We start from the raw sequence: 288,358 nt of genomic DNA, 5'->3' as shown, positions 1-288,358 counted from the left end.
AAAGTCATGCATTTTTTTCAAAAACGAAGAGAATGTATAATGTCTGGAAATCTTTGTTAAACATCATTCATTGTTCCACAATTATGCTTGCCTGTTTGATTTTCTGTTTCTGTTAAAAGTAGAAACATGGTCCTCTATGCCTCAAATGCGCTATAATAATAGTGATAGGAAGCCATTCTTAAACCTGTCTCAGGGAGGAAAGGAGTTATGATGAGGTGTTCTACCAACCCTCAGCCTTTGCTCTGAGGAAACAATCAGAAGCGGGAATATATGCCTTCCTCTGCAGTGCTGATGGAGGCTTAGCTGTAGGTATTGGGTACCCCCCTCTTTTAGCTGTCCCCAAAGGTCAAATGAACTCTCACAGTCTGGGGTCCAGGCCCATCTGGATAAATGAAGAGCGAAAACTTCAGGTGGAGGACAGAAGCAGAGCTGGGATGGTCCTGTGGCGTGGCCCTGCATTCTCTAGGGAATAAAAGAACAGTAAATCCCCGGGGTCAGTCTTTGTCATAACAACCACCTCAGTAAAATAAATAAATCTGAATGAGTGTTGGCACAGACTGGGATAGTCTCCCTGATTTAGCAGATTTTAAAACTGGCCACCGTCACATTCTGTAAAATGTTTATCCAGTATTGTGGGTACCAGAGAACTACCCTCTGCCATTTTACCTAGATGTGACTTTCACGTCTGTCACATGAGTGGGGTATTTGGTAGAGTGTGAGGATGATCCCAGCCCCAACTCAGAAAACCTCACTGGAAGGCATATTCAGAAAGAAATGGATAGATAAAACCCAAGTATTAATGACGAGATTTCATTTATTCGTGGTATCTGTATTATAGGAATTCTGCTTGCTGACTTAAGGGGCTAATACTTCATTCCTCTCGGCAAAATGCAGAGAACAAATAATTTTACATAAACCTCAGAAAGCCACACTGCACAAAGGAACAGGTGACCAGAAGGCCACTTGCTTCTGGCTATTTCCTCAGACAAATGTATAGAACAAGTAACAGTCCACTCAACAACCACAGACTGGTTCGTTCTAGTTTTCTGGATCTGGTCTCTGTCTGAAGTCTTCTTTGGACCTATGCTGTTCTGTGTCTCTGCCTCTTCTGGGTAAAAAACAGCCATTTGCTGTTCAGATAAAAAGTGCTCTGTGAGAATGAAAGTAATAACGCTTCAGTGACCTTCAGAGGTGTCCTGGTTCCCATCATATCAATTTCAAACTCCTTTGTCAAGCTTTCAGGACCACCCCCTACCACCACCACTATTGTCAAACACACATTCTTTTCCCCATGAATGCATTCCATGCTTTTATTCCTTTTGTCTGTTGCATCTAAAGTAGACTTCTCCTCCTCATGTTCTGACTGACATTTTAGGCTTCATTTAAGTTCTACCTCTTCTGTGAAGACTTCATTGTTTCAGCTTTTCTGAGTACATTTAATCAGTACCCACACCATGAACACACTACCCTGCATTGTTCACTAGTGCTTCAGGTGTGTAAATTAAATCTTCCAGCTAGTAGCGGCCAACCACCACTTGACACTTTATTTTTCACCTCCAAAACCTAGCTACTGATAAGGACACTTGGCTCTTACCACGAGGCCATTTCTGACAATTAGAGCTGCACCACATAGAATGAGGTCCCTCAGCACATAGTGAATTCCTTGTCACTGGAGGATATTAGCTAGAGACCACTTGAAAGGGCCTTCCTAGAGTATAGGTCTTAGTCTTTGTTTTATACATATTTCATGAATGAATGAATGTGGGGTGTTGGAAAGGAGATTCAAACAGTTGGGAAGGCCTGATAAAGTTCTTTAACTCCGAGCTCCCATTATTCTATAAAATGGTTGTTCACTAAAAATTAAGCATTAGCTGAATTCATGGAACTCTTTTCTCATTTGAAAACAGTTTCACGTATATTACCTCATTTGATTTTAGCAAACTTGTGACAGGTGTGAACCTTCCCCATTATCTAAGTGTTACACATGAGGAAAATGATGGAAATATAACAAGTAGTACATGAGAGGAGAGGGACACAAAAATATTCAGAATACATTGGTCCTCACGTTCTGGTCTCAGGCCAATTGGTGGTAGAGATCTTGGGAGAGACGTCAGGGGTAACAAGGGCAAACTAATCCATTGTTGACTTAACTTCTCTGGTATGGGTCTAACATCTTCATTTTTACTTGGGTCTCCTGTACTACCTATTAAATCAGCACTCTGTGCAAAAGCTGCTGATTTCACTCTTGAACGGAGAAGTTAGAATTACAATTTGGGTGAACATTTTTAGTTGAGTCATAGTTACTATTTGTTACGCAGTGATAGAGTCCAAAAATCACTCAGAAAATTTGAAAATTCCAAATCATTATCCTTGAGAGGATATATGTGGATTTTTTTCTGTTTTGAGAATGATATTTTGATGGTATGGTATATAGTTACCCTATAACAAGGAATTCTTATTTTAAGAGTAGAATGTATTAAAGAGCTGAAGTAAACCATAACAGTTTTTGCTCGTACTGTCTTGTAAACCATGACAGTGTAATATCAGTTCAGTAACAAAGTTATCAATCATATATTACGTGCAAATCATTTTTCTGAGCACCTGTTAAAGTTTTGGTTATGCTTCCCCTTGACGAGGACACCATGAAAACACATGGGCAGTATTATAAGCACAAAGTAGGAGAATGACAAATTGATCAGTGTGTATCATATATGGTTATATTTGTTTTCTATTGATAAATAACAAATTATCACACACTTAGGAAGTTGAAAGAATATATATTTATTATCTCACAGTTACCCTGGGTCAAGAATCTGAGCACATTTTAGCTGGGTCCTCTATTTAGGATCTGGCAAGGCTGAAATTAGAATATTGGCTGGGTGGCACTGCTTTCTAGAGCTCAGAGCCCTCTTTCAAGCTTTCTCAGGTTGCTGACAGAATTCAGCTCCTTGTGGTTGTGGGACTGAAGTCCCCGTTCTGTAGCTGACTTTCATTGGGAGTCTGCTTCCAGGGGCCACTCAGTTCCTTGCCACATGGTCCTCTCATAAGTCCTCTCACATTGGCAGCTTATGTCTTCAAGGCCAGCAAGAGAATCGCTGATTTCCTCTGTTTCTGGTTTATAGTCCCTCTTTTAAAGGGTTTTCCTTATTAGGTCACACCTACCCAGGATAATCTCCCTTTTGATGAACTCAAAGTCAACTGATCAAGGATCTTAATTACATTTACAAAAATGCCTTCACTGTTGCCATGAATGCAACTTAATTATAAAAACAGCATCCTATCATATTTACAGGTCCTGCCCACACTCGGGAGGGGATTATATAGAACATGCACACCAAATGTGGGAATGTTGGCACCATCTTAGAATTTTTTCTCTTAACACTGGGCAATCCAAAGGCAAAAACATCATTCTGTTTGTTAGGGATTAGAATGGGGTCAGGGGAAGGTATGTTTCCAACACCAATTCTCCCTGGGTGTCCTACAATTTACATTAGTTCTGCAGTTAGCATCAAATCTCACAAGTTAAGGGTGGAGTCTCACCAGGCCACCCTCACTTTTTTTTCACTTGAAGTACAATTGCCATAATATTAGTTTCAGGTGTATAACATAATGATTCAATATTTGCAAATATTGTAAAATGATCACCATAATAAATCCAATTACTTTCCATCACCATATATAGTTACAATTCTTTTTCTTGTGATGAGAACGTTCAAGATCCACTCTCCTAGCGACTTTCAAATATGCAATACAGTGTTATTGATTATAACCACCATGCTGTACATTACATTTTTATGACATTCATTTCTACCTGGAAATATGTACCTTTTGACCCCCTTCACCCATTAGCCCACTCCCCACCTCCTGCCTCATACAACCACCAATCTGTTCTCTATATCCATTAGCTTGTTCTTTTTTTTTTAAATTTTGTTTTTCTTAAATTTCATATATGTCAGATCACATGGTATTTGTCTTTTTCTGTCTGACTTAATTCACTTAGCATAACACCCTTACGTTCTATCCATGTTGTTGCAAATCAGACTGTCCTCACTTTGGAGGCCAGCTGCATTTCTAGGGGGCCAGCTGAACTTCTACCTGTTGAACTACAAATTTGGGGGATTGTGTGACCACCTCTCAGGTTCAATAATTCACTAAAATCATTCACAGAACTCAGGAAAGCACTGTATATGTACAACTACTGATTTATTATAAAGTATAAATGAATAGCCACACGAAAAGATGTGGCAAGGTCTGAGGAGGTGGTGGGCACAGCCCACCATATCATTTCCAGGTGGACCATCCTCCCAGCACATTGTGTTCAGTAACCCAGCTTAGTAAATGAAGTCTTTATAACAAAGACTTCCTGAAACTTGTTGTTCCAGAGGTTTTATATGCAATGTCATTATATAGCTGTTCTGGACTGAATTTTTATTCCTTTCAAATTTATATGTGGAAGCCTAAACCCACTAACGTGATGGTATTTGGAGATGGGGCCTTTGGGAGATAATTAGTGTTATATTAGGTCATGAGGGCAGAGCCCTCATGATGGGATTAGTAACCTTATAAGAAGAAGAAGAGAGAAAAAAACGTTTCTCTCTTTCTCTGTGTGCGTGCACCAAGAAGAGGCCGTGTGAGGACACAGAGAGAAAGTGGTCATCTGCAAGCCAGGAAGACGTTCCTCAACAGGAACTGAATCAGCTGGCACCTTCATCTTGGGTTTCTAGCCTCCAGAACTGTGAGAAATAAATTTGGTTTTAAAGCCACCCAGTTCTAGATTTTCTTTCTCGGTGCATTCATGATTTTCCTGATCTCATACCAGTCTACCTCTGACTTGGATCCATGGTAGATGGGAAGTCTCAGTTGGGCACCAGGACTGACAAAGGACCTCGGGAGAATTGTCAGTCCTCCTGGATGCATTTGCATTATGTCTAAGCTTTGTAGGGGCATCTTCATAAGCTGGGTGTCTACAGGCATAGTTTGTCCTGTTTTTATTTATAATTGCATTTCTTTCCAGTGCTGAAACTCAAGCACATTGCCCTCAGCTGTTGTCCGATACTTAATAAGAGCTGCTTTTTCCTCACGGTTATTTTACTGGGGTTTTCAAATCTATTTTTGCTTTGAGGACAAGAAGAGTTATCTTCATGCAGAGAAATGCTTCCAAAAGTTTTCACAATTTTTCTTAAGCTATGTCCCATATTGCACTCTCAAATGTATCCCTTAGTTGCAGCTGTGTGTGTCACCATTTCATTTCATTTCCATCCATGCTTGTGCTATATATGTAAAGTGCTTTAAATTGTTTCTTAACTGTTCCTCAGTGATTTAACACAGCTCTGAACTGACATTGTGAACAGAATAATGAATGTCCTCTTTCTCCTTGAGGGTCACCAAGCAATAATGTACGCCTGTCAAAGGGTCTCAGAGACAGGTCAAAATAATTATCAGGAGTATGAAAAAAGAAGAAGAAGGAAGAGGAAAAGACAAGCGAAGGGAAAGATGGAAGAAGATATAAAATAGAGAGAAAGAAACTAGTCTACCTGGTAGCAGAGTACCAAAAAAAACCCAAAAAACAAAAAAAAACACAAACCAAAACCAAACGCCTGCCCCAAACCTAAATAATTCCAAAGGTACTTCAAGTGACAATTAACATAGTTGTAAAAATAATTTAGGAGTTTGAGGTGTTCTTTGTAGAAGTAGCCTATACCAGGCCCCAAATGGGCTAACAGAAGACCAAGAACCCAGATACGGGATCAAATGGGGCAGAGAAACTAGCAGGAGTAAGGAGAAGGGGTGTGGGTGAGCCTGAAATAAATTCCAAGGTGGAATGAGAAACAATCATGGTATTTTTTATGGGGCAACTTGTCTAAGGTCTCAGAGACTGGGGTGACAGGGCAGGACCTAGAAGAGGGTCTCCCGACCCTACTGTGAAGCACACTGATCTCTGAGGCCCAGTCCACGCAGGAGGGCAGCACATCTGATTATGTGACTCTGACAAAATGTCAGAGAAATGAAAACAAATGGCTGAGCAGTCCCCGGAGGGATAAAGACTTCAGTTATTAAGCTCCCCGACCAGAAACATTGCGATTTAGTCATTGAGGATGATTTTATTCCATCTTCTATTATGGGCCGCACCACATAAATCTGTGTTTTATTGCTGGAGTGAGATGCTGGAGAATTTTGAGATGACTCCTGGCACTGTCTGAGTCGGCTCACTGCTGTGCTGACAAGTGCTTGTGGAAAATCAGCAGCGCTGATATTACTCACCTTCTTTGGGGCTCTTTCCCCCCACCCTCCTAGAGCTTTGTTTTATCCTTCTTCTTTTGAAAACAGAAACCACCCTCCCCACTTCCCCACCCCCACCTCTTCTACAAGTGAAGTTAGAAAGTGAGGTGGTTGAGAGGGAGAAGTGGTAGTCATGTCCTGGGACTCTTGGGGGGAGGGGTGCGGGTATCAGTCGTGTGATGATGCTGTTATGTGACATATCTCATGCCTGGAATTCTCTGGGCTGTGGCTGCTGGGAAATGGAAGGAAAACAAGAAAAAGTGGGATTGAGGAACATGAAAGCATGGCCAATATTCTTGTTTGATCAGCACATTCAATTAGTGCAATATAAGAGTATAAAGGAAAGTGAGAAATTAGAAGTAGATGGGTGAGGGATTTGAACACACACAGATACACACACCTGTGAACACTCCACACACTCATGGGGCAATGAAAAAAGCAATTTATTTGGGGGTCAACTGCCTTGACAATTGATGCCCCCCTTCTCTGTCCCACTCTGTCAAATGCTCTCCTATCAAAAGCTGATTTCATTTCTCTCCTCTACTATCGTTGCTTCCCAATCGTCTTTATAGTTCCAATTTTACTCCTTTTTCCTAAAGTATCTCCCCAAGGTTTGTCCTTGCCCTGCCTGCTTCTGATTTTGGGCAACCACATCTATTCAGTGTCCTGTTGATGATTTCCAAAGTATATCTCAAGCTCTGCTCTTTCTCAAGGAATAGATATTGCAATTCAGCCCTGGGTGAAATAAAGGGAGCAAACATAAAGCATAGCTTGTCTTTCAATTGCATACCTGGGACTATAGGGGTCAGGATGCTGAGTAAGTAACAGGGTAGAGTTTTGTCTATGTTCTAATGTCCTCCATACACTGAATATGCTGGATTTGGTCTGACCCAATTAAATAAGGTAGGACCTCGTGAGAACTTGCAATGGAGGCTGTCTTGGAATTGTGTGCTTAGGAAACAATGAGTTTAGACTAGTGATTCCCACGAGTCTGGGAGTCAGAATGCTCAGAGTCACATCCTGACTCGTCCATGTCCTTGCTGTATGCTCCTGCACAAGCTTGGTGAGTAGCTCTCTACTTCCCTGGCTCCTTATATGCAAAATAGGATAACAATTGAATACCTACCCTAGGATCCCCATGAGGATGAAGTGAGATGATGCATGTAAAATGCTGAGCCCTGCACACAGCCAGGACTCACTAAATCTTAGCTATCTCAAGCCATTTGGCTTGTTTCTCTCCCAAAAGAGAGAAGAATGTCTTTTCCAAGAAGCCTATGACAGAAAACAAAAAGGCTTACTGTGGAAAGCCCTTTCTTTTGTGAAATAAAACGCTGCACCAAGGTCTGAGGCTTTGTGATGGATTCATTTATTGCTTATTATGAATAGGTTGATGAGAAGTAGGTGGGTTAAAGATGAGTGAAAAGCTTTATGATGGAGTTTATCCTGTTTTTCTGGGCCCAGCTTTCCGAAAGCTGATTAAATGAGACTGGGGTTGTGCAGGGCTGCCCTACTTAAGGCTTTGTCAGCACGTCCTTTGTAGATTCTAATTTCCAGCACATAGAAATGGCGATGTGGAAATATTCTGTGAGGCCTTGAGCTTTGTGTAGAAGATCTTTATCAAGCCCCAAATAATATTGTGAAGTTTTTAAAGGAGGAGGAGAGAAATAAAGGGAAAAAAATGTTGGAAAGGGGGAATAAGACAACAAAAGAGAGAAAAGAGTGGAGATGTGAAGAGGTGAGGGAGAAGAAAGGAGAAACAGAATTCTGTTTGGAGTTTTTTAGACATGCACTTTGAAATAGCACCTCTATGCCAGACATTTTCCCAACGTCCTTGTCTAGGCCCTGTGCTCTTATAATTCATTGGAAAGAGCTGCACCCAAGAGCTTTCTTCTGTCTGTTCCTAAGATGTGTCTCCTCTTCCCACAAGACGAACACACTATTGGTTGCCTGCCCTCCATTTCTGCCAATATGAAGTTGACCATGTTCCTTTTCCATCAAAGAACTACACCTACCTGATTTCTGGCATCTTTCAAATTTGACGCTATGTTTTCAATGCCCTAGACAGGTCATCTTCCTGGATGGTACCAAATGGGCTTAGAACCAAAGGCAAGGCATGGGCAACGATCTACCAAGGAAAATAAGGCACAATTAGGTCTAACGGCCTGCATACTCGCCACAGGAATTCTGCAGTGTTGGGTGCCCTTAGCATGAGGTCTCCCAGTCCCTGTGGCAGAGTCTATGTGGTGACTTGAGAAGGTCTAGCATTGGGTTTGCCATGTCGGGCCAGGCACGTACTGAAGAGGTCTGAGTGACAGTGCCTCCACCCCCATGGGAAAGAGAGGGGTTCTTACCACACACTAAGGAGAATCGTTAGGGATGCCCTATCCTGCTCTATGAACTCTGAGAATTAATCAGTAATGTTGAGAGAGGAGCCACATTCTGCAGCTCCCTGTCCCCTTTAATATTTGGTCTAGTCCTGTCAACACTGGACGTGGTAACAATAAAAGAGAAGACTGACTGACTGCATGTGACTAACTTGGCTTTTCCTTCTCAAGACCCACTAAAACAATTGGAAAGGAATAAGACAGATACAAACCCACAAGTACCAAGAGAACAGAGGAGATAACTGGAGAAGAAAGAAAACTCCATATATTTTAGGAAGCTGGACTATGGAGATGAGACTGGGAGCTGATTTAACCAAGTGGAAGCAGTAGCGACCCGATGTCCTCAAATTGTGGAGGGGACAATCAGTTGTGCAGAACTTCGGAAAGTCCTAGGACCTGAGGGAGTGGTGAGGTAAAAAGCTGAAACCAGGGGCATTAGCTAAAAGTGAGTACAGAGCAGTCTGATTCCAAGGTACCCTCTCCCCTCACACAGCCAGGCCATCAACTCGTTTGAGTACGATGTACAGAGATCCAGGTGGTAGTGATGAAAGTCGGAGCTGAAAACAGAAGGGATTTAATGAAAATACAAAAATTGAATTGTGGGACACCCTCATATCCACTGTTTCCCCAAGTTTCCAGAAATCCGATATGTAGGTAGAGTTATAGGCAGGGGATTGGATGAGCCTTTTCTGGAAGAATTTGGGGAGGCTCACAGGGATGTCCAAGAGAGGACTCAACCCGGACAAGCAGTGACCAGGTTCTTGTCTTCGCAAGAGAAAGAATTCTAGAGAGAGACAGATGCGGGAAAGCACAGGAAGTTTATCGAAACCAAAGTACACACTTGAGAGCAAAGTGCGGGCGAACTCACAGATTGAGTGGCACCAAGGAAGTCCTGACCATGGGTATTTATACCTCCCAGGGGCAGGTCTGTAACTGTCCCATTGTAATCACCAGAATGTAAATGAGATTATAATGACATTATAATTAGCTAAAGGTCAGGTACTGGTCCAGGGGGTTAGCCTTGCTGGATGAAACTGGTTCTTGTTCTTCTCCAGCTGCAGATACTGGATTCAGTCACTTGTTTCTTGTGTAACCAGTGAGGTGCCTCACCCTGTATCCTGGAGGGATCTGTTAATTTCCTAGGCTACCTATCTTGCCTCCGTGCGAGTCATAAGTTGACAAGTCTTTCTATTAGCTTTTAGTAATTCATTTTTAGGTCTGAATAGCAAAGCAAAGACCACAAGATATTTAAGGAACTCTTCCAATCCATAATAATATAGATGTCAAGTGTACATTTCTGTAATACTTCACCATATGATGTAGTATAGAAATGTACACTTGAAACCTAATAACTTTACTAACCAATACACCCCAATAAATTTAATGATAAAAAAAGAAATCAAAACAAAGAACGTAGAATACCCCTCCCCTCCAAGAAAAAGAGACAATGCAGGAAGAGAAAGAAAATCTAAAATATACATAATTATATTATATGACAGATGGGGTAAATATTATTGGTTGATACTTGCCTTTAAAGCTGATGTTAAAGCTTTAACATCGGCAATGCCAACTGACCAGAATCTTGAGGGAGGAAGAGTGATGAGTGCTTACATCTAATCTCTAATCTTTGGCACTTGGGTTTTATGTAGGTCCTAGACAACTGATACAGAAGCCAGATCAGAGTACTAGCTTTAGTAATGATGGTCCCTTGGTTGCCAAAGACCAGGGTATAGCCAAGCCAGAGAATGTAGAGGTGACCTATGGTCAAGGTGGAAGCTGCCTCTCCTGGAGCCTGGACAGTGTCTCCCACCGGTGGGTGAGCTGGCTCTGTTGAGCAGGCTCTGACAGCTCCAGACAATCGCTGCGGGAAGTACCACTGTCCCTCCCACAAAGCCTGGTGCTGGCACAGTGGAGAGCTGCAGGGAGGGCAGGAAGGCACTGGAGGTCTTTCTGGTACTTACCACTTCTGGAGAACCAGGAGGAGTGCTGGAAATTCACACTGTTGTATGCAGGAGACCACATAAGGGAGGTGGTAGAGATGGTTTTCTACTTTTGTTTCTTCTCCACACCAGTGCGTGATTTGATGGATTTTGCTCTGCAGTTGACCGAAAACCTATCCTATGGGGAGGTGTTGGCGAAGGGAAGATAGAGAACCATAAAAGTTGGGTCAAATATTACTGTCTGCCATGGTGTGGGCATATAAATTGGCTCCTGTGGAGACCAAGAGATGATGGAATGAAAGTCTCCCCAACAAGGACTGTGGGGGATTTTTCCTCTCCCATTGTCAGGTACATCTGAAGAGACCTATGATCAGCCTTTGATAGTTGAGAATTAGGAAGAAGAACCTCTGGGGATTTTGACCCAAACGATCTACGTGGGGAGGCCAACTCTTGGTCTCGTAATAGCAGATAACATCAACCAGAATTTAACAGGATAAACTATCAGAATCAGCAATTAGCATGGGTTCCTAAAGAGTCTTGGATTCTGAAGAGTCAGAAAAGCCTATTTCCATTTCAGCTCTTCCAATCTTAAATAGCTTCCAACCTTAAATGAGAGTCTATACCTGCTAGAGGCCTCAGTTTCCCCACGTGTAAATTGTTACTTGGAATTGTTGCAAGCATTAAATGAGAATTCAGTCACCCCATTCATTTAAGTCGCAAAAGCTTTGGAGTGTTTGGCATCTATCATGTGTCAGGTGCTGTGCTGTGGCTGTAATTAAAGAACTTGGCACTACGTGGAAGTTAAGAAACGTTAGTTTCTCCTCTCAGACTATTTCAGCTCTTTGGGTTCAATAGTCCCAGTCGGGGCCTCCTGAATTCAGAGCTTCAGTCTAAGGGGAGTAGGGTTGGCTGTTAGGAAAGCAGGAGAAAGTCAGTGTAGATTATCATTCATGCTCTGGCTGGGCTTGCGTTAAAATGTTCTGGCACTGTTTTCATCCATCAGAGTTGTCTGCATTGGTTTAACTGTTCTGAACTCTGAAGTCTCTGCCAAGCAACAGCCATTTCCTCCTGGCCCTCCCAGCCCTGGCACCTCTAAGCAGGGCTCCGCTCCATCATGGGGACACTTTCAGTGGCAAGAGGTCCTTTGGTGTCTGTGGTCTTTGCACTGTGGACAATTGTAAGTGAGGTCACCTCCTTTCCTCAGAGGAAGAAATGGTCTGATGGGGTGTTCTGGGTCATGGGGTGGGCTTCTGTCTGCTTAGACTTGACAGAGAGCAGCTGAGTAAGGAGGACTAGCCACTTAACGGACGTTAATTACTGCTTGCAGCATTCCTGTAGGTCAGAGGATAGGAAGATTCTGATGTCAGGGCTGACATGCTGTGGCTGGCGGCAGGCTGGCACTTACATCTGATTAGGGTTGTGGCTAGTTTAGCACAGCCAGAGGAACTCAGAGGGAAAGTCTGAGACTTATCTAACTTGCAGAGGGATAGTTCCCAGTTACGGTTTTCTTCAGTGAAATTCGTACAAGGAGCTTTGGCCTTTGTTTCCTCCATTTTATACTCGACTATCCCACATGGCTTTACACCAGGACCCCTGAGGTGTAGAGTCTGGTTTCTGAACTCTACCTTCCTTGATGGAATTTGAACTAATAATTCTAGAGAGTGTGGGTTTATCCTGAGTCCTCTTCTGCTGAATCCCTGCATTATCGCTTTGCAATTCTTGTTTAAGTATAGAGGCAGATTAAAAAACACAAGGGTAATTAATGGTATTACAAATTGGAGAAGCAAATGGCAGTCCTATTAATGCTATAACCTCTGGTTCCAGTAATAAAGCAGAGATTTGTATAGGCTCCTATGCAGTGCATCATTTTAAAACATAATTTTCTAAGCACTCGTTAGTTCTGTTTTAGCCAAGCTGGCATAAGGACGGTGTCAGTTGTGAATATTTATTGGGATTGAAATGGACTCTTAAGAGGTGAATGCTGAGGGGAAGCATCTTTTGATATTAATAGAGCCCATATATGCCACCCACAGGATAACTGATGGGCCGGCCCTTTCCCTTTCCAGGAACTGGGGAGTGGTTCCTTCTGGGGGTGGTGCAGACCATTGCAGCCTGCAAAGCTCTGTATCACCTCCAGCTGTTTGGGATTATAGGCATTTGAATTCAAGAACAGGTTGGGGAAAAGTTACCCAGCAGAGAAAATAAGAGGCAGGTTTTCCCTCTTATTTAACTGAGAAGTTTAACTTTGCGAAGAGAGCCTTCAGCGTTGGCAATGCCCACGGGACACGCTTGCCCTCTCTCTATTTCTGTGGTAAGTGCACTAAGACAAAAAGGGCTCTTGTCTCAGAAACACAGCTCTGGAGGTGAACACAGTTGACCCCCAGGAAGGAAGAGCTTTCACTTTTGATCTCAAATGCATGGAAGCAGCCAAATACACTGAAGGTATCTTGGACTTGTTATGAAGCTTAAAAATATTTGTCTATCACCATATAACTGATCCCTTTTACCCTCATCTACTACCCCTCTCCCCGCTTACCCTCAGGTAACCACTAAACTATTGTCTGTGCCTATGAGTTTTTGTTTCTTCATTTGCCTATCTTGTTCTTTTGTTATTTTCAATTTTATATATGACATATCAGTGAAATTATATGGTTCTTGATTTTTTCTGTCTGACTTATTTGGTGATAGAAAGAGAACTGACTCTGGGTGGTGAACACACAATGTGATATATAGATGAAGTATTACAGACTTGCACACCTGAAACCTATGTAACTTTACTAACAGTTGTTACCCCAATAAACTTTAATTAAAATATATATATATATATATTTACTGTTATCTCAACACCTTATAAAAAAAAAATATATATTTTTTTTTCAGTGAAAATTTCTAATGTGGATACCAGTGCAGTTAAATAGAGTTAACACGTAATACACAACAGCTGTTGATACATGAGTATTTTTTTTAAAAACTTTTTGTTAAGGTATAATTTCCATAAAGTAAAATGCACCCTTTTTAGTGCACAGTTCTGTGAGTTTTGACAAAAGCATCAAGTTATTTAATGAACACTCAACCCAGATATACAGTAAGTAGTCCCATCACCGCCCAAAATTTCTGTGTGTCCCTTCGTAGGCAAAACCTCAGGACCTGACAATCACTGATCTGTTTTCTGTCTATGATTTTGCATTTTCCAGAATGTCATATAAATGGAATTACATACTATATTGCCTTTTCAGTATGGCTTCTTTCACTTAATATTGAAACATTCTTTCATTAAATATTGCATTTCAGATTCATCCATGTTGTTTATGTATGAGTACTGTGGTCCTTTTTTAAGTGTTCCATTTTAAGCATTTTGTTGTAGGGATGTACCACAGTTTGTCTATCCATTTCTTAGAAGGGGGATGCTTGGATTGTTTCTAATTTTTTGGCCATTATGCATAAAGCCACTGTGTACAGATTTCCAAGTAAACATAAGTTAATATTTCACTTGGGTCAGTACTGAGCTCTGGGGTGGCTGGTTTGCATGTAAGCGCATGTTTCACTTTATAAGAAACTGCCAAACGGTTTTCCAAAGTCGGTGAACATTTTATGTTTCCACGAAAAAAGGATGAGATTTCCAGGGCCTCAGATCCTTGATAGCACTTAATATTATCGTTTTTTAACCTAACTATTATGATGCGTGTTTAGTGGCATTGCATTGCAGTTTTAATTTGCATTTCTCTAATGACTAATGATGTTGAGGATCTTTTCACATTTTTATTTGCCATCTGTAGATATTCTTTGATGGAATGTCTTTTCATCTTTTACCCATTTGAAAGCAAATTGTTGCTTTGAGGGAAAGCATGATATTATTATTATTATTATTTGGTTAGGCTGACATTTTCATTTTTCTGTTAGCCTGACGAGCTAAACTATTCCCCTCCCCATAGCCTTCGCTGCGGGAAACACACTGAGATCAACATTTAGTGTAGATAGTGTCACATTTTCTGTAAGTCAGACAGTAGAAAACTGTACTAAATGGAACATTTTTCCGGATGGCTTTGGAAGTAAAAAATAACTGCTTCCATTCTCTCTGGACCAGCCTACCCTATCCAGGGAAATGGTGTCATTAAGCCAAATTCCCCTTATAGGAGAAGAAACAACCATAGACGGTTCTTTGAAGAAGGTAACTTGTTTTTCCTAGAGCTATAAGGCACCAGAGGATTATAGGATTCTGGTTTTTAAAATAGCCCTAAGATTTCCTCAGGGCAAATATTGATTATTTGTGACTTGAAGTCTTAAATCAAGTAGGACAACATGCTTCAGATGTCACTTTAAAAAATAAGAAGTTGATGCATTTGTAAGACTGACATAGTTCTTTTAGATATAAGATACAAATAGAAGTAATAGCAACCTGTACTGCTTACCCGATTGAAGAAAAAAATAAACAAGACCTTGAAATATTTTCTTGTTTTGGTGGAATATACTTGTAGTGGAACTTCTTTTAGGATTTCTCCCAGTTCCCAGTGTTTTCTTCCTTGAGGACCACCTTCATTTTCATGCCATTTCTCATCTTCCACAGGCCTTGGACCTCAGCAGTCTTGTTTGCAGTACCTATCCCCACCCTCCTCCTTGGTCAGAATTGATGTGATCAGAGGTACTTTACCTGCCTCAGTCTGGGCTGACCAGATCTTCTCTACTGTTGCTGCATCTGAAATAATGTCAGTTTGGGAGGCATGACATTTCTTGTTACATGTATTTGAAGTTCGAGAAACCCATTCTGCAAATACCATTAAAATGAGGCTGATTCTTGGAGTGACCAAGATGAAAGACAGAAAAAGGGCACTGCCTAGATTCTTGATGGTCCAGCCCTTTTCCTAAGACGCTCTACACTTGAAAACCATGAGACACTTCAATATGCTTCCACTGAATTCCCTTTTAGATAAAAGGTAGCTTGAGTTGCCTTCTAATATTGCATTCACGAGAGTCTCAACGAAGGTAGCATTAGATTTTCTTAGCTAGGAAACCCTTTTATCTGAGCTGGCATCCTGCAAAAATTCTGAGTCACAATTGATACAAATGCTGGGCTCAGGAATGTCAGATGAGTAACTGGAATTGAGAGTAGACACAGTCAATTTGAAGGTAGGTCACTATGAAGAAATGGAATGATCTATTTCAAACTTTAGTAAGGCTCTTAGCTTTGGAATGGAACTTAGAAGTTATACAGTTCATTTTGTCTATCCTTTCACACAGAACAGAGTATCTCTTTCTTGAATTTGGCAGATGACTGTTGGACCTCTTATGGTATTAGTTGGTTCGATTCAGGATCGATACAGACCTAGAAAGATAAATGCTATTTTCTGATGTAAAATTCACATTTCTTCCTCCAGACCCTCTTTCAAATATTTTAAGACAGTTATTACTCTTAATATTCTCTTGGTATTCCTCTTCTCTTTCACTTCTAAGGCCATCAGTAGATAATGAAGAAATTTTTGCCAGCAGGTATTCCAATTTGGATTCAAAAAAACTGATCAAACTTACTTTTCACTTTCTGGTTGTGTCTTTATGACTCATGCCCCAGTACCTTAATTCATATTTTTTCCAATGCATTGTAGCCCACTCCTAGAAAACTTGAGACAAGGACATTTTTGATGATATTAAAAGGACTCACCTCACACAGACTTTGCTTATGTCACAAAAGTCAGCCCCACGATTGGGGGGCTTACACAGACCAATGATGGGAAGAGTAAAATGGAGGCATCTATGCTGGTACCTGTATATAGCAGATGATCAACCTATTTGGTGAGCCGAGTGAATGACTGGGGACCAAGTCAAAGCTGTTCCATGTGAGAGAATTTCTTTATATCCTTTGCCTCCAAACTGGAAAGAAAGTAGCTGTGAAGCTTGTGATTAGATTTCTCTCCCCTCACTTCAGAACAACAGCGAATGCAGGGTCTATAGGAATAGTCCCATTTTGTAGCTAGTTTTAAAGTGTCACAGACCAGCTGGGATTGGAAGTTCTCGGAACTTCAGAGTTGTGGGGCTGTGTCAGACTGATGAATTATGTAAAACCTGTTTTCCCTGAGTATTATTAATCATCCTCAAGCAAATGAAGACGTGCTAATTAATTTGTGGTGGTTTTTACCTGCAAATGCCAAAAGGAACTAAACCAAATTAAATCTTCTATTCTCTTTAAGACCAGCACCCTGTTAAATACCCTATGACTTACTCAATTCAATTTGAAAGATGTGTCTTTTTTGAAACTTAGTTTGCCTGTGGTTTCAGAATCCTAGTGTCTCTTTCTTGAAAGTGTAGCCCAAAGTTTTATGCATAATGACTTGGAAAATGAGTGGATGGAATTCATTGTTATGATTTACAAAGGACCAGCATACACCAGACTCTGCATTAGATAGTTCACTCATGTTATCTCATGGATAAGTATTACCAAGCCTACAGTTTGGTATTATCATCTCATTCTACAAATGAGGAAACAGACACAGAGACTTTATATAAATGTCGCACTAGACAACATCATGGTATAGAGCTAGAATGCAAACCCAGGTCTGTCTGACTCCATAGTCTATGCTTTCTCCATTGTACCATGCTTCTCCTGAGGAGACAATCTACTGCATGTGTGAACTTTTGCTAGCCAGACATTTATGCGCTGTGCGTTGTACACTTTGCACTGTATTTGAAGAATTCGGGTTTCCCATTTTATTTCCCCTATTGGAGAAAAGTGTTAGAGAAAACAGTTTTAGGGTTTTCTAATGATTTTCGTTAGAACAACATGGTAATACTACTCCCTTTTCACTCTCAACTGCACGTGTACTCTGTTTCTGAACCAGGACATTTCTTTTTGGTAACAACTAAAATATCGTTGCTCAGATAAGAGATGCTTTTCTATTCATTGCCATGAGTGTGCCATGTGAGCCGTGTTTAATGTGCCTCTGAAAGCAAGCGGTCTCGGCACATCCCAGCAGGACACTGGGAAGACTGAGAGAAAGTAGCAGACTCTAAGTGATGACAGATGGTTCGCCAGGGATAGTCCCGTGCACTTTATGTCCTTGCCCAGTGCAATGTTTCTGGTTTTCTTCCCTTACACTATCTAAGTGACTGGAAAAATGAAATTGAAGGCTGGTTTGGGGGATGTTGACTGCCATTGCTAGTGTTTCCCTTGGCAATTACCTGGCATGCCCACAGAGTAATGCCACAGAGGCTAATGCTTCATCGATTGTTTAGGTGTCAAAGTGAAGTCCTTCTAATGCACCTCCTGAGAACAAACCCGTCGAGGATGGACATGCTGCATCGGCATTGACTCCTGGGCTGCTCACGCTCCAGACAAGAACCCAGGAAGAATGGTGCTGGCTGAGGTGTCCTTTTGGGGACTTGGAGCTTCCTTGCCTTCATGCATCTTTGGGTGATTACAAGCCTTCTTTCAAGGACTCAAAGGCACTAGAACTGCTGTTAGAGGAGAGGCCTATGGAACACTTTACTGAAGACAAAGTAATTATGTAAACTGATGTGCACTCTGCTGCTTCTTTGGATGACACGTAAATTATCTTCACTGTTAGTTATTTTACTTATTTTTGTCCTCCCCCAATTATATAAATACTTGCGATATATAAAGATTTCAGACTTGAGCATCTCTGTTCTTCACTGTTTCAAGCAACAGATGTCCCTGTTTTGCCAATGAGTTAGTGAGACATACTCTCGAATTTTTGTCTGTCAACTAACTGTGTCACATAAGGCAAGTCACCTTCTCTCTGAGCCATGTGTTGTTTTTTTCCTCACCTGTGAAATGGGATGATTATGCCTGCCTTAGAGGGCTGTGCTGAATGAAGATTACATTTTGAATGAAATTAGCAGAGTGTGGCATATAGAGGATGCTCAAAATGCATGTTTTCTTTTGCTAAGATGAAGGCCAATACCTTTTATTTCTAGAAGTCCCTAGAGCTCTCCCTTATCATCTCAACACAACACACACACACACACACACACACACACACACACTTCTCTGTGTGTTTTCCAGGCAAACATTTCAGTATTATGTGGTAGTGCTTGCAAGTTGCAGTCATAATTAATAAGTTAAAAATTTCCTTAAACTTTTTCTCTTACCTTGTCCCCCTCTACAGTGTAGACCAAGAGAGATAGGAATTAGAATTGCATTGTAACGTGCTCAATTTTTTTCTGACTCCTAATTAGAGCCTTCTTCCATGTGCGCATACACACACACACTCTCCCTCTTTATATTTTATGTTCCTCCTTCTTTTTCAGATGCACACACTGCACTTTTTTTTTTTTATTGTTGGATGTGTTTCTGATGGAATCAGAAATAGTGGATGTGTCTACTCTAAAGTGGCACAGTAATGCATGTGTTAGGTGACATTGTCAAGCCCTCATGAAAAAATGGGGAAAATGCTCCCATTATCTCTTGGGTTAGTCAAAGGGGAAAGTGGCAGGAATTGGTGGGTGAGGAGTGACAAAGGAAAAAAATGTTGTTGCTTTCTCCAGGGAGAAAGGAAGGATATAGGGAACAATGGGTGAGTTGATGTTTTCCTAGAGACTGAACTGAGTGTATAACTATCTTAGAAAGAAAATCAAAATGACTCCCTCTGAATTCCACTGCACTTCATAATGAAGGAGCACTAAATTGTCTTTCTTTTTGCTAAGCCCTTTCTAGATGCTTATCTCCTTGCTGAAGAAATCTCTTCTGGAGCCAGCTCTAAAATTCAAGGCTTCTTCTGTCTTTTTTTCGCTAGTCATTCTTTCATCAGTTCCACCTTCCCTGGCTTGAAAGCACCTGGTAATGTCAGTGAGCTTCCCTGTGTGTGAGTGAGATGCTCCCCTGACAGCATGGATGTGCTAGACAGCCTCCAAGAGTGACCTAATGATCCCAGCCCCCTGATAGGTACACCCTTGTGTATTCTCTTCCATAATGTGCTGTGCTTAAGCTGCGTAGCCAACAGAATATACCACAAGTGATGGTATGTCACTTTTGAGATTTGATTATAAAAGATGCTGCAGCTTCCATTTTGGCCACATGGATTCTCTCTTGGATCACTTGCTCTGGGGGAAAGCAAGCTGCCATGTTTTGAGGACACTCAAGAAGCTCTGTCGGAGAAGGCAGTGTGGTGAGGAACTGATGCGTCCGGCCAACAGCCCTATGAGTAAGTGTTCTTGATGTTTTTTTCTTCCAGCCCCAGTCAAGCCTTCACATGACTGCAGCCCCAGCTGATAGCTTCACCGCAATCTCATGAGAGACCCTGAGCTAGAATCCCCCAGGTAAGCCAATTCCAGATTTCTGACTTTCAGAAACTGTCAGAGAAGTGTTTCTTGTTTAAAACCACTGTCAAAAACTGAGAAGGATCTGAGATCTACCCTACTTGTAAACTAGCAAATTAGCCACATAAAACCACATAAAACCACATAAAACCCCAGTTTTATGGACATATATTTGCGTTGGTTCCTATTGCCCCGTAACTCCTACAGGGGCGGTGCAGGGCTACACACAGGTGCATGCTGTTTATCTAGTGGGTTTGCCTCACAGCTGAGGAACCCTCAGCTTAGGAAACCCCAATTTTTTATCAGAGAGTTTCAAGAAAATCTGCTCAAACTTTACATTGAAGGAAGACATTATTTTTATTACATTGGATGGCAAGTAATTCTGGCCTCTGCCAAGAGGGATACACTGTTTCCATCTTCTAAGGTTGTTTGCTACACAAATATCCTAAAAGAGATAATCTGGACCAAGAGTCGTTAGTGCCTCTACTCACATGGGGCCCAGTGGAGACTTGCCCGCAGCTGCCACAGAGTTTTGGAATAATTTTTTTGTGCAGTAACAGGTAACTCATGCAATGGGGACACCTGTGTCTGTGCCTCACCTGTCAGAGAGACCATACTGATGGCACATGTGGTAGAGTTATGTCTATTGACAGAAAATGAATGCAGTGTCCTTGACTTGAGTAACAGGGGAAGGTGCAGGAAGTCCTGTGGTTTGGAAGTGGGATAAAAAGTGAGAAGAGGAAAAAGAGACGAAGGGAAGGGGCCAATGGGTAGATCTGACTGGATTTGACATGCTTAGCTTTCTCTAGAAACAAAGGTTTTACCTAGAGAATAGTTAGATTTGTGTGAGAGAGAGAGAGAGAACTCATTATTTAGCATTTTGCTCTGTTAAAAAATCTTTTTATTTTCACTAGGAAACTCATTTTGTTTTGGCAAACTGTGGGGATGTGGTTATTTTTCATACTTCCCCCCTCGTGAATGAACATAATGTGCATTTAATTTTGAATGAATCCATAGCGAACCACATTTAGAGAATTCTCTTTGAAAGGTACATGAGAGAAAATACTTAACAGATTGTTTTCGTATATTTGTTTCATTTTGTGAAAATAAGGAATCAATGAAAAGATATCTTGGGTTTTCTGCCATTAGGCAACAATATAGTCCATTCTCTTCATGAAATCAACTGAAGGGGCAAAGCTTTGAGAGTGATTTTCATTTGAAATGATATTTGGTTTTATGTTTTCATTCAGTTTTAGGAATACAAAGTTTTAGAACTATCAAATGGTGTTCTTCACAGAGTCATTTTTAGAAACACAGAATGGCATCCAAAAGTGTGAATGAGCCCATAAGAAAAAGACCTAAGATGCTCAATAGATGGCATTTCTCCAGATTTCCCCCAGCTGGGTCTCACTGATTGGACGGCGCTCATGCGTGCTTTATTAGTTCTCTAATATGTGATTCCATAGCTGGTGATCCAGATTTTCCACAGGATCTCTCTATAAAGGTACCCAGGACAAGTTGTAGTCTTGATTATAGCTTGAGGGATTTAAGAGCATAGGTTAAATACAAGCTCTTAATTTGTCTTATTTTCTTCACCTCTTAAAAGGGAACTGTAATACTAATCTCTCAACGCTGTTGTGAAGTTTAAATATGCTGAAGTAGATAAAGAGTTTAGCCTTATTCTTGGATTATAATAATACTCAATAAATTACGGCTAGTCTTATTAATCCTCAAAGATATTAGTAATGCTTCTCCACGGGTTATGTCTTTTCAAATTCAGTAGAGTCCTGTGAGAGGACATCTGGCTCTGTCGGGTCCTGCTTAATTATTACATTACAGATCAATTCATACTTCTCATTTGTACAGAGGTCTCATTTATACGGGGTTAGGTGTGGACCTCTCTTCCCTGACACAAGGTAAAGTCTCTCAATACATGTTTGCTCTTGATCTTGTCATTTCGATACTAGAAAGATAATAAATCCTACCTAATCACAAATTCTGCAAATCCTGGTGATTCTCAAAGCATACTGATTTTAACTTTTTCTTAACTGGGAAGGCTGTTTACGGAAAATTTCCCTAGAGTTTGGAATTCCTAACGGGTCCAACCTGTTTTGTGTCTAAAAACCACAAACGTGGTCCAAGTGGAGGCCCAGACTGTGTTACCCTGCAGGTGTGAGTAGGGATGTAGTGCTGAGCCTTTGCCCTTCGGGTAAGATCTTTTCAGAGGTGAAAAGCCCCTAATGGCGTAGGCAGTGGATCCTGACAGTATTCCCCAGGCTTGTCGCAGTCTGGAGAAAATCATCGTGCAGCTCTGGCAGTGAGAGCAGGCCTTTCATACCCCAGGGGGCTCCCAGGGTGTTGGAGAAGAGACTGAGGGTGCGGCAGAGACACTGTGCCTTCGCCATAGTCCCTTGGCACCCCGCCTTCCTGTGCATCCTGTACTGTGGCTTCTGCTGTGAACCTTTGCCTAGGGTTTTCTCCGGCCAAAGGAGTCCTCTAAGCCCAATGTGGCAGTAGGTTGGGAGTTAGCCCTCTGAACTGAAGGACTTGAAGACTAATGCCAAGCTCCTTTGCCTTTCATGTGGGGAAACTTGAAGGTGTCCTCGCCACTGTTTCCCAGAGTTCTCCAGGGTGACTGAGCTCCCCTGGCCCAGAGCGGTGCCATGCTTGCTAACATTCTCTTGATCTGCTTCCTTCTCTCTCCTGTCTCACTTCTCTGCTCCCTAAACAATGCTTCCTAGGGTCAGCTCTCAGACAAACTCATCTCCTTGTCTCAGAGCCTGCGTGGAGGAAGCCAACCTAAATCAAAGGATACTCTATCGTTGTTTCACTTCCTCTATCAGCAATTATAATGTGTCCTGTGGGGGCCCATGCCCCAGAACCGTCCTTCTCTGTATCTCACAGGAGGGAGGGAAAGAAAGAGAAGACTTGATGTCCTAACCATCCACGATATGAGTGATTTCAAATTCTTCAGCTCGCTTATACTTCATTTCAGTACTATGATGTAGTATTATCATTTTACAGATGAGAAAACTGAGGCCGGAGGATTAAGTATCTTGGTTGAGGTAAGACAGCTTCTCGAAGAGGGAGGACTGGATCCCAGACAATTTGCTCTAAAATGTTCTTGTTTCCAGTTTATGTCTGAAGGTATGAACAAATCAGGGAGGAATAACATATATTTCCACATTGTGCGTTAGACATTGTAAAAAGAAGAATAAGTCACATCATTTTACTCCAAAGTTTTCGTGTAGCAGGTACAATCAAATCCAACTCCATCTTAGAGCCTGCACGGTCCTACAGGATCTGGCTCCTACGTATTTCTCTGCTTTCATCTGGTTCCATTTCTCCCTCCCCTATGCTATTCTAGCCAAACTGACCTCCCTGCATCCCATGCACACACCAAGCTCAACCTGTTTTGTGGTCGGTGTCCTTGCTGTTTTCTCAGCCTGGAATGCTCTTCAGATCTTTGCAGAGCTACCGCCTCATAAACATTCTCATCTTTGTAGAAATAGGACTTCCTCAGAGGAGAAATCCTGCTTTCCTCTTAGCTAAAGCTAAGCGGAAGTACCTGCTCCCTGCTCTGTTTACCTGCCTTGCCCCAGTTTTTCTCTCTCCAGTTTTTCTTTCTTTCTTTTTTTATTATTATATTCGGTGCACTTACTTGCTTCTTGCTTATTTCCTAACCCTAGTAGCTGCGAGCTGATTGAGGACAGGGACCTCACTGTCTTCTTCATTATTGTTTTCCTAGGGCCTAGAACAGTGCTTGGCACACAATTGTCAAATGAATATATAAATAAATGGAGGTGAGGCAGTGGAGAAGGAAAATTCTAAGCATGTATATGAAGGGACCTTAAAACATATTTTGTGTATAACTAAGATTTATTTACCCAGATCTTTGTAATCAGCAGAATTAATATAACTTGAAAGCCAATGCATCTTGCTGACATTTTGGAACCTGCATGCATGCATTAATACCAATCAATTTAAGTGTGTGTTTCACAGCGTGCCATTCAAATGAGAAATGCTGGGAATGGAGAAGGGGGACAGCTACTTAGCTTCTTTTTTTCTGGCACATTTAACATCATTCCAGTAAACTGGGCTCTGGGTTTAATTAAAGATTGTTTAGGGTGTAGAGAAGGGGTATAGAGAAAGTCTTAACAATCTTTTACATCTTGGACTTTACTTGAAAAAAAAATGTTATGGTTAAAAGCCTATAGTTTAAGTCGTCTGAAATTCAGTTTTTTCCTTATCTTTTTTATTTTAATATTTGTATTTTTGAGCAATGATATTTTTTAGGAAAATAAGAGACAGAAAATGACACATATGCCTGTGCTCAAATACTTGTTTTGATAATATTCCTTGCTTCTCCTGATTATGAGATTAACTATATTCGTTTGAAAAATTGGAAAGTAAAGAAAACGTAAAGAAGAAAGTAAAAATTGTCCATAAGTCTTTCCTTTAACAATGACTGCTAACATTTTGATGTGTTTCATGAGAGTTGTTTTTCCAGGATTATGACTATCTGTTTGTACTATGGTTCTTCATTTCTAAGATACTCTGTTATAAAATGAAATATTGTTTTAGTGATTGTATTTCAAGAAACACAAAAAGTTAAAGATACATTTATTTTCCACTAAAAAATTGGCAATTACATACCATTTTCTTCTCTCAAAATTTGAGACTATGTTTCCCTCTCATTCCAAGTCTAAAGTTAATTCAAAATCACTTTTGGCCCAGCATAACTGTACAAATCATCCCTATTATGCGGTGCTTCCTATTATGTGTGCTCCAAATCTTGACCCCAGTGACATCTTTATCTATAGTCTAATGTCAAAATATATTAAAAAATGATGGGATTTTATCTGCATTTCCTGTTTGGTTAAACTCATAATTTTTTTCTGTATTGAATTGCACATCACAAGTTGCTCTTGAAATTCAGCCAGAAACTTTTACTCATGTATTTTCAGTGCCCAAATAATAGTCCTTCATAATGCATGAATCAGTCACACCAAACTATCCCAGCTTTAAAGACTACATGATATATTTGGAGACACCGGGCACCGTTCCCGTATGCATTACAAGAAACGACAACCATGTCACAACTTAATCTATTTGGCAGCTTGAAGTTCTTTTTGATATAAATTATTAAACGTATCCTAATTTAAAAAAATATTAAGGTGTGAAAAAACATGCACTATAGAATCCAAGATGTATGGTATATGCGTAACAACGTGAATGTCTTTATTTCAGCATGGTGGGTTTTCAACTCTGCAGCACATGAGAATCACATGAATATTAAAAATAAATCTATGCCATAATCATACCCTCAGACTCTCCAGAGAGGCCCATGGAGTAATATTTATGTAAGAAAACACACATACACACAAAACAGCACTTCTCAGAAATTCCAATGAGTAGCCAGGATTGAGAACGACCGTTTTCATAGCTGACATACCAGGATTACTCTTCGGGTAGAAACTGTCTTTATTTGGGAAAACACCTTGATAAGCAGCCTGAGATAGGAGGCAGGACCCAGAGAGGACTGTTGTCTAGGACCTCAGCTACAAAAGACAGAGTTAAGTGGCTTGCACTGGGAAAAGAGAATTTATGATATTGCTCTTAAAGGAAGAGAGGTAGAGAGAAAAGGGAGGGTGAGGAAAAACTGTGCTCATGAACGGTGAGGCTGGTGGATCTAACAGGCACATTCATGGCCAGTGGAAATTTTCCTGTGGTGGGGGGGCTAAAAATAATTTTTAAAAATGATAATAGTTAATGTTCAATTTGAAAACAGTTTGCATATTGTGAAATGAACTTTTCCTCCATCTTCTTTCCAAATTCTTGATTCCGTTATGCTCTTGAATGCTTTATTTTTTTTCTTGCTGGAAATTAAGGAAGGAGCTGAGCTAAAAACCTGAGCTCTGGGTTGATGCGGGAGAGAACAGAAAAGGATCCTGGAGCTGAGGTGACTGTGACGGTATCACCCTTCAGGAAACCTTAGAAATGGTTTTGTTTTTTTCATAAGGCAGGCAATTAGTGGCTTAAGCCAGCTTAGTTCAACATGTAAATCCAGGGCATCTTTACTTGGCATGCAATTCAACACATGCAAACATACACCTACATCTCTGTATTCATATTTTAAAATAAGTTGGTATCATACTGCATACCCAGTTTTGTATCCTGATTTCTTCACCTAATACAATGCCATAAACCTTTCCCCATGTCATTAATTATTCTGAGAGGGCTTGAATTTTAATTGAGTGTCTATCTTGTAATCATACTATGATTTATTTAAACGTTATCCGAAGGGACATAGTGGAGGATAATGTTAGTACCCAGACTCTGCAGCCAGTAGCTCTGCGTTCACTCGACCAGCTGTGTTGCTCGCGCAGGCATTCCTACACCACTGCCTCTGTCCTGACACAATATTGTCCTTTCCGAAAGGATTTGCACTTTCACTGGCTAAAAATTGTGTGTCATTGTTTTAAATGTATGTTGCCTTGATAACTAGTGACTTTGAACTCCACTTCACTCTCTCTTAGCGTTTTAACAATTTATTCTTCTCAGATCAAATTTTCAGGATTGAAAGGTTAATTTATTTGGATAACTATGTATCCATGTTGCTCTGTTGACAAAGAGAGGTTACGAATCATCGGAGAGAACGCGGATCTGCCTCAGAGAAGTGATGTTGGCTCATCTACCTGAAGAAATAAATCATACCCACTTCTCTGAGAGCAAACACTCCAAAGTTACCTACCAAGTGGGACCAAACCCTTCAGAAGAGATCCAGCTGAAAAATCTGACCAAGAATAAGGTAGAGAAAAGCAGAAAACCAATGAGCTGCCAACTGCCGGGAAGTTCATATTAGGATATTATTAGGGAATGATTTAGAATAACTAAGCATCATCAGCTATAACCTGAGGAGCATAGCACAGGGGGTGCTGGGTACCCAGCCTGCCAGACAATCTGGCTAAGTTTACTGGGCTGTGCATGGAAACCATGGAAAACAGTTTATATTCCATCTTAATGGCTACCTCTCAGCAGATCATTTCATTAACAAAATCGGCGTAACAGTTGTAATTGATGTATTTTTGAGCGGGAGAAACAGTTTATTGAACAAAGAAGATTATGCTCCTTGCTTTCACTGTTTAAAAGAAAAGCAAGATGATGTTTTCTGAGTGCTTTGAAAGGTCCTTTACAGAAAAGGTTTGCTGATCCCTGTATTAAGCCATCTCAAATATCCGTGCCTACATCAGGCTGCAGAATATGTCTGTGGCTGCTTTCGGTCCCCTCATCTAAGAGTCACCTGTTTACCTGCACTACATCTGCAGAGATGCCCTGATTCGAGAAAGGGTCACATTTGGTGCCTCTGTGAGCCTGAGAACAGGAGAAGGTGAGAGGAAGGGAGAGGAATTCACAGCTAAATCTTAGATGAGAGGGAGTAATGGAAAAGGGCAATTTAAAGATGGGAAATTTATGAGATGTTAGAAGCAAAATCCTCCCTGACTCAGTTGGCTTGGCAGCCAGGACTGTGAGCCAAAGGAGGAAAAGATGGTGAATGAACTTCCAATTCAAAAGGGAGGACTGAGGGCAGAGTGAGAAGCTTTTTAAAGAGGAGGCAATGGTCTCAGAGAGACCTAGATACCATTTTACTCTGTTAAAGATACTTGGAGAATATAGAATACATTTAAAAATAGCAAAGCTGTTCAGGCCAGGCTTTGGCTCAGGGGAAAGGAAAGAGAAGGGCAATGGCAGAGATCGACAGCCTTGGTAACAAATGCTTTCCAGGAGCCAAAGGCATGATCAGAGAATAAGAAATAAAGAGCTGCCAAGGGTAGAACTTCTGAAAGGGAAAAACTGGAGGAAACTGGGGATGGGTTAGCAAAGCCACAGCATCCAGAAAGAAGTCGAGATGGAGATTGCAGCTGTGCGCTACTGGGGTTTAACAAAACTACTTTATTTTTATTTTGAAATCTTTCAAACCCATAGCAAAGACCCCCAATTCCATCTTCCTTTTTGCATAGACACTCTCACTTCTCTTTTGACAAAGCATCCAAAGAAGGTGTGGTCATTACAGGTTACTCCTAAATATGTCAACATGTATCTCCTCAGAACAGGACCAGTTTCTGTGCAACCACAGCCCTACCACTGTACCTGAGAAAAAATGATTCATTCGGTAACATTAACAACAGAGGCCAAGCTCAAATTTCCCCAGGTGTCCCCAAAGTGTCCTTTGTAGATGTCTACCTCCCGCCCTCCAATCCAGGCTCCAGTCAAGGTTCATAAACAGCATTTGGCAGTTCTGTCTTTTTAGTCTACCCCAGTCTAGGAAAGCCCCACTACCTTCCTTTTCTTCCTTTTTTTCTTCCCTCCCTCCCTCCCACCTTCCTTCCCCTTTTCTCTTCCTTCCTTCCTTCCTTCCTTCCTTCCTTCCTTCCTTCCTTCCTTCCTTCCTTCCTTCCTCCTTCCTTCCTTCCATCTTTCCTTCTTTCCTTTCTTTCTTTCTTTCTTTTGGTTTGTTTTTTAAATTCAGGCTTATTGAGGTAAAATTTACATACTTATAAAATATTTTTAAAAGTTCACTCCTTTTAGTGTACAGTTCTATGAGTTTTGACAAACACATAAAATTGTGTTATTACCATCACAATCTACAAGTAGGTGTAGCATAGTTTTATCACTCTCCAAAATTCCTTCATGTCCCTTTGCTGTCAATCCTCCCCTGTCCCCAGTCCATGACAACCACTGATCTATTTTTTGTGTTCCTATAATTTTTCCTTTTCCAGAATATCATACAAATGGAATCATATAGAATGTAGTCTTTTGAGTCTGTCTTCTTAGCATAATTCATTTGAGATTCATCCACATTACTGCGTGTGTCAGTCACTTGTTCCCTTTTATTGCTGAGTGTTAGTCCACAGCATGGATATACTATAATTTGTTTATCCATTAACCAGTTGAAAGAGATTAGGATTGCTTTCACTGCTAGATAATGAAGAATAAAGCCACAGTAAACATCTAGGATAAGTTTCATGTGAACATATGCTTTCATTTGTCTTGGGTAAATATCTAGACATAAGAGTAAGTATAAACTTTATAAGAACCTGCCAAACTGTTGTCCAAAATAGTTGTACAACTTTGCATTTCTATGACCAATGTTTGAGTTGCAGTTTGCTCTACTCCCTTTGTTTTTAGTGACATTGATTCCTTCTGAAGAGTCATGGTGGTGGTCCTGCAGGGGATCCAACATTCTGGTTTCTTCGGGCTGGTTCCTCATAATTAGACTCAGGTCAGTGTTACTGGCCGCAGCACCACCTGGGTGATGACATGTCGCTCCCGCAGCATCACATCAGCAGGCCCCCAGTGCCAAGCTGTGTTCCACTTTTGGCGATGCCAAATTTGTTCTCTGAGTTAAGATTGTGACAATCATACCTCTCCGTTGTAAACATTCACTTTTTCCCTTTCTAACAAATTAAAAAATCTGTGGATAAGAGGTTACTTTGAGTCTACGTGAATATTTCCTTCTCCAGGAAATGTTGCCTTTCCTTTAGCATTTATTGGTGGTTTTGCCTGAATCCGCTCTCATATTGGGTTTCAGAATGGTGATTTTACCTTCTGTCATTCCTTCTACATTTTTTAGCTGGCATTCTTCTGTAGACGAGTTTTTCTCCCTTCCCTCTCTACTTCTCTACTTCGTTTTGAGTATTATGATGGACTCATATTTTTTTCCATTTGTTTTAATTCATTACCATCATTGTTCTTTTTAATGATCAAATTTGACCGGTGGCTATCCCCTTGGGCTAGCTTCTGAGTTCATTAATTTTTAAGTACTCTGTTGCTTTTTGGTACAAGATGTTCTATATTATCATTTTGTACTTTCCCTGTCTCTCACCTGGAATCAACCATTTCTCCTAGGAGCCCTAGTGACTTCTATTAGAGAATAGTACAAGAATTAAGCACTAATTGTGACTCACTGCTATGGAGATTAATTTCTTCTAGGGCCTTTTCAGCATACAGTTAGGAAATTGTTTTGTCGATACCTCAAATTGAAAGTCAAGTAGACATTTAACAGCTTTTTTTTTTTTCGTATTTATTTCCCTCTCCCCACCTTCACATAAACACCCTGGTTCTCTACAACATCAACATATTTTTTAAATTTTCTCTCTCCTGCAAAATACAAAATGGTTTCAGAATTATGACAGCATTCTACTACCGAGAACACTCCTACTCAGTCAAATTTCAGACTTCATTGCAGTTTCTTTGTCTTTAGGGAATATCCAGGATAATGGGCTCGTTTTCTAGCGGGCACAGGTGAACTTCAGGGAAGGCTCTAGATTGTACTGGGTTTATAAGCAAAATGGGACTTGGGAAGACATCAGCCTTTTCAGATACATAGAGGAGGATCTGTAATTAATTTTAGAAATTATCTGTAATCAATCCATTAAAATACATATTTTCAATATTTTGATCAAGTTTTACACCTCTATGGTAAAGTGGTACATATTATAATTTGAAATTCTATTTGTCTTCTAATGTTTCTTATCTTAAAGATTACTTTGGCTGATATTAGTATAGCAACTTCAGGTCTTATTTTGTATCCTTTACTTTCAACTTTTCTATATGCTTCTATTTAATGTGTATCCTGTAGATGATGGATATGTCTGTGCCTGGATGGTGATAGTTTCATGGGTGTATACTTATCCCCAAACACATCTAGCTGTATACATCAAATATGTACAGCTTTTTACATGTCAGTCATGCTTGAATAAAGTGGCTTAAAATATGTGTCCTATAAGTAGCATATAGTTGCTTTTAAAAAATCTAATTTCTTTAATCTTTAGCCTCTAATTTAAAGAATTTGTTCATTTCTGTTTAATGGTACTAATATATTTGAATTTAAAACTGTCATCTAACTTTGCTATTTGTCTCACTGGCTTTACTTTTTTGGGAGGCGGCGGGAGAGGGCTGTTTCTGTTTTCTCTCTTTTTTGTTACGGTGATGAAATGTTGTCTCCTGCTATGCCTAGTTATTTTTGATTGATGTCAGTTGTTATGAATACAAATTGTAAAGATAATTTGAGGCTCTGAATGATGTTACATTCCTCCAGAGAAGAATTATTTTTGTTTCTAGTAGCACTTAAAGTGGGGACAAATCACCTTAATGTAATAGGAGAATAAACTGATCCAAAGGGGGGCTTTGGTCTCATGAGTGCTGCTTTGTTTTGGGTTCACATTTACTTCAAGTGTACACACCTTGGGGACCCCTCCCTAACAGCCTAAGGTTTATAGCACCCCTCCCTTCTTAGTGGACCCTGAACTCCAATTTTTTTGCATCCTTAGCTCCACGAAATGGCAGGTGCTCTGATCAGCTTCTTAGCCCCTCAAATTCAGCTTTCAAATCAACAAATGCTTTAAGAGGAAACCTGGTGTCAAGTGTTGGCCTCCCACCCCAGCCCCTACCACCTCTGTCTCTGCAATTCCCTTTCTCTGAACTGATTCTGCATTTCTCTGATGACTTAAATTTAATTGTTAATTCCCCCACCGCCATATTTTCTGGTTGTTCACAGAGAGGCAGTTGATCTGTAACAAGCTACTTGTTCTATTATGACTAATTATCCAATTCCAGAAATGGAGTGAGAAGCAAGCTTTTTCTTCTCTGTAAGTAGTTTGTCATACCTTTGGATGTCTCGCATAAGAGTGCTTTCTTAGCTTTGAGCTCTCTCCATTTTATGTGACAGTGTTCACCTCTTTTGAAGTCAGAATTATGGCACATGAACTTCGAATCCATCAGTTAGAGTACCACAGACTTTGAAAAAGATGTTGGTGACACAAAGAGCAGAGGTGATGGAGGCAGAACTGGAGGTCACTGCATAAGTATCTAGAGGTGCCAATCAATGCTAACTATTCTAGCCACAAAGCCCAATGTCAAATCAGTGGCACGGTATCAGCAGCACGAGCTTGGCATGAACCTTGCAGTGTCTCCTGATGGTGTGATAGCTGGAGGATGTCAGCCCTCCTACTCTTCTAAGAGCAGGTTCTCTCTGGAAGGGAGATCTGATAGTGCACTCCCACGTGTGTGGCTGCCACACATTAGTCGTAAGTTTGGGGAGAGTGTCCAGTTGTTTTAGATGATACAGGGGATGAAGTGTTCAGACACACCTAATTCACCAATCCTTTGAAAATACATGCCAAAGACAATTACACTGTGACATTTCAAATGAATTTAAGTTCAGACAGCTATATTAAGTTTCTAACATTCAATTTAGGACATAAAGCTTCCATATTTCCCTGAAAATATGACCTAACTGGAAAATAAACCCTAGCATGATTTTTCAGGATGCTCGTAATATAAGTCCTACCCCAAAAATAAGCCTCAGTTAAGATCGTCAGCCAGACAGACATATTTAGTACGTCCATTGCAACACACAGCAGACATATTGAATTATACAATAATAATATTAATATATAATTCAATATAAATAAATATTATTGATGTTAATACTTAAAATAAATGATAATATAAATTATAATTAAGCATTTGTAAATACCCAAGCAGGCGCCTTTGGACGAGAGGTAAACGCCTATGTAAACAGATGAACTTGAGACTTATTGCCGAATGACCAATTGGAGTACAGACACAACGCATGAATAACGTGTGCACTTGATAACGAACAGATGTGGTTGTGTCTAATATGAATCTTCATAGTTCAATACGTCGTGTATTTTAACGGATGTACTTAATGCACTTGTATGAAATAAAGAAACGTTTTCTGAATTTTGGTGCCTGCAATTTTTTTGTCGCTTTTGTGTGGACCATCATTCTTAACTGTCATCATTTTTTGTTGCTGCTCCTGTCTCGTAAGTCTTCAATTAACACTTAATTTAATAGTAGATTTAAACGGAATAATATTGTGACCCCCAGACAAGATGAGTTCAACAAGAAAGAGCTATTCCATGGAGTACGAGAAAGGAATCGTGGAGGACTTCCGAGGCAAGAATCTTATGGCTTTCTGCAAAGAGAAGAAGTTGGATCTCCAAATGATCTGAAAATGGCCAGCAGAGTACGATAACCTCAGTCAACAGGTGGACGAGGGAAATGCTAAGAAGCGCAAGTGTGGATCAGGTCAGCAACCATTATTTCCTGAGCTGGAAAATAGCATCTGTGAATAGATTGTTGATAGGAGAGCAAAGGCTTTGGTTGTGTGCAGGGCTGATATTCAAACATTTGCCCTTGCAATGGCACCACAGTTAGAAATATCCCCAAAATAATTCAAAGCATCACAACACTGGCTGGATGGCTTCCTTCAGTGATATGAACTGTCTCTAAGAAGATCAACAACACTTTTCAAGCTGGAAGATACTGAAGTTATTAAATATGCACTTGCATTCAAGTCCTTTGTTGATGGCATCATCTTTTCTACTAAATACCAACTCTCCGACATGATTGCTATGGATAAAACTGCATTTTTTTGGGGGGGGCCAAGGATCTCAAATGACAGTTGATCAGAGGGGTGCCTCCTCAATCTGCATTCCCTCCCCTGATTATGAAAGTGCGTGTGTTACCTGTATTTTGTCAATTCGTCTGGATGGAAAGAAAGCCCCACCTCTAATCCTCACTAAGGGCAAGAAAGATAAGGTTGAAAGTGTTTCAAGGCATTTATGTTCTTGAAATTGAAAAAGCCTGGTGCACACAAACAGTTATAAGGAAGTGGGTTAATTTAATGCTGCCATTTGTTTTGCGAGGTGGCCAAAGAGGTCTGCTAGTCTGGGATTCAGCCAGTACTCACCATGCTAAAGACATGAAGAACTTCCTTGCAGAGAGAAGAATAGATCAAATAATGATTCCCGCAGGAATGACTGTCTATCTCCAGACTCTTGATATTGCAATAAACAAGCCATTCAAGGACCATTTGTGTGTGGAAATCAATGACTACATTGAAAATAGAATGGAGAGAAATCAGCGTGGAAACTTTGAGAAGCCTAGCCTGCAAGATGTCGTGACTTGGGTGAAGAATTCATGGGATAAAATCACTGACAGCTGTGTTGCCAATGCACTGCGAGCAGGCTCCATGGACAAGAAGTGCTCATTTAAGGAGAGCTCTATTGCTGGACATGAGAGATTGGGGCCAATGGTTCTACAGGAAATGGAGTCACAAGAAATTCAAGCCAGAATTTGGGGTTTGGAGAGTTATGACAATGTTCCAGAAGAAGATGACATGACTGTATTTGAATAAATGTAGATTTTTGTACGTGAATAAATGAATAAATGCAGATTGTTATACATGCATAAATGTAGATTGTTGTACATGAAAAAATAAGACATCCCCTGAAAATAAGCCCTAATGGATCTTTTGGCACAAAAATTAATATAAGACCTGGTCTTATTTTCTGGGAAATATGGTATATTAGAGGACTATTTAGTGATGGAAAAAAGGAAGGGCTATTACAAAATGGCTTTACCACGTGAAAAGGGTGGAAAAGGGAGAAGATGTTCTAAACTACAGGGAAATAGTCATCCAAGATTTTATCTTATGCATTTGATAAATTTTGACAAATGTACATACCAATGTTTATATTCTCTTCAACACTTGGAATTGTCATTGTTTTTAATTTTAGTCATTCAAATGATTATGCAGTGGTATTTTTTTTGTGTGTGTGTAGTTTTAATGTGCATTTCTCTGATAAATAATGATGAGCATCTTTTCATGGGTTTACTGTTCTTCATATATCTTCTGTGGTGATGTATATTTTCATATCTTTAGCTCATCTGTTATTGGGTTGTCTTCTTATTATTTAGTTGTAAGAATAATTTATATTCTAGATACAAATCTTTTGTCAGATTTATGTTTTGTGAATAACTTCTCCCATTGTGTGATTTGCTTTTTCATTTTTTTGACTGTGTTTGTCTCACAAGGAGCAAAGTTTTTAGTTATGACAAAGTCCAATTTATCAATATTTTATAGTTTATGTGTTTTACACCTTATCTAAGAATCTTTGTGCTCATCCCAAGGTCACGAAGATGATCTCCTATGGTTTTTTCTGAAAGTATTTTATTTTGGCTTTTACATTTAAGCCTAATAGTCATTTCAACTTGATGTACGCTGCATCTTGCCAACTTACTTATTCTAGTAGGTTTTGTGCAGATTCCTTAAGATTTTCTATATAACCAATTATATAATCTGTAGTTAGAGGCAGTTCTCCCTTTATAGTCTTTATTGCTCTTATTTCTTTTTCTTGTCTTCCTGCTGCTTAGGACCTTCGATTTTGAATGAAAGTGGTAAGAACAGGTATCTTTGCGTTTTTCCCATATGAAGGAAAAACTATTCAATATTTGTACAAAATGTACTGTTAGCTGTGTTGTTGTTTTTTTTTATAGTTAGCCTTTGTGTGATGTAGGAAATTCCCTTCTATTCCAAACTTGTGAGATATTTTTAAAAAGTCATTATTAAGATTTGCTCATTATACATTGTCTTGTAGACTTTTGGCAAAATCTTTTTTCTTGTGTCTTATTGCAGGCCTGTTTGAACACTCTGCTTTATGTTTTCCTGAGCTTGTCATCCCTTGCATGAGCAGTAGCCAAATACATGCGTCATTAATGGTGTGGATTCCATTCACTGAAATCCCACTGAGCTGAAGCCTAAAAAAAAAAAAATTTCATTATTGAATATTAAATATTGTTTATGCTTTTGCTGCATATTTTGAAGGGATCATATGATTTTTCACCTTTGTCCTGTTAACATGATAAATTAACTTGATTGTTTTTCAAATTTTTATCAACTTTGTATTCCTGGGGCAAATACTACTTTGAGATTTTATAGATGTAAATGCATATGTCGTCTGTTAATTGCTTAAAGAATTTTATATATAAGGGACAGTGCTCTGCAATTTTTTATGATATATTTTCAGATTTTGATATTAGGGTTGTGCTATGCGAAAAAAATTAGTTGGGAAGTGCTTCTTCCTCTTTTATGTTATGAAAGATTTTATGTAAGAATACTGGTATTTCTTCTTTGAATATTGCATAGAATTTGCCAGTGAAATCATCTGAATTTTCTTGCTTGAAAGATTTTTATAAAAATATTAATTTCTTCTTGAAGTTGAGATATAATTGACTAAATTTCTTTAGTAGGTATAATGCATAAGATGTTTTTGTCTCATCTTGTGTCATTTTGTTAAGCTGTATTTTTCAAGGATTTTGAAGTGGTTCAAATAAGTTATCAAGTTGATTGTCAAATAGTTGATCATAATACAGTTTACATCTTTTCACTCTCTGTAGGGTCTGAACTGATAACCCTTGTTACCTTCCTGATATTTATAACTTATGCTCCCTCTTGTTTACTTGATCAGTCTAGTGACAGCTTTATCAATTTTACTGATCTTTTCAAAAGGCAGATTTTGGGCTTTGTCAATTTTCTCTATTGTTTCCATGATTTTTATGTATTTCTGTAGTAATCTTTATTATATTAGGTTTATTTAGCTCTTCTTTTTCTAGTTTCTTGAGTTGGAGCCATAGGAAATTGATTTTAGGCCTTATTTATTTTCTAATGTAAGTGTTTAAATCTATAATTTTTTCTCTAACACCGCTTTAGCTCCTTTCCACCATCTGTATGTTATATTTTCATTATTATAGATTTTGAAGTAATTCTAATGATCTTTATGATTTTTTTCTTTGATCCATGGATTATTTAAAAGTATGTTACCTTCCAAATATTTAGTTTTTTCCTAGATATTTCATTGTTATTAATTTCTAATTCCATTATGTTCAGAGAATATACTCTACAAACTTTGAATCCTCTTAAATTTAATATGACTTGTTTTACAATCTACCATATGGTCTATCTTGGTGAATATACTATGTATACTTGGAAATTATATAAATTCTGAAGTTCTTGGGTGTATAGATATACAATGTCAATTAGGTCACAATGTTTGGTAATGTTTTTCAGATTTCTGATGTCTTGATAATTTTTGTGTATTCATTCTATTAATTACAGAGAGAGGGGTTTTGAAAGCTCCTATTATCAGCGTGGAATTGTCTATTTCTTTCTTTACTTCTATCAATTTTTGCTTCGTGTATTTTCAGGCTTTGTTATGAAGCATATGCATATTAATGATGATTATGTCTTTCATCATAAGTTTACTATTTTATTATTATGAAATGTTCCATTTTATTGCTGTAATACTCTATTGTGAAATTTATTTTATCCAGCCTTCTATTGCTTACTGTTTGTATAGGAAAATTATTTACATTCATTTACTTTTACCTATTTGTCTTTCTATTTATACTACTTATCTTATGTCAGCATATTGTTGTTTTATTTTTCTTTTTAAAATCCATTCTTATAATCTCTGCCTTTTAACTATAGTGTTCAGTCCATTCGCATTTGACGTAACGATTGATATTGTTGAATTAGTACTACCATTTTATCATTGATTTTATTTTGTCCTTTATATTTTTGGTCCTCTGTTTCCCTTTTTATGCCTTCTTTTGGATTATTTGAATATTTTTAGTATTATATTTTAATTTATTAATTGCGTTTTAAAATATAGCTCCTTGTATCATTTAGTGGTTGTTCTATAAATTACCATACACATTGTTACATTTTCATAGTGTATTTTGAATTAATATTACACCACTTTACATAAAATGCAGAAAACTTGAACCTGATAAGTCCATTTATCCACTTCCCACCATTTTTATGTTCCAGTTGCCATACATATTATATCTGAGCATATATTTTTAAGCCCCATAAGCCAATATTATATTTTTAATTCAATCATATATATTTTAAATAAATTAATGGGGAGAATTGTGTTATTTGCCCAGATATTCACCATATCTGATGATCTTTGTTCTCTCTTGAAGATCTGGTTTTCCTTTGGTACCATTTTCACTGGACATTAAGAACTGTTTTTTTTATTTCATTTCTTATAGTGTGGGTCTGTTGATGACTAATTCTCTTAGCTTTGTTTTTTCTAAGTATGTCATTATTTAACCTTAATTTAAGAGGGATAGTTTCACTGTGTACAGAATTCTGGGTTAATAGATTTTAGTCTTTTAATACTTTACAGGGTATTTTGTTTTCTGGCCTCCCTAGTTTCTGATGAGATGTCTGCAATCATTTGAATAATTGTTCCCCTGTAATGTGTCATTTTTCTCTGGCTCTTTTTAAGTGTTTATATTTAGCTTTGATTTACAGCAGCTTGATTATACATAGGCAAATTTTTCTTTGTATTTATCCAGTGTGGAATTTATTGATCTACTTCAATCTGTATATGTAAGTATTTACCAAATTTGGGAAGATTTTGACTATTTATTCAAATATATTTTCTGACTTACTTTTTCTCTCCCCTCAAATTGACTCTCCAATTATACATATGGTAGGCTTTTAAATATTATTCCACAGATCCTTAAGGCTCTGCTTAAATGTTTTTCAATCTTATTTCTTTCTCTTTTTTTCCATACTGGGTAATTTCTGTTTATCTGTCTTCAACTTCACTGATTCTATTGCCATTTCCATTATGCAATTATGTCCATCCATTGATTTTAAATTTCAGCTGTTGTGTATTTCAGTAATTTTCGTTTGGTTCTTTTGTATGCTTTATATTTCACTGTTCAGATTTCCTATCTTTTATTTATTATGGTTATATTTTTCTTTACTTCATTAAGAATAGTTATAGTAACTGTATTAAAGTCTTTCCCTCTTAATTTTAACATCTGTGTCATCTGAGTGCTGGTTTTTGTTAATTGTCTTTCTCGTAAACATGGATCACACTTTCTTGGTTCTTTCTTAGTTTCTGTTGAGTAGCTATGGCAATTTTTAAATATTATATGTAGCCATTCTAGATTCTGTTACCTTCCTCCAAAGACTATTGCTGTTTTTGTTTTAGCAGGCAATTAACTTTGCTAGACTCAAATTACAAACTCTTTCTCGCTTGTATTTGTGGCAGCTTAAATTTCAGTGCAGTTCTTTAAGCCTTACCCACAAGCTGCCCAAGTATGCATGATTGAAGTGTCCCTCAGAGAATAGAGCAGAGTTTATACTCACTATTTGGGGTTTCCTCATTTCCATTTTCTTTCTCTTGTTTTCCCCTGAGATTCCTCTTCATTTTCTGATGGCTGTGGTGCCCCAGGCTCTGTCTTTTGGTTTTTCAGTATGGAAAAATAGAAGGTTTCCTATTGGATTTGGTTCTTTATGTGCCATGCTGTGATCTGCCCTCAGTATAAAGCTAAAAAATGGAAAACTCACTCTGTCCTAATCTCTTCTTCTAAGTTTTGACTCATCTGTAAAAACCTCCCTGCTTTTGTTCATTCTACAAACCCTTCAAATAATAGTTATCTGTGTGAGGGTTGGTCTGTCAGTTTACTCCATCATGTCAGAAGGAGAACTCTGGCTTATCTTATTTAATATAATTATATTATCCTGAAAAGCTGGTCTCAAAATAACATTGCTACTTTAGAATCTCAGAGTTAGAGATTTTTGAAGGGACCCGGTGTAGCTTTCCTATTAACTAATGAGGAAATGGAGATTCCTGGAAATTAAATTCCTTTATTCCCTCACTCAACAAATACATTTTGAGCACTAACTATGCGTCATACACTGTGCTGAGTCAACAGAGACAAGTTTCCCAAGGGCATTCAGCCGTTGGCAGAACTGAGACTAGGACTTCATGTCTTCTGCTTTATAGTTCATTGCCTTTTCTGCAATTGCTGGGGAAAATGAGAGAGGGAGATGAGAAGAAGAAGAAGCCCCCAGGTCCCAGGCTTGGGTCACCAAAATGACCAAATTTTGGCAGTTTGAATCAGATACTGAGCTACAGCAGCCTTAAGTTCTTAACAATTTTTTTTTCTGTCAGACTCTTGGGGACTCAAGCCATTCATACTCATATAGAAAACTTTTCTATATATCCTATATATTCATTGTTGGTGGAGTGAACATATAAGATGTATCTCTAAACCACAATTGCATCCTTCACTTAACATACTCCAGGTTTACCCACGTTATTACATGTGGCAGGATTTCCTTTTTTTTTTTAAGGCTGGATAATATTGCTTTGAATGTATAGATCACATTTTCTTTTTCCATTCATCTATTGATGTGAAATAAATAAAAGTGAAATAAACTAGTCATAGAAGGACAGATGGTGCCAGATTCCACTTGTCTAAAACAGTTAAACTTACAGTAATGGGGAATTGAGTGTTGGTTGCCAGGGGCTGGAGTGGTGGGTGGGGAATTAAGGAGTTGCCTTTCAACAGGTGTAAAGCTTCAATTATGCAACATGGATGTATTCTAGAGAACTGTTGCCCAATATTGTGTCTGTAGTTAACAATACTGTATTGTGCACGTAACAATTTGTTAAGAGGGTAGATCCCATGTTAAGTGTTTTTACCACAATAATAAAAAAGTGTATGAAAAAATAGCAGCAACAACCAAAATGTGCCTTAAAGCTCACCTCAGAGAAAGCTGTCTGATGCCCCTTGAAGCACAGCAGGTTTGAGAATGATATAGTTATTGCAATTCTGAAAAAGAAAAAAAAAAGAAAAGTCTGACTTTTACATACTTATGTCTTCAGCCCTGAATCTTGGCTAAGGAGTAACTGACAATCTCCCATCCCTTTAGGCTTGTGGATTGCTTCTTCCTGAGCACTTACTGCCACAGGGCTGACTGTGGTTCCCCCTCTGCAGGCAGTAAACAAACCCTCCTGGCTGTGGGGGTGATTGACTTAAATGGGTTTGATTTCTTTCCAAGTGGAGACCCAGGTATCGGCTCTGTAAAAATACACAGAGAAAGAGAGGGGCAGAGGCAGGAGAGTTGAAACCTCTTTGTCAGACTTTTTCAATTATTCATGGAAAATCTATGTACTTTGTTATCAGCTTTAAGCAAAGCAACTTTGTTGTTTCTATTGATCATGCAATTTATTATCTTTATTTAAACTCTTTTGGCAATAATTAAATAAAAAGCAGTTGGAGGGAAGAAGTTTCTTAGAGATAGTAATTTCCCAGGCAAGTAGTTTAGTCTTCTTGAAATTAGGCTTATAAACTTAAAGGTAGTATCTGATTATAATATTTGATCTCCTTTTAAAAAGGTCGCTGGTCTTCGTTTCTCTGTTTTAGCTGAAATCTTTCAGTTTGCACTTCTCTCCTCACCAAACTCTCTTTTCTTTGCACCCATAAATTAATCTACAAAGAGAAAAGTAGCAAAACATACTACAACTAGAAATCAGAAAATTTCTGAGTAACAGTCTCATTTCTCTATCCCTTCCTAATAAGTATAGTTTATTTATTCTCCTTAAGCTTTATTTCTATCATTGGTAAAATTGGGACACTAACATTTGCCCTTTCTACTTCATGGTCAGATGACGATTACACAAGATAACAATGATGAGGAAATAAATTTTGTATAGTAATTCACGGTTCATTAAATTATTTAAGTTTTATTTCTCTAGGTCTTCTGCTGCTAAATCCAGTTTTATTTTTTCCCCCTGAAATACAGCATGTGTAAAATTATAAAATTAGAGGGTTGAATGAGATAATCTCTAAGTTTTTTTTCTGATTTAAAATGGTGTGATCTTATAGTTTTTCTTTCAAACCAGAATTCCTTTCAAACCAGAAACTTGTAATAATTTCTGTTGTGATTTCCCCCTGAATCCTAGGAAAATTGTCATGAGAAGAGTCTACTTCTTGGCAAGTGGATATTTTATCATCTTCACATATTTTCATCCTTCCCCCCTGCAGGTCTCCTCTCTCTACCTCTAGATCCCTGATTGACTGCGTTTATTGAAGAAGTGCTTTCTTTTTCTCTTCTGACTCAGTTCTGTCAGAATGAACAGCTTTTGCTGCGCTCTGTGTTGTATTGGTGTGTCTGGAGCCATGTTGATATTCTCTTTGTTCACTTCATTAGTGCCTCTTTGTCTTACTGTTTAAGGCTGTGCTATGGGGGAGTTTCTTAGATTTACTCCTTCCTTCACCTTTGTTGGATAAGTATCCCCAAGTTATCTTCATCAGTGACAAAAATCTCATTTTCTGAATTGACTCCTTTTTATTTAAAAACAAAGTAAAACAAAACATGTCCCTTTCTTAAGATAAACATTGCTTTACTCTCATGTATGAATTTACAGACCCTTGAATGGTCTCTGCATGGGCATGAAAAAATCAACAGGTGAAGATCTAGTTCTTTTCTCGAGTGTGTGTATAATTATAATTATGTTCCTTACCCTTAGGAATACAACAGAATATTCCCCAACATACATTTAGTATCCTTCAGAAAACTCTAGCTTATTATTCTGAGGCAACCCAGGTGCTTTTGACTTTAAATGCATCTTAAACCAAAACCCTCTGAAGAGTAGTTATAAGTGATGCTACTAAACCCCAAGAGGCAACGGCCCGGTTGTATGCAAAAGCGGCATGGTGCAGGCGAATGAGCATGGGCTTGCATCCTGGCTCTGCAATTTACTACTTTATGAGCTTGGAGAGGTTACTTAGCCTCTCTGTGCTTAATTTTCTTATCTCTAAAATTGTGCAATAATAATAATAACCTCATTGGTTTGTTGTGATGGCCAAGAGACTTTACTCATGAGTGAGTAATCCTTTCTAGACTGATTCATGGAGAAGGAGAATTAATTGCCATCATATCAGTTACAGCTGACTGAGTAGAGAGTGAGCAGGAGAAAAGAGAGGAAAGGGATGGAAAGATCAATGACAGAGAAAAACAGTGAAGAAATTACCAAACCTTACAGAACCTAGCACAGAAAGAAAAACATAGGAGGAGCTGAAGAAGAGTAGGTTATGGGAGCTTTATGCTCTGAACCTTGGGCCAGCTCATGGGAATGGGACTTTGAAGGAGAGGAAAAAGAGGGACAAGCTGAAAGATGGGGTCAAAATGGAGGTAAGGAAAGACAAAATGAGGAGAAAAAGGGAGAGAACAATGAAATCAGGTGAGCAGAGAGGCAAGAGCCGCTAAAAACTTTTTCTGTGCATTTTGGGTTCAAAAGAGGAAGCTGGAGGCAGAAAGTGAGATATTTATTGAAACAAAGTTGTTTTACAACTTTTCGGGAAGAGGCTGTGGTGAACCCAAGGAATATAAACACATGAATCAATATTGAAGAAATCAGGAGTATGGGACGAGCTTTAGGTTAGCAGAGAAACAGCTGATTTTCATAATATCTCATGAGAAAGAATGACCGTTGAGGGGCTGTTATGAAAATGCTGCTTGGGCTAATGACCTAAACAACCTATATCCTATTTTTAGGGAAGTCTGACCAACTGGTTGATCTCAGATTTTATGAGATTTCCTTTTTCTTTTCTAATTTATGTTCTTTCTTTGCTGGCACACATGCCTCAGTAGTATCTTGAAAAATGGTGCTTAGAAGGAAAAATTTTTGAGACCCTACATGATCAAAAATATTCTTCTCCTGCTAGCTTAACTGATAGTTTGGCTGAGTATAATGATCTGGTTTGGAAATAAATTTTCCTAAGATTTTTGAATGCGTTGTTCCACTGTTACTTGGCTGTCAGTGTTGCTGCTGAATAAACTAAAGTCAGCAAACTATATCCTTGTGGCCTGATTTTATATGACCTGTGAATTAAAAACAGGTTTAACATTTATAATGTGCTGTAAAGAATGACCAACCAACCAACCAACCATCCAACCAACCAACCAATCAACCAATCAACCAACTGACCAACCAACCATCTCTTGGGATAGTCAGATTCTCCAGAGAAAATTATTTCAATGTCTTGTCTAGAGAGTAATAGACTTATTATCATTGTTTTAGGAACCAAGTAAGGGAAGAGGATTGTGGGTTTCAGAATTTAACATATAACAATTCTCTTAGCCTTGTTTCCAATGATACTTCCTATGCTCCTAGGATGTCTCCTAGTTGAGGGACCCTCTGTTTCACCTTCTTCAGGGAATTAACTCACAGTCCTCAAGTGAAGTAAGAAGGGCAGTCACCAAACCGCTCAGAGAGGGACAGGATTCTGAGGATTCAATTGTCTTTAAAACAGACTTTCAACCCATCGTCCTCTTTTAGCTCCACATTCCCCTGTACTTCCAGTGCTTTGTATGGCCAGTCTCTGAACTTTTAGGTGAAAATTGAGTTGTTTTTCAGCTTCCCTACTGTCAGCAGGGGAGTCCCTCTTCTCAGTCCTTTGAAATGAGTAATTTCCATTTGCTTTCCAGCTTCCAAAATTTGTTTCTGTTGTCTTCTTTCCCATTCTCTTACTCCTTTTAGGTTTATGCCTTAAAAAATATATATATTTATTATTTTATTGGGGTTTGGGAGGGAACAAAAGTAAATATTTGTTCTCAATCTGCCATCGTCCAGTTTAAACAAACTTACCATTTTGCTGTATTTGCCTAAGATTTTTATTTTATTTTTTATTAGTTTCAGGTGTACAAAAACAACATAGTGATTAGACATTTATATACCTCACAAAGTGATAGCCCCAATAAGTCTATTGCCCATCTGACACTGTACATAGTTAGTACATTATTATTGACTGTATTCCCTATGCTGTACTTTATATCCCTGTGTCTATTTTTTTTTAATTATAGTTGACATTCAATATTATTTTATATTAGTTTCAGGTACAGAGCATATTGGTAAGACATTTATATAATTTATGAAGTCATTCCCCCAATAAGTCTGGTACCCATTTGACACTAGACATAGTTTTTACAATATTATTGGCTATATTCTCCATACTGTACTTTACATGCCTATGACTATTTTGTAACTGCCAGTTTGTACTTTTTAATCCCTTCACCTTTCTCACCCAGCCCCACAACCTGCCTCCCATCTAGTAACCATTAGTTTCTCTGTACCTATGAGTCTGTTTATATTTTATTTGGTCATTTATTTTGTTCTTTAGATTCCACATACACAAGTGAGATCATGTGGTATATGTCTTTCTCAGTCTGACTTATATCACTTAGCATAAGACCCTCTAGGCCCATTCATGTTGTTGCAAATGGTAAGATTCCATTCTTTTTTATGGCAGAGTAATATTCCGTAACATATATGTACCAACATTTATTTATCCAATCGTCTATTGATGGGCATTTTCATTGTTTCCTTGTCTTGGCTACTGCAAATATCACTGCAGTAAACATAGGGATGCATATATCTTTGAATTACTGTTTTGGATATCTTTGGATAAATACCCAGGGGTGGAACTGCTGGATCTAAGGTAATTCTATTTTTAATTTTTTGAAGAGCCTCCATACTGTTTTCCATAATGTCTGTACCAATTTGCAATCTTACTAACAGAGCACAAGGGTCCCCTTTTCTCCACATCCTCGCCAACAATTGTTGTCTGTTAATTTATTGATGATGGCCATTCTGACAGGTGTGATGTGCTATCTTACTGTGGTTTTTATTTGCATTTCTCTGATAATTAGTGATGTTAAGCATCTTTTCATATATCTGTTGGCCATCTGTATATCCTCTTCAGAGAAATGTCTATTCCTGTCCTTTGCCCTTTTGTTAATTGGATTGTTTTTTGGTGTTGAGTTGTATGAGGTTTTTCTTCTTTCTTTCTTTTTTTAAAAATAAATTTTAGATATTAACCCCTTATTTTGGATATTTGCCTTATCATTGGTAAATGTCTTCTGCCATTCAGTAAGATGTCTTTTCGTTTTGTGGATGGTTTCCTTTGCTATGCAAAAACTTTTTAGTTTGATGTAGTCCTGTTTGTTTATTTTTTCTTTTGTTTCCCTTGGCCTGAGGAGATATATTAGTAAAAATATCACTAAGGGTAATGTCTGAGAGTTTACTACCTATGTTTTCTCTAGGAGTTTTATGGTTTTGGGGATTACAATTAAGTCTTTAATCCATTTTGAATTTATTCTTGTATATAGAGTAAGAAGGTGATCCATTTTATTTTTTTGCCTGTATCTGTCCAGTTTTCTGAGCACAATTTATTGAACAGACTGCCTTTACCCCAGTGTATATTCTTGCTTCCTTTGTCATAGATTAAATGACCATATAAGTGTGGATTTATTTCTGGGCTCTGTGTTCTGTTCCATTGATTTATGTGTCTATGCCAATACCATACTGTTTTGATTACTATGGCCTTATAGTATAGTTTGATATCGTGGTAGCCTGATACCTCCCACTGTGCTCTTCTTTCTCAAGATGGCCTTGGCTGTTTGGGGTATTTTATGGTTCCATATAAATTTTAGGATTATTTGTTCTAGTTCTGTGAAAAATGTTATTGGTATTTTGATAGGGATTGCATGAATCTATAGATTGCTTTGGGTAGTACATTTTAGCTATATTAATTATTCCTATCCATGAGCATGAGATATGCTTCCATTTATTTGTATGTTCTTTAATTTCTCTCTTCAGTGTCATAATTTTCTGAGTACAGGTTTTTTACTTCCTCGGTTAAATTTATTCCTAGGTATTTGATATATTAATATACATATATTTTTGGTGAAATTGTAAATGGGATAGTTTTCTTAATTTCTCTTTCTGTTTGTTATTGGTGTATAAAAATGCAACTGATTTCTGAATATTAATTTTATATCATGCTACTTTACTAAATTCATTGATCAGTTCTAATAGTTTTCTGGTGGAATCTTTGAGATTCTATATAGTATCATGTCATCTGAAAATAATGACAGTTTTACTTTTTCCTTTACAATTTGGCTGCCTTTGATTTCTTTTCATTGTCTGGTTGCTGTGGCTAGAACTTCCGGTACTATGTTGAATAAAAGTGGTAAAAGTTGACATCCTTGTCTTGCTCCTGTTCTTAAGGAGAATGCTTTTAGTTTTTCTTCATTGACTATGATGTTAACTGTGGGTCTGTCATATATGACCTTTATTATATTGAGATATGTTCCCTCTATTCCCACTTTGCTGAGAGTTTTTACCATAAGTGGATGCTGGATTTTGTCAAGCATTTCTTCTGCATCTGTTGAGATCATCATATGATTTTTATTTGTGTGGTGTATCACGTTAATTGATTTTTAGGTATTGAACCAACTTAGCATACCAGAAATGAATCCCACTTGATCGTGGTATATGATCTTTTTAATGTATTGCTGAATTCAGTTTGTTAATATTTTGTTGAAAAGTTTTGCATTTATGTTCATCAAGGATATTGGCCTATAGTTTTCTTTTTTTGTTAATGTCTTTGGTTTTGGAATCAGGGTAATGGTAACTTTTTATAATCAGTTTGGGAGTCTTCCCTCCTCTTGAAGTTTTTTGAATAGTTTGAGAAGAATAGGTGTTAATTCTTTTTTGAATGTTTGATAAAATTCACCTGTGAAGCCATCTGGTCCAGGACTTCAGCTTGTTGTGAGCTTGCTGATTACTCATTCAATTCCATTAGTAGTAATTGGTCAGTTCAGATTTTCTGTTTTTTCTTGATTCGGCCTTGGAAGATTGCATGCTTCCAGTGATTTATCCATTTCTTCCAGATTTTTCAATTCAAAGTGTAGGCATATAATTGCTCATAGTATTTTCTTAAAATCTTTTTGGATTTCCGTGGTGTCTGTTATCAGTTTTCCTCTTTCATTTGTGATTTTACTTATTTGGGTCCTCTCTCTTTTTTTCTTGATGTGTCATCTGGTTAAAGGTTTATCAATATTGTTTATATTTTCAAAGAACCAGCTCTTGGTTTCATTCATAAATTTTGTTAGCCTCTATTTCATTTAATTCTGCTTTGATCTTTATTATTTCCATCTACTCACTTTGGGCTTTGTTTACTGTTCTTTTTCCAGTTCCCTGAGGTTTAAAGTTAGATTGTTTATTTGAAATTTTTCTTGTTTCTTGAGGTAGACTTGCATGCCATGAATTTCCCTCTTAGGACTGCTTTCTCTGTGTCCCATAGATTTTGAGTTGTTGTGCTTTCATTTTCATTTGTCTCAAAGTGTCTTTTGATTTTTAACTTGTCTCATTGTTGACCCATTCATTGTTTAGTAGCATGTTATTTAGCCTCTATGTGTTTGTGTGTTTCCCAGTGTTTTTTCCTAATTGATTTTCAGTTTCCTACCATTGTGGTCAAAGAAGACATTTGATATGACGTTAAACTTCTTACATTTTTAAAGACATATTTTGTGGCCTATCATGTAGTCTATCTTGGAAAATGTTCCATGTGCACCTGAAAAGAATGTACATTCTACTGCTTTCGGGTGAAATGCTCAAAATATCAACTAAATCCATCTAGTCTAGTGTGTCATTTAAGGCCACTATTTCCTTGTTGATTTTCTGTCTGGGAGATATGTCCATTGTTGTCAATGGGGTGTTAAAGTCCCTACTATGATTGTATTACTGTCGATCTCTCCCTTTATGTCAATCTGTATTTTTTTCGTATATTTAGGTATGCCTGTGTTGGGTGCATAGATGTTTACCAGGGATAGGTCCTCTTGTTGGATTGAGCACTGTATCATTATGTAATGTCCTTCTTTGTCTCTTATTATAGTCTTTGTTTTAAGGTCTATTTTATCTGACATAAATATTGCTACTCCAACTTTTTTTTTGTTTCCATTTGTGTGAAATATATTTTTTCCCATTCCTTTACTTTAAGTCTATGCGTGTCTTTCAATCTGAGGTGGGCCTCTTGTAGACAACATATGAATTGTTCTTGTTTTCTTATCCATTCAACTGCTCTATATCTTTTGATTGGAGCATTTAATACATTTATATTGAAAGTGATTGTTGATAGGTACGTAGTTATTGCCATTTTATTATTCATATTTTTAAATCTTCTTTTGTTTGTTTGTCCTCCCCATTTTTCTCTTAAAGAAGTCCTTTTAACATTTCTTGCAACACTGGCTTGGTGGTAATTAATTCCTTTAGCATTTTCTGCTTTTCATCACTTTAAATATTTTGTGCCACTCCCTTCTGGCCTGCAAAGCTTCTGTTGAGAAATTAGCTGATAATCTTATGGCAGCTCTTTTGTAAGTAACTAGTTGTCTTTCTCTTGTTGCTTTTAGCATTCTCTCTTTGTTTTTAACATTTAGCATTTTAATTACAATGTGTCTTGGTGTGGGCCTGTTTGAGTTTATCTTGAGACTCTGCACTTTCTGAGTTTGTATGTCTATTTCCTTTGCTAGGTTAAGGAAGTTTCAGTCATTTCTTCAAATAGGCTTTTGATCCCTTGCTCTCTCTTTTCTCCTTTTGATACTCGTATGGTGTGAATGTTGCAATGCAACATTCCAGAGGTCCCTTAAACTATCCTTTCCTTTTTTTTTTTTTTTTTTAATTCTTTTTTTCTTTTTGTTGTTCTGATTGGGTGTTTTTTGCTACTCTGTCTTCTAAATCCCTGATTCTATCCTTGGCTTCATCTAATCTGTTGTTGATTCCTTCTAGTATATTCTTCATTTCAGTTGTCATATTCTTTATTTGTGACTGGTTCTTTCCTATGGTTTCAATGTCCTTCTTTATGCTTACTATCTCTTTGTTGAAGTTCTCACTAAGTTCCTTAAGCATTCTTATAACTAGTGTTTTAAACTCTGTTTCTGGTAGGTTGGTTGATTCCACTTCATTCAGTTTATTTTTCTGGAGTTTTTTCCTGTTCTTTTATTTTGGACATTTTCTTTGTTTCCTCATTCTGGCTCCCTCTCTGTGTTTGCTTCTATGTATTAGGTAGATCTCCTATGTCTCTCAGTCTTTGCCAGGTGGACTCATATAGTAAGTGTTCTGAGTGGTCCAGTGGCACAGTCTCCCTGATCACCTGTGCATGTGGTCTACGAGTGTCCCTTGTGTGCGTTGTGTCTATTCTCTGGTTGTGGTTGAGCCTTAATTGCTTTTGGTGCATTAGTGAGTGGTTTCAGGTTGACTGGCTGTGAGGATTGGCTATGCCCACAGCATATGAGCTGCTGTGTGGGGGCTGACCCCTCAAAGGGTGATTCGCCCCAGTGGGCTCTTGAGACTGTTGAGATCACACTCTGGGTGTGCTGATTGTGGGGCTAATTGGGTAGTACTCTAGTGTGGTCTGAGACTGGCCTCCGGGTATGTTGTTTCTGGTGCCACTAGGGAGGGTCTCCAGTGTAGGGCAATTTCCGCCTTGCCTGTTACTGGCCTTGGCCTACCTGGAGGAGCTAAAAAGCTATATATGGATGGTTGCTACCTTCTTTGGACCTGGAGGTATGTAGGGGTGGCCACACTGTGAACCGAGGTTGACGCCACCAGTAGTAGGCCTGGGGCAGTGTAACAAAAGTGCCTGTTCCCCTCTAGGCCTGTTGCCCCTTGCCAGGTGCCTGTAAGGCTCAGCTGCTGAAAGATCCTCCTTAGGTGCACAGGCTGGGCTGGTTGACACGGTGTTGACAGTGCCCTAGGTGATGCTGTCCGAGTTGGGTGGGGTGTGGTCCCAGGGAGTCACAGGGTTTGGCTGGTGGTTTTCACAAAGTTAATGCAGATTTGGTTCTTCTGCCTATTTTGAACCCCACAAAACACCCACAGAATACCATGGCTGGCCACTACTTGCTTTGGAGCCTATAGATCCTCGAGAGAAAGTCTGCAGTACGAGCTGAGGCTGACCATCTGCCACTGAAAGTTCCCCAGGCTGCTGTGGGCCACCCACTGCTGTAAAAGGCTTCCACAGTTCGCGTGGCTGGGCTGGCCCCCCCAGGAGCTGAGTATGCCCCCGGTGATGCTCAACTAGTTGAGCAAGGTGGGGTCCCAGGGATTCACCAAAGTGGTGCATGTACAGATTTTACTAGACCAATGCAATTTCAGATTTGGCCCTTTGGAGAAGGGTTCAACACAGGAAAGATGACACCCTCCTGTAGACTATACATAATGTGGGCTCCACACAGGGATAATGGCAGTTGTTCCTTTAGCCCTAGCTCTGAAGCCACACAACTCAGTCTTTCCTTGTATGCCTCTGGTGTCTCTCGAGTTGCTGCCCCTCCTCCCATAAGTGCTTGCAAGTGAATGAATCTGTGTGTGGGCCCTTTAAGAGGATGTCTGAGTTTCCAGCTGCCTTCCATCTCACCAGGATGGTGGGATGGAATCCTCACTGATTTTCACTGCAAGATGTTTTGGGGACTCCTCTTCCCAACTCAGGACCCCTGGGCTGGGGAGCCCAGTCTGGGCCTGGGACTTCTTACTCTTCAGAGGGTGCCTCTGCCACTGAGGTGTCCCTCCTGGTGTTCAACCACTAACTATGGGTATGGGGTCAGTGTGTTTCACATCCTATCAGTCCCTCCTTTCAGTCTTGATGTTCCTCTTCTTTTTATCTCTAGTTATATGGGTTCTGTTCAGATAATCTTTAGATGATTCTCAAGGTTGATTGTTCTATAATTTAGTTATAATTTTAATGTATCTTGGGAGGTGCCAGGCATAGCATTTACCTTTTCCACCATCTTGGACCTTCTTCAAGTTTTTTATTTCTTAAGAAATAAAACATTACACAATCAGTTGAAACTCCTTTTGACCTTTCTCCAGTCTCATTTCTCTCCCTCCACCAAGGTAACCATCATTTTGAGGTCAGCTTATATCATTCTCTTCCACAGTTGTCTACCTTTATTACACATGGATGTGTCCATTAAAAAGTATACTGTTGTTCCATACGTCTTAAACTTTAGATAAGTTGTGTGATATTATATGTAGCTTTACACAACTTTCTCTTTTTACGCAACATTAAATAACTGAGGTATATGCATGGCGATAGATTTAGCTCTAGTTCACTCATTTTTACTGCTTAAAGATATTCCATTGGACATATATGTCAGACTGCTTCCTGTGTTTCTACTAATTTATATTCCCATTAGCTGTACAAAAGAGCTGTTTGTCCACATCTTCTCCAACACCTGATATTGTAACATGTTCTTCAAATGTTAGGTGGTGATAACATGAGTTGTGTTACCTGTGCACTAATTGACACTAAACATAACACAGATTAAAGCGGAAGTTAATATGTAGTCCTGAGACACTTAAATTCTTTTTGGCCTGATCACTCTGTATCTTAATTTCCTAGAATTCTCTTTGATCATGATAGCTGCTATTCATGATGCTATACTTTTGCTTAAATGAACAAAGTCTGAAATGTGAGAATTTTGGGATTTGGGTACATAATATAGGGAAAGTATAAAACTAGTCCTCAGAGAAATGGTGATGCTAGTTCTAGGAGTTCTACTCTCTCTCATTATCTTTCAACTTTCAGATTCTGATGCCAAGGTACTCATTAATCAGTGAGACATGTTTAGAAGTCTAGTTCTTAAGAAGAGGCTCACTGTTTGACTTGTGCTGCCTGGTGTGAGCACGTCTTTCGAGAGACAGTGCAATCTGGCTACTGTGATAGCAAAGTCTTTGTGTAACCTTTATTAACACAATCAGCTCACCTTTGCTAAGGGGGAAATATCATTCCTCACAGAGTTTTTCCTTCACTTTCCTCCTCTTAGGCAGGGCTCTGATAGCAGAATGTAACAGAAAGTTTTGACATGGCTCACTCATACTTCAGCCCTTTCCTTGCTAATAGAAATGTAGTCTCAAGGCCTCTGGGTATTTTGCTAATTTGTTTTTTTTTCCTTTTCCAGAGAACATTGAAAAATATCTTTCAGATATAATGTATAGCTGAAAATGTGAAATACATGAAATTAAAATGAATGAAAGTTGAACAACAGATACCTCATAAGAGAATATCAGTCATAAAGAACAAAACATATTTTAAACTTCCTAATTACATCTTTCCTTTTGTATATAATCTTCAGTATTACATCTCTCATATTATGTAGATGTTCTTTCTTTTTGTTATTTTCCTTTGCATATGAACACACAATCAGCTGGCTTATGTCCAGGAAGAATTCAATTTGGGTTAATGATTTTCTGCTATTGGTATGCCTGATCAGTTTCCTCTTTGTCTCAAATAAATTAAGTGTATGACACCTATGCATTTTATTGCTAGTGTCAGCTACTTAATATTCCTTGTTTACCCTTATTTATAAAATAGGGAAAGTAAAGAATAAATTAAATAATTGTACAAATAGTGCTGTGTACACAAATGCAGTAAGGCTGCTGAAATGTAACCATTGGCTGAGAAGTCATTTGTCAACTGAGATATGGATGTCCATGTTTAGCATTGAAATATATTAGGATTACAAATATCTGTGTCTATGTCTATGTCTATATCTACATCTATGTCATCTATCTATGTATCTATGTATGTATGTATGTATGTATGTATGTATGTATCTATCTAATCTATCTATCTATCTATCTATCTATCTATCTATCTATCTATCTATCTATCTATCTATCTATCTATCCACCTACCTACCTATCTATCTATATATCATCTACCTATCTATCCAAATGTGAGTTGTTTGAAAACTGAATGCCTGAATGTTGAGACTGTCTGGATTCCTGCTCTCTCATCATTTTATATCCTTTTAATTTTTTTAAGCCCTGGGTCTTTCCCTTTCTAAACATTGGTATATCACTCTCATCCATTACATTTCCATGACAGAATTTATTCAGGTCTCTACTATTGCAGATGCCTTTGACATAAAAGCTCATTTGATCATCCCTTGTTGGTCATCCCACCAACTCCTTGTGAATTTCAGGAAAAAAAATGAAGGATTCACAAATAAGCATGTGATCTCATCAGAGCATATTACATATCCATGGCTTGGGAAAGGGTGGTGATGTCAATTTTCTTTGACTCTTGCCTGCAGAGCATCAAGTATAGGAAGCCTGAAAGGTGAAACACCAAGGGTCTCAAATGCCCAATGTAGCACAAATGGATAGAATTTTAAGTTCCTGTAGCTATAATACTATATCCTCCAAGAATCTGGAAATAAAAGACATAAGATTGTTATCTGAGAGTTAAACATTTAAAGTAAAAATGTAATGCATTTTCTCTATAAGAAAGAGAATGTCTTGCTTGTCTATAAGACCAGAAAGAAAATTTACTGAAACTATCAATATTAGTAAAGAAAATCTATGTCGAAGTGTGAATTTGGCTAAAACTGTTTGGGAAGAGAGAGGGATGGAAGGAAGGAAGGAAGGAAAGAAGGAAGGAAGGAAGGATTTGATATATTTGGTTATATATCATATATTTTTATATATTTTTATATTTGATATATTTGGTTATATGGATGTTATATATCCCTATTGAAGATATTAATACATTGTGTAATTTCAGCCTTATGCCAACTCAAACTAACTCTCCTAGTTTTGATTCTGTGTTCATCAAGTTACTTTGTTATTATAACTTGATTTTCTGGGTTGTTAATGCACCTGTAAAAGAGAATGCCTGGACCAGGGTTGATTATATGGATCTCTTGGCATTTTATTTCACTGTAAATAAATAAATTGCTATTCTGGTTTCAGATATTAGACTAAAATTTCAGTCAATGTGAGCCCAGCTCTGAGCAATGGATTTTTAAAAAATTCAACAAGCTAATATTACTCTGTGAGGCTACTTTTGGATTAGTCAGCTGGTGACACATTTCCCTCAGATCATGGAGTTAACTGAGCAAGTATACATATTGACCATAAGACTTTCACTCCTAAAGAAGGAAAATCCAAGAAAGGAACAAAACTGTCTTTGAGGTATTATAAAAAATCTGGTTTAGCTCTTTTTATGCAGTACCAAGATGTGCTATATACATGTAGTGTCATGGTTAGACCTCCACTATTCATTTTTCTTCCATGTTTTCCCTGCTCCCATTTTGATTATTTCAGCCACAGATGGTTTCCATATTATAGGCTCTCTGAATCCTGTCTCGTGTTCCTTACCTGCAAGCCGTTGTTATTATAGCCACTAATTTTCATAGAATGACATCTATTCAAAGGGAAAATGTCAACATCAGGGCTTTTCACCTTCCCTGTCACAGGAATTAGGGTTACATATGATTCAAGGAAGTCCCTGATTACTTTCCTAAGGCAGGGTGCAAAGGTCCAAGTACAGGGCAAAGTCCTTCAACTGAGGGAATTCTCTAGAGCAAAGGGAATACAAAAGGCAGTGAGAACCCCTGGGCATCCTAAGGCAACAGCTGCTTCCTTTTAATCATTGCTTTCAAGGAAAACCATGCATGTGGGACCAGGTCAATGAGAAGAACTCTTTCAAGACAAATGAATATGTCCTGATTTCTTCCTAACCTGATTTCAACATCATTAGCATATATATATATATATATATATATATATATATATATATATATATGTAAAAATGTGTGATCAAAAATACAGTGAATGTTTAAATAAAAAGTTTATTAAAAAGACATATTGCCATTAATCCTTCTCAAAGTGGGAGTACCTCCCCACTTCGAACTCACTTATCCCAATGTTCTTGCCACTTTCTGAAGCAGTTCTGAAAGTCCTCTTTTTTAAATGTCTTTAGTTGTGCTGTCATGGCTGCCTTGATGTCCTAAATGGATTCAAAATGTTTACCTTTCAAGGTCATTTTGACTTTGAGGAAGAGCCAGAAGTCACACAGTGCCAGATCTGATGAATAAGGTGAAAGAGAACACATCATAATATTTTTATTTGACAGAAATTGCCATATACTAGAAGCGATGTGTGATATGGAGCTTTTCCCATTGTGGTCACAAAATACAATGAATGCAGCTGCTGAGTGCCATCCAACTGGAAAGGTAGGGATCTTCAATACTAGAAGTAATGCATAGAACTTTAGTAACAGTGTGTGGTAAGTTTCAACTTGTTCAGTGCAGTCAGTTGGATTTGAGCTGTGGTTGAGAGAAGGTGTGTTTTAAAGTGTGCCTTAAATCATTCTCCATCATGACAACGCTCCCTGTCACATATCGGTTCTGGTATGGCAATTCCTGTCAACTGAAAACATTACAGTGTGTCCTCATCCACCTATTCACTGGATATTGTACCATGAGACTTCTGGATTTTCTCCAAAGTCAAAATGATTCAGGACATTGAGGCAGCCATGACAGCATAACTAAAGACACTCATGAAAGAGGACATCCAGAACTGCTTCAGAAAGTGGCAAGAACAATGGGATAAGTGTGTTTGAAGTGAGGGGGAGTATTTTGAGGGGGATTAATGGCAATGTGTCTTTTACTGCAATAAATTTTTTAATTCAAACATTCATTGTCTTGTTTGATTACACCTCATAAAACTGCAAGCAACAAACAAACTAGACACACAAACAAAACTGTACAGATATTTTTTAAATCCTAAACAAAATAAACAAAGAAAGAAAAATTTTCCAGGATGATAAAAGTAATTAATAAAATATATCTGAAAATACAACCTTCCCCAAATAATAAGAAAGAAGCCTGTCTTCAAAGAAAGACAGGAATAAAGAAGCAATGCAGAAAGCAGTGGACACAAGAAATGCAGCAAAAGTACTTCTTAAGATTCTCCAATTTTCCAGTTGCTAGCTTCTGTCTCTTATTTCTGGCCTTTGGATTAAATGAGACACCTCTGTATATTCCTATCATAAAGTCCTCCTTAATGCTTGAATTAGCTACTTGTAACCCAAAGAGTCTTAATAGAAAAGAATAAACAGGATATGCCAGACTATCAGTGTTCCAGCCTTTCTCAGTAAGTATTGTTCAGCTTGAATCTAAGAGAGTTGGTTTTTTTGTTTAGTGTTTTATCTTCAGGAAATTGGTTGGGTCCCATCTTAGAAGAACATGTTCATTTGAAATATTGTATCTTTTTCTCTGAAAAGCTGCTAATAATCTATTGGAACATGTTATAATCAATGTTATTTCAGAATCAAGGAAATGCAGCACAGTAATGCAACACAACACACTTTATGTCCTTCTCTTTCATATGACTATGTTTGGATTTCCAGATACTTGGACTGTAAGAAATGGCTGACCTATTTTCAGGACTCCTGTCAAAATGATTGTACTTGTAGAATGGTTGATTTTATTTCCCTAAGACATTTTATTTGACCTGGGAAAAATTTTCTTGTATTATTTTCTTTTCACAAACTGAAGGCAATAAAAATGGAGGGATATACCTGGCTTGGAAATCTGAACCCCATCACTGGAATCATTGCCAGTAGGAGACAGCTGGTTGTCTCCTGGACCTCCTGTGGGGTCTCCCACTTAGTGACTTCCTTCTCACATAATAGACCTGCATTTTCATTTTTGCCGGATACTTAGGTGATAACAAAAGCATTGTGAGTTTTCCTCAAAATTAAATAAAAATAGGAAAACTTCAAACATGATGTTGTTGAACAATAATGACAATTCTTTGAAATATGAAAGCTTTGGTCCTTAAATAGATGCCATTTACTTTCATTATTTAGAACTGCCTCTTAGGGTAGTTTGCAATTTAAATACATAAAACCACTAGAATGAGTAATAGGAAAATCAATCTTTATTCTTTCAAATTAAATAAACCTCATGAAAAATATCTTACATGAATACCTAAATGTATCTAGAGCTGTTTTTTTAAGGGGGTCATTATATAACAGTGGGTAAATCTTTTAAAGTAGATGATTTCTTTCTCTTTGTGGGAAGGCTGATCCTCAGGAGCCTGGAAATTCTTGGATCCAAGTTCATACCAGAATGTTACAGTGGGGAAATGGTGGGTTTTGGAAACAGAGGAGCTTTTTCTAAAGACTGGCTTCTGTACTAACTGGTGGTATGTTATTACACAATTCACTTAACCTCTCTGAACTTCAGATTTCTCAGCTGTGGTATGGTTCAGGATGATCATAAAAATTAGAGAAGGTCTGTAAAATGACCAGCCCTGACCAGGACCACCACTGGTCCTGTCATATGTCTCTTCAGATCATTATCAATCACATGGGTGGGTCTGAGTGGTAAGACCCAAAGCACAAGTCTGTTCTCAAACCCAAAGTAAAGGAGATTAGGACATAATGTTTTGTTTTGTTTTTTTTTTTTGATTCTGTGTTGAGAAGGTGGGATCCACAATGTGGAGAATTATCAGAAGATTTTGGCAGCTACAAGTGACAGATGTTCAGCATCATGTGTTAGCTATTTAGAGGCATCTTATTCCTGTCTTACCAAGCTGTCAGGGCATGAAGGCAATCCTTGTAATCAATGGAATGGCCACTGTCATCAAGATCTCTAGGGTCTATTTTCATTATGTTGCTGCCCAGGTTACCAAGAGACAAATTGAAAATACAGCTCATGTTTCTCATGTTTTATGATTTACGAAGGTCTTTTCATATTATTACTTTTTTTCCTCACAAAACCTGGAAGATGGTCATTTTTAGTTCCATTTACATATAAGGAAATGGATGATCCATGAAAGTGTATTTTGCCAAAGGTCATTCAGCAAGGAATTGTTAAATATCAGGGTACAATGGAGGTTTTACCCAAATTGGTTGTTTCTAATTCAAAATTCACAAATGTTTGAGAAAACAGACTTTTGGGTCTGACAGATGTGTGATCAGATCTTAGTCCTGCCATTTATTAGTTTGCCACTTAACTTCCTTGAGCTCTAGCTTTCTCATCTGTAACGCAAGAATGATGGTAGTATCTACCTAGTAAGGTTACTGTGATGATTCAATAAGATACCATAAACAGAGCTCCAGTACAGTGTCACTGGAGGCAGTCAGTGAATCGTGTGTGATATCATTTCTGTCACAGGGATAATCATTTGTATTATACCACACCACCTAAAGAGAACTGTGCATGCATATCTCTCATATCCCCATGAATGTGTGCTCTCAACAACCCTAGACAGAGGTGAAAAGTTTATGTAGAGAGTGCTCAGGCAGACAGGATTTTAGCTCTATTTATTGACTTTTTAATAACTGTCATTTTTAGAGTTGAAAGCAGTTTTCTTTCTCTAGGAAAGAACATTTATTCACTCTTGGGCGAGCTCACGTGGTTCTGGGAAGGACCACCAAGTGACCCCTTTAAGGTATTTAGGTATCTGGCAAAACTCCACTCTACTCTTGTATCTTTCCACAAATTTACCTTGTGTCCAAGGAGCCTTTGAAGTTCTGATGGACTTCAAAGTAGGGGCAAAGCCTACCTAGGTCAGAGTTCAAGAAAGGTTGGCAGGAGCTCTAAGAGGAAATCACCCTACTGGAGGGAGGTGTGCGAACCAGTGACCCCAGATTGCTCTAGGCCCAAGACTGTTGGCAGGTGAACCCTTTCTGGGTACGGTCACTGGCTGATACTAGAAACTGCTCCAGGATGTGGTTCTTGTTGGAGGAAAAAAATGGGTGAGTTCAAAGAGTTACGAATGTAACAGTTGGAACTCCGGGGACATCCATGGTTGAACCTGACAGTTGGGTTCAAGAAACCACTGCAGGGGATGGCATTGAGGCCATCAGCTTTGGGAACCCCTTTGGTTTGGATAATGACACAGCGTCTCAGTAACCAGAGCAATAGTGGAAACAAATAGGCATTACTTCCAGTTGCCAGGTTTTTCGAGAGCCTCTTTTGATGAACAAAGCTTTGTTATCCAGGGGCACCTTCCTGATTTGGTAATAATGTCAATACTGGCAGTGAACAAGGCATTTCTTTGGCTTGCCTGGACCATCACCTTTACCCTTAATGCAAGAGAATCAAGACTGAATTTGAGGACTGATTAAACATACTTGGAGTTTCTGATCATAACAAGGAGGGAGCTTCTCCAGGAGAGGGTGGAAAGCTTAGACTTATGCTAATCTGAATATGTGGGGATTTAGTGGCATGGTAATTTGTATATGAAAGGAAAATGTAATGTTTTGTTGTGAGCGCACTCTGGTAAAGTCCAGGTTATGTATATAAATAACTATTGTGAATGTGCTTAGGAAACAAGTGCTATTGAAATTGAAGGTGGTAGTTTTTCAAAAACCAAGAAAAGGTTGAAGACTAACACAAAATAGTGAAAGTGGTGATTTAAAATACACACAGGCTAAGTGCCACTTGGCATTCAGGAAGTGGCTAAAATGTCTTTTTAAGGCCCAGCTGCTAAAAGGAAGGCTTATAAGAGGGAAAGCTTTCCATGGTCCCACCTCTTTGCATTCCTAGGGGAGCCCACAGGGATCTAGTAGAGAAAGCATGGACTCAGAGTCAATTAGAACGGGATTTCAGCTAACCTTTCTGAGCCCCACTGAACCTTTCTGAGTCTCATCTGCAAAATGGGAATGAATATACCTGCTTTACGGGGCCGTTATGACCCTCGCATGACGTAACATAGTAAGGGAGTTTAGCATGACATCTAGAGGGCATGTTGATTTCTCACATCCCTTTCTCCTTTTCGGTGTTCAGTAGGTGTGGGAGAAAAGAGTGGGACCAGAGGCCAATGAGTGCTTTCTTCATGCCACCAACAGGCCTCCAAAAGACTGTTCTGTTAATGATTTGGTAGTTTTCCCCAAGTCCTGAAATAACACTCCTTTGGGGGCTTTATGATTTGAAAATAGCTAGGAATTTTGGTGATTTGGACTAGTTTATTGGTGAGTTATAGGACTGGGCTGAGGAGGTCACAGGTGCCACTGCACTGGTGGTTTGCTTCTCATAAATAAACATCTGTTTCAGTCTGTTGTCTGCCTTCTTTATTCTTGGGGGCTGCGGGCCTAGATTCAGTTGGTGAGGAAACATGGTGAACCTGATGCAGGCCATGAAATTGTACTCACCTTGAAAGGGAGGGTTGGGAGGGATGAGGCTACCATAGAGAGGCCAGGGATGGAACAGCCTGCCATAACTGAAGGACAGCCTGAACGACGGCAGGCCCTCTAAACCTGTCATTAAATGCCCAGTCCAGGAGGAGGGTTGCTTTAGTACCATTTTATAGAAGAAAAAGCTGAACCTCCGGGTGGTTAAATGACTTGTTGAAGAAAGTCTGGAGTAGAAATAAATTCCATGGCTTCAGATTCAGAGAGCTTACCCACAAGGCAAGAGCCGAAGGCCGCACCTTCCTCTTTTCCATTAAGGCAGACTCTTTTGCTGCTAAATTTGTCTCGGTTCTTTAGACTTGCACTGAAATTAATAAAGGTCTCCTTTCCTAATTGCACAATCAAAATAAATTATGTCCACAAATTAGAAGGCAAGGAAATTGCATGCACATTTTGGGTGCCCTGATAATGTCCTGCAGTAAATTGTTTTCGTATAAATTGCATGCTTAATTAATCGTTTTCAAAAATGCCCATGTATTTCCCTGCAAATACATCTTTGCCTGCAATTCATAAAATACAAAGACCAATTAAATTGCTGAAACGCCATATAAGAATGTCGCCCTTGGTGTATCCTGGCAGCACTCAGTCATTCTGCCCTCTTTTCAGCAAGTGCAATAAACCCAGTGAGGCTCTTCCTTTCGGAGTTGCCCCTGGGTATCTGATTCAACAGATTTGAGGTCTCTCTTAAATTACCGTCAGACAAGGCAATAAAGTTAATGTGTGTGCATTGAAAATCTGGCTGGCTCAGGTGACTCCTGAGACTCTCAGACTGAAAGACAGCTTGAGGCAGTGAGCTTTGGGAAGGCTAACCACGCTGAAAATAAACATAAATAAGTAAAATATGCCCAAACATCCAAAAATTAAAAAAGAAAACAAACAAACAAACCACGCCCCACAAAAAAAAATGCATGCATTGTTTTGATGAAAATATAGAGAAGTGTAAAAAATTTGCCTCCACAAATCCTAGTACCCGGATATACTCACAGATAATCATGTGCTCTATGAACAGAAAATTAAATGTTAGAAAAATTAAAATGACCGTTGGATGAGGTAGATGATTTGTTTAGAAAATTATCTTTAGGGATGAGATTGAGTTTGCACAATTTTCATTCGTTAGAGAGTTTTCCTCTATTTTGAGCTCCCACATACAGTATGCAAAAGTTAATGCTTAGAAACAACCCTGGTGTGGCCTGCCTGCTACAAATCCTTCTTTGATATCTAGAAAGGAATTGTGATAAAAGAAAGTGAAGGAACTGTTTTGCTAGCTATTAGAATTTATTTGCCAAAAATAATTCAATGCCTGAAAGTTTTGTTTTTAAAAAATATTTCAACAAATGTTTTTGATATAGAAACCCTCCCTCTGGCTTCCGCTTCAACACAGGGGGAAAATGTCACCAGGTGACTGTTGGCTCAGCCAGTATTATCTGAGGTGAGAAGTGACCCAGCAGAGCCACTCTCATCAACCAGCACAGCTTGTCTTTAGCTGATAATTCTTGCAGCTGGAACTGGAGGGATTGCTTTTGAAAGCAAAGAAAACACAAGTCAGAAGGTGCTGAGATGGTCCAATCTGTGGGGTGTCTGAGCTAAGGTGCCTATTTATTCCTGTGGAGACCAGGGTGGACTCCCTATTAAGCTAAATTGTAATGGAAGAGTTAAAATGAGGGTTGAAATTTACTGAAATGTTATTTCCAGTGATGGAGGCCAAAACCAAAAATCAAAACAAAACTGAATACTCCACTGATACATTTTTGCAGATGTTGTGACTTGGTCTTGTTTCTGGCTCCATTGCTAATTCAGGGTGCATCATGGGAAATTTGGCTTTCACAGGGGCCTATTTCCTCCCTCACAAGGCAGCCTCCGAGCTGTTGTTTGGATTCGAGAAGCTGCTATCTCCCCACACCATGCCTGTGATTGTACTGAGAACTTTCTGGCTGACTCAAGCAGCTACCCTGTTCCCCCCAAAATAAGACCTAGCCGGACAATCAGCTCAAATGCATCTTTTGGAGCAAAAATTAATATAAGACCCAGTATCATATCATATCATATCATATCATATCATATCATATCATATCATATCATATCATATCATACTTGGTCTTATATTATAGTAAAATAAGACCAGGTCTTATATTAATTTTTGCTCCAAAAGATGCATTGTCCGGCTAGGTCTTATTTTCAGAGAAACATGGTATGGAGGTAGAGATCCTCTCAGGCTCTACAAAAGCCTGAAAAAGAGTTGTTTTCAAGTAAATTCTGCTTTGGGTCCTACAGATGTATTCAAGTGAGAAAAAAGGCAGCCAGATAAAAAATACCGAGACCAAATTACACATAACTGTCCTTTCTTCTCATTCTTGCATAACAGCAAAATAAAAACAAAAGAAAATACCAAAACATTAACTACTACCTTAATAAATTATGCTACCAGAAAATGTTAAAGAGTATAAATATATATTTATTTGAGATATATGCATGTGACATGTGTCACATGTACACACACACACACACTGAATGGAATGTTGATTCTTGATAAGCTTACGAAACCAGCAAAATTTGTATTCAATATTTTTCTAAACCATCTCTTTTGTGGTTACTTTTTGTCTTTCAAGGGTTGTTAAGGCCCATATACCCTAATTCTTTCTCCATCCATCATTTCCCACTGACATTTGCTTTTTGTTTGATGACAGTGAGTAACTTGCAGATGAAATGAGTGTTGAATGCAAATGTGCTCTTCTGCGGAAACTTGAGTACCTGTGAGTATGTCCCCAAATATCCTGTGTAAAATATCCTGCACAGAACTACACCAATGCCCACATGTAAGTCCAGTGATTTCCAACTTGGTTATGGAATCTTTTTTATAACCTGGACTCGCAAGCCTCGTAGAGATAAAATGGTGACATTTTCTTTGAGGAAACAGGTGACTATCTTCCCACCCTCCCTTTCTTAGGGTACCTTCTTGAAAAACATAATGGATTCAATGAGGCACAACCTTTCAATTTTACAAAGCAAGTTCATGGGCTTTTTGACTGTTGGAGCTGTAAATTCATAACTCAGAAATTACTCCCTCCCGAGGTATATAGGAGACAATTACAAGGTACACCCATTTATCTCTTAAGAAGATAAGAGAAATTGTTACTCTTTCTTTCACTTCACTGTATATGTTTGTGTGAAATTCTGTCCAGACCTTGTAGTCACTTTGGTACTTACATGTGTACTTTAATGATAATGCCCACTCTTTCTTTTTTACTGATATGGTGGAGTCTTTTGTTGGTGGGATTGTTTTGTTTTCCCAAAAGCCTATACAGCTTTCTAAGTATAGCTATGCCTATGGGCTTCTGAATAATTTTTTAGAAAAGAGATGTTTGAGTGTGGAATGATTAATATTACATGCATTCAGATGGTGATACAATTGGAAATACATCCTTGTGGTTATCAGTGACTGCTGGCAGGCTCTTACATTTTGGAAGGAGCAGATATGCCCAGGACTGAGATAGGGTCTAAAGAGAACTGATGCATTAGAACGTTGACATTCATTTATTTCTGGTGCATAGTAGACACTCAAGTAAGCATTTATTGAATGAATGAATGTCTGATGAGTTGTAGTGGGTTTGCTAGAAGTCTGTTTCTTCAAGGTACTGAGGAACCTCTGGGGCAAAGGACACTGGTATGACAACTTGGCTTTGTTATAGCCAAGTATTGGCTGTCAGAGAAAGGGGGCTTTCTGGGTATAGTCTGAAGGTTGCCACTCAAATATATCTCTTCTTTCTGGCCCAATCTCAGGAATTCATTTCTGGTTCTACAGAGATAAAGGGATGTTGGTAAAAATATGACAAAGTTATTGCATTTAAAACACCAGAAAGAAGAAGAATAGAAGTAATACTGCTTTCTGGCTTCCCTGAGCAGGTGTCGCATAGCAGAGGGGTGAGAGCCATCTCTTTCCCCAGGTTTCGCACCTTGAGGGCTTTGGTGTGGTAGTTGAGGTGATAGAAGTGGTAGCAGTGGACTGATCTGTGAGCATATGTAAGACCTTGCCTGGGGACTCCCAGAAATAGATAAGATAATAGGAATTATTTCATGGAGGACTGTGGTCCTGTAGTAGCAAGTAGAATCAGGAGTCCATGACACTTGAGTTGTCATTGTCATTATAACTGTTATAAAACTTTCGGATGGATAAGACTCACGTGAATTTGTGTTTTCAAAATAAATATTCTTCCATTACCCTCTTAGACAGAAAACTTTAGCACTTGAATCCCGATTCCCTCACATCTATTGAGAGAAGTTATAATGGTAAACACTTAGGTTTTCTCAATTTCAAACCAGTTATGAGCACAGCAGTGCAGTTTGCCTGGTGCCAACAAAAAGTGATATTCTCTATACCCTTTTACTTAGACTTTTCCATTTTATTACTCTTTAACAGGACAAAAGAGTATGATATTACACAATTCTCTAACTATTGCTTCCAAACCAAGATTTCAAGGCAGCTAGTGCACACGGCCTTTACCCCCATTTCTCCCACTCCTACTCCCCACTCTCATGCCTTGTTAAAATCTTTAACTCCTCCACCAGACACTACAAGAAACTAAGCTCCACACATCTGTTTTCTGTCATCTCAGCTGACAGTATATTTTCAGAACTCTGGAATTTTAGCCATCGCTTAATCTTATATCCGGGAGCAGAATCTATGAAGCTAGGGCAGGAAGCAAAGTCTGTAAACTCTCTGGGATGCTGTCCTAAATTTTGCCTTTCAGAAGGCTTGGGGAGGCAGCTGTCAAGTTTCAGTCTGCCAGACTATGTGCCCGGCTCCCTGGGACTTCCAGCAAGAATGAAACAATGATTTGTCAGGCCTCTGAAGATGGCTGAGTGAGGAGCTGGTGGAACCTATAAAGGAGGTGCTTGGTTTTGAATGAGTCCCAATTTTGGAACAGGATGTAGAAAATCAGAACCAGACAATAGCAGAAATGCAGGAAGCACGGCAGAAGGGTAAAATTAATTGCAGGATTTTGAGTTGCTCAGTTGTAGAAGTCAGCTTTCTGAGGTCTGGAAGTTACTGCTCAGAGAATACCGAAAAGAAAGGAAATTATTATCAGGCAGGCACGTAGCTCTCCCGACACACAATCAGTTTAAATAGGATTTTCTACAATATGCAGGGCTGTTCTTCATCCTCCAAGAGGGCGTTTCTTCCTGGGAGGGAAAGTGGGGTAAAGAACAAAAAGCACAGGCTTTAGCACCAGGAGATCTAGGTTTTGTCATGATTTGTGGGCAAAATCTTAATCTCTCATGACCTCAGTTTTGTGATCCACGAAATGGGATTGAAAACCATCATATTATATATCTCTCAGGATTGCCATGAGGATCAAATGAATTATTATGTGAAAGAGACATATGGCAGTAAAATAGCTGACCCACCAAACCCAATCAGGTTCCGCCCAGCTCCCCACTCTCAACTACCTCCAGAAGCCTGAGAAATCACTGTTTCATTTTTACTGGAAGTTCCTGGGAATCTGGCACATGACAGATTGAAACTTAACAGTTGTCATCCACCCCTCTGAAAAGTAATATTTAGGACAGGATCCCAGAGAGTTCACAGACTTTCCTTCCTGCTCTAGCTGCATAGATTTTGCTCCTGGATGTATGATTATACAACAGCAAAAACAGTAAAGTGCTGCTCTGAAGTTGGTTCTGTGATATGTCACGCTTATGGATGGAACCTAAATAGTTCCCTGATGCCAACTCGACTCTTCCTTTCTCAAGTGGAGGTTCTACTCATTTGTGATATCAGATGCTTCTTGAAGAACCTGGTAATCTTGGTGACTTTGCTTCTTTTAGGTCTTTGACCAAATAAAGAACAATTTTGTGGCATGCGTCAAGTTGTCATTGAATAAATTCTCCATAACGTTGCTTAATGTCCTGGTCACTCTACTTCTCAGAGGCTGTTTCTTCATCTGTGAAATGGGCATGAGAACGGCTATATCGTAGGTTTACTGTGAGCATTAAGTGAGAAAATATCTGGCATATAGTCATGTTCTGTAACTCAGTTTCAATTTTAATACAATTAATCTCCACTTAACTATTTTCTCAACATTAAATTTTGGTTTCCCATTATGCAGGTTATACTTTCTTTTCATTAGTTAATAAGTGTTGTGCAACTCATTATGTCCATAGGATAGTTCAAAGCTAGATTATAGGTTAGTTGTGATAAATATACTTAGCCTAGAGTTTATGTTACAGTGATTTCTCTTCTCCACACTGTTTCATTCTTCCACATCTCTTATTTTTTTTTATCCTTATTTTAATGATTCTATTGGATGTGCCAAATGGGTTTGTTTTTCATTTAGAAGCCAGTACAAACCTTTATGGAACCAGTGATTGCAAGTACTAAATTTAAAAAAAAGAAAGGAAGGAAGGAAGGAAGGAGGGAAGGGTGAAAGGAAGCAGAGATAGATTGCTGTGTCTTTTTCATTTACTATTTTCCTGAAGTCTTTCTCCATGCACGTTTGTTCAGTGAATGTTTAAACTTCGCCCCTTGAAAGCTGACTGTGAATCCTGCTGTGGCTATTTCCCTGGACGTTTTATTGGAAAGAGGCCTTCCAGGTGTCACCCACAGGGTTTCCCCTTTCCTCCTGCCCAGGACTCCCTTTTTTTCATCCAAGGTCTGCTCCATCAGCTATTTTCCCTGTCCAGCCTCATAACTCTGACCTAAGTTTAGCAATCCCCCACTTCCCTGTCCCCATACAGTTTGTTGATGGACAGGTGAGTTGATTGGTATAAAATTAGATTTGAAAAAAGCCCTCAATGCAGATGAACATGTGAGATAAGATGTTTCCTGCATGAAAGTAAATGATCCCTCCTCAGCTAAGGGGTGTCATATTTGGTTCTTACAGTGGGATGTTTGTCCTTCTGCAGGACAGGAACAACTAACTGTGTGGCTTTATTATAATAAGCCCCGAAACTCCGAGAGAGCCTTCTCAAACTCAAGGTAAGGTGAGTGTGAAAGGAAAAGCTAATGTCTTTTTCTTCACATGGATACACAGCTCATTCTAAAGTTTGTGCGTTTTGTAATCATTTCTTCTATTTTTTCAGTGTAAATATTGAATGGATGGGCCATGGCAGGAAGAGGGAAACAGAGTGGCAGATTATTCTGGCCACCAGTGTCAGACCTTTTAATGATGGAAAATGGATTTGGGGGAATGCGTATCAATACATAAATGCTGAGTCTAATATAGAAACTGGAGCAACCTGACAGAACGCCCTGGGTTGTACTCTTGGAACAGAGCAGCCAAGCCCTGAGGGGCCTCCTGAAGGAAGAGTCAGAAATAGAAGCAGACATGCTTGCTGTTGGAAGGCGTGGAGTTCTCTGGGGAATGCTGGAAGCAGCAGGGCGGCCTACTTTTCCATTCTGTCTCAGGTCTTCTGATAGGGTCCTGGAATTCTTGTCCTAAATCCACTTGCCATTTGATTGTAAGTGGGCAGGGGTGGGGTAGGGGAATGATTTTGTGTGTGTAAGAGAGAGATTTTTGGGTTCTGTACTTCCCTAATGGCTGTTATGTTTCACATTCCTCATCTTGCCTTTAGGATTCCATGTGCTTTGTAGAAAGTCCATAACTAGAGAAGGACACCTCCATCTATCTCCCCATGAAAGTATGACTACCAGAAAATTTGGACTTCAAAAGTGGAAGTACCACATAGGAAGAACATAGTATCTTACAGGCAAAATGAAGGATGTGAGACATAACAACTGTTAGGGAAATACGGAACACAAATATCTTCTCTCTCTCTTACACACACACACACACACACACACACACATCCCCCATACCCACCCTTTGTCTACTTACAATCAAATAGCAAGTGGATTTAGGACAAAAATTTCAGGATCCTTATCAGAAAACCTGAAACAGAATGGAAAAAAAAATTATTATACAATTATCTAATTTATATAATATATAAATATATGTTATATACACATATACATGTATATATCTATAGTAGCTGCTGTTGTTAAAGTTATACCTATTTGTATGTGTTGTATCATCGTGAAATAAAAATGGTGCCTGCACAGTGGCTTGAGCTTGAACACAGCATGCCTGGCCTATTTTTCTGCCTGGGGGCTCCTCCACGATTAGCGTCACTAGTGGCCATATTGTGCTTTTCATCAAGGTGGATTCACGAACTGTGCTTTACACACTCCCACACACACGTGCACACACACACATACTTACCAACTTATTTTCACCTGTTCATTCATGCCAGAAATTACCTAAACACACAAAACCTGAGGGGGTTATGCATTAGCTTCTGTTCACCTTGTATGAATGAATGTGCGAAATGAAAAGCTTTCCTGAGAGCAGTTTGTAATGGGGAAGTGGCATTGAGCATTTGAGTAGTAATAATGCCTTCCATTTGAATAGCATTTTATAATGTACAGAATATGTTCACATTTCTTTGTTATCCTCACCTGCTAAAATTGGGTCTTCTTGGAAGCTCTTCCCATCTTTGGATTCACAGAAGCCCTGCAGGAATTGTTGTGGTTCCCGGAGGGTCTTCAGACCTGGAAGAGGCCTTCATTGTTCTTTTTCTTTCTTTTTTATTTTTTTTTTTAGTGGCAAAAGGAAAGACTTTTTGAGCCCCCCAGCCCTAGTTCTCTTTCTCCTGCACAGTCTTAGTTCCCCGTAGACGCCCGGGCCGGCGGGCAGCAATGAGACCCACTCTGCAGCCAGCAGGGGCATCTCTGAGGATGGTAGAGGGTTTGCCGATGTGCTGGTGGTTGCCACCTCCAAACGGATGCTCCACAGGCTTCCTGGCCACACCCCGCACACGGGGCCAACAATTCCTCTTTGCCTTGTACTTGTGGTAGGCTCGGCCGGCCTTCAGGATGGGCTTGTCAATGCGGCCACCTCCGGCCACCACACCGACCACAGCTCTGTTGGCAGAGGAAATGACCTTCTTGGAGCCGGAGGGCAGCTTCACTCGGGTCTTTTTGGTCTCAGGATTGTGGGAGATGACGGTGGCATAGTTGCCAGGGGCTCGGGCCAGCTTGCCCCGGTCACCAGGCTTCTCCTCCAGACAGCTCACGATGGTGCCCTCAGGCATGGTGCCCACCGGGAGCACATTGCCAATATTCAACTGAGGCTTCCTGCCACAGTACACGAACTGCCCGGTGTGGATGCCTTCGGTGGCAATGAACAGCTCCGTCCACTTCTTAAACTGGTACGGATCACGGGAGACAACCTTGGCGAGGGGCGCGCCACGACCTGGGTCGTGGATGATATCCTTCACGATGCCCTTGATGTACCAGTGCCGCTCGGAGAAATCCATGGCGCGCAGACGAGCGGCACCCTTGCGGTGCTTCACGTGCGCGCGGAACACGGACGCGGCACCCTTCCTCTGCCCACGCATCACGCGGCCCGTGAGGCTATCTGCTGCCTAGTGCGGCCGAAAGAGGCAACCGCCTTCATTGTTTTTATTCCACAAAGATGCTGCTGTGAAGCTTGAGCCCTTGCCCATTTCTTGATTTTTTCCTTCTTTGTAGAATAGGCTACTAAGAAGGCTTCACAGTGACTGTCTCCACCAAAGACTGTCTCCACGAAAGCTCCCCTCCCTGCTGAGATTTAGAACACAGGCTCAGAGCAGGCTGACATTTTATGAAGAGGGCGAGTTTTTCATTTTGTTCCCCCAGGTCTATTAGAGAAACCAATACAAGATAAAAATTATCCTAATAGTTTTTTCTGCCAAAACCCTGAAAATGTAGACATGGTCTTTTAGTGCAATTCTCTCAAGTTAAATCATAACATCGGAGGGTAGCAACCAAAGGCTATGGCTTTGCAAGGGGTAATATACAAGAAGCGAAAGTGTCCAAGTCACCTGCATTGTGTGGGATGTGGGCCCAGACAACCACTCTGCATACCATATTGCTTGTCTTTACACACATACAGCACCCAGGAAAGAGTGCCACCCAGGTTTCTCAAGACCGAGAACTGAATTTCCAAATATCCTTTGGCTATCACTATCTGGATGAAGTAATTCAGCCATATTATTCTCTAATTGAACTTACTTGCCTTGCGAACTTGCTCCCCTCTGCTGCTTTCTCCTGGTCAATGACATCACTATCTACCCAGGCAACCAGTATAGAAACTACCAAATCACCTCTGTCATTTTCCTTTTCTTCCAAATCTTTCTTCAAAACCCAACTTTAATTGCATCCTTTCCATAAAGTTTTCCACTAGTACACCAGACTTTTTTATACCTCTGTTAAGAAATTTTTTCACAAGTCTGGTATGTGGGTCTCAAATTTTCCCTCTCTAAGTATTGTCTTCTCTTCCCTGAGCCACTCTGGGGCAGTTTTAATGCCTTCTTCACCTTTGTATTCTTCTGCCTCCAAGTATCTAATACAGCATCTACCATATAGTATGGACTCACCAAATGCTTGGAGAAATTGAAGAACTTAGACCTATCAGATCCTCATCTCCATTTCCACTGTGATCCTTTGCTGTCTTGATCAGTGGGTCATGGGGTTTTCTGACATTCTAGTAGCAGATGTCAAGAAAAAGATTAAACTGTTCTTGCTGTCATCTGAGTAGCACTCTCAGTGTCTTCTTTGACAATCCAACTTCTTGAAACAGAACTGTTTCCGTAGAATTTAGGTTGCAGGGTTCCCCCATGACACCTGGTACTTCATGTTTACGCCACTCCCTATCACGTAGGTCTCCCACTGCCTTCTCCGTGATCGTGAAACTTGCAGCAAAGTGAGGAGAGAGGCAGGAAAGGCATGACTCATTAGCTGGGGCAATTGTACATTGACTCCCTGAAATGTGTTGAGGGGCTCCCTAGTGTTGCCTTTTAGCAGATGGTTTCTGCTATATGTCCACCCTCCCCCAACCTATTTGCCCTTTTGTTGACACCAGGTTTAAAGAATCATACTGTAGATTCTTAAAGGTATTTAAACAAGATGGTCTTCTGGATTCTCAAGATCCTGTTAAATGCACCACTTTTGATCTCAGCTCAGCTGTGAAATCTTTTCTTTTTTACAAATTTGGGAAAAATCAATGTCGATGGCTGTAAGGTACTGAAATTAATTCCCTCTCACCCCTGCTGTTTTCTTACATGCCATCTGATTTTTTTCTGAAATAAAAATGGTCTTTGGTTTCAATGGGAATAATTATTTTTTTTCTTGGAGAATAGTAAATGCTAATTTCCAAGTTATTCAGATAATGAAGGTAAAAACTTAGTATCTGGAAGACCTAAGGGTTATGTGGTTTGGGTAAAAGGTTTCCCTAGTGGGTATCTGTGGTGACATCTTTCCACTCTCCCTGGAATGTGAGGGATGAGGGTGAGAGAGTTATGGTCTCCTCACCAAGCAATGAGACTATGCACTGACCTCTAATATAGCTCATTGAGAATATCCCTTTCCACAGCATGTTTACACAGCAACTATTTGGCTGTTAAGCAAATACAGTATTTAATAGGCCCAGAGTGAACGGCTTACATGGAAGCCTGTAACACTCAGAGGGAGACCATTCCAGAATATTAAGAAATTAATACGTGGCTTAGACAAGCAATGATCCTTGAAGAGAACAACAGTATGTGGAAGACAAGACGAACGCCACCTGCCACAGTGACTCCAGGGAAAGATCCAGGGTATGGTCTCCTCTGGAGCAAAAGCAGTTTTCCAGTATCTTGAACAGCCAGCTGAGGTGGAACACTAGGAGAATGAGTCAACTATTTGGTTGTTCCCTGGGTAGTCATCTCCTACATCACTGGGGATGGCATTGTGCAAATTGTAGCAGCTGGTGTTTTCATGCCACCAAGCATGCTTCCAGCTTCTGTGGCACCATATAGATATATGTGGAACCTCAGAAGATCTGTGACAGTCACAGTTGTCATTTCTTGCATTCTTACTCTATGCCAGGACTAGCATATATGTGCTTTATGTACCTCATGTCATTTAATCCTAATGGGATATATGCATATTTTTAATCTACATCTATAGATAAGGAAACAGTAGCCCACAGAGGATAAGTGACTTGTCCAAGTCCTCACAGCTTTTAAATGGTGGGCATAAGACTCAAGCACTGATTCTTTTGAATCCAAAGCCACTGAATTAGTATACTCATTACACTGTGATCAGAGGAAGGTCAGAGAGTTGCTGGATAAACAACTTCATAGAAGCAAGTCATTGTGGGGGCACAAATGTGATAGTGACATCAAAGAGTGTCAGCTTTGATAATCCTCAGGGACTGCAGCCTTTATAAGGTGACATGGATTTCCCTGACCCTTGCCACTGCCACAGTGTCTACAGAACAACAGGTACTTAAGAAAGCATTTGCTGATTTGAGATGTTTGACTTCTAAACCTACTCCCCTATGACACACCTCTCACACGAAGCAGTGAAAATTTATTATACACCATATCACGGCATTCTAAGGTGGAAATAATTGTGAGGGGCAAAAAAATTAAGGTATGACACCCTTCTGTTAATTTCTTCAGATCCTGGACTTTGTTTTGCTGATGGGGATAATGAGTAATGGGAAGAGAAACTAAACTGGTTTTTCAAATAGAGCTTGAGAAGAGAGTTTGGAGAGGGACAGGGAGAGGCAGTCTGGAGCTTGATGAGGACAGAGAGGAAAAAGTTTGTAGCAGCTGCGATGATAAATAGACTGTGTGGCCATGAGAGGAAAAGAGAATCCTTTAGATGTTAGTTGTCTCATAATCGTCTAAGCTTTTTCAGAATTGATTTTTTTCTTTCGGACGCAGCACCTCTATGAATTGCCCATGAAGCATCCAGGAATATTTGTGTCATGTAGGGTGTCATGGGGGGGTCTCTGGTCCTGATCCCCACATAAGAACACAGGACACGGTGAGGCCAAAAAGGAACACCCACGGAGCCATAGGTAGGGGAGTCACACCACTATAGTCTCGCTGGCGGCTGGGTTGGAGACACAGGAAGCAGGAGCCACACTGTCTGCAACCCGCTGTCCTAACTGCAATCCGTGCTTGCCAGCCACCATCTTCTTGCTAGCCCCCATTTTTTTCTGCTCGCGTAGCCAGGGCAGTTACATTCGTGGCCAATGGCTCACTGGTTACAGCTGACGGCCAACTAGCCACAGCTGATGGCCATCCAATCACAGTTGATGGCCATTTACTACCTGAGCCAGCACCTTTCCACGTGAGGCTGAGAGCCTGGAAACTGCAATCGGACTCTGTCCCCACAATTTGGATTACGAAAAATGCTACCCTCCCATTCTCACCGCACTTTACAGTTTAGAAAGCGTCATTGAGCTTGATTCTCATAACACTACGATGTTATAAAGGAGGAGAGATATTGTCATGCAGGGGATCCTGCCGACTACGCCATGTGTCGTGCGGGGTGTCAGGCAGGGTCTCTGGGGTCTCTGGTCCCGCTCCCCACATAAGAACGCAGGACATGGTGAGGCCAAAAAGGAACACCCACGGAGCCATAAGTAGGGGAGTCACACCACTATATTCTCGCTGGTGGCTGGGTTGGAGACACAGGAAACAGGAGCCACACAATTCTCAACCCTCACTGCTCCACTTGCAGGCTCAGCCACCATCTTCTTGCTAGCCCCCATTTTCTTTTTGCTACTAGCCTAGCCACGGCAGTTATATTCATGGCTAATGGCTCACTGGTTACAGCTGACGGCCAACTAGCCACAGCTGCTGGCCATTTGATCACAGTCGACGGCCATTTACTACCTGAGCCAGCACCTTTCTATGTGAGTCCGAGAGCCTGGAAACTGCTTTTTGGGGCTCTGTCCCCACAGATATAATCAAGCTCATTTCACAGATGAGTTCATGGAAGTTTTAAGACTTTTCCAGAGTCGCACAGCTTTTAAGAAGCTAGGCCAGCACAAGAGCCCAAATTTTTTGGTACTTCTGTTGAGGGCTCATCTGAAGGCTACCTTTAAGAATATAAGAGCAAAAGATATGCCATATTGGGTCAATCTAATGGTTCATTCCACCAAATATTTCTTTTGAATAGGCTGGATCCAGGGATGTTTTGTAAAGGAGTGTGGCAGCTGCCTCTGCAACATCAAAAGTCGGGAATGCATCCAAACCCCTCGAACTTCTCTTTGACAACCAGTAAGAGATGGGGCATCTGCAATTTTTCCAAACACTTCTTGAACTTCTTTACATTTCTTGGCTTGTTCACCTCTTGGGGAGTAACAAGTTCCACATGTTTACCACCTGCTGTGTGAAGAAGTACTTCCTTTGGTTATTATTTTAAATGACTGCTTTCCAGGCTTAAGTGCTCCCGTACCCAAATCCCCTCCGCAAGCAGTTGTAGTCCCCAGAATGCAATATTTGTCTGGCTCACAGCCTCTGGCACGCACACTTCTACTGCTTGAGGTGAGCCTGGTAGTTATATCTACAGTATCACAGCAAGAGGAGGTATGTGCCCATGGAATTGTTTTTGGGGTGCAAATTCTACCTTAGCATTGGAGTAAAAATTGGAATGTGGGTTCTCCCCACAATGCCCTGAAAACTTGAAAAAGAGAAGCAAGGATTACCATTATGAAACTTTTGCCTTTTCTGTGATTATGTCCTTCTGAAAACCTTTACTGTTCTAAGGAATTCCACGCTAGTTCAAATGAAATAACTACAAAATCATACTTGTGTGAACGTGCTATTCCGGTTTGAATCCTTTCTAGCGACTGACCTTGCTAATGCGAACATGTTCATATGGTTAAGATTAATGAGTCAATTATTTTTATACAAGCTATCCCTCATGTAGGCTGTTTTCCTTGACTTGACTACGCTAATTAATAAAAGCATTCAATCCTCCTTCTATTGCAGTTTGTGGTTAATCAGGTGCAATTATCAATAAGGCTATGCTGAATTTCTATGTGCTTGGGTACCTCTAATGAAAATAGGATATATTTGGCTATGAAGAGAAGTACTTAAAGTTCTTCTTCAGTGAATGCTTCCAGAACGAAATAAGGCGATGGGTCTTGGAAGGCATAGGCTGCCATTATAAATATAGTTGTGTTTTTAATTAAATAAATACTGAAACAAATGTGATTGAATATGAGATAATCCATTTGTGTGGATATTATTTCATGTCATGCCTTAAATTAATGTTTCCTAGGGCTTGGCCTGGCTCTTGCTAGTTGAAGAGTGGAGTACACAGTGTATCCTCCATAAATACACAAAGTCTTGTGTGCTTTCGGTCCACCTGCGCCACAGTTCTGAAATGACAACATTCCTTTAGGAAAATCCAAAATAAAACAATCTTAGTGTTACCGAGGAATTTAAGTAGCAATTGTTTACACCATCAATGGTTTTGTTGCTCGACGGAAGGTTGTAGACTTACATAAAGCAGTTTGTTTAGTGACTGGCCTATAGTAAGCAGTTTGAATGCTAATTATTATTATTATTATTATTATTATTATTATTATTATGATACCAACATTCCTTTAAAAATGATCTGCCTTAGCATCTTAATATCTGATTTTGTTTTTATATCGTTTGTCAGGGACATAGCTCTTATATGAAATGAAACATGCTTGAGGACAGTTTTGTTTTTAGGGTGAGATGGTTAAAGCAAGAGTTTCGGACCCCAGTGTGGTTGGGAGATACCAAGCCTTTAAAAAAGGGAGTAAGTGGAATTGATGACTTACTGGACTTGTGTGTTTTAGGATGGACAGATGAATTTAGTGAATGGTCGGCTTGCTTTAGTTCAGGTGAAAATGCTATGGATTTTGAAATGTCACAAGCTTGTGAGACCCCGAGAATATTTGCAAATACAGAAATGCCATTTCCAAGAGAGAAACTTCTATAAGGCTGTTTCTATACACATACAAAATAAAATTTTTACTCATGCCTGCTGCCATTGAAATCATCTCAATTAAGGACAATGATTCGTTGCCCGGGGAGAGGTAAGGCATGGCATGCTTGTGGAAACAAGACAGTTACCGTAATTCAGTCTGAGGTGTAAATGACTGCTACCAGGAACTTTTTTGGTTGTACTCCATGTGGGAAAGGGGAAGAGATAGAATACTGAGAACCTACAGAGGAGTTCGGGAAACCGAGGGCAAACCTCATGAACTTAACAAAACCAGTGCATTATCTAAGGGGATAGGAGTGCCAAAGAAGACGGAAAGCTTCCTGTGACGTCACTCATTCAAAAGGCCATTCACTGAGGACCTACTCTGGGCCACGGAGTGTGCCAAATGCTGGAGCTATAACAAAGTATTGGTAACGTTCCTGCCATCAAGGAGCTTACAGTTTATTGGAGGCAGGTGGGACAGACATGCAACAAATGACTATATTAGACAGAGCAGTGCCAAGTGTAGTGGGATACAAATAAAAGAATGGTTGATTTTTTGTCAGAGAAGCACAGTGGTACGTAGCAGCCAGCTTGCATCAACTCATGAGAGCTGACTATGTATACCTCTCCCCAACTATGTGTTTAGTGATGTTGTGCAGGTATTTTAAAATCAGCCACGATGGGAGAATTTACACTACAGAATTGGCAGACACTGAAAATTAGGGCTTTCCCTGCACAGAGAAAGACAGTTACTAAACATTTACTAACATACGACTGCCTGGGGGTGGGGAGGGGCTATCTATGGAGAGGTATTATAGAGAAGGGGATTATTGGGCTGAATCTTGTAGAGCAATTAGAAAAACAGCCACTCTTGGATTTTTAGGAGAGGAATTTGAATGTTGTTTTTTGGGGGGAGAAGAACTTTTTTCTGAGAAGACGGGAAAAAGTGGGTGTTGTAAAAGATATGTTTCTGATGATTATAAACTCGAGGCAATGTTTTAATTATCAATTGCTCCCTGAGGTCAGATTCTGGATTTTATTTATCTGTGTATGTGTGTGTGTGCATGTGTGTGTCCACATATATATGATGGATAGACAATAAATGTGTCTTGTATAAATGAACACATTTGATATTCCTCAAACCTCCTATCTGGATGAGGTCAACCTTTTTACTAACTATAGCCAAGCACTGTGCTAGGTATTGTATATAATTATATATATACATTTTACAGAAGAAAAAATTAAAACTTGGAGAGGTTAGGAAATCTGCTCAAGGCCACAGAGCTCATAGCAGTAGAAGCAGTATTTAAACCTATGTCTGTTTCTCTCCAGACAGCACATTTTTTCAACTGTCCACATTTCCTTTTAAGTCAGGAGCCATTTGTTATATATGGATGATGAGTAGAGACAGTAAGTACTTCGGGAATGAAAGATCATCAGGGACGGTGGACATAAAGTAGATGGTTTTTAGTCTGAAAATTACTGGTTTGGGGTGATATTGTTTCCTCTCTATTTGACTCTTTTGGAGACATTTACATTAGCACCTTGGCTGATATGTGATAACCTTTTCCGTGGACTCCCAATCTGAAATGCAGCTTGACACACTTATAGTACAGCAGAAGGCTGAAGAATGAGGGTTGGATTTCTTTTCCTATCCCATCTTCAGTTCAGTTACCAAGAAAAGATCCTTCAGATCAAAACATTTTATCTCCCCACCCGCAGAAAAGATGTCAGACAAAAATGTTTAGAGATAATTTTGGATGTGGTACATTTGAGTACTGTATCTGAAGACCAAATAGGACAGATATAAGGTTTAGGGTTATCTATAACCCAAAAATGAAAGACTAAATTTTGGTGCTTCAACAGCTTGTTTCATGCTACTTAACTTAGCCCCCTTATGACCTCTAAGTGAGGCCATATACTATGTTTTTCCCATTCTTCAGACTAGGAAATTAACTCTTACTCCTTAAATCATAACTCGAGTGACTCACCACTCATGTGTACTGCTTTCAGAATTCTCACAATGGTGGACAAGAATACAGAAGGAAATCTGCTCAGAGTTGGATTTTGCATTTGAGGATTTAGGAGCTGGAGAAGGGTTTGTATTTAGACATTGCCATATTATAAACATCTGTGAGGTGTAGGACCATGTGGGTAACTTCTGGATAAAGGAGCAGTAATCAGAGCCCCTTATATTACCCTGCACTAATAGAGTTCTTGGTTGGAAACACTCAAAGCCTATTCTGGTTCAATGAAAGAAAAGAGGAATTCCTTGGAAGGCATTTGGGTAGCTCGTAATATCCAGGAAGTTTGGACAACAAGTAAGTTCAGGTAGTAATCAAGAGAGGCAAGATATGGTTGAGGCATTGTCATGAGATGATCCTGTTGGAAACACTTCTGTTTGCTACTTGGTGACTCTCTACTGCTGCTGGCACCAGTCTGTAAACATTCATTTTGTGCTGCTGGATTGTGTCTCTTAGACACTTGTTTCCCTGCTGCTGGATCCTCTGACTCACCAAAGCTACCATGAAAAATCTCTGACAGGTCCCACACTCTTCTTTTAAAGATCTATGGGAGCCTAGGGTGGAAGCATGTATTAGACGGTGCAAAAGTAATTGCGGTTTTTGCAATTATTTTTAACCTTTTAAACCACAATTACTTTTGCACCAACCTAATAATTGGCTATGCCAAGTCACATGGCCAAACTCTAGCCTCCTTGGAGGAGAGAGACTACCTGTCTTTCTCCAACTTCCCCAACAACAAGTGAACGCTGTCTCCTACCAATTCTATGATTCACGTAACTAGGAGTTGAATTTAGATCCTGGGAAGTCATAAATGAGTGATGTTTAGCTCTACATATCCTAGTTTTTGTATAGAAATGTGCCTAAGAGAAGCTGAGACAGCCTTGTTTGTATGAAACACTGTTCAAACAAGGCTTGCTGTTATACAAATGGCAATGAGTCTGATTACGACACATTTATTTCTCTAAATTCATGACCCTCCTGAATCAATTATGTCCACAAAGCGAATTTGTCCAAGCTCTGTGTTTTTCTGACTCAAGCAAGAATGCTCGCACATAGGCTGACTTCTTTCTCACTGTATGGCTTTGCAATTCTGAAGATGTAAAGAGGTTTTCCCTGGCTTTCGGCCTCCCTATCTATTTTGATCATGGAGGTTAATAATGCTGAAAAGCACTTAGAGTATATAAGGCCGCTGAGGAAATGAGAGCTCTATGTTTTATGGCTGAGACATGACTGGTAATGCATCTGCTGGGAAAGTTGCCATTCAGAACGCTGCAATGAATATTGGATTCCATCAATTCTCAGTTGACTTCTCCGTTCCCCCACCCACCTTGCCCCTGTGCCTCCCATTTGGGAAGGGAGCACTCAGAGCCCATATCTGAACATGCTGGTCTCTGCCAGTGTCGGGCAGTAGCGTAGCACTCTGGTAGCACATTGGAATCACCTGGGAGCTTTCAAAAAGCCTGATGCTCAGGTGTCACCCTAACCTCAACATGAATTAACCTTGCTTCAGGACAAACACCAGACAGTGGAATTAGAGACACCCCCCTACACTCCCCCACTTTTTTCTTTTATTATTTTATTTTTTTTTTGCAGAATTGAAGTGGCCATTCCTGAAACAAGTGCAATTCAGTATAATGAATATGGGCTTGCATTCCAGTTTTCTAGCTGTGTGGTCCCGGGCAGGTTACTTTAGTGCTCGGGCCTTCATTTTCCTCGCCTGTAGTAATTTCTGCCTCATAGTGTTTTGGGAAGGACTAAATAAGAATGTTCACTTCAATTTCGTAGTGTAGTACCTGGCACATGGTAAGGGTAGGTAGCCCAGGTAGCCTTATTATTGTACAACTCTTAGAATTTTAAGAGCATTTCCACATCTACTGTTTCATTAGATTTTTGGCACTAACCTTTGCCATAAGCTAGTCTGGAATTTTTTAGAGATGAAGACGCTGAGATCCAGAAAGTATGAGTGAATCGGTCACACTCACACCAGTGGCATCATAATAGAAGGACTAGGATTTCACTTCAGGTATTAAGTCCCAGACGGAGGGGGTCAAGTGAAGAAAGAAAGTGGAGATAGCATAGGGATAAGCAAGGTGGGGGGACTCTGTTTACTGTAAATGGGGGAAGAAGAGACTGTCATAGGGAAGCTCCTGTATGTTGGACTTAACCTTCATGTGTTGAAGTTATAAAAGTAACAATCAAAATCTATTCAAGTAACTCCTTGATTCAACTTGTGCTTCACTGTTGGTGCTTTTATAGAGTTTGGGCGTTGAGGGGAGTAGTAGAAAGTTGCCTTATATGACCTAGGAACAGGACGGGCATGAGAATGAAGCTGAAAAGGCCAATAGATTATTATGAAACTGAATCAGTGACTGTGACGATTACCTGATGTGTGTGTGTGTGTGTGTGTGCACGCTCATGCTCACAATCGCAAGTGAGTCTTATAGCCTCATATAAGCTTAAGAAGAGAGAGGAAAATACGTAAAAGGTAGGAAGTCTAAAATTGTTGTCACAGAGTGGCTAAAAGTTCATCCTTCAGAATCAGTTCGAGTTAGGTGACCGTATTAACTACACCTTGAGCAAGTTACCTGTTTGCTCTGACACTTGATTTCCTCATCTGTAAATTGGGATAATAACAATACGTAGCTCATAATACTTTATGAAGGAGTAAACGAAGTACAATATGTTAAGTACTCAGTCTAGTACATGATGCGTAGTCAACTCTCAATAAATGTTAGTGTAACAAATCAGTCAATCAACCAATCCATCAGTCAGGAATTGGAGTTCTTGGCACCTGGCCACCAGTCCCTGTGCTTCTCCTCACAGAGTTTTGAGACCTCCATGATGTCAGATTTACATGTATCTCCATCTATGTGATAGCAAAAATTTACCCTTGTTAAAAATTAACTTAGACTATCTGCTTCTTAAATGTCACTTAAGAAGAGGAAAATTAGGGTGAAATCATCCGTATCGGAGGAAGGAAGATCTAAGAAGTTCTAAGATTTATTATTTAAACACAAATCCTATACTTTAAAATGGCCTGTGACTACTATTACATGTTTCATATGGTTAAAAGTTTCCCTTCAATTTGGTCTTCCATCTATTCAGTTAAAAAGCACACTATCTATATTATATAATGTACATACTTGAATATTTATGGAGAGATGCAAGGTGATACTGACATACTGGTCATTCCCTGGCTTCCCTGTTTTCTCTGTTGTAATGTCCTTTGGCCTGTGGCTCTTCCACAGAGCTGTACTAATGGCAGATAGCACATTCTGGGAACAACTCCCAAATGTCACATCTTCTGTCCCAGCTTGTATGCCAGACAGTAACATAAGAACATCCTGAGAGTTGGAAAAAGAGAGGCTGACAGTGAAAAGTGATTTTCCGGGTGAGGCTTGCAGTCATGTGGGCATGGATAAGGGAGAAGGTCTTGGAGTTAGCTTCCTCTGGACCTTGTACATGTATCTTGGCATTGCCACCGGCTGTGGGGACTGGACCAAGGTATAGTCTTACATAAAGAACTTACCCAGTATCCTGAGCATAATGAGTATTCAATGTACTAAGATACCTCTCTACAACCCAGAGTTGTCATCTCTAACATGGGAATAATAATAGTAAAAGGCTTATTCTGAGGATTAGATAAGAGAATCATTATAAACTGCTTAGTGAAGTTCTTAGGACGTAGAAAGCATTTTAAAAATTGGCTAATTTTTAATACCTTTATAAGGTGATAATTTCTTCTTTGTTTTCTGGCACAGATCAGAACAGAGGGGAACAATCTAGTATTTAGTGGCTATCTTTCTTGTTTCAGGAACTTTGCATATTATTTCTATGAATACCCTCCAGAATATTATGCAATGTGAATTTTTAATCCTATTTTACAGATGAGCAAATTGAGACTTAGACAGGTCACGCAATTTGTTTAGGGTCAACACAATTAATAAGCTGTGGGCTATAAATTTAAACTTGTATGTGACCTGAAAGCCCATGTTTTTTCTACTTAATTGAACAGCATCTATTAAATGAGGTTAGAAAAAAATGCAACCCGTCTCCCCGTCATTAGGTTTACTCAGTACCAAATCTGATGACACCACTGATGATTTTATTGAATTAACCAGTTATAGCGATCAGGTAGACGCAGTAATTACTCAATCTGGAAATGCTTTCTTCCACTTGAGATTAAACAGCCTACCAAGAAATGTAGTAGAATCTCCCTCTGCCAAAATTCTCTGAAAACAGAACAGGTGATTTGTCTCTGCCCGTTTTATCGCTGGCCTTTGAACGGGTAATGGGAAAAAAAACAGTTTTCTGGAATTTCTTCCTCATCTGTTCTGTCTCTGCAGTAGGTTGTAAAAGGAATTTCTTTTCATCCTAACCAAAACCTGGGAGTAACTTAGTACATAACATAGTACGGATGAAAGAAATCATTCCTAACAACTAACATTTGTATAAGCAAAAGCTTCCAGAGCTCTTTCACGTGTATGTTCACCTAAAACTCATACCGTGTTTCCCCGAAAATAAGACCTAGCCAGACCATCAACATTAATGCATCTTTTGGAGCAAAAATTAATATAAGACTCAGTTTTACTTCAATATAATATAAGACCGGGTCTTATAGTATAAGAACGGGTCTTATATTAATATTTGCTCGAAAAGACGCATTAGAGCTGATGGTCCAGCTAGGTCTTATTTTCAGGGATACACGGTATCAACTATGGAAATAAAGATAGACTATTATTATCATTTGCTTTACTTTACATGTGAAAAAACAGAGGCTCAAAACTTAAAGAACTTACCCAATATCCTGAGAGTATTAAGTAACCAAGTTCAAGCTTGAACCGGTCCAACTTCACAGCCGGTGCTCTCTACCTAAGACCTCACTATTCAGAGCAAGGTCGTAGGATGAGGAGCTGGCAGCTTGTCAGAATGCGGAATCTTTGATCCCACCCCAGACCCACTGAATCCGTATCTACAGTTTAGCAAAAGTGCCATGTGATTCAAATAGTCAAGTATTCTTTTCTGAGGAGAGCTAATTCTTAGGTAACACCATCCCTCGCATTTGCATGTAACATCTGTATTAATTATATTAGTCTGAAGGCATGAGACTCGCCATAAGGAAGAATGCAGTAAACTCCCTCTGAATTCTGCCTCCTCCCCCTTTTAAGTAAACGGGAATTTACTTGCTCTTAAGCATAAAGAAATCTTGGTTTTATCTTCTCTTGCTGCTGTCTTTGAGTCATGTTTTGGGGAGTCTGAAATGCCTAAGTCTGGGTAAGGTGGTAGATGTCACTCAGACTATAGTGCTGAACCAGGTGGAAAGGAAGCCCAAGCCACTGGTCATGAAACCAGGACGTCCTGTGGTTCTACAAAGCACATCCTGTGAGGGTGACACAAACCGTAGCTGGCTATATCCGAGAACTATCTCCAGGTTTCGAAGCAGTTATTTCTGGCTCACTTACAGATGGGATGTACTGAGGCCAGATGCCCTCCTTGAGGAGACTCCCTTCAGATAGCATCTGGCTAGCATCCTTCAACCCCAGCAAAGACCCTGAGAGCTGGAGCAGGCCTTTGCTGCCCAATGCGTGGGCTTTCTTTTCTTTACAGCCAGCTGTGTGTCTAAGAAATGCGTGCTCTCCAGATGGACTCCCTCAGTTACACAGCACTGCCCCTACCCATGGAAGAAGTGTTCAGAGAAGGCCCAGGGGCCTGCTGGCATCATGGCCCTGGCCAGCACATTGTGCTTTTGCCAGGATTCCTCTCCATCCTCTGCTGGGTGATGCTGGTACGTGAGGAAGAGCACGCTTTAGCACATTTTTGCCCTGCTGTAAAAACAAGGAATTTATGAGCATGCTGGTTTGAAAAGAGGGCCTGGGGAATCATTACTGAAAGCATAAAAGACTAATTTTCCCCATAAAGTGGCAGCAATAAATGTCCTGTAAATATGGGCCTCCACTGACTCCTTCTTCAAAAGCATATTTTTACCCCCAATCAAGTAGAGACTATTTCATGGTTAAACAGAGGAAATTACATTGACTCAGTGGCTATTCTCACACACCTGGAGTGAGACAGTGTGTACTAAGGCAAGAGAGAGTAACCTGGGAGGACATCAGTCAGCTCTGGCTGCCTCCAGTCTGGGAGGGAGGGTGGGAAGGAAGGAAGGAAGGAAGGAAGGAAGGAAAGAGGGAGGGAGGGAAGGAGGGAGGGAGGGAGGGAGGGAGCGAGGGAGGAAGGAAGGAAGGAAGGAAGGAGGGAAGGAAGGAAGGAAGACGTGGATATGAGCAGGAAAAGCTGGCAAAGGAGCAGCAAAGGAAGTCGTCTGTGTGGGAGAGCCCACAAAATTAGCAATGATGAAGTGGGCCATTGCCCTCCTGAAGCCCCAGTAGTCTGGGAGAATTCTTTGACTGATTATTAAACATTAGGGAAAATCGCATTTTCATAATACATAGGTACTATTAATGAAAATTAAGCCCAAATTTGGAAATAAGTTCTATAGATTTCCCCGTCCCCCAATTTGTGGATGTAACAAAGCACTTGAGGTGAGAAAGTTCTGAAAAACTTTGACATTTTCACTTACTTTTGCTTGGTCAGCAGAGCAGCAAGGGGATGCTGAGTTTGTGGGGTGTCAGCCAGGAAGAGGATCCTTGCTCTTCTGAGATGCTGAGAAATTGTGGCAGTCCAGGCAGTGGGTCCGTGGGAAGGAGGTACTGCTATACAGGATACATCCCTGGGTGGGTGAGGGTGGGGAGTGAAAGCTGTGCCCGCTGGTGGCCAAGCAGAAGGAAGGAGCAATGTACTCTTCCATTGTCAGTAAGAGAATCTCTATCAGCAGTAATACTGATTTAAAAATTTTTAAAAAGGAGAGAATTGGCAAGTAGAATGTTCTCGATCCTTTCTCTATATATCCCAATAAACCTATAAAATATTTCTTCAGATTTTGCTTTCTGAGAGTAGGACAGTAGGGCTGATTAAGAAGTACCAACCTGGGAAGATCTAGGGAAATAGGCTCTGGATGGAAAGTATTGTGCGAGGGGGGAAGTTGAATGGCAGATAGACTTTGCTTTTGTCATCTCTTTATGTCACCTGGTTAAAAAGTCCAGTTTAAAAGGCAGAAAGGCACAGGTGTGGAGGAAAAAAAATGTCTAGGAGCAAGGACTGAAGAGTCAGACATGTTGGGTTCAAATCTCAGTTCTACCACTTAGCAGGTGGGTGAACTTAAGGAAGACATTTAATTTGTGCCTTAGATTCCTCATTTTAAAAGTGGGGATAATAATTGGGTTGGTGTGACAGTTTAAAGGCGTTAATATTTGTAAATGACTTACAAGATTGTCTGGCATGTAGTAACCTCATATGTTGTTGAGGTTGGCTTCATAGATCTGTTGGCAACTATGTTCATATAAAGGACATGAATATCCCACTGTACCTGCGATGTGTCATATACAGGAGAGTATCTGTGATTAAAGGGCTGTGTTCTTCTCCCACACACACTTTGGAGGCATCGCTGATGCAAAATTGTGCTTATATATTTAGTCAATGAAAAGCACACATTTTTAGATGAACTCAGTGACTGGTATATGATTCTGAGAAATTTGCTTCACCCCCACTTTATCACACTCTGGTTCTTTTAAGGTGACTTCATTTGAGGTAACTGAAGATTAGGCGTGTTCTAGTTCGTGGGTTTTCTGGTGACTGCTTAAATTCCTGACGTTTGAGTTATGATCTCTTCTACTCTCTTATTTTCCTAATGTTCAAACTGGGATCTCTCCTCTTTTGGAGGTGCCTTCATTCCCAGGCCCTTTTCTAGCTGCCTTACAGGTTGTCACCACCCTGCATGACTTGTGCTTCATCATTCCACCATGGGAAGATGTCTTAGTCTCCTTACTCTCAGTCGCCATCATTTTCCTCTTGTTCCTCCATGACATCCCATCTGCCCCAACACGGGAGTCTTGCATGGTCTCCCGTGGCTCTCACAGGAAGAACTTATGAGAGACTGTCTTTGAGAGTCATGAGATGCTAAGAGATGAGGGCCCCGCTAGGGTGGTGTCAGGTGTGGTGGTAGAGCAGGTTGGTGCTGGGGAAAGTTACGTCTCTTTCTGGGGTGGCCACATCCGCACTAGCTTCTGGGTGAAGGATGGGAAGGACGTGTCTGCCACTTCTGAATACTGGGAAAACAGGTTGCTGAGGCAATGCAGTCACCAATCAGATGTTAAGAGTGTCAGCAAGTGCCTCAGACTGTTCTTTGTGTTACAGGGGGTTGAGACAAAGGGTAGGAGACATCCTTTAGGCACAAGAATACAAACAATTAACAAATTGTTTTGTTATGAATAAAAACAATTAGGAAAATCATGTTCTGAATTATTAATCATGGTCTAGAAAAATAGTAGAAGCTTAGAGATAGAGTGAGGCCTGGTGGCTTCCAAGTGAAAGTGAGATTTGAAAGAAGAACTTGGTTTGGGTAGAGGGGCTTGGACAGGGATGAGGAGACATTTTAGGTGACAGTGGAATGTAGGGTGTGAAGAACTGTGTCCATGCTGGGCTGAAGTGCTCCAGGTGGGACAAATGGGAATAACAAGAGCAAAACCCACTTAGCGAAATACAGTGCTTCTCTGTTTTCCAGGTGAAGTCGTATGCAGTACCTGATTGGAGACGGAATTGGTTAAGTTGGAGCTCACAGAACTTTGCTAAAATGAGATCACAGACCTTGAAAAAGTGGGAGTGCTCTGCCTGCCCCTAGTGGAGTCATGAGATGGGTTTGTCTGGCTCTCTCATCCCAAATTCATGGATTCTTTACGGACAGGGAGCAGTCCTAATTGAACTGTTCTTTAGGTATCTGGGGACTCGGCCTCAGTTTAGTGGCCTTGTGCCTCTGTTTCCCTTACATTTGATGACCCAGCCTTCTATTTGCGTCTTCTGAGGTAACTCACCTTGGGTCCAAACGTGAGTCCTGTTAGAGAATGCCAAAGACCTGTACCGATACTCTCTTTCACTTGATTAAAAAGAAGATAGGCCCATCTGTTTATAGATTATTGGAAATAATTAACTCTTTTCTTTAGCTGGGAGAAGCCCATACGTATATAGTGGGGTCTTTTTTAAAGGAAAAGTGAGAAATGCATATATTAGTTTGACTTCATGCTTTATTATTAGCCATCATTTTCAACTTCTCAGAGTGCTGTCATCCACCTCCCAGGACCTTCATTGGGCTGATACTGGCACCGATTCAGATTATATTAGTGTAAATTTGGGTTTTCTACTGCCTGCTGCGTAATAACTATCAGCAGGTTTTGTCCCCATAGTATCATTAGCACCTTCTCCCTTCAGGTGATGACTAGGGGCATCAGAAAGCCCCCAAGACGGTAGCAATTTACACCTATTGCCTCTCCCTGCAGCTAATTCATCTTCATGATCTGTCAGATTCTTCACTCAACTTCTTAACTCTCTCACTACTCTCATCGAGTTGGCCTGTCCAGAGTCAACTGCTTGTTGAGCCTTATAATAAAGTTAGGGAGACAGGGACTTGGCAGATCAGCTTGTTGACATCTTCTGCTTTCTGGATGATGTAAGTGAAGGTCAGAGAGGTTAAGTGGTTTGTCTGAAGTCACACAGGAAGGAGTAGAGGCAGACCTGGGCCTAGATTCTGCTCACCCTAATCCTCATTCCATATTCTTTCAATTGCCCTGACTGTAGTTTGGGACCAGGCAGGCACCCCCATGACCCAGTCAGCTCTTGGATGTGTGTTCCCTTGAGATGGAGGCCACAGCATTGAGGGACAGTTTCTCAGTTGAACTGTCACATTTTAATGTAACTTAAAAAAAAACACACCTGAAATCAAAGGTTGCAGGAAATCTTGTAATATTATAACACGTATTATCCTCAAAAGACTGCACACATATTAAATTTCTATAGCGTGTATTTATTCCTTACCCTAATGGGTCAAATAGCCACTCTTCACTTTCCTTTTCTCTTTGCATCTGGTCAGGTATCGGTTTGGCTGAGCATTGCCTCTTGAAAGTATTTCTCAAATTCTTTCTTCAGTTCCTGCTGCCAAATCTCTCTCCTCTTTCAGATTCAAATGACTGCAATAGTTCTTAGCTGGTATCCCTGAGCCCTGCACTCTCGACCCCCATAAATCTGTCTTCAACATTCATTCCAGGGTCATGGTCTAAAACTGATGCTGTCCTTTCTCAGCATATTTTATAGGTGATAACTTTTCACTCAGAGAACGGTCTCCAAACTGGGTGACACAAAGCCTTTCCAAGGGGTACACATGCCTGGGTGGATTTTAAGAAATCAATTTCCAGGTCTTCAATATCCAATGAGCCTGCAATCACAAGATTCTTCTACCCCTTAAAAAAAAGAGGTAGGCAATTTACCCATGCTAAGTCTTACTCTGGTGTATTGCCGTAGGATGAAACAACCTCTCGATATCAAATGAAGGGATGAACTGAAATACTGATTTTTAGAAAAACTTCCTTTAATGGTTAATCACTACACCTTGATCCCTCAGCTGAAGCAGTAAAAGGTTAATGATGCTGAGTCTCGAATGTAACTGTAATGCTTGGGGGCTATCACATTTTTCAAGTTAATTGTATAAAAGCCAAAGATAAATATTTTACATGATTTCTCTCAGATTCAGTGTACTTAATGAACAGGGTAGTTAAAAAAAATCTATTTATCAAATCATAAAATACAATAGTTGTTTTGTAAACAGTCAATTCTTTTTATTTTATAAAATGTTTCACATTTTCTGTGTCCTTTTATTAAAAAAAGTAAATCTATCATGAAAAAATTTACAGATGTGTGAGAGGTAATGTAGTTTTTTCTCTCCCAACATTTTTGTCATGAAAAAATTTTAAACATATAGAGAAGGTCAAAGAATTATGCAGTGAACACCTGTATATGCATCACTTAGAGTCTATAAACCTTTTAATATATTCGCCTTGTCACATATCTAGCTGTCCATCTATGCATCCACCAATCTGTCTTTTTTCCATGCAGTTCATTATGCACAGGTTGTTTTTTTTCTACTTACTTTAGCAGGTATATGAGCAGGAAAAGTTTGAGGACCGTGGACTTACAGAAGAGAGCCTGAACTCCTCAGCCTGGCTTTGAAAGGCCTCAGTGGAGTGCAGGACCAAGCCTTTGAGAGGCTGTGGTTTTTGTTGTGTTTTTCTTTTGTGCTTTGTCCTGGGCATTTGCTGCCTCCAGTGCTCTAAGACACAAAGCCACTTGGAGTTTCCCAGCACCACAGTGCTTAATGCCTTTTTGTCATGGTAGCATAGTCTGTTCTCTCAGCCTGGAGCTTCCTTCCGGCCTCCTGCTTTTCTGTCTCACTTCTACTTAATCCTTTCAGACTCACCTCAAGGGGTGCCTCCTACATCTAGAACCAAAAACAACAACAAAAAATGCTTGTTGAACTCTCCTGAGTGCAGTATGGTGAAAATTCCTTGTGTTGCAAATCAGAAGATCTGAAAGTAAAACTCGTCCCTCAAAATTCCTCTCAAAATATTTTTCTGCACCTCTCACATTTTGTTTTAATGTGTCTCTCCTCTCCCTCTTATTATCATGGAAGAATGCTCTAGGACCTGAATCCATTATGATTGTATTTAATTATATATAACTGAATAATAAATCATAAATGTATTTATAAAATAAATGTAAATACATTAGTATTTATTTATATTCCTATGTTCCTGAGCTTTTCAGGGAATGACATCCAAAGTCCAGGACCCATCAGTACCAACTGTGCAGCTTTACAAAGTTCCTTTAATCTTTCTAAGTCTTAGTTTGCTTATTTATTAAACAGAGTTAGAAATACCTGCTCTACCTACCTCATGATGTTTTCTTGAGGATCAAATATATGTGAACTAATGTTTCCAAATGCTTTGGAAATAGAAGTGCAGGGTATTCCTGGTTATTATAGGCCATATGCAGGGGGGAGGCATTCCTGGTGAATGTCAGTGGTTTGGACACCAGTTTTGTTTGTAAGATGGTGTGATAATTCTGGCCAAACCTCCTCCTCTCCCTTTTCTTCTAAATTCTCCCACATGGTGGTTCCTTGGCTCCTCCTGTCTAATCTTAGTGCCAGTTGAGTCCAGTGTGGGCCAGATCCGTGACCCAGTAGACAAACTCCATGTGAGAGCCTACCGAGAAGAGTACAGAAGACTCTGATCAGAATCACATTTGAGCCTCAATGAGAAGCTTTACAGAAAGCCTTTACTACACGTGTCTCATGTAAAATCTGATGACAAGGAACCATCTCCTAGAGTCCATATCTGTGCCTATTTCCCAGCCAGACCAGATACCTCCTGGTATCAGTTAGGAGTCCCTCAGTGCAAGTAACAGAAACATGAAGCAGCTGGCTGAAGCAGGAAGAATGTTTATTTTCTCACATAGCATGGAGTGGAGAGGCAGGGACTCCAGGGCTGGTTGGTTCAGCGGTATAGTTACTAGGATTCAGTCTCCTTCTACCTCCCACTCTGTCAGTAGCTCCAGGCACCACATCCAGACAAGACAATGTCAGAGAAGAAAAAAATGGCCTCTTCATTGGGTCGAGGAACTCTTTCCTTCAAGTCCTGCAGTGCCATTGGCTAGAATTGTTTCACATGTTTATTCCTGAACAAACCATGACTGAGGCTACCCTGAAAGACGGGGCCAATTAGAATCTATCCCTTTGGATCTGGATGGGGCCAGCCTGTCTTAAAACTCAAAGCTACTTCAACAAAAGAGGAAGAAAGAGGATAGATGGTAGAGAGGCAACAACCAACAACATCTGCTAAATTCCCTCCATCTAAATTAGTAACCTAAGGGAAACTGGGGAGATACTTACAAAGTCAGGATGATGCGAATAATTAGTGCAAGCTTGTCTTGTTGATTTATTTTCTTCCCTCCTCTCTTGTTCCCTCTTTCTTCCTTCTTTTTTCTTTGTGCCTGGGCCTTTTGACTAATTATTACTGTTTAAGTTACCAAATTACTAACCTCTGCAATTCCATCAACTTACATTATCCTTTCTTTTTATCACTTAAAAATATTCAGAATTCTCTCTTAGATCTTCTCTCAGAATTAAAGTCTGTCTCCTCTGTATTTCCGTACCTGGTTTGATAACTCTTAACATAGATTCCTTCTGCGAAGTTATTTCAGTAGGATTTGTTTTCCCAACAGATAGTGAATAAACAGAGCTCAGAGGGTATCTATTCTCATTTTAGGTCCCTGAGTACCTTTCCAGTATTTCACACATACCGGCAGCAGGTGATTCGCTACACGAGTGTTCATTTGAAACAAGGGCTCGTGTCCTGAGCTATATGCATATGTGGTCAAGAAGTGGTCTCTTTATTCTTCTTTGAGTGAACCTAACAACCATGACTTTAGTTTCTTTGCTTCTATGTGCTTTTGCCAAAGCTTTTTTCAATTAGCCTACAACCCTTCTAAGGATTAAAAACCAAAAAATTAAAAGGCTCTGTGATTTTCTTTGGCCTGAGGGGAGATTATCTGCATTCAGCCCTTTCTAATGGTGGTTTTCAACCAGATACATTGGCAGCGTTCCCATCCTTTACAATAGTCTCCTCCAGTGGCTCTAGCCTCCAGTTTCTGAAAAAGCTTTTCTTTAGATGAAAACAACTGTTTCTTTAGTTTGGGGGCAGCTTTACTTTTACCATGTCTTTTTCTTTTTTTTTTTTACTCTCATTGTACAGTGGCCTTTCTTGTACACTTTGAAAACTTAGCCCTGAAAGCTGAGCTCCTTCAGGAAGACTGTACACTTTGCATTCATTCTGGGATGTGAACCTAAGAACTCCCTTGCCCGACTCTGGGCTAACTGAACTCCAGCAGTGACATACTTCAGTGGAGAAGGGTTCTGTTTCTGTTTGTTTAAGCTTCTTCTCTTTTCTTCAGAACTGCTCATATAGTGACATGCAGACACCTGACACATGAATGTCGTTTACAAATGAAGACTTGGTTTGTGATATATTAAAAGAGTAATGGATTCATCATGGGTCACTAGAGGATCAGGAAGTTCCTCTGAACCAATATATCATCTTTCTGATCCTAAAAGTTGATCAGTTGGGTCTGAAATGGGAAAGAGAAAGTTATTTACAATGTGGCCTTGTTCTATCCTTGGCCGTCTACCCCCTAGGTCATGTCAGAGAGGAGGAGAAAGGGGTAGGGAGAGGGCAATGTGTTTCCTGATACTTCAATATAGTACCATGCCCTGAGTAGAAAAAAATGCTATAAATAATAAGTAGGTTCAAAGGTTAACCAATGAAATTCTTCTTAATCCATAAATGCCTGAAATCACAAAATATCTATCATAACTGTAGTTATGGTATGCTTTGGAGGATAGTACTTTATTTGACCTTAATATTGTATGATAATATTATTGTTCCTATTTTACAGATGAGGAACATTTCTAACTTACAGTGTCTAGCACTTAAGTAAGTGCTCTCAATGTATGTTTATTGGATAAATGGGCAATCAGTAGAAATAGTATTCTCAGGATTATATGGTATTATGGTGAAAATGGGCCTTGAATGAAGATCTTCTGAGTCCTGGGTCCAGCTCAGGGATCTTTCTATCTCATTGTTTCTCAGGCTTGCTCACAGATAGACCTCAATGTTGGAAGAGAGTCAGTGAATCAACTAAATTTGGAGACACAGCCTGCATTTGCTAGTAAAAAATTTCTTAGAGTCTATGCTTTATTGGTTGAAAAAAATATTTTCCCCACAAATAAATGTAGATATGCTGTTGGAAAAAAGAAACTCAAACAATGCAAATTTATATAAAGTAATCACAGGGTTAACTGCCATTTACAGTCTCTGTGCACATCTGGGTTTTATTTTAAAGGTTCATGTGAATTTAGCCTTCCACTACATATACTCATCTATATGTTATGTTTGAAATGACTTATCACCAAGTAAAACTGATTCCAAAGACACCTGAGTGCATCCTGTGACTGTGGAGTCCCTGGTACATTGTGGCTTGCTCCTGTGGCTACAGGGAGTATCTCATTTAGAGGGCAAAGGGGTCATGTCACTGGTCCTGCTTCTTAAGTCAGCATGGATTTTGAGGGCTGGCCTCTTACTCACCATTACGAGTTTCCATGGGGAAATACATGCTTAGTCCTTGACAAATGAATGTTTGGAACACTAGCTGGAGACTAACTGTGTGCTTATGAGGTTATTGCTGATCTCAGAGCAGTTTAGTTTTAGCCTCAAACTTTTTGTACATCCCAGATTTCATGGGCAAGCTATAAAATTCTTCCTTTTCCTTCCTGTCTCCCATTGGCCATATCTAGAGATATCTGGGGATTGGTGGTGCCTTGTGTTGGTTGTCACAACACCACAGGCTCAAGGCTGTGAAATCAGCATGCTACCATTCCATGCTTTGATGCTCCGATCAAAATTGTCCTTCAGCATCTTTGAATCTACTTTGGTGTTTCCACGCTCATCTGCTTCTGACCGCAGCTGCCCTGTAAAGGTCTTTACAGAGAGCAATGAGGGTTACACTTTGTTGTTTTCAGTCACACGGGTGTGATCAGAACAGTGAGCTTCAGCTTTGAATAAGGAGAAGGGGAGACTGTTGTTTCCTCCTTTCATCCTTACCTTGGATTTACCTGGTCTGTGAGTCGGCTTCTGAGACTAGAACATACATTTTCTCAACCTTCCTTTCCTCTTCCACATCATCCTTCAGATCTGCATGAACCAAGATGGATGGTCTGACTACACTGGGGGAGGAAATCACTCTAATTTATATTTTGAAAGGGGTGGGAAGGGGGGAGACCAAAGATCAATTCAAGAATGAGGAATGTCTCCTCATTCTTGACTCAAGAAGATAAGGATTGTACACAATGATGGAATTTTGGATAATCCCCGTTTGATTACGTTCCTGCCCATTTCAGGAAATGGCCTATTTGTCTAGTCGTTGCCTCCCTGTTGTGTTAGGCCCATCAGCCAGGCATGACTCGGATGATTAAAAGCAGCACATGTACTAGGTAAACAACAATATAGCTCTTCTAAAAATTTACGTGTCCTCTATGGTGTCATCGTATTGGGAGCCAGGAAAATGATCTCTACTCTCAGGAGAAGTAAAAGGGATAAAGAATCCATGGTGTCATAATAACTCACTTTCCCCTTAGCCTCGCTTGTGCATTGTAGAGTTTCTGGCAAATATTTCTCCTTCTATGCACTGTCTTAGTACTTTTCACTAAGAAAAACTGGTACCTGCTGAACTGTGGCCCTGTGATCAGAGGAATATGCTTTCCTCTTATCTGTTTTACAGTAAGCTGTTTGAAGGGGAGAGAGCTTGGGTTTAAATTAAGATGTCACTGACAAGCATGAGAAAGTGTTTAATTAATGTAATAACCTGTTAATAAGAGGAAATATGACCTGAGATGTGTTGGAAGTGGCTACCTGAAATACAGTGAAATCCACTAAACAAGCTGACTCAGAAATAGTTATTGATCATTATCCCTCTTAGAACTGGAAGGAGAAGAATCAAGAGAAGAAAATGAACATTTATCGAGCACTTACTGTGCGTGAGGCACTGGCTTTACTCTAAGGATGACATGTAAATCTGTAACTTACACTTTGAGGGAGTTTTTTTTTTTTTTTCATTTTACAGATTAGGAAATTTAGGCTTAGATCAGTTCAATGACTTGCCCAAGGTCATACAGAGCTGAAGTTTTGCATTCAATTCTGCCTGACTGTTCCCTTTATACTACACAAAAGGGCAAGAGTTAATTTTAGTATTTGTGATAAAATTAAACATATATAGGCACATTTTATATAGCATAATTTGAGGATTCAGAGGAAGATCAATGCTCCAAAATAGATTCTCTGTTAGTCTAAAATTCTACCATTAGATATTTATTCCTCTGTGTTAAATGTTAATTTTTTATAATATATGGAGAAATATAATATATGGAGAATATATGATGTTTTAAAATTTGATGCTCAGTGCTCCGCTAAGAAAAGACTAAATTTCATATATCCCTAATCTTGAGAAAACTAGTAGCTGCTACCGTGTTTCCCCAAAAATAAGACCTAGCCAGACCATCAGTTCTAATGCGTCTATGGGAGCAAAAATTAATATAAGACCTGGTCTTATTTTACTATAATATAAGACCGGGCCTTTATAATATAATATAATACAATACAATATAATATACAATACAATACGATATAATATAATACCGGGTCTTATATTAATTTTTGCTCCAAAAGACGCATTAGAGCTGATTTTCCAGCTAGGTCTTATTTTCAGGGAAACACAGTAGTAGGTGGAGATGGAGTGGTGGAAATGGAATGGTAGTGGGAGCGCAATGCTGACCAGCTATAAGCAGGGGAGGGGACCAGCCACCATGTTACTTTTCTTAACTCTTGGAAGTCTCAGTAAATCAGGTTGCGACATTGAGGTAGTAGTTCTGTAACTATTTGTCACAAATTGCCAGGAGCTCAGAGTCCATCCAAACCTTAAGGCAGTGTCTGGCAGAAGCAGGGAGAGGTGAGCGTGAATCCCACTGTGGGCTCAGACTCAGTGTGGGGGTGGGGGAGGAGACTGTAAGGATGAACTCATCATCTCTCCTAAAACCCTCTTCTGAGTTCCCCAGTGTTTGTTTGTTACTCGAATCCTTCCAGTCACACCCAGGCCCAGAATCTTAGTCATTTTTTATTTCTCTGGTCTATCACCCATCCCCTCCTCCAACACACACACACACACACACATACACACACACGCACGCACGCACGCACACACAGGCACACGTACACGCACACATTTATCGATGACATATCAAAACCTACTAGGATCTCGCACAACTGATTATGAATGGCTTTTTACAGATTTCCGGTAAATATATAGTGCTAAGGTGTCTGTAGGTGGCACTCTTAGCTCTGATCACGACTCTCCTAGCAGGAATTCGAGCTGGCTGTGGAGAAAGTACAATGGATGCTGAGTTTGGTGGTTGGCTCTAGGACAGGGAGTCCCAGGTAAGGCTCAGTATCTCTTAGACACCCAGAGGGGGTCTCATCAAGTCTTAGGGACTCCCTCAGGCTAACACCCTGGACCGCATCTCATCACCAGCACTACAGCCTCTTCACTTCCCATTTCTAAATCCTTGTCAGCAGCTATATGTTACTGTGGTTTGACCTCGGTACCCACCCTACTGGGTTACCCCTGGTAGAAGCTCTAGGTGGTCCAGTGCTCTGCACTGTGATTTTGGCTTCCCTAGGAGATCCTGTAAGCTGGCCACAGTCCCCTTCCTACACCCCCGTCCTTCACAGAAAAAAGTTGAATAAGCATAATCGCTATGAATCTATACACTCCCAATACCACTCATGCCTTGGTGGAATACCTGACCAAATCTTGGCGGAGGGTAGCTCCCTACCTCTCCGTTAACAACAAACAAACAAACAGCAGCAAGAAACCTCAGAAAGGAGAGAGGGGTGGGGGAAACCCTCGATTCTTTCAGCTGCATTTGTCGTTCATATAGAAGCAGGGAAAGCTATAAATGTTCTGACAAGGATTGTGGGTATTTTCATGTTGACAGACGCACATATGGGAGCTGCCTGTGGTACCACTTTAGAGAGAAGTTTCCCAATTGCCCGGGTCATTAAAGCCAGGTGTTCTTTCTTGCTGGAGTCTTAACCTCCATTTGGGGAGAAAGCTTACGTTCTGTCCAGACCAGATTGGTCCCAATGGTAAGCACAGGCTTGTGTTTTTTTGGAAAGAAAGACTATCCAGTTCAAAAAGAAAGTGTGGTGTTTATTGCGAGCTGATGACAACGGATGTAGCTTAGGCCCCCAGCTCTGCTTCTGGGGGCCCAGAAGACTTGGAAATGGCTATAACAGTTTATAAACTGCCAGCAGTTCAGAGCACGGATCTGGGGGCAGTGACTGCAATGCTGAGCAAGATAGGGGGTAGTGGGAGGTAGTTGTATTGTGAGTTCAAGTTCAACAAAGATATAAATGAATGTTTCTTCTCCATGCCTCCCTCTCTTCTGATTTCTTTGTTTCTGTGTATGCTACCAGAAATTCCCCAAGGCTAAAAATCTGAACTTCCTACATCCTCTGTCCACTTCATCTCTTATATCCAATCAGCAGCCATATCCTGCTAGTTTTACTTTGTCCTGTAAATTTTACTTACATCTGCACTTCACACACACACACACAATACATCCCACCCCACATCTTTCCATTCTTTATCATCACCACTGTAGCTCAGGCCTTTATTAAATGGCTTTCCCACCTCACTGATCCTTCTGCCAGTTCATGACACTCACTGCTGTGAGACTGAGTCTGATCAGGTTACTCACCTCCTCATAAATCCTTAGTGGTGACTCACTGCGCAGTAAAGATGGTAAAGCCTAGACTCCTTACTTAAGGACTGCAAGCTCATTGAGGGAGGAACCATATCTAACTCATTTATTTTTAAAGGGTTCCTAGTACCTAGTAATATTTATTGATTTGCATTCAAATGAATGAAATACAGGGGGGCTTTGATGCTGCCTCATAAGTTGGTGTTTTAACTTGACTGCCTGTAGTAGACGCTGTCAGTGGCTCACAGCGTCACCAGCAGCTTCAGTAGAGTGTTCCTGGTACCCTCGAAAGGCTTCTTGCCAAAAGTCCCCTGTCTCCTTGCCTGAGGGTAAGGAGACAGCTACAGCTGCAAGTGCTGTAGACTTAACATCCCTGAGGCAGTAACCTTCAACCATTGATGGATGGGAGTCGGTGGATAACTACCTCAGCTTCCTTGTTCCTTGGGAGGGCAATTCTGAATTGTGTTCTACGCAGTCTTTCAGTCAGTCTCTAGTGGGAACATGTTCCAGTTGCCCACAGTGGCAACACATTAATTCACCCTTTATTGGCTTTCCCTCCCTGCCATGGCTGATTTCACTACTGCCTCTTGAGTTTTCTGGAATCACTCCAAAATAAGCTATATAAACCCAGTCTTGTCTCAGGTCTGCATGTATGGAGCTCAAGCTTCTCTGCACAGCTCTAGTCCCACCCAGTGGGCTACAAACTCTTGTCTGAATAAATGCTGTGCATTTCCACCTCTACCTGAGTTGTTCCCTCTGCCTGGACCACCTTCCTTTCCTTTCTGTGGATGAAAAGTCCATTTGTCTTTTAAGATCTCACAATTTATGCTTCTCCTAAGATATAAAATATATCCTCCCTTACGTGGTAACTTTATGCATTTGCTTCGTATTTTCTACTTGACTATCAGTTCATTAGAAATATGGTGGCTTTATCTTTGCATCCATTATAGTGTCTAGCACTAGTAGATGCTCAACAAATGTACTGACTAATAGTTAAGGGGAGAGGGGTCAGGGATGAAAGTCTTTCAGTCTCCACATATCTGATTCCTTACTGCCTGACACACTGCAACTGGAGCACTTCTCATTTGCAAGACTCCCGTGGATCACGATCTGATTCTCATTCAGTTGGTTTAAGGATTCCAACCATTTACTGAATACCCCTACTCTGCAATTCCAAAAGCAGAGCAGCAGAGTCTGATTATTTTTTCAGACTTGGAACAAAGTAATTGCTACACCTTCTGTGATGCCCGCAGCCCTTGTGTAATACCAGAGCTGAACTGTAGCAAATGTATTTTTAGTGATCTCAGAGCACATTACAACCTCATCTTGCAACTGTAATTCTTTCTCACCATCTTGAGTGATCCAGAGTGCTTTCTAGGGGTATAAAAAGAGGGAAAGCTAAGTGGGGTTAGATAAAAAGGGCTGATAGAATACGTGTGACTTGTGAATGTCCCCAAGGGGTCATTCATCACACATACTGTACTTCCTTCTAAAAGCTAGGATTGTTGAGATGGCCCAAGGCCTGGCTACCAAAACTTCTGGGCTACGACATCTCTTGTTGGGAACAAATGCCTCAGCTTGTTCCCTGCCTGGCTGCCTGGGCTGCATTCATCACAAGTGGTTGACTGGAGGTCATACTCTTAGGGTGAACAGTCAGAACACAGAAGCTAACTGTTGACAGGGTCCCGGATCCCTCAAGTTGGGGTGGCGGCTGAACTTGAACGCTTGACAGACTGTCTCCAGCTTTTGGTGTCTTCCATGTCTCACCTGAAGTAAGGCCATGTGATGTGTGTCTGTGTGTATGTATATGTAATCCATATGGCATATGACCCTCAAGCCTCTTGAGATGTAATGGGATTATAGTTCTAAATTTCCTCAAGAGAAGTAAAATGAAGTTTGTAGTGATTTTTGTCCACACAGCTACATATCAGAGCGAAGGGGAGACAGAGTTTTATTTTGCCTTGATTTAAAACATTTTTATTTTCACTTTTGCTTATATCTGTATACTTCTTGGGAAGTGAAAATTTGATTACCAGCAGGAGTAGGAGTTCTATTTCCTTCTTCCACCTAGACTTGGACCCTGTAGTCAAAGGGTAGTCTTCACTTCATAATCACATCTGTCCCCTTCTCCTTGAATATCTATGGTTTAATTTATAAGATTCAATTACTAGATTGTGGTCTATGTAAGCTGTGTCTTTTCCCTCCTAGTTTTATTGAGATATAATTGACATATAACATTGTATAAGTTTAAGGTATACAATGTGATGATTAGGTATATGCATATAATGCAAAATAATTACCACAATAAAGTTAATTAACACACCCATCAGTTTGTTTATACAGTTACAATTATTTTTTTGTGGTGGGAACTTTTAACTTTACTCTTTTAGTAACTTTCAAGTGTATAATAAGGTATTATTAACTATAATCATCATGCTGTATATTAGATCCCCTGAACTTATTCATTTTATGATGTTGTACCCTTTACCAACATCTTTTTACTTTTGATAAAAATCTCCTCATTTCCCCTGGCCCCCAGTTCCTGGGAACCACCACTCTACTCTTTTGTTCAATGAGTTTGGCTGTTTTAGATTCCACATGTAACTGACATCATACAGTATTTGTCTTCCTCTGACTTATTTCACTTAGCATAGAACCCTCAAGTTTCATCTATGTTGTTGGCAGGATTTCCTTCTTGCTCATGGCTAAATAGCAACCCATTATACATATATACCAAGTTTTCTTTATCCATTCATCTGTGGATGGACACTTAGGTTGTTTCCATATCTTGGCAATTGTAAATAATGCTGCATGAACATGGGGGTGCATATATCTTTTTGAGATAATGATTTCTTTTTTTCTGGTATATACCCAGAAGTGGAATTGCTGTATCATATGGTAGTTCTATTTTTCATTTTTTGAGGAACCTCCATACTGTTTTCCATAGTGACTGTACCAGCTTACATTCTCATCAACAGTGTACAAGCGTTCTATTTTCTCCACATCCTTGCCAACACTTACCTCTTGTCTTTTCTTATAATAGCTATTTTAACAGGTGTGAAGTGATCTCATTGTGGTTTTGATTTGTATTTCGCTGCTGTTTACTGATGTTGAGCCCCTTTTCACGTACTTGTTGGCCATTTGAAAATCTTTGGAAAAATGTCTGTTCAGGTGCTCTGCCCACTTTTTAATTAAATTATTATTATTATTTTTAATTAACGAATTAATTAATTATTTGCTATTGAGTTGTATGAATTCTTTACATGTTTTGGATATTAACTACTTATCAGATACATGATTTACAAATAGTTTCTCCCACTCGATAGGTTGCCTTTTCATTTTGTCGATCATTTCTTTTAATGTGCAGAAGCTTTGTAGTTTGATGTAGTCCCCACTTGTTTATTTTTGCTTTTGTTCCCTTTGCTTTGGTGTCAAATCCAAAAAATTATTGCCAAGACCAATGTCAAGGAGATTAATGGCTGTGTTTTCTTCTAGGAGTTTTATGGTTTCAGGTCTATGTTCAAGACAGTTTAATCCATTTTAAGTTAATTTTTGTGTATGGTGTAAGACAGTTATCTAGTTACATTCTTTTACATGTGGCTGTCCATTTTTCTAATACTATTTATTGAAGAGACTATCCTTTCCCCATTGTATGTTCTTGGCTCCTTTGTCATAAATTAATTGACTACGTACACATGAGTTTATTTCTGCACTCTCTGTTGTGTTCCATTGATCTGTTTCTGTTTTTATGCCAATCCCATACTCTTTTGATTACTTTAGCTTTTTAATATACTTTGAAATCAGGAAGGGTAATCTCTCCAGCTTTGTTCTTCTTTCTCAGGGTTGCTTTGGCTATTCAGGGTGTTTTGTCGCTCCATATAAACTTTAAGATAGTTTCTCCCATTTCTGTAAAAAAATGCTTTTGGAATCTTGATAGAGATTTCATTGAATCTATAAATTACTTCAGGTAGTACGGAATTAACATGTTAATTCTTCCAACACAAACATAAACATAGATATCTTTCCAATTATTTTTGTCTTCTTCTGTTTCTTTCATCTCCTTGGTTAAATTTATTCCTAAGTATTTTATTGTTTTTGATGCTATTGTATGGGACTGTTTTCTTCATTTTTATCCAGATAATTAATTGTTAATACATACAAATGCAAATGAGTGTTGTATGTTGATTTTGTATCATGCAACTTTACTGAATTAACTTTTTTTTTTTTTTGTGGAGTCTTTAGGATTTTCTACATATAAGATTATGTCATCTCCAAACACATACAATTTTACTTCTTCCTTTCTGATTTTGGTGCCTTTTATTTATTGATTTTTTTCTTGCCTGATTGCTCTGGCTGTGACTTTCAGTACTATGTTAAATAGAAATGGTAAGAGTGGGCACCCTTGTCTTATTCCTGACCTTACAGGAAAAGTTTTCAACCTTTTGCCATTGAGTATGATGTAAGCTATGGGTTTGTTATATGTGGCATTTATTATGTTGAAGTATGTTCCTTCTATGCCTAATTTGAGTTTTTATCATGAATGGATGTTGAATTTCATCAAATGCTTTTTCTGCATCTATTGAGAAGATCATAGGATTTTTATCTTTCATTCTATCAATGTGGTGTATGAGGTAGGAAAATTAAGGTCATGAACTCATCCTAGAAAAAGTGCTACATACCTCATTGCTGAATATCACTATGGTCACCTTTGAAGTACTCCCCTTGGGAAGCTATGCACCGATGCCAGTGCCTAGTCCACCCTTCAAATCAATTTTGGAACTCTCTTTCTGGAATGGCCGTAGAGCTGTCATCGTATTACACTTGATGTCCTGAATGTCACCAAAATGTCTTCCTTTCAATGTTTCCTTTATCTTTCGGTAAAGAAGGAAGTCATAGGGGGTCAGATCAGGTGAGTAGGGAGGGTGTTCCAATACAGTTATTTGTTTACTGGCTAAAAACTCCCTCACAGACAATGCCGTGTGAGTTGGTGCATTGTCATGATGAAAGAGCCACGAATTGTTGGTGAAAAGATCAGGTTGTTTAACTTTTTCACACAGCCTTTTCAGCACTTCCAAACAGTAAACTTGGTTAACTGTTCATCCAATTGGTATAAATTCATAATGAATAATCCCTCTGATATCAAAAAAGGTTAGTAACATTGTTGCAACAAGTTCACAAACTTAATCGTTAGATCTCATACACCATACCCAAAATCAAACTGACACAGAATTTATCTTTTTAAAAGGAAGACAACCTTTAATGGAATAGTCTGACCTAATAACAGTGACTTAGAATTGTTAAAGCAATTATTTCAAACAAAGTCTCTTTGCATCTCTAATGGAAATACTTCAGTGTTCTTTGTCCTGGGGTACAAAATGTCTAACCAGTGCCTTCTCTTTACTTCCAATAAAGCAGCTAAGCAATCCATTGCTGGCCCTTTAGATTTTCTAGACAAGTATCAGGAGCAAGTTCACCATGCCCCCAAGCTGCAGGGCCATTTTCCCTTGAGGTAGGAGCAGGTATTCTTCCACTTCTGCCTTTGGCTGGAGGTGGAGAGTGAGAGTAGTTGGAATTACAGCCCACCAGCCTTTATCTTTAAAAAACATCCCCCTGTGTAATTTTTGTGAAGACACTTTTATAAGGCTAGGATGCAACACTCCCTTCCATTCATCTCTCATATTGGGAGAGAATGTGGCCACGCAGCATTGCTTTCTCCAAAAGAAAAAGTAATTTAGTCAAAAATAACTCTTTTCTCCCATAGTTCTCTTTTAAAATCTTCCATTCTAACCCTTATACCCTAGATGTAATGAGAAGTTTTAGAAACGTAAAATTAATTTTTGTCCAGATCCTGTGTAAATTCTGTCATCTTTATATATATGTATGCAATTTCCCTTATATCTGATGGTTTTTTATTGTCCAACAGGTCCCAGATGCTCAGTTCTCATTTGTTTCTGTATTTCTGTTGGGGTAATTTCTATTGACCTGTATTCAAATACATTACTTCTTTTCTCTCTGTGTTCTATCTGCTACTGTGTTTCTCCGAAAATATGACCTAGTTAGACCATCAGTTCTAATGTGTCTTTTGGAGCAGAAATTAATATAAGACCCATTCTTATTTTAATATAATATAGGATTGGGTCTTATATAATGTAAGACCAGGTCTTATATTAATTTTTGCTCCAAAAGACACATTAGAGTTGATGGTCCAGCTAGGTTTTATTTTCAGGGAAACACGGTAATTAGCCCTTAGAATAAGTTCTTCATTTCTGTTACTGTGCTTTTTCATTTCTGGTGTTTCCATTTGGTTCTTTTATATAATCTCCATCTATCTGCAGAAATTGCATCTTTTAATGCATGTTTTCCACATTTCCCCCTAGATTATTTTAAATATATATGTTATATCTATTTTAAAGTTATTTCCTTGTAATTCCATATCTGGGTTATTTGGGGGCCTGCTTCTATTGACTATTTCCTCTCTTAACTGCGGGTCACATTTTCTTCTTTGTTTATGTTTCTTATAATCTTTGTATGCTGGATATTGTGGGCAAGAGTAGTAGAGACTGAATTAAATAATATTTACCACGAGAAAAGGGCACATCATTTTTCTCTGTCAGATTTTTAGTAGGAGAAGCTGAATCAATCTACTCTGTAATTGCACAGGGCCTGGGCTTTGTTGCAACTTTAAATTCAGTTTCTTATTGACTTCAAATGTTTTGAGGACAGGATTAGGACTTTCCCATTGTCCGATCTTGAAACCTGAGTATCTGTGAGAAGACAGTCACCAAATTTCTAAACTGTGATTGATTTCTCCGCTTTACTGCCTGAATGCCAGATTTCTGGGTCACTAGAGAGTTTGCTTTGCTCTTTTGTCCCTTTCCCTGAAATCTGAACTCTGGAAGATCTCTGTTTCTGCTGCCCTAGCTTTAGGGGGATAGCTTTGGTATACCAGGGGAGGGCTTGGATTGTCTCCTGGAGTATTTTGAAGGATTTCTGTCAGCTCTCTTGTTTGTCTCTACCCTCCAGTAAGCCACTGCCTTGGACTTGAGAAATACCCTATGTGCCTCATGTAGGATTTCTCTCAGCAATATTTCCCTGACACCAACCAATAGCGTAGTATAACTTTGACTTTGAAAGGGCTGAAAGAAAAGAGTTGATAGGTGGGTATGGACTCACTCTGTGGCTGGCACTCATCAGAATTTTAATTTGTCATGGTAGCTAACGTATAGCCATTAAAATTTTGTTAAAAATATGGCTTGTGTCTCCTCACCCTCATTTAAGATGGATTCCTCTTCCTTCTGTCTCTCTGCCAATGATGAAAGCAGCTTTATGTCTCTTCTCTTGTAGAAAATGCTGTCACTTTAAGGATTTTAGTTCACTTAACTTTTTTTTTTTCTATTTTCAGCTCTTTGACAAGTTTTTAAAAGGTATGTTTTTATAGCTTATCTGTTTTTTTCTCGATAGAGTGAGAACTAAATTCATTTCACTTTTAATAGTTTAATTGGAGGTAAAATATGAAAATTATTATGGTCTATAACTATACCATGATTTATTTAACTATTCACCAGCAACTGAGTGTTTGGAATTATTCCAGTTTTTCACTATATTAAATAACTTTGCAATAAACATCTCAGTTTATAAGTCATAGTCTCTTTTCTTGAACATTTCCTTAGTATTGATTTTTATAAATGGTGATTGGAAGGGAAATATGGGGGACTTCTGAAGTGCTTGTACTGTTCTGTTTCTTAATCATTGTGCTGGCTGCACTGGTGTGTTTATTCTGTGAAAAATTCCCGAGCTCTAGGCTTAGGATATTTTTTTTCTTTTCTGTTTGTTAAACTTCAATTAAAATTTACTTAGAATATTATTGGGTTAAAATTTGTGTATTCAGTTTGTTCCTTCTGAGAATTATTTGTTAATGTTTCATAGGTTGATAATTTAGATCAAATCACTGAACTTTTCTATACTTCATTTTTCTCATCTATAAAATGGGACAATGAACTTCATCAATACTCATGTAAATGAAATAAATACTTGAAAATACTTTGAAGACTTGGAAGTTGTATACAAAAGTAGGTAACATTTTTTATACTTGACTATATATCAATTTGATTCACACACAATTCTAGGTAACAATAAACATTTAAGAAACAAATGAGTGCACCAGAGAGAGCAGTACTATGTGAAATTTAGGAAAATTCAGAACTAAACAGAACAGCACTGACTCTTGGCACAATTTTGCAGTCATCAAAGTTTGCATTTAGTATCTTTTCTGTGCTGGAAACTCTGTCTAACTTCAAAGCCAGTGCAGTTCCTATGCCTCCTTACTCCTTATCTCCAGCAGAGAGATGGATTGTTCTGGAAAAGTGGTTGCCCTGACTCCTGATTGTACAGTGCTACCATTTTGTTCATCATGAGTTTGTTTGCTCCTTGCAAAATTTGTGGTTTTATTTGGCTCATTCACATTGGTTATTGGGTCAAAATGAGTATAAACAGCAAAATCCTGTAAAAAAGGGGGCACATAGGAGTAGGTTAACCTTTTTTATAGAGTATGTTAGTGGTCATTTGTAAGGAATAAGGTTATAATGAGTCAACCCAGGTGAAAATACCAAGTGTTGCATCTGGCACACCTTAGACCTTCGATCAATGGGAAGTCAAAGTTCTTTTCTCATTTCTCAGTATCATGCTCACTTTTGTGTCAGTGGAAATATATTTCTTAGAGTTCTCTCCTTAGCCTCCTTGCCCTGGAAAGAATTCCTACTTGTTAACTAACCATGGAGGAGGGGCAAAGCAGAGGGGGCCTGGCAGTACACCCTGCTAGGAGAGGACTATGTTCTACAAGCTGGTAAAGTACTTTTTGGTGCACTCTTCAGAATGCACAGTGCTGAGTGTAAGGTATCATTACTGTAAACTCAAGTAAAGTACAGCCTAATCACGGTTTACAAAGGGAAGGGTGGGAGAAGGCTGCAATTCACTCTTTGAAAATCGATGATGTTTTCCCTGAATGATACTTTTTTTCCTGCCAGGATTTTTCTTGACGATACCTTTGTGGGGACTGCCATCAACCTTATCAAATATCAGAGTCTTTGCACTAGAAGAGTATTTAAAAAGTCCTTTAGGCCAGTTTCCTGAATATCTGTCTATAGTAATGGAGATGATGTGGTCTATATTTGGTAAACAATGTCAAGCCCTCAATCTTCCAACATTGAAATTACTTCTTGGATTTATAAACCAGAAGAGTTAAAACTTTTGTGATGATTTAGTTCAACATCCTCATTCTCTTGATGCTGCATCTGAAGCTCAGAGATGTTAAGTTATTGATCCAGTGCCTATGAGTTAGTTAGGGCCCAGGTATAGAACTCAGGTCTAAGCATTCCTAATCTGGGGCATTTTCTGGGACTGGTAAAGAAACACAGTCACTTTATTGGTGATTGTATTAGTTGGTAATAACAAATTACCACAGACTGGGTACTTTAAACAACATAAATTTATTTTCTCATAAATCTGGAGGCTAGAAGTCCATGTGATCAAAGTGCTGGAAAATTCAGTTTCTGTTGAGAGCTCTCTTCTGGACATACAGATGGCTACTACCTTCTTTGTGTGTCCTCACATGGCCTTTTCTCTGTGTGCATGGAGAGAGAATGAGAGAGCACTCTCATGTTTCCTTCTCCTCTTATAAGAACACGAATCCCATCGGATTGGGGACTACGCTTATGACCTTGTAAAACTCTTGCAAAGGTTCCCTCTCCAAAAACCACCATATTGAGGGTTAGGGCTTCAACATATGAATTTTGGAAGATACAATTCAGTCCATAACAGTGATGAAAGGCCATTGATTTGTCAAAGTGGAAATCTAACTGCTACTATACACACGAGAAGGGCCTGGATCTCGAACCCATGGACTCCAACTATGGAAGGCTAACTAGGGATGTTAGAAGAATTGGAAGGATGTGGAGGTGACTCTGAACAGAGCAATAAAAGTGTTACAAACAGAGAAAAATTTAAAAGATTAAAAAAGCTGGTCTAGCCAATGATGGAAGAGGATCAATATCCAGCTCTGACCTGAATTCTGACATCTTCTGCACCTCGTTATTCCCCTTGCCTGCCTTCTAGTCCCAGCTCTTACCCCCCTTTCACCCTTAGAGAACTGAGATGGCCCAGAAGAAGTCCCTCAATTCCCCTTTTCAGTCTCCACATTTTTCTTTTTATTCTTTTGTGAGTATGACTCCTTCTTGTCAAGATTAACACCTCCACGTATATGCTATTTTTACAGTCATTTGTATTTCCAATTTTTCTCTAAGCTAGCCCTCTCAAGTTGATTGTTCCATCTAACCAAATGTCTGCTCCCTTTGTTTCCCATTCTCTTGCAAGCTTGGAGCACCAGATCTGAGTTACATACTGGAAACCCAAAGCTGGACAACGCAGGGTCACAGCTCTTAAGACGTTCAGAGATGAGTGTGAGATATGCAAATAAAGACACATGAGAATGCTATAGGTTGTAAGAGAAGACAACCCAAAGGAAATAGCATCAAACTTTTCTAACCACCCAGTTAATTCCCCCTTTCATTCTCCATTTTCTTTCTGCTAAAAATTCTCTCTGAAATGTCACCAGATATCCTCAAATCACTTCATGTAACAGGGTTTTCTCACTCTCCATTGTACTTAACCTTTGAGCAGTAGTATAACACGCGCTTTACCTCCAAGCCTTATCTTGGTATGTTGCTGATGGCTCCTGTTACTTTGGTTGTCCTTCTGATTCTCTGTCCTCTCAAGTCACCTTCACTAGCTCCTAGTTCATGATTGTTCATAGGATGTAGATACCACCTTTCTCATCTCCCTCTACTTTCTCACTCTTTCCCTGGCAATCACCCGTTAATTTAATTCTCACCTCTCTCCCAACTCTCAGACCTGATTCTAACTATTTGCAGGAAGTCTCCATGTAAATGCTTTAGGAATTTGAAAACTGCCTTTAACTCCGATTTTTTTATGTGAGTCCTTCTCACAAGGAATTATGGAAGTAAAGGGTATGCATGCATATTTTTAAAATTTTGATATATGTTGCCAATGTTTCGAACGTTGTACTAATTTAAATTCCCTGCAGAATCTCAAGACAATAATTTCATCTAATAGCCAACTACATATTATCATTTAAACAAACACTACAACCACTACCAACAAAATCTTTACCAATTTGTTAGGTGAAAATTTACATCATTTTATTTTGCATTTTTTTTGTAATTAGTGAGACTACTCATTTTCTATCTATATTTCTTCTTTAATGAATTGCTTGTTCGTATCTCTGCCCAAAACAAAGTATTTTCTTATGGCTATGTATTAAATCATAATGTTTTAGATGTCTATTTTGTCATAAATGTTTTCACTTGGTATTCATATTCAGTTTATGTCAATTTTTGACATGTTAGAGAAGTTTCCACATTTTTTGTAGTCAAATATATTTGTTTCTTAGTGTTTTAGTGTTTTGAACTGATTATCTCTCTCCTCAACACCTTCCAACCAACTCCCACACCTGTCTTCTCAGATTCTGAGTTATTTTCAATTTTGCCTTTATTTTCTACTTATATCCAATCACTCAAAAAGTCCCATAGACTTTACCTCCTAACATTATTATTGTTTTTTTTTACTCTCATACAGCCCCATCAAATTTAGGGCTTTATTGCATTTAATCTGGTACAATACATTAGTTACCTATCTAACTTCTTTTCACACCAAACAATTCTGAAAATGACTTCCAGATATATCTTTCTAAAGTAATTTTCTGATTATTGTTCCTTTTTTTGTTGTTAAAAAAGTTTCAATGATCCCCAATCGATTAACAAATTAATTTCCTCACCTTGATACTCAGTAGTGTGGACCAAACTTATCATTAAAACTGTTTCTCACACTCCCCTGTACATCTCACTGTGTATATTCTAGCCTCCAAGTAGATTCATATACTCACACTTTGAAATTCACTCAAACCTCTATGCATTTATTCTTGCTTTCCCTTCTATTAGAATTGTCCTACCCCCTCACTTTTTTTGTGTACTACAGAGGTATTGTTGACTCTCCAACATCCATTTCACCCTATTGTATAATAAGGGAAAATATCTAATAGAAGATGGATGAAATAGATAGTATTTGGTTCAAGGACCAAGACTGAAGTTGACCAGAGTGAATACAATGCAACTCCCATTGGACTAGTAAAAAGGAAAAGAAATAAATTTGACCCATGATTGGGACAGAGGTACTTATTTTCCATTGTGAACAGAAAGCATATCGCACCATTTGCTGTTAAAATCACATTATGGCCATGAGGGGAACCAGTCTTAGAAAGAAACTGCTAGTGAGGACTGTGGAATAGAAGTATTATTGAACCGATGACACCATTGAGTCACTAAGTCAACCAACTGAAAAGGCTGCTTTACTTCTTGATTTTTGTTGATGAACAAATAAATTTCCTAAGTATTTAAGCCGTTTGAGTAGGGTTTTCTGTTGCTTGCAGTTAAAAATAATATAAAAATACACCTATCTATTTTTTTTAGTCTTTGTCCACATACCATCTCTATATACAACTAAATTGAACTCTTTACTTTTGAAACTTGTAGTAGTATTTACTTCTTTGTGAGATAGCACATATTTTATTATACTTTTAATTGTAGCGTTCTTGATTTAATGCGTTCTTGATTTGCTCATGTATGAGGCCCTGGGAGTTAGGGGATATGTTTTCCTTATACTTGTGTCCCCTGCAGCACCTATTGCAGTAACTGTGAAGGTTGTTGAATGGGAGAGATTGGGTGTACTTAAAGTGTTCCTGTCATTCACAGGGATCCTGTGTAACCCTGGGAAAGTCACCCTAATATCTCTAGGTCCCAGTTGCCTTGTATATAAAATTAAAAGATCATATTAAGTGATCGCCAAGGTCCAGGATTTTCTCATCTAATGAAAAATTTTAATCAAAGACAAGAAAGAACAGGAGAGGTTATTGCTTTTTCTCATTCTTTATGCAGACGAAACTATAGCTATCCATTTCATAAACACCCCTCCACCCCCACGCAAAAAGAACAATTTTTTTCCTCAAGAGGAATTCTACTGTCCTCTATACAATTGGCTCAAGCAGCAGCCAGCTTTAAAAATAGCATTTTCCTCTATATGACGCAAGGAGGATAATGGCTATAATGTGAACTCACTATAGCAATTCAATGAGATATCTATCGTTACTAGTCCAAGTAAGGCAGCAGGTCAGATGACCATGTAGACTTATTGCGTGAGCTAATGAGACTCTACCTAGGATTCAGAAAGTATTCCACACGCTGAGAACCAGTGACTCTTTGGAAGGGCTCTGCAGATCCATTATAAATATTAGTGTATATTTTTGTGTGTGTATGCTATTCACTGATTTTTGAAAACTTGCCTTAGTTTTCTCTTCTATAAAATAGAGATTTGCTTTACTTAGAACTATTATGAGGGTTAGATGAGGTAATTTATATAGTGTTTAACACAATGTCTGGCATCTAGTAAATGATCGATAAGTTATGATTACCTTTTTACTTTTATTGCCTTTATACTGGAATGAAGGGGACAAATGAAAAGATTGAAATGGAACTAATGAGATTCAGAAAGGAAAAAGCAAGTGCTATGCCAAACAAATAATCCAACCTTAAATCTGTCTCAAGGAGAGAAAAAACAAGACACAGAATATTAGAAAAATCTGATTTAGCCTTCACTGTATGGAATAATGGTGGTCAAAGGCTTTGTATTTAGAAATGATTTGGAAATTCTTGCAGAGTCAGGCAGATGGGCAAGGACAACCTGAAACCAAGAAGCCACTCAACCATCAAGCAATTAATGAAGAACGCAAACACATCATCTGTATGAAAAAGGGGAATGTTAGTGAACACAGGTGGCTTCCCGTGTTTCCCCAAAAATAAGACCCAGCTGGACAATCAGCTCTAATGCATCTTTTGGAGCAAAAATTAATATAAGACCCGTTCTTATTTTACTACAATATAAGACCGGGTCTTATAATATAATATAATATAATATAATATAATATAATATAATATAATATAATATAATATAATATAATATGGGATCTTATATTAATTTTTGCTCCAAAAGATGCATTAGAGCTGTCCGGCTAGGTCTTATTTTCAGGGAAGCAGGGTATTCTACATTTTACAAAGTCCTTCCTTATTTCATTTTGAGTTTCTCTCAACCTAGTGAGGTAGAGAGGCATTAATATCTTCCTTTTGCCATGTGACACATGAGCTAGCTATAAGAGTATAAGGGTCTTGGTAGTTTTCATATGCTGATGAAATATGTTTGATCACAAAAGTCATTTTATGATTCATCGACAGAAGCTAGTCTTCATCACTTCTGGTTTTCAGGATTTGCCTATTTTGAACAAAGAAGGGAGACCCAATTTCTATCCTTTTATTTCTTTCCCTTCCCTGTCTACCTTAAAGTTTTGGTTGAATTTTTTACAGCTGTTAGGAGTGGAGTGTGTGTGTGTGTGTGTGTGTGTGTGTGTGTGTGTGTGTGTGTGTGACAGAGAGAGAGAGATTTAGAGACAAGATATGCTATTAATTCCTGTAATAACCTAATCCATGTGTTTTTGTTGTTGTTGTTGTTTTCTTGTTCTCTTTTGAGCACAGGGACTCTTTTTTTTTCACGTCATGGTCTTTAAATCTTCAAGCAACAGCAAAACTGTATTTTCCACTATTCTTTTCAGGAAACTTCCTAATCTTTTTTTCAGAGAAAATACTTATTCCCTAATCATAAACTTTTCTTCCATGTGGAGGAATCTTGACTCTTTCTAACCCTACTGGACTCTCTTTACCTGCCTCACTGACTTTTCACTTGGTAGGCTGGAGGAGGGCTGACTTATTCAGCTGGTGATTTTAGAAAGATAAATGGGACATGTGTAGCCCAATCTTTTCTTTTTAGTTGTTTGCTTCCTGAAATATACATGTCATTCTTCTTTTAAGCAACTGCCTATGTGAGGGGATGTTTTTAGCTGGCTTGATGTCCTTAGGGTGTAGCATACTGCTTGAATATGAGCGATACAGTTGTAGTTGAGATCAATATTAGTATATATAGAGAAGCATCTTTCCAAATTCAGACCTTTTAGGCACTGGAAACAGAACAGCGTTTGCCATTTGTAAAGCAAACATCAGCTGAGTTGTGAATCTACTATAGAACACCAAAGAGGCTGGCTTTAAACTGTCAGAGCTCACGTCTGATAGACAGCAGTAGAATGGCTGGCCAAAATTCCATTCTGAATTTAGGGCTGAGGAGAATAATATGATAACATTACAGTGGGGTTCAGGTATTTTGTATTCAGGCTCAAAAGTCATTGACCATCATTTTGTTCCAAGTTGACTCTAGGTGAGTTAATTACAAGTGAAGGAAAAACATTACCTAAGAGTTTGTTTCTTAGGCCTCAGAAATTCCTTATTAAGAGTCAGACTTTTTTTTTTTTTTTTTAAAAAGACACTGTGACACACACTGAAATTGACTGTTCACAAGAGAATGTAGATGCTGTGTCACTAGATAGAGCCTATACTCAGTCGAGTCCTGAGGTACCAGAAACTGGGACCTCAAACAGGAAATAGAAATTAGGAGGCTTTAAATATACCAGATGGAGAGAAAGCTTCCTCAAATAACATCTGGTGACAGTAGTTGCTGCTTTTCAAAGAGAACTGCACTATCTTCTGAGGGAAAAAGACAATGTATTTTTCCCTTAAGATGTAGTTGAATATTTAGTGCCAAATGCATAGTTCCAAAATTAACCTCTTGCTGAATTTAAAGTTCAAATGTGCTTAAGCTCATAGATCATGTATTCTAGACACCTGGCATAAATTAACTGGCATCTCGGCAGGCCTAATACCAGTGAGGAAAGCATGGTGGTTAGGAGTACAGGCTCTTGGGTCAGGTCGCCTACGATTTGCATCTTGGTGCTACTCCTGACTAGCTAGCCATATGCCATTGGGCAAATTACTTGAGGGGACTGGCTTATTTTCTAAATGTGGTGGGTTGCAAGGCCAGTGCGTGGCCTAATTGATTAACTTTAAGAATTCAGGCACAATAAAAACTTAGCCTTGAAGTAATTTAATTTTGGAGATCCTGTAGAAACCACATCCATTCCAGTGAGAGACCATTGAGCTATCACTGTTAAAGGACTCTATCTCCACCCAGGCATTGAGAACTCTGAGACCCAACTGACCAGAAGAGGAAATTGGAGAAAATGAATTCGGACTTTAGTTCCTTAGAACTTTGAACTCACAAGGGAAAAATAATATAACTTGAGACTTTAATTTCTTGAGGCTTTAACTTCCATGGAAATTTAATTTTTGAACTCTAATTATTCCTTAAGAATTTGGTAATGGGAGTTTATATTAAAGTTTGGGGCAATTATTGTGGCATTTTAATATAGCAGTATTATATTTGTTTTATTATTGGAGTATTATGTTAATTGGACTTGGGGAGCAGGAAGTGGCAAGTATTCTGGGTGCTCTGGTCAGACACACGCACAGTGGAATGGGAGACAAACTATACCCAAATCAGGTGAGAATGGACTTGGTAGGCAGGGTTTTGAGGCAGCACAGACCACATTTGGAAACGTTCCAACTCATTTATGTGACTCGTAAGGACACTGGTTTTGAATGGGGTGCAAAGAAAAAGGTCTCTATAGTAATATCAGTTTTCAGTACACGTTCAGTATGGCTGGTGGGGCCATGTGACTCAGCAGATCCCAAATTATTAAAGGTATCTGTGACAGGGTCTCTGGCAAGCGCCAACAGGAGAGGCAGAGCACAGACCCCTGGAGCAAAGCCCATGCCATCTGCAACAGAAAAGTATTCATTATTTGAGCTGCAGTTCCTGGCATGCTCCTCAGCCTCATGGAGGACATTTAGTGATTATGTAATTGGAGCTGCTCATGATGAGTTGGATATTGTCAGACCTATTAAGTAATAAAGTCAGGAGAACATAGCAGCAGTCCATTGTATGACGGAAATTATATACTCAGGATTAGGCCTGAGCATGTCCAGAGGACACAGCTGACTGAACAGGTGGCCTACACTCCCATGTTATCTACCCCTCTAGTATTGAGATCTCTTCTTTAGCTCATGCCTTTGGCTTCAGGGGTTCACAATGACCTACTAATTGATGAAGAAAGTATCCAGGCCTGGGTCACAAATGGGATGGTTCAGTATGGGCTATTGTTGCACTATAGCCATACTCAGGTGACCATGGAAGATAGTGGAGAGGGGAAAGTCTCTCAGTGGACAGAGCTTTTGAGCAGTATGCCTGACCATTCAACTAGGTAGGCAGGGAGAAGTTGCCTGAAGTAAAGATATACATAAATTCCTGGGAAATGGTGAGTGGGTTTGCAGATAATTCAAGAACCTGAAAGGAGCAAGACTAGAAGACTGAGGACAAAGGGATATGGAAAGGAAGCAGGTGGATAGTCCTATGGGTATGCGCAGGTCTCTGTGTCTCACACTGGTGTCGATCAGAGAGCTAGCACTGAACAACCAGGCTGAATAGATGACTTCTCAAGTAGAAATCAGCAAAGTTTTGTCTTCGTGGCCACCAGAGCTTGTATAATGGACTTATGACCAAAGTAGCCATGAGGTGGCAGGGATGGAGACTATGTGCAACAGCATAGTCTACTTTTTACCAAGGCTGATCCAGCTGCTACTGGAGATTGCCCAAAATATCAGCAGTAGAGACCAATGCTGAGTTCTCATTATGGTACCATTCTTTGAGGAAATCAGTTAGCTACTTGCTGACAAGTTGATTACATCGAACCCTTTTCACCTGGAGAGGGAAGATATTCATTCTTCCTTGTATTGGTACATATTCTAGGTATGAGTCTGCTTGCTGTCTTAATCTGTTCTGGCTGCCATAACAAGACACCACAGATTGGATATCTTGTAAGCAACAGGAATTTATTGCTCACAGCTCTGGAAGCTGGAAGTCTGTGATCATAGCACTAACATAGTCGAGTGAGGATCCTCTTTCTAGTTCAGAGCTGGCACCTCCTTGCTTTGCCCTCATAAGGGCTAATGAAATCTGTGGCATCTCTTTTATAAAAATATTAATCCTATTCATCAGGGCTCCATCCTCATGACTTAACTACCTCCCAGAGGTCCTACCTACTAATGACTATCACCTTTGAAGATTAGGATTTCAACATGTGAATATTTTTTGAGGGGAGGTAATGTTTGTTTCACAAACATTCAGATCATGGCACCTTCCCTGCCTACAGTGGCTTGGTTGGCACGTCTGTCTGAAGCCCCAGAGTGATCATGTGCTTACTGTCTGATTTATTATCATAGGATCCTGCATAATCTTGGATCAAGCAACCTATTTTTCTGGGAAAAAGATGTTAAAATAGCACATGACCACCATGGGTGGTCACACTTCCTGGGCACAGCCAGGGACTCTCAGTGCACTGCCTCTCAGGGCGCAGCCATGGGACCCACTGGCCTAAAGATATACGTACCACCCCATTCAGGAGATGCTGTCTGGTAGAATTGTTATAATGGCCTCTTAAAGCACAGCTAGGGAGCTAGCTTTGTGAACATGCTCTTCAGTGTTGTGTCTTTGATAACCATAAAGCATGAGTCTGGAAAACAAGATGTGGAAGTAGCATGATTTCCTTATTGTCATTCCCAGTGATCTATGTGGGAATTTGTACTTCTCAGCCCCACAAATTTAGTCTCTACTGAACTAGAGTTTCTGTTTTCCACTGGGAGTAGATGGGGGACACTTCTATTGGGAGACTCACTAAAGGTTCTACTAATTAAAAGGCTATAATTGCAGTCTGGATATTGTGGACATCTCATTCACGTAGATAAGCAGGCCAAGAAATGAGCCATACTATATTATACTGCACTGTACTATACCATACTGTACTATACTATACTATACTGTACTATACTTGCAATGCAGGGTATCAAGCGGGGTCTCAGGTCCCGCTCCCCACATAAGAACGCAGGACATGGTGAGGCCAAAAAAGAACACCCACGGAGCCATAGATAGGGGAGTCACACCACTATAGTATTGCTGGCGGCTGGGTTGAAGACACAGGAAGCAGGAGCCACACGATCTGCAAACTGCCGTCCACTTTTCTGCCAACCAACCAACCCCACTTACTAGCTGCAATCCGTGCTTGCTAGCTCAGCCACCATCTTCTTCCTAGACCCCCACTTTTTGCTAGCGTAGCCAAGGCAGTTATATTAGGGTCCAATGGCTCACTGGTTACAGCTGACGGCCAACGAGCCACAGTTGATGGCCATCCAATCACAGTTGATGGCCATTTACTACCCGAGGGAGCACCTTCCCACATGAGGGTGAGAGCCTGGAAACTGCACTCCTGGCTCTGTCCCCACAATACTATACTGCACTATACTATACTATACTGTACCACACTATACCATATTATACTGTACTGTACTTACTATACTATATTGTACTACACTGTTAAGGATAGATGGGCCTGATTATCGTGCAGAGATAAGATTGCTGCTACTGGATTTAAAGGGAACCGAGGAATACATGTCTGGAACTCAAGGAATTCACTGGGTTACTTTTAGGTGTATTCAAGACCAGTGTTCAGTGTGAATGGGTAAGCGATCCTAGTAATCACAGCCTGTCAAGGACATATTTGCTAGGAGCTTAGAGTATAGAAGATGAAAGCAACCTAGATCAACATAAGTGCTGGCTAAGGGTGAGGAGGATCTACTAACGGTGGTAGAAGAGAGAGACGAAAATAATCCTTTGTGGAAGTAGAGACTTTAGTTTCTCTCCCCCTAACCTTCCTGTTGGAAGTTTTGTTTTCAAAATTGATTGGAGATATTAGCTAATTCTATGATGGTGATCATTTTGCAATATATAAACGTATCAGATCACGGTGTTTTTCATCTTAAACTTACATAATGCTATATGTCAATTTTATTTCAATTAAGATGGATAAAAAAAGAAATTATGACCACCTTGGAGAAGCAGTGACAGTATGGAGTTCATTTAAAATGTGGGACATTGCAAGGAATATAATGTAGCAGATGTTCTCAGTGTGCACCCATATCCCTTTAAAGCACTAGCATTTACATATTTTTACCTAAAGCCTTCCTCTGATGACTGGAGGCCACTCTGCTGGTGTGTCTACAAGCTGCAAGTTCCAGAGAATTACTGGTTTCTGGAAGCATCCCTCAACCAAGCCTGATGAGAGCTGATGTGTCAGTGCCCTACCTCTCTCAGCTCACATGTGGACTATCTCTGAGATCGCTGTCCCATACCAGCTGCAAGTCCTAAAGTTTGAAATTGTATTTGCCCACAATAGGAAACTTGCATAGTAACACATCCTGTACTGACTGCGTCCCTGTCCTATCTCTCACCCCCCAGTCCCCAGTTTTTCCTGGGATCATCTCTCAAATAAACCTCTTGCATGTGAATCTTTGTCTCATGGTCCGCTTCTGGGTGAACACAAATTAAAGCAATACCCAAAATATATCTCAAAATCAAACATAAAACAGCTTTCTTCCATTTGATATTTTGTTACCTATAATTTATCTCAGTAAAGATAGATGGATGTTCACTGTCTTTAGACATTTGATAAGGACCTAAAAAATGCAGTGCTATCTATTTGCCTAGATCAGGGATTGACATCTATTTTTCTGTAGAGGGCCACATGGTAAATATTTCAGATGTGTGGGCCACATATGCGTACTTTCAGTGTTGGATAAAATTCTTGGTGTGTTTTTTTTAATTTAAACATTTTCTTACAACCTTTTAAAAGTATAAAAACCATTTTTAGTTCATAAGCTATCCAAAACAGGCCGCAGGTCAAATTTGTCCCACAGGTTCTAGTTTGGCAGACCCTGGCCGGGGCAGAAACAACTAAAAATAAGGAGATCCTAGTTTCACAACATAACCTTGCCTCACATGTGAGGATTTGAGTTTCAAACAAGTTCTCCTTCTTCACTATTGATTTGTATTTACACAGATAGCCAAGGGTCTTGGCTGCAGGACAAGAAGTTCCTTAAACTTGTAATGATCTGAGTTTAAGTAAGACAGCAATGTATGGATTGAATTTTCTTCCAAAACCACATGAAGGGAGAAAGTGCTTGGCACCACTTTCTCTGGTGGGGGAAGGAAGGGTTGTTATTTTAACAAAAACATTTGTAAAATAGTTCTGGAGATTCAACAAACCAAAGAGGTGATTGACTTTGCCCTTAGGAGTCGTTCTGCACCTTAAGCCTACACCCCAAATATGTTGACATTTCAAAGTAGAATTTTTGCTTTTATAACCTTCACCAATGTGCTCCCAGCTCTAAATATATTGAGAGAAGAAAGTCCAAATGGGGTGATTTATTTGAGAAATACCCATAATGGGGGAAGGTGTCTCTTGAAATGGTGGCCTCAGGGAAAGAGTATATTATGATATATTTAGTAAATGATGTTGAGGGAAATTGCAGAGGACTATATAAATTGGGGGTTGGAGATGGAATAGAAAGAGAGAAAAATATTTTTCCTGGATGAGATTTATGAGCTAAGAAATAGATAGTTCGGGAAAGAAAATTTTTCCTTTTGTTCCCTTAACCCTGATAGACTAACAGCCTTTGGAAAACTGAGGTAGAAGATTATTTTCACTTCCTTATGCTTCTGCATTACTCCTCACTATTTTTCTATAGTACATTGCATGGCAATATGTTTTCCTGTCTCCATTCCGTGGTCACAACACAAAATAATACGAATTTCCAAACTCTGTTGCTTTCAGACAAGCACAGTTTGAAATCACATCCATTCCTCTTAGAAAGTGTTTAGCTGTATTGGTCCTCATGGGAACGAGTGCAATTGTCCACTGCCTAAATGAAAAAAATCACATTTCTGCTTAACAATCCTGGCTTCTGTGGCAAAGGGAGTTAGTATGACTCAGCATCCTTTTACTGACAAGGCAGTCTGAAGCATCAGTTCTCTTGGACTTTGAAATGTTTAGCTGACTCAGTTCATCCACAGTAATGGTGGACTGGAAGAATATGATGGCCAAATTTCTCAGAAAATGCAGAAATTGCTGGTGAGTCTGATATGCCCTCCTTCAGCTTTTACATTGAAGCTATTATATGTAGCAAAATGGATGAGCTGGATATCTGGCTCCTAACTGATTTTCTGGTACAGGTGATATGATTAGAGAACAAGACAAAAATAAATAATAGAGGAAGAGAGAACTGCAAAGAATATGAAATTCTCATTACTAGATCATTAATCTGCAAGTGATTGAAGATTAGTTATATATAGCTTTGGAAAAGGAATTTCATAATTTCTAAACTGCCTTTTCTTCCCAGTCTAAGAACCTGTGATATCCTGGTACATTGGATCAAAGGTTTGGGGCTCTTTGGAGATTGTGATAATTTCTATAGATCACCAGGGAGAACTAGGTAATGTTAATATATCTCCTGTCTGTGAGCCTCAAAATTTGTCAAGAACTGTTTATGGAGCATCTTCTATGTGCGGCCTTGGATAAAGTACACTAAAGGGAAAAAAAGAAGTATATTGCACTGGTGGAGTTTATGGTACGCCTGAGGAAAGACACTTTCATATTTCTAAGCATTTACAAATGCTATTTGTTTCGCTTGTCTCTTCCAAGCTGCCCACCTGGAAAATGCCTACTCATTCTTCCAGATTGAATCCGCATAATCCTTGTCCTTTGAAGTTTTCCATAACCCTCTCAGAAGCGAGTGTCCTTTTATTTTTGCTCTTATAGTGCTGTGAGGACCTGGTTACATGGTACAGCTACGGTATCATCTATTTTCTTATTAATTTCCTCTGAACTGGAGGGAGACCCTGTGCAGGCAGGAACACTGTTGAATGTCCTCCAACCCCTTGCACAGAACCTAAAATATTGTGTGCTCAATTAATGGCCAACAACCTAGAGGCCTGACATAACCTGCATACATGTTTGGTTTTGTCTCAGAAGTGTGGAGCTACATAGTGCTTTAAATTCCTTTTGAATTAATTCCCAATTCAACACAGAGATCCAAATTTATGATACCTCCTGAAAAACTGGAAGATACAGCAGCATTAGGCTTCTTCTCTTGCGTGGACTAGTTGGCTGGAACTAAGGAGAGGCTCTTCCGTGTGAAAAGAAATGAGTGTTTTCCAGCTAGCCAGAGCGCCCACCTGCTCCCTAAGACCAACTTGACATAGGATGCTTCATTTATTTACATTACCTCCCAGGTCCCTGTAGATATTGGAGATTGCACCTTGTTTCTCAGAACTACTCAGAACTAAACTTGTTGTCACTTTCCTTCCCAAAAGCATTCTGGTCCCCGCTGCATCCTTTGAACTCCCAGTCCAGTGATCCTTAGAGGGGAAGAGGGATGTATATATCAGAGTCACTTGGAATGCTTTTTCAAAATACTCTTGTAGAATCTTAAGGTAGTAAACACATGTTTGAGAAATCTTCCACATATAACTCACTTGTCCACTTTAAGAACCACCGAATCTGGTTCTTTATTCTCTTTCTTCTATTATAGTTATTAGGCACACAGCTGATCCCCTCTACTAGATGATAAACCCCTAGGGGGCAGGGAATTGATTTATTTCATTTCTGTTCTAGAAAGTGTATTGAACAAAGCAGACACTCAACAATCATTTTTTAATAAAAACCTTAAGTACAGTGACAAAATGCAGAGAAAGGAGACCCTGAATCGGCAGAGGATCCATGGAATATGGTGGACTCGACTTTACTAGAGCAACATTATCCATGTGGCCAGTTTCAAAGGACCATCCCTTTTGGATGCATGTCCAATATAGTCTGCCTACAAGGCCAAATTTCCAAAGGTAGTAGTTAAGGCATGGAGAAAATCTTACTTCCTTAAAGAAAGATACTCTATAAAAGAATCTTCAGATCACAAGGTATTTGACACTCCCCCTGCACCTTTACTGAAATATCTGTCTTTACTGAAGAAGAGAAAGACAAACACATAAACAAAAAAACACACAGGAATTGCCCGATGTCACTGAGGGAAAAGAATCCACTGAAATGTTATATATATATATATTTTTGTCTCTGTTGTTTAAGACCTTAAGGTCTTAAAGGAGACACAGATAGTTGAAACTTGTTGGATTAATATACTTAAAACCACATGAATGTTGTAGTTTCTTTTTTTTTTTAATGAAGTGTGCCTTGTTTCTATTAAATTCTAATTATGACTACTGTAAAAGAAAATGAAGTCTTTCTAATTACCACAAGAGGGAGATATATAAATAAAAGGCTAGGCACTTGACTTGCTTCTGTTTGGTACTTAAGCTTGATGAGTTCCACATTTTAGAGTCCTCTGAGAAAAGAGAGCAAGAGAGAGGTTTTATGCTTTATATTATCCCCTTATTATGTGAAATCAACTATCTTTTTTTGTTTTGTAATTACTTCATTCTGCTGTAATGGTTTCAGCATCCATAACCTTCTTGTAAATTTGATAGTATATATGGGTCTACCTCACTTTATGAACATGTTTGATTTGAAAGAATTCTAGTTCTGCTCAACAGATTCATTCTGTTAATATACATCTGTTGCATAGTTTAGACTCTGGGCTAAGTAGAAGGGATATAAAAAGAACAATACAATTTTTGTCACTGTGGACCTCTCACTCTAGTAGGGGTGTGCCAACACTAAAACACAAGATGAATAGGTTTAGTGAGAGTGGTTAACAATAAATGGTGAAAGGATCCAGAGAGAAGGAAGTCATTAGTTCTGACAGGATTTCAGAGAAGGTGAGCCATGAAGAATGAATGGTAATGTCACAGTTTGAATATGAAGGAAAGGCCATTCCATGGATATTGTAAGCAAATGGAGAGGGATTCTAATGTGTTTAGCCTTCTAGAAGAAATGCAAGTCATCAGTACAGCTGAACTGAAGGATGCGTGGAAGGAATAACGGGGAGAATGATAGAGAAGACTGGAACATTAGGATGACATTTCTTATACGTGTAAATATAGGGAGTAGCTTTATTTAATTCTAACCTCTTTCTCATGAGCCTTTCTCTACTTCAGTCTGAAAACCTAAAAAACGAACTTCCCCAAATCTCTTGCATTAGATAGACTACACCAACCAGATGCTCTCCCATGAGACTTGGAAAGCAGAAGTGAGGCAGAGCCTATCTTTTTGCTGCTTTTGGCTGTATCTGTTTGCAAGCACAGTGGTGAAGAATTTGAATTTTCCCAGTGTCTAGTGTTTAGCTGTTGTGGGTGTTGAGAGGCTGTCATGGTTGCAGTGATTTCCTGATCCTAAAATTTCAACTACAGTAATATATTTTGATGTCAACAGTTTGAGTGGTAGCCTCCTGATTATCCATGTTCTTGTTTGTGGCGGAGGCAGCAGTGCTTTTGGGGGACAAATTCTGTCCATTCCGGGAATCATTCCTGGAGATCTGGCCTAGAGCCCACTCTTTCAGCCCTTCCAACTAATTTTTAAGCCCCCGATTCCCTGGATTAAAACTCTATCTGCTTCAAACAGACAGTGTGGTTTCTGTTTCCTACAACTCTTATGTAATTTTGTCCTGAGGACAAAGAGAAACCATTGAAGGCTTTTTAAGTAGAGGAATGAAATAACCAGGCCTATGTGTCAGAAAGCTCAGGATAGTGACAGAATGGAATGCGGATTAAATGGGAGGAAAATTGTGTATGAAGTTATTAAGAGGTGGTTGCATACTATAAGGGTAATCAAGGGGGTGGGGTAAAATACTGACACAGTGGTTTGCCTCCAGGAAGGTCCATCTTCATGGACTTGTCATATAGAACTATGTGCATAGAAGGGCCCAAGCTTGGGGTTGAATATTCTGTTATCGCTTTCGTAAAATTCTTAAAAATTTTAATCTTTGAGTTTGTGTTTTGTAGGTGACATCTGATAACAATGGAGCGTAAAACCTCAGAGGAGTCAGAGCCTTGGCTCATGCTGGGTCTCCTTGTTTCCCTGGGACAGGTCTTTGGCTGCCTGATCTTCCTACTTCCTGGTGCCTCAGATCTACCCATCCTTTGCTTCTCCATGACTGCCCAGATGCTGCCGCCACGTCCCATACCCACCTAGGCAGGGACCTGGGCTCAGGGAGGTGGCAGTCTGGTATGTGCCATGGCAGGCCATGACAGTATGGCAGGCACCTCAGTAGGGTGGGCCTCCTGGACACCCCCTATTCAGGTACTAACTGTGTGCTGGCAGGGAGAGTGCAATCTATTCCTGTGGGAAGAGGAGACTGGCTTCTTTGCCTCTGGCCCAAGAAGGTCAATCCAGTGGGGAACCCAGCGTTGGTGTTGCATACTGATTCATAGGACAGGGCCCTTGGGAATCTGTGAAGGTTTGCACATTTCCAGCAAGTATCACTGTGCCTAAGAGGTGGTGACACTAAATAACCAATAAACCCTGCCACACAGGTCCAGAAAAAAAACACTGAAGCAAAACGTTTTATAGTTTCCTAGTTTTAATGGCACTTTCCCCCTGTCTCTTAAACAAGGTGCCCACGTTTTTATTTTGCACCAGGCCCAACACATTATACAGCTGGCTTTCCTCTACGTAGAGCACATACAACGAATCAGACCTTTAGTAATGGAAAGAATAATCTTGTGCTTGGAAAGGACCTGTGGCTTACATGCTAAAAGAACAGTGGTTTCCTCTCCAGATTTGAGTTACCTTATAATAGAACACACTCTGTTACCAGAAAGAGTGGAAGAAGAGGAAAATAAATGTATTTTTCTATTTTATCTATAGACTCTACATGTGGAGAGGTAGGGGTGTGGGTGGGTGGGGCAGTTTATAAAGAAAGATAGAACGGGAAAGACAGATAGAGAAAGAGGTAACGAGACAGAAGATTCAGGAGAGAGAAAGGATCACCTCTAATACAAAGTTGTAAAGGAGAATAAAAGGGACATTGATCAAGAGCATGGGGGAAAGTTTTGCATCTGGTAAAGAGATGGAGGTGCTTCTTCAGAGAAAGAAGAGAAAGAAGTGAAATAGATGAAAATAAAAGTGATTTTAGAGGAGGCTGGGTTGTACATCTTCTATTTCTCCATTCTGGTTGCCTGAAAGTGAATAAGAATGAAAATTAGTGGATAGAAGGAAATTGAAACGTTTGGCTGTGGGAAGCGGGAGAAGGGACAAGCTGGAGGCAAATAAAAAAGACTGGAATGGATGATATGCTATTTGAGAAAATTTCTTGATTTTAAAGGAGTCATCCTAGGGTTACTACAAAGAACAAGCATTTTTTTTTTTTTTTAAGCATTGAATACCCATCAAATGGGTAACAATTTTATTTTTTTAAAGAGTTTTATTAAAATATAGCTAACATACCATATTATATTAGTTTCAGGTGCACACCATAATTATTCAACATGTATATACCTAAAGAAATGATCACTATGATAAGTCTAGCAGCCATCTGACACCATACTATGCTATCACGATATTATTGACTGTATTCCCTATACTGTACATTACATCCCTATGACTTACTTGTTTTATACCTGGAAATTTGGACCTCTTATTTTCCTTCACCTTTTCTCCCCACTTTTTAATTTTTCAAGTACAGTTGAAGTTTGATATTATTTTATGTTAATTTCAGGTCTACAGCATAGTGGTTAGACATTTATATAATTTTATTTTATTTTATTAGTTTCAGGTATACAAAGCAATGTAACAGTTAGACATTTATACTCCTCAAAAAGTGATAACACCTCCCAGTCGACTACCCCTCTGATATTGTATATACCATGTTTCCCTGAAAATAAGACCTAGCCAGACCATCAGCTCTAATGCGTCTATTGGAGCAAAAATTAATATAAGACCCAGTCTTATTTTAATATAATATAAGACTGGGTCTTATATAATATAATATGATCTGATATAATATGATATAATATAATCAATATTAGTATAATTAATATAGTTAATATAATTAATATAATATAATATAATGCCAGGTCTTATATTAATTTTTGCTCCAAAAGACACATTAGAGCTGATTGTCCTGCTAGGTCTTATTTTCGGGGAAACGTGGCAGCTGTTACATACCATTGACTATATTCCCTATGCTGTACTCCACATTCCATGACTATATATATGTGTGTGTGTGTGTATATATATAATTATAGTTGACGTTCAATATTATTCAACTTCATTTATATAATTTAAGAAGTGATCCCCCTGACTAGTCTAGTACCTACCTGGCACTATACATAGTTATTACCATATTATTGACTGTATTCCCTGTGCTTTACATCCCCATGACTATTTTGTAGTTACCAATTTGTACTTCTTAATCCATTAACATTTTTCACTTGCCCCCTCAATTCCCTCCCATCTATCACACTGATAAATCTAGTTCCTATCTAACACCAGTTATTACAATATTATATAGTTATTACAATATTATTGACTATATTCCTTATGTTATACCCTACATCATATGACTACTTTGTAACAACAAATTTGTACTTCTTAATTGCTTCTCCTTTTTCACCCACCCCTCCAACCTTCTCCCATCTGTCAACCATCAGAATACTTTCTGTATCTATGAGTTGTTTCTGCTTTGTTTATTTTGTTCTTCAGATTCCACATACAAGCAAAATCACGTTGCATCTGTCTTTCTCTGTCTGACATACTCCGCTCAACACAATACTTTCCAGGTCCATCCATGTTGCTGAAGATGGCAGAAACCCCAGACTTTTCAGTTTTTTGGTTCCATTTTCATGAAATAACTTTTTCCATCCCTTTATTTTCAGTCTGTGTGTGTTTTTCAATCTGAAGTGAGTCTCTTGTAGGCAGCGTATGTGAGGGTCTTGTTTTCTTATCCATTCCTCCCTCTAATGTCTTTTGATTGAAGCACTTAATCCACTTACATTGAAAGTGATTGTTAATAGATATGTAACCATTGACATTTTATTTTTCATAATGTTTGTTTATTTATTTATTTATTCATTCATTTATTTATTTATGGCTTAAAGAAGTCCCTCTAAGATTCCTTGTAATACTGGTTTGGTGGTGATGAACTCCTTTAGCTTTTTCTTGTCTGGGAAGATCTTTTTCTGTCCTTCAGTTCTAAATGATGGCTTTGCGGGATAGAGTAATCTTGATTGTAGGTCCTTGTTTTTCATCGTTTAATATTTTGTTCCAATCCCTTCTGGCCTGCAAAGTTTCTATTGAGAAATCAGCTGACAATCTTATGGGAGCTCCCTTACAAGTTGCTAATTACCTTTCTCTTGCTGCTTCTAAGATTCTCTCTTTGTCTTTAATCTTTGCTGTTTTAATTATAATGTGTCTTGGTGTGGGCCTGTTTGGGTTCATTTTGTTTGGGATTCTTTGCACTTCCTGGACTTGTATGTCTGTTTCCTTCGCCAGGTTAGAAAAGTTTTTAGTCAGTATTTCTTCAAATAGGTTCTCAATCCGTTGTTTTCACTCTTCTCCTTCTGGTACCTCTATGATGTGAATGTTGTTATGCTTGGTGTTGTCCCAGAGGTCTCTTAAACTATCCTCATTGTGTTGGGATTCTTTTTTCTTTTTGCTGTTCCGAGTGGGTGTTTTTTGCTGCCTTGCATTCCAAATCACTGATTCAATCCTCTGCTTCATCTAGTCTGCTGGTGATTTCTTCTAGTGCATTCTTCATTTCAGTTACCAAATTCTTCACTTCTGACTGGTTGTCTTTTTTATGGTTTCTATGTCCTTTTTTATGCTTGGTATCTCTTTGTTGAAGTTCTCACTTAGTTTCTTGAACCTTACAATCATTTTTAAAAATTAGTTTCAGGTGTACAAAGAACATAATAGTTAGACATTTATACCCCTCTGCCTATGTTATACTCTACCTTCCATGACTATATATATATAGTGACTATGTATATATAGTGACTATGTATATATAGTGACTATGTGTATATATATATATATATATATATATATATATATATATATATAATTAGTTAACATAAATATTATTCTGCTTCAGCTTCAGGTGTACAGTGCATTGGTCATGCATCTACATGGTCTGTGAAGTGATCCCCCTGATGAGTCTGGTGCCCATCTGGTACTTTACATAATCTTTACAAGAGTGTTACAACCATTTTTTTTTTTTTTTTAAACTCTGTCTCTGGTGGGTTGCTTGACTTAATTTTGTTTAGTTTTTTTTTTTCCTGGAGTTTTCTTCTGTTCTTTAATTTGGGATGTATTTCTTTGTTTCCTCATTTTAGTTGCCTCTCTGTGTTTGTGTCTATGTATTAGGTAGATCTGCTATGTCTCCTTGTCTTGGCCAGGTGGCCTTATGTAGTAGGTGCCCTGTGGGGCCCTGGCACAGGCTCCCTGCTCAGCTGCTCTGGGTGCTCCAGGAGCGGCCCTTATTTGGGTAGTGTGTGCTCTTCTATTATAGTTGAGCCTTTATTGCTGTTGGCATGCCATTGGGTGGCATTGGTCCTCAAGTTGATTGGCTGTGGGTTTTGGCCCCATCCACAGCTTATGTGCTGCTGTACAGTGGGGTTATACCACTCATTTGGTTTTCCCCAGTGGGTTCTGATGCCTGCTGAGACTGCCTTTTGTGTGTGCTGTGTGTAAGGCTAATTGGGCAGTGCTCTGCTGTGGTCTGAAGCCGGGCTCCAAGTATGTTGGTTCTGGGACCTCTTGGGAGGGGCTCTGGTGCTGGCCTAGGTCTCCCACTGCTTGTTACAGGCTGGGGACTACCTGGTAGGAGCTACAAAGCAATCCACAGTTGTTTGCTGCCTATGCTACAGTTGGAGACATGTGGGAGAGGCCACCCTGCAAAAATGAGGATAGCTGCCACCAATACTGAGCTGGGGAAGCTCTGCAAAAAACCAGCACACCTCGAAGCCTGCTGCCACTTGCTGGCTCCTTTAAGGTTCAGCCATTGATAAAGCTTGTGCAGTATGTAAGTTGGGTGAGGCAGGGTCTCAGGGAGTCACTAGAGTGGGAAGAGTTGTGGTCACCATGTTAACATGGATTCCAGTTTGGTGCCTGAGTCTGGAGTGACTCAGCAAAAGTCTCAGTGCACACTGAGGCAAGTCGCTGCCCGCTTGGAGCTTCCATCTCCGACAGTTTTCCAAGAAAGTGTGCAATGTGGGTAGGGCTGCTGATCTCAAGGAAAGTACCTCTGGCATTGGAAGACTTGGGTGGGGTGGAGATCCCAGTGAGTCAGCAGGGAAGAGCAGTGGAACTCACCAGACCAATCAGATTCAGATTTGGCTGGAGGGGGAGGACTCAATACAAGAAAGATTGTGCCCACCTGCTGCTTACACAGTAGGAGAACCCCTCACAGGGAAAATGGCAACTGTTCTCCGTTCCTCATGCTAAAGTGACACACCTTAGTTTGCCCCATAAGTCTCCAATGCCCCCCAAGTGACCATCCCTCCTCTGGAGCCCAAGATGAGTTGCCTGTGAGTGAGTGAGTTTGTGCATGGGCTATTTAAGAAGATTCTTGGGTTTCCCATAGCCTTCCATCCCAACTGGATGGTTGGAATCCCCACTGTTTATAACAGCCAGATGTTTTGGGGGCTACTTTTCCTGGCATCAGTACTCCAGGCTGCGGAGCCTGGTGGGGGCTGGGGTTTCTCACTCCATGGCCCAGTAATCCCCAAGTCTCATTCACCATGTGCAGGTGTGGGGCCTGTTTTGCATCTTCACCCCACCTACCAGTCTTGATGTGGCTTCTTCTTTATATTCTCAGTTATAAAGCTTCTGTTCAGTTAGACTTTGGATGGTTCTCCAGGTTGTTCTATAATTTTGTTGTAATTTTAGTGTGCTCATGGAAGGACACAAACACAGTGTTTGTCTAATCTGCTATCTTGGATCTCCAGCCACCAGCACCTTTTATGCATTAGAAATGAGTTTGTTTCAACAGATTTCTGTGACACCGTTCATTTGGCATATTTATTGCTTAAAGCAAAAACTATTTTAATTTAAGTTTCTTTTTAAATTTTACTTGGCTTTAGTGTATTCCTGGTTTGCTCTCTGGGGCCTCAGCTTTTCACTCTTTGCTTTATCTTGTGTTTTCCTTGCTTAGAGTTCCAGGGAATGCAGGTTGCAGCATCTGCCAATAGCTTTTTTTGGCTCATGGGGCCTGCTTGTTAAAAACAAGCTTCAAGGGCAGGTTTTAGTTGATATAAGTGGATAGAACCTTAAATGGCCTGACCATGCCAGAAACCATATCCTGGAACTTTTTTATTTGTCAACACTGTGGCGTTGACCCTTCTTACTGAGGCTCTATTCCTAAGTGGCTCTTATAGATTGTTTCTGCAACAAAATAGCCCTTAGCATGTTTTGTGAGGCTCTCTGAGTATTGCTCTGAAAGAGGGCAAGCCCCTGCCTTTTGTGGCCATTTAGTGCTTCCCTTGGGTCCACAGTTCTATTGTTTTTGACCTTCAAGAAAGGAAAATCTCTGTTAGGCGAGACATTTGTTTTGACCCCCAGGTGTCAACACGGGACCATTTTTACACTGTTAGGAAATCCATCACAATTGTCTTTAAAAGCCAAAATTTTTATACAATGGTAGAAACTAGTTTGGTTGTTTTTCCTTGGCCTAGCAGGGTGAGTAAAGAAGATATCTTTATAGTCTGTTCCTCTGTATCAGTATTAGCATATCTTCATAGAGGGTAGCATGGTGTCTCATTTGGTACTCTTTGTTTGCAAGCATAAAATCCCTCTATGGTTAACTCAGAATGAAAAAGGGTATTATAACAAGGAAGCTAGGTAGACACCAGAATCCAAGCATCTCATTCTCTAGTGACTGACTCAAGGGGAAAGGAGATATTTGTAGCAAAGAGATTGAGTAGATCCCAGACTGTAAAGCAGAATTGAACAATTGGATCTTGTCAAGACTAGGAATCAGGAGGGTTCCCTGGAGCCGGATATGAGGAACTAAAGGACAGACGTGTTCTTCTCCTAGGAGCTTTCATTAGAAAGACTCACCTTCTACTATTTTCCATTTATAATGACTCATACATGTTTCAGATTGCCAGGAGAGAAAGTATGATTGACCTCACACTGCACACATAGCCACCACTTGGCCAGGCACAAGGGGCAGATTGATTGACAGTTGCACTGTGATTGCACCCAGTAGGAGAGGGGACATTTCCAAATAAGCACCAAGTATGTGCCAGGCACATTTACAAATGTTATCTCATTTAACCGTCAATACCAGCCCACACTCAATGTGTGTATGTTATCACCACTGCTTTCCAAACAAAGAAGCTAAAACTCTGAGAAGTAAGTGAATTGCCCATGATGAGAAAAATTAAGAGGACTAGAGCTAGGATGCAAACCTAAGGTGAACAATTACACATGTTGGGTACTCATCACCTCATGATGATGAAGATGATGATGATAATGATTTTAGGGCCATTAAAAATGCTCCCCTCTCCCTTCAATTTGGCTGGTTTATTAATAGGATACACTTATACAGGTTTATCCTGCTCAAAGTTTCCTTCTTTCTCTCAAGTGAATGCATCTTCACGTGTCCTTTTTCAAAGAAGCCCTTAGAACCTCACTCTGAGTTCCCTCATATTGACATAATTCTAGAAGAACTGAATTTTAACTTCAGAAGTGGACTAAAGAATCAGCCATATCAAAAACTGATAAGAACGGCAATCTGTGGCTTGGCAGAAAAAAAAGAAAAGTGAATCAAGCAGACACCAGAACTCAAAAGACAGAAAAACAGGGAAACATGAAGCCTAAGGGCAGATGTCATTTATATTTCAGTAGCTACAGAGGGCTTCACTATATTAAACTAGAGGACATCATCATTGTTTAAAAAGAATATTAGATTATGCTCAATATCTACCATCTAATAGGCATGAAAGGACAATGTTTGTTCCCACCCAAAGTGGAGGTGCCACAGCACCTCCTGAGTGTGCTGCTCTGAGCTGAGCCCCCATTAGGCACTACCAACATAGAGCCTTCCAATAAAGACAACCCTTCCATGAGTTGTGCCCATTTGTCTTCCTGTGTCATAGGAGAAAAGCATCAAAGGCAAAGCCCATGATAATATACTGTGGTTTCTGTAAATGCACAGCGGATTTTAAAAACATGCATCTTTCTTCTTTAATACTGAAAGTACTCCGTATGAATTTATCTTACTTTAGTGGAATTGGAGATGAGGTTTCAGATCTTATTTCCTACTATCTGAGCTTTACTCTCTCTATGTCCTTTTTAGTAGCTCCTCCTATCTTTTACTGAAAGTCCTAAGCACATACTTTGGCCGTCTTTACTGCATTCTTTCTAGAGTATAAGGTTACTTGAGGGGAGAGATCGTATTTTGACCATCTTTTTTTTCACCCCTTGCTTACTTTTCTCTCACACATTTCCTTTTCCAACTAGTGAAATCATAAGGCTTTCAAATGCTGTCAGAAGGCCTTGGGGGAACAATATAAAGGTGTCATTGTCACACAATTATCAAATATTCTGTCTTGCTCTAAAGGAATCAAGATGATTATATTAAGGACAGGATGATGCTTGGGATGGGAGTAGGAGTTAAGTAGAAGGAAAGGAAAGAGTGACTCAGAAAACATTGGACTCAGGGGGAAAAAAAGAAAAAAAAGAAAATGGGCTAGGGGATCCTGGAAGGAACTGTGGCAAAACAGAGAGTGAGGCAGGTGATTAGAAGAAACAGCTAAATCTGGAACAAAAGAATGGAAATTATTTGTACTCAGAACAGGTGCCTTAGAGACAAGGGACCTGAACCTTAACCATCAATCTACTCTTCCCTAATCCTAACCCGTAATTTACAGGAGGGAGTTTTAAACCTACGAGGGAGGAAGAGTATGTGCCTTAACAAGAGTTAAAACTTGTGCAAAACTAGCACAGAGTTACATTTGTGTTTGTATTCTATCTCTAATGTGTTTAATTGAATCTTTGAGATTCCCAGAAATTGGTCAAATTTAATGGTATGTTTGAAATTATTGTGTGCTGTCATTATTAGGACCATTTCTAGAGAAGGGCCACTAGAAGAAGCTTGGGACCTAGGTATGTAGTCATTGAAGGAAAAAGCTCTCCCAGGTATTCCTGGAGGTCAATGGATGGGTTCTATCTGCATTTGTCAAAGATATGCTCTGCCACTTCATCTTTAGTGATAATAACTCAGGTCGTTTTCTGGCATTCCCATTCCTACGAGGCCTTATAAAACCCCTGCAAGTGTACATGTAAAACCAAAACGGAACATGTTCTTCACTGCAGTGCTTCTCAGAATCTTTGCTATGCTAGTTTGCATTATAAAAGTTTTGCTTTGTGAGGATATAGTATGGTTTTTCTCAAATCAATTTGACCATTGACAACTTTGCCATAGGGACTACTTTTCCAGAGAACACACTTTGGGAAACATTACTCTAAAGTATTTATTGGCCAGTAATCTAGAGTGACCTGAGTTTTGAGATCTTTGAAAAACATTTGCTGTGTTCTTAGAAAAACACATTTTCCAAAAGCCTGTGAGATTTCTTCCACAATCCTACAAGGCAAATCCCTTTAAACCACTTCTCAAGTTACTATATATGGAGACACTATTATTTGCCTATGAAGCAATCATTTCCTCCTCTCTCTCCCTTAACAGGTCAGCAGTATGCCCTCTTTCAGGGGATGAATCATGAAAGGTTTAATCAAGTATTGGCAATCATCTTTCCTTGTGTAAGTGTCGGTCTATGGGTGTTGTGTGGGAGACCCTGATCGCTCCACCATTTGTCGTGTGAGACGGCCTGCGAGGTCTCTGGTCCCGCTCCCAGCATAAGAACACAGGATGTGGTGAGGCCAAAAAGGAACACCCACAGAGCTATAGGTAGGGGAGTATTACCACTATAGTCTCACTGTGGGGACAGAGCAAGGAGTGCAGTTTCCAGGATCTTGGCCTCACGTGGAAAGATGCTCACTCAGGTAGTAAATGGCCATCAACTGTGATTGGATGGCCATCAGCTGTGGCTAATTGGCCGTCAGCTGTAACCAGTGAGCCTTTAGCCACTAATATAACTGCTGTGGCTACGCTAGCAGCAAATGGGGCTAGCAAGACAAATGGGGGCTAGCAAGAAGAGGGTGGCTGGCAAGCGTGTAGTGTGGAGGAGTGTGGATTGGGGATCGTGTGGCTCCTGCCTCCTGTGTCTCCAACCCAGCCGCCAGCGAGACTATAGTGGTATTACTCCCCTACCTATGGCTCCGTGGGTGTTCCTTTTTGGCCTCACCATGTCCTGCGTTCTTATGTGGGGAGCGGGACTAGAGACTCCAGAAGAGACCCTGCCTGTTACCCCACATGACACTCACTGGAGGCACTATAGTCACACTGGAGGCTGGAGCCACATGACGTGCGACCTGCTGTCCGCTTTTCTGCCTGCCAACCAACCCACTCCCCAACCAGCGCGGCCGCAGCAATTATATCACTGGCTAATTGGCTAACTGGTTACAGCTGACGGCCAACTAGCCACAGCTGATGGCCATCCAATCACAGTTGATGGCCATTTACTACCTGAACCAGCACCTTTCTACATGAGGGCGAGAGCCTGGAAACTGCACTCCTGGCTCTGTCCCCACAATGGATTAAGCATGTAACTCTGTTCTGGCGAATAAGACAAAGAGAAGTAGTTCTTCTTGGATTTTTGCAAGAATATACAATTTTTTTTTCACTAAAAAAGACAGACTTATGAGGAGCAAACCCCATTTTTGCCTGTTCCCTTCTTCCTGCTTTGAACATTGTCAGGTGAGGATGTGCAGGTGCACAGCACAGGTTGAAATGTTCAGGAGAGTTGCAGAAATTACATCTATAGGTTTGATATATTTGATCCAGTCCTAGAACCATCCACTTGTGAGATTCCTGTCAAGTGAAATTATATAAGTCTGTATTATTTAATTCACGTTTATCTGGGCATTTTCTTACCTCCTGTAGAAAGAATTTTGATACTTAAGGCATGTGGAATGACAAGTCACATATTTCCTGGGTACAGCTATGGATGTGGTAGTACCTAGAGCACTAATTGTAAGTCCTCCTCCTCTCTCTCTCTTAAAAAACATATTAGAATGAACGTGAGAGTAACACTATTGTATGAATCCCTTTGAACTTGTTCAAATTTAGAAAACAAGAGCATTATTTGCAAATTTTATTACTTTAAATATTACTTACATGTCACAGATGGTTCGGGACGTCTTACAGCTGAGTGATATACATCAGTGCACTATAACATTGTGTTTGAAACCTCTGATACAGACAATCACTCCATAGATTTTGCTTGTCACATTAGCCTTGTAGATAAGGATCCTAAATGGCCTAGTCCAGAGGTTGGCCGACTTTCTCTGTAAAAAGCCTGATAGTAAATATATTTGGATTTGCGGGCTGTATGGTTCTCTGCCTTAACTACTGGACTCTGCCTTTGCTGTGTGAAAGCAGTCATAGTCTTTAATCATGGCTGGGTTCCAATCCAACTTTATTTATAAAACTAAATGGTAGGCTAATTTTAGTCTACTGGCAGTAGTTTGCTGACCCCTTGGCTAATCCACCAGTTTTTTTTCCCCCTTACTATTTTCTGGCTAATGTTTGAAAAAAGAAATTCCCATTTTATAGGTTAGCAATTTAAAGCTTAGTTCAATGACTTGTTTATGACCAAGTCACAGGCAGGGTAGGATTCAGCCTCGGTTCTAGTTCTGAAACCTGTGGTCATTCCAGCACCCTGCCCCTCTACCATATTTGGGACCTTCTCTGCAGATCAGAAAAGGCCATTTGGAGCCAGAAGTCCACTTTGGTGGTGCAGGAGAGGCACCCAAAGGGCTCCTTATGAAGAATGAAATTTTAATCAGACAAGTGAAAATTGGAAGAGCTGAGGTAAGCTCCCTCTTCCTTGTCTTGGAATTGTTCTCTCAGTTTATTCCTAGGAATGAGAAGGCTATCTTTTTTCTGACCTTGGATCTGCCAGGTTTATCAAAAGCTGACATGGGCGTTGCTTTTGAGTCTCAGCCCAAGGAAACCAGCTCTTCTTGCCTGCTAATAAGACAACATTTTTCTTGGATCATTTGTTCTCCAACCTGGGCCACCTCTGAGCCCATTTCTGTCAAAGACTCTCCTTTCCCACAGGCCAGCTTCTCTCCTATAAACTCTGAAAGGGCCTCTAAAGCCAACACTGTTTACCAGTTTATTCTTAAAAGTGTCAGAACTGTAATCAGATGAGGTCAAACAACAATTTGCACAGCTGTTATAAAACATTGCTAATTGCTCTACGGGCTTAATAGAAAACACAGTGTTTGTTGCAGCCTGGAAATGTTAATTATTGTGACTCAGGTTTCTTGGTCTAAATTCCCTGGCTGCATGTTTTCTTCCAACCAAGAGGAAAAGAAAAAGAAGAAGAAAAAGAAGAGCAAAACACCAAACATCCCTACTTTAATAATTAATAATAATGCAAAATCGTGCAAAGTATTCCTAATATTTAGAAGAGTCATTCTGACTACTAAAATTGGGGTCCTTTGTCAAGAAGGCAGTGTAGAGCTCACAAGTGGAAAGAAACTCTGAAGCTCTGTATTCTCTACCTCATGTTAAGAAATATTGATTGCAGCCCGCAAGAAGGCTTTCACTTAACCACATTTTAAAAAGCTTTCATAAATATTGCAATAAAATGAAATTCATTGCTAGTTAAACTCTAACACCAGCATGAGCTTATTTATCATCCAGATGACTGAGCTGCTGGTGAGAGGAAACAGAGGGACAGTCGGGGATTTATATAGCACATCTCGAAATATCTTCCTGCAAGGTAATAAAGGCTGTGCTCCACATTTGAATCTAATGGCCAATAAACAATCTTAAGAAAACACAAAATAAAGGTGATGGAAATAGAGTGCGTTGGGAAATTCCATTTATACTGTAGTCAATTATTGCAGTGTTCAGCTTTATTACAAACTTTCCCCCCCCATTAAGTATAGCTTGTCAGAAATCCTATACTAAGGGAATAAAATGTCAGGATGGTGTCCAAATCATTATAGCACGTTTCTAATAACAGATTCTTCTAGAACCTCTAAATGATTTGTGACAGCATTTGTGAGTAAAATTAGTCAAGTGATATTTTTTAATGAAGAATCTTTGATAAGAAGAGCTGTTTGAGTTGTCGGCTGACACATATACATGACTTTTTTTCTGCCATGTTTTCATTCACAAAATGAAAAGTCCTGTCCAAATCTACGCTTACGTGTGCATCTTTGAATATGATACTGCTTTAATAGAGTTTATATCCCTAGAGTCATCAAAATAAAAACAATATAAAAAGGAGAGGTAAATTTATTGGCAAAAAGTAGATGAAACTCCCATTCTATTTGACGTGCATTTAACTTTAAAGGTGAAATGTAATATAAACAATTGAGGAAATCAGATTAGAGGGAAAATGAAGATAGAAAAACATGAAAGAGAGAGAAGTTGATATACAGAATATATGTACTATACACTCATTTCTTAGAAGCTACAAATTTCACTCTGAGCTTCTTAGTTTCCCAAACAAAAAAGGTAAGTAGTCACATGATTCAGTGCCTATAAAATAAACATAAGGCAATTGTGTAGATAGGTAGATGTGTAGATAAGTATTTTAGTACTGAGACCAAATGATGAGAAATTTGTCCTATGAGTTCTTATGAAGAGAAAACTATGCAGACTAATGAACTATATCCTCAAAAACATTATGATAGTAAGTGTAGTAAAATATCTCATAAAACTCTTTCTCATAATACCTCTCAGTCTAGGTCAGTGTCAAATTGGAGCAGCCGAATTCAGCCAAAGCAGCTATAGTGGAGAAGAGCTAAAACACTGCTCTGTAACTGGAGAGCCTATAGTTTCTCTTTGTTCCTGTCCCTCCATGTTCCTGTCTTTCCTTATTAACTGTTGTTTAAGTTTTCATACTTGTTTTCTACATCCTCTTAGGCTTACCAAAAAAACCTGGTCTAGGAATTACAAGTAGAGAATACATTTTCCTTATAGAATTATGGTCATATGGTCATGTTGGGACTTAATTTATGTATCTGTTTATGTTTTGAGTGTGTGTGTGTGTGTGTGTGTGTGTGTGTGTGTGTGTGTGTGTATGCATATCTGGAACTTTAGGTCAAAGCAAATGGCTAGGTTCCTGTGTAAAAAGGACCTGAAATTATGTCCAGTACAGTTCTGGCTTTTGCCTGCCATCCTGGTGTAATTACAATAGTGCCTCCTTTCATGCTCAAATGTGTCTGTCTCCGTTTGGCAGCTAAGTACTATGGTCACCTTACCTCTAAACACACTAGAGTCAAAGGAGGGAGGCTCATGATGTTGCCAATTAGTTTTCTCCAGGCCAGGAGACCATTTACTGGGGAAGTACGCAGAAATTTCATGGCAGAGAAAGTAGCCTGTAAGATCAAAGCTACCTTTGAATGAACTCAAAGAACTGGAGTCATGAGGCAGCCAAATTATCTGTATCATATCAGAGGTTAAGCCCCCTTCCACTTGGAACAGAAAGAGTTCTGACTTTTATGGAGATATGGGAACTTGGATCCAGCAGCTGATTAGGAACTTGCAGCACCATTTATAGCGTCACCAACACAAGGGGACAGGATGGTATTCGGAGGTGGCTGAGTTAGGAGCAGTGACATTTAGTGTCTGAAAGAAAGATTAGAAAGGTCATGAGCCATGTGGGATGTAATGGGAAGTGGGAGAAAGGAGAATGTCTTCTTTGAAACTATGTATGAGACATCCTTTATTACTACTTAAGGTGAGAACCATAACTAGTGACCTTGATTTATTTTTGTGTGTGTGTGTATGTGTGTGTGATTGAAAGTGCAACAGAGAACATAAATGAATAGTTAAAGATGGGGATTGGAGCAAGGAGAGTTTGCTGGTGATTAATTTGGACAAAACTGAGAAGGGCCAAACATTTCTGTGACTGAAGACCTGGCTGTAGGGAAGCAAGTGCTAGAAACAGACTTGACTTTAAAATCAGTTTGGCAAACAATGTGATGTGACTTTAGATGAAAGTCTTTTGCTATTTAACTTAGAATTCTGTGTTAAAATCCTATTTTTTAAAGTGTAAATTTTTTGCCTTGTTTTCTAAAGCAAAAAGCAAAATAGAAATAAAGACTGGAATATCAAATAAAGCAGGTATAAATATAGACCCTAGGGACAGGGCATGGTCACATGCCCTGTTACAGGCACAGATGACCCTGACCCAGATAAAGTGAAAGAAAACTGATTTGTGTCCCCTACATAAGGACCAGAGCCTCAAAAATCTACTCATGAATAAATATTTGGAGTAGATGTTTGCCGAGCTATTCCATGGGCTTTATTGTGTCAAAACAATCATCTAGGAGAAATCAAAACCCAAAGCTTCTAGCCTGGGTGAGCAAAAATTCTGCATTTACACATCTCATGTGGCATTGGAAATCCAAACAGGAAATAAACATAAAAATATATCCAGGAAAATTGATAAATTAGGCAGAAGGAAATGAGAATGGTTCTGTGGAATGTACTCAAAGTACAGAGCTAATAGAACTCCCAAAGATAAATAATCCTTAGTGAAATTGAGTGCACAATAAATAAATTTACAAATCTGTGAGTCGACAGATAGCAAGAAAGAAGAGACTCAATACTTTAACGGAAGTCAAATAATAGAGAATATTGGAAAATACTGTAAACATTTTTAGAATAGAGAAATAAAAGAAAGATTAGAAACAATAATAAAATGGGTCTGCAAAATGATGGATATATAATAAGCAGGTAGGCAAAATAATAGTTTTGAAAGAAGCGAAATAGAAATTGTAGAAATAAAAAATGTAGCATTTGTAATTGAGAACTCAGTGGGTGAATTAAATGACAGATTAGATACAAATGAAGGAAGACTCAAGGAATTGGAAGGTCAGTATGAGGAAATCATCCACAACACAGAGCTCAGTGATAGAAAATATGAAAGAGTAGCTAAGAGACATGAGGGGAGAGCATGAGAAAGTAAAAGTGGATCTAATGTGAGTTCTACTAGGATGGAATAGATAGAATGAAGAATAGGCAACATTTTTAAAGACAACATTTTAAAAGAAAATTTCTATGTTTGAAAAAAGAATTGCATCCTCCAATTGTAAAGTACACTAAATCCTGAACAAGATAAATAAGAACCTAGACACAGTGTGAAAAACTAAAGAACATCAATGAGAAAGATCTTAAAATCAATCAGAGAAAAAAGAAATTTTCTCTAATAGAGGAATCACAACAAGATTGGTATACTTCTCAATAGTGACAATGGATGGCAGAATACAATGACATAGTGTCTTCCAGGTGCCAAGGGACACTCTATACCTCATTAAATAATGTGGGTAAAACAAAACATCTTCAGAGAAAGAATTAAGGAGTTTACAAATTATAGACTACTATAGGAAATTATTAAAAGATGTTCTTTAGTTTAATAAAAAGAAAAAAGTAATGAATCCAAAATGAAGGAGGGAGAAGCAAAAAGAGATAGTAAGCAAAACAATTGTAAATACATGAACAAATCTAAGCATTCATTATAAAAATACAAATCTTGTAGAAGATACTTATTTTAGGGGTAAGATTGTTAAAAACCAATGGAACTGAAGTGCTAAACAATAACACAGAAGAAAAAAGGGATGACTTAAATTAAAGCATTCTTAGGTCTTTGTATTATTTAAGAGGGGAAAGAAGGTATGATTAATTTTAGACATTGCTGAGTCAAATATACATGGTAAAAAATTAAGGGTAGCTCATAACAATAAAATTAGAATGTCTGCTTTGATACCAATTGAGAGGGTAAGAAGAGGAATAACTAAAGCTTTATCATTTTAACTAGAGAATAGAAAGAGAGGAAAGAAACAAACAAAAAGTGAATAGAAAACAAAATGAAATGGTGGAAATGTATAATACATTAGGAATCACAACACAAATGTTATAAATTTATATGCTAAAAGAAAGTATCTTACATTGTTCAATAAGGGAACAAAAATAGAAACCATATCAGTAGTAAGATATTTACAAGAGCCAAGCTAATGATGGTGAGAGATCGAAGCAAAAGGGATATAAAGATCTACCAGAGATGACAAAGGCTCTTGATTGCCTATTCAGCAGTGATTCTAGATGCCCTTCTTGGCCCTTTTTCTTGATGGCAGAGCACTTATCACACTCTAGATGATAAAAATCTCCGATTGTCAGGTGACGAGTCTCTTTTGAAAATTGCACAGATCTGTGTAGGTCTCCTGGGCTTTGTGTATTTACCTCTTGCCTAGATTCTTCAGCAGCCTCATCCATTCTGACATTATACCTCCTTCCCCCTCCCATTTTAAAAGGTGGAGTTCTATGTTAACTATATTGTTTTACTACTAGAAATTTTAATTTTTTTATTTTGCTTTATCATTTGTTTTACAAATTAAAGTACAATATATACACAATATTATATTAATTTCAAGTGTACAACATAGAGATTCTACAATTATCTACCTTACAAAGTGATCACCACAATATGTCTAGTAACCATCTGTCACTGTACAAAGTTATTATAATATTTTTTATTATATTCCTTGTGTAGTACATTATATCCCTATGACTTATTTATTTTTTATCTGGAAGTTTGTACCTCTTATTCCCTTTCAACTTTTTTACCTATCCCCCTGTCTCCTCTTTAGCAACCACTAGTTTATTCTCTGTGTCTATGAGTTTGGTTTTGTTTTCTTTGTTCATTTTTTTTAGCTTCCACATATTAGTAAAATCATATGGTGTTTATCTTTCTCTATCTGACTTGTTTCACTTACGATAATACCCTTATGTCCTTCCATGTTGTTGCAAATGGAAAAATTTCATTCTTTTTTATTGAAGAATTATATAACATTTATTTTTAACTATGCTATTTGTTTTATTACAATTGTTGTTTTCACACATTCTCTCTGCATATGCTTTCTACTAGATGGAGCTTTCAGGAAAGCTTCTGTTTTCCTGATGTAAAGACACAGTGATGTAAAGACATAGGCAAAACTTCTTCCTGTTTGGAACACAGATGCCTGTAGGTGGGGTCACCACGTTGCAACTGTGAAGGTGAAGACCACATGCCAAGAAGAGGAGAGGAGGGAGTTAGAAGGAGCCAGGGTCTTTCTGAATTCCTCAAACATTGGAACTAGCCTTGAGCTGCCTGCTTCTGGACTTAAAACGAAAAAGAAAAAGATTCCTATTTAGTTTAAGCCATCCTGGTTGAATTTCTCTTATATTCAATTGAATATAATCCTAACTAATACAAACTATATATTCTGAACACTAGTTAGACATTAATGAATAATAATAATTTGCATATTGATAGTGCTCATGCGCGTTTGCACCCCCTTTTAAACTTGATCTGCCCAAAAAGTCTAAGGTGAGTAACATCGCTGGTATTGTTCTCATTTTCTAAATGAGATCATTGAGGTTTTGACAGATTAAGTGACTTTTTTTCAGGGTCACATAGCCAGTCTTTAGCAAAGTGGCATAGAACCCAAGCGTCCAGGTTTCTAGTACAGTCCATTTCCACAACACCAACTTATCTGATGGTATGCACATTTGTGGTTAGGCTGACATTTACCTAGATGCTCTCACCAACATTAACTTCAAACCCGCAGAAAGGTGTAAGGTTCATATGACTGTTGAGATTGACTTTTCATAGCTAAATGTAAATCATCACCCAGAAAAATAGGCTCCATTCTGGTCTCCCATTACCAACAGGGCTGATTGCAGGGTATAGCCTCAGGGTGGTACATGAATCAAATATGTGAGCTCAGGCTGGGGCTTCTTTCTCCTTCCCCACCCCCTATAGTTTATGATCTCTATTCAGGGAGGATAATGATCCTGCTTAACAGGATATCTTAGTGTGGTTTTCCAGTAAAAATAAATCAATATTTCCCATGGAAGGAGAAAAATGAGTCATGGGGAGGAAATCTTTGTGAGGGAAGGTGTTTGCACCTGTAAAATGTGTCACTGGGATTTCAAAATCAAACATCCAAAGCTCTTTTCTGCAATTGGAAACATTTTCTTTAAGAGAGAAACAACACAGTTTAGATCAGTGCTTTTCAAACTTTAGTGTGCATCAGAATCATCTGGATGACTTGTTAAGACAGAATGTTGGGTCGTACCACTGCTGCCCCCCAGATTTCCTGACTCTATAGGTCTGCAGTGAGTACAAGCATTTGTATTTCTAACAAGTTCCTCTATGCTGCTGTTGGTCCAGGAAGCACTGAATTGGGCTAACGGAAATCAGTGAATGTCAGAACTGAAGGAAGCATAAACTTTTCTCCTGCCCACCTATTAGCTGTGTCAGATGATTTGCCCCAAGTTACATGGCAAGGTAATGGCAGACTCTACCTTAAATTCTAAATTTCCTGATGTCCAGACAAGGACCATTCTATGTTCGTTGCTCTGTTCTTGAATTAATTCATGGATTTATTTTTCTGTCTTCTAGAATATGATGATGATGACGATGATAACGATATATATATGTACATATATATAGGGGTGTATGTTTATAAGTTTCTGGCAAGACATATGATTTGAATTCAACTTGAGCACATTCTGTTACCCTGTTTCCCCAAAAAAGAGACCTAGACGGACAATCAGCTCTAATGAGTCTTTTGGAGCAAAAATTAATATAAGACCCGGTATTATATTATATTATATTGTATTATATTATATTATATTATATTACATTATATTATATTATATTATTATAAGACCTGGTCTTAAATTATAGTAAAATAAGTCCGGGTCTTATATTAATTTTTGCTCCAAAAGATGCATTAGAGCTGATTGTCTGGCTAGGTCTTATTTTCGGGGAAACACGGTAACAAGAAAAATAAATAATACAGTGGCTCAGAATGAGAGTTTCAAATTCTTTTGTGCTTTGAAATTACCTAGTAAGAACAATCTAGTCTTCTTTTCTTTATCTCACTTGCTGTACATCTGAACTGTGCTCACCTCTGTTCAGTGCCACTCTCTTGCGATCCCATGCTCCTAAAAGGTGAAAAGTATGAATATCTTAAATGAACTGATGTTCTTACTAAAGACACCTGAGCAATCCTACCACTTCTTATTAATCTAAACACTGCTGTACCTCCCAGTAGGTGGAAAGTGATTGCCTCAACCAAGACTCAGCAAACTATTTCTGTAAAGGGCCAATTAAAAATATTTTAGGCTTTGTGGGCATAGTATCTTTGTCAGAGCTATTCAACTGTGCTGTTTTGGTGTGAAAGCAGTTGTAGCCCATATATAACTAATGAACATGGATGTGTTTCAATAAAACTTTATGGACACTGAAATTTAAATATCATATTTTCACATGTCACAAAATAATATTTGTCTTTTGGTGTTTGTTCAAGCATTTAAAAATGTGAAAGACATCCTTTGCTTGTGGGGCATATAACAAAAAGCAGCAGGCTGGATATGGCCTTTGGGCTATATTGTGCTGACCACTAGAGAACTAAACCTCAGGTTCCTCCTTCCCCACTTCCTGTCACACAACCTCTTCCTTTTCCTAGTGGGGTCTGCTGGTCAAAGTGCATTTCTTTTCTGCCATTAAAATTCTATTGCTGGTAATTTTTTAAATTTAATTTTTTAAATTTTTTTTATTACTGGTAATTTTAACATGTAAAAAAAATAAAAAGATTCAACCTGAAATAGAAACTAAAACCACAAGGAGGTGTCACATTGATTTAGCAAAGGTATGGAACAGACTATAATCAGTGCTGATCAGGGACACTAAAAAGAGCCCTCTTATGTTGGTGGGAAGTGGTACAATGTTTGCAGAAAGCACTTCATTTATTTGTATGCATCAAAGATTTTAAGATTAAAATGTTTATACTCTTTTACTCAGACTCATAAGAATAGAATCCATCCTATAAAAATAATCAGGGATAGGAACAAAGGATATTTGTTTCCTAATATCAAATATTAGGGAAAATATGTTTATTGAAGTATTATCATTTATAATAGTCAAAAATTTGAAAGAGCCTAAAAGTCCAACCATAGGGAAATGACTAAATAGATTTTAGTTTATCCTTGCAATATTGAAGTAATTATCTCATCTTCTTTTTGGAAGAGTTTGAGAAGGATAGGTATTAAATCTTCTTTGAATGTTTGGTAGAATTCACCCGTGAAACCATCTGGTCCTGGACTTTTACTTTTGGGTGGGGAGGTTTGATGATTGTTTCCATTTCCTTATTGTTGATTAGTCTATTTAGATTTTCCATTTCTTCGTGATTCAGTCTAGAAGGTTATATATTTCTAAGAACTTGTCCATTTCTTCTAGGTTATTTAATTTGGTGGCGTATAATCTTTCATAGTATTCTTGTACAGTCCTTTGTATTTCTGTGGTGTCCATTGTAATTTCCCCTCATTCATATGTCTGTGTGTAGTATTAAGGGTAAATTTTTTTCTTGTTTACACTTTCCTATTTTCTTCAGATTCTCCCACAATGGGTATATATAACTATTAAAATCAAGCAAGATCATAAGTAATTAACAAATAAATAGAAATTAAAAAGAATTCCATATAATAATCAGAGCCAATATTTTCTTTGCCGTTAGCTTTTTTGTTTGTGTTGTTATAGCCAGTGTTGATCTGAAGGCCTCTAAATTTCCTGAATTTACCTCATCCTTTTGGTGCATATGTGAACCTCCTAACTCTTTATACCTGCTTTGTTCCCTTGATATCATTTCTCCCTTCTTCACAACTCTTCTCTAGTAATTCCTCTTGGTTTATGGTAGGAAACACCTTTTCCCACCAGTGGTACAATTCTACTAGGAATGAGGTACTCTTCCATTCTGTTTCTTATAATGCTCCTAGTATTTTCACCTCTTTTAGTTTAGACTGGTTCCTTCATTTCCTATTTCTTGAGGAAACCAAGTTTGCTGATGCTTGGGTCAAGGAAAAATAGAGGTATCCACACAGTTCTGCATTCAACTTATCTTTTCCCTCTGCAATCAAACATTCTCCCTCTACTGAACAAACACTCCTCAATTCACTTGTGCTATAAGGTACTATACCTACCCAACATGAAACCTTCCTGAGAGTTAAGTGGGAGCCTTTGCATCTCCTCTTAATTTCCCCTCCTTTTATTGTGTTCTCATATCTCTTTTCCCACAAGAAGTCTGCTAGGTTTTCAAGAAAATGAGTCCCTCAAGGGAACAAATGAATACGAGATTTGGAAGAGGGTTTAAACCAGTTTTTTTAAAAAAACATTTTTTCACATCATAGCAAATATATAAAATGAAGATAATTTTACAACTCATTGGAATAAACAGAATGATGCTTTTGGCTAGAAATGCTTGGCCTACAGGCTTTTGCTGTCCGAGACCAGGACCAGTTATTATGACACACCTGTAATCTATTTGAATCATATCAGAGTGCCTTGGCATAGTGGTGAAGTATCTCTGCCTTAAAACTAAACAAGTCCATTCTACCCTCTGCTTTATAGATTAAGAAAATGAGACCCATTCCCAGACCTCAGTGGTACCATGAGGTCAAGACTTTCAGCCAATGGTCTGGGGAAATGGAAGAGTTGGGGACTGGAAGACATTCTATCTCTTCACCTGCACTCATTCATTTATTCACCTAGTTAGAATTTTCTAGTACTTTTTTAAAGAATTTTTTTCCCCCTAACAAATACTTGTCTCATTATAATCAAAGACTCCAAGCTGCGTTCAACAGTAAGTGGGGGAAAAGTGGATCTAACTAAAGGCTTTCTAAATCCTATAATATTCCTCATGCTGCCATTTTTTCATCAGGTAAAGCTGTTGTGATTTTTTTTCTTATAGATTTGTTAGCAGAAACTAAAAATTTGTCTCAGTTGTAGTCCTTGGGTACTTATACAAAATACAAATTTTATGAAAAATACTGAGATGAATTTCCCATGAGAAGAAAAACTAAGTGACCACCCACTTAGGATTAAAAGGTTCAGAGGGTTAGTTAAAAGAGACCAAGTGCCCTCTGCCCCTGACCAAAGTTCCTGCTCTGGGGAACCTGAGAGAAGGTACCCAGAGAAGCTGAGGGAAACCCCAACTGCAATTCTCCAATGGCCATTAACTTTTTTTTTTCCTGCATGATACGGAAGAGACAGAAAGCAAAGCTAAAGCTCTGATTCTTCTCTCTCGAGATCCAGTCACTGAACCAGGAACTGTAGCTTTTTGTGAGCATCAATTGAGTTTTTTTGAAGTACATTTCAGATTCCTCACCTTTAAAAATAGACTGATGATAGGCAGAGGGGCAGGGGAGGAGGTGTGAGTCTCGGGTCTCAAGTGAATGAGATCATTCTGCAGCCTTCCCATTTCCCAAACTGCAGATGTCACAAGGTGAGAATGAATCCTCAGCTTGTTCTGGTTTCCAAGTTACAATCCCTCTGCTTTTTCCCTACTCCCCTTAGGAAATCTGTGGAGTCTGCAAAACCACTTGACAGACAATCATTCTTTCAGGCAGCAGACACACACATACTCCACTGAAACTCTCTTACCCAAAAGTTGAAAGCTCTTGTGCATTACAGGTTTAAGTATAAACATGTGTTTTTGCCATTCATCATTTCCCCCCTCTTTAAGGAAGCCATATGTGGTCATACTCTGGGAGGCAACACAATCGACAGCAGGTGGGCTCTATAATTGGCCTTCTTGGGGAGTAGCAGAAGTTGGGTTCAAAAGGTTCTGACCTAATGGGTTTGGTTAGTAGGAGTGTGTGAATGGGGTTGTAAAACATAAAGAGAGAACCGGGCTGCTTCTCAGACCCATAGGGGAACAATGGAAGCCGATGTGAATACTTCAGGATGAGTGACAGAGACAATGTGAAAAGATAGTAATGATGAAGGTCAACAATATTTAGCTGCAAAAGTGCTCATATTTATCCCCACAACAATCCTAAGTATGGCACCATAGGCTCACTGTGGACCTTCACATTATTTCGTCTTTCCTCCTGGAACACAGTAGGGTAGGGCTGACAGTGACAGAGCATCCTGAGGCTTGGGCTGGAGGTGGAAGGGGATGGCCGCTAAACCACCGAGGATAATGGCAGAGCCAGCACATTCTTGCTCTCATATCTTGGCTGTTCCTGTTTTGATCAGAAACTAAATCTTGGAAAGATAATGTCAGCAGTGTCTACACAGTAAAAGTAGTGATAAGGTGATGGCTGATAAGTTTTATGACAAGTAAACTGTATAATACAAGCCCCAATTATCCATTGAGGTAGCCTACACCATTGAAATCAGCTGGAAGATGAACAATTTGCTTTGTACTCTTGAGGAATCAGCTTATTTGTTGCGAATGCTGTCCAGATGGGATTTCTAAAACTCATTAATTCCACTAATATTTAATGAGTGCCTGTATATCCAAGGTGCTGGGAACAAAACAGTGAAACAGACTCAGGCCTTGCTCTCAGCGGTTTATGGTCTAGAAGGAGAAACAGATTTCTTAACAGGTCATCTAAATTCTCTCTGATAGTTGTTATGGGAACACATAGGGGGAACATCAAAACCAGCTTTCTTGTGGGGGTAAATGGTGGGAGGAGGTAGTTAGGAAAGGTTTTCTGGAAAAATAGTCTAAGTTGAAACATGAATGATGAAAAAGAGTAATTTGGTTGAAGAAGGTGGAAAAGAATGTTCTAGCATTAGGAGTTTGTTAAAATGTTTGAGATGGAATAGAGAAAGATGATCCCAGGACCTGCTAGGAATTCACATATGTGAGGCAGAGCAGTAAGGGGCAAAGTCATAAGGGATCTGTGTGTCAAGTGGTTAGTCCCATTGTACGTAGAATGTATACTAGTCCCTGTTAGCCTAGAATACTCCATTTGGGGTTTACTGCATATCGTTTCTATTCCATGTTTCTAATGCTCTGTTCATTATCGTGATACAGGAGATATGCATTAATGGTTTGGGGAAAGGGACATTAATTAACCACTTCTCCTAGAAAGAAAAATAAGGGTCTGATGGAGACACAAAAGACAAAGGTAAAAATGAGAACACTGGGATATCCACTTTGCACTGCAACAGCTGGAGTTTCTCAGGATGAGACACCAGAAAGTTTCAAATTCATCATAAGAAATCATTGTTAAGAATTTAGCTCAACTCCTATTTTATTGTCTTACATTTTCAGATTACATGCTGGTATTAATTTCTGGAGGAAAATATTAAGGATAAATAATAATCTTTCCAGATGGCTATAACCGTAATTGGCATGAGTTTTATGTAAGTTAACCAAAATTTTGCATGTATTTTCTTCTGCCTTTGTTAGTACTTTAGGAACAATAATCATTGTTATTGTTGGCAGATTTCATAGATTCCACCTATAATTTAACAATAGCGACAACAATACTTCACATTAGTAGAACACTGTACAGATTATAATACACTTCTACAAGCTAGCATTTCTAAACTCTCCCATTTTCTCCCATGATGCCTTTACCTACATACACACGTGGATTATAAGTCCTGGTTCTATTTTCTAATAAGTTACCCAGGCCATAGAAAAATATTTAAACGTGCCTTAGATTTGAAACTAGGTCAATGATTTTTATTTTCTTACCTAAAAGTTCTGTTCCTAATTACGGCATATTGTTGGCTTCCTCTGTTCTACCTTTTAGAAGCATCAGTTTCTACTACATTGCCTTATTTACAAAAGCTTTGATTTACCCAAAGGAAGTGGAAAGGAAAGGAATGTTTTGAAATTTTCAAGATATGATGTTATTCTTACCAACATCTTTGACTTATCTACTGTTTCCTACTAGTTCTACTCACATAAATCTTGCAACCATCCAAAGAACAGGAAAAAAAATGAATTGTGCTTTTTACTACTATATATGGACCACTTATTGAAGTACATGTTAAACATGTGAGAGAGATTATTTTAATCCTCACAATAACCCTACAAGGTAGGTTTTATCTTTCAATATTTAATGAAACCCTTGCAGAGAGATTAAGTAAATTGCCAACATTTATACTGCCATTGTAATCGACACGTGTGATTTCCAGGCCTCCACTGTTTCTACCATGCCATCCTCAAAGGTTTCCCACTCCAAGGTGACTTGTTTCGAATCATCCAACACATTTGATATGCTAAAACTTATTGGAATCTCTGAACATCAGGTCGGAGGCTGCAGAACTAAAGCAAAGGGAAGGGCAAACTCACTCTAGTAAAATGACAAATATTCCAGATGTAGCTAATTAGTATGATAACCTATGCATAAAAGGGAATTGTAAAGTTAGTGCCATCAGCTTTGCAATGCCATTAACCACATTATAACTCTTCACATGATTTTCCTCCCACCATGAAATGGTCTTGCAAATGTCTGATCTCAATTTGCTTTATCATATGGTGCAGCTCATCAATGCCACACACGACGGTGCATACTATGGTTTTCACAGTGGGATATTTTTATCTCTGCAAATTGGTAAATTAAAATAATTTCACCTAGGGCATCCTGCACCAAAACTGCACTGGCGATTTTGACAGAAATTCTGTATTTTTTTTCCTTTCACTTTCTTTTCCATAATTTTCTTTTTCATTTCTGCTCTGAGTCACCTACTCTAGGATATGAAGATCTAGGCAGATTAAGAGGCCAGTCCTATTTATCCAGAAAGCTTTTTCCAAGAGGTGGGCTACTGGGAAGGAGGAAAGCTTTAATTTTGGATGGTGGAATCAACAGACGGCAGGTTAGAGTTAAGCCATTAGAGTTCTAAGAAGGAGTACTTGTGGGCTAGCAGGTTTGAAAAAACTGTGGAGAAGAAGCACAGATGACATCCACAAATTAGACTAGAGACAGTCAACATGTTCAGTGGTTTCCATGAAACTAACACATGAAGGACAAACGAGGAAGTCAGGTCAGTGATTGCAGAGACAATGTTTGGGGAAGGTTGCCAGTTTGATCAAGTTTGCGTCAAGAAATGACAGCACAACTATTATACGCTCTATCTCCTGTTCACTTTTCATCTCTCATCTGAACACTCCCTTCTTCCATTTTGTACATTTCTACCTTAAAGCCTTTTATGACAATCTCCTGTTTTCCAAAAGGATTTCAAATTTGAGCCAGAAAGCATATGGCGCTGGAGGCAAAAGTTCCAGCGAATGAACTTGGGCCTTGTGAAGTACATGTGAGAGGAGGACTTGATTTATATAAAATACATTGTTAACCCATGGTAGCCTGTGATGTTTGCCATCATGTTACATGTTTTCTGATTTTACTTTGAGTTGAATTTGTTTTGTCACAGTTCAAAAGGACAGAGTCTGCAGTGTCTGATACATAAGGAGGTCTCAAATGAATGAAAGGATAAATGAATAAATTGATGCATGCCTGAATACAATTAAGATATGCTAACATGAGCTGACCAAAGATCTTGTTTTAATCATCAACTAGAAATAAAACATGATTTTCAGGGGAAAACTATAAGCATTCATTCATTCATACATTCACTAACTCAGTCAGATCTAGGCACTATGATAGATTCTGCATACTGAATAGTAAGTAAAACAGAGATGGTGCTTGCCCTCAGGAGTTTATATTCTAGTGGAGGACAAAAAGTATCAATTTCTAAATTCGTAAGTGAAAGCAATTTTCAGGGTTCTTATATGGGTAATATTTAGATAATGCAGTTATTAAGGAAGGCCTGTTTGAGGAGACCTGCAGGAGAAGAAGGAGCCATGCCAAGAGCCAGGGGAAGAGAGTTCTGCAGGAGTGGATAGTCTGGACAAATGCTCCAAGACAGGAGGGAGCTTGTGGTGTCCTAGGACTGAAAGACAAGAACATGACCACAGTGGTCTGAGCTGGGCAACGCTGGCCTGAGGAGGCTGGGCAGCAGTATACATGCCAAATCATGGGGGGTTGTGTAGAAAGGCCCTAATTAACAACAAACTGTATTGTTAAAACTCCCTTGTGAGATCAGTGCAGGGAAGCCATTTACTCTTAGAAAGAACATTATGTATGACTCTCACTGGGCAGCCTACAAAAATCCATTGAACTCGTAACATCTCTATATTTAAACCACCATTACAGTTCCAGTAAGAGAAGGCATTGAACCATTTGTGCACAGAGTGGGGTGGAGCTTGTGGAAGAGCAAGTCTTTGCTCTTCCACAGCTCCAGCATAGACCTCTTCCATGGTGATTCCAAGTATGGCTTTTTTTTTTTTTTTCAGATTAATGTGCATTAGGCTTATCATGCTAAGACTTCTCATGCCTATTCTATCAGGAGTGGGTTTTTTTTTTCCTTTTTTTTCTGTTGTTTAAATTTTTTATTTTTATTTTTAATCATTAAGAAAACATGTGGAGTTTTAACAACTGTCACTTCTGTAATTATTCTGTTGTAGTGGTGGAAAACTTCTTGTTAAGGCAATGGTGGTGGTGATTGTGGTGGGGTTGTTTCAATAGCTATCTGCTAGGTTCCTTGTCTCTGTACCCCTTTTCCTTCACAGCTGGGGTCCCAATCCCTATTTATGGTGCATCTGAGGTCTGGGCTCAAGCACTAGGATTGCCCGATGTAGCAAATGAAAATATAAGATGCCCGGTTTAATTAGAATTTCAGATAAAGGAACAATATTTTAATGTATGTCCCCTGAAATATTTTTTAAAAATTACTAATATGAAAAAAGAATTCATTGTGTATCTGCAATTCACATTGAACTGGACAGCCTTTATTTTATCTGGCAACTCTAAATAATCACAGCCTTGGTTGAAATGTGAGACCCAGAACAGGAGGCTGGTGGGCTCAGCTTCACTCCTGTTGGCTTTCTCCCCAGACCTAGTAACTGGACCACTACCTTTTCCCCTCTTCCCTGAGTAACTCTTGATTCTTTACATAATGTTCTAGTTCTTTCAAAGGCTGGGGTTGGCCCTTCCCTACCTATGCCTCAGGGACTGGACTCCTGTACCCAAATAAAGTCCATGGGTGAGTACCATTTGCTTGTAGACCTTTCTGATGCCTCCATATGTAGAGAACTTGGGTGCCAGTTCAATGCAGAGGGAGGGCAGAACAGATTTTGGGGGTAAAGGTAAGTTGAATTCCTCTTGCCTCTCTTTACCTGTGAAAACTTGTATTTAACTTCTCTGAGCTTTAGTGCTTTTAATCAATACAATTGAGTAATAATAATAAACTTATAGGAATGTTATATGGGTTTCGCATTTTAGTTGCTCAGTGAATATGAGAGATCATTCACCTGCCAAGATTAGACACTGATTCACTGCTAGTTCCCTTTGTACTGCTTGCCTGTTGGCAGATGCTGGGGGTTCCCCAGCACCCAATAGATTTGGGGCTCTGTGAAGTTCTCTGTGGGTCTGCCTGTGTTTCTCAGCACTAAGAGTAAATATTTGTTAAATCAATGACTAAAATATCTGGCTCACTTATCCTGTTTGTCTGTCTAGTCTCTGGGTCCCAGCCATCTAATTCCTATCTCCAGACATGGTCTCACTTAGCCCCCTAATAGTGCAGGCTCCTATGGGGGTCCCATAATCCCTTTCTTTCTCTACTAGTCCTTAGAGGCCAGTGGGAGAGTTGGTTGGGCTGGCCTTCCTGAAACAGGAGTGGTCCTTCCTGCCTTCCCAGTGCTGTCTCCTGATCCAGCATAAGACATCTGTCCCATCACTGAACTTTGTTTGCTTCTTCCCTCTGCACCATTTTAACTTCAAGTAAATTCTACTAGTATTTGCTCAGATCTAAGTGTCCATCTGTCACACCTATAACTCGGTCCTGTGAGCCCCTCCTCATCGATGTGCTGTGCTTGGCTGAGGAGGACCAGCGGGCGGGGGTGTTTGCCTCTGTGTCCATTGTAGATGCTCTAGGTCTTTGAACACTTGTGTGTAACACTGTCCTAACATAAATCTGGAATGTGCTTTAGACCAGCTGTTCCCAACCTATTTGATGTCAGGTCTCTGTGAACAACAACGGGCATTTAAAAAACTTGTTCCTTTATTATTGGCTCTGAGGTCCTACTCATTAACTCCAAAATTCTTCACTAGCCTCTCGAGATAACTAGCGACTAGTGTTGCTGGCTGTGTGTCTGTCACCTTGGTTATGTGTGCTGCAGCCAGGAGAGACTGGGGAATACGAAAGAGACAGCTTTTATCCGGGTTGTTGTCTCACCTTGAAATCTTTCCTACCCCTTGCCTCTTCCTGGATAAAGAACTCCCAAAGGGGAATAGAGACTCACCACCTGCCCTTCAGCCCTCCCCGCACTGTGCACCCCTCATTCACTTAAAAAATGGGATAGACCAAGAAAAGGGGGGAAAAAGAGCATCATATTTCAGTATTGGGAATTAGGGTGTAGGAAAATAAATCCCAGTACTTTCTCCAGAAAACAATGACAAATAACTTCAAACTCAACTTCTTAATCTTTCATTTCCCAGTCAGAAGTTGCTAACTTTCCTAGTAACATTTAAAATAGAGTTAATAGTTCCCCCTCTAAGCAACTTTACCCAGCAATAGCTTCTAAATGAAGCTGGTAATTTGCATATAAAGACTTCTATTAATTACTCCCTAAAACCTGAAATTTCGACAAACTACCTCTGACATAAACTGTTACTGTATCCTATTGCAAAATAATTCCTGTAAATCTAATTCTAGGGAAATCAATGTCCTGACCAAGAAAGAATTTTCCATATAAATGTTGACCGGCAGCTGCCAAATTCCTTTCTTGCTTTTAAGCTCTTCTGAGGCTCTTGGATCACTTTTTCTAGGACCTAATAAAGGGCTTTACACCTAGAGCAAAACTCATGAAATATTGCTTGGATTGGATCAGGGCCCTTTACTTTCACCCATGTCTAGTTTGATCAGAGTTTGTTCAGGGTCTCTCAACCTTGTGCTGTTGACACTTTGGATCAGATAATTCTTTGTTCTGTGAGGCTGTTCTACATACTGTAGGATGATTCACAACATTTCTGACCTCTATTCACTAGATACCAGTTTCACCTCCCACAGTGGGAAAACCAACTATGTCTCTAGGCATTGCCAAATGTCCTCTGGTGAACAAAATTACCTCTAGTTGAGAAACACTGATCTAGCTGGATCCAAATTTAGCAGAATAGGTAGAACTATGAAGAAGAAAGGGGAGAAGGGCCATCTCTTCATATATATATTTGCTTTATGTCCCTTGAAATGTACCTCCTGCTCTCCTCCTTTCTGCTTATGCTGACTATCTCTGTTCCTGATATAGCAGAGGTGAGTACCTGGACATACTAGGACTTTGTTCTTAACAAACCAGGAAAATTAAATTTTAAGCATGTTTCAGGATGAGAATTAGAGTCTGGAATAGAAATAGAAGATGAATATATCCTCTCAAATGTTCTCTAGCTTACTGACAACTTCCCCTGGAAACCCATGTATAGAAGAAGATTATATCTCTGTGCCACTAGCGTGAAAATATATATTCATTAAATGAGTATGTACTCTATGCCAAGTTTTCTTGTCACATACGTTTTATCAGTTAATTTTCTCAATAATAAACATTATTATGAGTTCAATATTATTATGCCCATCTCACGGATGAGAATGACGAGATTCAGAAAGATGAAGTTACTTGTTCCAGATCACCCAGGTGGTAAGTGGCAGAGATGCATTTCAGATGAAGACCTGCAGATTATAAACAAAACAAAACAGAACAAAACAAAAAGTAAAACATGTTTTTCTCACTTCAACAGGTCATTTACTGTGCTGATTTTGGCACTCTCAAGCCCAGGGAAAGATCTCTGCTATTTAGGGGACTGTATATAAGATAATTTTACAATAATCAGATCTTATTTTAATATGCCAGGAGATATGTCCATATCTCCATTCCTTTTTTTGTAAAGTAGTGTTTGAATGCTGCTATGCTTTTGTGGTGATCTGGTTAAGGATTCTTTTGACATACATAATTAAGTGATTTTTCTGCAGTCCAGTGTTGTTCATTATTTTCTGCACATTAACACCTCCTGCCTTTAGAATAACACCTAATAAAGATAGCACCATAAAATTTGCATAGAGGATATAAGTTTGACTGAGACAATATGTGGGATGAGGTGTACCTGTTTACTATCCAAATGTTTAAACAATGGTAATAAAAGAAGCTACTGTTAGGTTACATTGCTGAAGCCAATGTTTATACTGTTCCTTTCCAATAGGACATAGGATAGCCTTGCAAACAAGGGAACAGTATTTGCTGCTCCTGTTTTTCTTTGCAGAAGTATAATAAAATTATTATTGTCTTCTTTCTGGCATATAATTTTGAATAGAATTATATAATCATTAAAGTTCAGAAGTGCAAGAGTAATTAGAGACTTGGCTTCGAGTCTAGATCAGAGACCTACAAGTTGTGTGTGCCACTTGACTTTGTACCCCTCAATCTTCTCATCTTAAAATTGGGATAAAATTACATGCTTTACAAATCTGTTGGAGTGAATAAAGGAATAGTGGGTAAATATATATGAGCATACAATGTAATATTGTATACTAAAATGTTACGTGGATTTAAACTCAGCAAATATATAATGAGCACCTACAACATAAGTCAATTTGCCATGGACCCAAAGATGAGTAAGAAGAAACTCTTGACTTCAAGAAATTCTTCCTCTAGTGAAAGAGGGAGACATACAAACAAATTACGCTGCAAGCCTTATAAGAGAGGGCAGCAGAAACAACAGAGGACACAGTGACAATGTCTGAGGTCGAAACACTTATAAAGAAGAAGGCATTTGAACTGGGTCATGAAAGATGATTAGGGTTTAGGTAGGCTAAGAAAAGAAGATGATAATCCAGTTAAAAAAAATGGCAAAAGCAGAAGCACAGGCATATGGGAATAGATGGCATATTTGGGGGTTGTAATTTGCATAGTGTAGTTGGGTGTTAGGACACAAACTGGAGATGAAGAAGACAGGAGACTTGTATTTAGACTGGTGGTAGCATGGTGTGTGGCATGAAACAGGGGAAGTTGGCCCATGGGTTGACCAGTTGGTTGGCAATTGTAATAATTCTGTTGGAAGAAGGAAACAGTATCAGGGTTTGTTGCGTAGGTGAAGAACTTGAGTTTTTTAAAAATATGTTTTGGTTCTGGACTATGTTTCTCTGACCACAAATACACCTGAGATTATGGCCCAAATTCACAAGGGTTATGGATGGGTAGGAGTTAAGGAGATGAAAATATTAGAAGGTGGGTATGGGGTGTTTAAAGGATATTCTAGGAAGAAGGAAACACATGGGTGGATCCTCTATTGGTAATAAAACCAGAAAATCAACAGCAGAGTACAGGGAGAAATAAGGCTGCGTATGTCAGCAGGGGCCGGATTACATGTGGCCTTGAAAGTCCAAGTTAGTTTTAGAAAGGAGGCATGGTCATGCCTTCTTTGAGGCAAGTCTCAAATCTCCAGGTCACCAAATAATGGCTGTTCTTTGGATCAAAGACCTTTAGTAACAACGACTAAATTGGCCAGTAAAAATCTAATTTCTAAATGTAATTCCAACAGTCACTTTCCAGAGCACCACAGGATAGGTGAATGTCTTTGTTGTGTACAGAATAGGTCCAGCGTCTTTGTTGGGATTTCTCAGGAGTGTATATTTGGAGATTATGTCACAGCCATCCTCTAGGGTACTCCACGTCTTCTCCACCCAAAGCCTGCACCCTCTGCAAAATGAAAAGTCAGAGAGTCGAGCCAGCTCCAAGCTGTCCCCTTCCTTTCTACCTTTCTTTGTGCTTTGCTGTTGTTATTTTCAAAGTGGTGTGTGAGGGCAGGACAGAGTGTCAGTCTCCCCTTGGAACACAGGCTGAAAATGGAAAATAAGATGCATTGTGACATTTTAGCTAAAGACCTTTTTCTGGCTTTGGGAAAAGCCAGCTGAATGAGCACTCATTGTCACACAGCCGGAAGAAAACCACACAGCACAAATGTCACCTCGGAGCTTGTTTGCTGTTATTTTTTCAGCGTACATTTGATTATTCTTCCTTTTCATTTTTAAGGATAAGGGGTCAAAGCCACTCCAGCTTCGCCTTTCTTCTCATCAAAGTCTCCCTCCCTCTTCTCATAAAAGCCACCCACATGAGAGCAAGACTTGCATGGCGTTTTCCTTTCAAATTGACAAGAGTGTATTTGCAAATGTATCTTTACCTGAATGGTGTGGATTCACTTAAGCTTATTCATGTTTTACAGAGACATTGACCAAAATTGCCCAAGAGATACAACTGTACTTTGGGCATTTCAAGTTCCTTGCTCTAAGCACTAACTTCCAGTGCTCTCTTTCCTTAATCTTTTACTTCTGATGACTTTTAAGGAGCCAAGGTCTTGTAAATGGAAAGAACAAAAACCTTGGAAGCATCCTGATCTCTTTCTGTCGTGGCATCCTCGCTTACTTGCTGCATGGTTTAGGTCATCTTCCATTGAGCCTCAGTTTCCTCATTTGTTAAACAGAATTAACAGTAGTACTCACTTTATGGAATTCTATTGAAGATTAAATAAGACAATGTATGCAAAACATTTAGTTTATCGCCAGTTAATGTTATCTTAAGACCTCCTGAACTAGCTCAGGGTGGTCACAAGGTAGACCAGGAGCTTCTGATAGAAAATGAGTGACCATGGCTGGATAGAGAGGGCGCCTTTGTTCTTTGATACCAGCGTGGCCTGAGGGAGCACAGAAGGGAGTGTCTGAGACAGAAGAGTATGGCTCCCACGGGAGTTCCAGGTGAAGCCCTGGGGACACAGCAGGGCCCAGGCTAACAAGCCTCCACTTCCCAAAGGCTTATATCCTGTGGGCCTCACGGAGACAACGTGTTTGCTCCAGGTGTCAAGGGTACAGGTGACACCCCTCAATTCCGGGGTCCTGGGTTTGATTCAGCTTGCCATTCAGCAGCTCTGTGCCGTGGGCAATACATTTTACCCCTTGAGCTCCAGCTACCTCATCTATAAAGTGGCCAGAAGATCTATTTAATAGGGTTGTTGGGAGGATTATATGAGGCAATACCAGCTCACATTTAACAAGAGCTAACATTTTTCGAGGGCTGACCATGTGCCAGACATGCTTCACATGCATGACCTCATTTACCTCAAGACAGTCCTATAAAAGTGGTGCTATAATTGTCATAATTCTACAGATGAGGTAGGGAAATGTAAAAGAAACCCAAGCTATCTAAGGTTACTCAGTTTGTAGGGGAAAAGTAGGATTCAAACAGGCTACTTGGTTTCAGAGCTGTGCTCTCAAATGTCTGCTTTACTGTCTAGACCAGTGGTTCTCTAAGTGTGGTTCCTGGCCCAGCACTATCCGCATTGCCTGGGAATTTGTTAGAAATGTGCATTCTCTGCCTGACTCCAGACCTACTGGAACAGAAACTCTGGGGGTAGGGCCCAGCACTCTGTGCTTTAACAAGCCCTCCAGGGAATTGTGATATAAGCTTAAGATTAAAGACCATCGCTCTAGACCAAGGGTGGCAAACAACAGTAGCCATCTGTTTTTGTCAAAAAGGTTTTATTGGAATATAGGCAGGCTCGTTCATTTATGTATTTTCTATGGTTGCTTTTGTGTTACGATGCCAGAGTTGAGTAGTTGCACCAGAGACCATCTGGCCCACAAATCTTAAAATATTTACAATCAGTCCTTTAAGCAAATGTTAGCAGACTCCTGGTCTAGGCAATACAATGAAAGCACCTAGCACAGTGTCAGCACATAGTAAGTGCCCAAGAAGTGGCTGTTATAATTAAATGCTTGGGGAGCAAAACCTGGTATTCATTAGAGGCCCAAAGTGCTCCCATGCCATGATGAAGGGTGGGCTAGATCAGTGCAGAACCGGACGACAATTAATTAATTGTTCCTTTGTTATGATCCACGTGTAGCTGAGCAATTTGGTTATGGTTCTAGTCATTTCTTACCAAGGGGATATATGAATAGAGAGGGAGGATTTTACTGCAGCCATCATCCTGCTGTGTTTTCCTCCCAATGATTGCAAAGCTTTTTTAGTTAACAGCTGTACTTTGAGTTAAGCAGCATGTTATCCAAGTGAGGAAGCCGAGGCTCAGAGAGGGTGAGTGACTTCTGAGGGACACAGAGCTAAAATGTGGTGGTGCCAGGACTTGTTTACTTTCATGGTCTTGATTTCAGTTCTTGCCTCTGGAATCAGAACTTATTGATCTTGTAGGAACGCCTGAGTCTTTTCCCTTAGGGCTTCTTCCTTTTAGGGAGAAGACTTGCTCCCTTCTAAGGAAATCAGTTATGCTGGGGGCATATTTCCTCTCTGCCTAGGAGGGTACATGGGTCAGGTTCCTGGGAGGATACACATGGTACACTTGACGAGAGTTTGATAAAGGGACCAGAAGCAAAATGGGGCTCAATGCAAAATGAAAATGATGGATCCTTGTTTAAAAAGTATTAAGAATTTCAAGCATGGAAATCAAGCATGGAGTTCTAAGCACAGGTCCCTGTGTGACTGCACAGGTCATACTCCCATGAAGCCAGTCTGAAAAGGGACTGTTTGCAAAAGTGTGGACTGGGTTTAGGAAAACCAACAAGAGATGATGCAGTGCCCCGGGGGATAGAAGCAGCGGAAGCCATTGCTCCTGCTGGGACTGAACAGGCGCAAAGAAGAAAAACAACTACTAGAACCCGGAGAGAGCAGCTGTATAGTAGTGAAAAAGGCCCGCCAACCTTTCCATGTTTTTCTCCCTTTAGTCCCCTATATGGACACCTCTCAAAAATGGCCATCACAACATGCCTAAGGGAAGGCCGTCAGAATGCTGATGGTATAACCAGAAGACCCACTGTTTTTTCATAAAAATGTATTGGAATTTACATCACAAATCATAGAAAACTGAGTTTCCTTTGATGAAGGAAAAACCTTTTCCCCCAGCCCCCATTTTTCAAGTAAAAGTGACATAGAACAATATGCCTTTCCTTGTGCGGGCATATTGTATTGGTGAACTCCAAATACCCTGGTTGGAGAGCAGAGTTTTACCTCCTGAGAGTCTTTGTGTCTTCCTCTCTTTGTGGCAAAGTGGAAAGAGGCAAATTTTTGGAATTGTGTTGATCTGGGTTCTAGTCCCTTCTCTCTCTACGTTGGCTCATTTACTTTGCTGGCCCTCAGTTTCCTCATCATTCAGAAAGACACATAACCTTGTGCAATTGCTATTTATTAAAAGCAGATGCTGTGTTTTGCAAATGTCATCCTTCCTCTCTCACCAAAGCATTCAGCTTTGTCGGCTTCCGTTTGGCACACACGGGCTGATTGCCTGTTTCCAGGGTTCTGAGTGTGACTCATCTCTGCATCCCCCCAGCACATTTCACACAGTAGGTTCTCAACAATGTTTTTCTGCTTGACTGGTATTCCCAGGGAAAGCTGTAGCTAAGGGGTGTCCTCCCAGAACAAAAGACCTCAGGCACTCATGGTTGCCTACTGAAGCTTGGCTGTTTCCTGGCAAGTTTTTTGATTCTTGGCCCCTCATTTAACCCCTTACCTCTGAGATCAGGCCATTCACTGAGCTTCAGAGGAAGCCTCAAGAAGACCTTTCTCCATGCTCAGCACTGTGCCCTTTTTGGTTTCTCTGCTCCCATTCAGGATCTCCCCTGGCTGTCTAGGAATACTAGTTAGCTACGAGCATGGCTGCAGATGCCTGGCTGGGTCCACTGTTCAGGAATGTGGACACCTGGCAGGTGGGCTTCAGAGAATTCATTGCAGCAGCTGCATGGCCTGATTGCTCCAAGCCCATTATTCATTCATCTTGCATAATTATTGACCTTTCTGTCTACACTCTCCATAGAGAATTTCAAGCCATTTTCCAGAGCACAAATGAATCTCTGAAGTGAACAATAGCACAGAAGACTGTCAGCATCAGCCTTACATTCCATCTTAGAAGCAGACTGGGGGAAGCGGGAGAGTCCTACTTACAGGGGAAACTCCAGCTCGAATGAATTGCTGCAAGAGTCAGACAGCTTCGGAGTATTAGACAAATTAAGCCCACTCGTCCTGCCACTTGTAAATGTTGTCTACATCTTTCTAAAATTCAAGTCTGGCCATGACATTCCCTGATGACTGGATGTCCAAAGCCCTTCATAATTGGATTCCAACCTTCCTTTCCAGCCATATCTCTCTGTGCTTAGCTTGGTAACTCATGCAAGCCACACAGACTCTTGGTGATTCCCAGAAAATCTATGCTGCTTCCTGCCAATGGGCCTTTGCACATGCAATTTACTTCTCCTAGAATGTCTCTTCTTTGCCTGCTAACCTTCTTTCCTGACCCTCTTTGCTGAATAGTCTCTTCATTCTCTGTCCTCTCATTGCACCCTTTACTATCACCCATATTGCCCTGTATCCTATATGATCACACCTCTATATTGTTCTCCTTGAGGGCCAGAGTCTGGGTAACATTCATTTTCCTACTTTTAATGTCTGATACTTAATAGGCATTCTGGAAAGGCTTTAAAAAATGAGTGAGAAAATGAATGAATTCTTATCTTAAACATTCCAGGACTACATTGTCTCTGGTAGGACTCTGTTGCACGCAAGAGACACTCTAAGTAGTTTAAGCAAAAAATGAATTTCTTGGTTTGGGTAACAAAAATCTGGGGAAGTTTGGCTTTCGGAGGTGCTACATTTGGGTTTCAAACAATGCGGCTAGCAGACATCTGTCAGGTCTGCTTTCTGTAGTTGTTGCCTTTATCCACAGCCTGGCTCCCCTAAGAGTATTGAGATGGCTGGAGAAGACACTCTCATTCTGCTAAGGCCAGACAAAGACAAAGTGTTTCTTTTCCCCAGAAGCCCCAGCAAAAGACCCAGTGGCCCTGACTGGTTTATGTGCTAATCTCTGAGCTAATCCCTGTGGTCAAAGAGATGGGCTATGCAAACTGGCTCAGATCAATCAGGGTTTACCTTTGTCAATCCTTTTCAATACAACAGTTGCAGAAAGTGAGAGAAGAGATGAATTCAACAAAGGGAAATCAAAGTAATGTTGCTGCAGGAAGGGAATGTGGATGCTGACCAATCAAACAATTTATTTTCATTCTGTGTATCCAGTCCCATACACTTAATTATAGAGAAAAAATAAACGAGCAAAAACCTTTCAAAAGGTGTAGCAGCCAGATCCAGTTTTTGTGAATTAAATCCAAACCCTTGAGGAAAAATACAGTCAAGTCCTAGGCTATAGAGTTAAAAGTCCTAGTGAAGCCTCCATTTCATAAACCATGGTTGGGATTTTTTAATTGTTAATTATTATTTTTTATTACAGTAGGCATCAGGTGTGTCATTCTTTCCTTTGGTCTAGGTGTATATTCTCTTGTAATAGTTCACAATTTTATTATTTGGGAAACTGTGGTAAGGTCCATGAGTAGAGAATTATGTTTCCAGACACAGATCTGTGTGTGCCACAAATTGCTGACTAGGGTTTTTTTCTTTTTCTTTTTTTCCCTACAACTAGTATCACCAATTGGAAAAGAAAATAAATCAGGGTAACATGAAGAAATTTTTATCTTTTTAGCAGTAATATGAAAATTCCTTTCCAAGGAAAGATGAGTAATGTCAAAAAAGTATTGGTAACCATGCTCTGGGGTAGAGACAAATTCTAGGGGTACACCCCGAAGAAGGAAGAGACTTGCAACACAAGTAGGAGAGGGAAGAGGAGTCAGGAAAAGTCGGCAGAGGAAGACGAAGACCTGAGAAAGAAGGAAAGAAGAATTTGTACAATGGGGACTTTTTTTTTAAACCACAGTTCTTATTTTGTATAGAATATAGAATTAGTGTTCTGATATTTCTTCTCCATATCTCTTAGGAAGTCTTTAGTAAAAGCAGTATTGTCCATACACTTTGGTATAAGAAAATTTCAGGGGGAATTCCAAGAAGAGGTAATGACTTCTTCAAGGTTGATATAAATTTCTTCTATAGGTATGTATAATGACAAAGAAGTTAAGTGTAGTTAGAAATCAAGAGAGTGACCAGAGAAAAAGTGTCTGTAAAAGTCACTAAGAATCATTTGTCAGGGCAGAGACTCTTTATCAAAAGTTAAGGGGATGCACTGGGACCCCGCCCCATCTAGCTTGCACAGGGCACTCTCAGCACCTGGGCAGCCAGCCTTGCCCCACATAAATGCAGGAGACATTTCCTATAGCAGGTGGCCCACAGCCGTTTGTGTGGCCACTTGGGACACTTTTTGGTGGTGGGCAGTGAGCCCCAACTCGCGCTGCAGCCTTTCACAGAGAACACTTGGGGATCTGTGGGATTGAATGGCAGCTGGCCTCAGTGTTCTCTGGGCATTTTGCTGAGTGGCCAAAGGCTTGGCACTGGTGCAAGAACTGAATCTGCTTTAACTTTGGTGAGCACCATCCTCCCCACCCCAGTGATTCCCTAGGACCCCACCCTACCCAGCTTACACAGCACCATCAGAGGCACGGTCAGCACTGGGGCAACCAGCCTGGCTCCATGCACCTAAGAAGGCTTTGTCAGCAGCTGAGAGTTACAGCCAGCCAGCAGGTAGCAACAGGCCGAGGGGTACCAGGTGCCCTGGGCCTTTTGCTAAGCTGGCCCAGGCCTGCTACTGGTGGTAGCCAGACTTGGTTCACAGCATGGCCACCCCCACATGCCTCTAGGACCAACATAGGCAGCAAACAAATGCATATAGCTTTGTAGTTCCTATCAGGTTGCCCTGGGCTGGTCCCAGGCATCAGCTGAACTTGGCCTGCATGGGAGCCCCTCCCAAGAGGAACCAGAAACAATGCACCCAGAGGCCATCTTCAGACCAAAACAGAGCACCACCTGAATAGCCCCCCAAGTGGCACACCCAAAGGGTGGTCTCAACAGGCACAAAAGCCCACTGGAGTGAATCCCATTGTGAGAGGTCTGCCCACACAAAACAGCTCATCCTCACAGCCAGTCAGCCTGAGCATCAATCCCACTCACTGATGTGCCAAAAGCAATCAGGACTCAACTACAAAAGGAGGGCAACACACAATGCAAACAAGGGACACTCATGGAGCTCATGGCTCCGGTGGTCAGGGAGATTGTGCCACTGGGCCACACAGGACACCTACTACATAAGGCCATCTGGCAAAGATTGAGAGACAGGAAATTTACCTAATGTATAGAAATGAACATGGGAAATCAGACAAAATGAGAAAACAAAGAAACAGGAGAAAACTCCAGAAGAAGAACTAAATAAAATGGAGGCAACCAACATACCAGAGACAGAGTTCAAAATGCTTATTATAAGAATGCTTATTATAAGAATGCTTATGGAATTTAGTGAGAACTTCAACAAAGAGATACCACGCATAAAGGACATAGAAACCATAAAAAAGAACCAGCCAGAAATAAAGAATATAATAGCTGAGATGAAGAATACACTGGAATGAACCATGTATCAACAGCAGGAATCAACAGCAGATTAGGTGAAGCAGAAGATTGAATCAGTAGCAGAAAACACCCAATCATAACAACAAAAAGAAAAAATAATTTGTTTTATACAACAAAAAAGATAGTTTAAGACACCTCTAAGACAACATCAAGTGTAACAATATTCCCATTATGTGAGTACCAGAAGGAGAAAAGAGGGAGGAAGGGATCGAGAACCTATCTGAAGAAATAATGACTGAAAACTTCCCTAAACTAGTGAAGAAAATAGATGTACAAGTCTAGGAAATACAAACAAAATGAACCCAAAGAGGGTTAATCACAATAAGACACATCATAATTAAAACAGCAAAGGTGAAAGACAAAGAGAGAATCCTAAAAAGCAGCAAGAGAAATACAACTAGTTACTTACAAAGGAGCTCCCATAAGATTGTTAGCTGATTTCTCAACAGAAGCTTTGCAGGCCTGAAGGGATTGGCAGGAAATATTCAAAGTGGTGAAAAACAAGGGCTTACAATCAAAATTACTCTACTCAGCAATGCTCATTTAGAATCAAAAGACAGATAAAGAGCTTCCCTGACACAAAAAAGCTAAAAGAATTAATTACCACCAAGCCAGTATTACAAGAACTCAAAGGGACTTCTTTAAGAAGAAGAAGGGGGAAAACAAAACAAAACAGTAGATCAAAAATATGAATAATATAATGGCAATAATTATGTACCTTTCAGTAATCACTTTAAATGTAAATGGAGTAAATGCTCTAATCAAAAGATGTAGGGTAGCTAAATGGATAAGAAAATAAGACTCATACATGTGCTGCCTATAAGAGACCAACCTCAGATTGAAGACACACGCAGACTGAAAATAAAGGGATACAAAACAGATATTTTATGCAAGTGGAAATGAAAAGATCTGGGGTAGCAATACTTATATCAGACAAAATGGCATTTAAAACGAAGACTATAATAAGAGACAAAGAAGGACATTACATAATGATAAAGAGATCAATTCAACAAGAGGCTATAACCCAAAAGTTAAGAGCAGATAGGACTCCCTACACATACACAGAGTTCAACATCTAGAACCACTGGCATGGGGTTCAAAGGTCAGAAAGATACCCAAAAGAGAGGATTAAAAACTTGGAACAAGTGTTCATAAGGTGGACTATTTCAGCTTTAGAAATCTTATTTTATAAGCCCAATAAAACCATTAGGACTTGCTCAGTAAACTGTAGAAGGATAGGGCACTAATAGGATGGCCACACCCTTCTTCACCAACGCTAGTTTCAAAGACATTAGACAGCTGTTTTCTTCTTCTCCTAGTTCTTTTCCTGTTTCTCAATAGCCAGAAGAAAGGGGAAAATTCCTTTTATAGAAGGCTGCTTTTTTCTTCATAACTCCTTAATAACTCAGGACCAAACTTACCTGTTGGTTAAAAAACAAACACAAATATACAGACATGTTTCATAAGAAGTTTGAAATTTAAATTCAATTTAATGGGCTTATTGAATCTGTCGGAGTATTTGAAAAATTTCTTCAGATAATTGCCTGGTACAAATGGCTACATCTTTCCATTCATTTGCAACTGATTCATCAGCAGGTTTGAGTCCCGAGTACTAACGACAGACCATGTTATCCTGTTTTGGGTCCATTGCCAATGATGGGTTTTTACTTTCCCTGTGAATGGAAAATACTGCCCAGGAGACAAAAGCACAGTTGGTTCTTGGATTCACTGTTCATTTGTTTCCTTCATTTTCTTTCAATGCCTTCAAGATGTCCAGGCTTTAGTCAGCTTTGCACAGAGCTGTAAGCTTAAAAAGTAGCTTTCCATTGGCTATCCCTCCAGGTGGGGAATGAAGCTAATTCTACCCCTGGATTTGGGGATGAGATTTGGGGATGAGGCTTAAATCTTCTCACAAGCCAGTTAAAAGTCACTTTAAGAGAGAACTGCTCCAGCAACCTTATTCATGTTCATCACAAAGAGATTTTATTTCATTAAACTGTAGACTTGACTCTCTCTCAGCAAGGTCAGGAAAATGTTACCTGCACCACTATTCCTCGGCTCCATTAATACCACGGATATTTGATTTATGGCAGCTGAGCCTTTGTGGACCTCAAAAGGGACTTGCTGCGGAATGACTGTTTCCTCTGAAATTAAGGGGTGCAGACAAAGAGCTGGATTTGTGTTTGTGAGTGAGAAATGAAAACCTCCATCCATCATTTGGACTGAGACTAGGGCTTATGGACGAAGGGAGGTTGGTCTTTTAAAAGACCATGGAAATTTTGAAAATTTTGATCTCTTTGAGTGTGTGAGTGCATTTTGTATGTGTGTGTATTAAATCTCAAGCCTGAATATATATTTTTAATAGACTTTATTTTTTAGAGTAGTTTTAGGTTCATAGCAAAATTGAGTGGGAGGCACAGAGATTACCTGTCTATAACCTGCCACCGCAAATGCATATATAGAATATATTTTAACAAAATGATCCTGAAGTCTAACTACAGATAGCTCAGATAATTGGTCAAGAAAACCATGAGGACACTTGTAGGATATGGCATATAGTTCTGGGGACATTGGATTCCAAATTTCAAGGCCATAATGTATCTCTGTTATTCAGGCATCATAGAACCCAAGCTTTATTTTGACCAAGGACCATGCCTGGAATTAGTATTTCTAAATTACAGACAGACATTAATCTTCAGGATTTTTGAATGAGAAGTCAGAATTCTCAGGTACACCTACGTATTTTTCAGGTATACCTGAAATCCTAAGTTATTCTTAAAATATATCTAATATTCCTCATACTATTACTTGTTATTACAGATGTCTAACATATAGTTTAAAAACTAAGAAATATTTTAGTAACATTTACCAAAAAGTATAACCTATAATGAATATTCAAACACTGGAAAACACCAGTAATATAATGAATATGTAGTGTTCACCACATGTAGTGTTCGAATATCATAGTACTTGTATCTCCCAGCAAGGTAAACGGTGAATTGTCAATTAAGGACTTATTTTTCTTCCAAAACTTGTTATTTCTTTGAACACCATTCATAGGATTTGTATAAATTATACTTCTCATCTAACATTATTAATATTTATTTTCATGCAAGCATTATTTACTGCTAGCAACCAGACAGAGACACATACACATGCTGACAACATGTGCGAGACGGACAGGTTTGATCTTGATCCTTTCTCTCCTATGTATTTCTCCTCCAGTTCCTGGAAATGCCAATCTTGATTTTTGATTCTATGTGTTAGATTCCTTGGAGCCAGTAATGTCTCCAAATTAGCTGTTAAGTCTTCATTCTCACAGAAAAAGTATAATACTTTCATTTTCCCAATTTCTCAACTGATTTTTTGGGGGTTTGAGAATCAGAAAAGCATACATTTCCTAAGTAATGCTGGGAAGTACTTCCCACATGGACATAATACCTGGGTTATACCTGCTTTTTCCATCAAGCCTAGAGCAAGACTAGTAGAGTCAGTTCTACAGCATGACATTCGAATTCCTAAAAATTGCTCTTCTGTGCAAAATCACACAAAAAAAACACAATAGGGCTTTTGTGGAAAAATGGGGCTAAGGGAATATAACTTAAAAACTTCATCAGTGACACATAAAAAAAAAAGACCAAATAAAAATTGTAGTACTGTTTCATAATCAGATAAAATAAAGATAAATAATCAATATGACACCTTGCCTTGAAAAAGACCTGAGATTTGCTTCTGGAATTGGTCTTTGGAAGAGTTGCAGCTTGTGAGCTACTGGGAAGTGATGGAAGGAGTGTATCTGAAACAGGATGGGAAGCTGAAACTGCAGATGTGCGTGGGTGTGGTTCATAACACACATGAGGAAATGAGGAGGTGAGCAGATGTGTGAGGTGTGCGTGTGGTTTATTCTTATGCTTGGTTCAGCTAGCTACAGTTTTCCACATTTACCTAGTGTTATTTGCATACCAACTCACACATAAGCAAATGTGAAATTCACGTTATGCTCGAATTGTTCCCAATTATATCAATCACATTGGGACAAATTTGTTTTCAAAACAAATGTTATAGCAGAATTGATCATACATGTAGAATTATCTGAAGTTGCTGAATGCAAGAATGGCTCTTCAGGCTCTCCATTTATTTTCAAGCTATTTTGGGTTGGTTAAGAAGAGATGTATTCCCTCCAAAGAGATATTCATCCCATGGGTGCCTGGTTGGGTTGGCCATGTACTGATACCATGTCCTGCATTTCTTTCTCTTCTTCCTCAATCTCAAGCGTCAGAGATATTCCTGGGACCCAAGAGAAGAATATATGTAGCCAATGAGGTGCCTGCCCTTGGGGGTATAGTTTGAAGGGAGCTGAAAGTACTGCTTACTTAAGAATAGCAGTCCTGCCAGCCTCCTACAATACATTGAATCACCATTATTGGGAATCAGGGCATTGTGGCCTTTTGTCAAAAGAGATATGTGACAATAGAACTAAGCACATTAGCACTGCCTATAGCACTTTATAGAAGTATCTACAGTAGTCTACCTAGTAGTGGAAACACACTTTAGTGGTAAATGCCTTTTTTGTGTTTTTTAAATACATTATACATTTTATCTATTATGAAAAATATGTCCCCATGAACATTTTAGAGAAGTAGATAGAAGAGCTAAATAAAATTATATGCTTCCCCTCTGATAACATTTCCATGCATTTTCTTCCAGTCTAGGAACAGTAGATTTTTGTGGTGAAGAAAAATAAAATGGAGCTGGTTGTGTAGCAACATTCCTTGATGAATTCTTTACTCCAACATTGTCTTTATTCATGAATGTAAGGCCTGAATGAAATCTTGAGGCTGTTAAAAGCATATGGCAGCTTCAAAATGACTCCTCCTGATCTCTTGGCTGTTCTTTTTGGTTGAGCTTCATTGCCCAGGGTAAACTAAACTTTCCAACTAGTCATGGGCCTCAGCTGGCTTTGAACACAGTATTGGTTTGGCAACTCAGCTCCTAGATTTATCTTCTCGGCTCTTGAATTTGGCTTGTACATTTTACTTGGCTAGTTGTTGAATTTCCCTCTTGGCTTTAGGTACCTGGCTTCTACTGGCTGCTTGGCTTGCAGATTTAGTGTATGTGTAGATTTGGTTTTGCTTTTGGAGCATGCCTTTGTCCTGGGTGAACTAGCCTGTATCATAAACACAGTTATGAGACACCTGACTCTTTGACTGGGCAAGCCCACCACTTGGCCACATTGTTAAGGGAGCAAGATCAGTTAATGGGACCCCATTATCTGGGAGAGCAGGTCTGCTTTTGGTACCATAGCAAAGGACACTGGGCAGCTTCAAGATAACACACACAGCCGCCTAAGGTCAGCACTACAAAGCTACCAACTCCAGCACTTCAACACTCCCTGAAGACTTCTTCAGCTTCTGAGTTCCATCTTGGCAACGTGGCTGGGAATAGAAAGAGATAGGGCTGGATTTTTGAATGTGCTATTTTGTAACACCAATACCTTTGCAAGAATACCCAAAGGCCCACTGACTAAACCACTTTGATTCCTTTGTCTAAATCATACTGGGACCAGATCTTTCTGGAAAACCTGAGCCATAGAACACCAGAAAACATGGCCCAGATCGACTGGGAGTTCTGTTGATTGCTCTGTTATCTCAGCAGCCTCCTAGTCCCTGGGTAGAGGCTGCCACTCTCTCCCCATGACTATGCTTTGTCTATCTGCCACATTTAGACTGGCAGCTTCAAGTCTCAGGAACACATCCAAAGCTCAGGTAGGGTGAGCTTTGTCCACTGTGTATGCTCGATTAAAATGGAATGGTATCAAGACATTGTGCAGTTCAGTCTTGGTGGAAACATTGTAACGTACTTCAGTGAGTAAACCACAACAAAAAGAATGATAATAATGATAGTGAAATCTTACATTTGCATAGGGCTTTACAGATTACAAATATGTTCACTTTGATGATCGTATTTCACAACCAAAACTCAGAGAAGTAGGCAAAAGAGGATGGTCATGCTCAGAAAGGTTAGGGGACCTGCTAGAAGATGCATAGCTGGAGCAAAGGGATCCAGATTTCTGACTCAGGTCTTCTGCTTCCTAGTCAAGCTTCATTCTATCATTGTATATTGCACTAGAGTATTCAATTAGCCATTAACATCAGAACAGAATTACAAACTGAAGACCAGGTAATGTCTTTCCTTTAATGTATATATTCCAATACAGCACAGGGAACTCTGTGGGACCCACATAACTATTTGTAAATTGGTTTATTCTTTCATTTTTAAAAATCTCATCACTCCTTTTTTCTAAGAGTCACAGAATTTTAGAAGTAGAAGGAACTGTAGAGCTGCAGCTTTGTCATTTCGTTTTAAAGATGGAAGGATTGAGGTTCAAGATACCTAAGCCAGCCTGCAGGTGGGAGGGCTGATGATTTAACCCATTTAATCAATTCTGATCCAGTGCTTTCTCCTACCTTAATCTGTCTGGGGGACAATAACCATCTTCACTGCTTCTTTCCTCTCGTATCTCCTCCATTCCATCCAAATTGCAGGCTTAGTGTCGTCATAAAGGACCTGAGGCTCCTCAAGCCTCTTTCCTGGTTTAGAGCTCTGGACAAGCCTCAGTCAAAGCCAGGCTGGTGTAAGGCATCAGTCCTTCTATGGACATACCTTGGTCTTAGACAGTGAGCACGTGCAATTGCATGGTAGAACAGGTCAAAACCTGGCCTCTCGTACTGGCCGTCCATGGGCTGTTGCTGAGCTGTGAGTTATTTCATGTCTCCTTCCATTTCTGTTTTGGCTCCTTTTGTCTCGACTCCCCGCTCACAGATCCTTGGCCCATTGCCACAGTTGTACTGGTCAGTAACTGTACACCTGACTCCGGGCCTACTTTTTCAGAGCTAGCAAGGGTCGTGGAGTCCTAGATTCTTTGGACCCAGATATTATCAGAGGAAGGAAGAGCATGGAGAGGCCTTGCTATCTTTATTACTCCTCTTCAATTCCCTCAGGTAGTCCAGCTCTTAGACTGTTACAAAACTTCCAAATCACAATCGCCCCTCTAAGCGCAATAGCTGATACCATGCATTGAGCAGGTGTGCTGGCTGACTTTTTTATGTTATCTCATTTAGTTCTCTCAGAAACCTCCTCTTTTCTCAAGTGAGAGAACAGAAATTTAGAGGGGTAAGTGACTTGTTTAAGCACTCCTTCTTTGTGAGGGTCAGTGTCACGATTTGAGCTGAAGCTCTGCCACTCCAAGTTCTGCATTCTTGCCATTACAAAGAGAAGGGGCATGGCAGCACTGAAATTGGTGGCAGCGGAATGCCAGCTGCTGTGGAGGATGCACCTAGCGTAAAGGGCATGTGAGGTGGGTACCTGTGATAGGGCTGAGGAATTGGGAGCAGGAGGAGGAGAGAGCTTTAAAGATTGCCACTCTCCTTCAGTCTGAATTCTCCCCCTTCAGAGCTATCTGGCCTTTCCGTTTAGTTTATTAGGTATATTTGTTGCAGGCAAGGGAAATTTCTCAAGGATCTGTGAGCTCAGAGTACTGCAGGCATGGCCTTGTTTTTTGTTACAGTCAGTACGGTTAGCTGCCCGCTGACTTTGTAGATTTTTCCCAGGAAGGAATCCTAGTTTGTAATACCTTGATGATATCTTTGCAGTTGTCTTTTTCACACCATCAATTTACCCCCTGCCAGGCATGGGCTCCTCTCTATTTCTTGTTGCCAATGATTGTGCCCCCAGTGTGAGCTGAGACAGCTCCCCAGCATGCGCATGTGCACACCCATTCATGATGTAATGTTGATGTACTTGATTGTCAAGTGGTGCATGCAAAAGTTTCAGCCAAAATGCTCACATAAAGGCAAAATGACCTGCTTTGGGAGGCACGTGCCTCACAGCAGTAGGAAGGATCTTTGACAACCTGGATTTCTTGACTATCTGGGCAAGATGAAATGGCTGCATTTACTGTGTAATTTTGGGCAAGTTTCTTAACCCTTATGAGTCCCCCCGCCCTGAAAAATAATATGAATCACACTTATCACTAACTTTACAGAGCTGCTAAGTGAGCAATGGACGTAAAGCTGGTGGAAGTCAGATTGCTGCATACTAGGTACCCAATGAACCAAGTTCCCTTACGATCCCCTTGCCCACCTCAATTTCTTAAGGCCCTAAAAGACCAGTAAATTCTAACCCATTCAAGGATGAGTCTTGGGCTGGCTAAGCAGCCAATCTAAGTATCATAGATTTGATGGTTCTGTAGGCCAACTTCTTCCTGCTTTCCTCCAGAGATCTGCCAGTGGGAGAGGCCATGGGGAAACGTGAGGGTCTCTTGCATTTGCCCCAGCCGGTGACTGTTCCTCCACAGGATCATAGAGACGCTTGGTGGTGGGAATGCCGCCAATAGCTCTGCCCGCCTGCCTCTCCCCACAGCTGCTCCCTGCACACACTCCCCAGTGTGAGAGCTGAGGAGGTAGGAGTTCTTTGGCTCAGATGAAGTCAGATGTCTGAGGAAGCTGTTCCTTTGCTCCCAGGGATTGGAGTGGGAAACATAGCATCACAGATGTCATCATAAGAGGATATTTATGGAATCCGTGTAGGACTCTCGTGTGGAATAGAACTATAGGGAAAGAGAAAAGAGAAGGCCACCATCTCTGTCACCCAGCAGTGGACCTTCGCAGGTAGACATTGTGCAGACACTCCCCTTGCCACCACACACAAACATGCATCTCTACTCAGGTATCCAACCAGCCCCTCAGATCTGCTCCCTCATCACCTGTTCCCTTGAAAACACCTTAGACTTGGGGGAAAGTGGAGCTAGCAAGGAGGAAGCAGCAGCCTCACCTACTGCAGGTGGGATTTGGAGCCGTGCTGGGGAGCATTTCAGCATTTTAGCAAATATGTATTGAGGATGTTTCTCGTATATAATTGCAATTAATTCTGACAGCTACTCGGTGAGATGGAGCACATTTGGTTATATAAACGGGTTGCCCAGGGTCAAACCACCTGTCAATGTCAGTGAGTGCTAGTGATTACATTCAGCTCTAATCTAACTCTGTCCATGCCTCTATCTGGGACCTCACAACTGTCACTCAAGAGGTTCCTCTGAAATCTCCAGGAAAGAAAATTGCCACCATTTTCCCCAACCATGTGTTTTTCCCCGCTGATTTATTGAAATATAATTGGCAAATAACATTGTGTAAGTTTATGTGTCCAATGTGATGATAATTTGATATACATAACTTGATCTCTTAGTAAATGTTAAGTGTATAATACTGTATTGTTAATGATAGTCACCATGCTGTGCGTTAGATCCCCAGAACTTATTTGTATTATTATTGAAAGTCTGTACACTTTGAACATCTCCCCATCTCCCGCTGCTCCTGCTAACTACAAATCTACTCTGTTTCTGTGAGTTTGACTTTTGTAGATTCCACCTATAAGTGAGCTCATAAAGTATTTGTCTTTCTCTTTCTGACTTATTCCACTTAGCATAATGCCTTCAAGTTTCATCAATGTTGTCACAAATGACAGAATTCCCTCCTTTCTCATGGCTGAATAATACTCCATTATATATATAAAATGAGTCTATATGTGTATATCCATTTATCAGTTGATGGACATTTAGGTTGTGTCCTTGTCTTGGCTATTGTGAATAACGTTGCAAAACACATGGGACAGTAGATATCTCTTAGAGATAGGAATTTCATTTCCTTTGGGTATATACCCAGAAGTGGAATTGTTAGGTTATTGGTAATTCTATTTTTCAGTTTTGGAGGAATTTCCATACTGTTTTCCGTGGTGGCTGCACCAATTTACATTCCCATCAACAGTGTACAAGGGTTCCCTTTTCCCCACAGCCTCACCAACAATTGTTGTCATTTGTCTTTTTGATAATAACCATTCTAACAGGTATGAGGTGATATCTCATTGCAGTTTTGATTTGCATTTCCCTGATGATTAGTGATGTCAAGTACCTTTTTATGTACTTGTTGTCCATTTGAATGTCTCCTTTGGAAAAATTTCTACTGTATTAGGCCTACTTTGAAATGTTCCCATTTTTAAATCAGAGTGTTTATTTTTTTGCTATTGAGTTTTATGTTATTCATATATTTTGGATATTAACCCCTTGTCAGATGTCTGATTTGCAAATATTTTCACCCATTTATAGGTTGCCTTTTCATTATGTTGATTGTCTTTTTGCTGTGCAGAAGCTTTTTCGTTTGATGTAAACACACTCGTTTATTTTTGCTTTTGTTTCTTGTGTATTGGGTGTCATAACCAAAAAGAAATCGTTGTCAAGACAAATGTCAAGGAGATTTTCCTTGTTATTTTCTAGGAGTCTTACAGTTTTATGTTTTACACATTTATGTCTTTACACCATTTGACTTAGTTTTTGTGAATGGAATAAGATAGGGGTCCAATTTCATTCTTTTGCATGTAATTATCTAGTTTTTCCAGAATGATTTACTGAAGAGACTATCCTCTTCCTATTGAGTATTCTTGGCTTTCTTGTTAAATATTAGTTAACTATATATGTGTAGGTTTATTTCTGGGTTCTTGATTCTATTTCATTGGTACTGTTTTTATGCCAGTACCATGCTGTTTTAATTATTATTGCTTTATAATAAAGTTTGAGATCAGGAAGTGTGATGCCTCCAGCTTTGTTCTTTCTCAAGTTTGTTTTGGGAATTTTGGGTCCTCTGTAGTTTCATACAAATTTTAGGTTTAAACATTTTCTTTGAAAAATGCCATTGGAATTTTGATAGGGATTACATTGAATCTATGTATCACTTTGGGTAGTATGCATATTTTAACAATATTAATTATCCTAAATCATAAACATGGGATATCTTTCCATTTTTTATGTCTTCTTCAATTTTTTTCATCTGTTTCATAGTTTTTAGTATACGGATCTTTCACCTCCTTGTTTAAATTTATTCCTCCTAAGCATTTTAATGTTTTCAATGCTATTGTAAATGTGATTATTTTATTTTTTTTCAGATAGTTAATTGTTAATATGTAGAAGCACAACTTATTTTTGCATGTTGATTTTGTATCCTGTAATTTAACTGAATTTATTTATTAGTTCTTATTATTTTTTGTTTGAGTCTTTAGGGTTTTCTATATATATAATACCATGACAATGCTGCCTAAGGACCCCAAAAAGGTCTGTCCCACAATAGTCACCTATTGGTTTTTCAGTAAAGACCTCTGCCTCTGGGACATTCCAGTGAACTTCTGTCTGTTAGTTGGATGGAGTCTTGCTATGTTTTTGGAGTGATGGATTCACTCCCAATAAAGTTGTGTCCTTTGAGGTCAAGAACAAATACATCCACTGGCTTCTCACCTGTTCTCTCAGCCCAGTGATCAGTAGATCCTGCCTGATGTTCAAAAGCAGCCCTTATACCTCAGATGCTGATGGAAGACCAGTGACCAGAGAAAGAAGGAAGCAAAAGAGGAAAAAACCTTTGTCAAACTCTTCTTCTCCATTTGGTTCTGCTGTTCTGCCTCAGTAACAGAGCCCACTGCTACATGAGGTAGTAAAGCCTTTTGATGGGGCCAAGTTCACTGACCCTCCTGTCACCAAGTCCCACTCCAGATGTGGGTATTGTTTATCTAAGGCCTGCCCTTGTGACCCTTGAAAGGCATGTGAGCATGAATGTGGATTTCCTTCTCTTTTTCCAGCTCCCCCAATCTTACTTTCCTTCTTCTATTCTGTGTTCTCCGTCAAGATGGCAGCATAGAACAAATATTTCAACCGATTGGTGCTGCAGCTCAATAGCAAGAAAACACAGAAAGAAGAATTTGAAAGAAAATGGAGATAAGGCTCATTCATTCATGTTCGTTCAACAAAAAATTGAGTACTTACCATGAGCCATGCACATAGATGCTGGGGATACAACAATGAACAAACCAACTGTACTGTTCTTGTGGAGCCTGCACTGTAGTGGGGGATGCAGATGCTAAATGAATAAACATATAAAATATGTTGCTGTTTTGTTTCCCCAAAAAGCATATCCTGAGACAAGGATTTGGGTGCAGATAGTTTATTTAGGCGGTACCGTAGTGAAGTAGAAAAGTGAGATAGAGTAGAGAGGAAAATCAATAACGAGGGCAGTAATAAGCGGGTTACCACTGTGATTAATTGGGGCTGAGTCCTACTGAGGACCTTCAGAATGTCAGGACCCACAGAAGGTTACTCAGCATTGTCCTCTTGAAGGTCAAAAAGTTGGGATCTATAATTATCCATAGATTCTCATCCTTCTGTGGTTTCTAGAATGCTAACTGATAAACATCTTTGGCCTGTCTTGCACATAAGTTGAAGTTTCCATTGCTAGAAGAAAGCAATTATATCATTAAAGAGATAAAGGAAGACATAGGTTATAAAGGAAGTATCTGTTGTGACCGCTGAGGAAGACCAGTGATATGATGAAGATCTAGGTAGGGTATCATCAGACACTGCTGCTGTTTAGGTGATAGAAAGTGGACTAATTCTTTTTTTTTTTCATGCTTCTGTATGGTTTTCCTAACACCATTTATTGAAAAGACTGTCTGTACCCCATTGTATATTCTTGCCTCCTTTGTCATCTATTAATTAACCATAGAGGCATGGGTTAATTTCTGAGCTCTCTATTCAATTGATCTATGTGTCTGTCATAATGCCAATACCATGTTGTTTTGATTACTATGGTTTTGTAGTATAGTTTTATATTAAGTAGTGTGATACCTCCAATTTTATTCTACTTTGTCAAGATAAACTTTAATTTTTTTTAAAAAAAAGCTATTCAAGGTCTTTTGTAGTTCCACATAAATTTTAAAATTATTTGTTCTAGTTCTGTGAAACAGTGAAATTAGCATTTTGATAGGGATTGCATGGAATCTAGATTTCTTTGGGTAATGTTGAAATTTTAACAATGTTAATTCTTTCTATCCATTAGCACAGTACTTCTTTCAATTTATTTGTGTCTTCTTTGATGTCTAAATAGCTTTCCAAGTACAGGTTTTACCAACTTGGTTAAATTTATTCCTAGATATTTTATTCTTTTTGATGTAATTATAAATGGGATTGCTTTCTTCATTTCTCTTTCTGGTAGTTTGTTATTGGTGTATAAAAATGCAACCAATTTCTGAATATTAATTTTGTATCCGGCTACTTTACTGAATTCTTTTATTAGTTCTAATAGTTTTTTGGTGGAGTCTTTAGGGTTCTCTCTGTACAATATCATGTCATCTGCAAATAATGACAGTTTTTCTCCTTCTTTCCAATTTGGATATCCTAAATTTGAGAAAACTCTTAGATATCCAAGTGAAAATGTTGAGCAAACAGTTGTGTATATTTGTCTAGAATTCAAGGTAGGGATTAGTTCTGGAAGTATAAACTTGGGAGTTATCAGGGTGTAGGTGATATTTAAAGCTACAGGATTGAATGAGATTACCTAGGAGGTGAGTGTAGGTAAAAAGAGAAGAGAGTTGATGCTTAAGCCCTGGAATATTTCAACCTGTAAAGGTTAGCAAGATGAGGAGAAACCAGCCAATGATCTCAAATCCAAGAGAAACAGTGTTGTACCCAGGGCCAGGTCAGAAAGTGTTTGAAAAGGAGGGAGTGATTGTGTTAAATACATGGGAAGAGCTGTGCTGAGTGGGAGGTGAATACCTTTGGTTTATTCATAAAAGAAACCAATGAAAGGGAGTGCTGGGTTCCATGATATTCTTGTATCATGAAGGCATTCATTATTGGCTTCAGAGCAAGGTTCAGATGAGAGAACATTTGAGGGAAGGGGATGGTCCCTGAGAAACAATTGTAATGGGTTATCCAGGAAGTTTAGAAAAGAATAGAATGAAAATAAAATCTTCAAGGAGAGATTTTGCTTCAGTGACTTTGCCCCAGGATCATAGTACATGCTAATTTGTGCTCAGAAAATGTCCATGTGGACATAGAGACACAAATCCTATGTGTTTCTTAAGGTTTAGGTTTAAAAACTCAAAAATGAAATAAAACAAAACTGTTTACATTTTTGTAAATGAGTACTATAACACTAATAAAACTCTGCACATAAAAAAAATGAATTTTACTGTTTATAAACTATGCTGACTTTAAAAATACCAATCACTTCTTTGAAGTGATAAGTTTCCTCTACATCTCCCACTGCAGATTTGGCCAGTGTACATCTGGGCCAGTGAGCTCTGCATTACATTTGGGCAAAGCTCTGTTCTGAATGGAGTGTCCTCATTGTGAAGAAGAGTTTATCATTGCAATGGCCTTAAAACAAAAACTGGTTTCTTTCACTCATGTATTTCCTCACTCCAGTTCATTCTGTAGACTGTTTGTCTAATTAAGAATTGGCAATGGCTTCCCTATTTTCTATAGCACTCTCTTTTATCTTTCAAGGACCTCTAAAATCTGGCTTCATCATTTTCTCCAAGTATAGACCCTTAAACTAATTCACCTAACTCTGCTATGTAACAAACACGCCTCACTTCTCAAATTTTCTGAAACCTTCCCTTTTCCTTTCCAAAATACACTTCCTTTTTCCTTTTATCTTTTAAAGTTCCATGCCTTTCTGAGTTTATGAGAAAGCCTGATCATAGGAATCAGAGAGACCTTGGTGTGAATTCTGTCTCTACCTCAGTTTTCTCATCTGTAAGATGAGGGTAATAACACCACACTAACAGAGTTGCTGTGAATTGATTATCTGTGAAGGTGACCTGTAAATAACCTCCTTTAATTTTATCCTAGAGACATCCCCAGATAGGATAGAACTTTTTTAAAAAAAAGTTCCCCTCTCCTTAAGTTTCACTCCTGTACTGTTTGATCTGTTGATACACAAACAATTTAAAAATTACATTCTATCTTATTCTCCTTATAGTAGTTTCTTATATCAATTTATAAAATTCAAATATTAACTTAAATACTACTATATTACTGTATACAGGATATTAATTAGTCTCTTTAACTAAATCATGTATTTCCTGAAGGCAGAGATTATTTTTTATATATTTTTTCTTTCTTAGTACAGTATATATTACAAAGAACATGCTGGTGGTTCTATAGATTTTCAGTGGCTGACTGAACATGTTAGCAAACTGGCTCTCTTTAATTTTACTTAAACTCTCCAGAGATGATCTAATAGCAGGGTGATTGCCTCCAAAAAGGTTTAAAATGTAGATGATATATATATATATACACACACACACACACACACATATATGTATATATACACATATATGTATCATATACATATATATACATATACATATATGTGTATATACACACATATATGTATCATATATGTCATATATAATGATTTTATGTTACATGATTTATGTTAAATTACATTCTAGCTTATGAATGCTACAGTGATGGTTGTTTGCTTTGTTTTGTCTCAGAAAATTGAAAGTATTAATTATAGTTGCTCATAATATAATAAAGCATGGGCTTTGGGAAGAGACTTGGGTTCAAATTCCATCCCAGCCTTTCACTGGCTAGGTGACTGGGCAAATTACTTTGCCTCTTTGAGCCCAATCTTCTCTTCAGGTAAAAAGGAAGTAAAAATACATGCACCCTAGTTTCTATAGGCTAAATGCAAGGTAAGTACTTCCTTGTGGAAGTACTTAGCAAAGTGTCTGGAATGTAATAGGCATAGAGTACACATTCGATTATATTCTTCCTTCTGTTTTCTTTAAACTAAACCTTGCACTTTAAAATGCAAGGATCAAAAGAAGTCATCCCTAAGAAAGCACTTTGAAAACTACGGAGTTCTGAACACCTGTAAGGCATTACCATTTTTATTATTGTAAGCAAGGAAAACAAACTAAGATAGCACTCTACTCTTTAGGAGGACTGTCTCCCTCTGAGGCTATCAGCAAAGTTGTAGATGTAGCTTTCTGGAGATTCCTACATCAGATCCTGCAGTGTTCCTGAGTGAGATGTGACCTGTGGCTGATTGCCTATAATCTTTCTCCAGAGATCCTTTCACCTCTAGAAGAAAATTCCAGAGAATAATATAATAAATTATAATTGTCACAGATATCCTGTTGTTCTTCAATTTATAAGACAATGAAGTCCTTTATTTGCCCCCCTTTTAAACTTATCCCTATTCCCTTATTCCCTTTCTCCCCCTTGTCTTTGATTAGAATTCATGAGGAAAATATTGGTAAATGTTGATTTTCCTTTCTAACCCTTTGGGATGCTGGTCTACCAGAAGGGAGGGAGTCCAAAGACAAAATTCTTCATTGAGTGACCTTGTTATGCTTTCTGCTATTGTCCTCAACTTCTCCCTCTTCCAAATTGTTATAATTAAGAGAGGGCCCATTAAATGATTTCCCTTTGTCAGATGAGTTACTTTTTATAATGGAGCCAAGTTCTGTACTCGTTATGAATCTCCAGGCCAGTGCCAACAAAATGTCGGCACCTTTTCCCCTACAGCAGCTGAAACAGCAGAGGAAGGTCACTTAATGACAATTTGCGAGGAAACCAGTACAGCTTTTAGCCAATGGCCTCCTATTCTTGAATGTCAGTATGGTGTTCTTTTTAAACTCAGGGCCTCTGCTCTTTATGAAGCAGGGATTTAAAAATGTGCAGGCATCAAACTATCTCAGAACAACAAACAGACAACAAATCTCAAACTAAAGTGATGCTGAATTGACCCACACTGACCTGAAAAATGTCCCACTCTGGGGATCCTGGTGGGTCAAGATATCCGTCATCCTCATTCTTTGTTCTCATGCTGTGACTACATGTCTAGGTTGCTGTGGCCAGGCTCCCTAATAAAAAGGAAATGATCCCATCAATTGCCCAGATGTTTGGCAAAGGGTAGACTAAACATCTGTTGATTGACTGAATGATTTTTCTCTCTGGCCAGATGTTTGGTATCAACTAAACACAGTGTGTGAGTAGACCCTTTAAAAGGGCATTCCCCTGCGGCCCCCATCACATCGAGTTTATAGGAAGTTCTTCACTTATATTAACATAATTTTTGATTCTGAGTGGGATCCTGTTTGCTTTGCTTGCTATATAATTTCTTTGCATTGTTACCAACTACCCATCAACAACTTTCCAACCTAGTTTGATTCCTTTTAGTACAAAGACATCCTTGGCAGAGATGGTAGTGGTGGTTGTAACAACGTAAAAATGTGTTAGCATGAGCACAATGTTTAGGTATATTTGCATTTCACAGAATGTTTCCAAAATTATTCCTGCACTGAGTTTTCTTTGGAGCACTATCCAGGTAGCATATACCATCTAACAGGTAGCTATTCTGTGTTCTAGATATAATAGAGTAGATTTTGCGTTAGCATGATACTGTCCTTTCTACCAGCTTCTGTTTAGCCAGGGAACTCTCCTATCTGAGAGAAACTCTCTTGACTTGGGATCAGAAACAATATAGACTAGAGTTGGTAGTGCACTGTGGTAAAAAGAGCACTGCATTAGGAGTCAGGAATGGAGCACTGCTAGTTCATTCATTAACTCTCTAAGTGACCTCGGCATCAGTTCAACTCTCTAGTCTTCTATTTACTGACCTAAAAAAATGATGAAATATGACTGAGGCTTGTAAGCCTATAACAATCTGTGATTTGCTGAAACCCAGAAAGTGATGGATGAGATATAATCAATGTCATGACACTGAGTTTAGATTGCTGCTTGAAGAAAAAAATTCCATACAGGTAAGAAAAGACCTTGCACAATGAATTAGTGGTTCTATTTACTTCCAAATGTTCCTAGGATGGGCAATGTATTAAATATGATAGTGCCATTAATATTCTGGAGTGAATCTATTAAGAAGTTTAATTCTTATCGAGAAACACAAGATAAATGTGGCTTGCACATTGACATAAGGAAACATTCAAAAGGTCTGAGATGGGAAAAGAGTTCTTATGTGCTGCCATAGTGGGGGTTGGGGAGTTGGTGCCTGACACTGGGTAGGGAGGGGTAAAAAGGACAGGAAGAGAACATGGAAAGAGGAAGGAGGGTCCCAGAGGACTAATTTTACCAGTGTCACAATTTTGTCAAGAACAGACTCTCTTTTAAATTCTGATGGATCATGGTATTTCAGGATGAGAAGAATTGAAGACCATAAAAGATTCAGGCATTAATTAGGCATCAAAATAGCTTAAATCAGCTATTGCTTCATCTTCTGAAACTGAAGATGACTGTGTATATTTCTGAATCAATAAAATTGATAGTCTAAAAGTCATTATTTATATGACTATTTATAAGATTGGGGGTTTTAGAGAAAATAAATAAATCTACGGATACTGATTTGTGATGTTTCCAGATGAAATTACTGAACTTCCTAGTTGTTGTTAAGCATTTTGAAAGCATTATTACATTTGTTAAATGCTCCACTAATCATTCAGAACATGGGTCATTATTATCAGCATTAGTTCACTCTTAAGCTGACAGAGCTATGAAAAAATGAAACTAGCCTGTCTGTGAGTCTCCAAAAATCAGACTGCAAAGCTTCAACCTCTATGGCACTAACACATGCTTAATAAAAAATCATACCATGAGCATTGGCCCATGTTTTTGTTATTCAAAACAAATTTATTTTCTTGTCTGTTTGTTGGAGTGTTTTATATCTTTCCTCATCCATCCCTAAGTCCTCTTATGTCTTTCAGAAATGGTAAGGGTCAGGGAAGAGGGAACATAGCCAGAATAAAATTCCCATTCCTTGATACAGATACTTTCTCTCTTGGAAATGGTACCTCAGCTAAACATGCAAACCTTTAAAGAGAGCTTTCAAAAGTGTGTTTTCACCAAGGGAGTCAATGGTTGGGAAAGGATGGAAGGGGAAAATGGGTGTTCTTTTCCATACCTTATCCTTTACATGTGAGATAAGTTCTCATTTGCCTGGACAAGGTTAGGGGCCGTTCGGCCTGGAGTCCTGGGACCAAGGTGACTTCTCAGAGGTCCTCTGGTCCACTGGCTCCACAGCAGTACCCAAGAACTATTCAAACATATGCAGCATAAAAGTCCATATGGTTTTAATTTCCTTTACTACATAACTGCTTTTGCTTTGTTTGTGCACAGACCTGCCTTATTCAGAATTCCTGCTCTGCTGGGCCCATTCTGCCACAGAATTAGGGGTGGGTGAGGTTAAAAAAACACCGAAATGGAAGACAGCTCAACCAGCTCATTCTGTATAATAAAATCCATTCCACTATGGTCCTAATTTCATCAAGTAATACAAGTCAACATCGGACATTAATGAGAGAAAGTTTCCAATTAGATACAGCCTGACACTGGCCCTGCTTCTCAGTCACCTTCAATTGTCAGCAATAAAAAAGGACAGTTCAATATGATATGGATCATTCACTCCAAATCTCCACAACTCATTTATGACAAACACAACTAACAGAGCATGAGGAACTGCAGAATTGTTTTTCATTATCCTGGCACATTGGCTTCTGAATACAGCTGTAATGATCTTCAGTAGTTTTCCATACAGCACATTGTTAATGAATGGTGTAAGATGTGATGGCAACCAGGATTCTGACTGAAAAATCTCAATAATCCTTTAGTCTGGGGAAGAACAAAAGGGTCTGCAGAAGAAAAGAAAAAAGATTTAAAAAGAAAAAGTGTTCTGTTTTCATAAGTGATATGGGTTCTTGTGAGACATAGGGTAACATCCCAGCAGTATTTGGGGAGGAAAAAGAAGCTGAAGGAACCAACTCTGGAGCATTAACCCACAGAGAAACTTGGAGGTGACCACACACCCTAATCACGTTGTCTCAAATAATGCAATCAGCTAAGGTTTTATGAAGGCTAGTGCCAGCGTCAATGTAATTCCAATATGGTAAGAAGGGCTGATCCACTAGGATTTCCAGGAAATAAAGCTATTCAAAGATAGTTGTGGGTCAGTATTCCAGGTGTTCCAGTCAGGTTCCCTCCAGTGGATGAGGAAATGGGGCCAGTACACAGATACCCATGATCCAGAGATACAAAGAATAGGATGGTTGAGCCTCAGCCAACCAAGCAGACTGGGGTTCATTCATTCATTTATTCACTGAGCACATATTTAATGAACACTCACTTCATGCCAGATATGGTGTTTCATAGGTTCAGATGATGAGCAATACAGACACTGTCTGGGAAAGGGAGGATTAAGCAGAGAGCCAGAGTCAGAGCTCTAGGCAAGGCACACATGAAGCTGATCACATGCAGGGACGTCAGCAGTCTTAACTATTTTTTCTCTTCAATTAGCAGGCATATTGTCAATTCTCTGTTCTATTATTTTGTGTTACCACTATAATGACATCAGCTACATTTCAATATGAGACCACATGAGACTAGGAGGCAGGGCAGGACAGTAGTGGTGCACAGAATCAGGATCCAATAGGGCATAGGTGTTGAGAACAAGGTAAGATAGGTCCACTCCAGGCAGGCATCTCAGATATTGGTAGGCATAGCAAAGCTATGATCTTGGTACCCAGGCTAACAATCTAGACAGCATAGGTAAAATACTAACAACAAGAAGACACAGATAGTGATAAAATCTTTGTCTTAGCCAGGGTGCTTCGTATATGCTCTTTGATAGTACAAGAGCTAGTCCTACCCGATTTTTCATGTGGGAGCAAGCAGGTGGGTGGAGTTCAGGGAAAACAGTCCATACCCATCTATTCCCTCATAAAGCTGCTACATTTAATGATCTCATTTATTTGGGAAGAAGTTTTATAAAGTCATTTCTGATCTCCTCCTATTTGGCTGAGTTAGCAAACTCATCTCTAGGGCCCTGTACTAAACACAGGAGTTATAAACACCCAGAGTCCGCTACTATTACTACACACAGCTCCACGGCCTCAGCCTTTAAAATTAATGAAAATCAAAACAACGTTGCATGGTTCCAGAATTACAAAGATGAGAAATGGATAAGACCTGCAAAGGCTTGTGCTCTAGCCCCGATGAATTCGTGGAACCACGGCTTCCTGTGTCATTGACTTAGGTATTTTGGTCCAATTAATTTTAAATGTCCAAAATGTCAGACTCCACCTCTCATCTTGGAAGACAAATCTAGAAAATAATAAATCTCATTTTTAAGTATTTCCTTATGTTCGACTTTTATTTTTCCCTTTCTTCATTGGGTTCTATTAATCCTAATGGTGTTAACTTTCTCCACTTGCTTTTAAAATATTTTTGCTTCCTCTATAGCACTTGTACCTTTCAAATATTTATAGACTTCCTTGTTTTTCCTCAGTCATTAGGCAAGTCATGCATATTTAGCACTTTTAATCTTCTAGAGTCTCTTCATAAATCAACGCCCACATTCTTGGCGTCATTTTGGCCCCTCTGCTTATTTGATCTATATCTTTCAGATTCGGAGGTTTTCAAAACTGCATTCATTTATTCCATTGCAACTGTCACTATTACTGCATATATCTTAGTGAAAATATTTTTTAACATTAAAGGCAGACCTGGAGTCTTCCTGCAAAATTGCATAACCAACCTGGACCTATTTAATCATCCTTTCCTTTCAAGACCATCTAGGAGGCAATAGAGGTCAGTGAAAAAACCAATGCACAAAGGTTTTGGTTTAAGTGCTTGCTTTGCAACGAATTAACTGTATTATCCTGGAGAATGTCATTTTCTGTCTCTAAGCCTCAGTTTCCTAATCTGTAAAAGAGGGGACTGGACTACATGCTTTTAAGGAGAAATTGAATTCTAAAATTCTTTGATGGTCTTGATTCATGAATTAAATAACCTTGTAGGAATTACTTTCCTACCTTAATTTCTAATTTTACCTCCTAAAATGGGAATTATAATTCTCCTCTTGTTTATTTCACCAAGTTGTTTTGAATAAATGAAACCGTGTATGTGGTGTGAGAATAAAATGTGGTAAATGTTTAAATAAAACATTTATTACAGTAAGAGATACATTGCCATTAATCCCCTTCAAAGTGCTCCCCTTCACTTAGAACACACTTATCCCATTTATCTTGCCACTTTCTGAAGCAGATCTGGAAGTCCTCTTTCGTGAGAGTCTTTAGTTGTGTTGTCGTGACTACCTTCATATTCTGAATCTATTCAAAACGTTATCCTTCCATGGTCATTTTGACTTCGGGGAAGAGCCAGAAGTTGCACAGTGCCAGATCTGGTGAATAAAGTGGATGAGGACACATTGTAATGTTTTTATTTGACAGAAATTGCTGTATACCAGAAGGAATGTGTGACACAGAGTCTTTCTGTTGTGACCAAAACATACGGTAAATGCTGCTGCCCAGTGCCATCCAATGGAAAGGCAGGGGTCTTCAATACAGGAAGCAGCTCGTCAAACCTTAGTAACAGTGTGCGGCAAGTTTCTACTTCTTCAGTGTAGACATTTGGGTGTGAGCTACGGTTGAGAGGTGTGTTTTAAAGGGTGCCATAAATCATGCATCATGAACAATGTATTAACATGAAATAGGCAAACAATTTTATCCTTCATCATGACAATTCTCCGTGTCACACATCGCTTCTGGTATGGCAATTTCTGTCCAGTAAAAACATTACAGTGTATCCTCATCCACCGTTTTCACCAGATCTGGCACCATGCAACTTCTGACTCTTCCCCAAAGTCAAAATGACCATAAAAGGTAAATGTTTCGAATTGATTCAGAACATGGAGGCAGCCACAACACTGCAACTAAAGACATTCGAGAAAGAGGACTTTCAGAGTCCAGAGTGCTAACCAAGAAAGAGGACTTTCAGAACTGATTCAGAAAGTGGCAAGAATGATGGGATAGTGTATTCGAAGCGAGGGGGAGTATTTTGAGGAGAATTAAGGGCAATGTGTCTTTTACATAAGAATTTTTTGTTTTTTAATTTAAGCATTCACTGTAATGTTTGATCACAGTTTGTTTATGAAAGTGCTTTTAAAATTGTGAAGCGCTAATCAAACAGAAGGCTTTCTTTTTCTCCTTCTTCCTCTTCCTCCTCCTCCTCCTTATTATTATTGTTATTATTATCATCACTGTGACAATTACGAGTATCACTCTGTGATAACCTGTTCTTGTCTCTGAGGCTGGGAGTCACTCTTCCTGTTACTAGTGGCTTTCCTCACCCCCTGATTCATGGGGTAACATATGATCTGAAACTTCCAGGGATAGAATAGTTTTGTGGCTTCTTTAGTTATTGGTGATGGCAAATATGCTTCCATTTCCCTAGCCTGTGTGTCTTGATTTTATGACCAAATTTATTTTGCTTCATCTGATCACTGGTATTTTTAATTATTGCTTCCTAGGGAAGTATCTTACATTTCTCTCCTAAGTTTCTCTCAATATATCTTTGCCAGAGAGTCTGCATTATTTATTTGCTCTCAATGGTATTTATGCCACTTCCTTAACAAAGAAAAAAGAGCTGAAAATCTCATCAATGTGCTGTTTACTCCTTCTTTAAGATCACTAATGAAATTGATTAAAGGGCTAGGAAAGAATAATAACTGAAATTTAAAAGGTCCAGGAATACTTGTCTGAATGAGACAGCACTAAGTAGTGCTTTTTAAAATCAGTGAGTTAAGCTGAGAAGCATGCTGGAATATAAAAATAAAATAAACAGAATTAGAACTCTGATCTTCCAACTCCAAATCCCATAGCCTCTCTTTGTTGCCTTGTCTCCTTCTTAACTATAATTCTAATTTGTCTACTTCTGTAGGATTAATCTTTGCTTATCTTCAGTAGCTTTTAAACAGTAGACTATTCCAGGGATATCTGCATCTGAAAACTAAGTTTCCAAAAGGAATAATAGGAGACACATAGCAGTGAGTCTAGAGAGGAGCTCTCTTTGGTAGGAGGCTTTCCTCAGTTCCACAAATAATGTTCCCAAGATGATTTCTATTATATAGATAGATAGATAGATAGATAGATAGATAGATAGATAGATAGATATAGATACACATTCTTGGATAAGGCTGGCTTTGGCAGTGGTGTCTATTAAATGAGAGCTTTCCCAGAGGTTACAATGCATGAATGAAATTATTCATAACAATGACAAGAAGAGTAGTACATACATTTATTGACAACTTTTCTACTCTCATCTGTTTGATATATTTTGTAGAAGAAGTCTTATGCCCTGTAATATATAAGTCCCTAGTGAGAACACAGGTTTAGAAAAGAAGATAAAGAGCATTTTCTTAGTGAAGTACTAGACCTTTGAAATTTCACTCAGTGGAAAACTCGAGTCTTGGAATTGGAGTTAGAAATTTTGCTTTCCCTCTAGTCCCTCTAGTTATTTACTGTGTTGCCTTTGGACAAGCCATTGCACTACCCTAAACTTCAGTTCTTTCTGTATAAAATGGAATAGTGATGCTTGCTTGGACTTGCATCATAGCTGAAAATTAGATGAAGGTGACTTTTATCATTATTTCGACTTAGAAAATATTGAACAGTGAGGAACTTAGTATGCTGCCAATTCAGCAGGAAAAGAAACCGAAATAAAACATATCTAATATGCACTTTTGGACAATAAAGATAGGTAGAGGTTTAATTTGAGCAATTAAGAACTCAGCATTGAGAATAGCTGGTTCAAGGACTTATTAGGTAATTGAAGAACCCCCAAATAATATTGTCTAAGGGCAACAACTAGATTCAAGTTATTTGATCCAAATAAGTCTATCAATAGTGAGTATATTCTAGACAGTTTGACTCAACATGTGCTTCTGTATTAGGTCTGAATAAAAACAGTGCTTTAAGTGGTGATTGGTAATAATGGCACTCTAGCTAAGCAAAGTCACAATTGTTTGTCTATAAGTATTGCACCTCTTCAAATTTTGGTCAAATAGTATATATATACTGTCAGTATCCACATATGTTATTAAAGTAATAAATAAGTACATAATAACTTATGTTTATTGATCACTTCATGTGCTCTATGCTAACTGCTCTGCTATAATTAATGATTTAATCCATACAGTAATCCTATGATCCATCTTGTATTATAAAATCCCCAAGTTTCAAAAGAGGAAATAGAAGCACAGAGAAGTTAAGTAACATGCTCAAGGTCACTCAGGTATTAAATGGTGGAGCCAGGATTTACATCCCAGGCAGACCAACCTAGAGTCACTAAACAGTGATGAATCTGGGTTTTGTGAGTTCTCAAGCTTATACAACTGGAGGACCCTCTTTAAGAAAAACAATACAAAAATTATTGCTATATATAAAAACATTGCTAGGACCTCTCTCAGGGCCTTGGAAAGTTACATTTCATTAGATTCACAGTAAGTCTACCTTGCCTCTACTGTGTGTACCATTTTGACTGAGTTAAACTTTTGTAGAAATAACAATATTGACATCATTTGATTTCCTGTCATAATTCAGAAAGCTAGTAATACCCAATTAGTGGCAGCTACCAGAAATTACAGTTTGGTCCTAGGAGGACGTAAAAACTTTTAAAGTGAGTTTTGTTTGTTTGTTTGTTTTGTTTTGTTTTTAGATCACGGAAGATTTAAACAGAAAGAAACCTTAGAGAATAGCTAGGAAAGACCCCTCAACTTTGGGATAAAAAAAGAGAAACTTAAGGAGGAGGCAGTATGGAGAACTTTCTATGAACATGCATCTCAGAATCCATGAATCTGGATCATGGAATCACAGAGCTGAAGTTCTTTCACTATCCATATGTGCAAGTTATCTGACCTCTCCAACCTTCAGTTTTCTTATTTGTAAAATGGTGATGATAAATAAATGCCCACTTTAAAGGAAGTAAGGATTACATAAGATAATAAATGAAGAGTTCTTACCAAAACATCTAGAAGATAAAAATAGGAGAAGAAATAGAAGTTAATAATAGTTGTTGTAGTTAACATAAGACTTGTTCAAGATCACGCAGATGTTATTGGTAAAATTAAGGATAGAGTCAAGATCGCTTGATTTCTGATCACATGTCCTTTTCAATCCTTTAAACTGTTTCTTTCCCAAAATGAATGAAATGATGGAAATGACAGAATCATAATTTCAGGAAATACAGGCATTTCTAGGAGACAGGGGTGGTAAATGGGAACAAACTGTCTATTCTTTCACTTCCCCAAGTGAATAGCTAAGGATTTTAAGAGTGGGCCTATACAACTTAATGAGGTGTTATCACTACCTAGCAAGGCTGTTGGTAGAAATTTCATTCCCATATAGTCCCGGCACTTCTTGGGAACTGGAACTTATTGGTCCCACAGGGAGAAAATTCTTCTGTGGGAAATTCTGTATTCCGGGCCATGGACCTCCCTCTGTTTTTCTTTCATTCTCACTACAGAATCACATGTTCAATAAAGCCTGGTGAAAAAGCTAACAGTAAAGCCTGAGTAAAAGTTACAAGCTAATTTCTTGTAGCGTTTTGCTGGACTGGCCTTGCAAATCTTCGGGTGAATTTCCACCATGCATCTAAAATTAAGCAAGGGACTTGGATATTGTTTGTGTTATTTTCATAGGTGGCATCTCTAAAAGGACAGAAATACATGATCTGTTGGTCATTTTTCTTGTTGGTCATTTTTCTGTTGGACCCAAACAGGTTACATTTTAATGGTGAAACTTTAATATTTAACCTCTGAGCCTAATTTTCTTCATCTTTAAGTGAAGAATTAATTCTCACTGTGTAGGGTATTGTTATCATTTAACCAGATAGCATAGCATCTAACACATGATAGGCTTCAATAAATGGTAATTCTTGCTTTTATTATTTTGTGCTCTTACACAGCATTTTGGAGTTAATATAGATAGAATATAAACTTAGTGGCTAAATAAGTTTGAAGAATGTTTGTTTGAACAAAGTGAAACAGATTTCTTTACTATAGCGTTTCCCAGAATCTTTGTGCTAATATGCATTGTGAACCTTCAAGAGGGAAAGAAGTATAGCATGCTGGATTTCCCAAACTCAACTGCTAGGAAAAATTTCCATGTGAATATACCAATGTTTTGCAGAACACATTTTGGGAAATGCTGTACATCCAGAATATTTTTAAGAAGAGAGGATGATCTCAGACTCTCACGTCAATGCTCTGACTCATTATGGAGATTCTCAGAAGTTAAGCAGCAATTGTAGCTGGAGAAGTGGGTTATGTAGAAATGATAGATGAGTCAGGAGGTTGTATTTTATGGTGGCAGTAAGCTTCATTATTGGAGAAATGGGATTAATTTCATAGAAGTATATCTATGATCACTTCCTCAGTAAAGAATCCTGTGTCAGGAAAGCTTAATTCAACACCAAAATTGGGGCTCCCTCTTCTAGTGTCCAGAGTTGTTACCAGGAAGAGGCTGACCAGCCAGGACTCCATCTCCTAGCTTCTTGCCTCTGGGAGTGGCCATGTGACTAATTTTTACCAATGGAACAGAAACAGAGATGATGTGTCCTTTCTGGGCCAGTGCTTTTAAGCAGCAGGTGTGCCTCTCTCAGGTTTTCATTCCCTTTCCATTGCATGACTGAAGATGATGCCATAGCCCCTGATGGTAGTGCCACAAAAGGGAAGCCAGGGTCTCTGGACCATCACTTGTGTGCTGAGTAGTAAACCTGCACTGGACTATTACACAGTGAGAAACAAATCTTTACTGTGATAAGACACTGATGTTTGGGGATGTATTTGTTAGAGCAGCTGGTAATCCCTAACCAACACAATCTACATCCTCCTTTTCTTTCTTCTAGAAATGTTTTCTTCCTTAAAAGAATATTAAGTATAAACTGAGTGTGAGAGACAGGGGTTGCGGTAAAGGGAAATACAGAGTTTCAAAACATTATCCTTTTCCTTGGAGAAGTCTACAGCTTGGTTGGAGAGACAATGACAAATCAACATAGAGGTTAGGACTCCGTGAGATCCTGCAACTTCTCCCCCTTTCTTTTTGGTTATCTCGCTCTGCAGTGCAGCTTCCTAGGAGACTTAGCCACCATGATTGGCTCTGCTTGGGACAAGAAGGGTGTGGAACAAATAATATGCATGTCAGGGTGTGTAATTCCCTGAGACCTAGTCTGTAAGCTTGCCACCTAGTGTTGAAACGTCTCTAAATTATGGGTGGCCTCAGTGATGGCTTTGAGTTCCAGCTGAATAATTCTTTTCTTGATGAATAAATGGATTTTCCAGCTTTATTAGGAATAATTGACAAATAAAATTGCAAGATATTTAAAGTATACAACGTGATGATTTGACATACAAGCATTGTGAAAGGATTCCCCTCATCGAGTTAATGGATACATCCATCACCTCACATACTTTTTGTTTTTGTTTTTGGTGAGAACATTTAAGTTCTACTCTCTGAAGAAATTTCAATTATACAATACAGTGTTAACTATAGTTACCAGGTTATACATCAAATCCCCAGCTGAGTAATTCTCAGCTGTGGGTGAGAGAATTTCTTCTCAGGATTTTATCTAGTATTTTGTTCTCTATTCATTAGGTTCATTTATTTATTCATTCATTAAACAAATCTTTGAGCACATACACTGTACTAGGGGCTTAAGATGAACGAAATTCCAACTTTTCCTTCCTGGAGCTCACAGACTCGGGGAGAGACAGATATACCCACAATCTCGGCAAATGTGACAAGATCTCTAGTAAAGATGGAAGAACTGTACTCTTGGGATTAGAGGAAAGAGTGATGAACTCAGCCAGAGGGTACTGGGGAGGACTTCCACAGAAGGTGTTGCTTGGGAGAGTTCTGAAGGAGGAGTAGGAATTTACAGGAAAATGGGGGTTAAGTGATTGGACGTGTCTCTGATACACAATAGGTAAAGCCAAGGGATTAAGGAAAGGTTGAATGTTGGAGAAAGGCAAGCAGCTCAGTATGGATAGTATTTCAAATACCTTTTGTATGTATAACAGTACCTGTCACCGAGATGGTGCTTAATAAGTATTTGTGAAATGCATAAATGGCTTACTAAAGAGGTTAGTATTTATCCTATATAACGGACTAGATGCCATCAAAAAATTTAGGATTCAGATATAAAAAGAAAAACAGCAGAAGATGAAATTCCCAAAAGCATATTATTCGATTATGACACAGTAACTTGGAAAACAGTGGCTGCAATATAGATCCTCATTATGGGCAATAGAGATGAGACACTTATAACGTGCCTTTGAAATCTTAACTACCACATTATTTGCTACTACCGTGCAACGTCAGGAGAAAGCACAGGCCCTAAGGCGAGCACAGAAAATAAGACTTCGTTGATGAGCTACTTATTGAGAACATGTGTGAATGGAAAATGGAATGTTGAAACATTCCTACATAAGTTGAAGGTTGTTTATCCTATTGTACAATCAATCCTTATTAAGCTAGTATAAATAAAACCTTCAGAGAATCAGTTATGCCAGGGAAGACTTGAAATTTTGTTTGCATTCTCATCCACAGATGATGCTAAGAAAATAATGGTGATGGATTCAATTGGAGGTTGCAGGCAAGAATGGAAAACTTATTTGGATTCAAAACAAAGACATCATTTTGAATTGGAAGCAAGGGACTGAAAATGCCAAAATATAGCTATCTCTTCAGATCTATGTTTAACCCAAAGAAGATGATTATTTCCAAATGGCATCACTGCCCACAGTTACATTGGCAGGAAGTATAAGATCCCACTGGAAGCAGTGAACCTCACCTCCCACCAGGAAAATCTGGAGGTCAATGTTTAGTACAATAGGGTCATGAAAAATATCCTGTGCTATTTTAACTTGCAGGAAAGTAGTTCAATTTGAAGATGTTTGAAACTTTACGTAGGAGTTTAACTAAGAAATAATATCTCATCATCTCTGTTTTTTTCTCTGGTATGGGTGTTTTGGCAGGACTTCTTCTAAACATAAACAAGCAGAGATAAAGGGAAGATAATTTGAGGACCAGTACCTGTGTTCTTTCCCTTGAGGAAAAGTATGGAAAGAGTCCAGAATTCCTCATTCATAGTTCATTTTCCAGGCTACCGCAATCCATCCAAAGCTCATCTTTTCAAATGCCCTCTGGATTTATTGGGATGTCTCCTAGGCGCTTTTCTGACAATATTCAAATTCCAAATGCCCAGGAGAGTTCAGGGGGAGTGCATCTTCACTGACGAGGGCTCTCATTACACTCACAAGCATGTTTCTATCAGTAGGCTAAGAGAATATCTTTTCGGGTGTTGGTTCCTATGACCTGGTGTACTAGATATGCTACGTTTGCTCTTTCACATACTTTTTCTACCTTGCTCTCTGTTCTGGGAGGCTGGCAAGCATGGATAACATCAGTAGGCTCCCTTACCCTGTGCCCTAATGAATACCTCCATCAAATCACAGCTCCTGTCAGAGGGCCCCCTCTACATGTCTTTCTCTTACCTGTTTTAGGTAAATGCTTTCTTTTCTCATTTCATGAGGCTTGAAGTGGTGATAGTACCCCACTGTTACTACCTCTGCAGCGCTGTACTCTCCTTGTGGCTTCCATGTACCCTGCCCTCATCTCTACAAATAGTCCATTTGTTAGCCCCTTCTTAAATTATGCAAATTTGAGTATTCCATCTATTTTCTACCTCAGTTTCTACTCTATATAATGTCAGTTGCATTTACAATGGACTCAGCACATACCACCTTGGGTAGCTGTTATTGTGTTAACACACCAACTTCCCAACATTTTATAATTTTCCAGGAAGAAGAAGTTATCTTACGCCCTTTTAATTTCATGCGGCAACTAGCATGGAGCCTGGTGTACTGTAGGTGCTCACTCAGTATTGCTTCAGTGAATGATAAAAATGATGATTGACCATTTTGAATATTAAATTCTCAGGCTAAGCAAGAGTAGAATACCTCCAAAGAGATTAGAACACTTTTCAGATGATTTAACAATTCTCCAAACTTCAAAATTACTTACAGCAAGAAAACATATGTTGAAAATAATTTTTTTCAAGTCATACATTAAGTATGGTATATTTAAAAGTTGGAATGAGTAGCACTGATCTGTCTTAACTACTTTTACACGAACTTCTCAAAAGGGGTTTTCTTATCATCTCTGGGTCTCAAGGCAGATCATTAAAGGAGAGTAAGTTTTAAATCAGGATAATAATGGTTACTTTTTTTTTTTTTGAGTTCCTAGTAGGTTTTTACTACTTTATAGGCACTTTACATTCACTTATTTTTTTTTTAAATTAAAGTTTATTGGGGTGACAATTGTTAGTAAAATTCCATAGATTTCAGGAGCACTTAATTTAATAATAGTGAGAGCTTATTATAATTAGCGCCACTTAGGAAACATGAGCAAGGAAGACAAAGTAGGTACGGTCTCAAATTGCATATAGAGGAAGATCTATCTAGTTCATCAAGAAACTAAGCTTGAGTTGCAGTGTGGAAGGAAGGCAAGATTCTAACGCTTGCTCAGGAGGAGCGGAGATGGGCTCATTTGAGTAGGGAGATGGTGGAGAGTAAAGGAGAAGGCTCGGGATTTCTAACAGTGTGGAGACTTGTTTCCCATTTGCATGCAGTACCTGAATCTCACAGTACCTGGCTGTGAGATTCCTGTGGAGGCTGCTTTTGGTTTTTATTGCTGCATTAATCCTGTGTAAGAGACCAATGAAAAACACAGGCTTAACCAAACGTTTGTACCCGTTAGTCAACATCTCCTATTTCCCACACCCCCTGCTATAGTTAAGAATACTATATCGTGTACTTGAAATTTGCTAAGAGAGTAGATCTTAAGTGTTGTCATCTCACACACACACACACACACACACACACACACACACACACACACCATAAAACCAAGAAAGACACACAGTGGCTAAAGACAGTAATCACTTAGAATTGCTCACGTACCAGCAGTTCTATTAGGTTTGACTGATCTAGTCAGTGCTCAGCTGGGTGGTTCTACTGACTGCAAGTGTCCAGGTTGGTTGAGGAGATTCTACGTCAGTCTGCAGTTACTGATGCAGCTCTGTTCCACGTGGCTCCTCATATGCTTGGGTTATGTGTGTCGGGGGGACAGAGCCAGGAGTGCAGTTTCCAAGCTCTCGGCCTCACGTGGAAAGGTGCTCACTCAGGTAGTGAATGGCCATCAACTATGCTTGGATGGCCATCAGCTGTGGCTAGTTGGCCGTCAGCTTTAACCAGTGAGCCATTGGCCACTAATATAACTGTTGTGGCTACGCTAGCAGGAAAATGGGAACTAACTAGCAAGAAGATGGTGGCTAAGCTAGCAAGAGCGGATTGTAGTTAGCACGGTGGATTGCAGCTAGCAAGTTGGTCGGTTGGCAGAAAAGCAGACAGCAGGTCGCACATCTTGTGAATCCAGCCTCCAGTGAGCATATAGTGGTGTGACTCCCCTACCTATGGCTCCGTGGGTGTTCCTTTTTGGCCTCACCATAGCCTGTGTTCTTGTGTGGGGAGCGGGAGCTGAGACCCTGCATGACACCCCGCGTGACAGTGTGCAAGCTGGGGGATGTTCTTCTCATGGCAATGCCAGAGGCACAAGAGGACATGTGGAAACATACAAGGCTTCTTAAGGTGCAGGCTTGGAACTGACACAGTGTAATTTCTCCTTCATTCTATTGGCCAAAACGATTCACATGTTTCTGTCCCTTTAATGGTAGAAACTAAAAAGTCAAGGACGGGGATCTTGGGAAGAGTGAAGCATTCAGGGAAATAATGCAATCTGCCACAGCTGAACAGTGACTTTCAGTTCCCCGATTTCAAATGATGTTGATCGTATTTTGATTTGTTTGTATATCCTTTTGTCCAATTTTCTATGGCATTAGTTTTCCACAGCCCTGAGAGCAACAGGGAGAGTCTGTGTGGACAACTGTGCAATCTGGAAATGACATGCTGAAAGAGGCATCTCGGAGCCAACAGCACAGGGCCATCTCGAGCTTTCCTGTGAGCAACATTGTGCAAATCAGCAAACACACCTTGTGTTTTCCACATTGGGCATTGCTGTCATTTCAGAGGGCAATGGTAAAACTGCATATTTTTTTTATTTACATATCATATGACTAGTGAGATTTCAAATTGTTATTTTCTGACAAATCATGAATTACTTTCAATCATTTTTGGAATTGAAATGTTCCAACCCACTCTTCGGAGAGCTAGTCATTTCAGATGTGGGACATAGAGAAAGGTATTTTAAGAGGAAAACTATATGTGAATAAACTTGAAGTTGGAAATAAACTGGTTTAATATCACCTCTGTAGGAATTATGATACAAAGAAACAGAAACATTCCATGTTGTTTTACTCCCACAAAGTTCCTCTGGTCTCTATCCCCTGCCTTTCTCATTCATTCCAAGTTCACATGAGAGCCTGTGCTCATTAATGTCCCTGCTGGGTCTCTTCTCCCAGTGTCACTTGCTCCCTGTCCATAAGAACTGCAGGTGTCATCAAGGACTGTGAGGCTAGATCTTTAGACTTCCCTAGGCTCCAGCAACTGATCTTTCTTACTGTTTAATATTTTTTTGCTCGAAGTCTCTTGTTTTCATGCCTCCTTATATATTGTCTGCACATAAATGTTATACACATAGTTATATACATATATAGTCTGACCTGACATGGACACATTTTCAAGAATAACCACAAATTTTGTTTGACTTGTGATTTTTGTCTGTTCTATCTGGCCCCCCTTTTTGAAGATTTAAACATATTTCAGGTGTAGTAATGGGAATTTCTGGCATGTTTTCATGGAACAGACAAAATATTTGGAATTTTGACTTTATCTGAAACCCAGGAAGAGGTTTGCTATGCCTATTGTACAAATCGCTTGGCATTACTTTGTTATCTGAGGAGAGGCTGTGCATACTCCCTTGCCCATCCCAAGCCAATTATTTATGGCATTTTTCTAGCAGTGATAAAAGAGAGCCAGGACATAAAATGTCATAAGGAATGCTGGAAAGGAATTAAAAGTAACCCTTCCATATTGTATATAACCTATTTTTAGCAGCATTGAGTGATGCTGACCTTTGATAAGAACGTGTGTGTGCTTGTGCATGTTCTTTACTCCAAATGGACTAAATGTTCAACTTGCAAAGAACGATAACAAAATTATATCTGTCCAATAGAAATGATCTGAAACTCATGCAGCTAGATCAAAAGGCTCCCCCTGCTCCAAATGAGCAGTAACTGGAATGAATTATATTATGGAGCCTTCCCAACTGCAGCTTAAATCATTTAAGACTTGTTTGGTATGGCACCTGCTGCTCACTTATTTTTAGGAGAGAAAAATGTACATTCTTGAGCATAAGGGCCTAAAGGATTTTTATACTCCAGGCAAAACCTAAATGTTCCAAGATTTGGGGAGCTGAATTTTTAGAACTGCAGCTTAATTTGCTGCTCTTCCATGGGGTTTAAGGGGCTGAGATCACAGCACAGATCTCCTAGCATCACGACCCCTCCATGTTCTTCCTATAGGAGCTTTAGTGGGAGGCCATTGTGAAGGCGGCTTGGAGCTTTTGATCATTTGAGCTTCAAACATCATTACATCAGGCAGGCGGATAAGCTTAAGGAAAGGAACTGGAATTCCAAATATTTGCTTAGTTTTCAAGGGAGCTTCAATCCCCATGATCCTTCAGGGTGACTTTCACATTCCAGAAGGGAGAAACCCTGACTGTATTACTTCCTAAGCTCACTGGAGCTGTCATACCTTACATTTACATTCCATCTCTTTGTGAACATTTCTCAGATCACTTACAGCTCACATAATCACTTTCTGTTCTGATAATTTGCTACCGTTTGTGTGTTTGCATTATACTTTGGATGTTTCGTGTGCTGTTTTTTTTTTTTCTTTCCTCAATTAGAATGTAATGTCTTGAGAGCAGTGACCCTGTCTTATGTTCTACTCATCAGGAATGACCTTTACCGTCATCCCGAACCCCATCAAATTCAGAAAATTTAACACGATCCCTTTAATATACAGCTCATTTTCCAGTTTTGTCAATTGTCCCAATAGTGTGTGTGTGTTTTATTTATAGCAATTTTCTTTTCTCTTATAAGATCCAGTTCAGGACCATGTATTACATTTAGTTATCATAGCGCTTTTTAGTCTTGTTTACTCGGGGACAATTCCTCAGCCTTTCTTTGTCTTTCATATCATTGGCCTTTTTTAGGAAAAAAAAAATATAATCCGTTTATTTAATATGTCCCTGAAGTTGTTTTTCTCTGATTTTCCTCAGAATTATGTTTTGTATTTGTGAAAGCACTACTATATAAATGACTACATTATTCTTAGGGTATTACATCTGAATTGGCATCATGTCTGTTTGCCCCTTTATACTTGTTAATTTGATCATCTGCTTAAGGTATTGTCCACTTTTTCCATTGTACGGTTACTATTTTTCCTTTTGTAGTTATAAAGTAATTGTGGGAACATACTTTGAGATATAATACTTTCTGCCACATAATATTCTCCTGCTCCTCAAATTTATCATCTATTGATGATTCTTGCCTGAATCCTGCTTTTACAATCATGGTGCAAAATGGTGATTTTCTAAATTTATTATTTTTTTCCTCTATTTTTTTAAAGTCAGTATTGTAAGGAAGAGTTTTCCCTTGTGTTAATCTATGTATTTCTTTTTCCCTTCCCTTCTCCTCCCCTCCCCTTCCCTCCCCTCTTCTTCTTGAATGGATTGATGGATTCTATTTTATTTAATACATTGTAATCTAGTATTGCTGCTCTTCATTTCAATGACCAAATTTACCAGACTTGGTCAGTTAGAATTACTTCAGGCTGATTCCTCTATCCTTGTGACATAACCCCCACTTTTTCTTTCTTTCAGCCATTTCTCTAAGAAACCATCGTTCCTTTTAGTGGAGAATGGTATTTAGAAACCAAGATCTGGGCACAAATCTGTAATTTGGTAAGGGCTTTGTGGGGAAGTGTTGTTTCTGTGCAATCAACCAGGATTGCTTGACTGAGAGATGTCCTGTTCCCAAAACAAGGGTGTCATTTCATTTGTTCAAATCTACTTTTTTTCTTTTTTTCTTTTTAAATATAGTTTTTTCATATAGGTTTTGCATGTTTCTTATTAAGTTAACTTTAACTATCTTTTCTTTGTTTGCTATTATAAATGGGGTTTTCTCTTCCATTATATTTTCTTAGATTATTTGAGTACATGAAGGCTATTGATTGTTTCATGTTGATTTTAAAGCCTACCACCTTGTTGAATATTTTTAATTATTTGAATTAGTCTAATCATTATTCTCAAGGGTTTTTTTCAGGTATACTATGATGTCATCTGCAAATTGAGATAGTTTTAGTTCTTTTCCAATTCATATGACTTTAACTGTTTTCTATCCTCTAGTTGTATTGGCTAATCGCTCCAAGATATTGTTAAATGTAGTAGAGACAGTGGTCATCCTTGCCCTGTCCTTTATCCTTGTCAGAACATCTCTAATCTTTCTCCATTAAATAAGATGCTAGCTTTAGGACTGAGGTACTTGTATATATTTTATCATCACAGGGAAGCATATATCCATTCTTAAAATCTCAAATATTTTTATTATGGGTGTTCAATTTTGTTAAATGCCTTTTGTACATCTTTGGAGATAACTATTAAAATTTTCTTTTCAGGCCTAAATCTGATGAACAATTTTAATGAATTTTTTAGTAATATACAATCTTCGCATTCCTGGTAGAAACTGCTTGTTCATGGTTTATTGTTTTCCTAATGTCTTGTTTATTCTTGAATACACTTTACTTGGATATATTTTATTTAGAATTTTTGCATCCATAGTCATAAGTTATATTATGCTGTGATTTTTCTCTTTTTTGGTACTTTTTTTTTTATCAAGTTTAGGTATAAATATTATAATTGCTTCATAAAAGGGATTTGGAAGTTCTCTTCCATTTTCTATTCTCTGAAACAATTTATGTAGCGTGTAAGACTGTTGGCCTCTATAAGTTTAGTAGAGGTGCCCTTGTGAAATCACCTTTTTAAAATAACTCCTTTATAAATTTGGCCATTTCTTCTATGGAAATTTGTCATTTAAAATGTATAATTATATTGGAGTAAATTTTGGTAAATTAAACATTCATAGAGAATTATTCATTTCATTTAGTTTTCAATTTGTTTTTTGCATACAGGTGTGCAGATTGAACTTAGGATGTAAAACATTTTCCTTATATTAGTAGTTATCCTTCGACATTTCTCATTTTGAATCTTTGTATTTTCTCCCCTTTTTCTTTCTTGATTATATGAGCCAACTATTTGTCTATTCTGTTGCTTTATTTTAAAGAAACAGTATTTTCATTTAATAATTTAATTTATTGCTTATTTTTTACCTCATTAACTTTGGTTTTTATACTTATTCTTTCCTTGTGCTTTCTCGTTTTCTTTGTTGTCTTCTAGCTTTTTGAGTTGGAAATTTAATTTCTTTTCATTTAAAATTTTTATTGACATAGGTTTTCAAGATATGAATTGTACTCCTATCATAACTTTAAACTTTGTCAGGACACAGAATATTTACATATTATTCTCCCATCCATAATGCCACTTTTGTTCCAGTCTTAAATATTAAATTAAATACTTTAAACTCTATCAGCCCTTTTACTAAATTTTCCTAGTAATATCTTAATTGGAAGGAGCTTATCCTCTAGTAGATTCTTTTAGGAAATGGCTCTAATAAGAGAATTTCTTGAATCTCGCACACTTAAAATTATCTTTCTATAGCTTTGCTGCTTAAAGAAGAGCTTAGCTTGATATAAAATTCTTGGCTCCTACTGTCTTCATTGAGTTCCTTGCTATCAACTCTTGTCTATCTTTGTATGTTTATCTTGAGTAATTTGATGCTTGAATAATTGTGTGACCCGTATAGTAATTATTTTTGCTTGGAGGCCCTGAGATATTTTTCTTTGTCTTTTAAGTCTTCTACTTTATTAGAATTTATCTTAGAGTTGAGAATTCTAGACCAGTTTCCCAAGGTACATGGTGGATATTTTCAATAAGATTTTCTTTTTCTCTTATTTCTGGAAATTTTTCTCAAATATGTGTCTGTGTGTGTGTGTGTGTGTGTGTGTGTGTGTGTGTATACATATATATACATATTTTTCTTTTTTTTTCCTTTTAGTACTCCAATTATGCATAAATTGGATATTCTTTGCCTTGCTTCTCAATCATTTTCCCTCTGACCCTTTTTAATTTTTTTTCTCATTTTCATTCTTTTAGTTGTTTTCTTGCTTTTATTCATTGTCCCTTTTAATCATTTGATCTTATTCTTCCTCAGACACTTTATAATTTTTCTTCATTTCTGAGACATTTTTCTTTTCCTTTAGTTTCTTTCTGAAATTCATTTTCTTTTTTGGTATTATTTTTCATTTTTATTTTTAATATTTGAATTTCTGATTTTGGGTATTTTTATATCTCCAAATGATTATTTGAGGAAACTTAATTAAGTTTGGAGCATTAGTCTACAGTTTTTAATCTCATGTTTATTTTTCTTGGAGGAGCTTATCATCAGCTGAAATATTTTAACTTTTTGTTTTCTTTTTACCTTGGTTTTATATAGAGTTTGCCTGAGGTCATTTTAGTTCTTGCTTTTATTTTTCTTTCGAGTTATTTATTTATTTAAACATTTTTCAATTACAGTTGACATTTGATGTTATTCTATATTAGTTTCAGGTGTGCAGCATAGTGGTCAGACATTTATATAATTTACAAAGTGATCCCCCTGATAAGTCTAATATCCACGTGGTATATATACAACCATATATAGTTATTACAATATTATTGACTATGTTCCCTATTATGTACTTTACATCCCCATGACTATTTTGTAACTACCAATTTGTACTTCTTAATCTCTTCACCTTTTCACCCTGCCCCCAACCTGCTTCCCATCTGGTAACTATCAAACAAACAAAACAGAAACAGATACAGAGAACAAACGAATGTTTTTGCTTTTTTAAAAAAAAAAACCAAGATATTTCAGAGGCAGAGTTCATCACTGAAGAATACCCTCTTGTGCAACAATAATGAAGTACTGTTTCTTTATTGGGTAGTTTTTTGTTGAAGGTGTTGGTGGAAGAATTGGTACAGCATGTTTCTTTCTCTCTCTCTCTCTCTCCTTCTCTCCCTCTCTCCCTCTCTCCCTCTCTCCCCTTCTCCCCTTCTCCCCCGCTCCCCCCTCCCCCGTCCCCCTCTCCCCCTCCCTGCATCCCTCCCTCCCTCCCTCCCTTCTTGCCTCTCTCTCTCTCTCTTTCTCTCTGTCTCTGTCTCTGACTTTTCCTGCTGGATCCTTAATTTTTTTCCTTTTTATCTCTTTATGTTGCTATAATGTCACAATGTGGAATAGGAACCCTTTCTCCTTCATTTATCATTTTCTTCCCCAAAAATGCTTTGCACAGTTATCAGTAGGAACTCTGGTTCTACTCACTTTCAAGCCTCTTTTCTAACAGCAATATTATAAACTAGTAAGTCCTAGATCTGTGTTCAGTATTTTAACATTTAGTATGCACTTTATCTTCTTGGGAATTATTTTTATCTGGGTTTTATGAAAGTCTTATATATACACACGTCTCTCTTCCCTGGAGACTACTCCTAAGGCAATTCCCTACTCTCCAAACCAACAGCTTGCAATTGCAATGGCTATGGAAGCCTTGTTTGGAATTTGGTGTTTTTTTATTTTATATATAAGTAATTTAAAACTTGTGCTGTTATCTGTATCCTAGTAATTCTGAAGATGTGGTTTATATATAATTTTATTTGAGATCTTTGTTGAGTTTAAGACCTTTGGGAAGACGTGTGGGAGCTGCCTTTATGCTAGGCTGACCAGACCTCTCCAAAAACTTCTATTTTTCTGTTGACACTTGATGATCTATAGTTTACTATAACATGTCAAGATATGGATTTATTTTATATATACTTATGGGCACTTGAAGTGTACTTTAAATCTGAGAACTTAGATGTTCTTCAATTTGCATAATTCTCAACTATTATTTCTTCCAATATATATTCACCAATTCTTTTGTTCTTTATTTCTGGAACTCTGGTAGGTATATGGCAGAGCCTCCCAAACTGTCCTCCATGTCTTTTAATTACTTTTTCACATTTTATTTTCTTATGTCTTTGAACTGTGCCTGAATGAATTCTCAGTACTATTTTCTATTTCTCTGATTCTTTGTGTCAATCTGAAATTTATTCCATCTGTTGAATTTTTTTATATTAGTGACTACAATGCTTTTTTCTAAGATTTCAGATTATTTTTCTTTTATATCCATTTGTACCTTTTAAATTTATAATTTTTAATGATTTTTATTCTTTATCTTTTTGAACATCTTAAGCATATGTATTACATTTTTTTTTTCACAATGATTTTTAAAATATTTTTTTCTAGAGTCAGTTCATGTTTGTGTAGTTGATCATTTGGGGGTAGAGGGAACTGGTATCTTTAGCTCTATCTGACTTCATATCTTTTTGAATTCTGTTTTTTAAGGTTTATTTTGTGTTGAACATAATTTGGGTTTTGTTTTGTTATCCATTTTCTATGTCATCACTCTATATATTTGTGTTCGCCTCTATTTGTTCTCTTATCTCTAGACCAAAACCAGTATCTATAAAAGCACCTGGAGCCCCCAGCCTATGAGGATATTGGAGATAGTGCAGGTCCTGGCACTGAGCTAGCAGGCAGCTTCGTTCAGTTCCTGGTATGGTGGCTGAGTCTGTGTCCTGCAGCCTCCGTAAAGCCGCAGGGTCCTACAGTCCATAGAATGAGGCGATGGTGAGCTGTGGTGTTTTATCAGCTTCCTCTCAGGGAACCCCATTTCATCTCCTAATTTCATGGAGTCAGCTCCAGTCCCACACAGTGCATTGGAACATTTTGTTCCCAACGCCCCCGTATCTGTTTCTGCATCTTAAGCCCAGCAGTCCCATAGCTCCTACCCTGCTTACCACTTTGCATTGTCCTCCTATTATTGGTCCATGGAAACAAATTTTTTGTTTCTTTTAGACTGATTATGAATTTATCTAAGATTAATAAATGTTTAGAGCAGAAGACGTGTGTTAAACTAGGAGTGTGCTGCATTACCTTCAACAGATAGCACTTTACTTGATATATTAGTCAGGATTGGGGGTGGGGGGCGGGAAACAAAAAAACAAAAATAGATTATATACTCAAATTAGGTAACTTGAGAACGTTTTAACAGAGGGGTTACTTACATGGGTGTAATTTGAGTATAGGAAACATTAAGGAGTAGAGCAGGGTATAGGAAACCACAAAGTCTAGCACAGTACCTCACGACTAGCAACAGAGAGGAGCCATTACCACCTCTAAGTCTGAAACGGCAGTGGGAAGGAGAGGGTGTCAGAACCTAGAGAGAAAGCTGGGTGGAGGAGGTTGCCTGGTAGGATCTGGGGCCGTCATTGGAAGGGCATAGCCAGCCAAGATAAACCTGTTCGCAAAAGACTAAGGGAATGAATATACTGACTTCATTCTCTCTCTCCCATCTCTTGCTGATGTGTCCTTTAGTCAACCCAACAAGAAACCAGAGGAAAAGAGACCCTGTTTTTGATGCAGTCCATGTATTTACCTTCTCCAAATAAGAGCAGAATGAAGTATGGACAGTTGATTTATGGGAGTGTAATTGGTAGTTTTCTAGAAATGACTACTACAACAATTTTCCTGTCTCGCATGTTCTTCCAGATTATTGTCAGGCCCTCTTCAAGAGCTGGAGCCTGGTGATGTCTCCTTAGATGGGCCTTTATGAATATCTGGACTAATAGGATAGGTGGAAGTGAGGCTATGTGTATCTTTTTGGGATTGAGTCATAAAAGATAATACAATGTCCACCTGACTTTCTCTTTGTGGACACTCATTCTTGGAACCCAGCCTCCACGCTTCAAGGAAGCCCAGGGCCCATGGCGAGCCCCATGGAAGAGGAATTGAGGCCTCTGGCCCTCAACCCTGGTTGAGCTCCCAGTTGACCAATGGCACTGACTTCTCAGCCTTTGTGAGTGAGCCGTCTTGGTGGAAAATCCTTTAGCCCATGGTTTAACCACCCTAGTTTACACCACATGGAGCAGACAAGTGTTTCCCATTAAACTCTGTCCAAATTGCAGATTTGTGATCATAATAAATAACTGTTGTTTTAAGCCAGTTAAATTTTAGGATAGTTTGTTAACCAGAACAAAAGGCAAGTGGAAGATATCCAGAATACCTGGCTAATGTGAACTTATCCTTCATATTTTTGCTGAAATCTCATTTCCTAAGAGATTGTGCTGTGATCCCAGTCCTTCTTACGCCTGAGATGTTTCATTTCTTCTCCCCTTGCACTCTGCACTAATCTGTCATGGCATTTAACCTACTGCATTTAATTACCAATTTGCTTCTCCCCACCCCTGTATTAGATTACATGCTCTGTGAGAATATGATACCATGGCTTAATTATCATTTTACCCTCAGTGCCTAGGGCAGAGTCTGAAACACAGTTCAAGTTTAATATATATATATTAAACACATGTGTGTATATATATATATATACACACACACACATATATATGCGCATATATATATGTGTATATATATATATATATATGTATATATATATATATATATATATATATATATATATATATATATATAAAATAAATGTGGATTTGGACCTTTTTTCCCCCTAGCTTTAATTTTCTAAGAACTTTTATGGATTGTCACTCATAACTCCAGGGTAGCAGATTAAGAAGCAGTTTTGAGCAGCACCACAGCATGAGGCTGCAGTCTGAGCAGTTTCTCTCTGTAATGTACCAGCTTTCAGAGTGCCTGGTGTGACACCACTATCATTTTTGCAGAGCACCAATAAAAAATGATTTGATATCATTAAAGATGATTTCTCAAATGTGTCCTTAGGAGGAAAGGGAAACAGGGAAAAGGACTGAGGAGATTTTTAAAAATTATTGTTATTTTTGAGAAAAGACGTGAGGATAGAGAAATAAGGAAGGAAGGTAGGGTGAATGAAAGGGGAAGAAAGAGGTGGTAGCCCTACACCTAAGAGAAGCAGTATTGCAAAGAGGAAAGATCATGGATTTTAGAGTCAGAACTGAATTCAAATTCTGCCTCAGCTATTATTAGGTTGGTGCAAAAGTAATTGGCATTTTTGCAATTATTTTTAACCTTTTAAACCACAATTACTTTTGCACCAACCAATAATATTTAAGAGCTGTTGGGCAAGTCAACCTCAGTGTCCTCCTTTGAACATGGTAATAGCCATTACACAGAGCTGTAGTGGATTAAAATACGCTCTGTAAAAGGCTAGCACAGTCTATGACATACGGCAGGCGGTTAACAAATGGTCGCTGTATCACCCACATCACCATAGTCACCATTGCCACACTGTGGAACTGACCGAATGAGAAAGAGAAAATGGGCCGTGAGTGTCTTCTAACCATCGGGAGTCTAAGCTTTCACCTGGTGGGCTACAGCTAATGTCTAATAGTCATTTTGATTTTAACTTTTTTTTTTTGCCTCAAGTATAAATATAAGAGAAATGAACTCTATCATGATGTCATTTCATCGCCACTGCATAGCAAATTCTCCTTCTTATTCTTCTGAAACAAGACACGGGGCCCATGAAGTGGTAGAAATAGTAGGGGTGATGAGATGGAGCCCTTTGGTCATTGACTCAGCCCTGAGGACCTGGGTCAGAGGTGGTCAGAAGAAAGAGGCAGATGATCCATGATTCCTTCACCATCAGACCAATGATTCATTCAGGCGTTTTGAGCAGAGAGCATATTATTAAATAACCAGAGGACACCATACTGTACAGTTTATGTTAAAGGGCAATTGTACAACCCAAAGAATACCTTCAGGAATTATTTGGATGCTTTCACATAAATTTATTTATTGGTTGACTAGGAAAAGATGTGAAGTTTGGTTCCTACGTTCAAGTCTTGACTCACCACTCAATTCCAAAAGGGGCTTAGGCAAGTTTTAATTTTTCTGAGTCCACGTTTTCTCATTGGCAAGAAGGAGATAAGAAGGATACTTACATTGTAGGATTGCTATGATAATTATTGAGAAAAAATTCATAAAGTACCTATTGTAAAGATGGATACATCCTAGATGCTCAACACAGACTTGCTAGAATAATTAATACTAGATCAAGGAAAGGCAAGAAGTGTCGGTGGGGGTCAGAGTTGGGGTGTTTGGAAAGGAAGAGTAGAAGAAAATGAGGTTGGGGAAGGCTGGGGATAGATTTTCAAAGGACTTGAAGGTTCTGGAAAATTTAGATTTTAATTAGTGGATATTAGATCTACTTGATCAGCTTAGATCAGAGATATTATAAAAGAGGTTTGTAATTTAGCAAAAAACTCTGATATGCAGGTATAGGATTGAGAAAGAGATGGTTGTTAACTGAGAGACAATGTGTTGATCAGGCAGTGGAACTGTGTATGTAGAGGTAGCAGAGTATTCTATTCAAGAACAAAGATGCTGGGCACAGCCAGCTTTATTTGTGAAACAAGGAAATAAAGGCTTTCTTCTCTTAACAAACAAATAAGCAAGCAAACAAACAACAACAAAACACAAAGATTCTGACACCAAACTATCTGAGTTTAAATCATGGCTCTGCCATTTGTGAACTGTGTGACCTTGGGCAAGTTGCTTAAACCTCTCTACATCTCGGTTTCCTTATCTCTAAAATGGGGGTAATTATAGTGCCATCCTCGTAGGGTTGTAAAGCTTATGGCAGTACCTAGTACATGATGAGCATTTTTAGACAAAAGTATTGTTCATATAAAGGTCAGTTTCCCTTGACCACAGATTGGGAATGCAGGAGGTATGGAAAATGGATCTGAGGCCTCATCTTGGGAAACTGAGGGATGCTGGTACCATCAACTGACAGAAACACAAGAGGAAGAACAGATTTGGAGGCTTTCATGAAAAGTCTGGAGCCTGGCAGAAGGTCAGGGATGGAGATGTAATTTGGGAAGTGCATGCTGGGAAGTATTGGGAGTAGAGGAGTTCACCCAATGAGATTAGGTAGTTAGAAAAGAAAAGTGCTATAGAAACATGGGGTACATTTATATTCTTCAGGTGAGTTGAGGGCTATGATTTGAATAAGAAGGGAGCTAAAAGACAAGAAGAAAACCAAGAAGAAGTCAAAAGTAGAGAGAATTAAAAGTCTGACAGGGTGGTCAGCAGGGTTAAAGGCCAAATAGTTCTATGAATTTATTATCGTACAATTTACCTCCCACTGGGCCATGTCTCTAATGTTTCTGGTAATGAGATCTGCCTTTTTACCCCATGAATTTGCAGCTGCTTTTGATTTTCAGTCATGTAATGAGTCCCAGACATATGCACACATCAGCTGTGCAGCAGAAAGGAGAAAGACTCCCCCATACGTGCAACCAACACACGTGCACACAGACACACACTGCAAAGCTTAACCTGGGAAATAAATTAATTTGGCCAGAGAGGACTTTTTGGCCTTACATGGAATGTTAATGGTTTTCTGTAAGTTAAGGAAAATGGTGCTAATCAGTTCTCCTGCCCTGCTTTCCAAATCTCTCCATCAAACTATAGTGCCTCCAGTATGGCCTTGTTTTCGTATTTTGCCCATACACTTCGTATAAGTCATGCTGAGATGTGGGCTCCATTACCTCAGCTCACGGCGTTATCACTTACATTCTTAAAGCCTGAAAGTCTGGGTTACAGAGCTAGCTCTCCCTCATCCTGGCCTCACTAACAACGGGGTGGGCGGAATCTTGGGCACAACGGGTAGGAAGGGTCAGCTCATAGTCACAGAGGCTAACTTTCTGCTTCTGGGCAGGACTGCATCTCAAATGCCTAATGAAGAAACCCTTTAGGTTTCCAGACAATAATCACTGTTGGATTCCATTGAAAAAAGAACAGCCTGCATTGAATCCCCACTATGCACACATTCCTGAGCAAGCAGCTGAGGATACCACACATGGTGCCTGTCTTCCAACTTGCAGACAGTAAGGGAAAGAAAACCAATAACAACATGGCATTGGACAAAAAGAAAAAAAGTGGTTTGGGGGTTTGAGGAAGTAGAACAAATGCAAGGTAATTGTCTCTATTTTCAGAATGCTAATGATATGAAAAGAGTAAAAATGGAGAAGTGATAGAGTATGGCCCCATGACATATTTATGGGTTGCCTTTTTGGCAAAAACTGGAAATTGGAATATGGGATGAGAAATAATGTTAGCAAGGAGACTTAAACAGAGCATTTCGAAGAAGTGAGTTAGTTCATTAGTTAATTGACTCAACATACCGGGGGTTCCAAAAAAAATTTATACACATTTTAAGATAACATCGAGTATACATTTTTTTTGGCACCCTGTGTATATTTATTACATGTGCATGATGTGGAAGGAGCTCTGTTAAGTGGGGATACCACTGGCCTTGTTGAGAATCCCAAGTAATTGTCAGCATTTCCTGGGGGGGATCCTGTCCTGCAAAGTGAACAACAAAAGGTGGTAAAACTTCCTGTGAAGAAAAGGTCCCGTCTAATTCTGCGTTGTATACATTCATACAGGGCTTTCCTGAACCTGACTGAGTGGTTGTTTTGCTGATGTGTCAAGCCTTTTCCTCCTCTCATTTTCACCATTAGTGATGAAAACCAAAAGGGTGAGAATAAATTGTCCATTCCACAAACCACTTGTAGAGATGTTTAGTTAATGGATAGAAAAATGCACAGTAGTTAAATGTTAATTAATTCCTATTTTGAGCAGCATATTCATTTTATGCTATTTGTGAGGGTTGTCTTGTAAACAGATCCCTAATACTTTGGTTCAACCATTGAATTTCCCTAAGTCACTTATCCTAAATGCTCATTAATTTCAGCCAGCTCTAGAGACTAAATTCTTACTGAGCATTACCACAAAATGCAGCTCAGAGGCAAGGACCGTGTCTGCTTCGTGTTCCAAAAACTGCCCGCTAAGGAGGGAGAAGTGCTTAAGGGAGCTCCAAAGACGGAATTTAATGAAATAATGATGATGATGATGATGATAATGAACGGGTAATGGAGATGGCAATGACGGTGATGACAATATTGGATCTATTCCCTGTTTTGATGCCGCATGAAGATGAGAACTATAGTGTAACTTTTCTTTCCATGTGTTTTAAAGGCATTTTGAGTTTTATAACAGGGGCACAAAGGAAGATGCTTGCAGGGAGTTTGTTAGACATCATTCGAACAAGGAATGAGTTTGGAAAGTCAGCCGAGAAGTAAATGGACCAAATGAACTTCTCCATCTGCCAGGAAAATGAGGTAAACCCTCAGCCAGTATAAAGGAAATATTTGAAGGCAACCTGGCCTAAGTACAAATCCTAGGTCAGTTTTGTGAGTTCAGGTGGTCGTGGAAATGCTATGTCTCCTTTTCCTCATGTACAAACATTGGACTAGATTACAATAACCTAGTGCTCAGGGCAGTTGTGAAGATTCAACTGAGTAATGTAACTTCCAAACAGTTTCTAATGCATGGGTTACAAAGAAATATTTCCATCCTCACCTTCTCCACGGCCATCAGTTTTCTCACCTGTAAAAATGGGCTAGTAATATGTGCATCTAATGCAGTAATGTATGTGAGAGTACTGTGTAAAGCAGAATGTGTTATAAACGGGCAAGGATTCGTTATATTCTGGTAGAATATGGGCTATTCGGGGTGAACAGGTCCTTTGGAAAGTCCTTGCAAATGTCTGGGAGTTTGTTTTCAGGTTGCTGTGACTTTGAATCCAAAATCAATGTCTATGTTATCCTTCAGTGGAGAGCTATAGCCATCGCTTTGAACAGTGGGCCCTGGGGAGGCTGGAAGGTGGAAACAGAGGGTGGGAAAATGGAATTGCTCCTTTGAGACTGATCTCTGCCATCCTGGCTATGGAGGAAATGCTGAGCCCATCTGTAGTCAGTTGGGGAAAGAAAGCAAGAGATGAGGGCACTACAGAGGAGCTGCCAGGAATTCATGAGGCTTTGCAAAGTTCATCTGTTCAATGGTTGCCAGAAATGGCAGAGAACTGAGGCTCAGCTATGGAGAGGGTGGCCACTGGGGGATTGTCACTGCCAGACCCACGTGACGCCCTTGGAGGATGGTTCTGAATTGATTACATCTCTTAATGGCCCAATAAGGTCAACTGCTCAATTCCTAAACTCCTACAAGCTCCCACCCTGCCCATTTCTCCCCTAGAGAGAGCTGTATCTCCAAGCTCCCTGTGTAGCCAGTGGGATGGTGGGGTGGTGGGGGGTTGGGGAGTGGGGGCTGAGAGAGGCAAGCTCTCCCGTGTGGCTGCAGGACAGCTGTCTGCACTTTGGCTCTCCACCAGCCCCATCAGCATGCAAATAACTCCCTTTGTTCCTGCCAAACTTCTTTATTGAAAAATCGAAACATCTTGTCTTTATTTTAAAATTTAAACAGGCAAATTAATTTTATTAGTTAAACCGCTCTGGGGGAAGAAAGAGCTTTTTACCTTAGATGCCATGACATCATCTCATCTGTCACCTTTTAAAAGCCCTATGTTTGGAATCAAGCCTCTTGGCAACTTCTGCATTGGGTGGCAGCAGCTTTAAAAAGAGAGAGAGGAAGGGGGGGAAAGCCATAAAATGAACTGACTTTTGGAAATTTAGTGACATGGCTACAAAGAATCAGACAGGAGAGCTTGAGCTGGAACAGCTGCTTCAGCCCGAAGAGTCAGAGCTCAGGAGGTAGCCAGCTACCAGCACATTACACGCTGCAACAGATGCCGACGGTGGCAGGAGCATTAGTGGTTATTAGACTGGGGACAAGGTTTGAAATTGTGTTGGAAGCCAGGGTGCTAAGGAATGACTGTTCCTCTCTTCCATTTAAGCATTAGGGAGGTTGGCAACATCTAATCTAGGAAGGAATTAGTGAGTTTCTTTCCTTGACTCTGCAAATGGTCTGTTTTCTCATTATTACGCTGGGGCCTTGACTTCTTGAAAAGTTCAACCAGTACACTTCTCTCCCGCAAATCTACCAGCACCATGATTGAGGCTACTGTTTTTATTTATTGCTGGGCTCCTATAGTCTTTTGCCCCCCGCTTCTTCCGCCTGCCCCTTTCCCCCACTCCGGTTCAACCTGTTGTCTCTCAGTCTAGTTGTGTAGGACACAGCTCCCTGGCCCATGCTGGTGTTATGAGCCTTGCGCTCGCCCGGCTGAGGCAATCAATTGGTCGCCAGTTGTAGGTCGGTTGTTCACAGCAACTCATGGCATCTCTTGCCGGCTGCCGGCCGCTCATCACGGCTGCCGGCCACTCACGCTGGCCACCAGCCGCTCCTGGCAGCACATAACAGCCCACGGCAGCTTATGCCAACCTCCGGCTGCTCATGGCATCCCAGTTCCAGGGAGAGCTGTTGTTCACAATCTTAGCTGTAGAGAGCGCAGCTCACTGGCCCATGTGAGAATCGAACCGGCGACCTCAGCGTTAGGAGCACGGCGCTTCAACCGCCTGAGCCACTGGGCTGACCCTCCTATAGTCTTTTGATTGCCCTGCTGACTTGGGTTGGGTTCCCTGGGAAGCAAACTTTGCTATGGAGATTTGCATGTAAGAGGATTATTGAGGAGTGCTCTGGGGGTCACCCCTGTGAGAGGTGAGGACACAGGACTGGGCAGAAGAAGTTCATCTGTGATGTGGTTGCGACAAGGAATCAGCTGATGCCTTGGGGAGCTCTAGAGATAGCCCTTCAGAGCCACCCCAAATGGAAGCCTTTCTAGCAGCATTGCCCTGTCATCTGATTCCAGCTGTCCCCAGGGAGGAACACAGCCTCCCTATGGCAGCTTCTTTCCGTGAAGAGCTACTCCCAGAGAGGGTCTTAACTGAGTTGCCAACAGCCCACACTCCTGTAGGTGGGGGAATGCGCCTCAGTCCCAAAGGGGGTGCCTAATATGCTCACAAGCGCATCCCCTACACTGATTTTCATCCACTCCTGCCCCCATCCTCTGCTCGATTTTCTACTCCAAATTTACTTTGCAAAATGCAATTGGATACACCTCTACCCTGCTTATAAAGTCAGTGGCTTATTGCATCAAGGTAAAGACCCCAATACTTATGTGGCCTGCAAAGACCTGAATCAGTATGGCTCTGCCTAGCTTTCCAGCTTCGTCCATCTCTCAGTTTCTCTGCGCTTCCAGCACAGCGAACATCCTGTTCTCATTCTCAGCAATGCTCTATTCCTTTCTGCATCGATGGTGGACTTTTTGTCCTATTTGGTGTCCAGCAGTCCGTCCCCCTTCCTAGTTTGGGCAACTCCCACTGTGTGGGTCAGAAGAAGAGCTTCATTCTTTTTGGACACCTGACCTAAGCTTGTACAGCTGGGTGTTCCCACTCCAGACTTTGAATCTGGAGTTCCTGACAGAAAGACAAAAGGACAGTGACGTTCAGTTGCTGGCCTCAGTGGCAGGATCATTGAGTAGGTCCAGAAGTATTTGTGATGCCAGCTTCCCTTGATTTCTCACGTTTTCTGAGCCTATTCCTTCAGTTTTCCTGTCAGTTCAGTGAATTACCTGACATCCTTCTCATACATTCCTCTCTTGCTATACTTTTGCTTCATTACTCATACTTCTGATACCTGCTCCTGAGTCATTTCTGTAGGGAAGCCTTTAATGGTACCCCTCCCCAGTGCAGGTCAATTTCCCCTTCTATCACCACCTTTTTCTTCCTTCAGAACACTTACATTTCTATGATCAAACATTCATGAAAGTGATTATTTGATTAATGTCTGTCTTCCCAACTAGAATTTGAACTTTCTGAGAGCAAGACTGGGTCTATTTCTGTTCAGGATTTTTTCTGTAGCTCTAGCACAGGGTTTAAAACTAAATATACAAGCACACGTTTTGAATAAAGAAAAGAATAATGAAAGCCTGTGTCTGCCTGTAACTTTTTAAAAAGTGAGATAGGTATGGACACTGAGGGAGAAAGACACAGGATATTCTCCTGAAGGACTGAGAAAACACTGTTTTTCTTATGCCTTCTCTTTTCCCATTGGTCAATAACTTCCTGCGTTTCTTTTCTTCTCTCCCCGCTCAGTAAGCTGTTTTAATGGTATAATTGATTGGCTCTCTTACATTCTGATCCTTATCATGCTTTAGGAGGGCTGAAAATTCCAGCTTCACATTTTTTGGAACTGAGTTTTCCCCACTGTTTTAGACACAAGTTTGCTTTGCTTTGCTTCTCACCCTAATTGAACCTTTTTAAAAAATTACTGATGAAATCAATAGGCATCTGATGTGTGGAGCCAGATTCCTCTATGGAGGCTTTGGCGGCAAAGATATCCTTTCAGAGGAAAGGGCATCAGACGACGAGAGGCTCCCAATTGTTTCCTGTTTTGGGTCTCTACCAAGCCTCACATTTCCAACTTGTGGGCCCAAACTTAATGTCCTTTCCATTGGAGCCTTGCCAGGGAGTTCGGTTTTTGGCTGGCCTTGGGAGCTCCGGGGGCAGAGATGGATGAATGCTCTAATGATAGCTGTCAGGACCACACAGCCACCAGCATTTTTGTGGGGAGGATGAAGGGGGTTGAGTTTCACAATCTGGAGGCCCCTTCAGACAGCATGGCCTGGCTTCAGCCCACATCAGAGCACATGGGATTTTAATGTGTTCTGTCTGCACAAAGCTCCATGTTATCTCTGGTCCATGGATTCAAAGCCAAACTGGAAAAATAATCTCCTACCTTTCTGTCAACCTCTCACCTTTTCCCAAGGTCAAGATACTAATAACCAGAACTAGTCTCTATGATGGCACCAATCAGCAGAGAGATTACCCATAGGGAAAGATAGATATTGTTTAAAGAAATAGCTCTCTCTTATCAGAAACTACTGGTCAAAGGAAAGAGGAACAAAGGGACAAATCCAAAGGGCTCCAGAGGTGTGTTAGGGAGTTACACACGTTAAGTCTCTGGATCCTCATACCACCCTTGAAAAATAGGTAGAATTATTTTTATTTTATAGATGAATATTGAGTTTCAGAAGGGGTAGGTAACTAGCCCACAACCACGCAACATTAAAGTGGCAGAACAATGATTAACATTGAGGATTGAGTCATTCAAAGTGTGGGCTTTTCCCATTCTTCCAGATTGTCATGCTGAGAGGGCACTGTGGGACAGAGAAACCCTGTGCCTGATAAGACCTCCTCCGGCTGGATCCTGCCCCTTACACACAGCACTTGTCCCTCTGATCTATAGTTGTTCCTTGGCATTGATCTGCTGGCACTGCTGCACCCCATATGTCATAAAATGTCTATATTCAGAATTTTTCCCTCGGTTTCCTATTTTTGATTGGCATGATATCTAAATCAGACAGAATGGTGTTGTGAAAATTGAAGGGGTGTTGCATAAAAGTTACAAAATCTGGGATTTGGATCCCAGCTCTGCCATTTGCTAGTTGTGTGACTATGCACAAGTTACTTTACTTCTGTAAGCTGCATTTTTAAAAAGAAGATCCTCATACCTTTGTGGCAGGATTAACTTTGTAATAACCAAAGGCATGCTTCCTTATTTTCTTTAAATCAATTTAAATCTGATTCTGAGCTCCTTCCTACCTTGCTGATGGAAAATTTGTTCTCAAATAGCATAAGAGCTTCCCCTGCTAGGATTGTGCAAAATTTATGTGTGGGTGATGTATGTGGTATATGCAAAATGGGGGATGAGATTGAAGGGTTGAGTGAGAATCTTCATCCCAGCCATTTATTCATAAAACAACCAGTATGTTCTATTATGTGACAAATGTCAGGAGAAAATGGAAAACAGACTCTGTCACCACAGCAAAGATGAGGAGACAAATAATGTTATAATTAAGAATGTTGAACATTATTATAGGGAAAGAATACGGGGATAACTAACATAGTTTGGGAGGTGGAGAATTGTCCATTAAACCCGGTACACAGAATAATAAAGGAGAGTGTCATGAAATGGAGCTGGGGAGTTGGAAGGGGCGAGGTAGTTAAATATTAAGTTTCAAAAATATTGAGGTTCAGAAGGGTAGGCGACTAGCCCACAGTCACAACATTGAAGTGGCAGAAGTGATTAAAATGGAAGATTGACTGATTCAGTTGTCTGGCTTATCAAGGCTCATGAAATCTTCCCTCAAAGGATCTATAGACAACAGCCTTATCTAAAAGGAAATTTGTAAAGTAGGAGAAATGTATCAACTAAGAAGTATGGACATGGTTTTGTATGTACTTGTTTATTTCTTTAGTGTCCTTGAACACTTACTGTGTGTCAGATATGTTGCTGTGGGAATCATCTCATTTAAACATCACAGTAATCTAATGAAATATGCACCATTATCACGGCCAATTTAAAGAGCAGAAAATTAAGGCTTAGTGAGGTCAAGTAATTTGCTCAAGATCACACAGCTTGTAAATTATAAATCTATGATTTAAATCTAAGTATTCTTATTCCAGAGCTCTCACTTTTATCTTCAATTTTCCAACTAGTTGATTGGATAAGTTGCCTCTTCACAGAGAACAGTAATTTGAGGTTGTACATATAGTGTTAATGTATTTAAATGGTGAGAGGAAGTTAATTTTGGAAGGCTATACTAAAAAGAGAAAAGTGTGTGCTTCCTAAAGGAGCAACTATTATATTTGTGTGTGGGGGGTGTGTGGGGGTGTGCAGGGGTGTGTGTTTGTGCATGCATGTATCAGGATGAGGAGGGTGATACAGTAGGTTGAGATCCTATGCTAGAATTTTGCAAACTGTGCTCTGCAAAGAGTTATAGTATGGCATATGTTGAGATTTTTTAAAAATTAAATTTAATGTGGTGACATTGGTTAACAACTATATAAATTTCAGGTATATAACTATACTACAACATCTGTATACTCCATTGTGTCCTCACCATCCAAAGTCTAGTCTTCCGTTACCATCTATTTGACCTCCCTATACCTTCTCCTTCCTCCCCTACCTCTTTCTCCTCTGGTAACTACCATTCTGTTGTCTGTGTCTATAAGTTTGTTTGTTTGCTGTTTTTTAAAAAATTTTATGTCCTACATATGAGTGAAATCATACATTTTTTATCCTTTTCCACATGACTTGTATCACTTACCATGATATTCTCAAGAGCTATCCATATTGTTGCAAGTGGCAATATTTCATCTTTATTATGGCTGTTTAGTATTCCACTGTACATATGTACCACCTCTTCTTTATCCAATCAACCATCTAAGTACACTTAGATTTTTACATGTGTTGGTTTTTGTGAATAATGCTGCAATAAACATAAGGGGACATGTATCTTTAGGAATAAGTGTTTTCAAATTTTTCAAGTGTCTTTGTGTGGGCCACTTTGGGTTCATCTTATTAGGGACTCTCTGTGCTTCCTGGGCTTGTACTGGTATATCTATTTCCTTCATCAGGTTAGGGAAGTTTTGAGTCATTATTTCTTCAAAATAGTTTTTCAATTCCTTGCCCTGTCTCTTCTCTTTCTGGTACCCCTATGATGCAAATATTGCTTGATATGATGCTTGATATGTTCCAGGGGTCCCTTAAAGTGTCCTCATTGTTTTGGATTCTTTTTTATATTTGCTCTTTTGATTGTGTGTTTTCTGCTACCTTTTCATCTAAATTGCTGATTCGATCCTCTGCTTCATCTAATCTACTGTTGATTCCCTCTAATATATTCTTCATGTCAGTTATTGTATTCTTTATTTCTGACTGGTTCTTTTTCATATTTCTTTAGATTTTATATTTATATTGTGAAGTTCTCCTTGAGATCATTGAGCATCCTTATAACCAGTAGTTGGAACTCTGCATCTGGTAGATTGCTTATCTCCGTTTTGTTTAGTTCTTTTTCTGGAGCTTTGTTCTTTTCTTTTCTTTGGGACATGTTTTTCTGTCTCCCCATTTTGGCTGCCTCCTTGTGTTTCTTTCTATGTATTAGGTAAGGCTGTTATGTTTCCCAGTCTTAGAAGAGTAGTTTTATGTACTAGGTGTCCTCCGGGACCCAGTGGTGTAGTCTCTCTGGTCACTAGAACCACGTGCTCCAGTTGTGTCCATTTTATGGGTTGTATATGTCCTCCTGTTGTAGTTGAACCTTGTGTTGTTGTTTGCACATCACTAAGAGGGATTAACCCTTAGGCTGACTGGTTGTGAGGACTGGCCATGACTACAGTGGAGGAGCTGTGGTGCAGAGGATGACCCTACAGATCAAGGTTCATTTTCGTGGGGCTCGGGTGCCTGCCTAGTCTGCCCTTTGGGTGTGTCATCCTTGGAGGTAGCAGGGTGATTCTCCAGCTCAGTCTAAAGTTGGCCACCAGGTGTGCCAGCTCAGGTGCCTCCTGGGAGGGAACTTGTTGCAGGCCAAGTTTAACCACAGCCTGTACTCTGCCCGGGACCACTTGGTATGAGCCAAGAAACAATCCACAGATAGCCACCACTTGCACTGGGCTTAGAGGTGCCTCAAGAGGCCAATCTACAAACCAAGGCCAGCTCTTACTATTCCTGGGCTTAGAGCTTCTCAACCACAGGTATGGGAAGCCAGATACTGCTTGTTTGGGTTTTGTGAACCTTTGAGAGATTTTAGGAAAGTACACAGCATGAGCTAAGACAGGTTGTTTGTACAAGAAAAGTCACTGGAAAAGGCTTGGGTATGCCCAAAAGTTGGCTGGTACAGATTCTTAGGGAATCACTAGGGCAGGGCAGATGAAATGTGATAGCCAGTTTGATGGAAACTCAGATATAGCCTTGGCTTAGATCTGCACACAGGGAGGGGAAGGGCTCAACAAAGAAACAATGGCTTTTGCCAGCTGCACCCTCTGGGAGAAAGCTGCCCCTCCAGGCCTCACCCTGAAGCTAGTCAATTTAGCTCTTCTTTATATGTCCCTGGGGCCTTTCCAGCTGCTGCCCCAGGGCTGGAGCTCAGATCTAGTGAGTTCGTCAGCCAGAATGTCCATACATGGTCCCTTTAAGAGGATCACGTGGGACTGCAGCCACCCTCCACATCTCTCACTGGTTTTCATTACAAGAAATTATGCGGACTTCTCTCCCCAGTACTGGAAACTTGAGCTGGGGTAGGCCTAGGACCCCTCGCTACTCTGGGGTCAAGGGATTCCTCCACAGCTGAGATAGTTCTCCCACTTTTTAATGGTCATGTGTGTGTGGGACCAGCAGGTGCTGTATCAGTGCCCATCCTATTAGTCTCGAGGTGGCTTCTTCTGTATGTCATAGTTGTAGGGCTTCAGTTTAGCTTGACTTCAGGTGATTCTCAGTGATGGTTGTTCTGTTGTTTAGCTGTAATTGATGTGTTTCTGAGAGGAGGTGAACACAGCTTTTACCTACTCTACCATCTTGACCAGCAGTTTTGTGCTTGGGAGAGATTTTAGAATCCTGTTCTTTAATACACAAATAAGGTCCCTTCTATATTGATATTCTCCCCATGGGTTGGCGTTGGGTTAAAAGATGTATAGAGCAGTCAAATTAGTTGAAGGAACACTGGGAAACAAAGTTAAATTTCTTTACTGTAGGATTCTTCTTGTCCTTTAATATGCCATATAAAATACGACCCTTCAAGGGGATATTTTTCAGCATTTTAAAAAGTAATTGATACCAATATCTACTATTTTTTTTTCTTGAACATCTATTAAGTAACACTATGTATGCAATAGGTTAGGGAATGTTATTCTAAATCTTTGTGATTTTTCATTGATGAAATTGATTATGATAATTAGTGTAGTTCTATGAATAGCTTTTGATAAATACCCCCTGGAGGGATACTTTCTTTGAGATATGGGGATTATTTTTTATTGACTTATTTTGCTTTAATAGGAAAGAATCATTATTATTGTCTTAGGACAATCTGAACCTAAGAGAAAAGTCTTGCTCCTCCAGATATATTTGAACATCGGTGGATTATGCTAAGATTTAATAAAACCTTTAATATTTGATTACAATGTATTTGTTGGGGTGGATGAATTTGGCAGAGTAGGGCTCCAAATTAGACTTTAAATCCGGGGACTGGAAACTCTTTTCCTACAACATAAAGTCTTTTGTGTCAAAAAGACTTATACACATTGCTAAGATCAACAGAATAAGAAATGGAGTGAAAATCTGGCTTTTGGAGTTAGCAACAGTAGAGAATGGAAATGCTAGCAGAATGAGAGAGGAAGGAGAATTACTGAATTGTAATTTCCTTTTAAAATCTGTTTGGAGGGGTCTTTGCTTTTATCACAATGTTCATCCATTAAGCTTTCCTTTTTTAGCAGTAAGCATTGATTTGTGAAAATAATGGCTCCTGCTAGAAGACGAGAATTTCATTAAAAAAAAATTACATCTCCTAGTTTATGGTATCTTTATAAAAACATCTAAAAGGAAAAATCGCCAACTTGAGTTTGTCGGTTTTCACTGGGGTTTGTTTTTCAAATTCTTGGACTATTTCCACTGATAGAAACAATTTCAAAGCTTATGGTTTGGCAGAGAGTTGACTTTTTTTTTTTTTTTTGGTCCCCAATAATTGTTTTCTTTAGTAGTATCCAATTTAATAACAAAAACTTTTTTTCCAGAAGATGACAACTTGCTAAGATTTCAGTATTTAATTTTTCTAAATTCATCCTTATGAATAATGCCAGATGGAACTAATGTTCATGCAATTTCCACATGTATCAGAAGACAGAACCTTCAGCTATGTGGAACAGGGTAAACTTAATGCCACTATGAGACGGGGTGAACAGGTATCTACAGGTACTTGTTCCCAATAATTCAAGGTGGCTGTAGTAGGAAGGGAGTGAAAGCTTTAAAGGACACATAATTCTTATAAATTATATGTAAAGAGTATGATCCAGTTTACATTGCCTCAATCAAACATCAATCTTGTGACATAGGTGTTGCCATAAATCCCCATTTTATAAGTGAGGAAACTGGAGTTCAGAGAGATTAACTGATTTGTTCACAGATTGGGCAGTAGAGCTAACACTTAAACTAGGAATCTCTAGAGAAACAGAACCAATAAGACATATATGTGTATCTATATGTATGTGTATATATGTATATATCAATATGTATGCATATCTATCTATCTATCTATCTATCTATCTATCTATCTATCTATCTATCTATATGGGGAGAAAAGGTAGAGGGAGGAAGGGAGAGGGAAAGTGAGAGAGGGATTTAGTGTGTGGAATTGGCTCATGTGATTATAGAGGCTGACAAGTCCCAAGATCTGCTGTCAATAAGCTGGCGACCCAGGAGAACCAATGTGTAGTTCTAGTCTGAGTCTGAAGACTCAAGAAGCAGGAGAGCTGGTGGTCTGAAAACTGGCAGGCTTGCGACTCAAGAAGAGCCAATGTTTTAGTCTGAATCTGAGGGCTGGGAAAGATCAATACCTCAGCTCAAGTCATCAGGCCGCAGAAGTTCCTTCTTACTCAGCCTTTTGTTCTATCCAGGTCTTCAACTGATTGGAGAAGGCCCATCCACATTAGGGAAGGCAACCTGCTTTACTCCGTCTGCCTGAAGAAATGTTCATCTCATCCAGAAATACCCTCACAGACACATTCAGAATAACCAAATATCTGTGCTCTCCGTGAGCCAATCAAGTTGACACATAAAATGCACCACCACACAGAACTTCTGAGTCTAATTTAAAGCTCTGTTTTAAAGCTCAATTACAATGTTATGCCCTCTTTCCAGATCTACTTTTGAAGCTGTCATCAGTGTTCTTGTTTATGTCTGTATTCCTGCAACCATTTCACTTATTGTCATTTATGCTGTTTCCATATGTGATTCTATTGATCAAGACTGCACTTTCATAATATTTATAATCATATTAATACTTTAGAGCTAAATAGGGCTCAGCTGGGGGTGATTTTTGCCCTCAAGGGGACACATAGCCATGTCAAACATTTTTGGCTGTCATAACTGCCGTGCAGGGATGTAAGGGACAGACTTCTGGCATCTAGTGGGTAGAGGCCAGGGATGTTGCCAAAGATCTTGCAATGCACAGAAAACCCTCCACAACAAAGAATTATCCAGTCCCAAATGGCAATCCTGTCAACGGTCAGAACCTGCTCTAGCATAAGGGTTTTTAGGGTCAATGGTGGGTTTTGGGAGATCTGTATATGCCATGAAAACGTACACAAAATTTAATATGTACATTTTATATAATTTTTTTTTTCCCTGGGGAGAGTGCATGGCTTTTATCAAGTTATGACAGAGGTCCATGCTCTCTGGGGCGCATCTAGCCGACTGGCAATTAGCATCGAACTTCTTTTGTGCCTTCCCGCATTGCAGAGACTGAGTGGCCACAAACTATATTCCCCAAACTCTCTTGTAGCTATAGTACTGAACATAAATTCAGCTCTTTCAGGTATGTGGGAACAGAAGTGAGGCAGGAGCCATATTCCTGCTTCTTTGATTGAGTTGGCAAATCTGTTGGTAGTTCTATTGGGTTTGCTGCATTCTCTTTCCAGGGTCCAGCCAAGAGCTTCCTGGGTGGTAAGAGAGGCAGTGCAGTGACAGTGGTGGTGAAGACAGTGGTTTTCTGATCTTAATACACCAGTAATCAGAGTATGTTCTGAAGTCCATTGTTCCAGAGCAGGCTTCTTAGTTCCATCTTTCTGATAGATGCAGAAAAAGCAGCTCCTTGGATGGACCATTTTTTGAAATGATTTCCAGGAGCTGCTTCTGGAGGCCCAACCTAGAACTTATTCCTCCATACCATCTAAAATTTTGAAGGCACCTAGTTTCCTGTATTAAATCCTATTCTACTTAAAATACTGAGATAGGTATGTGTTTCTTGCAACTGAACCCTACTGACACAACTCCAAAAAGTTTATCACTACCGATTTGTTGGAATTCTACCCTGATGGGGCTGTCAGTTGATTCTTTTTTCACTGTACTCCTTTACCTAGATGGCAAGATCTCCTTGACATCTGTATCAGAGAACTATTCAAAAATGTTCCACCTGGAGCATCAGTAAGCTTGTCATTGTGGGGTGTAAGCAAAGACCAAAGTCCAGTGTAAAACAGACTTTGTTAGTATATGACTGTTACTGTGTATGTAAGAAATATTGGAAGGTTAACACTAGAAAAGGCCCTAGAGACCATCTAGTTCAGTTATTCTCAAGCACAGTGGAAAATTGTGGCAAGTTTTTGTTTGTCACAATGATTGGGGAGCACTAATGGCATTTAATGTTCAGAGGCCATGGATGTTAAACACCTGGCAATGTGCAGGACAGACAGACCTCTACCGCAACCAATTGCTCTTTGCCTGCCAATGTCCACAGCATGCTTGTTGGAAAACACCAGTCTCCTTGTTTTACCAAAGAAACAAGTGGAGCGCGCAGAACCGTGAAATGATTTTCCTAAGGTCATAAGAGCTCATAGAACTAAGACTGACTCCCAGGGCAGAGGTCTTGCCTCATCATAATAGGAGAGGTCCTCTGATGTCACTAACTGACCTAGGGAGCCAGGAGATAACCCTGGAAATGCAATTAAGAAAAAGAACTGCAGCAGGTCTGTCAGTTACCTGATATTCAGTTAACAAGCACCTAAATGGCTAAGCTGTTGTTTTATTTTGTTTTGTTTTGTACATGGGCAGAGCAAATTCTAGTGCTCATTATTCATGCTGTGCCAATGGTTAAATGTTTTCTATATTACCCTTGAGTTAGAGAATCTTGTTGAAGAGAAAACGTGAGTAGAGAGATTCTGGCTTGGCATTTAACTTTGTCCTCAACATGGTTACCCCGTCCCACAATGCTTATTCCTCAGTGCACACAGGGAATTTTAAATTCTTCTTCCTTGTTCCACTTGATCACCAAGCAGTAATCCATGTTTCAAGAGGACACCTTGATTGCTGTAGATTTTGTCCCTGCTGTGAGGTTTTCCTTTTGGAAATTCTAGATTAAACTGGAACGTTTTGCAAATGTTTTTGAGACTCTCAAATTGTCCCCAGGATTCCTGTTGCGTGACTAATTGGGCAGGGATCAGTGATTAGTTCTTACTTTGGAGAAGAGTATTTCTTGGCTGAACAGAAAGCAGATTTAATGGGTAGGTTGCTTCTTTCCAATGTAGAATTCACCCACAATCATCTTTCTCTAAGAATCAGCCTCCTGAATCTTTTCTGAGTAACATTGTAAGCTTGCTATTTACTTATACGGTAATTTTAAAAATAAGGGTATTATAAATGAGATAGACAATTAAGCTAGAAATTAGGACATATTAAGTTAAATCTTGACTTTGAACTTGAACCTGTGAGCAATAATCATTCATACCGCCTATGACAATGGTTGGGGTCATGTCTTGTTGCTTGTCCCCCTGCACAAAGTAGGCATTCATTCCTTTGTTCATGCCATTGATAAATAGCCACTGCTGGATGCAGAGGATTTATCTAGGGTAATTTATCTAAGGCTAGGTGTTGGTCTGTTTGGTGGGTACTATAGTTTTATTAGTAGTATTTTACAATGGTCTATGTTTCTGCATTTTATTTCTCCTTTCATACAGAAGCCTAAGGGTGACAGTGACAATGATCTAGAGCAGAGGGGGCTCTATAAAGTGGTGAAGAAAACCAAATAGTCCTTGCTTTCAGGAGGCTTATAGTCTGCTGTACTAATTGTACATTGAACTAGAATAAACTTCCTTACCAGAAGATTATAAGGATTAGTGAGAAAGAAAATAGTTAAATACAATGCCTGACTCAAGTGAGTACACAATAATTTATAACGGTTTTTATGTTAATTATTGGGTCAGGTTTTCACAGCTATTTTCTAATTGTCTGTCCATCCCAGCTATACGAGTGCCAGCCAGTCTCCCTAGTTCCAAATCACTATCAGTTTCACCTCCAGGCTCCTGTACAAAATGATAAATAGAATGAAGAAACTTAGGACGTTGCAAAATAGCAATCATAAAATTACTATACCCCCAAACAGACTGGCACCTTAGCTAGGGAACATTAGATAAATAAGCTAAAATTTCTGTGTTTGTTTTTCCATTCAGGAAATGGAAATCATAATGCATGCTACCTTCCCCTTCTCCTGGAGCTGGAAGAATTAATGGGGGACTAGATTACAAGTTTATTAAGTGTGTAGGATGTAGGCTTTCTCAATGGGTAACACTATGATGACAAGCTGATATCTTAACAATAACACTAGAGAAACTGAACACAGATAAAACGATGCTGACTTCATGCTCCATTTGAAATTTGATATGAGTGAGAGTGGAAACAGTCTGTGTATATCAAATGGAAAAAAAATGGAATTAATAAAAAAAGACCGAAGAACACCGAAGAATTAGAATTTAATGAGAAAAATAATAGGAGAGCTTAGAAGACATTTAAAATGAAAAGTAGAGTATAATGTAGGCAATTGCATGGAGTATGGTGCAATCATAGCAACAGAATTTTCGTTTGCGATAGAGAAAGATGACATTGTTTGAGAAAAAAGTCACGTCCAGCCTCTGCCTAGCACCAACCTGGTGACTTTGGGCATCACTCAGTTTCTCTGGGTTTTAGTTTTCTCATCAGCTCAATACTAATACTGGCCCTGATCCTCAAAAATTGTCTTGAATCTTGAAGACTCATAAAAGGTAAGAGATATGAAGGGGCATTGTTGTGGGCTGAATTATGTCCCCCTTAACTTTTCATGCTGAAGTTCTAACCTCTAGTACATCAAAGTGTGACTTTATTTGGAGATAGGACCCTTGAAGAGATAATTAAGTGAAAATTAGGTCATTCGGGTGGTCCCTAATACAATATGACTAGTGTCCTTATAAGAAGAGGAAATTCGGACACAGAGGGAAGACCATATGAAAACATAGGGCAAAAGCAGCCATTTCTGTCGGTCATCTTTGTCTCTTATGAGACAAAGAGAGAGACCTCAAAAGTGATCAACCCTGCCTACACCTAGAATTCAGACTAGTAGCCTCCCAAACTGTGAAAAAATAAATTTCGGTTGTTTAAGCCACCAAGTCTGTGCTACTTTGTATGGCAGCCCTAGCAAATGAATACAGGCTTTGACAAGATAAAGCCTGTATTCATGTGTAGTTTCCCATTGCTATAGACTGAATGTTTGTGTCACCCTCCTACCCCCAAATTCATATGTCCAAGCATGAGGTGCAGTGTGATGGTGTCTGGAGAGGAAGCCTCTGGGAAGTAATTAGGTCATGAGGGGAGAGTCCCAACGATGGGATTATTGTCCTTATTAGAAGAGAGAGAAGTAGGTAGCTGTCTTCCTTACTTTCTCTCTCTTTTCTCTTTCTCTCTCTGTCATGCAAAGCTATAAAGAGAAAGCAGCCATCTGTGAGGGCCTTCACCAAGAACCCAACCATGCTGGCCCCCTGATCTTGGACTTGAAGCCTCTAGAACGTGAGAAATAAATCTTTGCTGTGTAAGCCACCAGTATGCCATTATAGAAGCCCAAACTGACTAAGAATCCCGTGTACACTGAGTCCATAGTAAATGCTCAATAACTTGAATGGAGCCATAAATGACATCTGTTAGCACTATCTAATATGCAAATATTACAGTCTATTTTACTGTGAAGATGATACTTGAAGGAACACAATTGAGACATTTAAGAGGTAGAATCTATTTTACTGAATAACTCAATGTACAAGGTGAAAAGTATAAAACTAGGATGACGAGCAGGGTTACAACTCGGGCAGCTGAGCAAATGATGGTTCCATTTGCAGAGATAGGAAACCCAACAGGAGGGGTGGGCAGGATTTGGAATAACTGAGTAGTTAAGTTTGATTTATACTGAGTATAACTCATCTTCCTAGACTGCTTTTAATACCTCTTTAATTCTATAGTCATTTTATGTATCTTTATTGCCTTAAAAAAACAACCACTAAGTTTTGTAGGTCTATCTTTCATTAATGGTCTTAGATCCTGCAAACAGTCCCTGACTTGAGACCACTTCAAAGGCTGTGCTTTTTCATTTTAAGTACATTGTCCACAAAAAAATCAGTTGGAGAGGCAAACACGCAGAAAAGAGAAACAAGCATATGGAAGGAGAATAGGGTACAAATATACCCCTTAAACATGTTTCATTTTGATTTCCAAGAGAAAGCACAAGGCCACAGATTTCAAGGTTAATGTATTTGAATGTGAGTGGGTGGATGGTGATTTTTGCTAAAAATACATTTGGTGAGAGGAAGAAAAGATGATCCCTGCTTCTATCACTCTCTTTTTATTCATAGCTATTTTATTTCCTTCAGTGGAATGTTCCCACATAAATTGACAGACACCTGTCCAAATGACTTCACTTGGAGGATTAGTGCTTTTTCAGTCCAGTCCTTGTTGTCCTTGTAGGAATGACAGAAGTAGAAGCACGTTTACCAAATTCTCCCATCAGTTCACTGAGGCCTGTTTCAAAAGCCATGGAAAAGAAAGGGTTAAAGGCAGTGTCTGGGTCTGCAGAGTCTTCCTAGGAGACCTGGCAGGCTCAGTGAGGGTGAGCTACCTTGTTAGCGTTTTTTCACTGCCACAACATCCATAGTGAACGATATTTCCATGCCGCTGATTGTGGCGTTCGACTTGACCACTCGAGCTCAGTGTTCCGCAGAGGAAGTTTAGGAAAGCAGATGTACATTTTTCTATAGTTTTGTGTTTTTCAATAATGAATAACAATAGAAAATGTTTATACTTTAATCATTTATTTTAATAAAATGTAGCACCTTAACTGTATTTACTTAAAAATATAAATACTGCGATTATTGCTAACACATTTTGGAGAACAAACTTGAAATCAATTAACACAGTTGAAAAGGTTAAGCGGGGAGCAATCTACTGCTTTCCTGTTTGTTTCTAGAAGTCATATTAAGGCTTTTGGTGCCAGTTAGCAACTATTACTTAATCAGGTCTTCCAGCTGAAATATTTATCAGCAACTACTGAGAACAATAGGCTTGGGTTTGAAGAGATGTTTCCACTCTTTCTGAGCCCAGAGAAAGCGGATCAGTAGCTCATTAGCGCAGAAGCCATGGGAGAACGCCTTGTATTGCAGATAGCATTTTATCACTGAGAACAACTGATACATATACAAAGGGGCTTCAAAAAAATCTTCCTAGAACATAAGCCCTGGCCTCCCCCAGTCTCCTTGCCCCTCCCTCACCCCCAGCTGTTGTTTTTAGATTGTTGATTTCTCTGCTTGCTTGTGGCTGCTCCTTCAAAAGCACAGACACTGCTCTGTGTTTGGTTTTGTCTTGTTTTGTTTTGAGCTGACTGGAACTTTTGAAGCCCGTCAGCCTTTTGGGAACTCGGTGGCCCCAGTGTGAGATATAAGGAATGTATCAGAAAGGAAACAGGCAGGATTTTATAATGTGTCTCTCTTCTTTTGACCGTCCTTTCTGCTAAACAAAAGGCATTCTATTTTCTCTTTTTTCTGGGGAGGGGATAGGGGAAAAGACATAGAGGGGGAAAGAATGGAAAAACACTCACAGACCCCCACCTTCTAGGGGAATGTGTTTCTAACACACTCAGGCCCTTGCTAAACCTGTGCAGGGAAAAGAGCCACTTCAAGGCTGAGGACTAGAGGAGGCTTTCAAGTGCGGAAAGGAAGGTGTTTCCTGGGCTCATGCTTTCTGTGTGTTGGAGCCGTTGTGTTAACTGAACAAAGACCCCACAAGGCACAGCTGTTTTATTCCAAAACTTGCTGATCCACACAATTTCTACAGAGCTCCAACAGTTGTTCTGGGCTTATAAAGGACATTTGAATAGATGGTTCTAATTCTGACTGGCACTGGAGTGTAGGATTCGGACCTCCCCAAATTCAGAAATGCTCTTCAGAAATAGCGTTTGTCCAAGGGGAAAGATGGTAAATAGAACATTTCCCTCCTCTTCCCTCCCCTTTATGGCCTATGCTGGCTCGGCTGAATTGTTTAGAGACCCATTTCATACTCCATCTTCCTTTCAGAGAGGCGGCAACATTACAACTCAATTACCATATGACAATATTTAGAAATGATCTGAATGAATGAAAGCAAACAAGCACATAAACACACACACACACACACACACACACACTCACTCATATAATTTCTAGCTAAAAAGCTAATCTATTGAAAATGTACCTCTAAATTGGTAGTTCCTTATTTCCAGCCAGGACAAACACGAGGGCAGTAGATCATTACACATTTCTTGATACCATTAAAATTCCTCCTAACACAATCTGGAATAAATATAAAATCTTAAAGATTTCATTTTTACCACATCCTACTTCAGAGCACACTGAGGGCTTAAACTGTTCTGTTTTGACAAAAGCTCTTTGTCTTCCGAAGTTGTGAAAACCGAATTCCTTTCTGCGAGGGTCCTCGATTTTCTTTTTCTCCATGAGGACCACAAAACCACGAACCAGAAGCAGCTTCCCGCTGGAGTGCTGCTTCAGCATGTCTAGAGGACCTGTGAGTCTGCATGCAAACCCTTGTGAAAGGAGAGACAGGCCCAAGGAGCCTGTACTTCCCCACCTGCACTCTGTGCATCAATCTTAGCGCATAGTTCACATCACCTAACACCATGTTTGTGTTGCCCCTGAATGAATGTGTGAGCCAGGATGGTAGTTAGGGTGGCCACAAAATGCCTCTGTTTCAGGGCTTTGGATGGTGAATAGTGTGGTTATAGAGTGGTAGGATTACTTCCTTTTTACGCTTAAAGGTTGCTTTTGAAAATGGCGCCACAGATTTGTGATTTCATCATTCAAAGTATTGAAACTTAACAGGTGTTATTCTGAGTACAGTGTATACATACACATACATATTGTTTATGGAGATGCAGCCTCTTCACAAGCAAAATGCTAGATTTTCTGAGTCCTTGTTAAGAGGAGTAACATTGATCTGTAGTTAGAAAGTGCTTGATTTTTGACTGGAAAATTAATTGTTACTGTAATGTAATAATTAAATAGAAGGCGATATTCTTGATCTGCCCCATTTGCTCTCTGAATGGATTTTGTTTTGTTTTTTTGTTGCAAAGAAAGGAGGGGGATTATTTGTCACCGCCTAACAACTGTCATATATATAAAATGTGGTGGGACTAACTTATATGTTATCTGTTTTTGTTCTTGAATTATTTGCTTTTCTGCAGCATAATGGGGACTAGGGTAAGCAAGAGAGGCACCTAGGGTGCAAAATTTAAGGAGATACTCATTGTTAGGGTCATGCAAGTCCCAGCCCTACTCCTTAAACATAAGGATTCACTTTCCAGAAGCAATACAGAACACGTCCACTCTCAACCTTAGGCAGACAGGGTAAAATCTTTGTCTTTAACAAAGACAAAGATTTTATCTTTAACAAAGCCCTGATACGAGAAGCGATATTTATGAAGCACCCTTCAAAGGATCTGCTGTTCACCTATTCCTCTAGATACTATAGGATCTATTCTTAAATCCAGTTATTCTGAGAACAACACACAGTTGGATTCTTTTTACTTTAGCTGCTTTCAGAATTATATCATATTGAGTTTTCTTTTAATGGCGTTTCCTTAGCTTTTATCAGAAAAGAGTATTTTTAAAAGTCAAATCAAATCCATAACACTATATCTATTGAAGAAATCTTACTTGGGATATTTCCTCTAGAATATTCAGTGCTTCCTAAATTAATTATTTTAGAATTTAGTGCTGGGAAAAGTTTTACCTCCCTTGAGGAATAGTTACAAATCCCCTTGGGATGGTTGATTTTATGTGTCAACTTGACTGGGCCAAGGAGTACCCAGATATTTGGTCAAACATTATTCTGGGTGTGTCTGTGAGGGTGTTTCTGGATGAGATTAGCATTTGAGTTGGTTGACAGTAAAGCAGATTGCTTTCCCCAAATGGGGGTGGGCCTCATCCAGTCTGTTGAAGGCTTAAATAAAACAAAAGACTGAGCAAGAGAGAATTCACTCTCTGCCTGATGGTCCTTGAGCTGGGCTATAAGTCTTCCTTTGCCTTCCTGCTCAGACTAGAAGTTACATCGTTGGTTCTCCTGGTTCTCAGTCTCCATAATCACGTGATCCAATTCATAACAATAATTCTCTCTCTCTCTCTCTCTCTCTCTCTCTCTCTGTCCTATTGGTTCTGTTTCTCTGCAGAAACCTGACTAATGCACACCTTTGCTGATAATTGATGTCATGTACTTTCCTACATCCTCTTTTTCCTTTTGTGTTCAGGATGCTGAGATCTAAATTTGAAACATATCGCTAACATCTATTTTAACCACAGTTTATCTGTGTCTTAGTCTGTTTGGGCTGGGATGCTATAACAAATATATCATCAACTGCATGGCTTATTAATAGCAAACATTTATTTCTCCAACTTCTGGAGGCTTGGGAAGTCCAAGATGAAGGTACCGGCAGACAGTACCGGTGAGAACTGGCTTCCTAGACAGCTGTCTTTTCACTGTAACCTCATGGCAGTAGGGATAAGAAAGCTTTCTGGGGCCTCTTTGATAAGGGCCCTAATACCATTCATGAGGACTCTTCCCACATGACCAATCACCTCCCAAAGGCCCCACCTCCTCATACCATCATTTTGAGGGTTGGGCTTTCAACATATGAATTTTGGGGGGACACAAACATTCAATCATAGCAATCTGCCGTTTTGTCTTTTTACCTTGGATTTGATGATCTCCTTTTATTCATATCTTTTTATAGCCACAGTGGTCTAGTTTACATTATATTTTAACATAAAAATGATTAATATTTATGAATGCATACCAGGTGGCAAGGCAGCTTCTAAGTACTTACTGGAGATTATTCCATTTCATTCTTACAACAATCCTACCAATTTACTACTCCTGTTTTACAGGGAAGAAACTGAGGCATGGAGCAGTTAAATAATTTGCCGAAGCTCATGTAACTAGTAATAATAAAGCCACAATTTGAACCCTGACAATCTTACTCCTGAGTCAGTATTTTTAGCCAATATCCATATAATCTTTGTTTGAATGCATTAATACAGAGAGTGCCAAAAAATGTATACACATTTTAAGAAAGGAAAAGACTATTAAAATTTTAATACTCAATATATACTGATAACAAAAGACGAATACAAGTCATGTGTATACACTTTTTTGGGCACCCCTGGTATAATTATATTTTTATGTCTTTATATAAGCTATTTCAAATACTTTGAGGAGAGAGATCCGTGTATGTTTTATTTTGATTTTTTTTCTGCCCCAAATTTATATTTAAACTACAAGAACTGTTTCAATTCTTAATATCTCTCTGCTATATGCTCTTTTTCTGTGAAATTTTTATTTTGAACAAATTTAAGCTTACAGAAGAGTTGCAAGAATATTGCAATGAACCCCTGGATACTTTTCACCTGGATTTATTAGTTGATTAAGTTTTTGCTATGTTTGCTTTATCACTTTAATTTACATCTATATCATCATTATTATTATTGTTATTATTATTGCTATGATTATTTTCTAAGCTATTTGAGAGTAAGGTATAGACATCTTAACTTTTCACCATGGAATATATCAACACATATCTCCAAAGGACAAAGATATCCTCTTATGCTATATGATTATCAAGTTCAAGGAATTTGAAATCCATACAATGCTATTCGAATTTCACCAATTACCCCAATATCCTTTATAGTATTTGTCTCTCTCATTCTCTTTTTTTTCCTTTCTTCCCTCTTCCCTTTTCTCTCCCTCCTTTCCTTCTTTCTTTCTTTCATTTTCCTTTAGTCTCTCTTTCTCCTCCCCTCCCCTTCCCTCTCCTCCTTTCCTTTTCCCTCCTTTTCTCTCTCTTCCAGGATCTAGTCCAAATCATATTTTGCATCTAGTTGCCATGCTTTGCTATGTTCTTATAGCATTAAATGTCTTCAGACATTCACTGTCTGTTCTGCCTAAGTCAGCTTTCAAGTTCCAAGCCCCTTCTCTTTTCCCCTCCCTTCTTCCTGGTGTTTATAACTATTTCACAAGGAAGTGTGGGCTGCAGGTGTTTCTAAACTTTCAGGCTTTTCCTCCTGAAGCAAAGTACATTTTCCTATTGGTTTCTTAAAGTGGCTGCTTCCTATTACTTCTAAACATTTAGAATCTATCAGACAAAACACACATCAAAAAATTAAAGTTTTTCTTTCCTTACCTTTTCATTGCAAAACTTTCTAAACTCTATTATAGATGACATTTGATCGTTGTTGCCCAAAAGCTATGTAAGATCAACAAAGCCAGAAGCAGTGGAGTATAATTTGAAGACCAAGTATGCTACTGAGTAGGAGTGTTTCAGAGTGTGAGGTTCTGAGAGTGAATATATGTCACACTTCGGAGGGAATCTTAATTAAAAAAAAAATCAAATCAGCATATCTCTGTGTCAAATATAACTGTATTTGAAACGACATTACCTTCTAATTTTAAAGCAGTTAGGACAAAAACAAAGAATATTTCCAAAGTGAAATAAGACCATTTCCGTAATTTCCTAAAATACATACTCCACAGATTCTTCAAAGTACCATTTAAGTTTAAACCTATTGGATTAGACATGGACATACTCATAAAGCAAGGATCAGATAATCCGTGTTCCATCTACCTCCCTCCTGAGGAACCAGCATTTTCAATCCATACAGATTATTTTGATGCTTAAAAGGGTATGTTTGTTTGACATTGTAATTTAAGTAGTTTTTATTTTAAAAAGTTTTCTCTCCATCAGTTGAATATTTTAACACTCTAGTTTTAAAGCTCTCTCCCTCCACCCCCAGTCTTCACATCAAATACTTAATAAGCTATAAATATTTAGAAAGTTCTAATGGAGCGTGCTATTAAAAACAAACCTATTTCGCTTAGCATCATACTCTCAAGATCCATCCATGTTGTCACAATGTTCCTATATCAATCTTTTCTTACCGCCGAATAATATTCCACCTGTGTATATATACCACAACTTCTTTATCCATTCATCTATTGAAGGACATTTTGGTTGTTTCCATGTCTTGGCCACCGTAAACAAAGCTGCAATGAACATTGGAGCACACGTGTCTTTATGGATAAATGTTTTGAGATTTTTTGGGTAGATACCCAGGAGAGGGATTGGGGGTGGGGGGGGTGGGAGATGAGGGTAAGGGGGATCAAATATATGGTGATAGAAGGAGAACTGACTCTGGGTGGTGAACACACAATGGGATTTATAAATGATGTAATACAGAATTGTACACCTGAAATCTATGTAATTTTACTAACAATTGTCACCCCAATAAATTAAAAAAAACAAACAAACAAATAAACCTGTAAGAAAGTCTGGTATTATTTAAATAATCTCCCCTAATTTATCTCTTTGTAAGTTTGGATACATGAATAATTTTCTTAAATGGAGTTTTATCCTCACCCATCATTTTATTATATGGCTCCACCTGTTAACAAACTGGTTGGGAGATGAAGGTGCAAATCTTATTACCCTCTAGATAGGTTATAGAACAGGAGGTGTTTGGCTGAGAGTATTGGTAGGAAAATAAGGAAGAGCGAGAAAGGTCTTTTTGTTAAAATAGTATTGTTGTTTAGGGAATTTCAAACAATGATTGATAACACTTACACCCAATCCAGTTGACTGCTCCTGAGTTTTCATATTTGTCCTTCAGTGAGGGTTAGAGGGTATATTTGTCTCTGTGTTTGTGGAGATAGTGTGGTCCACAGGAAAAGGCAACTATCTGGGAATCATGAGACCCTGGTTTCTGCCTGGCTTTTGTCATCTACAGGCTTTGTGACCCCAAGCCAGAAGTTTCACCTCTCTGAAACTCAATCCTTATCTTCAAAAAGATGGATTAGATTATTGCTTCATTTCATTTTAGCAAGTAACACACAATTCTATGAGTTCTAAGAACATCAGATGGGAGCATGGTACTGTTCATTGGTATGTCTTGATTGATATTTATGTGTACTCAAGCAATACCTGTACATCTACTGCTGATTTATCTCTATTTCTCCAGTGGTTTGCCAATGCTCTCCTGGATATGAATCCAGGTAAGTTTCTTAAATTATAGGTATAAGAAATAGTAGAGGCACAATGCAGATACATAGAATTTAGATGAAATGTTTTCATTGTTTATTTTTTGTTTTTGTTTTTTTGTTTGTTTTTAATTTTTATTTATTTTTTAAAAATTTATTGGGGTGACAATTGTTAGTAAAATTACATAGATTTCAGATGTACAATTCTGTATCACATCATCTATAAATTACATTGTGTGTTCACCACCCAGAGTCAGTTCTCCTTCCATCACCATATATTTGATCCCCCTTACCCTCATCTCCCACCCCCACCCCCCCTACCCTCTGGTAACCACTAAACTATTGTCTGTATCTATGAGTTTTTTGTTTGTTTGTTTGTTTTGTGTTTGTTATTTTTTCCTTAGACGTTTATCATTTATATCCCTCACACTGTGGACCCCCTCCCCCCCATCCACTATCTCTCTGACATCGCACCGAGCCATCCCATTTCCACTATCTCCACTCCCAATGCTGTACTCTGCCTATTGTAAATGTATACATACCTATATATACATATATATATAATATTATAGTTGGCATTCATTATTGTTCAGCTTCAGGTGTACAGTGCAGTGATCAGGCATCTACATCTTCCTTGAGATGGTCTCCCAAATGGAACACGTGTCTATCGGATGCCCTACAAAATCTTTACACCATTATTGATTACGTTCCCCAGATTAATTTTCAAAACCCCCGTGGCCATCTTGTGGTTACTGATTGTTTTCTAATCCCCTCACCTTCCCCTTTACCCCACCCCTCCGCCCATCTAGCAACCCTCAGTTTTTTCCTTTGTCTCCAAAACTGTTTCTGATTAGTTCATTCACTTCTTCTTTCTTTAGATTCCGCATATAAGTGAGATCATCTGGTACTTATCTTTCTCTGTTTGACTTATTTCACTTAACATATTGTTCTCTAGGTCCATCCATGTTGTTGCAAATGGTAAGATTTCTTTCTTCTTTATGGCTGCGTAATACTCCATTGTATAAATGTACCACAGTTTCTTAATCTAGTCATCTACCGATGGGCATTTCGCTTGTTTTCATGTCTTGGCTATTGTGTATAGTGCTGCAATAAACACAGGAGTGCATAAAGATTTTTGAATTGGAGTTTTGGATTTCTCCAGATAGATATCTAGGAGTGGAATTACTGGATCATAGGGTAGTTCCATTCTCAGATTTTTGAGATACCTCCATACTGTTTTCCATAGTGGCTGCACCAATCTGCAATCCCAACAGTGCACAAGCGTTCCCTTTTCTCCACATCCGCGCCAGCACTTGTTGTTTGTTGATTTATTGATGATAGCCATTTAGACTGGGGTGAGGTGGTATCTCATTGTGGTTTTTATTTGCATTTCTCTGATGGTTAGTGAGGTTGAGCATTTCTTCATATGTCTGTTTGCCATCTGTATGTCCTTTTTAGAAAATGTCTCTTCAAGTCCTCTGCCCATTTTTTAATTGGGTCGTTTGTTTTTTGGAGTTGAGTGAGTTTTTTTATAGATTTGTGATATTAATCCCTTATCAGATATATCATTGGCAAATATCTTTTCCCATTCAGTAGGACCCCTTTTTGTTTTATTGATGGTTTCCTTTGCTGTGAAAAAACTTTTTAGTTTGATATAATCCCACATGTTTATTTTTTCTCTTACTTCCCTCGCGCGAGGGGATATATCAATAAAAATCTTACTCTGGGTAATGTCTGTGAAGTTTCTTCCTATATTTTCCTCTAGGTATTTTATGGTTTCAGATCTTACATTTAAGTCTTTAAGCCATTTTGAATTTATTTTTGTATATGATGTAAGGAGGTGGTCCAGCTTCATTTGTTTTCACTTTTTAAATTAATAAAAGTAATTTAAGGGGATGGCTTGTTCAAAATGCTTTTTCTGTAGAACTGTTTTTGTTTTTTGTTGTTCAAAATTGGGTCACAATTTATTTACCTTCTAAATAGGGGGATTGTACTTGGTCTGTTATGGCAAATAGGTCTTATTTGAAGTACTGACTCTAAAGCTCAGCAGGAGACAACGCTTGGTGTGATTAACAATCCATGTCTGCCATGGGAAGAGAAGCAGTCAGTGCTGTCCATTGCTTGAACTTGCAGCAGACTACCTTTAAGAGTCCTTCCTAACTGTAGTCCTCCTCCACTGTGCCCTGTCTCTTTTAGTGACATTCTTCATCCAGTTACTCAGCCCGCAGCCTGAGGAATCATCCTTGACCCTTTCCCTTCCCTCACCTTCCCATTAGCTATTCCTCAGCAAGCTCTGCCTATTTACCACTTGACTAATTCATTCCCACCATCCCCATCCAAGGCACCAGCATCTCACTTGAATCATTGCCTTCCTCTACTTAGTAATGTGTTACCCAGTAGGTGGACTGAGCACGTGCTTGGGTCAGCAAGCTGGGGACACATTCATCCCCACTATCCACACAAACAAACAGAAGGGAGCAAAAAAAGTTGGGGGAAGAGTTTACTATTATCACCTATTTACATTTGGGTCATTTAAAGATTTAAAAAATATTATGTTACATGCTTGCTTTTATTTTTCCTTGCATGTGTGTGTGTGTGTGTGTGTGTGTGTTTTGGTAGGAGGTCAGTTGGGGAACATATTGTTTTAGGAAATAGCATCTCTAAAGGCCTGATTCTGACCCTGCTTCTAATCTATTCTCCATAGTGTAGCAGAATAATCTTTTAAAAGCAAGAGTTGATCTTATCATTTCCTGCTTCCCACTCCTCTTAGGATAAAGCCTAATCTCCTTATTATAGGCTTATATACTCTGGCCCCTGCCTAGTTTTCCTTATATCCCATCACATTTCCCTTTCTCTTTTGGGTCCAGTCATATCAGTCTTTGTCAATTCCTCACAAGGACCTGTGCAGTATCTTCTTATTCCTCTCCCTGCAAAGCTATTCTGCTTCTCTCCCTTTGGCTTTTTATACTGTGACTCATACTTTTATCTGAGCTCAAATATCTGACACTTGAAGACACCTTGCTAGCATGCCAGATGAGATCAGAAGCTGCCATATTTTCCTTTCATATCACAGACTTTAGTTGTACAGTTGTGTGATCATTTGACTTGTGTCTGTCTCCTGCGCTAGAGAGTAAACTCTTTGTTCACTGTTATTCCAGGGGTACCAGTTTAGTACATGACTAGATAAATACTGATGGAGTAGATGGGTGTTTCTGTAATTCCATGCAATCTAGGGTTCCTTAGTAAAGCAGTAGAGTAGAAACAATCTAAAGAAGTTAAAGCCTTGTTTTTAATAATGAGTCTTTGGTCATGGTACAAGTTCAACAGTTAGTTGGTGAGAAATATACTTGGATTTTAGAAGTTCTTCATTATAGTAATTACCTGAAGTATTTCTAACAACTTTTCATGGCCAACAAACTCTTGATACCCTTCCCTTTCCTCCCATTAAATAATATATTCCTTTCACAGCAGTCTCTCTTAATAGCTCAAATCCTTGATGTCAACCTTGGCTCCTTACCTTCTCTTCTCTACCAAATCCAATTTATCAGCAGGGTATATTGGCTCTATCTTAAAAAAAAAATCTGGAATCTGACTCTTTTCACTTCCTCTGCTATCATCCCATTTGTAGCCACCAATATCTCTCAACTGTACAACTTCAATAAGCATGTTACTGGTGTCCCTGTCTCTGGTGTTTGCTCCCTCAGTCCCATCTTTACAGAGTAGTCAAAGTGGTTTTTCACAAAATACATGTTAGACCATATTATTCCCTTACTCAAACTTTCCTTTGCTTTCTTGGCTTTATTTTACCCTTCACATAAAATATCATTCTTTATCATTGCTTCCTGCCTCCAACTTGACTCTCATCTTTTTCTACTACCCCTCCTTTCTTTTGATAATTTCCAGCCATAAACATGGCGTCCTTGCAATTTTTTCAATTATGCAATATTTAATCTAACTTTAGTGCATTCATGCTTGCTGTCCCTTTGCCAGAAATTCTGTTCCTTGTCTCATTACACGTGTGGCTCCTTCTCAACATTCAGGTCACAGCTCAAAGGCCATGCCCTCAAAAGGCCTTGCCTGATCACCCAATCTAAAGAATCCCCTCCTCCCTCACCATCATTCTCTATCCTATTACATCTAACTTTGCTTTCTACATAGCATTTATCACCATCTAAAATTATGTTATGAATTTATGATCTACTTATTTTTTACTGTCTTCTGCTCTGACACATAATGTTAAAGAGAGAAAAACTCTGTTACCTTATTTCCTTTTTTTTTTTTTTTAAATTTAGCTCCCAGAAGAATACCTGTCACATGGTAATTTCTCAAAATATAGTTGCTAAATGAGTGAATAAGTAGAAATTCACTTCAAAATACATTGGTGCTGGGTACGGACTAAAAAACAGTAAAAGTATTTCTTGAAAACCATTTAGAAAGACTGTAGTCCCATGATTGTGTTTATACTTTCCCAGCCCCAGGCCTCTATCCTATAGAGAGTTTTGCTCATAAATTTACCTTGGAGCATAATCAATCAAATGGCTATTTCTGAGGAGTAAAATTTCATGATGGATTGCATAATCTGCATGATTGTTACCTTTAGCATTTGATTTTTTTCCAAGAGAGCATTTTGTTAAAATAAGTAACTAAGAGTAGACATTGGTTTTCCTGGCACTGGTCAATTTGCTGATTACTTAGAGCGCACTGTGTTTTTTTTCTTGAGTTCCATTTCTGATACTTTCAATGTGAAATTCACATTTTCCTGCCATTTTAAGGAAGGGTGCAAGAAGCCCCATTTTCATCAAGCACTGGATTCCTAGACACTGAGAGATGACTCAGGTGACACTATCAGTGTTATCATCAGAACCATCTTTTGACCCTTATGCCTACTGGTACAGGTTTAACCACGAGGTGGCACACATAAGATGGTAAAGCCAAATGCAGGCGAATTTTCTCCTTTGCCCTGAGTTTGTGGAGGAGTATGTGAAATGTGAATCACCAAAATGTAATATGGAATGAGCACTTGCATTTCTTCAGAATAATGAGTGCCAAATTGTAAAAACCATTATTCAGTAATTTAGCAAAAATTTTAAAGATTGTCAGTTGCTTACCATGCTCTGGACTTTAGTTATATTAAAATTTTTAATGAACAGCTTGCTATATTATCATATGCCTCTTTGTTACTGAGGAGGACAAATCTAGTTAAATAAGAGTTTCATTTAGTTGAATTGAGATAAAATGAGTATTTTTAATTTTATCAAAGTAATAAATATATATGAATATATATGGTAATATATCAAATAGTACAAGAGGGCTTATAATAAATAGCAACAGCTCTTCCTATCCTCAGACAGATTTCTCAGACACTACTTAAAAAAACAAAACTAAAGAAAAAACAACTTTATAAACTCATTATTTAAATAGCAAAAACATGAAATAGTTATGTCTAGAATATAGATATGATCTTTCTAAGAAGATGAATATACAATGCTAATGTGGTATGGGTATGATTCTGTACACGTGTTTCAAACTACTATGCCAAAGGGTACTTGGAATAAAATCATAGACATCTGTAAAAATCCTCTTTAAATTATATACAAAATGTTTATGTTTTTGGCAGCTCTTTCTCATAAATAATTCTACCAGTGAAGAAGAGAGTGGGGAGAGAGAGAAGGAAGGAGCAAGAGTGAAAGCCAAGTCAGAGAATAGCCAATGATGGGAAAATGAATAGAGAAGACCATGGTGCTAATCCTCAAGCTTCTCTGTCTGTTGCTTCTGGTTGGTTAATTCCTTATTAAGAGATGCTTATGGCCACCCAAACCTGATCAAATAAAACTATCAAGTCCTACAACTCAGTCTGGTGCTTTGAGAACAAGCTCATCCAGAAAGCTTCTGATGGTGTTCTGGATTGTATAATTAGGCATTACCTTGCCTGGATAGCTTGAATGTGTGACTTTCTTACCAGTTAAAGTTGCCACTGTGAACCATTTCCTAAGCATTCAACTTTCTCCCTGGGCCCCTTGTGAGACAGATTATCTTGGATAGAATGGACAATTTTTGGTTTGTGTTCAAAATCATATTGTGAGAATGTAAAACCTCCTATGAAGCCTTATAATCTGGGGAAAAAATCTTGGCGGGACTCCCAGAGGGCATCCTCTTTCTTTCATGTCCCCAAACACCTATTTTCTACAATCCACAGCTTGAGCAAGGCCCACAGCACAGGCATAGGAGAAGCCCACATCTTCCCAGTCGTTCCTTATTGACACTTCCGAAGGAGTTCACTTCTGCATACTAGTTTCATCTATGACACACTTAATTTCTGCAATTTCACTCTCTTAAGTCAAGTATCTTAAAGTTCTGGGGTGCCTTATTCTATCTATTTATGCCCTGTTTAGATCTAAACTGTAGAACAAAGATAATTAACCATAAATGGAATTTTCATCAGTTCTATAGTGATTATTTGTGCAATAAGAAATTATTTTGCTCCAGATTCTTAAAGACCTGGTAGGACTGTCTACATGATCTCTCCTATGTACACCCCAGGATTTTCCCTAAGAATTTCTCATGGCCACAACCCAGGATATCTTCCCTGCCCATGCTCTGCCTCTCTGCCTTGAGAACATCTCTCCACTCCTTAATATTGGGACATTTCAGCATTTTCTTTCAGCTGGCACCTTTTTCTTAATTATTCCAACCATGGGAATGGAGTTTTAGGAACCAGCTTTCATCCAAATTGATCAGGAACAAGGTATAGGAGATCATGAGTGTGCCAACCCTAGTCTCTCTGTAGCCTGATTCCAGTGGGTAGGTTAGACTATAACATAGCCACACAGATGGAGTGCTTCAAACATTGTGACCCCAGCAATAATTACATCTTGTACTACAATCCAGTAGACAGACATATGCACATATGCACAATATGTAACTAAAAAATGTATAAAATAATATTTACATTTAGTATCTATGTAAAGTAAAAACACAAGAGAGTTCATTTAAATCTAAGCATTTATTAACGTAGAAAAATTCTTAGAAATAGAAAACAAAATCAGCAACAACAAAAAATGGTGGCTGACACCCTCCAAATTGGTTTTCTGACCCACTGATAGGTTATAACTGTCAGTTTGAAATATACCTATCTTAAAGAAATGGAGGGAGTGCTTCCTGAATACTTTGGTGAGTGAAGCCTCTCCTTACACTCAGTGGCTGCCATTTCCCTTTGTGTGTCTTTTTAGTTCTGTGTTCAAATGCAAACATATCCCTGAACTATGTTCTGGGTTTGGGAAGAGATGCTGTGAGACGTTATGACTCTAAGAGCCTCCAGAGTTTGCCCTGTTTTCTTCCTGGTCACATTGGATTTATGAGTGAGTCATAGCACTAACAAGATTTTCTAGATCAATCAGGGACTCAAAGGTATTTGCCATGTTGGTCTCGGCTATGATGATAAATTAGGAGAATAAGCTGGCAAAGCAACCAAGGGGCAGGAATCCAAGAGGAGTTTATTGAACACATAGGGCTGGCTGAGAACTCCAGTGGGCTCCACCTTGTCTAGGAGTTAGGTCATGTGCAGTAGCCAGGGCAGAAAGTTCTGGTCTACTCTACCACTCAGGTTAGACAGGTGCTCACCAGTGAGGACTTGATAACATCTACATTCAGAGCATTAAGGAAGGTCCATATATTTATAAGATTCTCCTGAATATATTCCTGTTCCATCTAGATTATTATGACTCACAGCTGATCAACTATCAGCCCCATTACAATAACCTCAGAGAAGCTGTCCTTCAATATGTCAAGTAGTTCCAAATATAGACTCAGAAGTGACTCAGAAAAAAAAAAAAATCTCTCCATGATCTGCAGGAACTTAGAGCTCTTCTCTACTCTGATGATATTTTACAGAGGATCTTCCATGATATTCAGAGGTAAGGGTGAGATTTCTTACTCCCAGGGCCCCTGAGTGTGTGAAGACCAGTGTTTTGGAGATTGAGGTCACCATTTTATCATCCTTGGTTCTGTCCCAGCCCAGCCTGTGAACACATTCCTCAGAAGTATGGATTTATTCTAATCTAAATCCTCCTGTGTTAATGGTGTTCATGTCTTATCAGGAATTGAGAACCTGGAGGGAGAATTTTATAGTTTTCCTACCACTGGCTTCTACAATTTCTTTCACGAGCACTGTGTGGCAGTTGGTCTTTTTAGTTCTATAAGTGATTTCCATAATGGCAGAGGACATGCTGGTACATACCTCTATTTCTTGATATATCAACCTTAGATTATTCTCTTGACTCCCCACTCTGAAAAGTAAAGATTTATTTCAAATGGTTTCTTTCATTCCATTACATAATCAAAATTACACATTTTAATGTGTGTCCAAGAGTTTGCTTAGTTTTGCTTTTTCCTAGTTTTTCTATTCATTCAGTCTGTTATCTCAGACCAGAAGATTGAAGTGATATTTGTAGCTGTAAATGTAAACCAAAATGCCCTTGGGGTACTTACTTGACAAAGTCAGAATTACTCCTCCCCATGTTCCTTGTGAAATGGCTTTAATTGCCATGCAGGCCTCTGGCAATACAGTCCTATAAGAACCAATGAATGTTCAGAAGCATCATGGGACCTATACGCCCATCTAGCAGATGCCAATCCTGTCCTATAAGTTCAACTGGGGTTATAGTTTTGCTTTGAACTGACTTAGCTGAGCAAAAGACTAAAAGAGAGTTTATCCTGTGAAGGCCTCTTTTAGCTTGTAGAATGAGATCTAGTCCTAAATCTGTAAAAGATAACTAATAACAATAATAATACCATCTATCGCTAGTGGTTTAGCTCAAGACCCTGGGCTCTGCAGTGCCATGCACTTTCCATTCTTATCTCTTCAATCTTCCTCTTTCTCTCTTTCTCACATTCTTTTTTTTTTTTTTTTTACATTCACATAACTTTATTACAGTATATTGTTACAGTTGTTCAATTTCATCATTAGTTATTGTTAATCTCTTACTGCCTAATTTATAAATTAAACTTTATCACAGGAATGTATTTATAGGAAAAACAGTACATATACTAGGGTGCCCAAAAATGTAGAAAGGAAAAAACTGTATTAAAATGGTAATCCTCAATATATACCGATAACAGAAGATGAACACAAGTCACGTTTGACTTCTGCAATGACAAGAGGTGCTCAAAGTGGTTACCATCAGCGCCCAGACACTTTTGATTATGGCGAACTACTGCTTGAGTAACGTTGACCAAAGTGTCCACTTGTATACATTTTTTTTTTTTTAATTTATTGGGGTGACAATTGTTAGTAGAATTACATAGATTTCAGTTGTGCAATTCTGTATCACATCATCCATAAATCACACTGTGTGTTCACCACCCAGAGTCAGCTCCCCTTCCATCACCGTACATTTGATCCCCCTCACCCTCATCCCCCACCCCCAACCCCCTTACGCTCTGGTAACCACCAAATTACGTTCCCCAGATTAATTTTCAAACCCCGTGGCCATCCTGTGGTCACCGACTGCCCTCCAATCCCCTCACCCTCCCCCCCACCCCCCACTCCCCCCGCCCATCTAGCAACCCTCAGTTTTTCCTCATTGTCTCCCACACAGTTTCTGATTAGTTCATTCACTTATTCTTTTCTTTAGAATCCGCAAATAAGTGAGATCATATGGAACTTATCTTTCTCTGTCTGACTTATTTCACTTAACATAATGTTCTCTAGATCCATCCATGTTGTTGCAAATGGTAAGATTTCTTTCTTCCTTATGGCTGCATAATACTCCATTGTATAAATGTACCACAGTTTCTTAATCCAGTCATCTACCGATGGGCATTTTGGTTGTTTCCATGTCTTAGCTATTGTGTATAGTGCTGCAATAAACATAGGAGTGCATAGAGATTTTTGAATTGAAGTTCTGGATTTCTCCGGATAGATACCTAGGAGTGGAATTACTGGATCATAAGGTAGTTCCATTTTCAGAATTTTGAGATACCTCCATACTGTTTTCCATAGCGGCTGCACCAGTCTGCAATCCCACCAACAGTGCACAAGCGTTCCCTTTTCTCCACATCCGCGCCAGCACTTGTTGTTTGTTGATTTATTGATGATAGCCATTCTGACTGGGGTGAGGTGGTATCTCATTGTGGTTTTTATTTGCATTTCTCTGATGGTTAGCGAGGTTGAGCATTTCTTCATATGTCTGTTTGCCATCTGTATGTCCTTTTCAGAAAAATGTCTCTTCAAGTCCTCTGCCCATTTTTTAATTGGATCGTTTGTTTTTTTGGAGTTGGGTTGAGTAAGTTTTCCATAGATTTGTGATATTAATCCCTTATCAGATATATCACTGGCAAATATCTTTTCCCATTCAGTAGGATCCCTTCTTGTTTTATTGATGGTTTCCTTTGCTGTGAAAAAACTTTTTAGTTTGATATAATCCCACATGTTTATTCTTTCTCTTAGTTCCCTCGCGCGAGGGTGTATATCAGTAAAAATCTTACTCCGGGTAATGTCTGAGAAGTTTCTTCCTATATTTTCTTCTAGGTATTTTATGGTTTCAGACCTTACATTTAAGTCTTTAAGCCATTTTGAATTTATTTTTGTATATGGTGTAAGGAGGTGGTCCAACTTCATTTTTTTGCATGTGTCTGTCCAGGTTTCCCAGCACCATTTATTGAATAGACTGTCATTACTCCATCGTACATTCTTGCTTCCATTGTCGTAGATTAAATGGCCATATAGGCGTGGATTTATTTCTGGACTCTCTATTCTGTTCCATTGATCTATGTGTCTGTTTTTATGCCAGTACCATGCTGTTTTGATTACTGTAGCCTTGTAGTATAATTTGAAGTCAGGTATTGTTATACCTCCCACTTTGTTCTTATTTCTCAAGATTGCCTTTGCTATTCGGGGTCTTTTATGGTCCCATATAAATTTTAGGATTATATGTTCTATTTCTGTGAAAAACGACGTTGGCAGTTTGATAGGAATTGCATTGAATATGTATATTGCCTTAGGCAGTATGGACATTTTAACTATATTAATTCTTCCTATCCATGAACATGATATGTGTTTCCATCTATTTATATCTTCCTTCATTCCTTTCATCAGTGTCTTATAATTTTCTGAGTATAGATCTTTTACTTCTTTGGTTAAATTTATTCCCAGGTATTTTATAGTCTTTGGAGCGATTGTAAATGGGATTGTTTTTTTAATTTCTCCTTCTGATGTTTTATTATTGGTATATACAAATGCAACTGATTTCTGAATATTAATTTTGTATCCTGCCACTTTACTAAATTCATCTATCAGCTCTAATAGCTTCTTGGTGGAGTCTTTAGGGTTCTCTATATATAGTATCATATCATCTGCATACAATGATAACTTTACTTCCTCCTTACCAATCTGGATGCCTTTTATTTCTTTTTCTTGTCTGATTGCTGTGGCAAGAACTTCCAGAACTATGTTGAATAGAAGCGGAGATAATGGGCATCCTTGCCTTGTTCCTGATCTTAGGGGGAATGGTTTTAGCTTTTCCCCATTGAGTATGATGTTAGCTGTGGGTTTGTCATATATGGCCTTTATTATGTTGAGATAAGATCCCTCTATTCCCACTTTCTTAAGGGTTTTTATCATAAATGGCTGTTGGATTTTATCAAATGCTTTTTCTGCATCTATTGATATGATCATGTGATTTTTATTTTTCATTTTGTTAATGTGGTGTATCACATTAATAGATTTGCGGATGTTGAACCACCCCTGCATACCAGGGATGAATCCCACTTGATCGTGGTGAATGATCTTTTTAATGTATTGCTGAATTCTGTTTGCTAATATTTTGTTGAGGATTTTTGCATCTATGTTCATTAAAGATATCGGCCTGTAGTTTTCTTTTTTTGTGGTGTCTTTGTCTAATTTTGGGATCAGGGTGATAGTGGCTTCGTAAAAAGTGTTTGGGAGTCTTCCCTCCTTCTGGATTTTTTGGAAGAGCTTGAGGAGAATTGGTGATAATTCTTTTTTGAACGCTTTGTAAAATTCACCTGTAAAGCCATCTGGTCCAGGGCTTTTGTTTGTTGGGAGACTGTTGATTACTGATTCAATTTCCGTGGTGGTAATCAGTCTATTCAGGTTTTCTGTTTCTTCTTGAGTTAGCCTTGGAAGGTTGTACGCCTCTAGAAAATTGTCCATTTCTTCCAAATTGTCAAATTTGTTGGTATATAGTTGCTCATAGTAACTTCTTAAAACTCTTTGTATTTCTGCAGTGTCCATTGTCACTTCTCCTCTTTCGTTTCTGATTTTATTAATTTGGGTCCTCTCTCTCTTTTTTTTAATGAGTCTGGCTAATGGTTTGTCGATTTTGTTTATCTTCTCTAAGAACCAACTCTTGGATTCATTGATCTTTTGTATTGTTTTTCTGGTTTCTATTTCATTTATTTCTGCTCTGATCTTTATTATCTCCTTCCTTGTGTTCCCTTTGGGCTTATTTTGCTGTTCTTTTTCCAGATCCCTTAAATGTGAAGATAAACTGTTGATTAGTGATGTTTCTTGCTTCTTTAGGTAGGCCTGCAAAGCTATGAATTTCCCTCTTAGGACTGCTTTCACGGCATCCCATAGATTTTGGGTCGTCGTGTTTTCATTTTCATTTATCTCGAAATATCTTTTGATTTCTTCCTTGATCTCCTGCTTGACCCATTCATTATTTAGTAATAAGTTATTCAGCCTCCATGAATTGGTGTGTCTTCCCGTTTTTTTCCTGTACTTCATTTCTAATTTCATAGCATTGTGATCAGAGAAGACAATTGGTATGATTTCAATTTTCTTAAATTTATCAAGACTTGTTTTGTGGCCTAACATATGATCTATCTTGGAAAATGTTCCATGTGCGCTTGAGAAGAAGGTGTATTTTGCAGCATTGGGGTGAAATGTTCTGAAAATATCGATTAAATCCAAGTGGTCCAATGTATCATTTAAGGCTGTTGTTTCCATATTGATTTTCTGTCTGGAAGACCTGTCCCTTGTGGTCAGAGGTGTGTTGAAGTCCCCGACTATAATAGTGTTACTGTTGATCTCTGCCTTTATGTCAGTCAGTACCTGTTTTATATATTTAGGTGCTCCTATGTTGGGTGCATAGATGTTTACTAGGGTTATGTCCTCTTGTCGGATCGATCCCTTTATTATTATATAGTGCCCATCTTTATCTTTTAGTATGTTCTTCATTTTAAAGTCTATTTTGTCAGAAATAAGTATTGCAACTCCAGCTTTTTTCTCGTTTCCATTTGCATGAAATATCTTACTCCAACCCTTCACTTTCAGCCTGTGTGTGTCTTTTGTTCTGAGGTGAGTCTCTTGTATACAGCATATACAAGGGTCTTGCTGTCTTATCCAGTCAGCCACCCTATGTCTTTTGATTGGAGCATTTAATCCATTTACATTTAAAGTGATTATTGATAGGTACATAGATATTGCCATTTTTAAATTTGTAGTTAGGTTGTTTTGATCTTTCTTCTATTTACAGAAGACCTTTTAGTATTTCTTGCAATGCTGGCTTGGTGGTAATAAATTCCTTTAGCTTATTTTTTTCTGGAAAGCTCTTTATCTCTCCATCAACTTTAAATGATAGCCTTGCTGGATAAAGCAATCTAGGTTGTAGGCCTTTGTTTTCCATCACTTTAAGTATCTCCTGCCACTCCCTCCTGGCCTTCAATGTTTCTGTAGAAAAATCATTTGATAGTCTTATGGGAGTTCCCTTGTATGTAACCCTCCGTCTTTCTCTTGCTGCTTTTAGGATTCTCTCTTTGTCTTTAAGCTTTGCCATTTTAACTATAATGTGTCTTGGTGTGGACCTGTTTGGGTTAATCCTGGTTGGAACTCTCTGCACTTCCTGGACTTGTATGTTGGTTTCCTTCATCAGGTTGGGGAAGTTTTCAGACATTATTACTTCAAATATCTTTCTCACATTCTTGATAATATGCTTACAGTTCCCTTCCTTGCCAGAGTACGGACATCTTCACAAGAAAGTCAGTTTTGGACAGTCCACTCTGCAGAAAAGTGATGGGAGGAAAGCAAGAGCTCGTTGAATTTCCTCTGTAACAGTTTCTCTGTGTTCCCTTTACTCTTTCGAGCTTCTCTTTCCTGGAGTACGATTCATCCATTTATTTATTTAACAAATAACTTTCTATTTCCAAGCACTCTGATGATAAATGAGACAGATAAGAATCCAGCTCTCAGGGGACTTACATTGTGGCTGGGGAGACAGACAATTAACAAGTGTTCACATTAAGGTATGATGAGCACTGTAGCAGGAGAAATATAGGGTCACAAGCAGGACCTGTCAAGAACATAGTCCAGATGTGGGAGAAGAGATCCTTGAAAGAGGGACTTTTTAGCGGGACCCTGAAGAAGAGTGATACAGAAAGTGTTCTACAGGGGGCAGAGCGTTGTAAGTAAGGAAATGACGTCCCGGAAGCCTCAGGTGAGAGACAACCTGCGTGAGGTTTTCAAAGAACTGACAGCACCTAGGAAAGCTGGTAGGAAGGAGATGTAGAGACACAGGCAGGAGCCACATTAAGCTTGACTTTCCATCAACTGGGTCGAGAAGACTGAAATGTCTTTATGGCCAATAAGAATAGACATCCATTGTGATATATGCCGTGCGGGAGTGACATGACCATATTTATGTTTTAGAAAGATCATTCTAGCTTTAGGGTGAGGAATGAGTTGGCTAGGACTTCGTGGTTGATTGCATTGAGGGTGAGAGAAAGGGAGGAAGAAGCAAGAACAAACTTCCAGTCTTTCTATGTGTCAACTGGGTTGATGGCATTTAGTGAAATAGGAAGCACTGGAGAAGGCACTGATTTGAGAGAAAGGTAATGATTTAAATTTTGAACATGAGTTTGAGGCTCCAAGGCTTCCCTTTTGAGATGTTCAGAGGCATTTGGATATGGAAGCTGGCAAACTGCCAGCTGGTAAATATTTTACACTTTGAGGGCCGGGCAGTCTCTACCATTGTAGTGTGAAAGTGACCATAGACAGTACATAAACAAATGAAAATAACTGTGTTGCAATAAAGCTTTATTTATAAAAACAAGCAGCATGCTTGATTAGATCCACCTCGATCCTTTAGCTAGGAAAATAGAGCTGGGAGCCGTAGGATTAAAAACTATTAGTATATAGTCAACGACCTTGGTTTGAAATGTCTTTATTTGTGTTTATAATTTCTGTAAACTTGCACATTTTTCTGAAGATTCTTTTCTGAGAATTAAAAATTAAAAATTAAAGTTTCCAGAAAAATATGGTTTGATGTAAAACAGAATGCATTGTGTCCAAAGGCAATTGCATAATTTTAGTTATTGATTTTTATTCTTAGTGATTTTAAATAAGTTACACCACAAAAACAATACCCTAAATCCCAAGCCAGGAGTGAGGGAGATGTTATTGCTGGATGGAAAATGTGTGAAGCAAAGAGAGGTGGGGGAATCACATTGTATGGGGCAGCATGTCACAAAGCGGAAAGAGAAAGGTCTGGGAAAAGAGGAGTCACACCGCAGAGTTTACTCCCCGAGACACCAAACCCCTCGGGCACACAGAAGGTTGTCTTTGGCAAAGCCCGTTTGCCTTGTCAAGTCAATAAAGTTATGAACTAAATTGCCTTCCTCAGCTTGGGAAGGGACTGAGTGTACATCCCCTGGGGAAGAGTTGATCTTTTAAAAGGCATTTCTTTCCATCTTTCTTTCTATCCTCAAATAAATCACTATATTCTTGACTCTTAAATCATTCGTCTTATCTGAAAAGGCTCTGTCTTGGGCCAGAATGTCTAAACAAATTTTCTCTATTCCAGGGTAGCCCTCGTGCCTGAGGTAATTGGGCGGTGTGTTCCCCTCAGGATGTCTGCCTCTACTTGGGCTTTGTCAAAGGCTGGCTGCTAATGAGGTCTCAGGTAGCCTCCCCACACCCACCCACTTCTTTATTTTCTTGGACGCTCAAGGAACTCATTTAGCCTCCCAGGATTGCTGGGCCTGTCTGCATCCTCGTTTTCCTCTTGAGGACACCAAAGCTCAGGTTGGTCAAACGACGCTTGGTCTGTTATTTAGCAAGTCAGCTGCAGGACTTGGAAGAGAACCGAGAAGCGAAGCTCCTACTCTCTGTTCAAGGAGAGCAGTCACTTTCACACTGTGGGGCCCAGGTTTGGCTCAGGGGTCTTAGAGGCACACAGGGCCCAAGGGGAAGGCTGAGTGGGGGCCTCTGGGCTTCTCATTCCCCCAAACTTACACACACTTCAACAAGAAGCAGCGCTACTTTTTCCTGTTTTTTTTTTTCTTCTTCTAGAGGTTGCACTTAAGAATTCTGTAACTTGAAAAAGAAAAGCTAAACATTTCTGTTGAAAATCACGTGCCGTTTGTTTATAAATCTGTGTTTCTTCCACTCGAGTCTCTTTTTCAACGCATGTAGTCTGGTTCTTACTCTGGAGACCCCCCAGTCTTTATGAATACATTTATTAGTGCCTGATGTACGTCATGCTGTCTGTGACTGTAATGAGGCTAATTAGCACCGGAACTTCTTTGTCTGTGTAAGCTCCTGGCACATGTGGCACCCAGTACACATTGGCTGAATTGTGAATGAATGCATAAATGGATGGGTAGATGAATTAGATCGTTTCTGCTTAGAGTTTTATTTGAAACTAGCCATAACCTAAACAGCAATGCCTCTGCCTTTATATAATCCTATCCCACTAGCTATGATCTTGGTGGATCATGTCTCATTCCTCTTCGTGTATTTGGTGCCTAGAATAGAGCCTGGCTCATAGTAAGCATTTGATGAATAAATGATTGAATCATCAAGGAGATGACTTTATAGTCAAGGTGATTCTTCCAGATGAATTCCTGTCAGAACACACATTGGGGTTTTAATATGTTCCAGGCCGTACTCTTAGTGTTGGGGTTACAGATACTAGTAAAATTTGGTCTCTGCATGGTTGGAATTTTGCTCTCCAGAGTTGGGAGTTTGGCAGTCCATGGAAGACAGGGAGACAGCAGGGTCACACCCTCCAAAAAAACATAAACAAATAAAAGATAAAAGAAGGCAGGAAGCAGGCTTTAAGCTTGCATCAATACCCAATAGTGTGTTGAGAATGGAGGTGGAAAAAGAAGGCTTATACTCCCAAGGCATCTTAGAATTCTGCAAAGTTTCTTCAGGACATATATCCTGCCTTTCCCCCACCAAGACCTTTGGCGTATTACAGTAAGTCACTGTTATTGATGGCAACATGTATTTTTCCTCATGTAGCTTGGTACCTAACATAGTTTGGGGGTTAGCCTTGCCTGCCTGGTGGCCTCTTCATGGATACACGGGCTGTTTTCTTCTGCCTCAGCTTGTTGCCCTGGCTACAAGGGGAGAATGTCTCTACATGGAGTCTCTTCCTCTTCTTTAAATAGAAGAAGACCCTCATGATCTCTCTTGCCACTTCTAGTTTCCCTATCAGCCACTGTGGTTCTACAGTCCATTTTTTCAGTCAGAACATCAAAATTCTCTCTCTCTCTTGCAGCATGCTGTTGGATGAAAGGCCAGATTCTCCCATTGCCATGCCTACATAATCCATCATCTTGATCGTATTTTCCTTGAATGTGGCCTGCTCTAAGTTTCCTTGTGCCGGTCCCTTCACATGAAACATTCTGCTCTGTGCAGCTCAACTCTTTCTCTGTAGTGCTCACACCGCTCTCTGGATCTTTCTGGGTCACTTGGAAGCTGCTGACAATGCACATCAGCACCCTCTCTTTTTTCCAGGCTATTCATGCCTTTCTCACGTCCTCTTGGACCATCTCCATCTTTGAAGTTCCCTGGTCTCCAAGGTCTATTACAGATGCTGGCTCCTTCCAGAAGCCTCTCTAGTTTTCCACAACAGTAAAATGATATCTGTAGCTCCCTGAATCTGTATCTGTTTGTGACACGTATGAAGCACCTTTCATATTCTGCCTATTATGAACAGTTATGCACTGTTTTTTCAAACACCCTCATTTTACTGGTCCAAGCTAAAGCCCAGAGCGATTTCTTTAGAGATGTCCTAAGGTTAACCCATTTGAATTATAGCAGAGAAGGCACTAGAACCTGGTTCTCTTAACTGCTTGGCTAGTTCTTTTTTATATGTGTATTGTACTTGAGATTGTATGGCGCGTGCTCTGACCTTGTTGTCTAACCCAAGGATTGGTTAATTGTGGGGATTTTGTGAGCAGAAGGGCAAGCACTAACTTGTGAGGAAGCGTGTGGCAATGGGGAAGGGGGTTCCAGGAGAAAGAATAGAGTGATATGAAAGTCATCCTTCAACTCATGATTAACACACAGATAGTACCTTAGAATCTGTGTTAGGGCTCTCCAGAGAAAGAGAATGAATAGGAGATAGATAGATAGATAGATAGATAGATAGATAGATAGATAGATAGATAGACAGATAGACTGATTATAAGAAATTGGCTCATGTGATTATGGAGGCCAGCAAGTCCAGTCTGCAGGTAGACCAGGAGGTAGGAGATCCAGAGCTAGTGTTCAAGTTTAAAGGCTGTCAGACAAAAAAAGCTAATGTTGCAGATAAAGTCCAAAAGCAGTCTGCTGGAGAATTCTCTCTTACTTGGGAGAATGTTGGGCTTTTTGTTCTAGTGAGGGCTTCAATTGATTGGATGAGGCCCACCTATATTGTGGAGGACAATCTGCATTACTTTACCAATTAAAATACTAACCTTATCCAAAAACACCATCATGGAAACACCCAGAACAATGTTCCACCAAAATGTGGGCACCCCATGGCCCAGTCAAACTGACACGTAAAATTAACCATTGCAACATCCTTAAACTCATACACGGGTGGTGCCTTGAGCATCTTTCAACTTGCATATAACACCCAGGCAGTACCTTGATTATCCTTCAACTCATGCTTAACACACCGTTAGCATCTTGAGCATTCTTCAGTTTGGGCACAACACACAGATAGTACTTGAATTTGCTTCCCACATAGGATTGACCAGGAATGTAAGTCACTCATTTGCATCCAACTTTTAAAAACTGTATGTATTAAAAAAGTAAGATGCAACTGAATTTGCCTTCACTCGTTGATATTGTTGTTTTATTGCTCATTAGGCCCCAAGCCACTTGAGGGCAGGGACCATGTCTTCTTACCACATACACGTTGTACATGCTGCATAGCTACCGTGACTTGACCTGGTTTGACCATCAGGTTCTTTGCCAAGAGGGATCCTATCTGAGATTTCAGAGTCATTGGCCTTCCTGACTTGTTTCACTTGCTTGAAATTTGCTGAAAAATTATCCTTTGGGTTTTAAATTTTCATGCTTGATTTCATCCCAAAGGTGAGGTTTTAGTTGTTGAATGTCGGGAGAAACATCTGTTTAGCTGTTTCTGACACTCGGGCAGCTGAAAAAGAAGAAAAAGAAGCCGACCCTCAGCTTTATGCCATGAAACCGTTTAAGATTATTTTTGCACATGAATAACTCTAACACAGAGTAAATTTAAAATTTGAAACTTTCCATGCATCTGCTTCTCACAGGGGAGGAAGCGGGGTCATTTTGGAAATTAAAAAAAAAAACCCAAAAATGCACATCCAAAGCAGTTTCAAGTGACCACACATTTATTTTGTATATGCAGAACCTAGATTTAAGGAGCAGTTTCCATGGTTCTATGTTTGGTAAATACACAATGGCTATATTTAACATTTAATGTATGGCTTTTTGAATAACTGCTTACAAATTTGTTTAAGGTTGGTGATACTATATCATGTGTAGACAAGAAGGAGTTGGGTTGTTTATTTTTCTATTACTTTTACTTCCTTCCAAACCTATGTTCTTTACTTTTAGTGCTCAATGAAAATTAAGCTTCACGTTTACTTACTAACTCTCAACCCTGAGACCTCTTTGTGACTTGTTCCTTTGGGGCTGATTGCTATTGGTATTCTCTATCCCCTATTGTTATAGATATCATGTTGTCTGTCACCAACACAAGGCTGAAAAGCTTGTCTTTAGGTCAGTGACTGTGTTTTCTTTACCTCTCCTTTAGTGCATAACTTTGGGCCTGGTATACTTGGGCATTCATGAAATGTGGATAATTGCATGATAGAAAGCTGGTGTTCATACAAGCTGGTAGCAGAACCTCTGATATGGAAGCTCTCTAGTCTGGTCTTTTGCCTTTCAGCTAATGCTGTTATTGGATATAACTGTGCATCAAAGCACTTCTTAAATAACCTGTCCACTCCTGCTCTCATTTTATAAATACAAACTCTTCCCATGATTCTTACCCCCACTCCATTAAGAATCTTCTTGGCTCAGAGTATACAAAAGTCTTTGTTACATCTGACTTTTATAGTTTACATTATAAAAATAATAAAGCTGTTTGAATTTTCCAAATATATATTATTTTAATATTGACTATACTTTAAAAAATTATCTCCCCCCACCTCTGCTACTCCAAGATGCAGATATGTCCTCAAGGTAGGGCAAATATTTTCCAATCACCTGTGCCCCTCTTTCCTGTCCAGGGGAACCATGGCTTTTAACATCATTAGGAATAGAGACTACACAGGAAGTGGCCTTTTGAGTTCTATTTCCATGTTTAATCATCATTGCAGTGAGGAAGCTCTGAACTAAATCCCTGTGGTTGCATATCCTCTAATATTTAGTTCTGAGAACAGCTGTTCAGTGTCCATTGTCCTAATCCTCCATATAGAGAAAGTTAATGAGATTGCTGCTTGGTCCTTTTTCTTTCTAGATTAAAAGGCCCCATTGCCCCTTAAACTCGATGCCCACGGGACTGATTTATAGACTCTTTAATTAATTTTAGTTGGTATTCTATATGTTTTTTAGTATTTCTCCATTTTTCTGCCCTGTTCTTTCAACACTGCCCTAAAACAGCTGACCAAAGCCAAGTGTCATGGAGAAACTACTTACTAGCTTCCTCTTTAGAGAGGAAGAGTAGAACCCCAGGGATGAAATGACTCCCTTGAGCCTCATAAGAATTGGTGAAACTGGATAGAGTCAAAGAACTCATAGCACACTCAGTGGAGAGAACACTTGGAATCAACAGAAAGGGGGTTGAGTCCATCACCTACCTGCTGTGTCACTTGTGTGTCATATGGAAAGTGGAAATAATATATTCTGCCTCTTTCCTAGAGACATTATCAAGTTCACAAGAAACCATAAGAGATAATGGTAAATCATAAAGCTCTATAGAGAGGGTTATCAGAACCTAAGGGAAGTGGTAAAATGCCTCCGGAATGTCAAGATAAAAGTTAACTCCTAAAAGTGCAATGAAGGAGAATTTAAGTGTAGCAAATGAGATTAGTAATTTCTTGCAGTAAATCAGTGGTAGAGATAGTCTGAGAATATCAAACTCAATCAAGATGATCAGGTGGAACATTAAGAAAAGCATATTACTAAAGTTCCCCAGCGTCTATGGTGTGATGGTTAAATTCATGTGTTATTTAAATTTTTTCATATACAAAAAGAGATAGTGGTAGTCTTTTCCCCCCTCTTCCGCAAAGGGAGTCTGTGCTCAGAAAGATTAAATGGTCTGCCCAAGGCGGTACGGACTCGGAGGCACAGCCTGGACAAGGGCCCTCTGTCTCTTCATTTTCTCAGTTCTATTTCTGTTTCCTTCAAAAACTTGATGTGGAATGAACACATGAGTCTGAACACAGCTGAGATTGTAACCTGATGCATTGTCATTATGTAATTGAAGGCGTAATACAATCAAGTATAAACTAGAGCCTTTATAGTGAAATAGCTGAAGCTAATTAACAAGAAGCTGAAATAGCAATTGTATTATTGAAGGACAATATTAATAGAAAGAGGTGGTATTAATGGAATGTAGTAAAAGAAATTGCAAAGAGAAAAAAAAATGTAGTATTTACCTGCTCTATTTCAGGAAGGGTGCACAGCCCCTGGAGTGTAAAAGAAGAAAATGATGCTGTAGGGATCAGGAAGAAAATTCCTCAGCACCATTTCTTTTGACTGGTTTCATACCCCGAGTGACCTTGGCCTGAGCAAACTTGATTGAAACATCTTTCTCTTTATACAGCAATGCTTTGGCAGACTGCTTTATACATCAGACTCTTGAATGTTGAGTTCTTATGTGTCAATCCCTCAGTGTTCTCACAAATAGATTTTTGAATTTGCAAAGTCAAGGGCTAACTGTAAACCATGGCAACATCAGCCAGATTCTAATACCTCTTGAAGGCTGAACTGATAGCCAGCTCTCCATCTGTAACATCTCTTATCTCTTTTTGATTGCAGCAACCACAGTATTATTATTTTTCTCTAGGGTACCATTGTTAAAATTATGGAATTTTAGATTTTAACCTTATTACTCTCATTCTAGAGACCCTGACAGGTTAAGTAGTTAACTAGGTCGTATATTTAGTGACAGTATTTAAACATGAACCCAGGTCTCCGGAGTTCCATTTGGGTTTCCTCTTTCTGTCCCCCACTATATCTATTTCCTATGTTCTTCCTTTCTTTGTGGTTTTTGAAGACTCCTTTATAACAAGGACGTTGTCTCTGTACTTAATTTGAAATTATGCCTTCATTTCCTCACCTTTCCATTGTCGATAATATTTACCTCCTAGGGACATCATGAGAATAAAATGAGACAAAAGTAAAACACATGGCATCTTGCTTAGGCTGGAGTAGCTGCTAAATAAATGCTAAATCCCATTCATTCCTTTACTCAAGGTATTCTACAGACATTTCTTCAATGAACTCAGTTTAATTACTTTTCTCCACTAGACTAGAAACCAGTGGTTCGCAGCCTTGGCTGTAATTGGAATCACCTGGGGAGCTTTAAAAGCTATTGATGCCTGTGTGGGCCTCATCCCCAGAGTTTCTCATTTAATTGCTCTGGAGGAGAAGAGCTTGGATATTAGTATTTAAAAATCTCTCCAGGTGATTCAAATGTGCAGCCAAAGGCTGAGAAACTCTGCCTCTGATCCCAAGTATTATAAGGGCTGCGGTTTTCTTGTACTCATCTTTGCAATCTTAGGATCAAGTTTAACATCTCATTGTGGTCACTCAAATTTGGGTTGTTTGAAAGTACACAAATGGCCATGAACTCATATTTGTATTATTTTCTTTTCTTTTTCTTTACTTTCCTTCCTCCCCTCCCCTTCCTTCCTTCCTTCCTTCTTTTTTTCTTTCTTAACTCATTGAAATAATTCCACACTATTCTATTCTTTCCTTAGATTTAATCTCAGCAATATATGTTTACCAAATATTTCTTTCATAAAAATACATCATTTCTTTCTTCCTCGTGTGCTTTTCGTTTTGTTTTTAATCTCAAGCTTCCAGGAAACTTGGAGATTTAGTTAACTGAAATTAGTGAACTCAGGTATTCATTCATTCATGGTAGCAAGAAGCATTTATTGAGCCCCTAGTGTATGCTGGCTGCTGTGCTGGGCAAATGCAATACAAATATTAATAAGACAGAAAATGTTTTCAAAGAGTAGAAAGTCTCCTGGCATGATAAACACATGAACAAATAATTGTAATATCACTTGATAAAGACTTTAAGACAAGTGTGAACCCTCTCAATTGCCCATCAACAGCTATTATGTTTTCCATTTCTCTTTGGACTAGTTTTGCTCTGGTTTTACACACACCACACACACAGTATATTGTGTCGTGTGTGTGTGTGTGTGTGTTTGTGTGTATGTATGATTTCACTTTGAATCTAGATGGAGTTTTTTATGGAAGTAGTTGGAGAGAGACATCCAAACCAATAAATAAAATGAGTAAGAAGTCATCTGGTGCACAGCCTAATGCTCTCCAGATAAAACCCTGGAAAACTATCTGTCTTTGTCCCTATCAGAGGAGCATTTTACCATGACATTTTGATAGCATTGATTATTTATAGCAAAGGTTTATTTCTATTCTTAGTCCTTTTCCATTAGCGCATGAAGTGTATTTTAAATTATGCAGAGTTTCAGAATTCTCTTCTTAATTAGAAGGAAAACTCTTGGCAGTTTGGGGAGATTAAACTTTTTTCCTTATCTTCTGACTATGCACCTGCTATCCTGGGGTGGAGGTGGGGGGTGGGTCCCTTGGGATACTTTCATCTTAGATGAGAAGGCTGGAGGATGGGCTCCATTTAGTCAATGAAAATAAAATATTGTACTTTAAGGGGGGATATGATAGAAAAATATTATTCTAAGCATTGTTTTAAGACTTCATCCATTCAACGGGTAATTGCCAATCTGACTCATTTTAAGCTTAAAGCTAAGTTAAAAGTACTTAGTATATGAGATTGCTTAGTCTGTCACCTTGCAAGCTTCTTAGAGAATGGGATCAAAAGAAAAATGATTTTTTTTTTGAAGGGGTCAGAAAGATATGAAGAATGAGTTGTGGTTAGATAAAGGCATCCCAGAAGAGAGCTGAACATAAAGCCCCTGGAGATAAGAGGTTTGACAATTAAGTTCATGAACTTGTTGCAACAATGTTGCTAACCTTTTTTGATATCAGAGGGATTATTCATTATGAATTCATATCAACTGGACAAACAATTAACCAAGTTTACTATTTGGAAGTGCTGAGAAGGCTGCATGAAAAAGTTAGATGAAAACGAAATGAACTTTTCACCAACAATTCATGGCTCTTGCATCACGACAATGCACCAGCTCACATAGCAATATCTGTGAGGGAGTTTTCAGCCAGTAAACAAATAACTGTACGTATTGGAACACCCTCCCTACTCACCTGATCTGGCCCCCAATGACTTCTTTCTTTACCCAAAGAGAAAGGAAATATTGAAAGGAAGACATTTTGATGACATTCAGGACATCAAGGGTAATATGATGACAGCTCTGATGACCATCTCAGATAAAGAGTTCCAAAATTGCTTTGAAGGGTGGACTAGGCGCTGGCGTCAGTGCATAGCTTCCCAAGGGGAATACTTCAAAGGTGACCATGGTGATATTCAGCAACGGGGTATGTAGCACTTTTTCTAGGATGAATTCACGAACTTAATTGTCAGATCTTCGTCTATGTGTCTGTTTAGGAGTTTTGATGGGGCGAAGGGGATAATGCTGAGGGACAGACCAGCAAGATGAGCCTCCTCTGCATCATTTCTACTTTGTCTAGGGCAGGATTTCTCTTTCTTGCGCTTGACATTTTGGGATGGATAATTCTTTGTGCGGGGAGATGACCAGATGAGGTAGGATGTTTGGCAGCATCCCTGGCCTCTACCCACTAGATGCCAATAGCACTCCTCTCCCCTTGTGGTGACAACCATCGGTGTCTTCACCCAATATCTGCTGGGGGATAAAATTGCCCGTTGAGAACCAGTGGCCCAAGGCAAGCCCAGGGTGATTAAAGGCAACCAATTTAAAAAACTCTTTTAAAAACTGTAACGGAGTCTCAAATTACAGTCTACTAAATAGTAAGGGCAGGAACACTGTGTATATTATCCACGCTAAGCACTAAGGGGACAATTAAGACTAAATTGTGAATGAACATCATCAGCAAATGGGTTGGGTATGGGAAAATTAGAGATTAAAATAGTCTTGTTTGTGTAGAAGCTACCATTTTTCTAAGGATTTAGGAAGTAGGGGCATAGATTCTAAACTCAAATATTCTGTGTTTGATTTTGCTTATTTGTTTATACATGCATACATTAAAAATACGTTTATTTAGTACCTGAGTACCTGGTACTGCAGGTCTTTGGGATACACTAGTGAGCAAACCAACCAGCTCTTAGCTGTCTAACCTTGGACAAGTTAACTGCTGGGATTCTCAGTTTTCTCATCTGTAAAATGGGGCTAATAATAATATGTGTCTGCTCCACTGTTAAAAAACAAAAGGAAACACATGTCACCAATTTAACATTTCAGAAGAGGAAACCGAGCTCAAGAACATACAAGGAATTTCAATAACTGGGGCTCAGAGTCAGAAGTGGGCCACCTGCCTCCCTACTCTCCTTTTATTATTGTGAGGAAGATTTAAGTATCATAGATGTTAATAAAAAGGATCGGAGCTTCTGAAGAGTCATCCTTTTAAAGAAAAATTCATGGTTATCAGGAGCTGGACAAAGATCACCCACATGAGATAGACAGTTGAATCTGCAAAAGATACATATCAACATGGCATTCACAAGCACCATGGTCCAGATGATTATCTGGGTGGGTGAAGAGGATAAAAGCATGAAAGAAAAATGACAGAAACATCAACACAGCAGGCGCATTCTTCAAAGGAGCCTTTAATTCACAGATTATTATTATTATTTTTTTAATTAATAGCTTTAAGAAAGGACACCCTAATGGACTCCACAGATGCTATTAGGAATTTCTATTTGAGTCAAAAAAGGAAAAGAAAAATTTTTTAAATGCCTAAAAATGTTTGATGGGGAAAATCAATTTGATTTATGCATGGGCTCCCATTAAAATGCCCTCTCATTCATCTCTGTGCCTCTGTTAGCATGTCAAGAGGACAATCAGAAACTTCAACTCTTTTCTGGATATGACATCAGTGTTTGGAGGAGCAAGAAGAGAATCTCCAAACTTTTATGATTCTGGCAAGAACCCTACCTCTTCCTCCCACTGTCAACACTCACAGTCTCACTACCACCACGTGCCTTGAAGGCCAAGACTAATCTTGTTAGGTCTTTATCCTTGTTCATCTCTGTCACCACAAGCAACCCAAGACTCCCTGGCCATTCTTCATCCTTGTTGGGCTCAACACAGCCATTATCTGCTCTCATCTTGGCCACATATATATTTAATATCCTCTTTCTCTGTTTTATTTTTCTCTGTAAGACTCATCAACAGTCACCTTATTGTACATTTTACCTACATTTTTGTTTGTTTGGTTTCCTTCAACACTAAAAGCTAAGTTTTTAGTTATCTATGAGGTTATAGATACATGTATGTTTTATTCAAGGCCATATCTCCATCACCTGGAACAATGCCAGGCACGTGGTAAGCATTCGATAATGTTTTGGTAAAAAAAAAGGAATGAACCTGATAAATATGTTTGGGTAGTGTGCCAGGATTGTGCTAGAAAGGCATTGGGGGTGGGGGGTAGACTTAGGGATGGATCAGATAGAATATCTGCCCTCAAGGGGTTGGTAGTTTAGGAGGAGAAAAAAAATATCATTCAAGGTAGAGTTGGACAAGTGTTTTCAGGAGTGTGGTACAGACTTCAAATGCTCACCTTTATCTGGTTCTCTTCACCTTCCAGACCAATGGAAGGGTCACAGTTTCTTATGTCATTTGCTGTTAGTTAGAGCCATGTGACTATTGTTCGGACCATTGGATTGTAAACAGAAGTGGTTTGTGTCATTTTTGGACTAAGGGTTTAATTGTCAGTGCAAGGCTGTCTAGTATTCTCTTTTTGTACAGTAACAACTCAGAATGCAGCATGTTCTAGACAGTGCAGCTTGAGGATGGTGAATCCTGCATTAGCCTGAATTAATGTAAGGTTGCCTGGAGGATGGATGCCCTACAGAATCACCTTGATCTGCATCCGATTTTGCATAGGCAATAAACCTTTGTTAAGCAACTGAGATCTTGAGCTCATCTGTTCCTAGAACATAACCTGGACTCTTCAGATTAATATGAGGAGTATAGAAAATGCCATTTTTCTTTAAGTCAAAATTATAACACATAGCCTCACACAGTATTGGGGCAGAAAATTTAAAAGTAGGAACATGCTCCATGGTTTAGAAACTGCCAGACACCTCTGTGACTTTATAAGAGGAGAGGCTGTTTCCTTGCATAGATAGGTACTGTATTACCTTCTCCTCTGACTTCAGAATGACAAATGGAGCCAGAGGCAGCTGAAAGAAAGTTCCAGGAGGTGTATTCTTCATGATAGCAATCCATCCAGAAGATTATAAATTGATAAATGTTTCCTGAGTATTTACTCTATACGTACCAAGTAGGTTAGGCATAAATGGAGATGCGAAAGCAGCAGAAAACATAGCTCCTGCTCTGAAGGATGCTATGGTCTTAGTGTAAGATGTGCTAAATATGTTTTGTATTAGCTACAAAGTGTGTAAGAATTTAAAGGAAAAGGAGAACTTTGAAGACTGGAAGAATCTAGGAAGGGTTTCTGGAGGTGAATATTTGGCCTTGGCCTTAAAGGATGGGCAGGATTTAATACAATTACCAATAATTTATTAAGCTTACTATGCACTGGGCACGATGTTTAGATCTATATAGCCCACTGAATCTTTCATCCACCCTATAAAATTTATGTCCACTTTACAGATAAGGAAACTGAGTCTTGGAGATGTGAAGTAATTTGTCCAAGTCATGAACTTGGATTCAAACCCAGGTTTGTTCCTTGCCAAAGCAGATATTTTTAATCATGAAGCAATTGTGTTGAGGTGGAAGGATAAGGGAGCAAGTCCTTTGGGAGGAAGAATGTGTTGGCATGAACATCGCTTGCTTTGCTCTCAGAGCCAATAGAGCCTTGACTTTATTAATTTTCCAGCAGAAATGCAGGTCCTTCATCCTTCTGGTTGTGAAGGAGGAACTAGATGAACTGATCTTTAAGTAGTGCTTAAAGTTGTAGAGCTGCACAGCTGTCATCTTTGCTGAGTAAGCCACCTCTTCCAATAATTTCCCAGGTATGCAAATCCATCTCAACTCTTTACCCACACAGGTGTATAAGGAAAGTAAGTGGTGGGTGGAACTGGTCCTAATTCATGCAGACAGCTGGTAACTCATACTTTGCAGAGGATTATCATAGGTTAATGGGACTGTCAACAGCCTTTTAACTGCAGCAGGACCCCAGCCACACGGTTTTATCTGTAGTGGGTGAGTGAGCTTTGTGGTATCACTCAGAGGGTCCTGCAAGAATCATATGGCATGCTCAGAGGGACAATAGGAGAGCATATAATGAAGAAATTGTATGTAGAGCTGAGGGTAGGGTAAGAAAACCAACACAGATGATGAGACCATGCAACATCAAAAAAGCCATCTCCACTTGTAGGACTGAAGGGGAAAGAGAGGTAACAGTTACTAGGAAAGACTAAACCCATGTGTAGTGAAAAGAAGATTGGACCATCCAAGATGTGCCCCAATCTCCGGAATGTGTGACTATGTTACTTATATGGCAAAAGGGACTTTGCACATATGATTAAGGTTGAGGACCTTGAGATGCGGACATTATCTTGGATTCTCCTCTTGGGCCTGGCCTAATCACATGAGTCCTTAAAGGCAGAGAACCTTTCCCTGAGAAGGTCAAAGAGATGTGAGGAGGGAGGAAGGGTCACAGATACAATATTGCTGGCTTTGAAGTTGGAGGAAGGGCAGTATTAGCAAAAGAATGTGGGCAGCCCCTAGAATGGTAGGGATATAGATTCTCCCCTAAAGCCCTCACTGTGGAACCAGCCTTGGTAACACCTTGATTGTAGACCGTTGGTACCTCTGTTGGACTTCCTGGCCTACAGAACTGTAAGATGATATATCTGTGTTGTTTTAAGCCACCAAGTTTGTGGTAATTTGTTAAATACATCAGCACAGAAAATTAATATACCACCTAAGAGGAGCTAACTAATGGAGCTGTGGGCCTGAATAGAGGATCACAGCTATTGCCCAACGGTATTCCAGCAAAGTTAGACAGGAATGTAAATATCCTGACCACTCTCTCCTCCTGCCCTGTGGAGTCCTTTCACTGTCTCCCATTAGCTGAATCCATTCGCTAAAAACTAGAGGGCAAGACAGGCTGGGTGATGCAGTTCCCCAGTGTTCAGTCTTCTAGATCACAGTGCGGGGCAGAGCAGGGTGGAGAATGGATCTAGAAGGGCAAACAGAAAATAACCAGCAAAGAGGTTAAACTTTAGGGTAGAGGTTTCAAATGGTTGTGTTATCACAGAGAGGAGGATCTGGCAGGAAGCACTACCAAAGACAAGCTTTTGGGCAAAGGACTGGATTAGTTCAATAGATTTCATCTTTCCAGCTAGGGAACAGATGTGTAAATGTGTTTCATTCAATCCAGTCAATTAATCAGTTTATTAATTCAGTTATCATTCGACAAATCTGTTTGAAAAACTTGCTATTCACTAGGCACTAAGAAGCAAGTTGGGGCAGGGGTGGAGTAAGATACGGGGATATATAAGACACAGCCTTCATTTTAACGGAATTTAAAATATGCAGACTAGAGGTGGAGTTGAGGTAGGATAGAGAGGAGACATACACAGCCATCCGTCACATCTATCAGGGCTGTATGCATGCATCTGTGAAGGGAGAGGCATAGGGTAGAGATCAGAGTAGTGGGGCCAGGAAGTGTTCACTGAGAAGGTGCGACTTAAGCTGGGCTTTGACATATGTTTATGGCGGCTCTGGTCTGAAAAAAGAGAAAGGGTATACAGAGTGGAGGAAATAGCGTGAGAAGAGGAGAGGCGGCCCAAAGGCTTGGCATTCAGGGAACAGCAAGAAATTCCATCTTCCCAGAATATAGGATGCTTGGGGCTTGGGGCCTATGGTGCTGGAGGGTGGAGGCTTGAGTCATAATAAGGTCAGACTTAAAGTCCTCGAGTGGTGTGTGTGTGTGTGTGTGTGTGTGTGTGTGTGTGTGTGTGTGGTGGTGTGTTTTTAGCACAGATTTCACATGCACACAAAAATACTTGGTGAGACCTGTAGAAATAATGTGTTTATTATAAATACACTTTTAAAATGAAAATAAGCAAAATGTGTGGAACAAAGTCATTGTTTCCATTATATAGACATTTCTAGCTCTTAAAGTTACTTCTTGTGTCATGCCTTCATATACTCTATTCTGCCCTTTCTTTGTGGAATTTTATATACCAAAATAAGATGAGAAAGCAAAATGCTGGTAGAATCACTAACTCTGAGCTCCCCAAAGGCAACACATGGCAGAGATGACTTTTCTTTACCTCCGTTGATTCTTGTCCTCTTTTTCTCTATACCCCTTTGACTCTTAGAACACACACACACACACACACACACACACACACACACACACACGACAAGCTCAACTCTGAAAGTTCTCTGTGATTGCAGGAAAATAGATGACCAATGTCTGTCCTCTACCTCTCGGGGAACAGCAGGCTGCACATTGGGCCATTTGGCTGACTCACCACATAAGGGATCTCAGCCACCGCCTCAAACAAACATGTCTCACTTAAGAAAAGCAATACTTCTATTTCAGAGGGTATTTGCATGGGAGAAAAGGAATGGCTTTCTTCCGCCAAAGCTGTCAGGGTACCTGGCCAGGCTTTCCTTGACTTGCGTCAACAGTTAGATACGTTTTTCCTATGATGGAATATTTTCCATAGCGCAAGTGAGCTAGATAACGCATGGAAAGAGATGGCTGTCATTACTTAACTACTTTTGACTGCTTTTAGTAACATACGTTGTAACTTTGTGGTAATAACACACTTCTTTTCCAAGAACGTCAACAGCTAACCAAAATGAGGAAAGCAGTGTTAAATCAGAAAGCTCCGGCCAAGGATTCAAGAAGCCCTGGGCTCTTGAGAAAGTTGGTTTCATCGCTCTGGTGCCAAGTTGCTTATCTATAAAATAAGAGGCTGGACAAAATATTTCTGAGAAGCAATTAGGAGCATGTGGTGGTGAAAAACACCATTATGGCTCAAACTCAGCTCTGTCACTTGCTAGCTGCTGTGGGTGTGGCACACTGACTTACTGATTTTCATTTATAAAAGACGATAAAAATAGTACCTAGTCCATATGGCTATGGGGAGGGGTAAATTAGGAAATACTTGTAAAGTGTTCTGAAGTGTGTGTGTGTGTGTCTCTGTGTGTGTGCCCGTGCCCTCATGCACCTGCACTCACCTGTGTGTTTTACAAATGGAGAAAACAAAGGAGGCCAAGAAGGGATGGGACTCTGTGGGACAGTGACAGCCCTTTTGCCATCACACAGGAGTTTTTGAGTTGGAAAATTTACTGCTGTCTCTTGGAAGGGGATAGTGGGTCTAAAGTGCCACAGATCTGTGAGATGGGCTTCATCCACTTCTAGTAAAGAAGTTCAAACACATAGGAGAGGAAACACACCCAAATCCTAAAATAGTGATGAGAAGTGACTCTCCGGGGGAATCAATGGAGTATCAAATAATAGTGTGCACGTCACAGTAGCAAATGCTTGCTGGATGCAGAAATGAAATAGTTTCTGGTTGGATGTGAACACTTATTACCACCGGCTTGGCTTCACCTTTTATTAATTTTGGGAAGCAGTGGTGGATGATGCAGCTTATCATCCTCTCCTAACCTCTTCTTCTTGGAATTGGAGAATTAGATCAACTTAACCAACCTCTCATCAAGAGGCTGTGAAATAACCACAAACAGAATGCAAAGAAGAAGGATTTATCCTGGATTATGCGCAGCAGGCCAGACTTCTTTGGACTTTCAGGAAATGATTCATAGTTCTGGCTGTGGAATTCTCACAAGACTCACGGGTGGGGAGAGGAAGGAATAATTTATCCAGCCTGTGTTCCGTTTCTCAAGGTATAGTCATAGATCATGCTGGGCTCATGACGCGTTCCTTAAAGAACCAGGTAGTTGGACAGAGTGGCTCTCAAGTCAGGAAGAGATTGGGCCTACAATGGTATATTTGCCCCTTATGAACAAAGAAAGAGGGCCTTGCCAAAAACAGACAAAAACAACCACAAATTCCTTTAAATTGGGAGAAAGATATCTCCATTCCCACTTTCCTATCAAACTCTCTCGTGGCTAGAAATCCTTTGAATACTTCCCCTCAACCTCAAAATCTAAGCCAATCACAAAGGTACGTGTGTATCTCCTTCCTGTGTATGAAAATTGGTTCTTTCATCAGGGAAGGTATGAAGTAGGCTAATTACTGTGTCTTTACAGTCGCAACTTTTATCATTATCATCATTAGAATGGCTTTCCTGTCTGTTCAGAGTTTAGTATTTATTGAAACCACTTTCAGTATCGTGAAGGGCCTTTAGCCCAACATTACAAAAGCACTTCCTCTACTTGGCAGTGAATGGCAATTACCTTCACATGTATGGAAGTGGCCCAGTACATGGTTGGACTATCACATAAGAAAAATAATACTTTGGTTTGTGGTTATTGATTCAGTTTTGCAATCCTAAAATCCTTTGTGGCTTTATTTCTTTATGCAATTGAGATTGTCACGAGGCCTGCCTGTATTCATATATCATCTTTCAGCTCACTCAAGTCACTCTAACAAATGTTTATATTACTGCTTCACTTTCTCCTGATCCTAGAGCAGATTGGGACATCCATCCAATGTTTCAGCACATTCCTCAGTTACCACTGTGATAGAGTGTTCTTGGAAGACTCTCCAGTTCCTTGCTTCCCAGGACCTTGGCTACTTTCCAAGGAATGTACCTTTGGAGATGGTCATTATCAGACCTAGATTAGGTCCTTCTTGTCTTCACCACCTTGCATGTCTAATTCCTTCTGACTCTAATCCAGATGAAGTTTACTGGCCATGTATGTCTAAATAATACCAAGATTACTTTAAAACAGCACTTTACCTGTTTCAGAACACTTTCCATGAGAACTCTGATATCTAATAGTTTTATCAGCTTTGACTTAAGTTAAGGAAAGGCTGGTGAGTCAGTGCTTTCTAACTTGAAGTTGTATTCTTGGGGCTGACTGTGGAGTTCTTTTACCCTGGTTGTCTTCAGTAATAGCAAAGATGCTGGGTAGACATTGTTCGGGATGTGATTGTAGCCAAGAGGATAAATTAGTCTTTGCAGAGCACATATGGTCTGATTTTCGTGTGTATCCTGAGGAATCACTTTTAAAAACCCAATTTTTTTAATTTATAAAGCAAACTAACCTGATATACTTGCACATTTGCATTTCTGAATAGTAGTATAAGCAGCTGCTTCGTTAGTATCTTAAATCTCTCTCTGGTTTGTTCTTGCATGATTTAAAGAATCGGTATGGTTACTTGCTAAATCATATCATACCTGCTAAGAATCCTCCTCTCTCATGGTATTAGGAGAAAGGTCTTATATTATTGCTACTCACAATATTTCAATAAAAAAACAAGATATTGAACAAACAAAAAGTCTGCATTTTTAAGGTGCTTCTACATCCTAAACATACAATGTTGACTCATTGCTATTAATCTAAATCAACTGCAGGAGTTCTCCCAGTTTAAATTTACTGTTCACTCAGAAATTACCTTGTAATCATTTACTGCCTTATCCAGACTTCTGGATTGTTCAGCTTGTTGGATGTTGCTGGATGCAACATATTTCTGAATTAGGTGTGAGCTCTACCGAAAGACCTTAAGGCATACCTTACAGTGATTGCTCATGCTCTCAAGACCATTCTCTCTGGGAGTTTCTCAAGTCATACATTTTGAAACTGGAGGAAACCCTGAAAATATGGTATTCTAGATGGCTCAGACAAGTTAATGAAGATATCATACAGCTGACTAGTGGCCAATCCATGACTGGACAGACTTAATTTTTTAATTCTGTCCCAGTGTTTCCACTGCCCTATGTGACCTTTTACTAAAAACAACACTTACAAGTGAGAACATAACAGCAGCCCCATGTTGTTTGTAACTGAAAAGAGAAACTCAAGACAAATATTCTTCTGTTAAGGTAGATGGCAAAAGACAACCATCCATGTGTGGCTAAAGTATGTAGTGCTAATTCTGTAACCTGTGCTGACCCTCAAGTTTGACTCAGAATCTTTGCTAAAATAAAGCACCACCCCCATTCTTAAAGTAGACTCATGGCTGCTAATTTTGTTTCTTTGCAGGCCACAGTTAAATTTCAATATGTTTTGACACTGTACTTATGCAAGATTGGCAGTCTACTGGGTTTCACCGGAAAGCAAAAATCACTATTCCAATACCTCTCCCACCTCTAAAACTCAATTCTCTAATTATAAGAAATTCTACTGAATGTAAAATTACTTCAATATTCCATTTCTGCAACTCTAAAGATTTTGGATTACCCATAATTTCCTAGAACCATACCAAACTACTTCTTGAGGGTTTTAGGATTTTGATCACTTAATTTACCTGCTCTGTGCACTTTGCTTCCTCAGAGGTTTCTCTCCCAAGGTGCTGGCCCAGGCTAGGCTAATCTGACTTTTCCCCCAGCCATCTGGATCTGGGATATTACATAGTGGCTCTGATTACCCACTGATGGCTTTGGAGCTGGGAGGTTAACTTGGTCATGTTCTCAAGTCATATGGCCAGCTCTCAAACTTCATTTTCTTTACCTTTCATCACATTTGGCAGAACGGATGACTCTTTTCTTTTTAAGACACTTCTGTGTGTGTCATCTAATAAAGCACATTCTCTTGGTTTTCCTGTTTTCTTACGGACTGTTCTTTCTTAGCCTGCTCTGCGGGCACCCTCTCCTCTTCCATGCCATGTTTCATTCATCTTGTATCAATATTATGCTGGATTGATCTATTGTCAACTTGGTTAATCTGGAAACTGTGTTTCTCAGACTACCCTTTCCTCTATGGCTTCTGGTTAGAGTTACTCAAAAGTGGAACTTGCATGCGATTTCAGATGTGGAACTGAAGCAGAGTCATTACTCCCGGAAGAACTTCAGGACCAGATATGGTTATAAAAAGACAAAGAAGTGACGGGCAGGTTCTAGTTTGTGTTTGTTTACTTCTATTCCAAGTCCAGTTCATCTCCCTGACCTCTGGTTCTGTTGACTAGCAATGGTACCAGGCACACCATCAGATACTTGACTATAGATGTACAGAAGTGGTAATTACATAGATGCTGTAGCAGCTACGTTCCTCATGAGAGTTCCCTATTTGTGGTTCCACTTCAGTGATTGGATGAGTCTAGTGTATCAGATTTCCCTGAAAGCTCCATCTTGTCCACCTGTGCCTGTGCTATGAGAAGACTGGTTAATGACTTCCTCAAATTCTCCATTGTTTTCCCAGGCCTTCACTGCTCCAGCTCCTCCAACTATTGTATATAGTCTAATCCCTATAATAAAACCCTTATCCTATATCACTCCTAATTGAACACTGACTGAGACAAATATTGGTAACACTAGAAGTGGTTCTGGCAGAATACAACATTACGGATAGCAGTATGACATTAGAACTCTGATCTGACTAGACTTAAAGTCAGTGACAAATAGGACACTGGTAGTCTATGCCAAGTAATAGTTGTTTTCCCAGTTATGAAATATATAAATAAAATAGATAACTAAGCAACTGGCATAATCCCCATATTGGTTCCCTGATCCATGAGTGAGGCCTTTTATGATAGGAAGGGCAAAATGGAAACCTCTAGAACTTCCTTTTCCTACTGAGTCAGTAACCCGAACTCAATGCTGTATCCCTGGAGGGACTGAAGAGATTTGTTACACCATCAAGGACTTGAAAAATGCAGGAATGGTGATTCCCACCACATCCTGATCCATTTTGCCTCTTTGGACTGTGCAGGTGACAGATGGACCTTGGAAAATAGACAGTGGATTATCATAAACTTAATCAGGAGAATGTGGTTTACTAGAGACATCATGCTGGTTCACCAGCTTGATGATATCATGTTGCTTGGATGTGTTGAGCAGAAAGCAGACAGTTCCCTAGACATATGTGTGCCAGAGTGTAGGGAATATTTTCCACAACAATGCAGGAGCATGCCAATTTGTTTAAGCTTTTAGCATCCAGTGGTCTGGGGTATATCAAGATATCTACTATGAAACTGGGCATGGATATTCAGCATAGTACAATGGGTTGCAGATATAGAGCTTACTGGGGATGGGGAGGACTTAAAATCAGTAGAGTGCATGCAGCCTGCCAAATTCTCGTTACTTCATAGCACAGGCTGGACATAGATGCCCTATGTTCTCCATGACCAAAAATCCAGCAGAGGCTTGCTTTAGCCAGAAAGCTAGATGTGCAAAAAAGAACTGCTTACTCACCCCATTATGTAAGTTAACCTAAGATGAGGAGGCAATGCCAGGTCTCTTGTAGCAAAAGGAAGTAAAACAAGAGATGTCTGGGTCCAGGAACATGCTAGGGAAGATGCATACTGGAGACCAAGGTTTGCACACTGAGAGCTCAGGAAACCATGCCTGTTGAATGGAATGCTGAATTTAGCCAAAAGCCTTATTTCTGCAGGCTAGCTCCATGGATCTAAGCCATTTCTTGGCTAAGCTTCCAAAAGTGGAAAGAAATGAGCCCCCGAGGCCCTTAAGGCTGTCCAGATTTGTCTCTCTTCAATAAGTTGTTGCATATGGCCCCCTCTTCCAGTTCTAAAGCAGTACCTAGGAAAAATGGCCCAATCTATGGTCCGTACTGATTCGTGGCTAGTTGCTGATGGTTTTACTCAGAGACTTGGAAGCAACAGTATTGGAAATTTGTTGGCAAGTAGTCCAGAAATGGTATGTGGATACAATTCTCCAAAATGGACATAAAGTATAAAAAATATTTGTGTCCTATGTGATTGCTTACCAAAGAGCACCCTCAGAGAGGTGAATCTTAATAACCAGGTGTGCAAGATGACTCATGCTATGGATGTTAATCAGGCTCTTTCCCCAGCCATTCCTACCCTTGCCTGATAGGTTCATGATGAAGGTGGCCATCGTGGCAGGAATAGAGGTTATATGAGGTCGGACAATGAAGTTCATGAACTCATCCTAGAAAAAGTGCTACATACCTCATTGCTGAATATCACTATGGTCACCTTCAAAGTACTCCCCTTAGGAAGCTATGCATCGATGCCAGCACTTGGTCCACCCCTCAAAGCAATTTGGGAACTCTTTTTCTGGAATGGCCATCAGAGCTGTCGTATTACACTTAATGTCCTGAATGTTATCAAAATGTCTTCCTTTCAGTGTTTCCTTTATTTTCGGGTAAAGAAAGAAGTCATTGGGGGCCAGATCAGGTGAGTAGGGAGGGTGTTCTAATACAGTTATTTATTTACTGGCTCAAAACTCTCTCAGAGACAGTGCCGTGTGAGCTGGTGCATTGTTGTGATGCAAGAGTCATGAATTGTTGGCGAAAAGTTCAGGTCGTTTTCGTCTAAGTTTTTCACGCAGCCTTTTCAACACTTCCAAATAGTAAGCTTGGTAACTATTTGTCCAGTTGGTACAAATTCATAATGAATAATCCCTCTGATATCAAAAAAGGTCAGCAACATCGTTGCAATAGGTTCACGAGCGTAATTGTCAGACCTCGTGCTGGGCTCAGCATCATGGACTTCTGAGTGCCCAGCCTGCCAGCAACTGGGACCAGCACTCACTCCACAATATGTCACCACTTCCAACGGACATCAGCCAGCCACTTGGTGGAAGGTTGATTTTATTGGACTGTTTCCATCATTGAAGGTATAGCACTTTGTTCTCCGTGGAATACACACATATCCTGGATATGAGTGTATTCCCTGACAGTGATGATTCTGCCAAAACCACCACCCACAGGTTTCCAAAACGCCTTATTCAGTGTTACAGTTTTCTACACAGTATTACTTTTTACCTTGGAAATTATTCAATATCAAATTCACTGGTCTTATTTCGATCCTCATCACTCTGAAGCAATTGATCTGATAGGATGATACATTGTCTTTTTGAAGACTCAGTTATGGCACCAAATGTGTACCACTATTTTGCAGGCCTGGTGTAAAATTCTTCAGGATAAATATATGCTTTGAATCAGGGACCGATGGGAATGGTTTTTACCTGTTACCTCTAATGATCCACTGGTAAAATTTGTCCCCACAACTTTGGGCTCTGCTGATTTAGAGTTCTTACTGAACAAGAGAAGACTGTTTTATTAGAGAAAACATACAAAACCGGAAGTTGAGACAATTACCCGGTCATTTTGTGCTCCTCATCCCAGTGAACCAACAGGCAGAGAGTAAGGTCATTCCATTAGCGGGGCGATTGATCCCATCAAAGGGAAATTTGGCTGCTTCTACATCAGGAGAGCAGGGAGGAGTGTTTGGAAAGCAGGAGGTGCTCTGGATGCCTCTTGGTACTACCCAATGTCTTATGTTAAAATTAATGGAATCCTATGACAGTCCAATAGAGGCAGGATTGCTAATGGCACAGACCTTTAAGGAATAAATATTTGGGTCACCCTGATATCAGTCAAGGGACCAAGACCAGCCAAGGTACTTGTTGAGGACAAAGAGAATACAGATGAGTAATGGAAGTTATGATTACTAGTTATGATGTCCTGACAAGTTACAAAAATAAAGACTCCAGTAGTTATAAAGTTATAAGTAGTAGTTCTTTTGTCTATCTATCTATCTATCTATCTATCTATCTATCTATCTATCTATCTATCTATCTATCTATCTATCTATCTATCTATCTAATTTATCTATCTATCTATCTATCTATCTATCTATCTATCTATCTATCTATCTATCTATCTATCTATCTATCTATCTAAAATAGCATCTGTTTTCTTTCTTTTTCCCTTTTCCAATTCCCATACAATCAAACATAAAATATATTAATAGTGTTTAAGGTATAGATATCAGAGGAGTGAGACTCAGATAGATGAGGAATGACTATCATCCAAAGATAATTAAAGAGACAGGGAACTTATTTTATCTTCTTTGGGGGATGTCTATGTATTGTTGGTTATGTTAGGGATAGTTGCATTATGTTAGGTAGAAGCATGATTTTGCTATTGCCTTTATTTGGAAATTTAATATGGTTAAAAGAAGTACACGTATATATGGATTGGACAAGTTGACAAGGTGTGGACTTATCTGGATTGTTTAATCTAGGTACTACATTTCTAAGAATCTCCTTTCCTGAATGATTGTAAAGTATAGTTGGCCAAAACAGGAGTTTGTGTGAGATTTGGAAGGTGGACAAACATGCACAGAGATGCCCAGCTTGTCTTCATTCTCCCCTGCTGTGCATCCAACTGCTAGGCTCATTGTCCAAGCATTTCCACCAGATGCTTGGCTGTGGATCCACAGAACTAGTAGCTACACAGAGATCACAGCTCTCATAAACTTGTGCTGCTGGCTGTGCCTGGCTTCTAAGATTTCCCTGGAAGCTCCAACTTGTCTATCTGCACCAGCATTCCAGAAGGACTGGTTAGTGACTTTTCCTCTAGATTTGTAATGCCCCTTTCAGGCCTTTCCTTTCCCAGCTACTCTCGTAATTGTGTAAGTTTTAATTCTGATATATTCCTTATTCTATAGCAAGTGCAATGCTTCTCTCTCCCTGTCTGAACCCTGATCGGTTCAGGTCTACCAGACCATGTGGCATGTAATAAGCCTCTGTGTGTGTGTGTGTGTGTGTGTGTGTGTGTGTGTGTGTGTGTGTGTGTTTGCGTGCGCACACGATGGAGGTAGGTAAGTTGCTGGTAAAGCCATATTAGAGCTAAATGCTGTTCTAATTGGATCTAATATGCAATTATCATGGATGTAATTAATAATTTATAACCATATGTATTGAGAAAGGGAATTTGGAATAATCCCTGGACCTATGATGGTGCAGGGGGGGAGCGTAGTTAAATATTGCTTGCTCAAGCTTTTTCCACCTCAAGCATCCAAGTCACTCTTGATTCTAGGATTCTGTTGAAACTCAGATTGTAGAAGTTAACAATTCATGACATAAGATTAGAAAGGTATTGCATATTTAGATGATGGATTAGACAAAGTAACAGCAACAATAACCAAAATAACCAAGAAAATAAAAGACAATAGAAGCAAACAAAAAAATTCTTAGCCTTATGTGTATTTTCTGTAACAAAGCAATACATTTTTCAACATTTTATTGAGATTTCAGGGGAGGGTGATTTTGAAAGTTACTGGTGAACAAGGAATAATAAATGAATGTTACAGTCATTTAAGATGATAAAGCCATTATCAAAATTATATCTATTTAGTGGACTTCTTTTCATATTTTATATTAGAAAAGAAAAATATTTAGACGGTCTCTCAGAAATACATATAAGATCTCACTCCTCCTGCTTAAATCTTTCCCCATGAGATTTTAAATTCCTTTCATCAATAATAACTTTTGAGTTTTCTTAAGTTTACCCAACCTTAGTTCCACTGCCCTTTTTTGTTTCTTAAGGACAAATATTCCTTCATCTTTGACTTGTCTTGCCAAAGTGACAGACTCTAGAGTTTGTCTAGAGTTTGTACACATTTTCTCTAACCCTCACAACAGATGGACAATGTGGGAATTACCTTTCCTGTTTTAGAGATGAGGGAAATGAAGATCAGAAAGATTATCTAAGTATGTACTGAGTGTCAAGCAATGAAGTCATGAGTTTAACCCACATTCTTTCCACTTCACTATCTTGCTTCCATTTAACTTTTGTACCATTGCTTCCCTTCTCCTAAGAACTATTGAACATTCAGTTTTTATAGCTATGGCCAGATTGCTAGCCAAAAATTGCACCAATATATATATATTCCTACCAGAGTAGGAAAGTTTCTATTTCTCCACATCTTCATCAGTACTCGCTGGTTTTTTCAAAAAAATTTTTAGAACCAAGTTGTGATTATAAAGATTATTACTAGGGTGGAAGGTAGGAATAATATGACATCTTAGATATTTAAAATGGCAAACGTTAAGCATTTGTGTTTCAATGTAAAAGTTTTTAAAATAAGTCTTGTGAATTTCTACACAATTGACTATTATTGTGTCAGGACTATAAGATTATAAGGGAGCTGAGAAACTCCCATCACCTAGTGACATTATAGCTATTGTATGGCAAAGTGCAGTGCATTACTGACGTGTTTGTGGAGATGCTGGTATTAACAAACCTACCGCGCTGCCAGTTGTATAAAAGTATAGCACATACAATTATGTACAGCACGTAATACTTGGTAATGATAATAAATAACTGTGTTACTCATTTTTGTATTTACTATACTATCCTTTTTATCCTTATTTTAGAGTGTACTCTTTCTACTTATAAAAAATTTGCTGTAAAACAGTATGCTGTGATATGCTGGCAGCAGCCTCCTGCACCTCGTGTTTTCAGTGTCTCTTGATTACGTCATTTTCTCTGTGCTTGACTGACTTTCGTCTTGTTTTGTATAGTAGCATGCTATACAGGCTTGTAGTCTAGGAGCAATAGCTACACCATACAGCCTAGGGAAGTAGTAGGTAATGACATCTAGCTTTGTGTAAGCGCACTCTATGATAATGGCACAACGACGGAATCGACTAACGACATTTCTCAGAACTTATCCCTATCTTTAAGTGATGCGTGACTGTTACGCTGAGGTGTCTGTGGTTGGCAGGAGGATCCCTCATGCATACTCTCCTATTAAAGTAAACCTGGGTCTGGTAAGAAAAAAAGAGAATCATGTTCTTTGAATCATGCTCAGCTGCAACTGTCTAACACCTCTTTGTTAAGGCTCCGGGAGACTGATGTGGTCTGTTATATTCCAGCTTCATGCTCATTCAGTATCTTGAAAACCATGTCAAGTAACCCAGTGCTCTTAAGCATGTTGGTTGAATTTGCAAGTCCAAGAAGAATATGACATATGCAGCTTATTACAATACCTAAAATTCGTGTGATAAACATTTATTGAGTACTCACTATGTACAAAGTTCTGTGTCAATACAGTAAGAACAACAGAGATGAACTAAATATGTACACTTTCCTCAAGGACCTTTTCGTTCCTTAAAGGACATTCATTCATTCATTCACTCACTCATTCATTCGTCAGATATTTATTGGGCACCTATGTCATCCCAGCCATTGTTCTAGGTTCTGGGGTTATAATAGTGAACTAAACAGAGGGAGCCCAGCTGTTATGAAACATCCTACTGTGGAAAACAATTAACAAATTAAGTAACAAACATATGTAATATCAGGGAGTGATGAGCACAGTGTAGAAAAGTAAATCAGCGTAAAAGGATATAAAATAATGGGATAACATATATTTTTCAATTTCCTATTCTTTTTTTATTCATCAGACAACAGCACTGTGTTGAAACTCACAGTAGGGGACAGGTTTTGTTTTTGCCAACTCAATATTCATGAACTCTTCCTTTGGTAAAATAATAACTCATGTTTCCTCTTGGGTACCATCTCCCAATGGGATAATATTTTTGATTGTGTGGACAGGGAATGCTCTCTGGAGAAGATGATAATGAACAAAAGCTTGCATGAATGGAGAGAAAAACCATATGGATAGCTAGGATGGAAAGTATGGTGGTGGTTCAGATGACGGTTGAGCAATAGAGGTGGTGAGCAGTGGTCCATTTCCAGATCTGTTTCAGGAAACAGTCCACTCTAAAATAAGATTGATCGGGACTCCTGGTGTGTATTTTAAAGACAGTCACAGACCACATCTATTCCCTGAATGTTGCCCTGTGCTCAATAGCATGTGAAAGGCTGTGTCAATTCAATTCAACAAAGAAGCTATGGACCCTGTCCTTATTGTGTGGGGGTAGATATGTTTTCACCAGCATTCAAAAACTTCTTCAGCTTCCTCAACCTGGAAATAAGCCACTTAAGATAGACTGGTTCTCACTCATACCCATACTCACATTTGTGGTCTGCAAACAATTGATTGCAGACCACAAATATTTATCAAGCACCTACTGTCTGCATCAGGCATTGTTAGGCATTTGGGGGAATATAATAGCTAGTTAAATATGGTTCTTTTCTTTCAGGAATTTGTAATACCAGTGGGAGGATTAATTGCTCATGGCCTTCCATCTTTCATATAGCCCACCATTAACATTCCAGCCTGCCTGTTTAGTTAAGGAATTTTTATTTGTACGGAACAGGATCCCATGTGAAGAAGCTCAGATGGAAAGGAAATTATTTCAACAATGTCCAGTGGAACCCAATTATAGAAAGTATTGTTAGTTCTTGGGGGAAATGCAAAGCCTCTCAGAAACTCTGCTTCTCATTTTGGAGCTGAATGGTTGTTTTTTGTGTTTTTTGTGTTTTTTTTTTTTAATCCTTCTCTATATATCTGCTTTATGCTTTCTCTGCAGCCTGGAACTTCTCCTTTCCTCATGCTTTCCAATGGCCCTTTCAGGGCCAATTCAAAGTGGTCCCTTTGGGAACATGACCTTTCAGCTCATGTGCTCTCGTCTTGGTTTCTTGTACCCATTCCCAAGTCCCAGAAGAGAGGAAATTATTTGTTAGGTCCTTTAACTGTGACATGGTTTGAGGCCACTTGATATGCAGGACTCCTTATTTTGGTGTATGAGTATATCAGTGAATGTGAGCAGAACTGAAATGGTGATTTTTTTTAATACCATATTACTCTGTTATATTATTTTTAATAAATCATTGGATAGCCTATATGTAGGGTCCAATATTGAAGGTATTTCTCCATAGAGCACATTCCACATATCCAGCCTCATCTTCCTTTCATACGCATAGTGGTCCCCTTGCTTCTGCAGTGGCTCCTTTACTGACATACCTGGGAGTTCATATTTATTAGACAGGCTCCCTCTTACTGCTGTATTCAAACACCAGTTTTTGACACAAGAGTTGACCCCAGTGCATACCGCACAATGATAGTTGCAATGATGGCAGTGGTGAAGATGGTCTAGGCAATAACAGAACAAGGCCAATACTCAGGTTGGTCAGGCAGCTACACCCCATCTTATCAGATGGAGATTTTAGGCTGTTGATGGGTGAGCATTTCAAAAGGATGGCCTCTGATAGCAGAACTACATGTCTCTGAGCCCATATTCTTATTTATTTATTTTTTCAGTAAAAATATCATTTATTTTAAATACGGTACAGGATTGGTTATAATGACTGTCTGCTGTTACAATAATGATTTTTCTTGCACCAAATAGTTCTTTCCATAGTTCTCTTGAGTTACATAGAAAATGTCTCAAATCCTACAATAAGAAATGTCCTTGGTTCCTATGTCAGGGTGGCTTAGTATATGATCCTTTAGATACTCCTCACATGTATGTAACATTTTGTTTTGAATTTTTATAACAGTTTATTTGAGCCCAAATGATGACATATACCAGGGAACAATATCTCAAATGTGCCCCTGTAACACTTTATACATTTTCATTGCTCTGTGTACATAGGAGAGATTTTAATTTTTATTGTTATTTTTAAATCAGAATATATTTTATTTTGTACAAGTAAATTTCAAAACCTATAATTCCCAAATTAAACCTGAGATAAAATATAATTTTTAGTATCTATGTTTACAAATCAGGCTTTTTCTTAAATGATTAAATAAATAAAGCAATTTGTATCAGCATTTTATTACACTCTATTTATTTTGATTCTTAATATTATTTTATATTAATATTAAGTGTACAGTGTAGTTGTTAGACATTTATATAATTTAAGAAGTGGTCCACCTGACTAGTCTACTACCCACCTGGCACTATACATAGTTATTATAATGCTATTGACTATATTCTCCATGCTTTACTTTACATCCCCATGACTGCTTTGTAACAACCAATCTATACTTCTTCATCTCTTCCCCTTTTTCACTCACCCCCAAACCCACCCCATCTGGCAAACATCAAACTGTTCTCTGTATCTATGAATGTGTTTCTGTTTTGTCTGTTTGTTCATTTTGTTCTTTAGATTTCACGTATAAGCCAAATCACATTGCATCTATCTTTCACTGTCTGACATACTCCATTCAACAAAATACCCTCTGGGTCCATCAATGCCACTGCAGGTTGCAAAACCCATTCCTTTCCATGGTCAAGCAATGTTCCATTGTATATATGTACCACCTCCTCTTTATCAATTCATCCACCGACAGACACCCACGCTGCCTCCACATCTTGGCCATTGTAGACGATGCTGCACTAAACATACGGATGCATTTGTCCACTTGAGGTAGCATTTTGGGTTTCTTCAAATCAATACCCCGAGTGGGATTACTGGGTCTTTCTTTGTATCTTGTTATAGCCTTTCTTTTAAAGTCTATTTTATCTGGTATAAGTATTGCTGTGTCAGGTTTTTGTTTGTTTGTTTGTTTGTTTCCATTTTCATGAAATATCTTTGTCATCCCTTTACTTTCAGACTGTGTATGCCTTTGGATCTGAAGTGAGTTTCTTGTAGGCAGCATATGTAAGGGTCTTGTTTTCTTATCCATTCAGCCACCCTATCTTTTGATTGGAGCATTTAACACATTTCATTTAAAGTAATTATTGAAAGATATGTAGTTATTGCCATTTCATTATTTATATTTTTGATCTTTTTCTTTTTTCTTTTGTCTTAAATAAGTCTCTGTAAGATTCCATGTAATACTGGTTTGGTGGTGATGAACTCCTTTAGCTTTTTCTTGTCTGGGAAGCTCTTTATCTGTCTTCCTATTCTAAATGATAGCTTTGCTGGGTAGAGTACTCTTGGTTATAGGTCCTTTCTTTTCATCACTTTAAATATTTCCTGCCAATCACTTATGGCCTGAAAAGTTTCTGTTGAGAAATCAGCTGACAGTCTTACGGGGGCTCCTTTGTAGGTAAGTAACTGCTTTTGTCTTGCTGCTTTTAAGATTCTCTCTTTGTCTTTAACCTTTGGCATTTTAATTGCGATGTGTCTTGGTCTTTGCCTCTTTGGTTACATCTTGTTTGAGACTCTGAATTTTCTGAGCTTGTATATCTATTTTCTTCACCAGGTTAGGGAAATTTTCAGTCATTATTTCTTCAAATAGGTTTTCAGGTTCTTGTTGTCTCTCTTCTCCTTCTGGTGCACCTCTGATACGAATGTTGGTACACTTGCTATTGTCCCAGAGGTACCTTAAACTATCCTCATTTTTTTTTTCATTCTTTTTTATGTTTGCTGTTCTGATTGGGTGTTTTCTGCTACCTTCTCTTCTAAATCGCTGATTTGATCCTCTGCTTCAACTAATCTACTGTTGATTCCCTGTAATGTATTCTTCCTTTCAGTTATTGTATTCTTTATTTCGAACTTTTTTTTTTTTTTATGTTTTCTCTCTCTATTTTTATGTTTCCCATCTCTTAGTTGACATCCTCCCTGAGATTGTTGAGCATCTTTTTAATCAGTGTTTGGAACTCTGTTTGGAACAAGATTGCTTGTTTTCATTTTGTTTAGTTCTTTTTCTGGAGCTTTGTTCTTTTATTTGGGACATGTTTCTTTGTCTCCCCATTTTGGCTGCCTCCCTGTGTTTGTTTTTGTGTAGGGCTGCTATGCCTCCCAGTCTTAAAGGAGTGGCCTTATGTAGTAGCTGTCTGATGGGACCTATTTGTGCAGTCTTCATGGTCAGCAGAACCAGGTACTCCAGATGTGTCCCTTGTGTGGGTTTTGTGTGCCCTCCTGTTGTAGTTAGTCCTTGGTTGCTGTTTGCACATCATTAGGAGGGATTGACCCTCAGGCTGATTGGTTGTGAAAATTGGCTGTGAATAGAGTGCAGGAGCTTTGGTGCAAGTGCTGACCTACAGAGCAGGGTTTGCCTCATCGAGGCTTTGCTGCCTGCCCAGTCTGCCCTTTGAGCATATCATTTTTGGAAGCAGTCAGTGATTCTCCAACTTGGTCTGAAGCTGGCCACCAGGCATGTCAGCCTGAGGACTCCTGGGAGGGGCCCCACCACAGGCCAAGTTTAGCTGCAGCTCCTTTCCTGCCTGGAGCCACTTGTATAAGCCAAAAGGAATCTGCAGATGTCCAGTGCCCACACTGTGCTTGAAGGTGCCTTGAGAGGCCAATTTGCAAACCAGGGCTGGCTATCACTAGTGCCAGGCTTCAGGCTGCTTAGCCAGAGGTACAGGACATGCTGAAGCCAGATGCTGCTTGTTTGGGTTTTGTGAACCTTTGAGAGACTTTAGGAAAGTCTGCAGCATGAGCTAAGACAGGTTTTTTGTACAGAAAACCCATGGAAGTAGTTTGGGTGTGCCCAAAAGTTGGCCGGGGTGTGGCAGATGAAAGGTAATAGTAAGTTTGATGGAGACTCAGATAAGGCGTTTGCATGTAGAGAATGGGGTGTCTCAACAAAGAAACAATGGCTTCCACCAACTCCTCCCTCCAGGAGAAAGGTGCTCCTCTAACCCTCATTCTGAAGTTAGACAATTCAATTCCTCACCGTCTGTCCCTGGTGCCTTTTGAGCTGCTGTCCCATTACTGGAGCTCAGAGTGAGTAAGTCCATCAGTTAATAGGTCCATGTGTGGGGGCCCCTTAAGAGAAGTGCCTAGGCCTTCAGCCACCCTTTGGCACACTCAGCCATAATCTCTACTTTTTCACAGCCAGAAGTTATGGGGACTTCTCTCCCTGGCACTGGAACCCTGTGCTGGGGAACATGGTGTGGGACTGGGACCCATTGCTCCTCCAAAGACGACCTCTGCAGCTGAGATATCCCTTTTGATTTTTAATGGTCACACATGGATGTGGAACCAGCCTGTGCCATGTCTCTGCCCGTCCTACCAGTCATAAGGTGGCTTCTTCTGTATGTCTGTAGTTGTAGGACTTCAGGTTAACTCGACTTCAAGTGATCCCCAATGATGGTTGCTCTGTTGTTTCTGAGAGAAGGTGAGCATAGCATTTACCTACTCTGCCATCTTGACCAGCAGTCTTATGCTTGGGAGAGATTTTAGAATCCTGTTCTTCAATATACAAACAAGGTCCTTTTATATCAGTCTTCCTGCACTGGTTGGCCTTGGGTCAAAAGGTGTATAGTGACTTCCATATTCATTTTTATATGTCCTCCATTCATGGATTCCAAGTAATCATTTTGCTCTCCTAGCCTGCTCTTCCATAAATGTGTGTGGGAATCTTCCTGATGGTAATGGATGATGAGGGTGTATAGGCAGTTTGCTAAGAGGGAGTCAGATAGGGCTGGCTTAGTTGGCAGTGTGCCACTGGAAAGACGCTGCTGAAGTCGGAGCCCTACTGTATGTGGTATTGGAATCAAACTTCCTACGGCTGAAAATCACAGTGCCTCTGATCTCAGCACCATCAGATAAGCTGCCAGAAAATAACATCTTAGATATCCATTTAACAGGAGGCAGGGGTGTTGATAGAACTGTCTTGCTTTGAAAATTTCTGCAAGAAGGCAGAGCTGCATGCACGAATGACAAAACTGTGGTAGAAGCACCAGAGAGACAGAAGCTAAAAAGGATGTGGGGATCTTTGAAATGTGTTTCCTTTTAAGAGCATTAGACAAACACATGGCAGAGACTGCACACCCCCTAATTATTTTCTGGCCTCTGTGCTCATAAATAAGCTCCATATGAAAAGCAAAACACCGTCAGCATGAGAAAAGGGAAAGGAATGATTATAAGAAAGCACAGACATGTTCTAGGAATTATCCTGGCTGCCACTTGCCCTAAGCACCAGCACTATGCTGGTTCCCAGGGTACAAAGATGTATGACAGGTAAGCTTGTCCTTCAGAAGCTATAAGGATACTAAGCATTATAGTATTCCATCCCTGTCGCAACATTATGATTTTCCTCTTCACTTTCACTGCCACCATCCCAGGCTTTGTCCTATCATCTCCTATGTGAGTCACTGAAAACGCTCATATTTATGATATTGTGCCCCTGCTTGAGAAGCAGCAGAAATCTTATTGCCTATTAAATGGAATCTGAACTCATTGGCCTTGTATTTAAGCTCCTCCTCCATAAAGCAACTACCACTGTGTCCATCTTCCCTTCATACGCACAGTGGTCCTCCTGTTTTAGTGATGGGGCTTCTTTACTTACCCACCTGAATAGTGCTGTTTTCACTACAAAGAAGACCATTGGCACCTACATTTTGAAATGTTAAAGAATGTTTCTCTAGCCTTTCTTCAATGGAATCCCCTTGTTACGATCCCATTCTTTCTCACATGTGAAATTTATGTTTTCACTAATAAGGACACCTGAATGACAGGATATTTATTTACTGAAATAAATGATGGTCAATTTTATTATAAACTAAAGGTATTGATACGTTGTATAGGTAAATAATGTCAAAAAAGGACACTGTTTCTGTTTCTTGGTGCCTTTTTCTTACTTCCATGCCTTTATATATAATATTTCACTTGCATCTTATCTGCTTATTCCTCTTAATTCTACTAACTGATATTGGTATTCAATCAATTGGCTAATATATATTTATAACCTGTGCTTACTTAGGCCACATCAGCCAAGAATTTGAAACTAGATCACACACTAAATGTGTGTGTTTCATGTGTCTTGTGTCACTTATTAATGCAAGACTTCTAGGTCCCTGAAAAGCTCCTTCTCCCAAGGGGCTACACAATGTCCTCCAAAACAACTTTCCTAAGTGACAATCCCCCTTTCCTTGTTCTGGACCTCCTCTGCTAGATGCTGCCATGTCCTCTAGGCACCACCGCCCCTTCTCCTGAAAACCTTTGTTCCTGCAACACACAGCTGCTTTTGATAGGCATTGCCCTCCTCCTGTGGGCTCTACCCTGGCTACTATTTATACACGGGAGATCTGGAGATGCCAGAACCACAAGTTGTCTTGTGGCAGAGATGGAGAAAATGCCTTAATCATTTGCCATTTTGTTAGCTTCTATTAGAAGAGTACCAAAGCAATGTGTCTTTTGTTCTGTAGTCTTTCTGGTTGTACTAACAGCCTAAAATGTCATGAGACTCAGACATGAGGCTTGGGGATCTAGAAGGAAAGTAAATTTGGGTAAATAATCATACTGCCACACTGGACCAGGCTTACCTGTCTTGGCTCCCTTTTCTCTTAATGTAGGTGCTTTTCAAGGAGGTTCCCTAGTTCCTCATGAGGATGGTCTTCCAGTGCCCTATTCTACTGGTTTATACCATTTAATCAAATAGGTCATAATGGTATTTTTGGCACACCATACAAGTATATTAAGACTGAGATCAGGTTGTGTATTTATTTAATAACTTTCATCACTAAATAGGTATGTGACTGTGGTCACATCACTTAATCTCTCTGGGTCTAAGTTTGCTCACCTAGATGACTTCTGAAGTCTCTTCATGTGAGAAAATTTCTTGCAGGTAGACATTTGACTAGTTTCTTCCTCTGGGCCTGATAAACTAAAACTTTATGAGATAACTGTTCCATTCAGGAAACAACTATACAACTTGTCCACAACACAAAAACACCCATGTGAAGATACTTGACAATGAACAGAAGCAGACAGACTCTACCAGGGAATGCACACTTACCTGGAGGAAAGAAGATGGAGCACTACACAAGTCAGTTCCTATTTCTGTTGCTTTCGGACGAAGGCAGAGTGCAACACATGCAGTGCACGGAACTAGTGGAGTACAAGTGGGAAAACCTGCCATGTGTCTGTCAGGTTTGGAGAACAAGAAAAATGAAGCAGAGAAGCTGAATACTGAAAAGGGTGGGGGAATCACATAAGGGAAAGAGGCAATGAAGACCTCTCTAAGCACTGTCTCCCCATTTCTCCAACCTCTGAACCACACATGTGTGGGGCACCCTAAGAAGTTCAGCCAAAAATAGAAAATCTGTACTGAGACCAGGGCTGCCACCTTGAAGGTACTCAAGAGAGAAGAGTAGAAAGAGGTAAATAATAAATGAATAATAACTACATCGATAAACACAAAAGTCTTCATTGGACATCTGCCAATATATAGAGACATTACTACCAGAGATGATGATTGTCAGCATAATGAAGATGAAAATGATGAAATACACTATTACCCAATGCATCTGTATCTAGTGCCACATTTCTTTTTGGGTCCACAAAGTATCTGTCATATGGAGCAGACACTAGTAGCATAACTGATTCTCAAGAAGTGATGATGGTGTATCTTCGTGGGATTTGTCAGGTCACATGTTATACAGCCATCAGATATATAATTGATTCCTGAATAGAAGCTGTCTTATAGTATTTGTTTGTGAAGGGCCTTCTATAACCATTTTCCCAAATACTTCCATTTGTTAGAGGATAAAGAACAAAGTTGTGAAAAACTCTAAAATACCCTGAGAAGAAATACAAAGACAAAATAAATCATGGAGACCTAGTAATAATTAATGATGTCGCGTATCTTCTGAGTGTCTGTGAATGTGTGAGATGGCCAAGTGAGACAGACCTGATAAATTTCAAGTTATGTCAAAGGAGACATGA

The 288,358-nt window shown here is 39.3% G+C and overlaps 1 protein-coding gene across 1 annotated transcript; it reads right to left on the bottom strand.

Moving 5' to 3' along the window:
* Window positions 1–69,016: 69,016 nt before the first annotated feature.
* On the bottom strand, window positions 69,017–230,904 carry LOC117031511 (60S ribosomal protein L8-like). Its single transcript, XM_033122009.1, has 2 exons — window positions 230,734–230,904; window positions 69,017–69,805 (listed from the first exon to the last, which is right to left on the bottom strand). Exons 1-2 carry the CDS (start codon window positions 230,902–230,904, stop codon window positions 69,017–69,019), a joined length of 960 nt encoding a protein of 319 aa, XP_032977900.1.
* Between the last annotated feature and the right edge of the window lie 57,454 nt (window positions 230,905–288,358).

Source organism: Rhinolophus ferrumequinum, chromosome 12, assembly GCF_004115265.2.
Source record: "Rhinolophus ferrumequinum isolate MPI-CBG mRhiFer1 chromosome 12, mRhiFer1_v1.p, whole genome shotgun sequence".
Classification (NCBI taxonomy): domain Eukaryota; kingdom Metazoa; phylum Chordata; class Mammalia; order Chiroptera; family Rhinolophidae; genus Rhinolophus; species Rhinolophus ferrumequinum.
This window is presented reverse-complemented; position numbering and strand designations above follow the sequence as displayed.

What these genes read in the sequence shown, in the direction of transcription:
- LOC117031511 (XM_033122009.1), bottom strand. Translation starts at nt 230,904, where the DNA reads ATGCTGAAGCAGCACTCCAGCGGGAAGCTGCTTCTGGTTCGTGGTTTT. An exon ending in AGCCCTCAGTGTGCTCTGAA is followed by an intron (nt 69,806 to 230,733) that starts GTAGGATGTGGT and finishes CGGCCGCACTAG; the next exon opens with GCAGCAGATAGCCTCACGGG.